The sequence below is a fragment of the Balaenoptera ricei genome, chromosome 3 (genome assembly GCF_028023285.1).
Source record: "Balaenoptera ricei isolate mBalRic1 chromosome 3, mBalRic1.hap2, whole genome shotgun sequence".
NCBI classification, from domain to species: Eukaryota; Metazoa; Chordata; class Mammalia; order Artiodactyla; family Balaenopteridae; genus Balaenoptera; species Balaenoptera ricei.
The window spans coordinates 115,866,963-116,139,141 of record NC_082641.1 but is presented as its reverse complement, the minus strand read 5'-3'; the positions used below and the strand labels follow the sequence as shown (position 1 = coordinate 116,139,141).

At 37.8% G+C, this 272,179-nt stretch overlaps 5 protein-coding genes, 1 non-coding gene and 1 pseudogene across 20 annotated transcripts; 1 reads left to right on the top strand and 6 right to left on the bottom strand.

The window, feature by feature from the left end:
- Positions 1-7,428: 7,428 nt before the first annotated feature.
- Positions 7,429-11,920, bottom strand: WNT8A (Wnt family member 8A). Its single transcript, XM_059919494.1, has 5 exons — positions 11,753-11,920; positions 11,384-11,522; positions 10,137-10,262; positions 9,194-9,336; positions 7,429-7,977 (listed from the first exon to the last, which is right to left on the bottom strand). Exons 1-5 carry the CDS (start codon positions 11,918-11,920, stop codon positions 7,429-7,431), a joined length of 1,125 nt encoding a protein of 374 aa, XP_059775477.1.
- An 8,010-nt stretch (positions 11,921-19,930) lies between these two features.
- LOC132364218 (small Cajal body-specific RNA 11) lies at positions 19,931-20,046 on the bottom strand. Its single transcript, XR_009502763.1, has one exon. It is a non-coding gene; the product is annotated as a small Cajal body-specific RNA 11 (non-coding RNA).
- Positions 20,047-54,353: 34,307 nt separating this feature from the next.
- Positions 54,354-163,686, top strand: FAM13B (family with sequence similarity 13 member B). 14 transcript variants are annotated; one of them, XM_059917162.1, is made up of 25 exons: positions 54,354-54,669; positions 70,252-70,418; positions 71,821-72,012; positions 72,449-72,661; positions 77,097-77,274; positions 77,582-77,723; positions 83,750-83,845; positions 85,668-85,828; positions 99,811-99,852; positions 100,582-100,737; positions 102,496-102,628; positions 142,044-142,108; positions 144,268-144,316; positions 144,776-144,923; positions 147,682-147,747; positions 149,157-149,367; positions 150,003-150,132; positions 151,321-151,402; positions 153,041-153,270; positions 155,470-155,553; positions 155,783-155,878; positions 158,307-158,390; positions 158,484-158,647; positions 159,189-159,290; positions 161,312-163,686. In XM_059917162.1, exons 3-25 carry the CDS (start codon positions 71,856-71,858, stop codon positions 161,433-161,435), a joined length of 2,913 nt encoding a protein of 970 aa, XP_059773145.1. In that variant the 5' UTR covers positions 54,354-54,669; positions 70,252-70,418; positions 71,821-71,855; the 3' UTR covers positions 161,436-163,686. The 14 variants fall into 14 exon arrangements, with proteins under 14 accessions (XP_059773145.1, XP_059773148.1, XP_059773143.1 ...); XM_059917165.1 differs by having other exon boundaries at positions 83,747-83,845; positions 153,131-153,270; XM_059917160.1 differs by having other exon boundaries at positions 83,747-83,845.
- PKD2L2 (polycystin 2 like 2, transient receptor potential cation channel) lies at positions 161,816-200,946 on the bottom strand. Its single transcript, XM_059919101.1, has 14 exons — positions 200,932-200,946; positions 200,248-200,422; positions 198,494-198,627; positions 196,754-197,010; positions 194,209-194,430; positions 184,882-185,110; positions 183,387-183,557; positions 182,901-183,082; positions 176,681-176,801; positions 175,537-175,638; positions 174,004-174,068; positions 173,354-173,408; positions 165,538-165,650; positions 161,816-165,095 (listed from the first exon to the last, which is right to left on the bottom strand). Exons 1-14 carry the CDS (start codon positions 200,944-200,946, stop codon positions 164,999-165,001), a joined length of 1,938 nt encoding a protein of 645 aa, XP_059775084.1. The 3' UTR covers positions 161,816-164,998.
- A 1,743-nt stretch (positions 200,947-202,689) lies between these two features.
- On the bottom strand, positions 202,690-219,148 carry MYOT (myotilin). 2 transcript variants are annotated; one of them, XM_059917176.1, is made up of 10 exons: positions 219,042-219,148; positions 215,759-216,319; positions 211,594-211,768; positions 210,608-210,712; positions 208,225-208,274; positions 207,167-207,299; positions 205,920-206,127; positions 204,170-204,335; positions 203,543-203,676; positions 202,690-203,317 (listed from the first exon to the last, which is right to left on the bottom strand). In XM_059917176.1, the coding sequence occupies exons 2-10, from the start codon at positions 216,112-216,114 to the stop codon at positions 203,145-203,147; spliced, it is 1,500 nt and encodes a 499-aa protein (XP_059773159.1). In that variant the 5' UTR covers positions 216,115-216,319; positions 219,042-219,148; the 3' UTR covers positions 202,690-203,144. The 2 variants fall into 2 exon arrangements, with proteins under 2 accessions (XP_059773159.1, XP_059773160.1); XM_059917177.1 differs by having other exon boundaries at positions 208,225-208,271.
- A 6,707-nt stretch (positions 219,149-225,855) lies between these two features.
- LOC132363799 (myopalladin-like) lies at positions 225,856-250,669 on the bottom strand. The gene is made up of 4 exons (XM_059919493.1): positions 250,651-250,669; positions 228,403-228,520; positions 227,661-227,723; positions 225,856-226,080 (listed from the first exon to the last, which is right to left on the bottom strand). Exons 3-4 carry the CDS (start codon positions 227,721-227,723, stop codon positions 225,919-225,921), a joined length of 225 nt encoding a protein of 74 aa, XP_059775476.1. The 5' UTR covers positions 228,403-228,520; positions 250,651-250,669; the 3' UTR covers positions 225,856-225,918.
- Positions 250,670-270,501: 19,832 nt separating this feature from the next.
- LOC132363798 (sorting nexin-5-like) lies at positions 270,502-271,725 on the bottom strand (annotated as a pseudogene).
- Between the last annotated feature and the right edge of the window lie 454 nt (positions 271,726-272,179).

Below are 272,179 nucleotides of genomic sequence, written 5' to 3'. Positions count from 1 at the left end.
ATGAACTTCATCTCTCGCATTAGTGCTATGCCTATAACAGAGTATGTGGTCAAGAAATGTTTATTGAATGGATGAAGTGGGTTATAAATAGGAGGACTATATGATTGCCATCAAACAGTACACTTTTTGGAGTGAGAGGAGGCACAATTACAATTATACTTGGGACAGCAGGCATAAACCATGAAGCAATAGGAAGAGCACTGGATTTCTAGAGATATCAGCATCCAAGATGACTCTGATTTTGTGCCCTTCAACATTTTTATTCAGGTGAAGCCAATTTAAGGGAATACGGAGGAAGGGGAAAAGGGGTACATGCCATGAAGTGTAGTGCAGCAGGGGGAATGAATGGGCTGACTTTTTCCTTTGCTTTGGGCTCAAGTGGTAATGGTATGTTTGGGAACCTCAAGTGTTCTCTTTAAACTTAAAAAATTTTTAATATCACATACCATATACAAGCCCTCCCCCATCAGTTACCTGTCTGAGTTACTGCCTAGCTGATTGGTCCTGAGAGTATTTTGGGCCACTCCCACCACCCCCAAGAGCAGAGGTCCTAGCAGTTGCTTGAACGTGGAATTAGGAGACCTGAGGTCTATCCTCAACTTGACCTTTAACTAGGCAAATGACCTTGGGCAAATGTCTTTCCTCTTCTGTAAAGTGAGAGGTTTGTAGGAGATGAATTCTAAGATCTCTTCCATCTCTGAAATTCCATGACCTGTACACTTAACACCACCTTTGGGCAAGACTGGCTAATGTCTGGAGAGCAGTAATCACCCACCAAATGCAGAGTGTCGTGAGAGGCTTGCAGAGGCACCAAGGTGGGTAACATGGCCCTACCTCCAAGGAGGAGACTTGTCAGCTCTATTGTTGAGGCATAGAGAAATACATAATGCCTAGATATCATAGGCAGTGAAATTTAGATTCTTTCAAATAAATGGCAGGTCATTTCAAAGAGCAGATAGACGTTAAGGAGGGAGTATTTGAAGTTGAGGAGGCAAAGATACCTCAGGGAGGGAGATGGTCTCAACTGGGATACAGAAATTGCATGGGAATGGCATATACAGAGAATTGTCATAACCTGGTCTAGCTGGAACTGAGGAAGCAAGGGATAAAATTGGAAAAGCAAAATAGGAACAATTACCTCTGGGGAAGGCAGTGAGCTGGGGGAAGAAGGGAGTGAAGGTATTATTCACTTTTTGGTCTGTTCTAAATTTTTTGGATTTTTATGAGATTATATTCATAGAGAAAAATTTTTAATGTTTACAATAAGATGGTGTCAAGTTTAGGAGACTTGAAATGTCAGGCCAAAGAACTGGAATTATATTCTCTAGGACATTGCAGGTTCTTTGTTTTTTGTTTTTAATCAGGTAATGATGAATTGAATGTAGTGTACTAGTAACATAAGTATGGTAGCATTGTGTTAGGTGGAGAGTTGAGGGGCAAAATATCAGTTACTGAGTTAGTGCAAAATTCAGGTACAATATGAAGAGTTGAGCAGAGAGACAAGTGAGGGGTGACTCATTAGTAAGCCTTAGTCACTCAAAGTTTCATTAGATTACTGATGGAAGCAGAGGAATCATAGAGAAAATCAATTCTGTCACTCAAGTTGAAACAGCCCGTGGAATATTAGAGCTGTGGTGCCTAGACCTTGCACAGAAGTGGGGATTTGGGAATCATCAGCACAGAAATAAAACTGGAATTTTAAAGTAGCTAAATGCTTCATGGGTGAGAGCAGAGAAGGAAGTGTGTCCTGTCAGTTTCATGTTCTTGCCCCTGCACTGCCTGCAAGCCTCTAGCACAGGAGGACCCTGATGATTGAGGTTCCAGCTGATGCAGCTGGGAATCAAGGCCACTTGGCTGAAATGGAGGGGTTAGAAATGAACTTGGAAAAAAAAAAAAAAAAGAAATGAACTTGGGCCATGGAGAAATTCAAGTGGGGCCTGATGGGGCAATCAAAGCTCTGTGACAGTCAAGAATAGGCAGATTCTTCAGATACTTGAGGGCAAAGAGGTGATGACAATTGAGGTTTGAGAAGGGTTTCTGGCTCACACCCTCACAGAAACCCAGAGCTGGTGTGCATTTGAAGACGGTCTAAGAAAAAGTGTGTGAGAGAGAATTAGTGAAAAACTGAAGTAATTAGGGTTATTCGGCTTGGAGAAAAGGAGTGTTTTGAAGGCCTCAATCCATAATGAGAGGTCCTAGAAGACTTCGTAGATTTAAAATATAGCAGTGCTTACTCAGCCATAAAAAGGAACGAAATTGAGTTATTTGTAATGAGGTGGATGGACCTAGAGTCTGTCATACAGAGTGAAGTAAGTCAGAAAGAGAAAAACAAATACCGTATGCTAATGCCTATATATGGAATCTAAAAAAACGGTACTGATGAACCTAGTGTCAGGACACAAATAAAGATGCAGACATAGAGAACGGACTTGAGGACACGGGGGTGGGGTGGGGAAGGGAAAGCTGGGACGAAGTGAGAGAGTAGCACTGACATATACGCACTACCAAACGTAAAATGGATGGCTAGTTGGAAGCAGCCGCATAGCACAGGGAGATCAGCTCGGTTCTTTGTGGCGACCTAGAGGGGTGGGTTAGGGAGGGTGGGAGGGAGGCTCAAGAGGGAGGGAATATGGGGATATATACATACATATAGCTGATTCACTTGGTTGTACAGCAGAAACTAACACACCATTGTAAAGCAATTATATTCCAATAAAGATGCAATAAATAAATTAAGTAAGTAAGTTAAGTAAATAAATAAATAACTAAAATATAGCAGTGCTGATTCAGGTTAGGCATGCAGCAAATGTCCTAATAGGCACTTTATCCCAGGTAGGGAAGTACTAGCTTCTCCCTCCCTCTCTGATGGTCTTTCAACACAGTGTAAAATGTGCTCCTCTTCCTTAGGCCTTAGATTAGGAGCTCTCCTGTTAAGAAGCAGGTAGCTGAATCAAGTGATCTCTTATAGATTGCAAGAAGCTCCTGATGAAGAAGTGGCAAGGGACCATTTCAGGATCCCCTAGTCCTATCATAGGTCTAGGCAGGTATCTGAGAATCTGAGAGGATTGCGCACCACCTTTCCCTTACCCACATCCCACCCACCCCCTACCCATATTCCACTTGTCTTACCCACAGCCTCCCTCCTCCCTCACTGACCAAGTGCAGTCTGAGGCTTCCCAGAGCCTGGGCCTAATTTCTTCAGTGCTTTCATTGGTCATCATACATTCATTTCCTGATAAAAAGGGCAGCCTGGCAGGGTGGGCAGGACACCAGCCATGGAGAGTGTTCAGGGCCCTGGAGTCTAACGTTCAGCTATCTCACTTGGTGATACTGGGTGCGTGGGAACTTTCCTCCTTTAAACCTAGCTTACCTCCTGTGGTAGGGAATGCAACCGAATTAAAATGGTATAGGGCACTAGTCCTACCCGAAGGTCTTTAACTTCTTCTGGAAGTCTTTGCTCTGGTCTTTCTTTTTGTTTCATCCCCCCACACCCCAAACCTCTTTATCTGGACCCTTGGTCACTGTCTTTTGTGATCAATGCTATGAGTAGTTTGTGATCTGGGGCTAGAAATTTGTCTTTCTCAGGATCCTGTATTTTTTTTCCTCTAGCCTCTAAAATAAACACCCCTCTTTTGACATTCCTTTGAAACTTTGACCTCTAATGTAGACCACAATGGTTAGCCTTTTTCTTTGAGTACCCCCTGGAGAACCAGGATTCTGCCCTCCCAAGTCAGCAGGAGCCAGGCTATCTGCTTTATCATTCTAAGGAAGGCCTTTGCAAGTCAAATGTTAGGTTTCTTCTTTCTGGAGAAGGGCTGAGAAATGTGACTCTTCTACTTGTAGAAGAGGGAGGAAAAGGACACCTTTCACTGCATATAAATGGAGTCATTCTACAAAGCTGTCATGACAGCTGGAGAATGTCGCAAGAGATCCCTGGGGTCCCAGAGTGTAAGTGGTATAAAGGAAGAGTATAGATTTACGTGGTAGTAGGTCTGAATTCAAATCTACCTCCATGTGTTTAATTTTAGGTTGGGTGCTTAACTTCTCTGAGCCACAGTTTCCTCAGTAGTAAGTGGGGAATAATTGTAACTCTTTAACTGGATTGTTCTGAGGATTGAAGGAGATAGTATATATTAAGCATCTGACACTTAGTAGGTGCTCAGTTACTTCCTTTCCACCCTTGTGATCACCCACCAGCAAGCCCTGAGGAGACTGGCAGGGGACCATGGGAAACTCTGGGAATAGGCCTTAGGGTTTTCTTAATTCTGCCCATGGCAAAGATCAGACAGGAAGAAGAAGGAGAAGGAAGAGGAGGTGGAGGAGGAGGAGGAGGAGGAGAAAAAGTTTGGTAGGGGCCTGGCAAGCATAGACTGAGAAAATACAGGCTTCTGTTCTCCAGACAATGTGAATCAGTGCCTGGATTTACTGAAATGTGGGACTAGGCTCATGGACAGGTTTCTCTCATTGAGTCGATTCCTTTTTCAGCAGCTTTTCAAGATCTACTATCAGATTGTGGCTGCCAACCTGCCTGTCTTGGGCCCTGGACATATCGAACACGGGGTTTTACTGTTCTGTCACCTTAATGATAGCCAGCTTGTTAAGGATGAGCCAAAAGGGGAGGAGTGTAGGGTTGTAACTAATGAATCTGAATGCCACTGTAATGCCTTGGAATGAGTCCTTGACAGGAAGGTGATGGATGCAGAGAAATCCAAATTCCTTTAGTTTCTGGCCCAGGGTCCATGTGGGAAGATTGGTTGATGTGATTGATTGCCATGAGGGTAAAATGAATGAGGTTGGAAGAGGCTTGGGAGGAGTGGGACTATGAGCCTTTTGGGGAAGTAGGCAAACTTTTCATGGAATTCCCAATTGTTCTGTTTCATTAGTGAAAACCTCAGATACAAACCCGTAGAAAACACAAGGCATGTTCTCCATGAATGACAGTTTGTACCAGGCATCAGGGATGACTTTGTTTCTGAAAATCCCCCATAAGATTATTTGGGAATGTCAACAAGGTCCTGGAGAAAGAGTCAAAGCATCAGATACCTGGGGTCTTTGGATGGAGATTCAGTTACGAATAAAGAGAAAAGTCTATAGTTTGTTCAGTTCCTTGGCAGTGTCACAACTCAGGTTTCATGAGTAATTTGGCATCTGTGTTTATTGTCTATGTTTATTGAGGGTTTTGAGGGTTTAACATCAAGCTAGATAATTTTGTTTTTTATTTTTTTGTCTGAGCCCCAGGGAAATAATCTTTTCTTTTGGTTGCCTATTGCTTCACCACAATTTTTGTGCTTAGATGGTATCTCTTCCATTCTCCCTTCTACCACTGCCACCACCACCATCACATACACACACACACACACACACACACACGCGCGCGCACACATACACACTTCTTCGTTGCTAACTGCAGTGTGTTTTTTTTAACCTTCCTTAGAAGGAGGGAGGTAGAGGAAATATTCCGTTTCCTTGACATAGGCTGCATTTTTATGGATTTCTCCTTATCTCTGGCGTCTGGCATCTGTGGTAGTTTTAAATGCACAGAAGTAATAGAGACCAGGGTAGACTTTCAAGGCACCTGCTTATGGTTTCTCCTGAGATGCCAACTTCCTTAATGAACATTTCACCTTCCTTTTCACTCAAACAAACAAAAAAGTGGATTGATTATTCCCTGCTGTCATTAAAAAAATAACTTACTATTAACTTTTTTGATGACAAAAATATTTGTTTATTGTAGACAAATATAAAAATACAGAAAAACAAAAAGGAAAACAAACCACTCTATTTTGGTATTACATGATAGCTAATATTTTCCTATTTTTAAAACAAAATTGGGTTCATCCTGAACATGCTGTTTTGTAATTAACTTTATTCACTTAATTATATCATGCATGTTTTTCATGTTACTAAATATTTTTCAGAATATTATTTTAATGGCCAATATTCCATTGTATAGCCATGACTTAACTAGTTTGCCCTGATGTTGAACATTTAAATTGTTTTTTAATTTAAAACATTAAGCTAAGAATGTTTCCCCACTCTTGGTGACCAGTCATTTTACTTGTTTATTCAACATATTTGAAATACGTCCCCCCTGCAGGGTGCTTGACCTTTGCAGAGAGGGGAGACTCCAAAGGCCAAGATGCTCAGATTTAGGAGACCAGTGGTTGAGCCCCTAGGGCTCTCTTTATGGGAAACTACTCCTCCCCCAAAGCTTACCAGTGGAAGATGTAGAAGTGTAAATGAGGAAGGTAGAATCCACAACTTTCCTAGTCTCTTGCCTTGGGGCCCAGGTTCTTGGTGTACAGACACCCCAGGAAGTCCAAGTTAAGAGAGCAAACACACTTTGAATATGATTCAAGTTCGAAGGGCTTGCTTGTTCCTCAAGTTGCTTAGGTTGCATTAAAATAATACTTTCCAAATCCAGAAATCTGGATTCTTTTCCTATAGGCCAGTTCTTGGGTCTCAATTTTATTATCTGTCAAACACTGATATCAAGGAGGTTGGATATTTCCAGTTTCTCCTTTAGCCTTGTGTATAATTGGGATATAGAAGCAGGGTTTCTCATTCCCTTTCTGATCCTAAGGTTTCCAAGGAGAGAAATAAAAGGTCTCAATTAAATATATATTCTAGAAGCATTTATTGCAGAATGAAGATGAGTTCCCAATCTGGGAAAATAACAAAAGAGAGTTGTTCTACAGCTCTTTGGGGGAAAATCCCTCTTGGGGGGCCTTGAACAGGTAAGTTGTAGTCATCTGTCCACTTACTGTGACCATCCCTTCTCCATGGCTCCAGAGATAGTTTCTGAGCTGGAAAAGTCATCAGGTTATATTGGGTACTGGTTTCCCCAGGGTTGGGTGGGGTGAACTTTTCAAAAGTGCATATTGAGGTAAAAAACCCAACACCTTAAATACCTCCCTCTAGGCAGGTATGTAGCCTCTGCCCCACTTATCTGTATGAACTTGTAGTTGGTCTTTCTGGAGCTTGCCAGAGTAGGGGAAGGTTGCTCCTTCAGGAGTCTGGACAGAACTCTCATTTTTGGCTTCCATTCTCTGATTCTCAGCCACACAGCTGGGTTGGACATGGTCTGAAACTCCAGGGGCAAGTACTTTGAAGGTCTTTTTGGATATGGACCCCAAACCAAAACTCCCCCTTTAGCAAGCTGCAAAATTACAGGCAGAAAGACCAGGAAGTAACTTGTAGGAAAGATGAAATGGGGTCTACCCAAGTTAGGAGGCCCAGATTCCCATTTTAGCTCTGTCAAGAACATGCTGTATAATCTTAGGCCTCCATTTTCCCATGTACAGCAGATATCAAGAGGACTACAGATCAACCCTGTGACTTTCCAATTGCTTTTCTTTTCTCTCCCAGAGAAAAGCTGTGTCCCCCCTCCATTGTCATGCAACTGAGCAAGTAAGTTCCTGTGGGGTGCTATCGTGTGCTGCCCTTGCCCTGGGACCAAGCACTGCCTGGGGAGCGCGTGCAGTAGTACTTGCTCACCACATGCCTACACTGGTCACACTTGACCGTGCAGCACCACTGGAATTTGCAGTTACAGCTGCTTATAGCCTCAGTTCTCTTCTCTTCCACCTGCAGGCCACACTCTGTACACAAGCGCCCGCAGCTGCATTGCTCCCACCTGGATGTATTGTGGCTGTTCTGCAGACACTCCCGACCCTCTGTGCCATAGATGCCCAAGCTGGAATTGCGGGTACAGTAATCAGGCGATTCCTCTAAAAAGATCAGCTCAGCTTCTGCACTAGGAAGGAAGGCCTCAGTGGGTGCCCAGTGGCCCTCGGCACTGTTCCCAGCCCTTAGCCGCCGCTTATCCATCTCAATTTTCAGTGCCCGGTCATACTTGGCCTTTAGGTAGTTGCCCATCTCCCGGAAGTTAGCCAGCTGCAGCCAGCATGTCTGGATACTACAGCTCCCCGAGATGCCATGACATTTGCAAGTCCTTTTCATGGTGGCTCTCACTGCCTTCACAGAGAGAGAAAGAGGGAGGGAGGACAAAAGGAGATTGGCTCTGGATAGAGAAGACCAAAGGCTAGCAATTAATGGAATATTTTAGAGTTGTGCTTCTTAACTTTAGAGTACATTAGAATTACGAGGGAGGCCCGTAAGAAGATCTGGGCCCTACCTCATATCTTCTCAATTAGGAAGTTCAGAGGTTTAAAGGCCATGGTATTGGTGATTTTAACGTTCCCCTGAGTGATTCTTATGGAAGAAGTGAGGCAAGTGTTGAGAAGGTTACTGAAGTCAGGAAACCTAGGCTGAAGGCCCAACTTCATCACTTGTGAGCTTGTTTCTCTTTCTGCCCATAAGAATAAGAATGATCAAGAAAGTACCTTGTAAATTAAAAATGAAAAACATGATCATTGGCACTGTTATTGTGTTGAAGCTGGGGGCTAGAGTATTTATGGGTATTTGGATTTGTCTTTTGGGCCCTCTCCCAGAGGGAAGGAAGCTCTGGAGTCTGAACCCCTACCCCCAAGGTGATTACCCATGGTTGTAATTGCCTTGAAAACCTCTTCTCTTTGCCATGGACAACCAGGACATCTAGGTATAGGTTCAAAGGGAAATTTCTATGCTCTTAGCTCTCAATACAACTAGACTCCAGATTTCAGTTCAGAACACTCCAAGGATTGCTACCCCACCAGAAGTCTTGGGGGAGAATAGACCTTCCAGAGAAGCTTAGATCAGTTCCCAACCCCTCCAAGCCCAGAAAGACATTAGGACATAGGTTGTATGATAAACCCCTGTTAATTTCCTAGAAATGCAGTTGAAATGGTTAAAATTTTAAGTCATGGAAGCAAGGCCTTTGTTCTGTATTGTTCTGTGTTCTCAGAAACCTGCCTGTAGAAGGAGTTAGCATATAAGGTTTAGTGATAAAAGGACTAGGCTAGAAGATCTGTGTTCATTGCCTGGTTCTGATACTTATTAGTTGTATTGCCTTGGCCAAGCCACGCCTCTGCCTTAACTGGCTTTGTCATCCAGAGAATGGGGGTAGCTATCCCAGTCCTGCTGGGTGGTGTGAGGATGAAACATGTATGAGACAGCTCTTGGTAAGTTGTGAAGGTCTGTATGGATGTGAGGCTTTTGTAAATAGCTCTTGGTAAGTTGTGAAGGTCTGTATGGATGTGAGGCTTTTGTAAATACTGAGCCTGTTGGCTCATTGGTCAACTCTTATACGTACCAGCCTGCCTGCCCTGTTGTTATGAAGATTCATCAGGGCTCTGGCATCCTTCCCCTTCTCCAGGCTGTCCACGAAGAGTTTGGAGATTCTTTCCCCAAACTCTACATTGTCGCTGCAGCCTCCCCAGATCCAGCCATGGCCTCCTACACATAAGGAAAGAATAAGTTCTGCGTATAGCTTCCTGCTAAGTCCCTGGAGAGGAGTCAAGGTCATTTTAGCTGACATAGACAAACCATCCCCAAGAGTCCTAGAAGTGTGTAAAGCTATATCTAAAGGTGAGACAGGGAGAGAATTCCCTGGTAGTCCAGTGGTTAGGACTCCGCACTCTCACTGCCAAGGCTGGGGTTCAATCCCTGGTCAGGGAACTAAGATCCTGCAAGCCACGCAGGGCGGCCAAACAAAAAAAAAAAAAAAAAAAAGGAAAAAGAAAAAGGTGAAACAGGGAAATGGAGGTATTTTGGGTGGGGGTGGGGGGGAGTCCTATTCCCAAAGCCAACTAGAGGATCTCAAATGTTCACTGCAGTTCAAACATTCTAGAATTCTGTACCATTATGCTACAGTAGTCTTGTTAGAGCCACCTCCTCCCTCATTAGTGACAAATCTAAGTCTCTTAGGCTGTCTGCAGATAATTGTGTAGCTCTGGATTATGGACAAGTCATTCTAAGCCTGAAATACAAGGGTTAGTTTTAAACTCTCTTTGGCCTCCTCCTTCCTAGATGCCTTGTTGGCTTTAGAGCTTGGTGCTACTTGCTGATCCTGGAATCATGGATCCAGCTCAGTTCTTAGGAGGGTCTAGATCTAGGAGCTCCCACCAATGAAGCTGCTGCTAGAGTCTAGGGGTTTGAAGAAGCTGTGTCCCTCAGCCTTTCCCTGGAAGAGTTTAGCCTACGCTCAGCTCTATACCCCTCACCTCTTCCCACCCCCATCAGAGAGCACAACTTACCTGTTTTTCCATTTTTTGACTCATCACAGCCACAGTTTTCAAAGTCGCCCATGCTACAGTTCTTGGTGATGGTGTACATGACTCCAGCAGAGCTGATAGCATGAATGAAGGAAGTCTCCCTGGTGGCTTTGGAAAGAAAGAGGGGGCTGGAAACTAGGACCCTGATGACCCAAAGCAGAGGTTTTGGAAAAGCAATGCCATTTCATTTCTCTCTCCTGTCCCCCTCCCTCTTTGGGTTTATTAAGAGAATGCTCTTCTACTTGAGAGAACAGTGCATGCCTTTCCAGCATCCTTACTTCATCCAGGCAGGAGTGAGCATCCCCATGCTACAGATGAGGAAAGTAAAACCCAGAGATAAAGTGATGAGACCAAGGCCACTCTCCTCACCAGTTATGGTGTTGAGACCAGGACACTATCCCCCTTATATCCAGCCTAGGCCTCTGTTCATTAGCCATTGCTTCTTGTCCTTAGGCAGTGAGGACTCAGAGCTATGAGGCTAGCTTATGAAAGAGAGAAGGGTATTTTCTTCTCTCTGACACGGAGTTGGAGCCATGTAATAATCATCATGATAATACCTACCACTTACTGAGCTTGTATCTTCCTAACTCTTTATAAACATTGTCCCATTTTACTTCTCATCCTATTTGTATACCCCACAGGAAGATACTTTTTTCCCAATCTTCTTTACTCCCTTCCCCTCAGCTTTTCTCAGGCAACTCTTCATTAATAGTTTCTACATAAACAACTTTCATGCAAACTACTATACATAGTTACAAACAACTGCACACACACACACACTCACCCTGAAGCATAGCTCAATGTGTGATCTCTCAGTTTCTCTGTTGTTGGGATTTTATGACAGTTGAAACTCCCTCAGGGGCTGTAAACACAGAGCCCTTTCCCCATTTTTGTTTCATGCAAAGCAGTACAAGATAAGTGTGTACAAACACAAATACAGGCATGCATTAAAAAATAGAGTAATTACATTTCTATAGAGATACCTTTGTATTCACCTCATTCAACCCTCACAACACTCCTGGTGAGCTAAACAGCTGACCTTATTGACCCAAATGACAACACTGAGGTTGAGAGAGGGAGAAGTAACTCACTTAAGGTCACACAACAAGGAAGTGGCAGATCACTGATAATTTTTTCATTTCACTGTACACATACATGTTACACATACATATATACTTCAAGCCCAACTTCATGGACATATACCCCCTTGTACAGGTGCACAAACTTACCACTTCTCAGCCTGTTGTGAGTGGAAAGCTGGAGAGCATTTTCAGGGCAGTTCCAGCGTTCCCAAGCAAATTGGAACTTACACTCCTCAATGCCACTCTGGGCACCCAGGGCCACACTGGTGGTGTAGGTCAGATAGGCCTGGCAGAGGGAAAAGGATGTGAGCTTCAACCCTGGCTCTAGTCAGGTCGTCTCGGTCGGAGGGTGCAGGCAAGACTCAAATGGGTTAGCTCTCCATTAGGGAATAATCAATCATAGGTTCCTCTGGGTGGGTGACTTCTGGCACTATCTCCCCTCCCCTCTTTTCCTTCCCCAGAAGAGTTCCCTTAGGAACCTGGATGGGTAAAAACAGGAGCAGGAGATCATCCTACCTTGGGACCTGTTATCAGGAAATTGTTCACTGACCTACCAAAAAGAGAAAAAGTGAGGCAATGGTGAATGGGGATGAGGTAGTAGGAGCTTCCTTGGTGAGGAGGGGGGGTGGGGGGGAGGGAGAGAGAAGGACTTACCAGGCAGAGGCACTGAAGGTTGCATAGCATATGCCCACAGCCACCCTGAACATAAACAAGTCCCCCATGGCCCTTCCCACCCCCAGGGGACCGAGTCTAGCCCAGGGCCAAGTCCAGAGAAGTGAGGAGAGGGCAGGATCTTTCTCAGTATTTATGTAGGGAAATGCTGAATGGCCAAGGGGGAAAAAATCAACAGCTCTTCTCATTTGTCCCTCACTGGCAGGGCTGTAGGAGCCACTGACCCAATGGGGGACCAGGGAGGAGGGACTCAGCCCAAAGCCTCCAAGGGAAGCCCCGCCCTGCCCCGCCCTGCCAGCCCTTCTTCCCTCCCAGGCTGACAGATGGGCTGAAGCCTTTCCCTACCCAGGAGGTTTCTACCCTCTATAAGTCAGACTTTTGTCTCTTCCTGCTTGAGGGCTCATTTTTCAGAATCTTGTAGCCCAGAGCAAGCAAGTTTCCTAACTCTGCTAATTCTAAAGATAGGTCATCTATCCCTCAAAGTTACGGTGTCCTCACTCGTTAATGAGACCCCACTCCTTACCCTGCCTTCCTCCTCAAGGTGTTAATAATTATAGAGGAACTCTACTTGGGGCCCTCTCCTACTCATTTTATCCAAGTAAGAAAGTGCACCATTCCTACCTCCTCCCTTGGTGACTGTAAAGTCACGTGGGACCCTGGAGCAGACACACTTCAGAGGCCACCTCTCAACAGTCCCTTCTACCATATTCTACCAAAGTAAGTTCTGGTAAATTTCCTTCATTCCTAGTAGGTCTACCATTTTATATTTGTTAGAGCTCTAGTTTGTTAACTGCTTGTATATGTGAGAATCAACCTTTGGGCTACCCAGGGCTATATTTAAGAAGACTGATGCCTTTCTTTCTGATAGCACTTTGTTGCTAGGACATAAGCTCCTTAGGCAGGAATCTGTCTTTAAGATTCACTTTGTATTCTTAGTGCTGAAGAAGATGCCTGGATGAATGAACAAATGAGTGAAGGAATGAATGAATAAAAGAACTTGTGGCCCCTAGGAAGAACCCGAGGCAATATTAGGTAGGGTTGGGGACTGCAATGAAGGGGTGGAGATCTTCCTTGGTTGGTGAAACTCTTTTCTAAGGCTGGGGAAGGCAGGCTAAAGAGATGCAGAGGAAAGTACAAACAGGAAGTTACAGTCCTAACTCATTACTCTGTGACCACAATCCAGATCACTTCACAGCACCCTGAACTGGATTTGGATGAGAAAGGGAGCTCAGAAATCCCCCCACCAAAGGAGTTCCAGGGGCCAAGGAGTCCCCAGGCCTTTTTAGAGCAGTGAACTCAAAGTGTGGGCTGGGCTTAGTGTCAGCCTGCAAACTATTATCTTTATGTGAGAAGATAAGTACAGAAATGAAAATGTTTAGAAATTTTTATAGCAGTTCGACAGAGTGATTTTAGATATGTTGAAATCTAATAAGAAATTTGGGCTCCTATTCTGTGTCTTTTTTTGTGTTTCATTTTTCTAGGAGGATGGGTATGAATGTCTCAAATGCAAAATGTCCTTAATGGACTAAAGCTCTGGCTCTCGGCCCAGCAAGCTCTCTTCCTTTCCTTGCTTGTGGGTTTCTCTCCTTGGGGAAGAGAGGTGTCCCACACTGAGTTACTTGGGAAAAGCGCACTGAGTTTTGCCTCAGTGGCCTTTTCTCTGTTTCCTACTTTTCCCAATCAAGAATCTAATATTTACACCTGAAACTGATTTAATATTGTAACTGAATGATACTTCAAAAAAAAAAAAAAAGAATCTATTGTTTAACTTTCACTTCTTAAGACAGCAGGGTTGATTTCCATGCCACTGACTGTGTGATCAGAACAGGGGTCACATTAGACCCGAGGAATCTCCCACACCCCTTGAAAGAGTTTTAGGAGTGATCCCACATTCACTTCCTGTGTATGAGTGACTGGGTCTTATTCTTCTGTGCTCCCCATAGCACTTGGCATTTAGTTGGTACTCTACAAAAATATTCTTTAATTTTCTAGGAAGGAGAGGGGAAGGTGGTGAGCTTTTTGTGTGTAAACTTTGTGCTTGCTCCTGCTCACATTCTCTAAAGATCATATAATTTCTCTAAAAGGAATTTAGGATGTTAAAGAAAGGCCTCTGCTCCAGGTATAAGGAGTCTTGGATGTTGGCCACTAATTTATTATGTGACGCTGGGCAAGCTATTTACTGTCATGTGGGCTCAATTACTTCATTTGAAAAATGAGAGAGTTGGGAAGATGTTGAGTGTTGAATAACCTATAAGGATTCTACCAGCTCTCTTACATGCTATAATCCTAATTTTATGATTTACAAAATTTATTAACCCCAGAGGTGATTGTAGGCCAGAGATGGGAAAGTCTTGTCTTCTCCAGCTGTCAGCATGGGAATCTTATGTATCTTTAAATCCTTCAGTTGGCCATCTGGATAAGCCTGTAAGATGGATACCTGGAGGGCAACCAATGGCTTCTTCAGAGTCCTTTGGGACTCTGTCTACATAAGACCGCTGTGCTGGACTGATCATAGTCATTCATTGTGGTAGAGGGTCTCCTGGAGGGAGAGAAGAGCCAGAGATAAGTACTCCACACTTAAGTCTACACATCATCTACAGCCAACTTGTGCATCCATTTCCTTAACCTCAGCTCTATTATCTCATTAGTTTTTAAGTGACAATTCAACTCTTTCAAATGTTGGTTTCTCTCTTCTGGGAATGGAAATCAGGAACTGAAGACCAGAGTAGAAGATAATAGTGGAGGTAGAGTGGGCCTCTGACCAGACAGACAGAATAGTAGTATATCTGAGCTAGTGATGTGCTGGTAGATATTCAACAACAAGTTTCAGTGTGACAGGAGACATGATTGGTAGTGTTTGCTGATTCACATGGTGTAAATACTTCCACCATGGCTGATTTCAAACTACCAATGTGGACATGGGAAGAGATAAATAGTGGCACATCATTATACAGTATTTTTATCGTAGGTATAATAGATGTAAGTAACCTTAGGGTATAGATAATAGTAAAATCTAGTAAAATAATTAGGAAGTGATAAATTTTGACTACTTATCTTTGTTTTTGTTTGGCTGCGTCATGCAGCTTATGGGATTTTAGTTCCCTGACCAAGGATCGAACCCCAGGCCCCGTCAGTGAGAGCACTGAGTCCTAACCACTGCACGTCCAGGGAGTTCCTTTTTATTTTCCCCTTTGTTTTTAATATAATTAATTTATTTATAAGTTTAATTGTAAGTTTATATAATTTAATTTTAATAACAGCTGTGTTTAACAACCAGTTTGCAAAATTCCTAAAAATTTCACAATAGATTCTCTGAGACTGGACAAGCTGCCTCCCACCACACCTCTGGATCCCTGTATCCTCCCTCTAGGCCACTGGGAGGTAAAGTGCAAAAGATTTCTCTGTAGAATTTAACACCAAATATTTGTTTGTTCCAGTTACGTGCAAGACTTTAACCTTTCCTGAGCCAAAGTCTTGCTACCTGCCCTCAAGGAGCTTAGTACCTAGTAAAAAGGAGATAAGGTCTGTATCTAACTATAATGTAGGGCATCAAGTGGTAAGTGGAATGCAATGAATAAATGCACTGTATTCCACTGGAATGGTATTCATAGAGCTAGAGAGGAGTAGGACAGGATAATCCTGAAGGCCCCTTCCACCTCATGTTCCAGGATGTTGAGATACCAAGAGTCTTAGGGGAACACTGGGGGCAGTAATCAGTGAGGAGTAAGCCAGAGTCACCCTTGCTGTGCCCAGCTTCAGGAAATCTAGAGGCCATTTATAGAGGCATAGAGTGAGCTAGAGGCTCCCATTTTTACAAGGATATAACTGAGGCCCAGAGAGAGAGGATTTACTCAGGGTTACAGAGTGAGTTGGGGCCAAGAGAGCCTGGTTTGCCCAGGACTGAGGTGTTTCCCGTGGTATGGGACTTTCAGTGCTTAATCCAGAACAGTCTTGGGCAAACCAGGATGGTTGGTCACCCTGCGGTGATGATGGTGTGCATCCTAAGCTAATGCTTCTTCCAGATGTGCATTCTCACTAAACTCCCCAGATCCCTGGTTCCTCCACATTTCTTTTCCAGGCTCCTTTTCCAGGGCTCTGAGACTAGAGGGGCTGCTTAGACTATGAAGCAAGTTGGGGGGTGTGGGAGTTGAGTGAGAGGGTGGAGAGAGGGTGGAGATGGCTGGAGAATGCCAGAAGAGAAAGAGATAGGATTTCTGACTTTTAACACTCCTCTGCTAATTAGATAAGGGGTGGAGATGGGGGGTAGAGAGAATGAGCCTCTATGCATATTCTTCTGAGCAGTGACACTGAGCAGAGCTCAGGAATTTTTAATCTCTGGTCTCCACCCCTCCTCCCTGGAAGCTTGTCTCTTCCCACCCCCTGGTGACTCCCAGTCCAAATGCCACAGCTGTTTGAGCTCCTGACCCTCCCTTTGACCCCCCAATTTAGCCTCAATGATTTGCAAATTTCCTCAACAATATACCCAGGGAAGGAAGAGGAGAATACTTCAATTTTCCCTTTGAGATCTAGCGTTCCAAGTGTGGGGAAGAAAATAGGCCTTCCTGTGTGGAAAATGGGAGCAGTTGCTGGAACACATGGGCCTGTGAGGGCTGGGGTACATTAGAGGGGATAAATCTGCAAGCCACGACTAGCTGTTTCTTGCTTGAAGGTATATTTCCTTCATCAGTTGGGAAGCTCCTTAGGGCTTGGCCTTGTCAATCCCAACCACACAGGAATCTCTCCAAGGATAGCAGCATATTCTCCCATCAAACTGAGGTGCCCAGGTGGCAGAAGCTGCATCATCATTAGCCTAGAAAAGTTTGGAGTTGGAGGGGCTCATCCAAGGAGAGATTTCGGTTGGCTAGAACCCCTTTATTATATTTTTTATTCTCTCACTGTTCAAAACTCCCATCTCTGGACATTAGATAGGACACAGACGTTCCAAGTTAATGTTTCTCGATTGATTGTTGTTGAAGAAAGTATGGAGATGATTGTGGAATTTTATTAGTTTTCAGAGAAATATGCATCCATCTATCCATTTGTTTATTCTAAAAATATTTACCTACTTAGTTCAGGCTAGTATTCAACACTTATGGGTCTAAGATGAATTATCATTACTTGTTTTTATCCTGGAGGAGCTCTTAGTCTGGTCTGAGAGAGAAAAGCTTAAATAATTTATAACAATACAGTGAGATAAAGTACTCTGGAAAGGTTGGAGGGGGAGTAAGGATAATGAGTAAATCTCCATAGACAAGGACTTCTGATAGAGACCTGCCATCTGGTGGCGATGAATGGTACAACATGCTCTTTGTTGCTCTGATGTGGGATTCAGTATTGCAATTTCAGCCTTTATTGAGCACCTGCCCAATGGGTAGCCAGCCCAGTGGTTGGCACTGCGATGCATATACAGTAAAGCTTCTAAGATGACATTGGTCCTTAAAAAACTTGCAGTGTGCTTGTGGCTATAAAGTATAATTGAAAAAGTTATCAAGCAAACAACATTATATTTGATATACACACATGAACAAATACACCTTAAAAATATGTAAATAATTAATACTTGTTACCAAAAAAGTAAACAAAATGGAAATATGTAAAGTAAAAAATGAGAGTCTTAAAAAAATAAAAATAAAAATGAGAGTCTCCCCCGTCCCACTCCCTGTGAGTAACCATTATGAACAGCTTAGTGTGGATTCTTTGCATGTACAAATGTTTGTAAATACATACATAATTTAAAAAATAGAATTGTGTTGTTATTCCTCAATTTGGTTTTTAAACTTTTATATCATGGACCCCTTTCTGTGATACTACATATTAATCTAACTTGTTTTCTCTTAATTTTTATATTAAATAAAAAATTAAGCATGTTAATATGAGTAAGTAGTCTATAAGGTTTGTTAAGAAAAGCAGCAGCCTCAACTATACCTGCACCGTCCTCTCAAGAAGCAACAACTTTCAATTCTTTTATCTGATGCTATTAGTGTTATCTCCATGTTTCTAAAAAACCTATTCGTGTCCTATTTATTGTTTTTTTTTTTTCAATTTTAGGTATTATTTGTTGACTTCCCACCATGGATGATGAGGATTGACCTCTCTTTTCTTTTCCCACTTACCAAATACAAATGCATCTTTCTCATCTTTCCATCTCCTCGTATAGTTAAATTTACTTAGGTCAGTATTGAATGTTTACATTATGATCATGTATACTATTTAGAGGAGAGTCATGTAATAAATCAGGCTTACTTTTCTTTCCCTACATGTCTTTTTGTTTTCCCTGGAATTAATAATTATCTGTTTTTGTTGTTGTTTGCTTAGTTTTCTATGTAAATTCTGCCCTTACCCAAAAGACCTCTTATTTAACTCTCAGACTTGCTCCAATCTGGCCTAGTTACTTCTCTGCATATGCATAGCTGTCATCCTAGTGTGTTCTTTCACCATCAGGATGAGGGTTCACTTTGCTTCTCCACTTTGTTGCACATCCTGTTTCTTAAATCTTATGTCTTTTTATCTCTGTTTACTCCCTCATTTTGGTAGATAACATTTCAGTAGCTTCCTGAGAAAGGGTGCATAGGAAGCAAATTTTTTGAGACCTCACATATCTGAAAAGTTTTATTCTACTCTCACTTGATTGATATTTAAAATTTTTAAATTACTATTTTGGTAGGGTATAGAATTGTAGATTGGAAATAATTTTCCTAAAGAATGTTGAGGTAAGTGTTCCAATGTCTTCTAGTTTCCAGGGTTGCTGTTGAGAAATCTTATGCTGAATTGAATGCTAGTCTTTTGTACGTTACCTGTTCTTCTTCTCCCCACCCTCCTTAGAAGCTTTTAGAAACTTTTCTTTATCCCCAGTACACTGAAATTTCGCAATGACGTGGCATTGGTGTAGAACTTTTTCATTTCTCATGTTTAGTACTCATGAACTCTTTCAATCTGTAAACATGTCTTTTTGGACTGGTAAACTTTCTTATATTATTTCTTTGATAATTTCTTTCATTTTCTATGTTTTCTTTTTCTACAATTATTTTTTGTGTGTGTGTTTGGGGAGGCGGAGTTATTGAGCCTCCTGGACTGATACTCTCATTTTATCTCTTCTTTCCTGTTTTCCATAGTAAAAAATTTTTTTCGTTGTTTTATTTTCTAGGAGAAAATAAGAGTTTTCTCATATTCTTTGTTCTTGTTTCATGATTGCAATAAAAAAAAGTTTCTCAAGACTTTTTTTCCTGGTTTCTCAAGACTTGTAAACTCAGCTGCTTTCCACCTTTCCGAATTTTGTTTTCCCTCTACTTTTGGCTGCTCTTTGACTTTGGAGTTGTGCTTAAAAAAATCCCTTTACTATTTTGTGAGGAAGGGACAATAAATGCATGTATTCAACCTGCAATGTTTAACTAGAATACACATGCTTGTTGTTTTATGTCAGATTTCTTAAAAATAAAATTTAAATTGGGGAAGTGAAATGCAACTGGGATGGTCTGAGTAAGATCAATTTCTGCCAGTGCTTAGCAGGGGCTATCTTCCAGCAGCTGACTTCATCTCTCCCTGCCCAACCCAGGAAATAGAACCAAGGAAAAATCAGGACAGATAATGAAAGGACCATTAAGTACTTAGAACTATTAAAAAATGGAAGAGCAGATTTAACATTTTAGTTTTAACATTATAGTGAACAGTGCTTGTTTCTAAATGTTTACAAACTTCTCTTAACTTTTTCTTTCACACTCACTGTTCCATTGAAACTACTTTAGATTACCAGTGATCTCCACATTGCCAAATCCAGAGTTGTTGTAGATCATTCACTCTCCATCTTGTAACTTTCACTTCTTTCAGCTTCCAGGACTCCAGAGATGATTGGTTTCCCTTTTACCTCTGGCCACTCTGTCTCAGTCTGCTGGTTCCTCCTCATTTCTCTGACCTGTTAATATTGGAGAGCACTGAGGCTCATTCCTCAGACATCTTCTATTTTTTATCTGTATTTACTCCCATATGGTGACTGTCCCAAAATTATATCTTTTTTTTTTTTCTTAAATTGTCCTCTTGTGCGTTTAAGAGCCAACCCTATTCTTAGGATGGCCCTCCTAAAATGAGAGGGAGATTGCTGCATGTCCTGCCAGACTCCAAAATTATATCTTTAGTCAGACCTCACCTGTGCTCCAAACTTGTATATCCAGCTGTCTGCTGGACATCCTCCAGGAAGGCCTAATTAGCTATCTAGCAGGCATTTCAAATGTGACATGTCCAAAACAGAGCTTCCCGGTCTCTCCCTCTTCACTCTCAATCTGATCCTCTAACCCGTCTTCCCATCTCAATAAATGGCAACTCTGTCTTTCAATTGTTAAGGGCAATTCTAGGCTCCTCTTCCTCACACCCCATATCTACTCTGATAGCAAATCTTACCAACACTAACATGCTAGATATTTTACATATTAATCTTGTTTATTGTCTGTTTCTCCCAACAGAATATAAACACCATGAAAACAGAATTTTGTCTATTTTAGTCACTGTTGTATCCCCAGGGCCTACAATAGTACCAGGCACGTAGTTGACATGCAGTAAATATTTGTTCAATGAATTTTTTTTTAATTAATTAATTTTTTGGCTGCACTGGGTCTTCGTTGCTGTGCGCGGACTTTCTCTAGTTGCATTGAGCGGGGGCTACTCTGTTTCAGTGCGCTGGCTTCTCATTGCAGTGGCTTCTCTTGTTGTGGAGCACAGGCTCTAGGCGTGCGGGCTTCCGTAGTTGTGGCACATGGGCTCAGTAGTTGTGGCTCATGGGCTCTAGAGCGCAGGCTCAGTAGTTGTGGCACACGGGCTTAGTTGCTCCGCGGCATGTGGGATCTTCCCAGACCAGGGCTCGAACCCGTGTCTCCTGCATTGGCAGGCGGATTCTTAACCACTGTGCCACCAGGGAAGTCCCCTGTTCAATGAATTTTAAAAGATATACATTCTTAGAAATGTTTAAAGGTCAAATTTAGTAAGGCATAACTTACATACAGTAAACTTTATCCTTTTTAAGTATATAAAAATTTTGACAAATATATACAGTTATGTAGTAACCACCACAATCAACACACAGAACATTTTCATTACCCCAAGTTCTTTTGTGCTCTTTTATAATCAACCCCTCCCCCATCGCAGCTCCTGGCAACCCCTGATCTGATTTCTGTGTGTGTATATTTGTGTGTATATATGTGTGTGTGTGTGTATATATATATATGTAATAGCTTTTAAAAACTTAATTTTCTTAGAGCAGTTTTAAGTTTACAGCAAAATTGAGAAGGAGGTACAGAGATTTCCCATATATCCCCTGTCCCCATACATGTGTAACCTCCCCTGTTATCAGCATTACTCACCAGAATGGTACATTTCTACCTACACTGACCCATCATAATCACTCAAAGTCCATAGTTTACATTAGGGTTCACTCTTGATGTACATTCTATGCATTTGGACAAATGTATAATGACATGTATCCATCATTATGGTATCATACAGAATATTTTCACTGCCCTAAAAATCTTCTGTGCTCTGCCTCTTCATTCCTTCTTCCTTCCTGACCCTCCCACCCAACGCTGGCAACCACTGATCTTTTTACTGTCTCCATAGTTTTGCCTTTTCCAGAATGTCATGTAGTTGGAATCATACAGCATGTGGCCTTTTCAGATTGGCTTCTTTCACTTAGTAATATTCCTCCATGTCTTTTCATGGCTTGATAGCTCATTTCTTTTTAGCACTGAATAATATTTCATTGTCTGGACATACCACAATTTATCCATTCACCTGCTGAAGAACATCTTGGTTGCTTCCAAGTTTTGGCAATTATGAATAAAGCAGTCCAGGTTTTTGTGAGGACATAGGTCTTCAGCTTGTTTTGTAAGAAACAGCCAAACTGTCTTCTAAAGTGGCTGTACCGTTTTGCATCTCCTCCAGGAGTGAATGAGAGTTCCTGTTGCTCCATATCCTTGACAGTATTTGGTGTTGTCAGTGTTTTGGATTTTGGCCCTTCTAACAGATGTGTAGTGGTACCTCACTGTTGTTTTATTCATTTTTTAAAAAAATATTTATTTATTTATTTGGCTGCATCGGGTCTTAGTTGTGGCATGTGGGATATTCAATGAGGCATGCGGGATCTTTCATTGCGGCGTGCAGGCTATTCTCTCTAGTTGTGGTGCGTGGGCTCCAGAGCATGTGGGCTCAGTAGTTGTGGCACACAGGCTCTCTAGTTGTGACGTGTGGGCTCTAGAGCACGCAGGCTTAGTTGCCCAGTGGCATGTGGGATCTTAGTTCCCCAACCAGGGATCGAACCCACATCTCCTGCATTGGAAGGCAGATTCTTATTAGAAGGTCCATTCTAACCACTGGACCACCAAGGAAGTCCCCTCACTGTTGTTTTAATTTGCAATTCTCTGTTAGCATATTGATGTGGAGCATGTTTTCATGTGTTTATTTGCCATCTGTATATCTTCTTTAATGAGGTGTCTGTTAAGGTCTTTGGCCCATTTTTTAATTGGGTTTTTGTTTTCTCATTGTTGAGTTTAAGAGTTCTTTGTATATTTTGGATAACAGTCATTTATCGGGTTTGTCTTTTGCAAATATTTCTTCCAGTCTGTGACTTGTCTTCTCATTTCCTTGATATTACGTTTTTTTTTCAACCACAGTTAATAATAATATAGTGATTATTTGTTCCATGAAAGTTTGATAGAACTCCCCAGTAAAACTCTCTGAACGTGGTACCCTCTTTAAAATAGAGATTTGAGGGCTTCCCTCGTGGTCCAGTGCTTAAGAATCTGCCTTCCAATACAGGGGATGCGGGTTCGATCCCTGGTCAGGGAACTAAGATCCCACATGCCACGGGGCAGCTAAGCCCATGCACCACAACTACTGAGCCTGCACACTCTAGAGCCCGTGCACCACAACTAGAGAGCCTGTACGCCACAACTACTGAGCCCATGCACTCTAGAGCCCACACGCCACAACTACTGAGCCCATGCACTCTAGAGCCCACACGCCACAACTAGAGAGAAGCTGCACACTGCAACAAAAGATCCCACATGCCACAGCAAAGATCCCGCATGACACAACTAAGACCCGATGCAGCCAAGTAAATAAATAAATAAATATTAAAAAAGATAAAATAGAGATTTGAAAACTCTTGTAGTTTCTTCTATGGTAATTGATCTTATAAAGGTTTTCTACTTCTTCAGTTTTGGGAATTTACTTATTCCTCAAGAATAATTGATTATGCCATAAATAAAATTAAAAGACAAATGAAAAATTGGGGGAAAAGATTAACAATTAATATTACAGAGAAAGGTTAATCTACCTAATATACAGTAAGCCTAGAAACTGAGAAAAGATCATAACTCAATAGAGAAATTGACCAAGAACATGGATAGACCATTCATAGGCCAAGAAACAAACATGGCCCTTCAAAATATGAAAAGGTGCTCAAGCTCAGTCATAATAAGAGGAATGCGGGTAGAAACTACACCATTGTTCACCAGTCAGACTAGCAAAACTCCAAGAGTTTGATAACATTCTATGTTAGCATGGCTGTGGAGAAATAGTAAGACCCATTTGTGTTGCTGAAGGGAATGCAAAATGCCGTAACCCTTGAGAAAGGAATCTGAAGATATTGGCAAAAATTATAGATGCATTTACCCTTTGATCCAGAATTCTGCTTCTGGGAATCTATCTGCAGACACAACTTCACAAGTATTAAATGATACATGTACAAGATTATTCATTGGAGTATTACTTATAATAGCAAAACATAGAAACAAATCAGTAACAGGGAATGAGTAAAATAAACTATCCACACAATGGTATACTCTGTAGCCCTAGAATAGTAATATCTCCTCTCTATGTACTGTTTTGGAGAGATTTCCAGGATACACTGCTAAGTGAAAAAAGTGAGGTACATAGCCATGTGAAGAATGTGTCTCTTTTGTATTAGTACAGAGAGTAAGAAGAATATATATTAATATTTTTCCACATTATCATAAAGAAACAGGAATAATACATAAGAAACTAATAAAAGTTGTTTCCTGTAGACTCAAAGATGAGATAGGTAGGATATGGGTAGATGTGAACAAGATGTAAGGAAGACTTTTCAAATCTTTTTATATTGTTTTGATTTTCAAATGTGAATTATCATTAAAAATTATTACAATTTAAAAAATATATTCATTAGCTTTATAAATGGTATTTTAGGGACTTCCCTGGTGGCACAGTGGTTAAGAATCCACCTGCCAATGCAGGGGACATGGGTTTCAGCCCTGGTCCGGGAAGATCCCACGTCCCGCGGACCAGCTAAGCCTGTGCACCACAACTACCGAGCCTGTGCTCTAGAGCCCGTGCGCCACAACTACTAAGCCCATGCACCACAACTACTGAAGCCCGTGTGCCTAGAGCCCGTGCTCCACAACAAGAGAAGCCACTGCAATGAGAAGCCCACGCCCAGCAACGAAGACCTAACACAGCCAAAAATAAATAAATAAATAAATGTATTAAAATAAATAAATAAAATAAAAGGTATTTTAAAGGGTTGTACAAATGTAAATTGGTCTAGTGAGCTTGCTGCAATTCAGGATATAAAGAATGGTTCTTGTTCTCAGAAGAAACTTTATATCTGGAAAATAAAACAATATGCATAAAACATTTTAAAAAATTGACAATATTGAAATAAGGAGAGGATCTGATAAGTACTGAATGATGGCTCTGACCCTAAGTTCTGTGGGGCAGGAGTGATTTCACTGGGCTCGGCCTCAAAGAGGAGGTGATATTGGCAGAGCTTTGAAGGACAAACAGGAAGTGGGTAGAGAGGAGGACACAGGTCACTCCAGACACAAACTCAAGTGTAACCTTGTATTTGGGAGACAATAAGTAGTCCTCTGATATTTCTCAAAGTACTTAGGGGTTGGGTTAAAAGTGAAGCAGATTTTTATTTATTTATTTATTTTGGCTGCACCGTGAGGCATGTGGAACTTCCTGCCTGCACCACCTGCAGTGGAAGTGTGGAGTCTTAACCACTGGACCACCAGGGAAGTCCTGCAGCAGGTTTTTAAAGAGAAGAAGTCAGCCATGCAGAGAGTAGAGGGAGAAGGGCCCCTAGCAGCAGAGGACCCCCAATGGCACGTGCTCTGAGATCTTGATGGAGTCCAGGAGAGAGAAAGCTGAGGGGTGAAGGGAGCAGCAGGAGCCAGATAACCTGGACCCTTTATTTTAGGTGCAATGGGAAGTCACTGCAGGACTTTAAGTGTATGTATGGGAGTGAGGGGAATCTGACTCACTTTTTAAAAAGATTACTCTGGTTGTTGTGTGGACAATGAATTGGGGGTGGGTGGGGAGAAAGATTGAGAGATCTTCTCAAGAAGAATTGACTATGTCTTTGTATTGATGAAATAAAATTCGCATTTTAAGGCAAGACAAGAAAAATTTAAACATAAAATTTTTTCCTGCTCCTTTGGGCCTCCTGCTTCCCCTCCAGTGTGCGTTGTACATCTGCCTTATGAGTTAACCAGACCTCCCCAATGACAGAAATGCCACTCAACTGACTCAACTGTAAAGATCAATTTTTCTCCTGGTGCCAGCCATGTAATTACTTAGAAGGTAACATTCCTTTCTCAATTCTGGAAGGGGTCACGATGACCTACCACTTGCCTTGTATGTGCAGACAGCTTTAGTGAACTTTATGTACAATGCCAATATATCATTTCCCTTAAAGATAGCAATTGGTGCAGGACAGACTGGTCACATGACCGGGATAGATACTGGGCCACACCTAAAGGAAGTTCTTAGCTGAAATACTTACTTATGATCTTATTAATGGTACTAGCTATATTACTTGTATTCTGCCTATTTTATAAGATTATTGTTTCTTGCATTACCAAATGTGTGACTGAGCCTCAGATAAAATTAATAATGATTAGGTGACTACAAACAATTGACCACTATAAATACATAGTTCTATAAGATCAATGAGTGTGATAGTGTAACTCTAGATATGTGAAGAAGCAACAAAAGGGAACCATTTCCTGGACCATAACAAACTAGTGAGATAGGCAGTCCAGAGGCTTTTGGTTACTGTTAACAGGGTCTAGTCCAGTAATAGCACGTTGAGTGGACTGTCAATGAAATCCTTGCCTGACCTGAGAATCCTGGGAATCCTTGCCTAGCATCCCTAGTGCCGTGGGACAAATTGGTCATGAAATGCCTCCCAGACCTTGGTTGAAATTACAAGAGATGTGTGCTTGATTACAGGTAACTTTTGCCTGTCGCATGTATACTGACCTCCTCCCTTATTCTTTGGAACCATCCTCATAACTCTCTGAGAGACTCTCTCCCGGGTTATAATCCTCAGTTTGGCTCAAATAAAATTTTCCATTCTTTAAAAAATTATTTATTTATTTATTTGACTGTGCTGGGTCTTAACTGCAGCATGCAGGATATTCATTGTAGCATGCGGATCTTTAGTTGCAGCATGTGGGATCTTTAGTTGCGGCATGTGGGACCTTTAGTTGCGGCATGTGGGCTCTTAGTTGCAGCATGCAGGATCTAGTTCCCCGACCAGGGATTGAACCCAGGCCCCCTGCATTGGGAGTGTGGAGTCTTAATCACTGGACCACCAGGGAAGTCCCTCCATTTCTCTCTAAGATTGCCTATTGATTAATTTTGTTATTGTTGTTGATAGTACTTACCTTTCTCCCTCATCCCTAATGTCTGCATTTTCCACCCTGTGTGACTGGGGAGAAGGGTGATAGTAACACCTGGGAAGTCAGGGCTTCATTTGGTGAGAAAGGTGATGGCGCAGAGCCCATTTCCAACTACCAATGTTTCACTGGTAGTTGGAAATTTGACTCAGGAGCTGGGGAGAGAGGACAGAATTTTGAAGGTCTAGATTTGGGATTCTACCGTGGAGAGGAAATAGTTGAAGCTGTGAGATTGTATGAGGCATCAGAGAGAGGGAACTGAGAGAAAAGAGTAGAGGGCCAAAGAGATTCTCAGCAAAGCGACACCAGCAAAGGAAGCAAGGGGATGAAGAGAGTAAGGTTGCTGTACCAGGGCAGTGTGGAATCCCAGGACAATTTAAGTTGAGGGGTGGAATGCCAGTTGAATGATGAGTGTAGTAGCTGTGTGGCACGGGAGGAATCATGATGGGGTGTAGTACTCAGGAAGGCTCCTGGCAGAAATATGACTTGAAAGATGGATAGACTAGGTGGATGGAGATGAAGGCAGGGGGCTTCCAGAGTAAACAGTACAAGAACCAAGGTGCAACAGGCAATTCTGACCACTGAGTGTATGTGCAAGTTCGGGGGGAGTTGAAGTTTGTGAGTGAAGGGTTCTAGCCAGGAAGTCTGGGGTGATAAATGCATGTAGAAAGAGTTGAATCAGTTAGTTGATCAACATAAGTATTTTTTGAGCCCTTCTGTGTACCAGGCACCAGATTAGGTGCTGGGAATATAGCCATGAAACTACTTACCAAGGCCCTGCCCTCTAGAGCATACCTTTTTAGCAAATCAGACAGGTCTTCACAAGTAAGCAGAGGAGCTTAGACTTTATCCTATGGGCCACTGCTCTCATGTGGCCCTATAATGGGAGCTGGATGGAGAGACATCCCCAGGCTGTGGGGGACATAGAAGGGAGTGTATGCAGAGGAAATGCAGACTGTTGGAGAGCTGGGTCTTCCACAACTTCATGAGCATGTGAGCCTGAACTGTATACACAGAGACCAGGATGAGTGCATTAGAAAGCAGAAAAGTGGTCAGAGTTTCTGAGGAAGTTGTTCATTTGGAGAGATTGATCACTGATTTATTAACCTTTGCAAGGGGAATTCATTTAATAAGCCTTTGTTTGGCTTAAGCTGCAGGGATGAAACTCTGATGATGGAATTACTGGCTTGAGTCATTAGGAAGAAGAGGTATTTATTTGGTGGAGAGGGCAGGCAGAGCCATCCCTGGCTGTGAAATCCCACCTTTTCAGGAGCTGTCTACCTACACAGAGGCCAGCTCTCACCTTCCATGGGTTGTGAGGGACACTGCTTCACTCTCTGGATATCATTTGGACCATTCAGGTGCTCTTGGATTTCTAAAGATGAAATCATTCCTTCTTAGTTTCTAAATGACTATCACCCTGCTTGCCCTGCAAACTCCACTTTCCCAGAGAAAACAAGAGAGAGGGGATGAAGAGAAATGGGCAATAGGCAGGAGGATACAGTCTTAAAAATTCTGTATGAAACTCGAAAGGGAAGTCAAAGGAAACAGACAAAGGTTCTTCCCAAGCTTGGGACCAGCAGGGAATGATGCAGCATCTTGAAAATATTTTTAAAAGCAGTGGATAGCCAGAACTAAGAGTCAGAGTGACCAATTCATTCTGTTTCTCCCTCCAGTTGCCCTATTTTAACACTGGAAGTCCCACGTTTTGGGGAGATTTGGGACAGCTGATCATCCCATCAGGACACCTGGGCTCTAGCTTTGTATCTGCCATTAATTCCATACCCCTCTGAGCCTCAGTTTCCTCCTGAAATGGTAAAGTAAGGTACCTTGACAAGACGATATCAAAGAGCCCCTCCAACCCTGATGGAGCAATCTGGAAATTTGCCCAGGCTGCCCTGACATCCAGACTTTCTCTTGGAACTTGCCCTGAGCTTGGGCAGAACCAATCTCACCACAGAGAGTGCATCTGAAGGCTCAGGGACCAGCAAGTTCCTATACAGACTCTTCTTTCTTACAGATCCTTCTGTCAGTGACATAAGTTAGTATCAGCGTACAATGTACATCCCTGACTGGTTCAACTTAAGATTTTTCGATTTTATGATGGTGTGAAAACGATATACATTCAGTAGAAACTGTACTTCGAATTTTGAGTTTTGGTCTTTTCCAGGGCTAGTGATAACGCGTCTCATGATGCTGGGCAGCGGCAGCGAGCCACAGCCCCGAGTCAGCCACGTGGTCACAAGGCTAAACAACTTACAACCATTCTATACCCATACAAACATTCTGTTCACTTTCAGTACAGTAGTCAATACATTACATGAGATATTCAACACTTCATGATATAGGCTTTGTGTTAGATGATTTTGCCCAACTGTAGGCTAATGTTGTGTCCTGAGCATGTTTAGGGTAGGCTAGGCTAAGCTGTGATGTTAGGTAGTCTCGGTGTATTAAATGCATTTTTGACTTACAATATTTTCAACTTATTGGGATGTAACCCCATTATAAGTTGAGGAACATCTGTATTATAATTATTAGTTGTCACCTACAAAATAAAGTGTAGGTGATTATTCTAGTTGTCAGATTGTTTCAAGAAATATGTAAACCCAAAATAAGAAACTTAGTAAGAAAAATAAATTTCTTAAAGCTCCCAACTGGCACTATATTCATTTAAGTTATAGTCTATACAATCATGCTGGAATGAAATGTGGTTATCATTTCTATTTAGAATTTCACTTGGCTACTGAAAGAATGATTTCTCTTTGAATTTCTATTAACATAAAATAGAAAATGTTTCTTTTGTAAATCTTCTAAGTACATACTGTTCTGAAAGTGGCCTTTTATGTTAGCTTTACAAGGTCATCATGTTTTGGCAAGAATTTCAAAACCAATAAGTTTGAAAGTAGTTCCATTGGACTTTTCCAGAGTCAGTGGTGGCATAATATAAGAGCCTAGCCCCTGAAGCCAGAATGCCTGGGTTCACATCGCAGATTTGTAACAAGTACAACTTGATGTTTCTACACCTCTGTCTTCAGCTGTAAAATGGGAATGATGTTAATAGTACCTACCTCAAAATGCTGTCATGAGGATTAAATGAGTTGATATGTCTACGAGTGCTCAGACCTCTGCTTGGCACAAGGTAAGCACTAAGTAAGTGTCCCATTACAATGTAAGATCCTTCAGTCCAGGGATTTTCATTTGTTTTGTTCACTTATATATCCCTAGAACCACGTGTTCTATGTATGCCTAGAGCCGTGCCTGGCTCGTAACAAGCATTCAATAAATATTTGTTGAATGAAGGTATATATCTTGGTAATAGGTATTCAATTTGTGGTTTATTCATGAGGTTTTTAAAGTCCATGGGATTTATCTGTTGTAAACCTTTAATTTATACAAAGGAAAATTGAGGCCCAGAGAGAAGGAATCTTCCCAATGTCACATGAGCTTTGCTGGCAATAAAATTAAATACCAAATATTTGTCATAAGAGAAACACACTAGACAGAACCTCTGTTTCACCACCTCATTTTATCTTTTTTACATGTGCTCCTGTCCCAACATTTATCAGAGCTGCTTATGTAGAGACACTCAGCTTTCATCTGAATGAATGCCATGGTAGCTGAAGGCACAATGTCCATTGCAGCAGGCAGAATTGGCTTTCTCCCATGGGAACAAAGTGGCTTGCCCTGAAAGAATAAAGGTAACTATGTTCATGCTGTGTTCCTGGCTTCTGCCTGCTCCTCTTTCCTCTTCAACAAGCTTGGGACTCAGTGTGTGTAGCCAAAACTCCCACAGCCACTCCAGAAATCAACACTGCACTGGTTTTGCATTAAGACAAACCTGGTTTCAAATCCCATTTCTGCTACTAACCTACCTATTGTACTACCTGTTACTACCTGTGACCTTGTTCTGCAAATTATTTCACTTCCATAGTCTGAGTTTGTGCATCTCTAAAATGGGTATGCCAACATACTCATAGCAGAGGTAAATGTTACCAAGAATATGGGGCCTACGGATTTGTTCAACATGATGAATGCAAACAAGACCCACAGCAAGGCATGTTGTAGTTGCAAGTTGGGTTCTCTGGGAAGAAACTCTCTGATGAAGGGTAGCAGGCAGGATACTTAGGAGAGAGCTCTTGGGCTCAACACATGTGGAAGGAAAGGGAAGGAAAGGGTAGGGGAAGAAGTTGGGCAGTGGTGCAGGCCCAGTGAAGACCTCAGCTGACCTCTCATGGGGAGCTCTAGAGCTGGGATGGGTGTGCAGAGTTGTTGCCAGCTGAGGTGAGGAAGCTGGGCCTCCACCCCTCCCCTGACCGTGTTGTCAGTTATTCTATACAGGCTGGTCCTGGAAGTTTTCTTCAGCCAAGGCATTCTCCAAAGAGGGCTGCCAGCCGAGGGTCATGGCAGCATTCCCGGAAGTTGGGGGAGTAACTGCATTCCTGAAGGGGCCTCTGGTTGGTGCTGCACAGCACCCATCACGCCCAAACGCCAGAACCAGGCACAAAGAAAAGATCCTGAAAGCTTCCGGATGGGAAACACAGGGCATCCACAAAGGGACAGGGATAAGAATGACATCAGAAGTCTCAAAAGCACCATTAGGAAAGGCAGTGGAGAAATGCCTTCAAACATTTCCTAGAAATCAATTTCTAAACTAGAATTCAATTCTGAGCCAACCTATCTATCAAATTTGAGGATACAATATAGACATTTCAGACATGCGGTTTTGCTTTTGACTTCCCATGCACTGTTCCTTAAGGAGGAATTGAATAAGGGATTCAGGAAGTAGAGGATCTTCCAAGAAGATGTGCAGGGCAGTCTAAGTAGAAATGCTGAGCCGCAGCCTAGAGACAACAGGGGAGCCTGGAGTGGGAGGCAGGGCCCTGGAGGGAAGCTGTTAATGGTCAAAACCACATTTTATTTATGGCTCTGTCAACAGTTGGTAAATTTGTAAAGAAAAATGAAGAAATGATGATTATAAAAGTCAAGATATAGTTCACCTCTAAAACGGAAAGTGAGGGCTGTGACTGGGGGAGGAGCTTCCGAGGTGGCAATGTTTTATTTTTTGATCTGGGTGATGGTTACATGGGTATTTGCTTTATAATTATTGGTATAACTACAGACACATATACATATATGCTTTATTTATATGCTTTATGCCATTTTCTTTTTTTTTAAATAAATTAATTTGTTTTATTTATTTATTTTTGGCTGCATTGGGTCTTTGTTGCTATGCGCAGGCTTTCTCCAGTTGCGGTGAACGGGGGCTACTCTTTGTTGCGGTGCGCGGGCTTCTCATTGCGGTGGCTTCTCTTGTTGCAGAGCACGGGCTCTAGGCGCACGGGCTTCAGTAGTTGTGGCTCGCGGGCTCTAGAGCGCAGGCTCAGTAGTTGTGGCACATGGGCTTAGTTGCTCCGTGGCATGTGGGATCTTCCTGGACCAGGGCTCGAACCTGTGTCCCCTGCATTGGCAGGTGGATTCTTAACCACTGCACCACCAGGGAAGCCCTATGCCATTTTCTATGTATATATTATATTTTAAAATAAATTATTTAAAAATATTATAAGAAAAGAAATAATAAGTGTAAAGTTCTCAACACAGTGCCTGGCCTGGAGCACATAGTACAAGTCCAGTGAATGTTAGTTGAATATCATCATCATCATCATCATCATCATCATCATCATTCTGACCCTGCCATCCACTCCTGAACAAGTACTTTCAGTTTTTGGTTTCTAGAGAAGAAGGGTGTGAGATATATTCCAGAAGAGCATGCAAAAGGGGGGAGGATTAATATTTGGCCAGGAAATAGTTTTATGTTTGCACTGACAAAAAAATTGAATCCAGAGCTTCCTGTTCTGAAAACATATCACTAGCAGAGAGAAAATTAAGATATTTTCTATTTCCCCTGCTTCTTCTATAGCTGTCAAGTGGGCAGTAGTTTGGGAAGAGTTACCTTCTGCTTTCCCGACAGCAGCCTCTAATCTTTGGGGGGCACATCCTTTGCCTCTGACCAAACGTGAACCCCAACATGGAAACCCCTTATGGGGCAGATATGTCTTGGGGACACTTTTTCCCTCCTCTTACACTCATCTATTAGGGAATCAGCCTGATGCAGTGGAAAGAACTCTAGACCAGGAGTGTGGGGGCCTGGGCTCCAGCTCTGCCTTTAAGCAGTGTGTGTCTTGGTCATCTGTAAAACCAGAGTTCTGGGACTAGGTCATCCCTGAGATCCTTCCAGCTCTGATAGTCTATGATTCTAATACCCTGCAAAGGTAGTGAGAGAGGAGAAAGGCAGCATGGCTAACAGGAAGAGCATGTGGGTTTTGAGTCAGGCAGACCTAGATCCCAGTGCTACCACCTACTAGTTATGTGAACTTTGTAAATTATTTAACTGTCCTCAGCCTCAACTCCCACATCTAAAAATTGTAGTACCTGCAGTGCAGAAATGTTGTGAAGATAAAATGAAATGGCGTATGTCCATGGTTCCCAAACTGTGTGTTGAGGCACCCTAAGGCTCTGCAGTGAACTCACATGGTTACCACAGTTGGATATTTCAAAAATTTGAGGGAAACACAGTGATGTACATTGGGTACCAGAGGTAGTTAAGAGTTTCAAAATTAGATTGTGCTACCTTCTGTCATGCCTTATGTTTGTATCTTCACAAAGCTGGGTTTTCAGTGTGATAAAAAGCAAGTACCATGTAAAAATCAACATGGAACACTAAGTAAGGGTGGTGGTGTCCAATGTGATTAAGAAGTTGAGCAGTGTGAAATAGGTGCACACATCTCGTTAATAAGTAATTGTGGTTATTTAAGAATAAAATAGAAATAATAGTTTCCTTTCAATTTACATGTATCATTTTTTTTCAAACAACTACTAGATCCTTAGTATATAAATGCTTCTTGTTTCGATCAAATTATTTAATGAACGGAGCTGTTAGGTATTTCTTTTGGCCTAAAGGAATGGTGGAAAACTTGCTGAGACACGGTGGGCTCTGAGAAAAGAGAAAGTTTGGGGACCTCTGACATGTGGAAAAGTATTTGGCACACAGTAGGTGCTCAGTAGATGGTAAAAATTATTGAGGAACCTTGCATAAGGGAACACTGAGCTATCTTTTAAAGTTTATTTCTGGTAGTGGTGGGAGCCAAACTTGAATCAAGAGGAGCCTGACACATCTTTATAATAACAGCACGTAGGAGGCACTGAATAAAGGTCAGCTGAATGAGTGAAGGTGTCAAAGATAAAAGGTTTTACAAAGCACCTGGGACATGACTACCAAAGTGAATAATCATTTTTTCAGTGTTCTTTTGGGCCCTCCTCATGGCCTATACCCTGCATAATTTATCCCCAAGGATATCCCCAAGTCAGAATCCATTCTCTCCAGAGAATTTTGGTCTTTAAACATGGTTAAATTGCTGCTGTAGAATTCCAGTTTGAAGACTGCCACAGATTCCAACATGCTTGGAACCTGATGACTGCAGTCTGGGCTGGGCTCAAAGTAGGCCTGGCTACAAAGCAGAAGGAATCTTGAGTGTGAATTACATTGTAGCAATAGTAAACTAGTCATTGGTTTAGACTACTTCACTAAAAAATAGCTGTTTTAAAGCCCTTTGGAAAGCAACAACAAACCACAACAAATCTGCTCCCTATATCCTGTCAATTTTAAGTTTAAATCAATTTAGAATAAAAGATATAATTATGTTCCCAAATAGCCTCTGCCTCTAATATGGGAACAGAACTCCCTTCTCAAATAGTCAACTCTCTAAATTTGAAATTAGACTTGTTTTCATGCCTTTTTTTGCAAATCAGTTCTTAGGTGACAGCTAACTTCTTTTTTTTTTCAAGAATTAAAAAAAAATTTATTTATTTTATTTATTTATTTTTGGCTGCATTGGGTCTTTGTTGTGGTGCATGGGCTTCTCATTGCGGTGGCTTGTCTTGTGGTGGAGCACGGGCTCTAGGTGCACAGGCTTCAGTAGTTGTGGCACGTGGGCTCAGTAGTTGTGGCTCGCAGGCTCTAGAGCACAGGGTCAGTAGTTGTGGCACACGGGCTCAGTTGCTCCGTGGCATGTGGGATCTTCCCGGACCAGGGCTCGAACCCGTGTCCCCTGCATTGGCAAGTGGATTCTTAACCACTGAGCCACCAGGGAAGCCCCCTAGACAGCTAACTTCTGTGTGATAGAAACAAGTCTGTCTTAGGAGATGTGCCTTCCTTTCCCTTTAATCACTAAATGCAAACAGTTTCTGAAGCACACATAAAACAAACTTTTGTTCTTGGTTCTGTCAAATATGGGGTTTTGATAGTGGGAAGACAGGTTTACTGAGAGCTTTATTCATTACTGTATTTAAGTCACAAACTAGAAATTTGCTGCTTATATTTATTTGCTTTAAAAAAAACAGGATAACTTTTGGCAGTTTTCATTAAAAACAGAAGCTGTAGCTATGAGGATAACTTTAAGTTGCAAAACAAGTCAGTGTCTTGCCATCTGCTCCAATGTGTTTTGATTTTTATTATTCTTTTTGTTTCTTTGTCCCTCTGATAGTTCCACTGCAGGTTCAGAACACGACTGATAATTCACTCTTTTTGCCTCCTCCTCTCCAACTTCCCTCACCAATCTGTTGCAGGTGGCCCCCTTTTTTTGTCCAAAAGGCACTGAATAATAATTTTTGGGGAGAGAAGATCTAAACCTTCTCACGACCATGTATGCTTATGAAAAATGTTAGGGAATGGTCTGTTGTTCCCCATCCACCCCTTTTCTTAATTTAAAAATAAGAAGCAATAGGGGAGGAAAATGGTCCCTGGGTGGGGTGTGAGTTCCTGACAAGCGTTCATTTACTCCCATGAAAGCTTTATCCAGAGTAATTTCAGCTAATGGGAGCTCACCCTGATGAGGTAATGCTTTCATCCCACACTTGATTGGTTGGTTGCTCTTCTCCTTACTTGGTGTTCTCCCAGAGGCTGAGAAGTGAAGTGGGCTTGTTTTAGGGATAATGCCAGCTTTTCTCTCTGGCCATTCACTCGGCTCCACTAAATCTTTTTGTAGCATGGCTGGTGCAGGGAGTTGCTGAAAACAGGCGTTGCTTACAGAAATGCTTAGAGCCACTGGGGAAAATCTCAGGTTCCCCTTCTCAAGCAATTAGATATCCTGCAGCTTGAGCCAGCTCTTCTACCTGGGGCCGCAGGGGTGTCTTCTAGTCTGGCCCTTTCCCAGCAATGAGAAGATGAGTGAGATGAGAATGATGCTAGACTATGAGGAGCTGAGAGAAAAGCCAGCTAGTCCTGGGACATATATATCCCATAATGCTTGTCACGCACCGACTATGGGGCCCAGCAGTGCTTCACTTCTTAATGCTCTTTGGCCTGGGAGCAGTAGTGCTGTCCGTGAGTAAGGCTGATTGCCTCTATAGCTCCCGCACAAAGTTGGAGGGATGAGATTAGGGGAACTGGAGCTTCTTTACAGCCATCTCACCTCTTTCTGTTGCCTTTTACTCTGTCTACTTCCGTTCTGGGAAATTGTGTTGTCTGCATTATAGTAGCTGGTGTAGATCTTTTTACAAGCAAACAATTGTCTACCTGTGTCTCTGAAAGAACTTGGAGAGCCCTTGGCTCTGCTTTTGTATCAAAATTTGTCTAAACTTCCTGGGAAGGAGGGAAGAAGCATCTGACTCTAGGCTGTGTGCAAATAGGGAAACTGAGGCTAGAGGATGAAGTAATTGTGGGTGCAGTAGGGATAATAGGTGAGTGCTTGTCTCTGACAACCAGGCTAGTCTTTGTGCATAAATTCATGCTCCTTTTCATACACTTAAGAATTAGACAACAAAAAAGCAAGAGGGTATACCCAGTATGGCTGAACTCTCTGAAGTTTTTCAGGGCTAACTGGTTAAAGAAGGAGACATTTGTACACATGTATAGGACCCTACAACCACATGGAGGAAAATTAGTGGGGAGAAGCTTCTAAAAGAGAATTGAACTGGAACACATTCTGTGGACTCTGAGAGCTGAGGGTGACAGCATTCCAAAGGTAAATGCATTACTTGGGGAGCTCTGTGGAGCAGGTAATCAATCTGATTTTAAACATAATTTAGTTGTAAGCATCAGTCCTCTGCCCTTCGTGGTTGAGCTTCACGGAATGAGATTCTTGGAGTCAAAGGGAATGAAATTTTACTCCATTTTGTTATCTAATCCTGGGAGAGTAGCTCTTTTTCTGTGACCCATTTTAACAGTCTTCAAATAGGAGTATCAACCTGAATTCAAGGAAGGATTTTGTGAGTGAAAGGCTCACCCTAAGTATTTAAAAGGGTGGAGATGGCATTTAAGATTCTGATAATATTGTCTGAAGCATCCTGAAACTAACTCCACCCAGGTCCTTAACCACAGGATAAATAAAGGTCTTTTCCTTATCTCACTGACCTCTCCCACCCCCAACCACTATCCAACCTGTTAGAGATCTGGCCCTCTTATTGCAGAGAACAAAGACCAGGAAGAAAAGGAAGTATAAAAAGTAGGAGGCTTCCAGGTTGAATTTGTAACTATAGTATGTTTACAGGATAAATCAGCTAATACATGTGAAAGTGCTTTGTAACACGTAACATGTTAACATGGTAACGGAAGGGATTACTGCTCCTCAGAAGAGTAGGAACTATGTTCTACTCGTTGCTAAACCTTCAGTACCCAGCCCAGTGTCTGACACATAGGCCTTTTTTAATTTTTTACTATTGGAAAATTTTAGTTACACAAAGCTAGAAAGAATGGTTTAATGCATCTCCATGTACCCAGTTTCAAACTGTTATCAATTCATTAGATAGACATTTAGTTAATGATTTTGAAGGAAGGGATTCTGGAAATTTCTTAGACTTAATTTATCCCATCCTCCTTTTCTTGAGAAGTTTATGATCAGTATGAAAAATAATATCAGAAAATCATATTTCCTATAGTAGTTCTCATTACGTGAATCACATCTGAGGAAAAAAGGGCGAAAGTCTTAGGAACACTTTTCATTCTGGGTTATTTGATAAAAGGATTATAAAATAAACATCTTGATTTTATAAAGAGCAGAACCTCAAACTATCTGCTACTAATGCTTGTGATCAATAGTTCGTCCAGCTTCAGAGTTTTAAAAACATTTTGGCATGGTAGGTGACTGAAAACCATACCAGGACTGACTTGTAGGGTCATCAGCTCTCTGCTTTGACTGTGATATGGTTGGAATGGGACTAAAGTCTCCATGTTTCGTGGTGTTTCTATTTTATTTATCTCCGAGCCTTGTTCTGTGGGTTCTTTATCTTGAAGGACACGGATAACAGGCCGCGGAGTCTAATATGTTTGCTTGAACAGCCTTTTGGCAGTTTTCAACTTAGTTTTCTGGGAAGACCAGAAAAAAGCCCACTAGTGGTCCGGATTGTGGTGGGCATCCTAGCTACGAGACCGTGAGTGTTCGGGTGGGTTTCTTCCCTTTGGGGTTTCTGTTTCGGTAAAATGAGGCTTTTTGGTATAGTGATATAGTGGAGAAAGTGCAGCCTTTAGAGTAGAAGAGACCAGTAAAAAAGACCAGGGTTTGAATTTCCTCTCCATGTTTTTTATATTTCTCACCTGTAAAATGGGTTGTTTCAAGAAAAAAAACTATTTTAAAGCACCGAGTGCAGTGGCTGGCACATAGCCAAGTGCTCAATATATTGTGGCTACTCTTATGATCAAAATGAGGAAGCTGCAAGCAGAAAAATAGGCAAGGGAAATGGATAGGTAATTCACTCACTAAGAAATATAACTGGCCAGGAAGCGTATGCTCAGCCTCACTTGTACCACTGTTTTTGCTCATCAAATTGACAAAAATAAAAATATACATAATATCCATTGTTGGTGAAAGTTTAAGCCAATAGGCATTCTCCTATACTGTTCATAAAGCCTCTTCTGAGGTAGTTTTGGTAATATCTATCAAATTTTAAATGCATTGCTCTTTAACTCAGCAATTTTGTTTCTAGGTATCTGTTATATATAAATAAACACATGAGTATACAAACATTTATTGAACTATTGTTTTTAACAGAGAGAACTGTAACAATATAGAACATTATAGTATGATCCTATTTATGTTAAGAAAGATAACTGAGTGTGTGTATTTTATAAATGTATAAAAAGAGGTCTGGGAGGATATACTTCATAAGATTACTTTTAGGGAATGGAGTAAGATTAGGGGATAAAGAGAAATTTTTACTTTTTATTCTTTATTCTTATAAATGTTTTGAATTTTCCCAACGACTATTATTTTTTATTTGAAAAAACAATTTAAAAAAATGGTGGTGGTGTGAGTTAGACCATCCCTCAGCCCCACGATGAGTACTTGTTTAGTTCCAAGTTTATAGTTGGGTAGAGCCAAGTACTTCTTAGATCTGGAAGGGTGGGCAGAGCTTGTATTTAAGAAGCAAAACTTCCTCTTTATGGTTTGGGGTTTGGATTGTTGGACCATTGAACCCAAGTGACCCCTTCTGAAGACAGCAGGACTGCATGGGAGTGAGGAGAGGTGTTTCAGGAATCTTCTGTCCTACCCAAAGTGCTCTGTTTAAAAAAAAAAAAGAAAGAAAGAAAGAAAGAAAGAAAGAAAGAAAAAGAAAGAAAGAAAAGAAACAAAGAAAGGTCTTGGACTCTTTGGAAGAGTCAAGGCAATCTCATAGTTACAGCACCTCAGAATCCAAGACTCCTGGGCTGGCAGAGAACCTTCCAAGTTCATCTGTCTCTCTGCTTCCTCACAGGTCAGCATGTCAGATTTTATCAGACATGCCAGATCCCGAATAATGAAATTTCTCTTCAGGTCTTAGGGAGCTTTCTTGGATTACAGGTGCCCACCAATTTCTCTGTGGTTGCACATTTAGTTCCTACCACTGTGTGAAATACCAGGGTGAGAAAACAGATAAAACCTCTTATTTAAGATAGGGATAGGAGCTGAAAGAAAGGGAATCCTGTTTTCCTGCTCATCAGTAACTTGCCCCAACTCTGAAAAGAGGTACTCGGGGTTAAGAAAAGCATCACTCTAATATCCTTCAGAACTCCCTGATTTTAGATTGTACACAGAGGAGGAATGGCACCAAAGTACTGGCAAAGGTCTGCATAGGGTGCGATTGTACTACATTTCATTACATGGCTAAATATTTTAACATTTAAAAAAAACTGCAAACAACATCTATATAAAAGAGAGTGTATAAAAAATATATAATATATAAATCTAAAAACAATTTGAAGAGTAATTATGAAAAGTAAATCCCATGTACCCTTCACCCAGATTGAGAAGTAGAATATTATAAAACTTTGGAAGGTCCATGGTGGGGCTGCCAGCACTGTGGTACAAACTGAGCACTGCACAAAGGTCTTTGCCAAGGTGGGGTAGATTTCCTCCTGGAGGATGGGGGCCTTTCCCTTGGGTACAAAGGCTCTTGGCTGCTGCTAGGCTGTTGGCCCACAGAGAATGATCCTTTTTCTCTTTCCCAAAGAGGCCACTTACCGTCTTCGGCAGCCCTGTTCCTGGGGGGCATTGCACCTATGTGTTCCGTACCCTCTACTAGAAGGAACAATTACACTGAATTTTGGATTAATTGTTCTCTTATTGTTCTTTAGCATTTTACCATATGTGTATGTATCCCTAAATTGTCTACCTCTCTTCTTTTTCTCCTAAAAATGCCATTCGCCATTGTATTCATTTTTGAGTATTGCTCTAACAAATTGCCACAAACTTAGTAGCTTAAAACGACACAATTCATATGTGGGGGCAGGGGGTATATGGGATGCCTCTGCACCTTCCACTCAGTTTTGCTGTGAACCTAAAACTGCTTTAAAGTATATATATATATTTTAAAAGGGCATTAATTACTAGCATAAGGGGATCTGGGAACTCTCTGTTCAGTCTTTGCAACTTTTTGTGTAAATCTAAAATTATTCTGAAATAAAAAGTTTTCTTATAAAAACAAAAACAAAAACAACCAACCACTATCTTAACAGTTCTGTAGGTCAGAAGTCTGACTTGGGTCTCGCTGGGTTAAAATCATGGCTCTAGGGGAAAACCTAGGGGCCTCTAGAGGAGAATTATTTTCCTTGCCTTTCTCAGCTTCTAGAAGCTGCCCACATTCTTGGCTCGAGGGCCCCTTCCCTCCTCAAAGCCAGCAATGGCGGGTTGAGTCAGTCCCACATCTAATCATTCCAACCTGTCTCTTCTGCCTTCCTCTTCCATTTATAAAGGCCCTGTGATTACACTGGGCCCACCCAGATAATCCAGGATAACCTCCACGTCTCTGGGTCAGTTGATTAGCACCCTTTATTCTTCTTTGCCGTGTAACCTAACATATTCACAGGTTCCAGGGAGTAGAGTGTGGACACCTTTGAGACATTGTTTTTCTGCCTCCTACAACTACCTTTGCGCACTCCTTTGTCACATGCTTGTCCTGCCCACCATCTAAAACACTTTTACTCTTTTGGTTCTTTTTTACAAATACCTCACTCCATATTTGAGTCGTTTTCTGAACAAGTGAAAAAAATAAATACTCTTAGTTTCATCTAGTGACAGCGTTTGGACACAAAGTAACATTAAATATATTCTCTGGATGTTAAACTCTGGGCATTTATCAATACCTTCAAGTTGAACTTGAGGAGCAAGTAAGGTAATTCAGATACTACCAGTTAAGCTCCCTGTTGTTTCCAACTTTTTAAGTTGTAAAATGAACACGTTTAAAAAAAAAAAGAGCAGAAAACATAAATGTACAGTGTGAAAAGAATTCTAAAGCAAACATCTGTGTAACCAGTGCCCAGTTCAAGAAATAGGACATAGACAGCACCCCTTCCCCAAAGTTCCCCTCATGGTCCTTGTCTATCACTTACCATTTCCTCTCCTCTTAGAGATAAACCACTACCCTGACTTTTATGGCAATAAGTTGCTTGCCTTTTCTTTATAGCTTTACCACCAAAGTATGTACCTCCAAACAATATAGTTGAGTTTTGTCTCATTTTAAACTATATAAAAGAGCCATACTGTATGTTTCTTTTGTATTTATTTACCTTGTGTATTATAAAATTCAGCCATGTTGTTATCTGTAGGTTTAAGTCTAGTTCACTCATTTTTTCATTGCTGTATGTATTTCATTGCATGGTCCATTCTTCTGTGGCTGGAATTTTGTGTTGTTTCCATTTTGGGGCTATCACAATCACTGTAGCTGTGAACATTTTTGCATATGTATTCTGGTACTACATGCACATAATTATCCAGGGTATATACTCAGCAGTAGAAAGGATTAGTCAGAGTTTTTTGGTCTTCAACTTCAGTGGATAATGCTAAATTGTTTTCCTGCTGTTAGTGAATGACAGAATCTATTGCTCCACATCCTTGCTAACACTTGGTATCGTCAGACTTATTAATTTCAGCCATTCTGATGGGTATATTGTGGTGGATGTACAGTTGTATTTCATTTTAGTTTGCATTCCCCTGGTTACTAATATGGTTGAATATTATTCATATATTTATTGGCCATCTGAATTTCCTCGTATGTGCAGAACCTATAAAAAAGGTTTCTTTTGGTGCAATTTTATATTGGATTGTCTGCATTTAAAATTTTTTATTTGATTTCTGGGAGTTCTTTATATAACATGGATAATACTCCTTTTTGGGTTGAATTCTTTGTAATTAACTTTTCCAGTTCTTGGCTAGTGTTTTCACTCTTTTTATGGGTCAAATATAATGTAGTTGAATTTATTACTCCTTTCTCTATGGTAACAGAATTTGTGTTTTAAGAATCATGAAGACATTCTCCTATAATTACTTTTCCTGAAGCTTGTTTTAAAGTATTTTTATTGTGAAATATTCATACAGAAAAATGCCCCAAACTAAGATATACAGAGCTCAATAATAATTTAGTACAAACACCCATGTAACTACCACTCAAATCAAGAAATAGAACATTGTTTACAACACAGATAACCCATTCTTGCTCCTCCCTCCCAAAGGAACCACTACCATGACCTCCATGTTAATCACTTTTTGGCCTTTTTTAAATAAATAGCTTTCCCACCTCAATATGTATCCCTAAACATGATGATTTAGTTTTTTTCTTTTTGGAAAAACACTGTTATATTTAGCTTTAATTTTTAAAAATGTAGGGAGCTAATTTTTACTTAAGATTTTTTTCAAGTATAAAGTACATATAGAGAAGCATACAAATCATAAGACAGCTGGATAAATTGTCCCTAAGTGAATATACCCATATAATCACCTCCTAAGTTAAGACATAGAATATTTCCTCATAACTCCTCTCCCAATTACTGACTCCTTCCTTCCCCCAAAAGGTTTCCCTCCTTAAACAAAATCCTGATTTCTAAAACCATAGTTTAGTTTCCCTGCTTTTGAAATTTTTTAAAATGAAATCATACAGTCTGCATTTGTGTCTGGCTCCTTTCATTTAAATTATTTTTGTGGAATTCATCATGTTGTTGCTTGTAACTATAGTTTGTTCATTTTCATTGTTGTATTGTATCATATGGTATAAATACACCAGAATCTGTCATTCATTATTCTATCATTGACAGCTACTTGAGTTTCCATTTTTTTGCCATTATGAAAAAAGCATATATGCACATTTCTAAGTATGTCTTTCAATGCCTATGTGCACATATTTTATTGGGTATGTGTGACATTGATGAAGTTTAGAGTACATGTATATTAAACCAGTCTGAATATATATATTATATATATATGTGTGTGTGTATATATTATATGTATGTATATATATAAAATATATATACTTCTAATCTTTTTAAAAAAGTTTAACTTTTCTGTGTTCTTATGTTTTAATTATGTTTGCAGTAAACAGCATTTAACTCCATTTAAAAAATTTAGTTTGACATTTTTTGCCTTTTGAGAAGTTAATATAGTTACATTAATTGTAATCACTCAAATATTTGGATTTGTTTCTGCTAGTTTTTTACTATTTGTCCTGCTTTTAAAACTTCTTATCCTTTTTTTGAATTAAGTTCCCTCCATTTCATTTTATCCCCTGTAATCAATTGGAAGTTATACATACTGTTTTATTTATTTTAGTGATTACATAGAAATTTTGACATGCATATCTAATACAACAAATTATATATTTAATACATTTAGCCTCCTCTAAACAACACAAAGCCTTATAATACTTTAACTCCTTTCATCCTCTTCCAGTATATGTACAATTATTCAGTAATAGTTGAATTTAGACATTATTGCTATTATTTTGTTATTATTATTATTATTTTTTGCTGCATTGGGTTTTTGTTGCTGTGTGTGGGCTTTCTCTAGTTGCGGCAAGCAGGGGCTACTCTTTGTTGCGGTGTGTGGGCTTCTCATTGCGGTGGCTTCTCTTGTTGCGGAGCACAGGCTCTAGGCGTGCAGGCTTCAGTAGTTGTGGTATGCAGGCTTCAGTAGTTGTGGCACACGAGCTCTAGAGCGTAGGCTCAGTAGTTGTGGCGCATGGGCTTAGTTGCTCATGGGATCTTCCCGGACCAGGGATCGAACCCATGTCCCCTGCATTGGCAGGTGGATTCTTAACCACTGTGCCACCAGCGAAGTCCCATATTGCTATTATTTTGGACAGTTAGTGTTTGTTTAGATTTACAGAATGTTTACAATTTTCTTTGGTCACCATTACTTCTTGCATTTTGGAGCTTCCTTCTGGGATGACTTTCATTTTTCCATATGTACATCCTTTGGCATGTCCTTTAATGAACATCTATTGGTAGTAAATTCTTTTTTTAAATCTGAATTTTATCTAATTTTTTCAGTTCTTATATTGTTTATCTGAAAATGCTTTTGTTTTGCTCTTATCCTTAAAATGTTTCACTGGATTTGGAGTTGATGGCAATTTTCTCTTAACATTTTGAAGATACATTCCAATGTCTTCTTTTTTTTTAACATCTTTATTGGAGTATAATTGCTTTACAATGGTGTGTTAGTTTCTACTTTATAACAAAGTGAATCAGTTATACATATACATATGTTCCCATATCTCTTCCCTCTTGTGTCTCCCTCCCTCCCACCCTCCCTATCCCACCCCTCTAGGGGGTCACAAAGCACCGAGCTGATCTCCCTGTGCTATGCGGCTGCTTCCCACTAGCTATCTATTTTACATTTGGTAGTGTATATATGTCCATGCCACTTTCTCACCCTGTCACATCTTACCCCTCCCCCTCCCCATATCCTCAAGTCCATTCTCTAGGTCTGTGTCTTTATTCCCGTTTTGCCACTAGGTTCTTCATGACCTTTTTTTTTTCCCTTAGATTCCATATATATGTGTTAGCATACAGTATTTGTTTTTCTTTCTGACTTACTTCACTCTGTATGACAGACTCTAACTCCATCCACCTCACTACAAATACCTCCATTTCATTTCTCTTTATGGCTGAGTAATATTCCATTGTACATATGTGCCACATCTTCTTTATCCATTCATCCGATGATGGACACTTAGGTTGCTTCCATGTCCTGGCTATTGTAAATAGAGCTGCAATGAACATTTTGGTACATGACTCTTTTTGAATTATGGTTTTCTCAGGGTATATGCCCAGTAGTGGGATTGCTGGGTCGGATGGTAGTTCTATTTGTAGTTTTTTAAGGAACCTCCATACTGTTCTCCATAGTGGCTGTATCAATTTACATTCCCACCAACAGTGCAAGAGTGTTCCCTTTTCTCCACACCCTCTCCAGCATTTATTGTTTCTAGATGTTTTGATGATGGCCATTCTGACCGGTGTGAGATGATATCTCAGTGTAGTTTTGATTTGCATTTCTCTAATGATTAATGATGTTGAGCATTCTTTCATGTGTTTGTTCCAATGTCTTCTGACTTCTGTTGCTGTTGAAAAATCAGCTGTCAGCTGAATTGTCATTTCTTTGAAGATTAATTTGTCTTTTCTTCTGCCTAATTTTAAGATCCCCTCTTTCTCTGATGTCATGAACTTTCACTATGAGGTGACTAAGTGTGGATTTCATTTAAATTTTTTGGCATAGAAATTTTTGATCTTCCAGAATTTAGAATATTTATCATCAATTCTGGAAAATACTCAGCCATTATTTCTTTGAATACTGCCTTCCTCCATTCTCTCTATTATCTCCTTCTTGAATTTTAATTAGATATTTGTTGAATCTTACCCTATCCTTCATGCACCTCAACCTCTTATATTTTCCATTTCTTTGTCTCTCTGTGTTATATCTTGCAGATTCTTCAGGCGATCTTTCAGAACACGAATTCTCCCTTCAGCTGTCAAATCTGATGGTTAACTTTCCTTTGGGTTTCTAATTTCAATTATCATATTTTTTAAATTTCTGTAGGTTCATCTGGCTCTTTTTCAAATCTGCCTGATCAATTTTGATAGTTTCTTATTTCTTCATTATCTTTATTTCCTCTAATTCCTTTAAAAATATTAAACATTCTAATGGAAAAACTGTTTCTATACTCATAACACTTTTGACACCAAATGTGTGGGTTTTCCACACAAAACAATTCTCTAATTCTCTGCAGACATCAACTGGGTGTCCTACAATTTTAGTCAATTCTAACACTACCTGGAGTTAACACAGACTCCATAGGTTAAAGGCTCAGTCCCACAAGACTGCTCCCCTCCCTTAAGATACCAATCACAAGTAGTGGGTCCTCAAGTTACCCACACTTTTGTCTTAACTGGGTACAAATCAGGGGTTCCCATGACCCTCTTCTTAAGTTTGATAATTTTCTATAATGGCTCACATAACCCAGGGAAACACTTTATTTTCTATTACTGGTTTATTATAAAGGATATTATAAAGGATGCAAATGAACAGCCAAATGAGGGACCTAGGGTGGGATCCAGAAGTGTCCTGAACTTAGGAGATTTTTGTCCCTGAGAAGTCTGGGGTGTACCACTGTCCCAGCTCATTGATGCATTCACCAATCCAGAAGTTCATCAAATCTTGTTGTTCAGAGTTTTTACAGAGCTTAATTTCCAACTCCCTTCCCTTCACAAGAGGTCAGGTGTAGGGTTGAAAATTGTAACCCTCTAATCCTTTGGTCTTTCTGGCATCAGCCCCATCCTGAGGCTATAGGGGCCCCACCATAAATCACCTAATTAGCATAAACTCAGGGATGATGGAAAGGGACTTGTTATGAATAACATAATACAATTCTCTAATCCCTACCACTTAGGAAATTACAAGGGTTTTAGAAGCTCTGTGCCAGAAACTGTGGACAAAGACCAAATATATATTTCTTCTTATGTCACAATATCACAAATACACTTTCTTTATATATGATATTTGATAACTAGAATACTTGCAGTCGTTGCAGGTATTATTCTGAAGTTCATTATTTCCTTGTGTTTTTAGTGATATTGTAATATGAGATCATATTTCTACAGGAACTTTACCTGTAGGATTTTTAGAGAAGATTTACTTTTGCTTACACAAGGTGCCTGGGGCACTAAAGTGATCACCTTTATGGTTTTCAGCTCAAGGTTTTCTGGGTCACACAGGTAGTGTGAAATTCTAGCCCCCCACAATATGTTTGCAAACTTGTTTAGGAATTCTCAGAGGGGAGTTGTTTTCTTTTTTTTCTATTCCATCCACAGTTAATGTGGAGACAGTCAGGTATCCTTACCCTTTCCCTCTGTAGGTCAGGTTTTGTCCTTAATCTACTACTGAGGATGTAGCCCTTCAGTTTTGGGGAGGTCTTAGTTTAGGGGAGGTTGCCAGTGTGATATATGGGCAAGATGACAGGGGCCCAGAGAATGGGGATGTCTTATTCAATCCAGATGAGGTCATAGACGCTGCCTAGGTAAGGTGACACTTAGGACACTTAAACTGAACTCAGGCTTATTAAACAATAAATGGGAGTTTGCCATGCAATGGGCATAATTACACTGTGTTCACCACAAGGCAAGAATCATGTCCAATGTGTATACTGCTGTGTCTCCAGAACTTAGCATAGTACTTTGCACATACTAGGTGCTCAATTAATGTACTTAAGTGTATCAATGAGTAAGAAGTATCAAAGTATTCCAAATGGAGGGAAACAATGCATATAAAGCAAATAAGAAGAAACAAATAACAAAACTTTATTAAAAATAACAAATTTGGTTAAACCAAGGGCCATTTCTTGTTTCAACAAGTGTTTTTACAATAGTTGTTTTTGGTAAGACACTTATTTAGCATACAGACAGTGCCACACTCTAATAGGGATAATAAGACACATGCATAATAACTATAACACTTCTCCCCTGTGTACACAGTTTAGTTTCTCTCTCACTATGAAAGGCTAAAATAAGGGTATGAGGCTTCATGCTTCAGAGCCTCTCTGCTGATGACCTTGGGGATTGGGAAAACACTAAATGCTTCTACAAATCATTATACCCTTGTCTTTAGTGGAAAAGAGTAGTCAGGTGTAAATGTTTGGCAAAATGTGGTTGTAGTTTGATTACAATCTGCAAATATTTGTGCTGTCAGTTTGCCACAGAAGGTGTGGTCCTCATGAAAGGACTTTGAGGAACATGGCTGGTCAAATGGTATGAAGGCTTAAAAGCATAAAGCCTCTAAGGAAGAGGTAGGGTATGCAGAATGAGAAGACCTTCCTACCTGAATTTCTGGCTAAAGGGGCAGCAGAAGGCCCATGGTATTGTAAAGGCCATGGTCTTTTCTGTTTCCTTTACATGGATATAGGGAGAGGGAAGAGGAGAAAGGGATATTAATTCTTTAAAAAAAAAAAAACACAAAAGTTCCCACTGTGGAAAAAATATTTATTTAACTATAGAAATTTAATTAAGAAACCAAAACAACTTAGTCTTATAGCTGATGATCTCATTGGCTTATACCATTGTCATACACTGAATTCTGAGTTATCAGGCCAAAAATGTGGACTTGGCAAAGATGAGAGTTACTGTCAATTGTTCCAGCTCCCCAAGCTGGATGGCACCAGTGGCTGTGTGAGTGAATACAGAAGTTGAAATCAACATCATGTTAACTTTGGTTCCATTCTGAAAACATTCTATTCCAGAGATATGTAAGATGAAGCTTTTTTAGGGCAGAGATCATGGTTACATCCCCCGGTCCTTAATAGTTGCTCAGGAAATATGTGGTGAATAAATAAATGCACAAAGGTTACCCTGGGTTGCTAAGATCAGAACAGTATTTGCCATTATTTTGGAGGTTGGCGTGGGATTCTTACACCCTGGAACAGTTTCTTCTCTTTGCAGCTAGTAATATTTTTTTTGTTTATGAAGAACAAGCATTCTTGCACACTGGCACAATGGTCCTGGGGAAAGTGACACAGACAGATTTCCACTGCATTCCTCAGAAGACCCAGCAATACCACTCTCCAATGGTGAGTGTTTCTTTATCAGATTTAAATTTGAGGGGTTTAGTCTTTTCTTTTTTGCCAGTAGTGGTGAGTACTTCAAGAACAAAAAAATGAATTGGCCAAGTTTGATTGAATTTGATAGCATTTTACTGCTCTGCAGGAGTCAGGGTAGTTACAACCTCATCTCCCTGTGCAGCAGTTTTTCCCACACACAAAACTGCAAGTATCTTCTCATCCTTATCTACATTTATGTCTAATGCTATTAGTGGGCACTGTAAATATGTTTCTCATTAGGGAGGAGGTATGCTTGTATTTATTGTAATTCCCAAGGTACAAAAGATGTTAAAAACAGTATCAAGAGTTTGGGGTTTTTTGGTGGTTCTTAGTTTTCTCTTAAAAATAAATAGACAAGTATTTAGCAACTTCTGCCAAGAAAAATTTCCACATAGGGCCTCATCCCTAGCAATAAAAACCCAGATATGGCAGCAAAACATTTCCAGATACTTCTTTAGGTCTCTGAAAGCAGTATGGGAGAGAGGAGTAAAAAAATTATAGTATACAGCTTATAAAACACTTTATGCATGCCAATTCATTTCAGTATTATTTTTCCTATTTCTCCAATGGGGACTCTAAGGTACATTTAGCTTAAGTACCTTGACCAGAGTCACATAGCTAGTAAGTGACAGGGCTAGAACTCATATGTAGGTTTTCTTATTACAAGTTCAGTGTTCTTATTCCAAGCCCAACATTCATAAGTATTGAATGTTTGTTGTGTCTATTTTCCTTTCTAAGTAATAGTGTTGATGGGGTGTGGGGGAGGTGATGGGATATGTCTTTTTGGCTCTTGCTGGCTACTGTGGCTCCAGTTTCTTATGAACATTGTACTAAAAAAGATAATAGCAGCCTTGACTGAACAAAAATTAATCTATATGCTAGTACTTAAATAGCCTTGGTCAGAGATGAGATCAGTAAGGGTGAGGAGGACAGCTAAATAATGAAAGTTTCCTTATTGATGGCACAAGAGATGGGCTCAACAGTCTACTGCATCTGAAACAGCTGAATTCAATCAAACTAATCTAGGTAGGGTTGGGGGGTGTGGTGGGCAGGAAAGAAGTCTGTTTGCATTCTCTTTGAATAATAAGGGTATCTGTTGTAAAGTGACTACCGAGACAGCTACTGCCTGACTTCAAGTCTCATCCCAGTGACACTGGTGACCCTAGGGAGGCACACATGCTGAAGTCTTTCCTAGTATCTAGGACATGGTATGGGGTTGTAGCAAAGATATTTCTTTTATAGTGATTTGACCTAGGACTTGACTTCTGAGAAGCATAAAGCCTCTGCTCAAACTGGGTAAAATGTTTGTTTCCCTGGGCTATGAAAGTCATCTTGCAAAGAAATAACTAAAAAATCTCAACTCAAGTAATAATTTTCCTGGCAGGCCTCACCTCCAGAAGTCTTAGAAATATACCAGTCACTTCTCATCCTGGCCAAACAGCTATCTGAAATGCCGTTTCTAACACTAGTTATATATTAAATTGTGACCTCTACGTCTACTGGTAAAGCATTTGTAGGAAGAATGAAGAAAAAGTGATGTAATTTTAAAGTATTCTCTTAGTGACTCCCAAACGTAGAAATTCTATTTGTTACAAGATATTAAATCTGAAGTTACGTTATCAGCCAGATAATTCTTTGTTGTGGGGAGGGCTGCCCTGTACATTGCAGGATGTTTAGCAGCATTCTTGACCCCTACCCGCTGGATGCCAATAGTACCTCCTGAGTTTTGACAACCAAAAATGTCTTCAGACTTGGCCATAAAAATTATCCCCAGTTGAGAACTATTGTTTTAACCAAAGCACCAAGATATTACAGAAAAAAACGACTCCCTCCACCCCCTCCAAAAAAAACACCTCTAACTAAAGTGAGTTCTGAAATGGACTATCCCTAGAAATGAGAGGATTTAGACAAAATCAGGTAGATAACTAACTCTGAAAACTCACAAGTTATAAAAGGTCAGGTGAGAATTACTGAGGAGTATTTCTTTGGAGACTGTTGCTGGTATGCTGTGATTCTTACCACAGACACTTGGCTGCCTCTTACCTCAAGCCGAGTGAGAGGGACCTTCAGTGGAACTACTCAGAGTACTTGTACTTGGGATGTGTCTCTTGCAGTTAAAGGGGCACAGAGGACTTGCGTCTGTCTCCTGCCTGAAAAATATAGAGGACAAGACAGGCTGGCAGCTGTTCTGGCAGCAGAGCAGAGGAATGCTGAAGCTGCACTGGGATTGGCCTATATTCCCAAGTTTCTTTGGGCAAGAAGTGGATGAGAGCTTCGCGTGGACCAGGTGTGGATAATACAGAGCTGCCGCTAGCCTAAACAGCACCATCAGAAAAAAAGCTGTCCCTCGTCCAGACACTTCACTTCCATCTGTTGGAAAATAATCTAATTTAGTTTGGACAAAACACTTTACTGCCACCTGCTGGAATACTGTCAAAATAAATACATAAATCCACAAGGGTGATGTGAATGGCAGGCACTCCCTAGGGTATGGAGTGCATAACCTTGCACAATGTGGGGTGGTCCCAGAGCCATTTACAAATGGGCCACTGTGAGAGCTACCTTAGAGTCTATCTGACAGGTCCTTACTGAGAAAAACAGGTTTCAAGAGATAAGAAGTTGGAGGTGGACCACCAGATTCTTAGGGACTGAAAGAGTAAAAAAACTGCCAGAATCAAATGCTTTTGCTCAGACCAACCAAGGTTACTATGGGTGAGAAACCACCAAAGAATGGGGATGGTGGTGGTTTCTGAAAAATCTTAAAAGCATCCATCAGAAAAAAAGGCAGCTTTAAACATCTACCAGGCCGAGTATGAAACCATCACATGGAAGTAAAAGTTACAAACGTTCCTGCTCCCCTTTCTTTTCCTCTCTCTCCACCCCTTTGGTTCTGGTTGGTAAGCTGGGAGAGAACAAGAAAGACCAGGCATGATGCCTCTCCAGGGCAAGCAGTTAGCCAGCTGTCCCAAGCTGGTGAAGAGGGAAGTTTCACTCTTTCTGACTCAATAACCATAGGACTTTCTATTCCTAATAGGGACCACAGAATTCATGGAATCTGTCTGAGTCAGGTATATGGCACATTGGCTCCACTGCACAGGTTTAAAGGGATGAGGAAATTAAAAAATAAAGGTTTTTTGTTTTGTTTTTTAAAATTATACCCCTGAATCCTGTATGTTGAACATACTGGTTACATATTATAAAGCAGGATCTGGAAAAGATATCTTCCAAGGATATGTTGTTGAGTTTTACAGGGGAAAATGGTATTTGAATCAATTCGTCTGTTGAGAGCCCATACTTTGGGAGTAGGGCACATAAATGCAAGGGAGTCTCTGTCGTCTGGGAGCTTACAGTCTTGGGTTTCATACTCAGAGTAATGTAACTATTACTGTCAGTTATGTCAACAAGAGCCTGTGTTGCATAGGCAGGGCAGGTTCAGAAGGGTTTTTACTCTAATGATTTCCTCTCATGATATTTTTACTCGCTATGATTAAGCTTTAGAAGCGACATGTTGCCCTGTTCTTCAAGCAAGGAATCACAGGTAAAGCTTCCATTTAAGACGTTTAAAGAGAGGTGCAAGGCTGAATGCATAGGTTGCATCTTGATTGGGCTGCTTTGAAACCAGAGTCCGTCTGGTCCTCAGTTTGGCAGATTCGGACAGTTACATTTCACTTTATTCAGGCTTAATCAGGCTCTGAGAATTTAATTTGGGTAAAACAACTTTATAATTCAACCCAATGAACAGAAGCTGATTTATGAGCCATGATGTGAATTTACTGAGAAAAACTGTATTGCTTGTATAGAACTAGTACCAGTCATGTGCTTTGGACAATTGCTTCTTACTGTGTGTGTTGATTTAACTGAGAGCCCTTGAGTGATGGGAAGACTACCTGATAAGTGTGGAATCAGAGCATGGGTCTTTGTATGTTCTTAAATGATATCTAGAATTTAAGTTTACTAGGATATAAACTCACTGACAGGGATCTTATTTGCTGATATATCCTAAGAGACTAGAACATGGTAAGCATTCAATAAGTATTTGTTGAGTGAGGGACTGAATCTGAACTAAGTTTTTTTAAACTGTTCTGATAATGGATGGGTATTGGTCCCGGTCATTAGAATCAGCCTCTCTCCTAGACAGAATGAGAGCCCACAGTACATTCTTATTCAGATTCTGCTGGTTCTAGACTCTTAATGGACCCCACCCGTCTCTTATGACAGCATCAACTAGGCATGTGACACTTAGGTTACAGATGATGTATTTTACTCTGATGAAATCTGGGAGCCACCTTGATCTCTGTAACACATTTACAGATCATCTCATAGGGTGACTTTCTTTTCTTTTATTTCTTTCTTTCTTTTTTTTGGGGGGGGGAATAAATTTTGTTCCAAGTTCTATGAGGGTTCTTGTCTTACATTTTCCAGGTTTCTGACTTCCAGCTCAGGCATGTAGGGGACAACTGAACTGTGGTAGTTTATATTTTTACAGACACCCAGAGTTCTTTGTGCAAGTGTGGATCTATACCCTCCATCAAGGAGTCTAAAGGCAGAACACTGCGTTTTACTCAATGGGAGATCTCAAAGCCCTTAACAAACTAAAGCAAAAAACGAGATTGTATGAATATTCATACCTTTGTGAACGCGTGGGAGCTGCACGGTCGGTCTGGGTGGCTATGCAAGCAAGTACAGACACCCCAGGCTCAGAGAGCTCCTCATTCTTTCTGCCTATCAGCTCTGCCTCTGAAATTCTGGTTTTGTATAGGAAGCTCTCTGTAAGCATATAGCCTGTTGACTTTCATTTTCCCAGATGCTTTCGGCACCAGAGGCATCTGTGTTCTCTCTGGAGTCTAGGTCTTGTCCTTAGGTGAAGAGGAAGGGTGGGGGGCGGACAGGGTCCCCCATCTAACCTCCGTCGCTGAGAATGGGAACGTGACTCACCGGTTCAGTCTGCCCGGAGGTTTCTGTTAAAGGTCTCCGCGCTCCTCACCTAGATAACGGCACCCGGGTTTTTCTGGCTTCCTGCAGGTGGGCATGCTCCCTCCGCAGAGACCAGGAGTGACCTCGGGCTGCCGGATTTGCCCTTCATGACACCTACGTCCTCTCCCCACTTTCCTCTATCTTCTTTCCAACCTCCCCAGACTGAGGACCCCCAGACACCTCCCTCAGGCCCGCGCCCTGCTTCTCACACCGTAACTCAGGGGACCAAATTTGGTGTGGGAGAAGCCTGGCGGTTCTAAAGCCCACGGACTCGAGGGCTGCAGCCGCGGGGCTTTGGGGAGCCCCGCCCCCGCCCGCGGGCCCGGCCCGGCCCGGCCCGCCCCCTCCGCCCCTCCCACGTACGTCACGTCCGGCCCAGCCCCTGCCAGCCCTCCGCCCTCCGCCCTCCGCTCTCCTCTCGCTCGCCGTTAGGGAGGCTCAGCGCCTCAGCTACAGCCTCCGTCTCCGCTCCCGCCCCATCCTCCGTGTCTCTGCCGCCGCCACCGCCGGGGGCATCCGGGGGTCGCCTAACGGGCTGGCCCTGCGCCACAGTCGTCGCTTCAGCCTTCCGCCAGTGGCGGCCACAAGAAGAAGCTCGCTGGCCGCGGAGCCACTTGGGGCCTCAGTTCTCGCCCTCTTTCAGTTGCCGCGGGTTCTGGAGAAGCGGCCGCGGCCGGGGAACTGGGCGTCGAGGTTCCAACGGTAGGTGAACGGGCGGGTACCCGTATCTGCGCATGCGCTGGTCCCAGTAGCCGCGGCCCTCCCCCTTCTGCCTTCCCCCAGCTCCGTGTCCCACCCGCACCGGGTTCAAGGGCTTTTCACCTCGGGGTGCGGGGGATCCCGGGCAGTGCCGTTGCAGGTGCGGCATTCCATAGAGAGGGCCCCCTTTCTCCTAGAGCAAGAGAAGGTGAAGATGTGCCCCTGGCAGCCAGGGGGTGTGGCAGTCTTCGATTTTTCAGCCGCTGCAGTGCGCGTGAGCGGGTGTGCCTTCTCACCTAGCTCCCCCAAAGTAGAAGGCACAGCTCCCCACCCTTGTTTGCTAGCCTTCCCTGCACACCGGACCTGCGCCGCCTCCCTGCCCTTTTCCTTAAAGCTGGGCAGTGAAGTTGATGCAGAAAAAAAAAAGTGTGGTTTAATCCGGGCTCAACTGCGCCCCTTTTTAAGATCACGTGAGATGAGTGGTTGCTGACTTCCTTAGATCGTTCAGAGAATATAGCCAAAATTGGGCTGTTGGTGCACTGGGGACTTGTCTAGAATGCATTCTGCATAGGCCAGGCTAGAGAGGGTACAGCGCTGTTTCAGATGAGGCGCCTGGCTTCCGAGATACGGTATTAGTAAATTGAATCAGTTGGCACACTTGCCCAGTGGGAAGTTGGTAAACTTCAATTAAAAATCAATTAAAAATCAAACTGACTTTTAGAAAGGCATTTCGTTCGGCTCCCCATTATGCCGTCTAATCAATGAAAAAAGTACCTAAGATTGGGCACTTACCTTATTTTCAAGTTGATGATAATCTAAAAATGGCAACCGGAACCACAGTAATGCAGATTATGAACATTAAATAGCTGAGATGCACTTACTTTTAAAAGTGGGCATTAAAGGATGGTTTTGAATTATTGACTTTCTGGGTTAATGTGAGGCTGTGTCTTCAACTTTCCTTTTTGTAACCTTGCATGCAATACGTGTTGGCCTGGGTGTCTCTCAGGTACTGTGCATTTAGTAAGTGCGTACTAGCTGAATGGAATTGAATAAACTGGTTATTATTTGTATATCTATCGGGAGCTCCTTCTTACTTTCTTAATCTCTGCTGCTTTTAAAATTTGGGCAGTATTTTTAACAGTTTTAATTGTGTTACCAGTTAGGGATCTGGAACGCATCTTAAATGCTTGGAAAGATGTAGAAAGGCTTATCAGTGTCATAAAATTCTTCCTTAGGTGAAGTAAATGTTACATTGTGTGTGTGTTTTTAACTGTATATGTAGTGTTTTATTTATTAATATGAGTGTATAGAATTCTGTTATTTTCTCTATCTTTAAAATTTATATTTATTTCAAAAATTAATAGGCAATATTTAGAGAAGTTTTAGGTTCACAAAAAAATTAATCAGAAAGTACAGAGTTGCTACATATCTCCTCCCTCCCTGCATGCAGTTTTCCCTTTTTTTATATCTTGTATTAGTATGAAGTGTGTTTTTATTAGAATGCCATTGTTTTAGGACAGAGAAAATGACTGAAATGGATATATTGTGACTTGTCAGTTTTTCCCCATCAATAAAATGACAGCTACTTTTATTATCATTTCTGAATAACCTTAGTCTATGCATGGCTCCCCTTTGTTGTACCCTGACTTTAGTATTGGGAAACATAATAGGATAAATTGTAGCTATACTTTGAAAAAAATTGTGATAAATATACATAACGTAAAATTTACCATTTTAACCATTTTTAAGTGTACAATTCAGTGGCATTAAGTACATTCACAGTGTTGTGCAACCATTGCCACTGTCCATTTCCAGAACTTTTTCATCATCCCAAACAGAAACTCTTAGACAGCAATTCCCCATTCCCTGTTGCTCCTAGCTCGTGGTAACCTCTATTCTACATTCTGTCTCTATAATTTGCCTATTCTAGGTACCTCATATAGGTGGAATCATATAGCATTTGTCCTTTTGTGTTTGGCATATTTCATTTAGTTCATTTTCAGGGTTCATTCATATTGTAGCGTGTATCAGAATTTCCTTCCTTTTTAAGATTGAATAATATATTCCATTGTGTGTATATACAACATTTAGTTTATCCGTTCATCTCTTGATGGACATTTGGATGTTTCCACATTTTGGCTTTTGTGAATAATGCTTCTATGAACTTTGGTGTACAGGTATCTGTTTGAGTCCTTGCTTTCGATTCTTTTGGGTATATACCTAGGAGTGGAATTGCTGGTAATTCTGTGCTTAACTTTTCGAGGAACATCTAAGCTGTTTTCCAGGTCTGCTGCACCATTTTACATTCCCATTAGCAATGCACAGGGGTTCCAGTTTCTCTACATCTCCCCAACAATTGTTACTTCCCTTTGTTTGTTGGTTTGTTTTTTTGGTTTGTTTGATAATAGGCATCCTAATGGGGGTGAACAGGTATCTCATTGTGGTTTTGATTTGCATGTCCCTAAGAGTGATGCTGCACATCTTTCATTTGTGTATCTTCTTTGGAGAAATGTCTGTTTAAGCCCTTTGCTCATTTTTTAAATTGGTTTTTGTTTCTTTGTTGTTGAATTACTTAAAAAAAAAAGTTACTTTAAAAAGTTATTCTGTACGTGCATTAAATCTTTTATCTGAAAACCTTAATGGTTCTTAAAATGAATGCAATACTGAAATTTAAAAAATAGAAATTGGGGTAAATTCCCTGGCGGTTCAGTGGTTAGGACTCTGCACTTCCACCACAGGGGGTATGGAACTACCCGCATGCCCCGCAGTGCGACTAAAAAAAAATTAAAATAAATAAATAAATAAATAAAATAAATAAATAAATAGAAATTGAAAATTTCTGTTTTACACATGGATAAACAAGAAAGAGATTTTACATCTGAAAAAGGTTTCCAATTATTTAGTAAGTCACACTATATTAAGTTCTCAATTAGGTATATATCAATACTGAGAACTTATTTCCATAACCTCAGCATTACAAAGGTGCATGCATTAAATGAAGATCCTGTCCTCACCAATGAGTAAGATTAATGCTCCTGAACTTTCCTTTGTTTATAAAGTATTTTGTTAACATGGCTAGGAGCAGAGGAGCGGATTACTGGATGGAGAAAAAGGAAGTGTAGTATATACACATGAACTTGACCTGAATCAGTGTTCCCCAAGTGGCACAGAAGGCCAGTATGTGAGGAGGTTCACTTTGGGGCCTTATAGAAGAGCCAATTTGATTGGACATGGAAATAATGAAGGATTTTTGGAATGGAATGTAATAAAGGCAGGTTTAATGCACCAACTCGTACTCACATGACATATTAATAGTAATGGCATTAAGAGTAACTCATTATCAGATTTATTTATTCATTCACTGGATATTTATTTTTCTCCTTATAAATGTTAGAGATACATGAAGGAGCAAAACCCAAGCAGTTACTTGGTGATGGTTGCATAACTGTAAATTTACTAGACATTAAATTATACACTTGAAAAGAGTGAATTTTATGATATGTAAATTATACCTTAATAAAGCTGCTTTAAAAAAAAAAATCCCACCAGTGGACTTTAAGGAACTTATACTCTGTTGGGAGAAAGAAACTTTAAACAAACACAGAAAGGACTATATAATAAAACTTGTGATGAATGTTTTCGAGCCAAGGAATAACATGTCCTAAGAAAAATTGACAGGGGATATCATTAGGTTGGATGGGTTGGAGAAGGCCCCTCCATGAATGGGACTTGAGTAAGAGTGGAAGATGAGTAGGAGGAAGTGAGGGGGAGAGTGTTTGAGGCAAATGAACCAGCACATATAAAAGTCTTAGGTTGAGGAAGATGCAGTGGCTTGACAAGATAATTTAATGAAATTTATTGGATTTCTACTAGAGAAGGAAATACCCTAAATCTTTTCAGACAGGTTTTTACCTAGCTTTAGTGTATATTTTCCTTTTCTTTTGTATATGATGTGTAATAATTCTTAAATTTTTGGTTTTAAACAGTTTTCAGAGAGATGTCTGGTTTCTATTATTGCCCTTTTCTGGAATAGAAAAATAGAAAAACTTGAGTTGTTTACTTATTCTTAAAATATGTATTTTTGCTTTTATGTATCAAGCTGCTGTTCCATGTAATTGAAAAGTAAAAGTAAAAATAAAACTGAAAAACACTTGTTGATTGACATAGTAGGTGCTTAATATTTGGGGGGAAGGGTGGGGGGAGGTCCTTTTTGGACACCAGTCATAGTGGATTAAAAATTTGGAAAGGTGAAGGAGCTCAAATTTAGGATCAGATAAGATGGGAGAATTTTTTTTAAATTAATTAATTAATTAATTTATGGCTGTGTTGGGTCTTCGTATCTGTGCGAGGGCTTTCTCTAGTTGTGGCAAGCGGGGGCCACTCTTCATCGCAGTACGTGGGCCTATCACTATCGCGGCCTCTCTTGTTGTGGAGCACAGGCTCCAGACGCGCAGGCTCAATAATTGTGGCTCACGGGCCCAGCTGCTCCGTGGCATGTGGGATCTTCCCAGACCAGGGCTCGAACCCGTGTCCCCTGCATTGGCAGGCAGATTCTCAACCAGTGCACCACCAGGGAAGCCCAAGATGAGAGAATTTTTATAGCAAAAGCAGACCATCTTGTGGTTCATTATAGAATCACTTTTGAAACTAATGATTTCAAAAGGTATATATTTTTTCTGTTAAGGAGTATTCTAGTGTTTGAATAATGATTTTTGATTAGCAAGTACAGAATATTTAAGTGTTTTATGAATCACCTTTACGAAGTATCGTTTCATACATTTCAGTGAAATTTCAAACAATATTTTCAGTTTTGGTTGTAGTCATTGTTGCCTGAAAGAGCATCAGCCTAAAGGGCAGCAGACTTAGAGTTCTGCTCACTAGTTTAGTGACCTACTCACTAGTTAAGTGACTTTAAACCAGTTTCTTCAGCTCTCTGAGATTTTTTTTTTTCTTTTCTGAGAAAAAGTGATAATCTGCCATGCTTATCTCACAGGGGATGGTTGTGAGGATTCAGTTGGATAGTGAACTAGAAAGTATATCAGAAATGATAGCATCATTTCAGATACTGGAGTTCTGCTGTTGTGTAGTGTTCACAACCCAGGAAATAAAGATGAAATCATAATTTTTGCTCTCAAAGTTTATAATCAAGTGGGAAAGACAGATACAAAAAATAAGTATAGTCAGTGCTTTTTTGTTCATATCCCAGGTTCCTTTCTTTTCCCCCCCAGAGCAGTTTTTACACAAGTCAGTGCAAAAAGAGAATGTTGTTCTCTCAAGGGACCCATTTGGCTAGAACAAGTTGTGGAATTACCTCCAATGGTAAAAAAGGAAAAAAAAAAAGAAAAAAAAGTGTATTGTAGTTTTGTATTAAAAAGCAATAAGAAATGATATGCTAGTCTTCTTAAGACTGTAATCATTAGTGGGCCCTAGGTGAGCATGTTTTCAATGGAGAAACATGAAAGGTGAAAAGTTACCAGAATAGAGGAGTCTTGAAGAGTGAACATTTGTCAAAATTGAGATTATATGCATGCATATAATTGACTGGAATATGTGCTGTCTTTACGTATATATGCTTTCTCAGGTATTTTGTGTCGCCCTCTAAATTGTAGAGCTGTTTTTTTGTGGGGGGCCAGTCATTGTGTTGGTACTTAGTGGAAAGAGCTAATTTAACACATAACTCACTTTGACTTAATAGAAGATCATGCTAAAGTAGTGACCAGTGACCTTAGAGTGAATGTGGGGTAAAGGAACCTGTTGGGAGCCAGCTTGCTCCAGCACATCACAGGCTTACCCTTTCATCAGGAGACAGCATTTAAAGTGTCACCTTTTCTCATACTTTCATGAGTAAGATTAAACATCTCTCTACCACTCTTACCTGTTTTTCATGCACTGATATGTGAACCTTCAAAAACTCTAGATCTCACCGATAAATATCTCAGAAGGTCATCCTTCATCCTTTGGGGAAGTTTATCTACCTTGGAGACTAACTTCAGGTACCTATGGTTTCCTTGGCTTTTTGAATCAGAATTGTGGCTGATTTACAAGTAAATGTGAGAGGAAGTCTTTTTGCCTTTGTAATACTGCTCATTTTATTGTTCTGGTTTCTTAAGACTTAAATTACTGTCATTAGAAAGATTTGCAGTTAGATCCAGCAGCACATTCTAGCATCACCATTTACAAATTTTGAAGTTTAGCTCAGTGACATGAGGCTCACAGTACATGTAAAAGGGGAATAGTGCCTGCCTCATAGCATTCTTCTAGGTATGAGAAATAACTTGTGAAGTGCTTATAGATATTCCATAAATCATAGTTCCTTTCCGTAATTTTTTAAAAATTATAGTTGATTTACAATATGATTAGTTTTTAATATTATTTACAGTATTATTATTATTATACATTTCAGATGTACAACATAGTGTTTCAATATTTTTATAGATTATACTCCATTTAAAGTTGTTATAGGGGCTTCCCTGGTGGCGCAGTGGTTAAGAATCTGCCGCCTGCTAATGCAGGGGACATGGGTTCGAGCCCTGGTCCGGGAAGATCCCACATGCCGCAGAGCAACTAAGCCCATGCGCCACAACTAATGAGCCTACGCTCTAGACCCCATGAGCCACAACTACTGAGCCCACGTGCTGCAACTACTGAAGCCCGCGTGCCTAGAGACTGTGATCCGCAACAAGAGAAGCCACTGCAGTGAGAAGCCCGCGCACCGCAATGAAGAGTAGCCCCAGCTTCAAGCAACCAGAGAAAGCATGCGGGCAGCAATGAAGACCCAATGCAGCCAAAAATAAATAAATAAAGTTGTTATAAAGTGATTTCCTGTCTTGATTTGATTATTTTTGGTTATTGCTGGGAGTAGATATGGCAGCCACTTTTGATGTTTTTTGTTTTTTTAAAACATCTCTATTGGAATATAATTGCTTTACAATGTTGTGTTAGTTTCTGCTGTATAACAAAGTGAATCCGCTATACATATACATATATCCCCATATCCCCTCCCTCTTGCATCTCCCTCCCACTCTCCCTATCCCACCCCTCTAGGTGGTCACAAAGCACGGAGCTGATCTCCCTGTGCTATGCGGCTGCTTCCCATTAGCTAGCTATTTTACATTTGGTAGTGTATATATGTACCATGTATACATAGAAGTGTATTTATTTAGTTTTTAATCACTTAAGGAGGTGTTCTCCTCTTGTTAATCTTCTTAAATTTGAATAGTCAGTATTATTTGCTTCTTATTTATGTCTTTATTCAACATATATTTAATTAATTTATTTATTTTGTTGCACCAGGTCTTAGTTGCGACAGGTGGGCTCCTTAGTTGCGGCATGCATGTGGGATCTAACCCAGGCCCCCTGCATTGGGAGCACAGTGTCTTAACCACTGTGCCACCAGGGAAGTCCCTCAACATATATTTTAAACATTAAATTATGTGTTAAGGATTGAGGCAATACAAAGATGATACAGAGGTGATACAAAGATGAAATGACAGGGTTCCTACCTACAAGGATCCTCTCTTTTGAAAAAGAGATAGACATATTTTTAGATTCTATGGGATGTTTGCTAAAAAGGTAAGAGATACCCTAGGAGCAAAAGGAAGGAGAACTGTCTGCTTCAGGAAGTCAGGGAAGGTTTGACAGAGGAAGCTGGAGTTGAGACTTGATGGTGGATGGAAGTTTGGTGAACAAGATGGAATTGGTCATGGTGTTGAGTTAGGGCTCCAAGACAGAAAACAATGTGCACAGCTTGGGAGATGTGGATTGTGAATTTCAAGTAGTTAAGTATTCTTGGAGAGTAGAGTGAGGTGTAAGAGTGACAGGAAAGAAGATTTTACTGGTAGGTGAAGTACTTGTACACCACGTAATAGAATTTGCAGTTTACTGTGTACGTCAGAGGTTCTTAAAACTTTGTATGTATTATAATCACCCAAAGAGCTTATTAAACATACAGAGAGCCCAGACCAGGCTCTCATGGATGCTAGATTGGGGCTGTGGCTGTATATTGAACAAAACTTTCCCCATCCCCAGATGAAATTAGGAAACCAGTGCTATAGGTCACTGGTCTCAAAAGTGAGGTGCTGGCACTTTGAATGGGCAGGATGACCTATTAAAATGTGTGTGTAGGTGGAGGAGTAAAATTTATGTTTCTACTTATTTTTTATTTTATTTATTTATTTATTTTTGGCTGAGTTGGGTCTTTGTTGCTGCGCGCGGGCTTTCTCTAGTTCCGGCGAGTGGGGGCTACTCTTCGTTGCGGTGCGCAGGCTTCTCATTGCAGTGGCTTCTGTTGTTGCGGAGCACGGGCTCTAGGCGTGCGGGCTTCAGTAGTTGTGGCTTACGGGCTCTAGAGCACAGGCTCAGTAGTTGTGGTGCACGGGCTTAGTTGCTCCGCAGCATGTGGGATCTTCCTGGACCAGGGCTCGAACCTGTGTCCCCTGCATTGGCAGGCGGATTCTTAACCATTGTGCCACCAGGGAAGCCCTGTTTCTATTTATTTTTAATGTTCAATTTTTTTTTTCTTTTGCCACGCCATGAGGCATGTGGGATCTTAGTTCTCCAACCAGGGATCCAACCCGTGCCCCTTGCAGTGGAGCCCTAATCACTGGACTGCCAGGGAATTGTTTAAATGTTATTTTTCTGTATGTTTATTACGTGCATAATATACTAAGGTATTCATTATTCTACTTTAGAAATACACATACATGCATGAGAGGTATGCGCATAATCTTTTTCCTGTTCAAAAAATTTAGAGCCCAGGGCTCCAGGCATTGGAAAACAGTTGAGGAATTTTGTGCAGGGGAATTCAGGTTAGATTTGATGAGGATATCAGTGAGGAGAATAGATGAAGGGACTTAGTTACAGGGGATTTTATCTCCCTTTGGCTTTATTACTTTTGTTTTGCTTTGAAAGCTTGAAATCATGGGGGTTTATAAAATAATTGACTGTGGCCATGAAACCCTTGCCTGAATACTTTGCATAAAAGAGGGATAAGTGAGCTGTCTCAAGGTGAAATGTTTTGTTTAGTGAGTTGTAATCTGTAAAATATATGTGCTGTATCTAGTACCATGATTTGGGGAGTGTAGTTATACAAAATATACTTGATTCATTGCTCATTGTAGTTTTGTGGAATCACCATGGAGGAGGATTGTTCCCTCAACAAGTATGTTAAAGTGCACACAGGTGAACAAATCCTCAGGCACAGGGGTAATAATTGTTCCGATAAATACTTTATAATCTTTTTTTGTTTTTTAAGGCAAAGAAATTCCTCACCTTTTGAGTATTAGAGCTCTCTTTAAAAACTTTCTAGTCCTGGGACCTCCCTGGTGGCGCAGTGGTTAAGAATCCACCTGCCAATGCAGGGGACATGGGTTCGAGCCCTGCTCTGGGAAGATCCCACATGCCGCGGAGCAACTAGGCCTGTGCGCCACAACTAACTGTGCCTGCGCTCTAGAGCCCGCGAGCCACAACTGCTGAGCCCACATGCCACAACTACTGAAGCCCGCGTGCCCTACAGCCTGTGCTCCACAACAAGAGAAACCACCACAAGGAGAAGCCCGCGCACTGCAACGAAGAGTGGCCCCCACTCGCTGCAACTAGAGAGGGCCCGTGTGCAGCAATGAAGACCAAACGCAGCCATAAATACATACACACATATATACATACATACATACCAACGCAGCCATAAATACCTACATACATACATACATACATAAATACCAATGCAGCCATAAATACATACATACATACATACATAAATAAGCAAACAAGCAAGCAAACTTTCTAGTCCTGAATTCTCCTTTAGTTAGATATACTTTGATAAATTACTTAAGGGCAAAGTCAATATGAATTTATTTATTTTTTAACTTTTAATTTTATGTTGGAGTATAGTTGATTAACACTTGAGTCAGTTTCAGGTGTACAGCAAAGTGATTCACTTACACATATACATGTAACTATTCTTTTTCAAATGAATTTAATAGTAGATTTAAATGACTTGGTATTTTCCTGATCAGAGTAGCATCTATAGACATTTGACAGATAAGTTTATATGCTGTTGAGATGTTTAACTTTTCTGTTTGCTTGGTACTGTTAAGGATTCAGACAGATTGATGCCTTGTCAGTTTCTCAGGCCAGGAGGGAACCACAGATTTAGCATACTGGCAAATTTTGTAGTACCATCCTTGTTCAGTCAGAATGAAAGAAGTGCCTTTTCCTTTGTTTGATAAATTGCTTAGAGCTTACTAATGAAAAGATGAATGTATGGAGCAGGGGTACATTATCTCTGTTCCCAAAGTTTACCATCTTTATTGAGACTCAGCTCCCTCTTGGCTTTTCCCTCTTTTTGTACTAGTGATAGCACTTTTTTAGGTTTTGTTTTGTTTTAGCAATTTTTTAAAAAGTATTTATTTGGCTGTGCTGGGTCTTAGTTGCGGCATGTGAACTCTTAGTTGTGGCATGTGAACTCTTAGTTGCAGCCTGTGGGATCTAGTTCCCTGACCGGGGATCGAACCCAGGCCCCAGCATTGGGAGTGCGGCGTCTTAGCCACTGGACTACCAGGGAAGTCCTGTTTTAGCAATTATTGAAGATGATTGAGGTAGCTCTTTTAAACTTTTCTGTGTGAATTGTATCCCTATTTTGTCAAAAGCATTTTGGGCAAAAGTGACTTTTCTTTTTCCTTTCTATTCAGTTTGAAGGTAGAACATTTTTACATGAAAGTGATAATTTATTTTTGCAGATACCCCTCTTAACCACAGGTTGTTTTATTTGTAAAATGATGAAAGTTTATTAGTATATTGCAGATCTACTCTTATTACCATTATACTGTTTTGTAAAATTATTTGCTCTGAAAAGACTTTCAACTAGTGTTAAAATTTATAAAGTCTTCAGCGTTTTATCCCTTTTTTTTTTTTTTTAGTTATGCTCTATAGAAATTGTAGTAATTTCTGGATGTGCTAGATAGCATAGAAGGGCCAAACAGGATTGGTTCTTGAAATGTGGTTAAAAAAATATTATATTTTTGGGGACTTCCCTGGTGGTCCAGTGGCTAAGACTCCGCCTTCCAATGCAGGGGGCCTGGGTTTGATCCCGGGTCAGGGAACTAGATCCCACGTGCTGCAACTAAAGATCCTGCGTGCTGCAACTAAAAGATCCCGTGTGTGGCAAATAAATCCCGTGTACTGCAACTATAAATAAATAAATAATTAGTTTAAAAAACCACAACAAATACATTTAAAAAAAAAAGAAATATTTTATTTTCCTTTTGTGGATGGAAAAGCATATTTTAAAATGTCATATTTTATAATAAAAGTTTAATATTCAATAGTTAATATATTAAAATGATGCTATGCCTTTATTCATGTGAGTTTTCTCTTTTTAATTTTTCCTGCTTTATTGAAGTGTAATTTATATACAATCACATTCACCAATTTAAAATGTTTAGTTTAATAAGTTCTGACAAATGTATTAAGCATGTAACCACCACTACCACAATCATGACATAGAACATTTCCATCACCCCCAAAAGTTCTCAGTGCTTTTTAATTTTCTCATCAGTGAAATGAATATAATGAAAGTATGTACTTCCATAGGATTGTTGTAAGGATTAAATGAATTAATATATTTGAAGCCCTTAAGGTAGTTCCTGGCTCAGTAATAGCTCAGTTAATGCTATCTGCTGTTATCCGTGGTATTGATGTTGGTGTTACATCCTTTAAAAAAAACTGTCACTACTAATTTTATTAGAAACTTAAGACTTTTCTTTTTAAACACATTTTAAAATTTATTTTATTTATTTGTTTTTGGCTGCGTAGGGTCTTCGTTGCTGCATGTGGGCTTTCTCTAGTTGCAGTGAGTGGGGGCTACTCTTCGTTGCGGTGCGCGGGCTTCTCACTGCTGTGGCTTCTCTTGTTGTGGAGCACGGGCCCTAGAGTGCAAGGGCTTCAGTAGTTGTGGTGCGTGGGCTCAGTAGTTGTGGCTCACAGGCTCTAGAGTGCAGGCTCAGTAGTTGTGGCGCACGGGCTTAGTTGCTCCGCGGCACGTGGGATCTTCTGGAATTAGGACTCGAACCCGTGTCCCCTGCATTGGCAGGCAGATTCTTAACCACTGCACCACCAGGAAGTCCTGATACTTAAGACTTAAAGATTCTTTGCTGTTAAGAAAGGTGTGTTTGTTGCTGTCATGTATATCAGCGGTCCCCAACCTTTTTGGCACCAGGGACCAGTTTCGTGGAAGACAGTTTTTCCACGGTGCAGGGGTGGGGATGGTTCAGGAGGTAATGTGAGTAATGGGGAGCAGTGGGGAGCGGCAGATGAAGCTTCGCTCGCTCGACTGCCACTCACCTCCTGCTGTGTGGCCCGGTTCCTAACCAGGGTTGGGGACCCCTGATATATATGTGTATGTAACCATATGTATATGAATAGAGTGTAGAAGTATTTTGAGCCTTCGCAGAACTCAGGTTGATAGCTAGTATATGAAGGTACACTTTCCTGAATGTACCCATTAGTCAGCTTATTGATAATTGGTATTTAATTGCATTATTTTTTATCACTCTTGTCTCATGGTAAAGTATGTGATATAAAATTCAAAATGGTTTCTTATTTGTTGTCAGTACCACCATGCTAGGCAACTGTCACTTGTATTTAAAATGATTTTGCTGTTTTGATTTATAATAAAATTATGCTTTCAGAAATCCTTGGTTATTTTGAAAGTCTGCACATTGTATTCTCTTGTGTCAAGCCTTTAATTAACTGCTTTGTTTGCATTTTATTGACTGTATCTGTTCAGACATTTCATCAGATCTCTTTGGCATATTTTTCTGTGGTACCTGACCTGCTGCTATTTTCTTTTCCATTTTTCTTTTCTTCAAAAACGGGATATTGTAGTTTAGATGTTGCATTAGTTTTCTAGGGCTTCCGTGATAAATTACTAAAAATGGGGTGACTCTAGAATAGTAGAAAAATTTCTCTCACAGATCAGGGGGCCAGGAGTCTAAACTCAAGGTGTGGGCAGGGCCATGTTCCCTCTGAAGGAAGAATTCTTCCTTGCCTCTTCCATCTTTTGGTGGCTCCTGGCATTTCTTGTCTTTTGACAGCATAACTCAATTTCCGCCTTTGTCTTCACGTGGCCTTCCTCCCCTCTGTGTGTCTCTGTGTGTCCTGTCTCCTTCTTATAAGCACACTAGTGATTGGATTAAGGACTCCCCTAAATCAAGGTGATTTCATCTTGATATCCTTAACTAATTACATTTGCAAAGATCCTGTTTTCAAATAAGGTCACATTTTGATGTTCCAGGTGGACATGAGTTTTGGGGAGACACTTCAACCTAGTACACATATAAAGGAAATATTTACATGATTTAAGCTCTGAAAAGGGACAGGAAGCAGTACTAAATCATGTCAGAAACAACTTTGCATTTTGCAGGAATGTTATTTTGGGCCACTCTAGTCTGAATGCCTTCAGCAGTGTTCTCTGGATAGAGGTCTGAAGTGAATAGTCGTTGGCTGCTAGGGCTCGGAACATAGGCATGCTTTAAAAGTGCCTTTTAGCAAAATAACAACAACAACAACAACAAAACAAACAAAACAAAACAAAAGTACCTTTTAGCAGGCTATGAATGAATGACCTCCTAAAATATGTATGACTCTGGTCAGTTTGAGAGATAAAATGTGAGAGTCTGTGGTACTTTAAATCGTCAGAATTTACACGGAGTGATAGTATAGTATAGTAATAAAGAGCAAGGACTAGGAGTTACACTCCCTGGATTCAGATTCTGCCTCTGACCCGTATTAGCTGGGTGGATTGTGGTTAAATTGTTGAGCCTCTATGCAGTGTCTCATTAAAATAAGTCATAATACTGTATCAATACGTGTATAGTGCATAGAAATACCTGGCACATAGTATCAGTAATTGCTCATTTAATGTTCGCTGCTGCTGTTTTCATCATCGTGATGATGCCCTTTGTTTTTCCAGTAGTAAGGATGAATTTGTACTGATGAACTCATGGATTCCTACCCAGCATTGCCTTAGGAAAGATGTGCTTTTCAGATTGTTTGCTTAGAGGTTGGGAGTAGTAGAGAAGACAGGATGAGATAACTGGTTTCTGGTTTCACTAAACAAGTACACTAAACCTGAATAGCCATTTTCGTGATATAGAACTTGCCATTTAAAAAAATATATTTATTTATTTGGCTGCGCGGGGTCTTAGTTGCAGCACGTGGGATCTTCATTGAAGGCATGCGGGATCTTTAGTTGCGGCATGTGGGATTTAGTTCCCTGACCAAGGATCGAACCCAGGCCCCCTGCATTGAGAGCGCGGAGTCTTAGCTACTGGGCCACCAGGGAAGTCCCTAGAACTTGCCTTTGACAAAGTCTTCTAATGAGTCTTCATTTATTGTACATCAAGCAGATCCCCTTTCCTTTATGTCATGAGGGTATCAACCTGACTTTTAATGTAAGTTCATTAAACGTCTTATCCCTGAAGTTAACCTCCCTAAAGGATCTTATATAAACTTTGAAGTTGTTTTTCACATGAATAGACTACATGTTTTAGTAGGCATTTCAGGATGTTTTGGAAGTAATCATCTACTAAAGATGTGTTGTGGGAATGTGGTTTTCCTTCCCCTCGGTTTTTAATGTTCTTCCTGGAGGTATATGTAACTATTAAGACATTTTTGAAAACCACACTGAATGATAATACTCTTCTGCTTACCTGAAGCCTCTTGAGAAGAATCTTGCAGTTTACTGAGCTTGTTAGATTTTAAATAGATTATTAGAATTTACAGAAGATGAGACCAAATATTAAACATACTGCCGAACAGGTTTTCGCCTCTCTCCTGTCTCTCCTCGGCCTGTTTTGCTGGTCTTTTAACATTATGTAAAGAAGAGAAGGAAACTGATTTTCTTTCTAATGCATGCATGTATTTTCTCAGTGAAATGTAACATGTGTTTAGGTGTTATTTTATATAAGGAAACCTGGGCTTAGAGACATGGAAGCTGTTCAGGATCACATCTACAGAATGATGGAGTTGATACTTGAATATGTGCCTTTCTAGTTCTTTTCCAACATGTGCTATTGCCTCTCTAAATTAGAAAGCTCAGACAACTATGTTCTTGTTAACAAAATATTTGTTGTATACAAAGAAAAGAGTAATGTATATAAGTTTAGTTCCAAGCTTAACTCATGTCTTCCTCTCTTTGACCTAAAAATGCTTCCATGTTTAGTTCTGAGTATATGAGGATGGAATAGAACTGGGTGGGATATGTGTGTGTGTACAAATGAAGGGTCCATTGAGGAAAAATGGATTATTAGAACGGTGTAGTCCCTGAAGATGTGTACTGTCAGAGATTGTCCTGTGCGGTTCCTTTATTTGTTTATCTTTAGCAGAAAGATTCATACCCGGGTTAGCCATTATAATTTCAAAGCTTGTGCAAGGTTTTGCCTGTGACTAGGTCACAGACAGATCTTTGAGGCAGAAGAATGCTTTTCATTATAGGGACCTTCCTCAATGGACTTCACTGCTTATTCTAGTCTCTTCTCACAGTTAAAGATGTTGTGGGAAATTAAAAGAACTGTTTTTTTCTTCTAGATTAACTGCTGAAGTACTGATCGAGTTCTGTGTTTCTTCAATGAGGAACTACAGGCTGATCTTCTGCCATAATCTCAAACAACCATAAATGACAAAAGAATGCTTGCTCATTGAGGGTAGCTGGTGCAGAAACCATTTTTTAAACTTAGGTGTTTAAGTACTCAAAGGTAAGTTTCCGCAATGGTAACTATCCCATACTTATATATCCACAGAGATTTTGGAGTTTATCTACTATTGCTGCTATTGGATTATTAACTTAAGGTTTTGTAGTTATTAGCGGGCATCAGTTGTGTTAAAGAATGGATTTTGCTTGTCTAAAACTATTTAAATTTATGGCATTTTGCTGCCCCTAAGTTAATTTCTACTGTTTCTGTAAGTTAGATGGATTTGTTTTCCAGTCACGATGTCTCTTGATCCAGTGGGTACACCTGTTATACATATGGACCTTATTTGTATAAACTTTAGAATATTGAGCTTTTTTTTTTTTTTCTGCTCTGTTATCTTTCTCTTGTAGTATGAAAGGAATTGTTTCTCTGAGGTGATGAAAAAAGCCCATTTTGTTCATTATCAACTTTTGAAAAAAGTTTTCCATTCCTTTAAAAATACTCCTTTCTCCACATAAAATAATAAATTATTATTTTATTTTATTTTTATTTATTTATTAAAAAAATTTTTTTGGCCATGCCGCACAGCTAGTGGGATCTTAGTTCCCCGACCAAGGATAGAACCTGTGCCCCCTGCAGTGGAAGCGTGGAGTCCTAACCACTGAATCTCCAGGGAATTCCCATAAATGATTATTTTAGAAAATGAATTTTTTTTGAGATTACTGTATTTGTTCTTTGATGCTTCATAAATTGGAAACATTGTTTTCTCCCACTGCTTCTTTATTGATCACAATTCCTGCAAAGACAAATTATTTATTTCTTCTGAACTAGCCGGGCTATGGAAGTTTTTCTTTTGAATAATTATGAAACAGCAGGATTGATAAAAGAACATTTTCATTGAAGGTTGATGACTAGAACTGAAAAATTTCCTTTGTTTATAAAAACATATTATGGCTGCTCTGTCATGTAGAAATAAGAACTGGTTAATCTTGTCCTTATTAGCCCATCATTTTTTAAAAAATGATTCTCTCCTCTTTGGATGCTTATGAATTGAGTGGTTAGATGACCTTCATAGAGCAGAGTCCAGAAATGATTAGGTTTGGCTTTTTACTTGTGTGGTTAATAAACTTGGTCAGTAAGGTCCTGTTAGAGCAGAATTTGCCCCTTACTTTGTCTTTGAGATACTAACGTCCTCTGCGAAGTTTAATGATCAGTTTTGCCATTGTTTGGTAAATATACAAACACTAAAGAGAACATTCAGAACTAACTTCACATGGTAGAGAAAATGCTTAGATGATTGTATTGAGCTTTATTTGTAGAACACACTATGGGCCTGGTAACTGGAACATATTTAATAGACGAGAACACATTCAGGTGTAAAGCCTTTTTCTTTAATGTATTTAGTCATATTGCCACCTGTTAATCATTATAGTCTTTTTTTTTTTTTTTTTCTTTTATTTGGCAGAAAAGACAGCTTTGATTTCTGGCTGCAAAAAAGATATGAGGAAGAGCTCCTCCCCTTCCTTGAATAACTGCAACTCCGTTCTTGCTAACAAAATATTTGGAATTCCACTTGATGAGCTGCAGCAGGGAGGACATCCAGACAATGAGGTTCCGTTCATAGTCCGCCACGTAGTGGACTATATTGAGGAACATGGTATACATTTCCTTACTTTGAGGGCTAGCCTTTGTTTTAATAAACACAACTTATCCATTTTTGACCTTGGATTTTTTTTTTCGGTATTCAATGTCCAAAATATAGTGAGGAAAAACAATGGAAATTCTTTTTAACATTTCAGTGTGTCTTTATTACTTAAAAATCATATACTCAAAAATGCCCAGTTTAGAGCATATTTTAGTGGGAGGGGTGATAGTAATATTTTTAATGGATATAAAGGGGTGGGATAAAATAGAATATCCCTCAGGACAGAGATAGTATACGTTTCTAGATGTGTAGTTTGGAGGTGGTTAGCCCAATCAGGGGAGCCAAGAACGGCTTTCCCAAAGTATGAGTATATTAAGTTGATTGGAGAATGAATATATATGGTAGTTGAAGTTGAAGCTTATTTAATTTTTGCCTTGAAATAATGTAGGAGGTCTGGAGCAACAAGGACTTTTTCAAGTCAATGGAAATGCTGAGACAGTGGAGTGGCTTCGGCAGAGATACGACAGTGGAGAAGAGGTGGATTTGGTTAAGGAAGCAGATGTTCCCTCGGCTATTAGTCTTCTTAGGTTTTTCCTTCAAGAACTTCCTGAACCTGTTATCCCTGGCAGTTTGCATATTCACTTGATGCAGCTTTCTCAAGGTAACATAATTTGAATCTTATCAGTCAGTCGCTTAACATTTAATTTCAAAGTCTTTACCTTTTAGAAATCTTGACATATAAGCAGTAATTATAGTAATTCTGAGATTAATTTCTTAAGTTCCCATTTGGGGACATATGCCCTTTGGGGCTATATTATCTAGTTAAGGGAATTGCAACCTCTTAGATTCCTGTAGTGCTATTTACTTTTTATGATTGGTCTTAGTAAGCCTAAGATACATAGTGATAAGGAGAAGGAGGAAAGGCAGGAGACAAGAACAAAGAGTAGGAGGGAAGAGGAAGAAGAAAAAATATATGTGTGGCAGAATGACCCATAATAGTCAGTGGTGTTGGTTAGTGGTGATGTTACTATGTTTATCCTTGGTTTGATAGAACATCCTAGCAAAAACCAGAAGACAGCTTTGATTCTAAGTTTGGAATATACCTAAAGCTTTTCTTGGACACCTGCCTGAAGGAAATAAAATATCAAATTGGACGTCAGACTACAAGCCAAATAAAGAAAAAAATTGGTTTGTTTCTGTTGGGTTAGTTTTTTGGTGGTGACTAAAAATAGGGCTTAGCTGGGATGGACAAGAAAAATAAAGGTAGAGGTATGCAGAAAGGTAAAAGAACCAAGAAGTGAGGAGATGCTTCTTTTCCTTGAGCCAGATGGTATTCACTGGTATTCATGTGTACATAATGGAGTGACATGCTTCGTTATATAGGAGAATTTATGAAGTTGGCATATAATACAGTTGACTTTTGAAAAACATGGGTTTGAACTTACATACATATTTTTTCAATAAATTTATACTACAGTACTACATGATCTGCAATTCGTTGAATCCACACATGCAGAACTGTGTGGAGGGATATGGAGGGCCTGCTGTAATGTTATACACAAATTTTCAGTGGTGTGGAAGGTCGGCATCCCTAACCTCTGTGTTCAAGGGTCAACTGTATAATACATTTCTTGGATTTTAAAATTATTTTTTCTGGCTTTTGTGTTATGGAATCTCTTTAATTTTTTGAATTGGGGCTTCTACAGAAATTCAGTGATGTTAAAAAAATTATAACTACTTCCTTAATCCCTATCACTGTCAGAGCTGGACTTTTTGTATGTTTGTGTGTATCCTTAAGCAGTGTATGGGCAGAGAAGGAGGATTTCCTTTTGAGAGTATTTATCCATCTTTTTCTTACATTTAAACATGAGCCTGTATTAGTGGATGCCTCTTATTTGTGTGTAAAGGTCAATACAAAGATATTTTATGATCCTCTTATGTATGTTTTCCTCTGTACAGCTAGATAATAAGGCTCACTTTGTACTTGCTCTATTCAGGAATGGTTAGCCTGATTCAGTTTTGTTCTTTTATTGTGCCACCTGGATCAAAGAACAGGTTTCAAAATGAAGTGTCATCAATAATGTCACCTTTCTTTCTTTTTTTCTCTCAACAAATACTATATTTTTTTGTTCTGAATTTCTGAATCCATTTCAAATTTCTTTTCTTAGGAGTAGGAATTTTTTCAAATGTTTATATTCAGTCACCTAATAAGCACTTTGCATTCATTAAATATATAGTGAAACTGATGTGTTAGAGTTTTTTGAGCCCTTTTTGTGTCTCTAGAGCCATTCATTTTGTTTTTATAGTGTTAGGGTTCCATTTTCCCTGTGTTAGCAAATTGTAGACAAGTCTTTTAAAGTTCCAAGAATCAGATAATCTTTCAGTTTTGATTGAAAATTTATAAATGAATAAGTGGAATAAGATTTAATGATGATAAAGTTACTGCCTCTCATTGATGCTACCAATCAGAAGCTATTTTGTCAGTAAGATTGTCATTTTGATTGGTATTCATTTAAAAGTATGACAGCATCATGCACTGTGTTATTTATGGAATTGCAATATATATCTTACTAATTAATTATTCTTATGTCAGCATTCACGTGTGAAGGAATTTAGGCATGCAAAAATGCTTGTGGCCCATTTGTTATAAGGAATCCACCATTCTCCTCCATTCCCCACTTATATAATCATTAGCATGGGTATGTATGCATGCACACACACCCGTATATACACCCGTTTCTTTAATAGCTATGCAGATAGGTGTGGCAGTACTTGAGGTGATATTTGCATTTCTGTTGTGGTAAAATCTATGTCCTCATCCTTCAATAATTCTTTTGGGAAGGTGTCTAGGTCTCTGGAAAAGTTCCTCTCTCCATTTATTGTAGGCAACTATAATGTTAATATTTTAATTGACGTTCACAAATACATGAGATTAATGCTTTTAAGATCATAGAGGCAGCATGTAGTTGCATTTGAGTTAGTGTTCTTTAAAAAGTGGTTTTCATTTTCTGTGGTAGCAGGACATTGCAAAGTGGCATTTCTGGTGTGGTTTGATCTTTTATTTAGACCAGGATTTCACAGCCTTGGAACTCCTGATATTTGGGGCTGGATAATTCTTTAGTATAGGGGTTATCCTTGAATTTTAAGATATTTAGTAGAATCCCTGGCCTCTGTCCACTAGATAGCACTAGTACCCCTTTCCCCCAAGTTATGACAGCCATTCGATTCATTGTCAGATGTTACCAACCATTGGTTTAGCCCATGATAGTTTGTCCATTTACTTATACATTATGTTTTGGTAGAAAACACAGTTCACAGTTCTGTGAATTTGTTGTAAAATTTACAGAAACTGTTAAAATGCTTGAAAGAATTCTTAGGGGAATCTTCTTTGATACCTACATATATTTTTCCTGGTTATGATCGAACTAGGAAGTAGGCCCAAAAGGAAAAAAAATTTAAGCGGGTGTGTTTTTAATACAAACACACACACGGAAATGCTCCTCTGCCTTATTTGAAGACTGGTAGGTATAAATATTTTAGAAGGAGGCTGGTAGGTATAAATATTTTTGAATACTAGAAGTGTTCACTAACAAAAGTAAAGCAGCATGAACAGTATTTCAAGTAAAACCAGTATAGCCCACGATCTTACCACCTCATCAAGGCAGCATCTTTTTCAGTTATTGTGTATTTATTCAGCTTCTTCAACTAACTTATAGAACCCCTGCTGTGTGCCAGGCACTGTTCTAAATTCTGGGAATGCAGAAGTGAACAAAACCGGCTAAAAATCTCTGCCATCATAGAGCTAAAAATTCTAAAAGGGCATAAGGAGAGTTAGAGGAAAAATAGATGATAAGCAAAATAAATACAAGGGTATGTTAGATGATAAGTGCTATGTAGCTAGAGAGGATGTTATGTAGAATTTGTCATTGTTGATGTAGTCATCATTTTGATAATATTAATTGCATATATTTTTTGAGTTGATACATGTGATTTTTCTTAAATAATCCTTTTCTGCTAAATTTAGGTTGTTAAAAATTTCCACCAATTGTAGTCGCGGTAATCTAAAAAACATTAATTCAAGGACTGTTCCAACCAATTATAAAGTCAAAGTACCTGGGCAGTTGGTAATATTATGAAATATTGAAGAATTCTTATTGGTTGCATTTTAAATTTTAAGTAAAACTCGTGTGACTATAGCCTTTTCTGTAAACATCTTAGAGTTGTGTTATTTTGCAGAGATGGCCAATATTAGGATCATAACCTTTTACCAAGAATTTTTTTCCCTCAAGAATTAATTTTTAAATTAATTTTAAGAACCTCGAGAAAAATAAAGAATGAAATATAATTGGGTTAACTTTCTCTGTTGGAGCAATAAGTTACTTTATTTTCAGGGTAACTCTGAGAAATTACTTCTCCTAAGTGGGGCCCTCACCAGTCAGGGAGTTGATACAGGCCTAATTTCTGTTAATGAAAACTCATTGACCTAAACACAGGGCCTAGCTTCTGGTAGTTGAAAATTCATTTGGTAAACAGAAAACAACATCAACTTAGAGGAGAAAAACAACTTAGAAGTGGAATTCGTACTTATTTAGTTCTGTTGATATTGCTGAAATTAATTGTTCTTTTCAGAATGTTAAAAGAAGAAAGTCTGTCTCTTATTCTGTTCCTTCCTTGTTTTTTCTTTCATTCTAATACTATTAGCTGTTTAAATTGCTTCTCATCTTTGCTTGTTAGTGGTTGGTGTTGACTGATATTGGCCAGTGCATTTTGACTTCTTAGAGTTGGCACTAATTTGGAAACACAGGTACAGTCATGCAAGAGACAGTATGATGAGAATTTAAAAAAATAGAGAATTGGGGCCAGTGAGTAATAGATGAGGAAAACATCCTCCAACAGTTGAAAGGTTGTGTACCTTCTCAAATTCTTCCAGTTAATAAGTGAAATGCAAAGCCCTGAGGGATTTGGCCTCTAGTAGAGGAAGTGGTTTATGTAATTGTTATAGTAAAAGGGTTATATGGGTGTAGCAGTGTGAACCTGGCAAAATATCTGAGCTTTGCTTTTACTTCATTAAAGAAACCTGTCATTATGTTTTATAGATTATAATAACGAAGATGAATTTGGAAGAAAGTTGAGGTTCCTCTTGCAACAGCTTCCACCTGTTAATTACAGTTTGTTAAAGTTTCTGTGTAGATTTTTAGCCAATGTAGCATCACATCATGAAGAAATTTGGTCTGCAAACTCTTTGGCTGCTGTCTTTGGTCCAGATGTCTTCCAGTAAGTTTTTTCACAAATTTTTGTTTGATTAAAAAAATATATATATTTGTGAAATAGAATCATTGTACTGTCTCCCAAGGGTCATAGGTTGCTTGATGAACCATTATTTTTTATAGTAGATCTGATTAATCCTTCCAGCATTTCTGTGAACAGGGTACAAGTTAGGTAGGCTTTACAAATGGGAAAACTGAGGCACAGAATGATGGCATAAATCGCTCAGGTCTATAAAGTGACTCATTGCTTGTCTTCAGACTTTACCTGTGATTGATTTAAGAACTCTCAATTCAGTTTGGACTTTTATTCTTAGTATTTACACAGATGTGGAAGATCTGAAAGAACAAGAAATAGTGAGCAGGATAATGGCTGGACTTCTGGAAAATTACTGTGATTTTTTTGAGAATGAAGAGGAAGATTTTTCATCTAATGATTTGAGTTCAATTACTGAACAGGTGAGAATATTTAAAATATACTTGGAGGGAGTTTTTGTTGTTGTTGCTTTTTAAAGAATTTGCTCTTAAGGGCTTGGCCCAAACTTAGGTGGAATTTTTAAGTACTAAACTGGAAGTAATTTTCTTGATTATTATATGTAATCATAGGTGATATATCCATGTAGTATATGAATGTGATCTTTTTTCTGAACAACTTCTTGTCCTCAATTTGGATATGGAAAAGTAATTGAAACCAGAGTGTATGGTAGAGCTTTTGTGGACGTTTTTGTGTTTTTCTTCTGTTAAATTAAGCATTGTTTATTTTGTAAGAATAGTGTGCTTTTGTTTTTGCAAAGAAACTGCTTGCGTAGAGGAATGCAGGCAAAGGTTGAGAATTAGAAGGTAGAGAGAAAGATTGAATACAAAGTTGACAGAAACTTAAAAATGTTTTTCTTGATTGAAGTACCAAGTCAGTATAGCAGTGCAAACATTGTCATTAATGGGAAGCATCAAAAGAGTAATAGTTTAGATTACAGATAATGTTTTAAATCTTGTGACTCTCGAATTTAAAACCCATTTCTCAAACATTATATTTTGTTGTTACTGCTATGCCTTGATGGTTGAGACTGCAGAAGGATCCTAGTTAGTTTCTTCTTTTTTACAATTAATTAATTAATTAATTTTTGGCTGCGTTGGGACTTCGTTGCTGCGCGCGGGCTTTCTCTAGTTGTGCGAGCGGGGGCTACTCTTCTTTGCGGTGCGCGGGCTTCTCATTGTGGTGGCTTCTCTTGTTGCAGAGCACAGGCTCTAGGCATGCGGGCTTCAGTAGTGGTGGCACGCAGGCTTAGTAGTTGTGGCTCGCGGGCTCTAGAGTGCAGGCTCAGTAGTTGTGGCGCACGGGCTTAGTTGCTCTGCAGCATGTGGGATCTTCCCGGACCAGGGCTCGAACCTGTGTCCCCTGCATCGGCAGGCGGATTCTTAACCACTGCTCCACCAGGGAAGCCCCTAATTTCTTCTTTATAAGAAATGATAATATTGATTCTGACTAATTGTAAGTGACTGTAAAGCCACATTAATTCAGACTTCTCAGGTTTAGAATTTGTGATATAGATCTGGAGGTTTTTCTTTTGTGCTTAAGTGAAATGATTTGTCAAGCAAACTTTTATATTAAAGCCTATGATGTATTTTGAGTGTGGGGTGGGGCTGCTACCTCTTTTTAATGACTAATAATTCACCTGGTTAAAAATAAACAAGGTAAAATACACAGTAAAATGTCCTATTCTTACCCATGCCCACCCTCTTCCTCTCATTGTTTTTTTATGTGTTTTCCAGAATTTCTTTATGCAAATATAAGTAAATATTTCCTCTAAGTATTTTTTAACAGGAAAGTAGCATACCATATACACTATTCTGCACCTTATTTTTTTAAATCAGTTAACAGTGTATCTTGGTGATGTTTTATTGGAATGTAGAGAACATATTCGTTTTTTTAAACATCTGTGTAGTTCCCTATTGTATGGATGTAACATATAATTTATTTGATTCATAGTACCTGTATCCACTTGAAAAGGTGATAGTATATCCCGGTTTTCTCAGAGTAGTCCTAGTTTATATTTGCTTTCTAATGTAATTATTAGTTGCTCCTCTTTTCACTCAGATGTATCCAGGTTTAGATGATTAATTATATGGTTATGCTATTTATTGATGGACAGTGGATTACATCCCTTCATTTGTTCTTAAACTATAAAGTAGCATCTCTTGAAAGTTTATCATACAGATTTTCATTCATTCTCATAGGTGTTGGCTCAGATTATATGAATTAGGAGTTTTATTTCCTGTGTAGCCCAGCTTTTATTTAAAAGGGTTTCTATACTGTTGTGAACTTTTATAGATAAGTCTTTTTAATATTTGGGGGTTATACCTTCCTTAGGTTGGTTGGTTGGTTTTGTTTTTTATTGAAGTATAGTTGATTTACAATATTGTGTTAGTTTCAGATGTACAGCATAGTGATTCAGTTATACATATATTTATGTAGCTATTCTTTTTCAGATTCTTTTCCCTTATAGGTCATTACAAAATATTGAGGATAGTTGCCTGTGCTATACAGTAGGTCCTTGTTGGTTATCTATTTTATGTATAGTAGTGTGTACATGTTAATCCCAAACTCCTAATTTATTGCCCCTCCCCCCCATTGGTAACCATAAGTTTGTTTTCTATGTCTGTGCGTCTATATCTGTTTTGTAAATATGTTCATTTGTATCTTTTTTTTTAAGATTCTACATAGAAGCAATATCACATGATATTTGTTTTTGTCTGGCTTACTTCACTTATGATAATCTCTAAGTCCATCCATGTTGCTGCAAATGGCATTATTTCGTTCTTTTTTTTTTTTTTTTTTTTTATAAAGTATTTTTTTTTTTTAATTTTTTTTTTTTTAATTAATTAATTTATTTATTTTTGGCTGTGTTGGGTCTTCGTTTCTGTGCGAGGGCTTTCTCTAGTTGTGGCAAGCGGGGGCCACTCCTCATCGCGGTGCGCAGGCCTCTCACCGTCACGGCCTCTCTTGTTGTGGAGCACAGGCTCCAGATGCGCAGGCTCAGCAATCGTGGCTCACGGGCCCAGTTGCTCCGCGGCATGTGGGATCCTCCCAGACCAGGGCTCGAACCCGTGTCCCCTGCACCGGCAGGCGGACTCTCAACCACTGCGCCACCAGGGAAGCCCATTTCGTTCTTTTTTATGGCTGAGTAATATTCCTCTGTGTGTGTGTGTATGTGTTTATCACATCTTTATCCATTCATCTGTCAATGGACATTTAGATTGCTTCCATGTTTTGGCTATTGTAAATAGTGCTGCTATGAACATTGGGGTGCATGTATCTTTTTTTTTTTTTTTTTTTTTTTAAAATTTTTTTTATTTATTTATTTATTTTTAATTTATGGCTATGTTGGGTCTTCGTTTCTGTGCGAGGGCTTTCTCTAGTTGTGGCAAGTGGGAGCCACTCTTCATCGCTGTGCGTGGGCCTCTCACTATCGCGGCCTCTCTTGTTGCGGAGCACAGGCTCCAGACACGCAGGCTCAGTAATTGTGGCTCACGGGCCCAGCTGCTCCGCGGCATGTGGGATCTTCCCAGACCAGGGCTCGAACTCGTGTCCCCTGCATTAGCAGGCAGATTCTCAACCACTGCGCCACCAGGGAAGCCCGCATGTATCTTTTCGAATTAGAATTTTCATCTTTTCCAGATACATGCCCAAGAGTGGGACTGCTGGATCATATGGTAACTCTATTTTTAGTTTTTAAGGAACCTCCATACTGTTCTCCATAGTGGCTGTACCAATTTACATTCCCACCAACATTGTAGGAGGGTTCCTTTTTCTCCTCACCCTCTCCAGCATTTATTTCTTGTAGACTTTTTGATGATGGCCATTCTGACTGGAGTGAAGTAATACCTCATTGTGGTTTTGATTTGCATTTCTCTAATAATTAACGATGTTGAGCATTTTTTCATGTGCCTGTTGGCCATCTGTATGTATTTTTTGGAGAAATGACTATTTAGATCTTCTGCCCATTGGTTCTTTTTTTTTTTTTGATATTGCACTGCATGAGCTGTTTGTATATTTTGGAAATTAATCCCTTGTCGGTTGCATTGGTTGTAAATATTTTCTCCCATTCTGAAGGTTGTCTTTTTGTTTTGTTTATGGTAAGTTTAAGTTTAATTAGGTCCCATTTATTTATTTTTGTTTTATTTCCATTATTCTAGGAGATGAAGCCAAAAAGATACTGCTGCGATTTGTGTCAGAGAGTGTTCTGCCTGTGTTTTCCTCTAAGAGTTTTATAGTACTGGTCTTAACATTTAGGTCTTTAATCCATTTTGAGTTTATTTTTGTGTGTAGTGTTAGAGAATGTTCTAATTTCATTCTTTTACATGTAGCTGTCCAGTTTTCTCAGCACCACTTATTGAAGAGACTGTCTTTTCTCCATTGTATAGCCTTGCCTCCTTTGTCATAGATTTTTTTATTGTTTATTTTTTGTCTGTGTCGGGTCTTGGTTGTGGCACAGGGGATCTTTGTGGCACGTGGGATCTTTCGTTAGGGCGTGTGGGCTTCTCTCTAGTTGTGGTGTGCGGGTTTTCTCTCTCTAGTTGTGACACATGGGTTCCAGGGCACGTGGGCTCTGTAGTTGTGGCGCATACGCTCCAGGGCGTATGGGCTCTGTAGTTTGCGTGCTCAGGCTCTCTAGTTGAGGCGTGTGAGCTCAGTAGTTGTGGTGTGCGGCCTTAGTTCACGTGCGGCATGTGGGATCTTAGTTCCCTGACCAGGGATCGAACCTGTGTCCCCTGCAGTGGACAGTGAATTCTTTACCACTGGACCACCAGGGAAGTCCCTGTCATAGATTAATTGACTATAGGTCAGTTCCTTAAGTTTTTTATGTTTTCTTCATGTAAGCATTTTTATCTTTGCTGACTTTCCTTCCCTCTTTTTCTTCTTCCCTCCTTACCTTCCTTCCTCTCCTCTCTCTCAAGTATCAGAAACTTTTAAAAAAACAGTAAAAGATGCCAAATTGTAACTTATAGTTTATGAACTGAGGATGAAATCAAATGTGTGTGTGTGTGTGTGTGTGTGTGTGTGTGTGTGTGTGTGAGGTAAATCAAGTGAGTAGAATTTGTAACCTGAATCAGTGATCCATGGAACTTCTGGCATATTTTTTGAAGGTTTCCAACTATCATATACAGTACCTGACTTAAAAAACTTGGTTAAAATAAAGAACTGACACAGCTGTTGAAAAGTATTTTTGCTTAAAAGAAAATGACAAGAAGAGGACAAGTAGATATATATGCCTTAAACCTTTAATGCTTTTTCATACCCATAAGAAATCCCATCTTTGGGGAACTCTGTGTGCCACCTTTCTTTCCTTTATATTTTAGTTCAGCAGTTTATTTTTTTAAATAAAATTAATGGCTGCTGAAAGTGAAATAATATACATACGTTTGTGTTATTCATTTTCTACTTTTCCAAGATGATTTGACTTGTAAGAAACTGATGATGCCAATTTGATCTAATGTTTATATCTTGACTCCTCTAGTCTGTAGGGTATATCTTGATTTTGTTTTACATTGTGGTGTAATTCTCTGATATTTGTATTATTCTGCAGCTTCCTTATGTAAACTGAAATATATTCATATCTCACATATATTGCATTTATATTTCTGTATTTTTTAAGCACTACAAAAACTGACTTAAAATATATTGTGCTTTACATTAAATAGAATGATGGTTAATTAACACCAGGAAATAATGTTGAATTCTGCAGATTTGTCTGTGAATAGAAAAGAGGATGTTAGCATATTGAACAGAATATTCTCAATAAACATGGTAGTGCAGTGAGTCCTGAGAGACAGTGATGTATATTAATTACCTTGGCTCATGTTGCTAATTGCCAGTATCTATTTTCTTATCTATTTTTATTACTTTTTTGAATTATAACTGGGTTGCAAGTAATAGAAGAACAGACTTCTGAAAGTATTTTTTTAAAGCAGATTTTGTAACTTCATAACTTCACAAGTTAAAACAGATTTCATAACTTCACAAGTCAAAATTTGACTTGTGAAGCTGAATTGATCAGGTATTGAGTGAAAGTAAAATCTCAAACTCAGCACAATGTGGTTGTATTTTAAAGTTGGTGTAACTTAAATGCTGCTAATTTGTTATCCACGTATTTAAAAAGGTAGGCAGACCTGGTCTGTCATGGCAGTGCTTTGATTTTTCCCCTGATTTTGATACTTGAAGGAAGCAAAGTTTATTTAGCACTCTCTACTTTTAGAGTTTCATCCCATTAATGCAAGTATTTGGCCGTTAGATCCTTTTCAAGGTAGTAGGTTTTTTTTTTCTTAATAGTTTGAGAGATGACTGGAGATGTTGAATAGGGAGTGTTTGAGAAATGACCCAGAGTTAGAGAATAGGTTGTTTGTATGGCATCCTTGAATGATTGCGAATCCAGTAGAGTGGTTTGAAGATGTAGGTGATAATTATGTTTCTTTATACATTTGAGAAGGCAGGTAGCAGCGTTCTCCACAAGCTGGAGTCTGGAGAGCAGGCATTTCACGAGGCCCTAGAGAAGGGAATTACAACAGTCAAAGAAAGAAGAGATGTAAGTATGGCTGAGGGTTTTCCATAAGTGGAGTTGAGGCAGCTGCATATGTAGGGCAGGTTCAGAATAATTTATGAGCAGAATAGAGTGTTGATAAGCAGAAAGTCAAGTTGACAAGAAAAAGATCAAGAAGAATTTTTGAAGATAAGTGTGGGGTGAGAGGGAGAGCATTTTTATATAAGTTTATAATTTTTACTCTTACCCAAACCAATTTAGTCAATTCTTACTGCAGGAAGTTAAACTGGAAGGCCTGGGGGGATGGGGGTGGGGGTGGGAAGAAAAATCCATAGGCCATAGACTTTGTTCACGTCATATCTTAGTTGATGGTTTCTGGTGAAGATACTAGGGAATGTCAATTAATTTACATAAAGCTTATTGAATCGAATATAATATATTCAGTATAATTGAGTATAAGGCTTTTGTAGTTACTAAGAGCTATTGACTGTAGGCATAAACTGATTTTAAAATGTGTAATGTAACATGTTAAAATTGCAGTACTTCTTTACGAAATTTTTGTGTACTGAATAAATATTCCTCTATTCTCAGTTTAAATAGCCATCTTAATTTTTTTTTTTTTCCAATATTCTACTCTTGCACCCAAACCTGAAAATGATATTTTCTTGCCAGTTTTTTTTTTCTTGGCTTGGATTACCAGGTAGCTATTGATTAAATACATTCTTGATTTTCACTAATTTATTAAATACATAGAGAAAGAGAATAATTTTCCATTTGATCCAGTTTAAAAACTGACCTATCATTTGAAATTTTCACCTTTGTGTATAAATCTTACCTCTCAGTAAATAACCACTTAGGCTAATGATTTTCAGTACTCGTTGATTAGGAATTGGTAGAGTATCACAGTGTAATTACCTTTCTTCTGGTTGAAGTTTTCATTTCTGAGAGTCCTCTAGCAACTGTATTTGCCTGTGTGTCAGGAAAAACACCACTGTTACATGTAGCAGTAAATTTATTCTAGGTATTGCCAGCATGTTTGGCTAGGATGGACAAAAGTACATGTTTACTGCTTAATGTTTTTAATGACTAGCGTTAATTTATAAAAAATGTTAAGACCATTTATGGCTAGTTTCTTCTATGGGATAGCTTAACAAATGTTTCTCATTTGAAAATATTTTATTGGTTTTCGTTCTCAGATATTTGTGTCTTTTTATTAGAGTGATTGTTTACTTATGTAGCCAGTTTGATAAAAGAAAATGTTTTATAGCCCCTGCCAGAAAGAGAGTTATAACCTTGAGTTGTGCTTAATGGTCAAAACAGTGAGTTCTTTCTTGTTGTAAGGTCCATTCTCTTCATGAAGAATTCAGTTGAATCATTTAGAAGTTAGCTGTCATTTTCTAATGCATAGTTAAAGACCGTAAGGCAAAATTTCTGTGCCCTTCTTTTTTCACACTTATTCTATATTAAAATCACTTGTTCAGTGCACTTGGAAATTGGAGAGATCAATTGAAGTCTTTGTTGTAGCTGATAGGTTTACAAATCTGATTGGTTAGAAAATGAAGCTTTCTTAATGTTAATTAACTACAGCATGCAGGCTTTTTCATAGTTTGCAGTCTTATTCATATTCCTAGTGATATAGTAATGTAATCATTACTTCCTGCTTTAAAATGTTATGTTTGGTTTGATATTTTACTCTAATATGGAGAAGTTGGCAGCTGTTTACTTTGTAAGAGAAATTGGTCCTAGGAAATGAAGTGAAAAATGAGTTGTATTTAAATTTTTCTTAGAATAGTATGTCTTTCTTAGAATAGTATGTCAGTTAACAGTTTCATTAAATTTTAATTCTCATTTAATTCTATCTATATAGGTTAATGAACTTTCTGAGGAAGAAGAGGAAGATGAAAAGCTGGAACATATAGAAGAACTTCCAGAAGAGGGTGCAGAAAAATCAGATGACATGCCAGAGGTGGTACAGTTAAGGATGACTGAAAACATCCTGGAACCAAATAGTGTTACAGCATCAACAAGGTAGTATTTCAGTTGAAAGGACTTTAGTTTTGAGCATTTCATTCTAGATGTAAGTTCACTCAAGCACTAAATCACACAGATTGTAATGGTATATGAAAGATTAGTTTGTATATGAAAAAGAACAATAAGAAAATTTTAAAGAAGCAACCTCGTTAAGGAGTTTTCAGTTATTAGCATTTATACCTTTCTTTAAAAATATAACCTCATATGTATATTTCCTCTTAAAGTTTATTTGTTTTTGTATTATTAGTGTATTAGTTGGGTTGGGTAAAATTTCAGAACCTTTGGAAGTAGAATTGCTAGAGAAAGATACAGTGGTTGAGTTGACTATATTTACAGGTCCTAGTCTAGAACTAGATTGAACTAGGCTGTAAGGAGAGGACTCTGTGATCCTTTAAGATAGTGCTTTCCAATCCTTTCCATGTATAAAGTGATATTTATAGGGCATATTGGGTAAACTTGGTAAATGTGGTAAGCTGGAGGCACTATCCTAGCACATAGCTGGGACTATTGGACACACTGTTTAGGAAGCATTAGAGAATTTAAGAACTCCCTGTAGGTGGCTCTAGGTTTGCTAAATTCTGTCCTTTTCTGTAAAGCTCCATGGTTTTCTAATTAGGGGGACAGTTATTTGTTTAGGCCACTAGATATTTTTCATTAAATTTGTGTTCAATAGAATGGTGGTTAAAAAAGCAGAGGAAATAATTTAAGAGTCAGACAGCAAAATGTCATTTAAAAATAAGTAGTAATTTAAGGGAAGAACTATTCAGTGTCATTTAGAAAAATTATAAAGTAGTTTAAAATGTATACTTCTAAACATAGCTATTACATTTCTCTATGGGCCTCTAGATTTTTATATTATGTATAGTTTCTTCAGATGTGATTATAGTTATGGTATATTAACAAGTTTATTCACTCTTTTGCCCCGATTTAGCTTGTTGTTTGTGCTTTTCTATGTTTACATGACATTCTTTACTATATTTTAGTTATATATTGCAATATTTATAAGCTATATGTTAAATTATTTAACTGTATCTTAATTATATATTTACTGTCATTCTTTTTTCTGAACTTTGAGTTATTCCATCTACCTTGTCATTGCTATACTACTATACAACCTTTGTTCTTGGGTCCGTTTTTCCTTCTTTTGACTTATTTGGATAAATTTATTAGGCTCAAAGAGTAAATTTTTCAGTGGCTTTTGATAAGTATTTCCAGACTACTTAAAAGACTTGGCCATTTTGCATTACCATTAGCAATATTTTCTTGAGCACCTGAAAACAATAGATTTAAATTGGGATTCTTTATTTTGTTAATTTAGAGTTATGCCCTCCAATAAGGTAACCATTAGCTAGCTACATGTGGCTATTTAAATTTAAACTTAAAACAATTAAAATTAAATAAAATTTAAAAATTACTTCCAGGGACTTCACTGGTGGCTCAGTGGTTAAGAATCCGCCTGCCAGTGCAGGGGACACTGGTTCAATCCCTGGTCAGGGAAGATCCCACATGCCATGGAGCAACTAAGCCCGTGCGCCACAACTACTGAGCCTGCGCTCTAGAGCCCGCAAGCCACAACTCCTGAAGCCTGTGCGCCTAGAGCCCATGCTCAGCAACAAGAGAAGCCACTGCAGTGAGAAGCCTGCACACCACAACGAAGAGTAGCCCCCGCTCACTGCAGCTAGAGAAAGCCCATGCAGCAACAAAGACCCAATGCAGCCAAAAATAAATAAATAAATTTATTTAAAAAAAAAATCACTTCCACAGTTGTACTAGCCACATTTCAAGTGCTCAGTATAGCCATATATGATTAGTGGTTACCATATTGGACAATGCAGATATAGAGCAATTCTATCATTGTAAAAATTTCTTTTGGATAGTGCTGATTTAGAGAGCAAATTCATTAAATCTTTTTATATATTTAATTACCAGCAAGGTTAAATATTGTTTCAAATGCATGATGCCAATAGTTTCTTCTTTTTGATCATCTGTCTAGCTTTGTAGAGGATCCTTCTTCCCTCCAACACAGTCATTTTTTTTTTTTTTTAATTTTTAAATTTATTTTTGGCTGCACTGGGTCTTTGTTTTTGGGTCTTCATTGCTGCACACGGCTTTCTCTAGTTGGGCTAGTGGGGGCTATTCTTTGTTGTGGTGGCTTCTCTTGTTGCAGAGCTCAGGCTCTAGGCATGCAAGCTTCAGTAGTTGTGGCACACGGGCTCAGTAGTTGTGGCTCACGGGCTCTAGAGTGCAGGCTCAGTAGTTGTGGTGCACGGGCTTAGTTGCTCCGCGGCATGTGGGATCTTCTCAGACCAGAGCTCGAACCTGTGTCCCCTGCATTGGCAGGCAGATTCTCAACCACTGTGCCACCAAGGGAGTCCCAAACACAGTCATTTTTAATTATTTATTTATTTATTTATTTTTCGTTTCTGCCCAGTCATTTTTAGATGGAATCATTAGAGATTGGTGGTAATCAGGATTCCTTAATTGCAAGTTGTAGAAACAGATCTTGGTTAATGGACAGAAAAAAGGTAATTTATTAGAAGAATGCTGGATAGGTCCCAGAGTTGAAAGGAAAAGCAGAGAGAAGAACATGGCAGCTTTGGAGAATTTAGTAACAGAGGGTCATGGAAGAATCTCTTCAGCATGTGGCTGTTGCTGTGAGATTTCCAATTACTTCTTTTCATCTGTCATTCTGCTCAAGAACAGATTCCTGTGGGATAGCAGGGGAGAAGGTCTGGCCTAAATTGGGTCACGTGCCCATCCCTGGCCAGGGTAGAGCTGGGTCATTGTTATTTTTTTTTTTTTTTTTTTTTTTTGTGGCACAGGGACTTAGTTGCTCCGCGGCATGTGGGATCTTCCTGGACCAGGGCTTGAACGCATATCCCCTGCATTTGCAGGCAGATTCTTAACCACTGCACCACCAGGGAAGTCCCTGGGTCATTGTAATTTATGCATGTACCAAAAGTATTGGATGGAGGGAGGAGCTAGTTTGCCATAGAAAAATGGGGCTAATACCAAAAGAAAGGGATAGGGATGTGAGGCAACAAATATAGATGTGTCTGTCACAGTGGTCTTCTAGATTTAGTGTTGATATCTGTAAATTTCAGTTAATATTTATACATTAACATTTTATTTTATTTTTGGCTGATTGGTTGCATAAAGGTAAAAAATACATTCTTTGATATCCACCTTTGATGAAAGAAAGGTAGGGGAGAAATATCCTAGAATGCACAGGGTCTAGAAAATAGGGAACGCTTAATAAATTCATTTTAGGGAATTAGTGGATACTGTATTACATGAAGCTAGAGATTGACTTTTTGCTAACTTAACGTTTTGTCTCTTTGAGTTTTTCTCTCAGGTTGCTCGCAAACATTTTCTGGAAATATTAGGTAGCCTACTTTGTATTTCTGTGGGAAGATATATTAGAAACCTAAGGGAAATAAACATTAAGTGACAGTTTAGCGGTTCTCAAACATTTTGGTCTCAAATGTTATACTCTTACAAATTATTGAGGACTCCGAAGACTTTTGTTATATTGATTTTATACCTCTGGTTATTTACCATATTATAAATTAAAACAGCATATTTAAACTGCTGGGAGTGTTCTTTGTTGAGTTGTACTTTGGAAGACGCTTAGTATTTGTAGCTGAAATATAGCTATTTATGATCTAACAGGTTTTTTTGTTGGTAGATTTCTCCTCCTTTATTAGTTTTAATTCATCGATTCTCAAACTTTTTGGTTTAATTTGAGGACTGCAAAGAACTTTGTTACTGTGGGTTATAGCTATTGGTGTTTACTCTATTAGGAACCAAAACTGAGAAATTTTTTTAAAGTAGTAATGAACTCATTACATGTTAATGTAAAATTTTTTAATCAAAAGTAACTTTTCCAGAATCTCTCAGAAATTTTTAGTGAGAAATTTTTTAGTGGCATTGTTTTACATTTGTACAAATCTCTTTAATGCCTGGCTTACAAGATGGTAGCTAGATTCTCACATTTTCTTTTGCATTTAATGTGTTGCCATATGTTATTTTGGTTGAAGTAATGTGAAGACATTCTAGCATTACACAAGTATGTAGTTGGAAAAAGGTAGAGAATTTTTATAGCCTTTTCAGATAATTGTGGATATTCTTCTTTGACAATACACCAAAACTTGGTAAGTGGTAGTTTCTTAAAGGTTATTTGTAATGTGGAACCTGAAAGCATATCTGAATTTTTCGTACTCTGATCCGTCAGTCTGTTTTGTACTTTGAGAGAATCTTTTATCATGCTTAATTTTGTGATATGGTATATTGGTTATTTGGAAAATACTGCCTTACTGAGTTATTCAGAGCTTCCAAATAGTGATATATTCTGTTATATAATATCAAAATGTATATTCTTTAATATCATTATTGATTGTGTCAAAATATCTTTAAGTATTGGGATGCTGTTGAGCTTATGGTAGAGGATACAGGTTTTCCAGAATTCTAATTTTTGCTTGAAAACCCAAATTTTATCAGTACTGTTAGTCTTGCTCATTTTTGAGAAAATTTCTGCCGGATATTCAAGTTGGAATAGCCATAGTCTGTCAGTCAGTCTTTCAAGTAAAAATGGGTATTCCATGGTAAAAGTTCATTTCTCAACTCAAACAAGACAAGCATTGTACTAAGCTGTGCAGCAGAGTTGCTTTGTGTGTACTTCCTATTTGTCACACCAGATATTAAAAAGAAGTGTACTCAAGGGCTGAGATAAAATTATTAATATGTATTACTTCTTCATCAAGGACTGGCTCCTTTTTAAAAAAGATCACAACTGGGTAGTGATGAAGAATGCAATGGCCATGGTATAGTTTGATACTACTTGCCTGGACTTATGCTAAGACCCCAAGGAATCTTTTTCTACCATTGATTTTGTATCATCAAATATCAGCACAGTGAAAAAGGCAAATGTTATGAAAACAGTTTTGGTCTTTTGTTTCATGGAACACCCTTTGAGAACCAGTGGTTTAAATATTCATGTATGAGTTGTATTGATTGACTTATTTATGCATCTGTTATTTCTATACATTGTTTGCCATTAGCCATATTTTGTTAAGATTTGACCTGAGTTGAGTGGAAAAAATGGTGGAATTTAGAGTGTGGGTAGCCTAGGGTGCATAAAAAGCAGAAGTTTTGGTTGCTTCTGAGGCTCAGTCTTATCCATGAAGTTCATGGAAATCTCAAGCTTGCTTCTAAAGTGCCTTGTATCTGTAGATGAAAAATTATTGCTTTATATTCACATGTTTATCTAGTATTTGGCTTTATTTACATACACAAATGTTAGGGGAATCTTTACCTTTTAAAAATTTAAAGAGAGATTGGAGAGTTCTTAAAGAGTTCTTTATTTTCCCTGTGCTTTTCACCATCTTTTTCCTAGGCTGTATTGGAAAGGTTTATTTTGGCTTGAGGTTAGTTAATTTTTAATTTATATTGCTTCCAGAACTACAAATAAAAAACCAGTTAATTGACATTATTATTAAGTTCATTTAAAGTTGTGCTTTTAATTTAATGCCTTGCTAAAACTTGGAATTTAGAAAGAATGAAGAATTTGATACTATCTTTTATGTACTGTTGATGCTAGGGCTTCATTTTGGTGAGTTCATTAGCCTATGATAGTTTGATTTTAGGTGTGATGCAGGAAAGAAGGTGTAGTGATTAAGAAAGAGCTCTGAGTTGAGGTGAATTGGTTTGCACTTCGTTCTCTGGATACCTTATTGTTGAAGAAGTATGCCTTCAGCTGACTATAGGGGCGAGAGAAATGTAGTAGTAACTTTTTCCTTTAATCTGTTAAATAAGCAGTTTGCAGAATATTTCAGTTGACAATCAATTCACCACATTTTCGCTAGCTAGATTCCACTTAAAAGTGCAAAAAGGGGCTTCCCTGGTGGCGCAGTGGTTAGGAATCTGCCTGCCAATGCAGGGGACACGGGTTCGAGCCCTGGTCTGGGAGGATCCCACATGCCGTGGAGCAACTGGGCCGGTGAGCCACAACTACTGAGCCTGCGCGTCTGGAGCCTGTGCTCCGCAACGGGAGAGGCCGCGACAGTGAGAGGCCCACGCACCGCGATGAAGGGTGGCCCCCACTCGCCGCAACTGGAGAAAGCCCTTGCACAGAAACGAAGACCCAACACAAACAAAAATTAATTAATTAATTAATTTTTTTAAAAAAAGGTGCAAAGAGGAGGGAAATGTGCTTTGGTGGGAGTATCAGAAATGTTGGGTGGGAAAAAGTAGAATTTATGCTTTGGGTCATAAGATGATTTTATTAAAGTAAAACATTTTTTGAAGTATCAGAGCATAATAGATATTGACAGGTTCTCTTCCTCCTTCCTATTGCCCTGAAAATTATGCATTTGACATTTTAAAGACTTGTGGTTGTTATAACTTACTGACTAACTTTCTAATAGTGAGGCATCTTTCCAGTTTACTCTTATCATAGGTATAGGGTATTCCCAAGTTGATGGGGAAAGTGAAGAAATACGTTTTGCTTTTGACTGGAAGGGGATATGTGGTTTGGGGTTGTTTTTTGTTTGTTTGTTTGTTTTTTTGTCCGTGTCGCGCGGCATGTGGGATCTTAGTTCCCTGACCAGGGATCAAACCTGTGCCCCCACCCCTGCCTTGGAAGTGCTGAGTCTTAACCCCTGGACTGCCAGAGAAGTCCCTGTTTTATATATTTATTTTTCGAAACCACAGTTTTGTTTTTTTTTTTTAATTTTATTTATTTATTTATTTATTTATGGCTGTGTTGGGTCTTCGTTTCTGTGCGAGGGCTTTCTCTAGTTGCGGCAAGTGGGGGCCACTCTTCATCGCAGTGCGCGGGCCTCTCACTATCGCGGCCTCTCTTGTTGTGGAGCACAGGCTCCAGACGCGCAGGCTCAGCAATTGTGGCTCACGGGCCTAGTTGCTCCGCGGCATGTGGGATCTTCCCAGACCAGGTCTCGAACCCGTGTCCCCTGCATTCGCAGGCAGATTCCTAACCACTGCGCCACCAGGAAAGCCCGAAACCACAGTTTTTTGAATGGTCGTTTTAGTGGGGCTCTGGCATGAATTATCTGGAAATTATCCTAATTTTAGATTTGAAAAATTAACCATTAATGCTTTTCTGAAAATGGATGATGAGTGAACAATAGTTCTCTACCTATTGTGCAGCTCTTTCAGCAATGTCATATTTGTCATAATTTATAACTCTTGATATAGTGTGATTAATGAAAACAGACTTTTTTTTTTGCTTTACACTGGGTTAGGCTTAAATATTTTTATAGGCGTTCCAGCCAGATTCAAAATGTTGTCCCCCTTTCCCTATCTCCCACCAAGTTGCTTATTTAGTACTTGGGAAAAGATTTGTGGACTGTTGATTGGGTCCCTCCTTGTCAGTAGTGACCTCATGTTGCAGCCTGCTTCCGTTTAGACTGCAGTTCTGATTGCTCAGCAGTTTTTATAAGCCTGTCACCATCCTTTATGATATTTGAAGTCATTTTACCTTATGTTTTTGTTAGGAGATGCCACAGTGCCTAGAATGGCTTGCAAGGCTCTGTTACACAGGTAAAGTGATCCTTATCAGATTTAATTGAAGCAGAGCTACAGTACTTTTATTGAAGTATTATTTGTAATATTAAATATTTGCAATTGGGAAATTAAAATAATAGTAGTTCCCTATGATAATTGTATTTGAATTACAAAAAAATAGTAATTGGAATAAATGGCTGCAAGATTGATTTTGTGTTCTCAAGAAGATTATGTGATTCTAGACAGATTTAAAAATAGAGTTAACAGCAGAAGGGAGAAGAAGGTCAGAATGACTACAGTCTTTAACGTTATACTTGATTGAAGCCTAAAATACGTGTGACCCTTGTGATTTATCGTTTGCCCTTTTCGTCTGGTGGTTTAATGAAAACAGGATTTTTAAGTGGTCTTTATGGCATCTGTCTATAGTACCTAAGTAATTTGACCTTGAATTTGTCAGCATTTATTTTTTGTGTGTCTTTATTAATCAGAACTCACATTCTTATGATACTTATGTTATTTTGCTTCTGCAGATGCATAACTATATTGATAAATCTTTTTTATAGCCGTAGGTGTATGTTAGCCTTGGTTTGTACATAAGTGCTTTATTCCCCACAGAACTTGGCAAAAGTCTGAAAATAAAGAATAATTAAATTCCTTGAAATCTGAAAACTGAATCAGTCCTTTTTCCTTCAGAAATTCAGAGAACAGTTTTACAGTCAACTTTGTAGCCTCAGTGTGACTCATAAAGTACAAAATCTATTTATTTGATTTGTTTACTATAGCTTTTCGGGGTAGGGAGAAGGTCCTTATTGAAAGCAGCTGGTTATTTGATTGTCCTAGCCTATTCTTTAGGGCCAAAGAATCTTTACTTTCATACTAATAATCTAGCTTGCTGATGACTACTTTTATATATTTTAAATTTAATTCCCATAGCACTTAAAAGGGATAGGAAACTGAAAGATCAAATCCTCTGCCTACCCATCGAATTTTTTTTTTTTATATTTGTTTATTTATTTTGGCTGCGCCGGCTCTTAGTTGCAGCACATAGGATCTTCGTTGTGGCATGTGGCATCTAGTTCCCCCACCAGGATTTGAACCCAGGCCCCCTGCATTGGGAGTGTGGAGTCTTACCCACTGGACCACCAGGGAAGTCTCTACCCATCGAATTTAAGACCATTAGAACTTTTGTTCTGTTTGGCTCCTTTGGATAACTGGAAAATATTATTATTATTTTTTTTAATACTTATTTATCTTATCTATTTATTTTCTTTATGTTTTTGGCTGTGTCGGGTCTTAGTTGCGGCACACGGGATCTTCGTTGAGGCATGCAGGATCTTTCATTGCGGCACATGGTCTCTTTGTTGCAGCACTCAGGCTTCTCTCTAGTTGTGGCATGGGGGCTCCAGAGAGTGTGGACTCTGTAGTTTGCGGCACGCGGGCTCTCTCTTTGAGGCGCTTGAGCTCAGTAGTTGTGACGTGCGGGCTTAGTTGTCCTGTGGCATGTGGGATCTTAGTTTCCTGACCAGGGATAGAACCCGCGTCCCCTGCATTGGAAGGCAGATTGTTTACCACTGGACCACCAGGGAAGTCCCTGGAAAATATTATTAAAGTTTAATCTTCTGGAAGGCTAGATATAGATCTCGGCCAGTGTTTCTTAAGTTTATTAGTATGGATAAGAATCATCACTGGTGCTTATTAAAAATGTAAACTCTTGGGTCCTACCTCAGAGGTTTAGGGAGGGACCGAGGAATCTGCTTTCTTAAAGTTTGTTTTTTTTTTAAAAAATGTAAACTCTTGGGTCCTACCTCAGAGGTTTAGGGAGGGACCGAGGAATCTCCTTTCTTAAAGTTTGTTTTTTTTTTTAAACTGGGAAAGAAATCATACATACAGAAACTAGCATAAAACAAATGTATATCAAAACAGGTTAGTAAAAAGCAAATATCCAAATATCCCAGATCTAGAAATAAGCACTGAAAGCACCCTGGTAGCTCTCACAGTCCTGATCTCCTCCCTCTCCACTAAAGGTAACAACTATGCTGACTTTTATGCCAATCACTTTCTTATATATTTCTGAGCTTTATGAAAATTAAACTTGCTATATGTATTTTTTGATCCAGCTTCTTTCACTAAACATGGTATGAGAATTTTATCCATGTGGTCACATGTCACTGTGGTTTGTTCATTTCACTGCTGTAAAGTATTCTATTATATGATTGCACCACAATGATCCAATTTACTGTTGCTGGAAAATTGGATTATTTTTATTTTTGACTATTGTGAGTAACATTGCTGTGTACATTGTTGTACATATCTTCTGGTGCACACATGCATGCAAATTTACTGTCTTTCAACTTAAGTAACTATTGCTAAATTGTTTTCCATAGTGCTTTCTCCAGTTCTCATTCTAACAGTGTGTGAGCATTCCCATTGCTTCACATTCTAGAGTACTTCATTGTCGTTTTAATAAGGTCCATCCCTTTTTCATATGTGTGTTGGCCAATTTCTTCTTTTGTGAGATGCCTGTTCAAGTCTGTTTCCTATTTTTTATTGGGTTATCTTTTTCTTATTGAAAACAAAGCCCTTTTTTAGGAGCCCTTTAAAAATATATGTTGTAAATGTATTTTCCTCATTGTGTGTTATGCCTTTTCCTTCTTGTATTGTCTTCTGATGAATAATTCCCAATTTTAATCAAGCTTATCATTCTTTTCCCTTTGTGATTAATGCTTTTTGTGTCCTGTTTAAGAAATCTTTTCCTAAATACACACCCCTGTATTATCTTCTGAAACTTGTATCATTTCACCTTCCTTGTTTAGGTCTGTAATCTACCTGGAATTGATTTTTGTCTGCAGTGTGTGACAGAGGTTGCCAAGTTACCTTTTTCAGTATGGATACCAAATTGTTGCAGTACTCATTTTTGAAAAGACTGTTCTTCCCCTGCTTTCCATAGTAGCATCTTTGTTCTAAATCAATCATGGGTCTGTTTCTGTTTTGTATGTCTATTCTTGTGCCAGTACCATACTATCTTATTTACTTTGGTTTTATGGTATTTGAGGTCTAGAGTAGGGTCAGAATCTCCAATAAAATAACGCTGTTACTTCAGGAGAGTCTGATATAGGTGGCCCTAATTTATCTCTCCCCTTCTCCCCTTTTCCCCTTTCATAACCATAAGTTTGTTTTCTGTGTCTGTGAGTCTGTTTCTGTTTCGTAAATAAGTTCACTTGTGTTATTTTTTTAGACTCCACATATGTGATATCATAACAGTATTTGTCTTTCTCTGTATGACTTATTTCACTTAGCATAATGCACTTCAAGTCCATCCGTGCTGTTGCAAATGGAAAATTTTGTTATTTTTTATGGCTGAGTAGTATTCCATTGTGTGTGTGTGTGTGTGTGTGTGTGTGTGTGTGTGTGTGTGTGTATAAACACATACACCACATCTTCTTTATCCATTCATCTGTTCATGGACCCTTAGGTTGCTTCCATATCTTGGCAATTGTAAATAATGCTGTTGTGAACACTGGAGTTAATGTATCATTTTGAATTAGTGTTTTTGTTTTTTTTGGATATATACCCAGGAGTGGAATTGCTGATCGTATGGTAGTTCTATTTTGAGTGTATTTGGAAACATCCATACTGTTTTTCATAGTGGCTGCACCAATTTACATTCCCACCAACAGTGTACAAGGTTTCCCATTTCTCCACATCCTCACCAACATTTGTTATTTGTATTCTTTTTGATAATGGCCATTCTGACAGGTATGAGGTTTCTCATGGTTTTGATTTGCGTTTCCCTGATGATTAGTGATGTTGAGTGATTATTTTTCTTTTGTTTATTTGATTCTTTGTAAAGTGTCTTGTGTCCATGTATCCACTAGCGTTTTATTGATAATCTAATAAAAAAGGGTGAGAAAATCCCTCTGGGAGAATGAGTAGATGGCTAACAATGGCAAATTTGAAAAAGAACAGAGAGGTGATGTAAACCCTATGAAAAGTTAAAACATGATAGAAGGCTTTAGTAACAGACTGATGGAGTATGTAGTTGAGAATTGGAACTTTTTGAGAATTTGTTGTAAGATACAGTAAAAACTCACCAGAAATCACAAATTAAATGGTGACAAGAATGATGTTAGATGTATATATTTTTTTCACACCATTCAACATACTACTGTCAGTGGATAACGGTATTAAAAGTAAAATGAATGTTTCTAAGTAGGTAACAAATTATCTAAACTTAGCGACTGCTAAGTTACTAAGGAAAATATACCAGATTTAACTTTTATAATGAAATAGCAACCTATAACCAAAATTAAAAATATAATCAACAAATCATTGTAGCAAAATATCAGAAAAAGATCTAATATCCTAGTTGACATTTAAACACCCTTTGGGGAAAGCCTCATTTATCATTTTTTGTATTTTGTATTTTTCTGCAAAAGTCAGTAAATATTTAACTCTCAGCTCATCTGAAACTGCTAGAAATAGACTGATGGCTACACTGTTTTTTTGTGCACATATATGTGATTTTTCTCCCCAGCTTTTCCTGATTTCAGAAATGAAAATGATTTCATTTAAATATGAAAAAATTTTTAAGTACTTTCCTTGAGCGTATCATCATGAAAGCATTTAGCTAAGAATAACTCATTCATGAAAACTAGTATAATATTGGCAGTTAAAAAAATTTTTTTTTAAAGCTAGAGAGGTTATGTGTGCCAAACCAGGATGGCTTACTGTTGTCTGATAAAGCAGTGGTGCAATTTGCTACTGATGTGTTTGCTTAAGGGAGACCTGCTGAAGATTGTTGGATGAATGGTAAATGGTGTTCATTTGGTTTCCTACAGAGAATCCTGAGACTATTAACCTGATAGACATTCTTCCTCATGTTGGTTAGAGTATGTGTTGGCACATTTTACAGAGGATCTTCATAAAACTAAATTTACTTTTTAAAAATGATTCTTCTTATTGAAGAATCATTTGCATACAGAAAAGTTCACAAGTCATAAGGCCACTGAATTATCAAAAAATGAATTCAACTTGTATAACCACCACCTGGGTCCCTGCTCCTGTCCCTTCTCAAATGCTACCAATCTCTCTGTTCCCCCAAAGTAGCCACTATCTGACTTCGATTATTGTAGATTAGTTTTTTTCTCTTACTGATTTTTTTCCTTTGAAAATCAACTTTACTGAGATGTATTTTTCACACAATAAAATGTATTCATTTTATGAATGATGAACACATATACATATATATCTGTTAACAACCATGGCAGTCAAGATAGAGACTGTTTCCATCACTTCATGTGCTTCTTTACAGTAATTCTCCCCCTGACCCCCGCAGTTTCTGGCCCCAGGCAATTACTGATCTGCATTCTGTCACTATATAGATGAATTTTGCCTGTTTTAGAATTTCTTATAAATGGAATCTCATAGAATAGGTACTCTGTGTCTGGCTTCTTTTGCTTGTGTAATGGTTTTTGAGATTCATGTTATTGTATGTATCAGTTGTTCAAGAATTTTATAGAAAAGTGCTAAGTATATTCCATGGGATATCCATAAGGATATTCCACACTTTGTTTATCCATTCACCTGTTGGGGTTGATTGCCGTTTTTGGCTATTATGAATAAAGCTGCTATGCTTGTGGAAGTCTTCCTATGGACTTAAACTTTCATTGCTCTTGTGTAACTACTCAGGAGGACAATTGCTGGGTCACTTGGTAGGTTTTATAAGAAAACTACCAAACTGGCTTCCAAAGTGGTTGGAACATTTTACATTCCCACCAGTATTATGTGAATGTGCTATTTGCTTCACATCCTCACCAACACTTTAATTTTAAACATTTTAGTAGTATCCATATCTCATTGTGGGTTTTAAGTTGTACTTTCGATAACTGTGGTAAAAATGAGTCTATTGTCTGTTTTTATAAGTATCAGTAGATATTGTGGTACAAAATTTGCTAGGGAAAGTCTGTTACCAGCACAGTGAATGATATGGCCTGAACTTTAGTTTCTATTTTACCTCTTATTTTTGTAGCTTGAGAATATCCTCTGAGTAGGAGCATGTGCTATTACTTTTGGCAAGGAGTACAGGGCCAACATTGAGGCCTCCATACTGTCCTAGATGGGTACTTTTCTTTGGCCCAGTAGTCAGTTTTTTTCCCTTCAGGCTTGGAATAAGGTCAGTGTTCCTTCCAGGTAAGCGCCAGATGAAGTAGTTGCGGCCCCTCTCCCCTGCACTACACACACACACACACACACACACACACACACACACACACACATCACACACACCACAGAGTATGTATTATGTGAAAAATAATTTCTTTAGAAAATTAGAATAATAAACTTAGTGCATGTTCTCCTGGGTGTATCAAGGGTAGTGTAAATGTGGCAGTTTTCACCACATTTTATAGTCATTTAGTATTGAAAATTTTATAGCTGATTTCTTTCTTTGATTACAGTGCCCATATATCTCCTATCGGCATCTTACCAGCCTCTGCAGAGTAAGTAGTATACTTACAGAAGACAATTTAAAATTTTTTAAAAAATATTACTAAACTGTAGAAATTAAAATCATGTATTTATTGTACTTACTTTAGAGGAAGGATTGTACATAAGGCAGTGAAACCAGTATTTTATGTACTTAGGTCAGAACAAATGAAGAAGGAATGAATTACACTCACATACAAAATAAAGATGAACTTTTTTTCAGATGTTTTTTTTGATCTTCTGAAATGATTGAAAATATCAAAAGAGCTTTTTTATGAAGTTTTTTTTTAATGGCTGCTTTATTTATGTATGTATGCATGCATGCATGCCGTGGCACACAGCATGCGGGATCCTAGTTCCCCGACCAGGCATCGAACCCGTGCTCCTTGCAGTGGAAGCGCGGAGTCCTAACCACTGGACTGCCAGGGAATTCCCTGAAAAGTCTTTTTAAATGGCTTTATATGTATTAAGGTGAGGAGTGAATTACTGGGACAAGTGATCATTCATGCCTCAGTAGTAATAGTGACATTATGATTGATTTGTATATCTTATTTGGGCAAATTTCATTTTAAAATTTAAGCCAATATTATGTTTTCCTATTTCTTTTTCCCCTCTAGCCTGTTCATTTAAATACCATTATAAATTTTTTTTTTAATTGGTTGTACATTTTAAAGTTTGTGTTTATGTGACCAAATAACTAGTTAGGGTGACTGCTTCTCACTAAAATGTGTTCTGTTTTATAGCATTTTAGAAAGAACAATTAGAGCAGCTGTGGAACAGCACCTTTTTGATCTGCAGAGCAGCATAGATCATGATCTTAAGAATTTACAACAACAAAGTCTGGTGTGTAATAATGAAGCAGGAAGTGTTAATTGTGATGGGGAAGGATCTAATAACCAGTAAGAAACTTTTAAAACATTTTACTGTTATTTATTGAGCTATAAAATTGTTTTTTCTTTTAAAAAACTGTATCTTTTCTTAAATGATGGGGTGTCATCTTACTTGAGCATTTCTGAAAGTCAGTGTGAAAAGTGACTTTGTATATACTTGCATATAAATTGTGTATACTTCTTAACATTGAAAATCTCATAAGTCTTCCATTAAGGTAGTAGGCATTAAGTCCAACACAGCCTGTGAACACCAGATGAAGTAGCAAGCTTACTTTTAGGATTCATGTTATATGAAAAATAACTTTAAAAAAAGTAGAACTATATTCTGTTCTCCAGATGGTCACACCATGGCATGCAGTTATCTAGACAGATAGGTACAGGGACAGCAGATTGACATCACTCCTAGTGCACATGGTCATTGAGTGAAATGGTAGATGGAATCATCCTTTGCTATTTAGCTTATCACCTGCCTCCAGCCTTTGCGCTTCCTACATGCTGTTGTTTTAGGTTAGCTGTTAATAATTGAATTTGTGTAAGTTAGAAGTACTCTATGTACTGTGTGATGTGTGATGTTACTCCACTTTTCAGCTGACTTGTTACCTCTAAATGACAAAAGCTTCATCTCCTTTCCTATTACCTCAGCCCTGAACTTTAGGATATATAGGTTCCTTTCTCTGAGACCACAGTGCAATGATTTCATAGTTTACATTGATCAGTTTTTGTTTTGGGGACAGGTCTACAGAGCAACATCGATCATGATCTTAAGAAAGATGTACCCAAATTTGGAGAATTCATAGGAAGGCAAAAAAAATTGATGACTGGGTAGAATTCTGTTTTTTTTGTTAAGAATTAGATTTTTAAAAGGCCAAATGTGTCAAGTATACTAGACTAGCTATCAAATATGAAATGAAACTGAAAAATTAATGGATATAAAAACCAATGCTTGGAATATGTTTGTGGAATACCGTATTGTACAACTGCAGGTGTGCCATTGTAGTCTGCATGGATGGCATCACCAGCCTGTGCAGCTCGATATGATGGCCCTGATTTATGTGCTTTGAAGGCATGATTTGAACTATACACATGGATCTGTAGGGAGTATTTGAGTTGAATATGAAGGTAAGAAGCAGTATCTAAAAGTTGGAAATAGTAGGAAAATGTTTCAAAGGATATAATATAAGCAGATTTCTTGGAGTTTGCCCTTAGGTTAGCTAGAGATGCTGAAAACCTGTGCCCATGCTCAGGCAGTATTATGGAAATAACTCACATTCTCATTGATAGTGGTATCATCTTTGTAAACAAAACCCTGCAGTGTTGTGCATATTCTAAATTATATAAGATGAAAAAATATGCAGTAGGAAGCTATTCCTGTTTACTTGATAAGGTGTTGGACACTCTGGTACCTAGTGCTAGACTTGTATTTTAATCAGTAAACAGGTCATTATTATGATTTAGAGTATGCATTTATAAGGGAAATCATTATTTTGGCACATAAATTATTTTTAAAACCATTCATTTGCTTTTGAAAATATTCAAAGTGGATAGCAAACCAGGTAGGTTCCTCACAACATCCCATGGAGAGACAAAAATAAACTTTGTACACTTAATAATCTAACTTGGCAAGATAAAGAAACTGTGGCTCTTTATGAAAAAGACAAATTTTCTTTGACAAGGAGAATTTGCAGATTATTACTTTTATTTATTTATTTTAAAGGCATTACGTATTCAACATGTGGCCTGATCTGACTTTTTAATCTTCATTACTAGGGTTGATATTGCTGATGGTATTATTAATGCCAGTGAATGTAACAGAGACTGTTCAGAACCTGTGGCTAGCACTAATTTAGACAATGAAGTTATGCAGCAAGATTTTGTATTTGAGGATGAAGAAAATAACCAGGTAAGAAATGCTAAGACTTAAAGATCTCTGTGTTAGGTGTACTAGATTACAATTGTGATTGCTTCATGTTTCCTTTGATACCAGAAGCCATAGTTCAGTATCTTTGCTGTTACACATGTTTGTCTTGATTATAAGTCCCAGGAACATACATACTCTCAGTAGAGGTCAGGAACCATCATTGAGTAGAGAAGTAAATATAAAACACCTTATTTTAAAATACTTTTCTGGAAGGAAACAAATTACAATGTCAGCTAAGGTGGTTGGTGGTATTATGGTTGAATTTTGTTCTTTTTAAAAGCCCTGTATGTCCCAGATATTTTCCTGAAGAACATAAGATCTTTTCATAATTATGGAAAACCCATGAACATCATTTAAAAAGTAAATTTTCACTGTCACAATTTTTAGTAGTAACGTTGTTTTTAAAATAATTTCAATAAATATACAAAGCAACATTTTTCTAAGACATGTTTCAAAGTTTAGTTTTGTTAACACTTTTTATTCTTATTTTTTTATTTTTAAAAAATATTTATTTATTTGGCTGTGCCAGGTCTTACTTGTGGCACACGGGATTTCATTGCGGCATGCGGGATCTTTAGTTGCGGCATGCGGGATCTTTAGTTGCGGCATGTGGGATCTAGTTCCCTGACCAGGGATCGAACTCGGGCCCCTTGCATTGGGAGCACGGAGTCTTAGCCATTGGACCACCAGGGAAGTCCCTTGTTAACACTTTTTAAGATAATATACTTAATGAATGAGGAAATTTTCTTCAGCATGTTTTCATTCTAAATCATAAGCTAACATACCTGTAATAAGGAATTTATAGAGATTTGTGTTCTGGCTTTGCCTCTTAATAGCAGTGTGACTTTGACCAAGTTACCTAACTTCTCTGAGTTGTTCTTTGCTTTTCTTTATATAAGTGGGAGGTCATACCTCTGTTACAGGATTGTTATAAATATCCAAAGAAGTAAAAGTATAAAGTTATTTTATAAACTGGAAAACATTTTACAAAAGTTAAGCTGCTGCTGTTACTTTTACTGGACTTGTATATTACTTGTGTATTAATATTCTTACTTCCACTGATGTATTCGATTAATCTCTTTTCATCTATTCTTGGTTATTGCTTCTGTTGTTGTCTCTTTGCTCTTTCCTGGTTTATTGGTTTCTGCCTGTCTACTGGATCATTCCCATCAGTGTAAAATATTTTGGCTGTTACTTTTCCCATGTTTAGGAAAAAACCCTCTCTTGACCCTTCTTCCCACTCTAGCTACACCACCATTTTTCTGCTTTCCTTTATAATAAAATTACTTGAATGAATTGTCTGTGTCTGTTTAATTTCTCTCCTTACATTCTATCTCGAATCCACTCCATGCAACCTTTACCCTTAACATTCCTCTGAAACTGTTCTTGCAAATCACTAATTATGTCTTTTGCATATTTTACTTGACCTAAGAGCACAATTTGATTCAATTAATTATGCCTACTACCTGGGTACATTTTCTTCACTTGGCTTTCAGGATATCACACTCCTCTGGATTTTTTTTTTCTTCTTGACTGGCTGCACTATCCCTTTGCTGATTGCTTTTCATGTTCTCAAATTTAGTATGGCCCAGGGCCCAATTCTCAGGTCACTAATTTTCATTCACTCCCTTGGTAATCTCATTTAGTCTAATGGTTTTAAATACCATACAGACAATGGAATACTGTTCAGCACTAAAAGGAAATGAGCTATCAAGCCACAAAAAAACATGGAGGAACCTTAAATGCACATTACTAAGTAAAAGAAGCCAATCTGAAAAGGCTACATACTATGTGATCACAACTATGCTAAAGACTCCCAGGTTTCTGTCTCTAGTCCAGATCTCTCTCTTGAACTTTATAGATTCCTATACCCAGCTGTTGTACTCAACATTGAATATCTTACAAACATCTTAATATCTTAATAAACATCATATAAACATTTTATAAGCACCTTAACATGCACCAGACTGTACTTGTAATCTTGTTGACACATGTGTTCTTCCTTTTGTCTTTAAAATCTCAGTAAACAGCAGTTTCTCCTTCCACATGCATAGGCCAAAAGCCTTGGGTCGTCCTTGATTTCTTTCTTACTGCACATCTAGTCCGTTACAAAGACCTACTGATTGTACCTTTGAAGTTTATATAGAGTCTGACCATTTTTAATGTTTCCGTTGCCACCACACAGGTCCATTCATTTCACTTAGATTAATACAGCCTCCTAACTGATCTTATCTTTTCCGCCCTATGGTCTGTTCTGAGCAGCAGCCAGAGTGATCCTTTTAAAATGAAAATTACATAATGTCAGTTCTCATCTCAGAACCTTCCAGTGCCATCTAGGTATAAAAATATAGCAATAGGCAGTAGGGAAACCCGGACTGATGGACAGTTATGATTGAGACAGTTCAGTCTTAAGGTGCTGTCTGGATTGCTGTTTGCCCAGATATCCCTATGGCTTGTTTCCTCATCTGATCCTGCAGATTTTTCCTCAATTTTACCTTCTCAGGCCAAATCTCATTACTCTCTATGTATTAGCAGGCCCTCTCACTGACCTACCCCCATCCAGTCTCTGAACTTTCTGTCCTTCTTCACTGTCTGCCCCCCTTACCCCTTAATAGTTCTGTCACCATTGCACATATCTATTATTAGTTTTGTTTCCCATCATTAGACTGTGAACTTCATGAGGGCTGAGATTTTCATCTGTTTTGTTTATTATTACATCCCCATTATCTAGAACACATAGTATGTATTCATTAAGTATTTGTGGACTATATGACCAAACAAATAAATGTCACCTGGCAGATAGTAGGCAACTCAGTAGATTTGCTGAATGAAGTTGGTGTATTAGTTACTTTAAGAAAGCAGGAATTCTTTTTCTTTTTTAAGAGACTATTTTTAGAGGTGTTTTAGGTTTACAAACAAAATTGAGAGGGAGGTACAGAGATTTCCCATATGTTCCCTGCCCCCACATATGCATAGCCTCCCCCATTATCAACATCACTCACCAGAATGGTACATTTCTTACCAAGAGTGAACTTACACTGACATACCATAATCACTCAAAGTCTAGTTTACCTTAGGGTTCATTCTTGGTGCTGTCTATTTCATGGGTTTGGAAAAATATATAATATACCGAGTTTTTTAAACTGTGCTCTGCCTGTTCATACCCCATCCCACCAGCAACCACTGATCTTTCTATTGTCTTTATAGTTTTGCCTTTTCCAGAATGTCATATAGTTGGAATCACATAGTATATAGCTTCAGATTGGCTTCTTTTACTTAGTTATGTGCATTTAAGGTTCCTCTGTGTGTTTTTTGTGGCTTGATAGCTCATTTCTTTTTAGTGCTGAACAGTATTCCATTGTCTGTATGTACCACAGTTTATTTCTCCATTTACCTACTGAAGGACGTCTTGGTTGCTTCCAAGTTTTGGCAATTATGAATAATGCTGGTATAAACATCTGTGTGCAGGTTTTTGTGTAGACTTAAGTTTTTAACTACTTTGGGTAAATACCAAGGAGTGTAATTGATGGATCATACAGTATGAGTTTTATAAGAAACTGCCAACTGTCTTCTGAAATGGCTTTACCAATTTGCATTCATACCAGCATTGTATTAGCGTACCTAATGCTCTCTAACCTCACCAGCATTTGGTTCCAGATTTTGGCCATTCTGATAGGTATGTAGTTGTATCTCAGTGTTTTAATTTGCATTTCCCTGATGACATATGATGTGGGGGCATCTTTTCATATGCTTCTTTGCCATCTCTTATATAAAGAAGTATATCTTCTTTGGTGAGAAGTCTTTTTTTTTTTTTTTTTAATTGGGTTTTGTATTCTTGTTATTGAGTTTTAGTTCTTTCTTTCTTTTGGCTGTGCCACACCGCTTGTGAAATCTTAGTTCCCCAACCAGGGATCGAACCCCAGCCCCTGCAGTGAAAGTGCCAAGTCCTAACCTCTGGACCGCCAGGGAATTCCCTGGTGAGAAGTATTTTAAGGTCTTTGGCCCAGTTTTCAATTGGGTTGTTTCTTTTCTTTTTTTTTTTTTGAATTTTTGAATTTTATTTTACTTATTTTTTTATACAGCAAGTTCTTATTAGTCATCCATTTTATACATATTAGTGTATATCTGTCAATCCCAATCTCTCAATCCATCCCCCCACCCCCCGCCGCTTTCCCCCCTTGGTGTCCATATGTTTGTTCTCTACATCTGTGTCTCAAGGGTTGTTTCTTATTATTGAGTTTTAAGAGTCCTTTGCTTTTTTTGTATAACAGTCCTTTATCAGGTGTGTCTTTTGCAAGTATTTTCTTCCAGTCTGTGGCTTGTCTTCTAATTCTCTTGATATCAAATTTTGCAGAGCAGAAGATTTTAATTTTAATGAAGTCCAGCTTATCAGTTACTTGTTTTATGGATTGTGTTTTTGGAGGTGTATCTAAAAAGGCATCACCATTCCCAAGGTCACCTAGGTTTTCTTCTGTGTTATATTCTAGGAGTTTTATAGTTTGTATTTTACATTTAGGTCTATGATCCATTTTGAATTAATTTTTGTGAAGGGTGTAAGATCTCTGCCTAGATCCATTTTTCTGCATGTGGGTGTCCATTTGCTCCAATTCCGTTTGTTGAAGAGACTGTCGTTGCTCTATTATATTGCCTTTGCTTTTTGGTCAAAGATCAGTTGGCTATACTTATGGGGGTCTATTTCTGGGCTCTCTATTCTGTTCCATTGATCTCTTTGTCTATTCTTTCATCAGTACCACACTGTCTTGACTCCTATTCCTTTATAATAAGTCTTGAAGTCAGGTAGTATCAGTCCTCCAACTTTGTTCTTCTCCTTCAGTATTGTGTTGGTTGTTCTAGGTCTTTTACCTCCCCCCATAAAGATTAGAAGCAGTTTGTTAATATCCATAAACAACTTGCTGGGATTTTGATTGGGATTGCATTGAATCTGTACATTAAATTGGGAGGAACTGACATTTCGACAATATTGAGTGTTCAATCCATGAAAATGGGATATTTCTATATTTATTTAGTTCTTCTTTGATTTAGTGCCTCAGAGTTCTGTAGTTTTCCTCATATAGATCTTTTTAAAAAAAATTAGTTAATTAATTAAAAATTTTTTTGGCTGCTTTGGGTCTTCATTGCTGCGTGCGGGTGTTCTCTAGTTGCAGCGAGCAAGGGCTACTCTTTGTTGCGGTGCGCGGGCTGCTCATTGCGGTGGCTTCTCTTGTTGCAGAGCACAGGCTCTAGGTGCATGGGCTTCAGTAGTTGCAGGACGCAGGCTCAGTAGTTGTGGCACGTGGGCCCTAGAGTGCTCAGGCTTCAGTAGTTGTGGCGTGTGGGCTCAGTAGTTGCAGTGCGCAGGCTCTAGGGTGTGTGGGCTTCAGTAGTTGTGGTGCACGGGCTCAGTAGTTGTGGCTCACAGGCTCTGGAGCGCAGGCTCAGTGGTTGTGGCGCATGGGCTTAGTTGCTCTGCAACATGTGAGATCTTCCTGGACCAGGGCTCAAACCTGTGTCCCCTGCATTGGCAGATGGATTCTTAACCACTGTATCACCAGGGAAGTCCCCCTCATATAAATGTTATACCCAAATATTTCACTTTTTTGGGTGCTAATGTAAATGGTATTGTGTTTTAATTTCAGAATGCAGTTGGTGTATAGAAAAGCAATTGACTTTTGTTTATTAACCTTGTATCCTGCAACCTAATAATCACTTATTAGTTCCAGGAGATTGTTTTTGTTAATTCTTTCAGATTTTCTACATTACATAGACAATCATATCATATGTGAACAAAGATAGTTTTATGTCCGCCTTCCCAATCTGCTAACCTTTTTTCCCTTCTCTTGCCTTACTATATTAGCAAGGACTTCTAATACAGTGTTGAAAGGGAGTGGTGAGAGGGGACATCCTTGCCTTGTACCTGAACTCATTTGGAAAGTTTATAGAGTTTCTCACTCTATAAACTCTATAAATAAGTATGATGTTAGGTGTAGGTTTTTTGTAGACAGTCATTATCAAGTTGAAAAAGTCCCCTCTATTCCTAGTTTACTAAGAGTTTTTATCATGAGTGAGTGTTAGATATTGTCACATGCTTTTTCTTTCTTTTTTTTTTTTTTAAAGTACACAATTCAGTGGTTTATAGTATATTCACAGACTTGTGCAACCAACACCAGAACCAATTTTAGAACATTTTCATCAACACAAGAGATAATCCCACCCCCCCAATAAGCAGTCATTCCTCATCCTGTCACCCCAGTCCCTGGTCACCACCGCTCTGCTTTCTGTCTCCATGGATTTACCTCTTTGGGTCATTTCATAGAAATGGAATCATTCAATATGTGGCCTGTCATGTCTGGCTTCTTTCAGTGAGACCATGCTTTCAAAGTTCAGCCATGCTGTAGTGTGTGTCAGTATTTCATTCCTTTTTTTTTTTTTTTTTTTAGTATTAGTGTTTCTGTTTGTTTGTACTGCAGGTTCTTATCAGTCATCAATTTTATACACATCAGTGTATACATGTCAATCCCAGTCGCCCAATTCAGCACACCACGATCCCCACCCCACCGCGGTTTTCCCCCCTTGGTGTCCATACGTTTGTTCTCTACATCTGTGTCTCAACTTCTGCCCTGCAAACCAGTTCATCCGTACCATTTTTCTAGGTTCCACATACATGCATTAATATACGATATTTGTTTTTCTCTTTCTGACTTACTTCACTCCATATGACAGTCTCTAGATCCATCCACGTCTCAACAAACGACTCAATTTCGTTCCTTTTTATGGCTGAGTAATATTCCATTGTATATATGTACCACAACTTCTCTATCCATTCGTCTGTCGATGGGCATTTAGGTTGCTTCCATGACCTGGCTATTGTAAGTAGTGCTGCAATGAACATTGGGGTGCATGTGTCTTTTTGAATTACAGTTTTCTCTGGGTATATGCCCAGTAGTGGGATTGCTGGATCATATGGTAATTCTATTTTTAGTTTTTTATGGAACCTCCATATTGTTCTCCATAGTGGCTGTATCAGTTTACATTCCCACCAACAGTGCAAGAGGGTTCCCTTTTCTCCACACCCTCTCCAGCATTTGTTTGTAGATTTTCTGATAATGCCCATTCTGACTGGTGTGACGTGATACCTCATTGTAGTTTTGATTTTCATTCTCTAATAATTAGTGATGTTGAGCAGCTTTTCTTGTGCTTCTTGGCCATCTGTCTGTCTTCTTTGGGGAAATGTCTATTTAGGTCTTCTGCCCATTTTTGGATTGGGTTGTTTGTTTCTTTAATATTGAGCTGAATGAGCTGTTTATATATTTAGGAGATTAATCCTTTGTCCGTTGATTCGTTTGCAAATATTTTCTCCCATTCTGAGGGTTGTCTTTTCGTCTTGTTTATGGTTTCCTTTGTTGTGCAAAAGCTATGAAGTTTCATTAGGTCCCATTTGTTTATTTTTGTTTTCATTTCCATTACTAGGAGGTGGATCAAAAAAGATCTTGCTGTGATTTATGTCAAAGAGTGTTCTTCCTATGTTTTCCTCTAAGAGTTTTATACTGTCCGGTTTTACATTTAGGTCTTGAATCCATTTTGAGTTTATTTTTGTGTATGGTGTTAAGGAGTGTTCTAATTTCATTCTTTTACATGTAGCTGTCCAGTTTTACCAGCACCATTTATTGAAGAGACTTTCTTTTCTCCATTGTATATCTTTGCCTCCTTTGTCCTAGATTAGTTGACCATAGGTGTGTGGGTTTCTCTCTGGGCTTTCTATCCTGTTCCATTGGTCTATGTTTCTTTTTTTGTGCCAGTACCATATTGTCTTGATTACTGTAGCTTTGTAGTATAGTCTGAAGTCAGGGAGTCTGATTCCTCCAGCTCCGTTTTTTTCCCTCAAGACAGCTTTGGCTATTCGGGGTCTTTTGTGTCTCCATACAAATTTTAAGATGATTTGTTCTAGTTCCATAAAAAATGCCATTGGTAATTTGATAGAGATTGCATTGAATCTGTAGACTGCTTTGGGTAGTATCGTCATTTTCACAATATTGATTCTTCCAATCCAAGAACATGGTATATCTCTCCATCTGTTGGTATCATCTTTAATTTCTTTCATCAGTGTCTTATAGTTTTCTGCATACAGGTCTTTTGTCTCCCTAGGTAGGTTTATTCCTAGGTATTTTATTCTTTTTGTTGCAATGGTAAATGGGAGTGTTCCCATAATTTCTCTTTCAGATTTTTCATCATTAGTGTATAGGGATGCAAGAGTTTTCTGTGCATTAATTTTGTATCCTGCAACTTTACCAAATTCATTGATTAGCTCTAGTAGTTTTCTGGTGGCGTCTTTAGGATTCTCTATGTATAGTATCATGTCATCTGCAAACAGTGACAGTTTTAATTCTTCTTTTCCAATTTGTATTCCTTTTATTTCTTTTTCCTCTCTGATTGTCGTGGCTAGGAGTTCCAAAACTATGTTGAATAATAGTGGTGAGAGTGGACATCCTTGTCTCGTTCCTGATCTTAGAGGAAATGGTTTCAGTTTTTCACCATTGAGAATGATGTTGGCTGTGTGTTTGTCGTATATGGCCTTTATTATGTTGAGGTAGGTTCCCTCTATGCCCAGTTTCTGGAGAGTTTTTATCATAAATGGCTGTTGAATTTTGTCAGAAGCTTTTTCTGCATCTATTGAGATGATCATATGGTTTTTATTCTTCAATTTGTTAATATGGTGTATCACATTGATTGATTTGCGTATCTTGAAGAATCCTTGCATCCCTGAGATAAATCCCACTTGATCGTGGTGTATGATCCTTTTAATGTGTTGTTGGATTCTGTTTGCTAGTATTTTGTTGAGGATTTTTGCATCTATATTCATCAGTGATATTGGTCTGTAATTTTCTTTTTTTGTAGTATCTTTGTCGGGTTTTGGTATCAGGGTGATGGTGGCCTCATAGAATGAGTTTGTGAGTGTTCCTTCCTCTGCAATTTTTTGGAAGAGTTTGAGAAGGATGGGTGTTAGCTCTTCTCTAAATGTTTGATAGAATTCACCCGTGAAGCCATCTGGTCTTGGACTTCTGTTTGTTGGAAGATTTTTAATCACAGTTTCAATTTCATTGCTTGTGATTGGTCTGTTCATATTTTCTATTTCTTCCTGGTTCAGTCTTGGAAGGTTATACCTTTCTAAGAATTTGTCCATTTCTTCCAAGTTGTCCATTTTATTGACATAGAGTTTCTTGTAGTAGTCTCTTAGGATGCTTTGTATTTCTGCGGTGTTGTAACTTCTCCTTTTTCATTTCTAATTTTATTGATTTGAGTCCTCTCCCTCTTTTTCTTGATGAATCTGGCTAATGGCTTATCAATTTTATTTATCTTCTCAAAGAACCAGCTTTTAGTTTTATTGATCTTTGCTATTGTTTTCTTTGTTTCTATTATTTCATTTATTTCTGCACTGATCTTTATGATTTCTTTCCTTCTGCTAACTTTGGGTTTTGTTTGTTCTTCTTTCTCTAGTTTCTTTAGGTGTAAGGTTAGATTGTTTACTTGAGATTTTTCTTGTTCCTTGATGTAGGCTTGTATAGCTATAAACTTCCCTCTTAGAATTGCTTTTGCTGCATCCCATAGGTTTTGGATCGTCGTGTTTTCATTGTCATCTGTCTCTAGGTATTTTTGGATTTCCTCTTTGATTTCTTCAGTGATCTCTTGGTTATTTAGTAATGTATTGTTTAGCCTCCATGTGTTTGTGTTTTTTACGTTTTTTTCCCTGTAATTGATTTCTAATCTCATAGTGTTGTGGTCAGAAAAGATGCTTGATATGTTTTCAATTTTGATAAATTTACTGAGGCTTGATTTGTGACCCAAGATGTGATCTATCCTGGAGAATGTTCCCTGCGCACTTGAGAAGAAAGTGTAATCTGTTTTTGGATGGAATGTCCTATAAATATCAATTAAATCTATCTGGTCTATTGTGTCATTTAAAGCTTCTGTTTCCTTATTTATTTTCATTTTGGATGATCTGTCCATTGGTGTAAGTGAGGTGTTAAAGTCCCCCACTATTATTGTGTTAATGTCGATTTCCTCTTTTATAGCTGTTAGCAGTTGCCTTATGTATTGAGGTGCTCCTATATTGGGTGCATATATATTTATAATTATATCTTCTTCTTTGATTGATCCCTTGATCCTTATGTAGTGTCCTTCCTTGTCTCTTGTAACATTCTTTGTTTTAAAGTCAACTTTATCTGATATGAGTATTGCTACTCCAGCTTTCTTTTGATTTCCATTTGCGTGGAATATCTTTTTCCATCCCTTCACTTTCAGTCTGTATGTGTCCCTAGGTCTGAAGTGGGTCTCTTGTAGACAGCATATATATGGGTCTTGTTTTTGTATCCATTCAGCAAGCCTGTGTCTTTTGGTTGGAGCATTTAAACCATTCACGTTTAAGGTAATTATCGATATGTATGTTCCTATGACCATTTTCTTAATTGTTTTGGGTTTGTTTTTGTAGGTCCTTTTCTTCTCTTGTGTTTCCCACTTAGAGAAGTTCCTTTAGCATTTGTTGTAGAGCTGGTTTGGTGGTGCTGAATTCTCTTAGCTTTTGCTTGTCTGTAAAGCTTTGGATTTCTCCATCGAATCTAAATGAGATCCTTGCCGGGTAGAGTAATCTTGATTGTAGGTTCTTCCCTCCCTTTCATCACTTTATCATGCCACTCCCTTCTGGCTTGTAGAGTTTCTGCTGAGAAATCAGCTGTTAACCTTATGGGAATTCCCTTGTATGTTATTTGTCATTTTTCGCTTGCTGCTTTCAATAATTTTTCTTTGTTTTTATTTTTTGCCAATTTAATTACTACTTGTCTCGGTGTGTTTCTCCTTGGGTTTATCCTGTATGGGACTCTCTGTGCTTCCTGGACTTGGGTGGCTATTTCCTTTCCCATGTTACAGAAGTTTTCGACTACTCTCTTCAAATATTTTCTCGGGTCCTTCCTCTCTCTCTTCTCCTTCTGTGACCCCCTATCATGCGAATGTTGTTGCGTTTAATGTTGTCCCAGAGGGCTCTTAGGCTGTCTTCATTTCTTTTCATTCTTTTTTCTTTAGTCTGTTCCGCAGTATTGAATTCCACCATTCTGTCTTGCAGGTCACTTATCCGTTCTTCTGCCTCAGTTATTCTGCTATTGATTTCTTCTAGTGTAGTTTTCATTTCAATTATTGTATTGGTCATCTGTGTTTGTTTGTTGTTTAATTCTTCTAGGTCTTTGTTAAACATTTCTTGCATCTTCTCGGTCTTTGCCTCCATTCTTATTCCGAGGTCCTGGATCATCTTCACTATCATTATTCTGAATTCTTTTTCTGGAAGGTTGCCTATCTCCACTTCATTTAGTTGTTTTTCTGGGGTTTTATCTTTTTCCTTCATCTGGTATATAGCCCTCTGTGTTTTCATCTTGTCTATCTTTCTGTGAATGTGGTTTTTGTTCCACAGGCTGCAGGATTGTAGTTTTTCTTCCTTCTGCTGTCTGCCCTCTGGTGGTTGAGGCTATCTAAGAGGCTTGATGGGAAGCTCTGGTGGTGGGTAGAGCTGACTCTCACATGCTTTTTCTGCATTTCTTGATAAGATCATGTGATTTTTCTTTTTCAGCCTGTTGATGATAGCTTACATTATATGATTTTCAAATGCTGAACCAGCCTTACATACCTGGGATAGATCCTACTTGGTTGTTGTGTATAGTTCTTTTAGTAGGTGTTTAGGTGCTTGATTAGCTAATATTTTGTTGAGGATTTTTGCATCTATATATTTTTTCTTTTTATTGGAGTATAGTTGCTTTACAATGTTGTGTTAGTTTCTGCTGTACAATGAAGTGAATCAGCTATATGTATACATATATTCCTTCCCTATGGACCTCCCTCCCACCCCCCCACCCCCATCCCCCCATGTAGATCATCACAGAGCACTGAGCTATACAGCAGGTTCCCACTAGCTATCTATTTTACACATGGTAGTGTATATATGTCAATCCTAATCTCCCAATTCCCTCCCTGTGTCCACACCGCAAGTCCGTTCTCTACGTCTGCATCTCTATTCCTACCCTGCAATAGGTTCATCTGTACCATTTTTCTAGATTGCACATATATGTGTTAATATACGATATTTGTTTTTCTCTTTCTAACTTAATTCACTCTGTATGAGAGACTCTAGGTTCATCCACATCTCCATAAATGACCCAGTTTCGTTCCTTTTTATGGCTGAGTAATATTCCATTGTATATATGTACCACATCTTCTTTATCCATTCATCTGTTGATGGACATTTAGGTTGCTTCCATGTCCTGGCTATTGTAAATAGTGCTGCAGTGAACATTTGGGTGCATGTGTCTTTTTGAATTATGGTTTTCTCAGGATATACGCCCAGTAGTGGGATTGCTGGGTCATATGGTAGTTCTATTTTTAGTTTTTTAAGGAACCTCTGTGCTGTTCTCCATAGTGGCTGTATTTACATTCCCACCAACAGTAGAAGAGCGTTCCCTCTTCTGCACACGATCTCCAGCATTTATTGTTTGTAGATTTTTTGATGATGACCATTCTGACTGGTGTGAGGTGATACCTCATTGTAGTTTTGATTTACAGTTCTCTAATAATTAGTGGTGTAGAGCATTTTTTCATGTGCCTCTTGGCCATCTGTATGTCTTCTTTGGAGAAATGTCTATTTAGGTCTTCTGCCCATTTTTTGATTGGGTTGTTTGATTTTTTGATATTGAGCTGCATGAGCTCTTTGTATATTTTGGAGTTTAATCCTTTGTCCGTTGTTTCATTTGCAAATATTTTCTCCCATTCTGAGGGTTGTCTTTTCGTCTTGTTTATGGTTTCCTTTGCTGTGGAAAACTTTTAAGTTTAATTAGGTCCCACTTGTTTATTTTTGTTTTTATTTTCATTACTCTAGGAGGAGGGTCAAAAAGGATCTTCCTGTGATTTATGTCCAAGAGTGTTTTTTCCGATGTTTTCCTCTAGGAGTTTCATAGTGTCCAGTCTTACATTTAGGTCTTTAATCCATTTTGAGTTTATTTTTGTGTATGGTGTTAGGAAGTGTTCTAATTTCATTCTTTTACATGTAGCTGTCCAGTTTTCCCAGCACCACTTACTGAAGAGGCTGTCTTTTCTCCACTGTATATTCTTGCCTCCTTTGTCAAAAATAAGGTGACCATATGTGCGTGGGTTTATCTCTGGGCTTTCTATCCTGTTCCATTGATCTATATTTCTGTTTTTGTGCCAGTACCATACTGTCTTGATTACTGTAGCTTTATAGTATAGTCTGAAGTCAGGGAGTATGATTCCTCCAGCTCCGTTTTATTCCCTCAGGACTTCTTTGGCTGTTTGGGGTCTTTTGTGTCTCCATACAAATTTTAAGATTTTTTGTTCTAGTTCCGTAAAAAATGCCATTGGTAATTTGATAGGGATTGCATTGAATCTGTAGATTGTTTTGGGTAGTATCGTCATTTTCACAATATTGATTCTTCCAATCCAAGAACATGGTATATCTCTCCATTTGTTTGTATTATGTTTAATTTTTTTCATCAGTGTCTTATAGTTTTCTGCATACAGGTCTTTTGTCTCCCTAGGTAGGTTTATTCCTAGGTATTTTATTCTTTTTGTTGCAGTGGTAAATGGGAGTGTTTCCTTAATTTCTCTTTCAGATTGTTCATCATTAGTGTATAGGGATGCAAGAGATTTCTGTGCATTAATTTTGTGTCCTGCAACTTGATCAAATTCATTGATTAGCTGTAGTAGTTTTCTGGTGGCATCTTTAGGATTCTCTATGTATAGTATCATGTCATCTGCAATCAGTGATAGCTTTACTTCTTCTTTTCTGATTTGGATTCCTTTTTATTTCTTTTTCTTCTCTGATTGCTATGGCTAAAACTTCCAAAACTATGTTGAATAATAGTGGTGAGAGTGGACAACGTTGTCTTCTTCCTGATCTTAGAGGAAATGGTTTCAGTTTTTCACCATTGAGAATGATGTTGGCTGTGTGTTTGTCATATATGGCCTTTATTATGCTGAGGTAAGTTCCCTCTATGCCTACTTTCTGGAGGGTTTTTATTATAAATTGGTGTTGCTGTTGTTGAAAGCTGTTTCTGCATCTATTGAGATGATCATATGGTTTTTCTCCTTCAGTTTGTTAATATGGTGTATCACATTGGTTGATTTGCATATATTGAAGAATCCTTGCATTTCTGGGGTAAATCCCACTTGATCATGGTGTATGATCTTTTAATGTGCTGTTGGATTCTGTTTGCTAGTATTTTGCTGAGGATTTTTGCATCTATGTTCATTAGTGATATTGGCCTGTAGTTTTCTTTCTTTGTGACATCTTTGTCTGGTTTTGGTATCAGGGTGATGGTGGCCTCATAGAATGAGTTTGGGAGTGTTCCTTCCTCTGCTATATTTTGGAAGAGTTTGAGAGGGATAAGTGTTAGCTCTGCTCTAAATGTTTGATAGAATTCAGCTGTGAATCCATCTGGTCCTGGGCTTTTGTTCGTTGGAAGATTTTTAATCACAGTCTCAATTTCAGTGCTTGTGATTGGTCTGTTTGTATTTTCTGTTTCTTACTGGTTCAGTCTCTGAAGGTTGTGCTTTTCTAAGAATTTGTCCCTTTCTTCCAGCTTGTCCATCTTATTGGCATAGGCTTGCTTGTAGTAATCTCTCATGATCCTTTGTATTTCTTCAGTGTCAATTGTTACTTCTCCATTTTCTTTCCTAATTCTATTGATTTGAGTCTTCTCCCTTTCTTTATGAGTGTGGCTAATGGTTTATCAATTTTGTTTGTCTTCTCAGAGAACCAGGTTTCAGTTTTATTGAGCTTTGCTATTGTTTCCTTCATTTCTTTTTCATTTATTTCTGATCTGATGTTTATGATTTCTTTCCTTCTGCTAACTTTGGGGTTTTTTTGTTCTTCTTTCTCTAATTGCTTTAGGTGTAAGTTTAGGTTGTTTATTTGAGATGTTTCTTGTTTCTTGAGGTAGGGTTGTATTGCTATAAACTTCCCTCTTAGAACTGCTTTTGCTGTATCCCATAGGTTTTGGGTTGTTTTTTTTCCATTTGTTTCTAGAATTTCTGATTTCCTCTTTGATTTCTTCAGTGATCTCTTGGTTATTTAGTAGTGTATTGTTTAGTCTCCATGTGTTTGTATTTTTTACATATTTTTTCCTGTAATTGATATCTAGTCTCATAGCATTGTGGTAAGAAAAGATACTTGATACGATTTCAGTTTTCTTAAATTTACCAAGGCTTGATTTGTGCCCCAAGATATGATCTATCCTGGAGAATGTTTCATGAGCACTTGAGATGAAAGTGTATTCTGTTGTTTTTGGATGGATTGTCCTATAAATATTAATTAAGTCTATCTTGTTTAATGTATCATTTAAAGCTTGTGTTTCCTTATTTATTTTCGTTTTGGATGATCAGTCCATTGGTGAAAGTGGGGTGTTAAAGTCCCCTAATATGATTGTGTTACTGTTAATTTCCCTTTTTATGGCTGTTAGCATTTTTTTTTTTTTTTTTTTTGCCACTGTACCCTGAAACTTTCCCAGTCCTAACATTGCTCAACTTCACTAGAACTTTTAAGACCCCAAGTTCTGGTAAAGAAAAACAACTTCCCAAAGATGTTACAGACCTAATACTGCTCTTAAGATGGAATAGTCAGTCATTTCAGATCTATCACCCACTGTGTGTAGCGTTAGCCTTCCTGCTCAGACACTCTAATTGTATCTCATAGATCCAAGGTCTAAAACAAAAAGGCTTACCTCATGTGAACACTGAAAACAAAGGGGAACTTAAAAGCCAGGACCTTCCATGCAGCTTCCCAGGATGGGCATGGGGTGTTTCAGCCTCTGGAATATTTCCTGTCTACAAAGGCCAAGTATTCGCCTTTCTTTAGGAAGAAAAGATTTGTCTTCCTAAAATTGATAGCAGGAAACCTTTAATGAAGTTTACTTATCCAATTTTACTTGGGTCTTTTAATGAAAGCTTCAATTCACATGTGAACAGAGCTAGTTAAAGCACAGCACAGCAGGCTTATAAGTTTAAATTCCTGAAGACTATTAGAATCACATGGAGGGCTGCCTCAAAAGTTTTCCCTTTTAAGACCACCTTTAATCTTTAGAGTATACTTTGGCCAAGGCAGGGGAGGGGAAATTAGTCTAGAGCCCAACCTTCTTATTAGCTTATTTCCATTTTACAACCATGGAACTACTATACATTCATCACCACTTGAGGTCTAAGGCCCAGAACACTCTATAGCAGTATATTTTAACAAAATGAGCACTTAAGGAAAGTATCAGATTAGGAGTAAGAGTATTGAGGTGCTCCTATGTTGGGTGCATAAAGATTTACAATTGTTATATCTTCTTCTTGGATTGATCCCTTGATCATTATGTAGAGTCCTTCTTTGTCTGTTGTAATAGTCTTTATGGTAAAGTCTATTTTGTCTGATATGAGAATTGCTACTCCAGCTTTCTTTTGATTTCCATTTGTATGGAATATCTTTTTCCATCCCCTCACTTTCAGTCTGTATGTGTCCCTAGGTCTGAAGTGGGTCTCTTGTAGACAGCATATATATGGGTCTTGTTTTTGTATCCATTCAGCAAGCCTGTGTCTTTTGGTTGGAGCATTTAATCCATTCACGTTTAAGGTAATTATCGATATGTATGTTCCTATGACCATTTTCTTAATTGTTTTGCATTTGTTTTTCTAGGTCCTTTTTTTCTTTTGTGTTTCCCACTTAGAGAAGTTCCTTTAGCATTTGCTGTAGAGCTGGTTTGGTGGTGCTGAATTCTCTTAGCTTTTGCTTGTCTGTAAAGCTTTTGATTTCTCTATCGAATCTGAATGACATCCTTGCTGGGTAGAGTAATCTTGGTTGTAGATTTTTCCCTTTCATCACTTTAAATATATCCTGCCACTCCCTTCTGGCCTGCATAGTTTCTGCTGAAAAATCAGCTGATAACCTTATGGGGATTCTCTTGTATGTTATTTGATACTTTTCCCTTGATGCTTTTAATAATTTTTATTTGAATTTAATTTTTGTTAGTTTGATTAATATGTGTCTTGGTGTTTGTTTCCTTGGGTTTATCCTGTATGGGACTCTCTTCACTTCCTGGAATTGCATGGCTATTTCCTTTCCTATGTTAGGGAAGTTTTCGACTATAATCTCTTCACATATTTTCTCAGACCCTTTCTCTTTCTCTTCTCCTTCTGGGACCCCTATAATTCGAATGTTAGTGCATTTAATGTTGTTCAGAGGTCTCTGAGACTGTCCTCATTTCTTTTCATTCTTTTTTCTTTATTCTGCTCCTCAGCAGTTATTTCCACCATTCTGTGTTCCAGCTCACTTATGCATTCTTCTGCTTCAGTTATTCTGCTATTGATTCCTTCTAGTGTATTTTTCATTTTAGTTATTGTGTTGTTCATCACTGTTTGTTTGTTGTTTAGTTCTTATAGATCCTTGTTAAACATTTCTTGTGTTTTCTCGGTCCATCTCTCTATTGTATTCCTGAGATTTTGGATCATATTTACTATCATTACTCTGAATTCTTTTTCAGGTAGGTTGCCTGTTTCTTCTTTATTTATTTGGTCTTGAAGGTTTTTACCTTGCACCTTCATCTGTAGCATACTTGTTTGTCGTTTCATTTTTTTTGGTGGGTGGGTCTCTGTTCCCATCTTACCGGTTGTTTGGCCTGAGGCGTCCAGTCCTGGAGTTTGCAGGCAGTTGGTTAGAGTTGGTGTCAGTGCCAAGATGAGGACCTCCAGGACACCTCACACAGATTAGTATTCCCTGGGGTCTGAGGTTCTCTGTTCATCCAACAGTTTGGACTTGGTGCTCCCACCACTGGAGCTGAGGCCTGACACCTGACCTGGGAGCCAAGATCCTGCAAGCTTTGAGGCGCCGACGGGGGAAAAAAAAAAAAAGAACAGAACAATAACAAAGAATAAAAAATAAAATAAAATTAGAAAAATAAAAAATGTATTCAAAAAAATAAAAATATAAATGAAACAACAATAAGGCAAAACACAACCACAATGGCCAAAAAGCCAGAAAAGGCCCTGGGTGGGGGTGGGAGTGGTCGGCTTACGCTCTTTGTGGACGGAGGGGGCCGCAGAGGGCAGAGTCTCAGGCCCAGGACCCCAGCAGGGTTGCCGGGGCCCAGGTGGGCAGGGTAGACACTAGCCTTGTTCCCCTGTGATCCACCGATCCCCCAAAGGTCTCTCCCCATCCCCACTGATCCATGCACCGTTGGTGTGTCCCTCTGATCGTGGGAACCCCTCCCTTGCCCCAGCTGCCCCTCAGGGGTGCCAGTCCCATCCCGCCTTCATTTTTCCTCTCCCTTTCCTTTCCCCCATGTCCTACCCGGTCGTGCTGGGATTCTTCCCATCCCTTTGGGTGTTGGAGGTCTCCCACCAGACCGGGTAGGTGCCCTAGTTGTGAGGAGACAGGAACTCTGTGTCCTCCTACTCTGCATCTGTGTTAATGAGAGATACTAGTTTGTTGTTTTCTTTTCTTATAATGTTTTTCTTAGGTTTTAGTACAGGCATACCTTGGAGATATTGCAGGTTCAGTTTCAGATCACCACAATAAAGCGAGTATCACAATAAAGTGAGTCATGCAAATTTTTTTGATTCCCAGTGCATATAAAATTTATGTTTACACTATAGTATAGTCTATTAAGTGTGCAGTAGCATTATGTCTTAAAAAACAATGTACATACCTTAATTAAGAAATACTTTATTGCTAGGAAATGCTGATCATCATCAGAGCCTTCAGTGAGTTGTTGTAATATTTTTGCTGATGGAGGGTCTTGCCTGTTAATGACTGCTAACTGATCAGGATGGTGATTGCTGAAGGTTGAAGTGGCTGTGGCAATTTCTTAAAATAACACAGAAATGAAGTTTGCCGCATCAATTTACTCTTCCTTCCTGTAGCATGCAGTTCTGTTTGATAGCATTTAACCCACTGTAGAGCTTCTTTCAGAGTTGGAGTCAGTCTTTCAAAGTTGGAATCAGTCTTCTCAAACCCTGCCAGCGCTTTGTCAACTAAGTTTATGTAATATTCTGCATCCTTACTTGTCATTTCAATGATCTTCACAGCACCTTCACCAGGAGTAGATTCCATCTCAAGAAACAACTTTCTTTGCTCATCCATAAGAAGCAGCTCCTCATTTGTGAAAGTTTTATTTTGAGATTGCAGCAATTCAGTCACATCTTCAGGCTCCACGTTTTAAAAAATTTTTTAATAAATTTATTTTTTGGCTGTGTTGGGTCTTCGTTACTGTGCGTGGGCTTTCTCTAGTTGTGGCGAGTGGGGGCTGTTCTTCGTTGCGGGGCACAGCCTTCTCCTTGTGGTGGCTTCTTTTGTTGTGATGCATGTGCTCTAGGCACGTGGACTTCAGTAGTTGTGGCTTGTGGGCTCAGTAGTTGTGGCTCGCGGGCTCTAGAGCACAGGCCCAGTAGTTGTGGTGCATGGGCTAAGTTGCTCCACGGCATGTGGGATCTTCCCAGACCAGGGCTCGAACCTGTGTCACCTGCATTGGCAGGCGGATTCTTAACCAGTGCGCCACCAGGGAAGTCCCTGAATGCCCTTTGATGACATCTAGAAAGGTGATTTCTTTCCAGAAGATTTTCAATTTATTTTGTCCAGATCCATCACAGGAATCACTATCAGTGACAGCTATAGCCTTATGAAATGTATTTCTTTTTTTCTTTTAATACATCTTTATTGGAGTATATTGCTTCACAGTGTTGTGTTAGTTTCTGCTGTACAACAGAGTAAATTAGCTATATGCATACACATATCTCCATATCCCCTCCCTCTTGAGCCTCCCTCCCACCCTCCGCATCCCACCCCTCTAGGTCATCACAGTGCACGGAGCTGATCTCCCTGTGCTATGCAGCAACTTCCCACCATCCATCCATTTTACATTTGGTAGTGTATATATGTCAGTTGTACTCTCTCACTGTGTCTCAGCCTCCCCTTCCCTCCCGTGTCCTCAAGTCTTTTCTCAACGTCTGCATCTTTATTCCTCCCCTACCACTAGGTTCATCAGTACCATTATGAAACGTATTTCTAAAATAATGGAAAGTCGAAATCACTCCTTGATCCATGGGCTGCAGAATGGAACTTGTGTTAACAGGCATGAAAACAACATTAATCTTGTTGTATATCTCCATCGGAGCTCTTAGGTGACCAAGCACATTGTCATTGAGCAGTAATATTTTGAAAGCAGCTTGTTTTTCTGAGCAGTAAGTCTCAAGTGGGCTTAAAGTATTCAATAAACTATGTTGTAAAGAGATATGCCATCATCCTGGCTTTGTTGTTCCATTTATAGAGCACAGAGAGAATAGATTTAGCATAATTCTTAAGGAACCTAGGATTTTCGGAATGGTAAATGAGCACTGGCTTCACCTTAAAGTCATCAGTGGCAGTAGCCCCTAACTAGAGACTCAGCCTGTTTTTTGAAGCTTTGAAGCCAGGCATTGACTTCTCCTCTCTAGCTATGAAACTCCTAGATTACGTCTTCTTCCAATATAAGGCTGTTATGTCTGCCTTGAAAATCTGTTGTTTAGTGTAGCCACCTTCATGAATTTTTTTAGCTGGATATTCTAGAAAACTGCAGCTTCTACATCAGCACTTTCTGCTTCAACTTGCACTTTTATATTATGGGGATAGCTTCTTTCCTTAAACCTCATGAACCAAGCTCTGCTAGCTTCAAACTTTTCTTCTGTAGCTTTCTTACCTCTCTCAGCTTTCATAGAATTCAAGAGAGTTAGGGCCTTATCTGGGTTAGGCTTTGGTTTAAGGGAATCTTGTGGCTGGTTTTATCTTCTGTCCGGATGACTGAAACATTCTCTATATCAGCAATACGGGTTTTTCGCTTTCTTATTTATTTGTTGTGGAGTAGCACTTTTCATTTCCTTCAAGAACTTTTCCTCTGCTTTCAGAACTTGGCTAACTGTTTTTTGCAAGAGACCTTGCTTTTGGCCTGTCTTAGCTTTCAACATGTCTTCCTCACTAAGCTTATTAGTCATTTCTAGCTTTTGATATAAAGTGACATAGATGTAACCCTTCCTTTTACTTGAATGCTTAAAGGCCATTGTAGGGTTATTATTGGCCTTATTTCAATATTGTTGTATCTCAGGGAATCAGGAAGCCTGAGGAGAGGGAGAGAGATGGGAATGGCCTCTCAGTGAAGCAGTCAGTACATACAACATTTATCAATTAAGTTTGGTGTCTTCTATGGGTGTGCGCATTTGTGGTGCCCCAAAACAATCACAATAGTAACATCACATATCACTGATTATAGATCCCCATAATAAATATAATAATAATGAAAAAATTGGAAATATTGTAAGAATTACCAAAATGTGACACAGACTTGAAGTAAACAAATGCTGTTGTAGAAATGGTACAGATAGACTTGCTCACTGCAGGGTTGCCACAGACCTTCAGTTTGTAAAGAAACTCAATATCTGCAAAGCACAATAAAAGAGGAGATATGCCTGTATTAGGGTAATACAGGCCTCGAAGAATGAGTTAGGAAGTATTCCCTCTGCTTCTATCCTCTGAAAGAGATTGTGTGGAATTGGTATAATTTCTTCCTTAAATGTTAGGTAGAATTCACCAGTGAACCCCTCTGCACCTAGTGCTTTCTGTTTTGGAAAGTTATTAATTATTGATTCAAGTTACTTAATAATCTGGCCCTATTCAGGTTGTCTGTTTTTTCTTGTGTGAGTTAATTTGTATCCTCTCTTATTTTTTCTTAGTTAGCTTGACTAGAGGCTTATTGATTTTATTAATTTTTTCAAAGAATCAGCTTTCGTTTTTGTTGATTTTTCTTTATTGATTTCCTGTTTTCAATTTTATTTATTTCTACTATAATTTTTATTGTTTCTTTTCATCTTTATACTTTGAATTTAATTTGCTCTTCTTTTTTGTTTCCTGAGATTATTGATTTAGATCTTTTTTTCTAATATATGCATTCAGTGCTATACATCTCCCTAGACATTGCTTTGCTGCATCCTACAAATTTTGATTAGTTGTGTTTTCATTTTCACTTAGTTCAAAATATTTTAAAATTTCTCTTCAGATTTATTCTTTGACCCAAGTGTTATATAGAAATGTGTTGTTTAATCTCCACATATTTTTGGATTTTCCTGTTACCTTTTTGTTATTGATTTCTAGTTTAAGTCTGTTGTGGTCTGGAATTAATTTTTTTATTTAATGGATTTTAGGAAACCTTTATGGATGATAGCTTCTTGTCCAGAAGAGAAAACTAAGATACAGACTGATTTTCTTCTTATTGTTGGTATAGGTCACTTCACTTGAGCATATATTTACTTAATGCAACATGTAATATCTGTTTACTTGGATGAATAAACAGAAAAATACCAGATTTAAATTTTCATTGACTTGATAATCTAGGTTGTAAATGCACACAATTTATAATACAGAATATAACTGTGTTGTTAGAGGTAGAAATGAAGTGCTACAGTTTTGCAGAAGAGAGGAAAGAACGTCTGGCCAGGGAAATTATGGAAGGCTTCTGGGAGGGAGGGGGATTTTTGAATGTGACCTTGCAGTGAGTTGGCTTTTGTTAGGTATTTGCGGAAGAGACTAAAGGAACAGTATGAGTGAAAATTACAGAGAAATGTTGAATGTTAGTGAAATAGTGCTAGTCACAGTGTTAGTGGTATTGTGGAGAGGGTATGTTGTGGAAGATAATTCTGGAAACGTTAATAGATATGGATCATGGCTAAAGGTTGGAATACTATCTTAAGCACTGTGGGCAGGCAGATCAAGATGGCGGAATAGAAGGACATGGAGCTCACCTTCTCCCACAAATACATCAAAAATAAATCTACATGTGGAACAATTCTCACAGAATACCTGCTGAACAGTGGCAGAAGATCTCATAAAACCAAAATTATAAGAAGGATCACCATGTAATCTGGTAGGATGAAAAAAGAAAAAAAAAAGGAATCAGGATGGGACATGCGCCGCTGGGAGGGAGCTGTGAAAGAGGAAAGGTTCCCTCACCCTGGGAAGCCCCTTCACCTTCTGGGAGATAAGCTGGGTCAGAAGGGGAGCTTCAGAGGCTCGGAGGAGAGTGCAGCACCCAGTTTGCAGTGAGCAGAACAGAGAGAGACCTGCACAGAAGGTCTTGGCCATCACTCTGCAGTCCCTAGCCCAAGACTTTCATCTGCTGGTGTGCACAGAGGCTGGGTGGTGAAACTCGGGCTTCAGAGGACAGACCAGGGGTTGGCTGCTCGGAGACAGCCTGAAGGGACTGGAGAGTGGTCCAAGGCGCAACTGGGGGTGTGCACAGGAAGGAGTCCGCATCTGCCATTGAAGCCCTGTCATTAACGCTCATGAAAGGTGGGGCAGGGCCCACCTTAGAAGCTTTATTCTTGGTGTGCTTACAGCAGACTTGGCTCCACCTCTGTGAGTTCTGGGAGCATGCAAGTGTGGGCGGGTTGCTCACACTTGGAGTCAGGGCTGAAATCTGAGCCAATCCCCAGGGGCTGCACGACTTGGAAAGCAGGGCTGAAATCTGAGTGTCTCAGTGTCCCAGTGGCTGTGTGATCACAAATGTACACATGGCAGGCAGCTTTGTAAACTCAGTGCCTGCCCGACATCCGAGTGGATTGCTGCAGACACACACATGCAGAGGTGGAGCTGGGGTCTGGGCTGACTCAGTAGTTCCCAGGGCAGGTCCAGGTGTGTGACTGTGGCCGTCCTGGTGCCTGACCTCAGTGATTCTGTGCCAACAGATGTGCACTAGTGGCTTTGTGAGCACAGTGCCTAGGGGACACCCAGGCCGATTGCCTGAATTCCCACGGTTGAGGCAGGGCCAAGGGCAGTGTGAAAAAAACTGTACTTTGTGAGCCTGCACAATGGGTGACAGGCAACACCACAGAGTACACTCCCTGGTGGACAGCTCCTGTGGAGGAATACTCAGCAGCTCCTCTCCCAGTGGGAGTGTTCCACTCCTGCCTACCTCACACCGCAGTTCAGAAGTGGATCTGGGGGCATCTACTCCAACAACTGGGGAGCAGATCCTGCCCCCAACAGGGCTTTGACAACCATAGAACAAAGAGGAGGCCCCACTCAACATCCAGTGCAGGCTCTGGTCACCACAACAAAAATCACACCCCCTACCAAGGGGAAAATGGCCAACACACACTGAAGAAAGACGTGGCAGGCATCCGTACTAAAAACAGCCCTTGCACCAAAAATATTAGACTCACAGAGGCTACACAGGGACACTCCCGCATAAGGACAGCCCTTCAAGACCACAGTAGATAACTGTTTCTCCTAAACTCATAGAGTCAGAGAAATATTAGTAAAATGGTAAAATGAAGAAGCAGAGGAAGCTCTCCCAATTAAAAGATCAAGAGAATTCCCCTGAAAGAACAATGAAACAGACATCTCCAGTCTACCAGATCCTGAGTTAAAAAAAGAGGTAATGAAAATGACTGAAAGAATTAAAGTCTATTGATATAAATACAAATTACCATGAAAAGGAACTAGAAACTATAAAGAGGAGCCAATTAAAATTAGAAAGCTCAATTGCCAAGACAAAAGCTGAGCTAAAGGCAATCAATAGCAAACTGGATAATGCAGAAGAACAAGTAAGTGATCTGGAAGATAGAATAATGGAAATCACCCAACCAAAACAGCAGACAGAAAGATGAAAAAAATGAAAGTAATATATGAGACCTATGGGATAATATAAAGCTTCCCAATCTATGCATAATAGGGATCCCAGAAGGATAAGAAAGAAAAAAGGAGGTTGAAAATGTATTTGAAGAAATTATGGCTGAAAACTTCCCAAACCTAAAGAAGGAAACTTATATCTAGGTACAGGAAGCACATAGGGTCCCAAACAAGATGAACCCAAACAGAACTACACCAAGACATATTGTAATTAAAATGGCAAAAGTTAAAGAGAGGATTTTAAAGGCAGCAAGAGAAAAACAAAGAGTTAATGACAAGGGAATGCCCATAAGTCTATCAGCTGATTTCTCTACAAACGTTGCAGGCCAGAAGGGAGTGGCAAGATATATTCAAACTCCTGAAAGGGAAAACCTGCAACCTCAGATACTCTACCCAGCAAGATTATCATTTAGAATAGAAGGAGAGGTAAAGAATTTCTCAGACAAGAAAAACTAAAAGAATACAGCAATACTAAACCTATCCTAAAGGAAATATTGAAAGGTCTTCTCTAAATAGAAAAGAAGTAAGAATCTGTAGGAAAGAGAAATTACCATTGGATCGTAAATCACTTAAATAAGCCAGCACACAGATTAAAAAAAATTTTTTTTTCTTCTGAAAGCGATAATAACTACAATGAACAACAATAGGATAAACATGAAGATGTAAAAGAGGACATCAAAATCATAAAATGTGAGGAGGGAGAGTAAGAAAATGTAGGGGTTTTTTTAAGAATGTGTTTGAGCCTATATGACTACTAGTCTAAAGCAAGTAGATATAGTAATGGGTTAACATACTTGAAAAACAGGGTAACCACAAATCAAAAACATAAAATAGATTCACAAAAACCAAAAAAGAGAACACAAGCATAGTACAAAAGAAAACCATCAAACCACAAAAGGAAAAACAAAAAGAAAAAGGAACAAAGAAGAAATACAAAGTTAACTGGAAAACAAGGTTTAAAATGTAATAAATACATGTCTATCAACAATTACCTTAAATGTCAATGGACTAAATGCTCCAATCAAAAGACATAGAGTGGCAGATTGGAGAAGAAAACAAGAGTCTGCAAGATGCTGCCTGTAAGAGACCCACTTTAGGGCAAAGGATGCACGTAGATTGAAATTTAAGGGCTGGAAAAAGATATTTCATGCAAATGGAAATGACAAGAAAGCAGGGGTATCAATACTCATATCAGACAAAATAGACTTTATTTTATTTTTTTTTAAATTTAGTTTTGGTTGCGTTGGGTCTTCATTGCTGCACGCTGGCTTTCTCTAGTTGCAGCGAGTGGGGGCTACTCTTCATTGCAGTGCGCGGGCTTCTCATCGCAGTGGCTTCTCTTGTTGTGGAGCATGGGCTCTAGGCACGTGGACTTCAGTAGTTGTGGCACGTGGGCTCAGTAGTGTGGCTCGTGGGCTCTGGAGCACAGGCTCAGTAGTTGTGGTCCATGGGCTTAGTTGCTCCGTGGCATGTGGGATCTTCCCGGACCAGGGCTCGAACCCGTGTCCCCTGCATTGGCAGGCGGATTCTTAACCACTGCGCCACCAGGGAAGTCCCAAAATAGGCTTTAAAACAAAGGCCATAAAGAAAGATAAAGAAGGGCACTATATAATGATAAAAGGATCAATACAGGAAGAGGATATTATGCTCATTAACATATATGCACCCAATATAGGAGCACCTAAATACATAAAACAAATATTAACAGACATAAAAGGAGAAATTGACAGGAATACAATAATAGTAGGAGACTCACATCAGTGAACAGATCTACCAGACAAAATCAGTAAGGCAATAGAGATCCTAAATGATAATAGAACAGTTAAACTTAATTTGTATTTTCAGGACATTACATCCAAAAAAACCAGAATACACATTCTTTTCAAGTGCACTTGGAATGTTCTGTAGGATTGGCCACATACTAGGACACAAAACAAGCCTCAACAAAAGGATAGAAATTATTTCAAGCATCTTTTCTGACCACAACAGCATGAAACTAGAAATCAACCACAGAAAGAGAAATGAGAAAGAAATGATTACATGGAGACTAAAACCATGCTACTAAAAACCAGTGGGTCAACAATGAAATCAAAGAGGAAGTTTAAAAATACCTTGAGACAAATGACAATGAAAACACAACCATACAAAATCTAATGGATGCAACAAAAGCAGTTCTTAGATGGAAGTTCATAACGATACAGACCACCCACACAAAAAAAGAAGCGTCTCAAACAACCTAAGCTACCACTTGAAAGAATTAGAAAAAGAAGAACAAACAAAACCTGAAGTCAGCAGAAGGAAGGAAATAATAAAGATAAGAGAGGCAATAAGTAAAATAGGGATTAAAAAGACCAAAGAAAAAAATCTAGACCAGGATGCCCACTCTCACCACTTCTATTCAACACATATTGGAAGTCCTAGCCACAGCAATTGGACAAGAAAAAGAAATAAAATGTATCCAAATTGGAAGAGAAGAGGTAGAATTGTCATTATATGCAGATGACGTGATACTATATATAGAAAATCTTAAAGACTCTACAGAGAAATTACTAAAACCAAGAAATTATAAAACCAAGAGCTGGTTCTTTGAAAGGGTAAACAAAATTGACAAACCTCTGGCTAGGCTCATCAAGAAGAAAAGGGAGAGGACCCAAATAAAGAAAATAAGAAATGAAAGAGGAGAAATAGCAACGCATACCATAGAAATACAAAAAACTGTAAGAGAATACTATAACAATTATATGCCAACAAATTGGACAACCCAGAAGAAATGGACAAGATTCTAGAAACATACAGCCCACCAAAACTCAATTCAGGAAGAAATAGATAATTTGAACAGGCTGATCACTAGAAGTGAAATAGAATCTGTTAAAAAAACAAAAACAAAAAAAAACTCCACACAAACAAAAGTCCAAGACCAGATGGCTCCACAGGTGAATTCTACCAAACATACAAAGAAGAACTTATACTGATCCTTCTAAAAGTCTTCCAAAAGATTGAAGAGGAGGGAACACTCCTAAAGTCATAATGTGGAGCCACCATCACCCTGATACCGAAACCAGACAAAGAAATTATGAGAAAAGAAAATTACAGGCGAACATCTTTGATGAATATAGATGCAAAAATTCTCAGCACAATATTAGCAAACCAAATCTAATAACACAGATTCTAATAAAAAAGATGATATACCACAATCAAGTTGGATTCATCCCAGGGTCAAAGGGATGGTTCAGCATACACAAATCAATGTGATACACCATGTCAACAAAAGACAGTACAAAAACCACATGATCATCTCAATAGATGAAGAAAAGGCATTTGATAAAATTCAATATCCTTTCATGATGAAGACTCTTACTAAAGCGGCTGTAGAGGGAACATATCTCAACATAATAAAAAACTATTTGTGACAAACCCCAGCCAATATAATACTCAACATTGAAAAGCTGAAAGCCTTCCTGCTAAAATCTAGAAGACAAGGATGCTCACTCTCACCACTTCTATTCAACACAGTATTGGAAGTCCTAGCCACAGCAGTCAGACAAGAAAAAGAAATAAAAGGTATCCAAATTGGAAGAGAAGAGGTAAAATTGTCATTATATGCAGATGACGTGATACTATATATAGAAAGCCTTAAAGACTCTACAGAGAAATTACTAGAACTGATAAATGAATTCAGCAGCGTAGCAGGATGCAAGATTAAACATACAGAAATCTGTTGTATTTCCTTACACTAACAATGAAACATCAGAAAGGGAAAATAAGAAAACAATCCCATTTAAAATCACATCAAAAAATAAATAAAATACTTAGGAATAAACCTGACCAAAGAGGTGAAAGACTTATATGTTGAGAAATATAAAACATAAAGGAAATTGAAGATGATTCAAAGAAATGGAAGATATCCCATGCTCTTGGAATGGAAGAATTAATATTGTTCAAAATGGCCATATTACCCAAAGCAATCTACAGATTTAATGCGATCTCTATCAGGTTACCCATGACATTTTTCACAGAAGTAGGACAAATAATCCTAAAATTTTGATGGAACCATAAAAGACCCAGAATTGCCAAAGCAATCCTGAGGAAAAAGAACAAAGCTGGAGGCATAACCCTCCCAGCCTTCAGACAGCACTACAAAGCTACAGTAATCAAAACAGCATGGTATTGGCACAGAAACAGACATATGGATCAATGGAACAGAATAGAGAGAGCTCAGAAATAAACCCACGTACCTATGGTCAATTAATCTTTGACAAAGGAGGCAAGAATATACAATGGAGAAAAGACAGTCTCTTCAGCAAGTGGTGTTGGGAAAGCTGGACAGCCACATTGTAAATCGATGAAGTTAGAACACACCCTTACACCGTACACAAAAATAAACTCAAAATGGCTTAAAGACTTAAATATAAGACATGACACAGTAAAACTCCTAGAAGAGAACGTAGGCAAAACATTTCTGACATAAATCTTACCAGTGTTTTCTTAGGTCAGTCTCCCAAGGCAATAGAAATAAAAGCAAAAATAAACAAATGGGACCTAATCAAACTTACACACTTTTGCACAGCAAAGGAAACCACAAGCAAAATGAAAAGACATTTGAATTTATTGTTGTGTAAGGTATGAAGAATGGATTTAACTTTTTTCCTAGATGTTTACCTAGTTTTCTCAATATATGAATTTATTGAATAATCTATCTTTTTCCACACTGATTTGAAATGCCACCTTTGGGAATTCCCTGGTGGGCCCTCACTGCCAAGGGCCCAGGTTCAGTCCCTGGTCCGGGAACTAAAATCCCACAAGCCACGTGGTGAGGCCAAGGAAAAAAAAAAAGAAATGCCACCTTTATTATAAATTAAATGCTTGCATAAATTTGCGTGTGTTTCCCTTTCATTCATCAGCAGTGAATGAGAGCTCCTGTTGCTCTACATCCTTGCCAGTGTTTGGTGTTATCAGTGTTTGGGATTTTGGCGAGTCTTGTGTTATCTCGTTGTTTTAATTTGCAGTTCCCTCATGACATATAATGTTGAGCATCTTTTCATATGTTTATTTGCCATCTGAATATCTTTGGTGAATTCAGGTCTTTTGTTCATATTTTGATCCGGTTGTTTTCTGTTGAGTTTTAAGAGTTCTTTATATATTTTGAGTAAGTCTTTTATCAGATATAAAATATCAGGTCTTTTGCAAATTAGTATTTTTTAAAAGGTACTAATGAGTTCTGTAGAAAATACCTAGGATTTTTGTATTGATATGACGAAATCTATGTAAATTTTTAAAATAGGTACAAGCTGCGTAGTAATTTGCACTGTTTTGGGGTTGGAAACTGTCTGCAAATCAGTCGCCTGATTAGAATTCACATCAGAATACGGTCTTATCAGTGAATTTCTCATGAAATCAATCCATTTCAGGATTAGCAGGACTCTGTTGCTGGCACCCTGCCAAATTTGCAATTATTTATATCTTCCAAACCCTGAGAAACTTCTGCAGTATAAGTACCTCCTTTCAGAAGTGGAGGCCAGAAGTATTTGGGAAACTCTAGCAGACAACCAAGAGGAAGAAATGGCTGTCAATTTGAGTTGTACTATTATGAGACTCCACTCTTTTTTTTTTTTTTTTTTAAACACGCAAAACCTCTGACAGGCAACAACCATTCAATAATGCTTTTTTTTTTTTAAGTCACAGCGTTTCTTTTTTAAATTAAAAAAAATTGAGATATAGTTGACACATAATATTACATTAGTTTCAAGTGCACAACATTTGATACATGTATATATTGTGACATGATCACAAGTCTAGTTAGTAGCTATTACCACACAGTTAAATTCTTTTTTCTTGTGATGAGATTTTTAAGATCTACTCTCAGCAACTTTCAAATATACAATACAGTATTATTAACTATAGTTACCATGATGTATATTATATTTCTAAGTCTTATTTATTTTTATAACTGGAAAGTTTGTACCTTTTGACTACCTTCACCCATTTTACCCCCCCCCCCCACCTCTGGCAACCATCAGTATGTTCTCTATATCCATAAATTTGATTTTTTTCTTAAAATTCCACATATAAGTGAGATCATATGGTATTTGTCTTTCTCTGTCTAACATATTTCTCATAGCATAATGCCTTCAAGGTCCATCCATGTTGTTGCAAATGGCAGGACTTCATTCTCTTTTAAGGCAGAATAATATTCCATTGTGTATATGTATACACACACATTTTTTCTTCATCCATTTATCTATTTGGGGACACTTAGGTCATTTCCATATCTTGGCTACTGTAAAATAATGCTGCAGTGAACATGGGGGTGCACCTATCTTTTTGAGTTAGCATTTTCCTTTCCTTCACATAAATACCCAGAAGTGGAATTGCTGGTAATCATATGGTAGTTCTATTTTTAATTTTTTTGAGGAACCTCCATACCATTTTCCATAGTGGCTGCACCAGTTTACATTCCCAGCAATTTACATTTCCATCTCTAGGACACTAGGGTTCCTTTTTCTCCACATCCTCACCAGCATTTGTTATGTCTTGTCTTTCTGATGATAGTCTTTCTAACAGGTGTAAGGTGGTATCTTATTGTGGTTTTGATTTGCATTTTCCTGATGGTTAGTGATGTTGAGCACCTTTTCATGTACCTGTTGGCCATCTGTACATCATCTTTGGGAAGATATCTATTTAGGTCCTCTGCCCATTTTTTAATTGTATTATTTGTGGGTTTTTTGCTATTGAGTTTTATGAGTTCTTTATATATTTTGGATATTAACTCCTTATCAGATATATGATTTGCAAATATTTTCTCCCATTCTGTAGGTTGCATTTTCATTTTGTTGATGTTTCCTCTGTTGTGGAGACCGCATCAGTTTTGACCACATTAATTCAGTGGAAGAAATTGGGCTAGATTGAAGTACATTTAATGTATTTTTATATAACCTTTAAAAATTGTGAATCACTATGAGGTGTACCTGAAACTTATATAATATTGTGTATAAACTATACCTCAATTAAGAAAACATTTTTTAAGCCTCCATAGTCTAACTGATACAAAAGTATAGTGAGTTGGCAGCCCATTTAAATGGAAAGCTATTGTTAATCAAAATTGTTTTCTGCTTAACACACAGAATTTTGCTCCAATGTGTTTTTATGTCTGTTGAACTAAAAAATAAAATCAAGTTGCGGACTGCAGTTTTATTTTTCTGGGTATAATCTGCTATCTGTTGGTTGAAAATGTTTTAGTAAGAGTTTCTAAAAAGCAGATGAAATGTGGAGAATGAAGTGGGGATGTTTAGCCTATCTAAAAGAAGTAGCTAGCATACTTGAGCAAAACTAGGTGGAGATGGGAAGATGCGGACTAAGCTGTGTGAAAGCATCAGTTATGGATGGCTAAGGAATGGGTGGAGACCAAAGGAATTACTGGAAATGCCCATCAGTCTTTAGTTCCTGGCAGTAAACCCTGACAACCCCTAAGACATTGGCAATATGATTGTGCTGTAGATGCTGCTCCCACTATTACTACCACTGCCACCACCACCACCAAAGCTCTCTAGCTTACCTGAATTGAGACCAGAGTGCCTTAGACGTCCTTTGTGAGGACCCTGACGTTTGTGGAGAAAAGAGGGAAGAAAGTATGGGCTATTTTGTTCGCTGATATTTTAGGAAAAAAAATAGGCTCTTCTCTACTTGTGTACAAAGAATTGAATGTTTTATCTAGAATGAATTCTGAGGAAGTGAAATTTCTTTAAGTGATGAAGTATATTTTAGTTTCTAAACAAAGTATTGTGTATTTCCCTGTGTGTTAAATTGAAGTCTGGCCATATTCTAACCTGACTCTAATAACTTTTATTTTTCTTTGTCCTGGGGTATCATATAGAGCACAGTTCTGCACAAGACTCTGAATTTCATCTGCCTTCTCCACTGCTGGGCTGTCAGCTTTTGCTACTGTCACTGCATCTTTTATTACCCCTAATTGGGTTTTTGTTTAGTACTTTTCACTATTTAAGAATTATGTTGCCTAACTCTGGCTGGAGGGTATGTGGGTATTAGTTATATCAGCCTTTGTACTTTGTTTCAATTATTTCATAGTAAAAAGAATTATAGGTTAAGTAAGAGTTGGTCATGTAATAGTATGCTTTTGTAATAGAGCTTTATAGTTTTTCTTACGAGTTATTTCTTTTGATTCTCTTATAGTAACTGTAAGATAAGCAAGTAAGTGATTGTTATTTTCTTAATTTTCATGAGAAGGGAGGAACTGGGACTTGAATTTGGTTCTTTGAGTAAAAGAAGAAAGCTCATTTTAAATATTGGGTCTCTGTAATGGTTTTTCATGGTCCCCAAAACCTTCATATTTAAGAATGTAAAACTATATTCCAGAGCATAAAGGTTGCTGAAGTCTGATTTCTAGGTCAGTGGTTCTTACACTTTGGGTCCCAGGACCTCTTTATACTCTTCAAAATTACTGAGGATCCCAAAAAGCTTTTGTTTACATAGGTATATCTATCGATATTTAGTATATTAGAAATTAAAACTGAGCAATTAAAATGTTTATTAAATTACTTAAAAATAACAATAAACTCACTCAAGGTAACATACGTAAGGTTGTTTTTTTCTTCTTAATAAAAGCAGCTATTTTTTTTTTTTTGGTTTAAACTGAGGATATTTATTTACTTATTTATTTTCAATTTTTAAATTTTATTTTATTTTATTTTTTTGTACAGCAGGTTCTTATTAGTCATCAGTTTTATACACATCAGTGTGTAAATGTCAATCCCAATCTCCCAATTCATCACACACCGCCCTCCCAACCGCTGCGTTCCCTCCTTGCTGTCCATATGTTTGTTCTCTACATCTGTGTCTCAATTTCTGCCCTGCAAACCGGTTCATCTGTACCATTTTTCTAGGTTCCACATATATGTGTTAATATACAATATTTGTTTTGCTCTTTCTGACTTACTTCACTCTGTATGACAGTTGCTAGATCCATCCACGTCTCAACAAATGACCCAATTTCGTTCCTTTTTATGGCTGAGTAATATTCCATTGTATATATGTACCACAACTTCTTTATCCATTCATCTGTTGATGGGCATTTAGGTTGCTTCTATGACCTGGCTATTGTAAGTAGTGCTGCAGTGAACATTGGAGTGCATGTGTCATTTTGAATTATGGTTTTCTCTGGGTATATGCCCAGTAGTGGGATTGCTGGATCATATGATAATTCTATTTTTAGTTTTTTAAGGAACCTCCATACTGTTCTCCATAGTAGCCGTATCAATTTACATTCCCACCAACAGTGCAAGAGGGTTCCCTTTTCTCCACACCCTCTCCAGCATTTGTTGTTTGTAGATTTTCTGATGATGCCTATTCTAACTGGTGTGAGGTGATACCTCATTGTAGTTTTGATTTGCATTTCTCTAATAATTAGTGATGTTGAGCAGCTTTTCTTGTGCTTCTTGGCCATCTGTATGTCTTCTTTGGAGAAATGTCTATTTAGGTCTTCTGCCCATTTTTGGATTGGGTTGTTTGTTTTTTTAATATTGAGCTGCATGAGCTGTTTATATATTTTGGAGATTAATCCTTTGTCCGTTGATTCGTTTGCAAATATTTTCTCCCATTCTGAAGGTTGTCTTTTCGTCTTGTTTATGGTTTCCTTTGTTGTGCAAAAGCTATGAAGTTTCATTAGGTCCCATTTGTTTATTTTTGTTTTTATTTCCATTACTCTAGGAGGTGGATCAAAAAAGATCTTGCTGTGATTTATGTCAAAGAGTGTTCTTCCTATGTTTTCCTCTAAGAGTTTTATACTGTCCGGTCTTACATTTAGGTCTCGAATCCATTTTGAGTTTATTTTTGTGTATGGTGTTAAGGAGTGTTCTAATTTCATTCTTTTTCATGTAGCTGTCCAGTTTTCCCAGCACCACTTATTGAAGAGACTGTCTTTTCTCCAGTGTATAACCTTGCCTCCTTTGTCCTAGATTAGTTGACCATAGGTGTGTGGGTTTATCTCTGGGCTTTCTATCTTGTTCCATTGATCTGTGTTTCTGTTTTTGTGCCAGTACCATATTGTCTTGATTACTGTAGCTTTGTAGTATAGTCTGAAGTCAGGGAGTCTGATTCCTCCAGCTCCGTTTTTTTCCCTCAATAGCTTTGGCTATTCGGGGTCTTTTGTGTCTCCATACAAATTTTAAGATTTTTTGTTCTAGTTCCGTAAAAAATGTCATTGGTAATTTAATAGGGATTGCATTGAATCTGTAGATTGCTTTGGGTAGTATCGTCATTTTCACAATATTGATTCTTCCAATCCAAGAACATGGTATATCTCTCCATCTGTTGGTATCATCTTTAATTTCTTTCATCAGTGTCTTATAGTTTTCTGCATACAGGTCTTTTGTCTCCCTAGGTAGGTTTATTCCTAGGTATTTTATTCTTTTTGTTGCAGTGGTAAATGGGAGTGTTTCCTTAATTTCTCTTTCAGATTTTTCATCACTAGTGTATACGGATGCAAGAGATTTCTGTGCATTAATTTTGTATCCTGCAACTTGCCCAGGTTCATTGATTAGCTCTAGTAGTTTTCTGGTAGCATCTTTAGGATTCTCTATGTGTAGTATCATGTCATCTGTTAACAGTGACAGTTTTACTTCTTCTTTTCCAATTTGTATTCCTTTTATTTCTTTTTCCTCTCTGATTGTCGTGGCTAGGAGTTCCAAAACTGTGTTGAATAATAGTGGTGAGAGTGGACATCCTTGTCTTGTTCCTGATCTTAGAGGAAATGCTTTCAGTTTTTCACCATAGAGAATGTTGTTTGCTGTGGGTTTGTTGTATATGGCCTTTATTATGTTGAGGTAGGTTCCCTCTATGCCCAGTTTCTGGAGAGTTTTTATCATAAATGGCTGTTGAATTTTGTCAAAAGCTTTTTCTGCATCTATTGAGATGATCATATGGTTTTTCTTCTTCAGTTTGTTAATATGGTGTATCACACTGATTGATTTGCGTATATTGAAGAATCCTTGCATCCATGAGATAAATCCCACTTGATCGTGGTCTATGATCCTTTTAATGTGTTGTTGGATTCCGTTTGCTAGTATTTTGTTGAGGATTTTTGCGTCTATATTCATCAGTGATATTGGTCTGTAATTTTCTTTTTTTGTAGTATCTTTGTCTGGTTTTGGTATCAGGGTGATGGTGGCCTCATAGAGTGAGTTTGTGAGTGTTCCTTCCTCTGCAATTTTTTGGAAGAGTTTGAGAAGGATGGGTGTTAGCTCTTCTCTAAATGTTTGATACAATTCACCTGTGAAGGCATCTGGTCCTGGACTTTTGTTTGTTGGAAGATTTTTAATCACAGTTTCAATTTCATTGCTTGTGATTGGTCTGTTCATATTTTCTATTTCTTCCTGGTTCAGTCTTGGAAGGTTATACCTATCTAAGAATTTGTCCATTTCTTCCAGGTTGTCCATTTTATTGGCATGGAGTTGCTTGTAATAGTCTCTTAGGATGCTTTGTATTTCTGCGGTGTCTGTTGTAACTTCTCCTTTTTCATTTCTAATTTTATTGATTTGAGTCCTCTCCCTCTTTTTCTTGATGAGTCTGGCTAATGGTTTACAAATTTTATTTATCTTCTCAAAGAACCGGCTTTTAGTTTTATTGATCTTTGCTATTGTTTTCTTTGTTTCTATTATTTCATTTATTTCTGCACTGATCTTTATGATTTCTTTCCTTCTGCTAACTTTGGGTTTTGTTTATTCTTCTTTCTCTAGTTCCTTTAGGTGTAAGGTTAGATTGTGTATTTGAGATTTTTCCTGTTTCTTGAGGTAGGCTTGTATAGCTATAAACTTCCCTCTTAGAACTGCTTTTGCTGCATCCCATAGGTTTTGGATCATCGTGTTTTCATTGTCATTTGTCTCTAGGTATTTTTTGATTTCCTCTTTGATTTCTTCAGTGATCTCTTGGTTATTTAGTAATGTATTGTTTAGCCTCCATGTGTTTGTGTGTTTTACTTTTTTTTCCCTGTAATTGATTTCTAATCTCACAGCATTGTGGTCAGAAAAGATACTTGATATGATTTCAGTTTTCTTAAATTTACTGAGGCTTGATTTATGACCCAAGATGTGATCTGTCCTGGAGAGTGTTCCGTGCGCACTTGAGAAGAACGTGTAATCTGCTGTTTTTGGATGGAATGTCCTATATATATCAATTAAATCTATCTGGTCTATTGTGTCATTTAAAGCTTCTGTTTCCTTATTAATTTTCATTTTGGATGATCTGTCCATTGGTGTAAGTGAGGTGTTAAAGTCCCCCACTATTATTGTGTTACTGTTGATTTCCTCTTTTATAACTGTTAGCAGTTGCCTTATGTATTGAGGTGTTCCTATGTTGTGTGCATATATATTTATAATTGTTATATCTTCTTCTTGGATTGATCCCTTGACCATTATGTAGTGTCCTTCTTTGTCTCTTGTAACATTCTTTATTTTAAAGTCAATTTTATCTAATACGAGTATTGCTACTCCAGCTTTCTTTTGATTTCCATTTGCATGGAATATCTTTTTCCATCCCTTCACTTTCAGTCTGTATGTGTCCCTAGGTCTGAAGTGGGTCTCTTGTAGACAGCATATATATGGGTCTTGTTTTTGTATCCATTCAGCAAGCCTGTTTCTTTTGGTTGGAGCATTTAATCCATTCACATTTAAGGTAATTATCGATATGTATGTTCCTATGACCATTTTCTTAATTGCTTTGGATTTGTTTTAGTAGGTCCTTTTCTCCTCTTGTGTTTCCCACTTAGAGAAGTTCCTTTAGCATTTGTTGTAGAACTGGTTTTGTGGTGCTGAATTCTCTTAGCTTTTGCTTGTCTGTAAAGCTTTTGATCTCTCCATCGAATCTGAATGAGATCCTTGCCAGGTAGAGTAATCTTGGTTGTAGGTTCTTTCCTTTCATCACTTTAAGTATATCATGCCACTCCCTTCTGGCTTGTAGAGTTTCTGCTGAGAAATCAGCTGTTAACCTTATGGGAGTTCCCTTGTATGTTATTTGTCCTTTTTCCCTTGCTGCTTTCAATAATTTTTCTTTGTCTTTAATTTTTGCCAATTTGATTACTATGTGTCTTGCCGTGTTTCTTCTTGGGTATATCCTGTATGGGACTCTCTGCGGTTCTTGGACTTGGGTGGCTATTTCCTTTCCCATGTTAGGGAAGTTTTTGACTATAATCTCTTCAAATATTTTCTCAGGTCCTTCCTCTCTCTCTTCTCCTTCTGGGACCCCCTATAATGTGAATGTTGTTATGTTTAATGTTGTCCCAGAGGTCTCTTAGGCTGTCTTCATTTCTTTTCATTCTTTTTTCTTTATTCTGTTCCGCAGCAGTGAATTCCACCATTCTGTCTTCCAGGTCACTTATCCGTTCTTCTGCCTCAGTTATTCTGCTATTGATTCCTTCTAGTGTAGTTTTCATTTCAGTTATTGTATTGTTCATCTCTGTTTGTTTGTTCTTTAATTCTTCTAAGTCTTTGTTAAACATTTCTTGCATCTTCTCCATCTTTGCCTCCATTCTTTTTCCAGGGTCCTGGATCATCTTCACTATCATTATTCTGAATTCTTTTTCTGGAAGGTTGCCTGTCTCCACTTCATTTAGTTGTTTTTCTGGGGTTTTATCTTGTTCCTTCATCTGGTACATAGCCCTCTGCCTTTTCATCTTGTCTATCTTTCTGTGAATGTGGTTTTTGTTCCACAGGCTGCAAGATTGTAGTTCTTCTTGCTTCTGCTCAAAAGCAGCTATTTTTAAAAATAGTTATTTTGAGGCATGGCATTGTTATACATATCTACAAATCTTGTTAATGTCTGTTTGACTTAACTGTAGTTAGCTGGATTCTCATACCTGCTTCTGCATTCTGTCTGTTCTATAGGTTCTTTTGTTTCTAGTGCATGAGGCCAATTTAGCTTCACAGAGATAAGTAGTCGGAAAAGAGAGAAGTATTTTAATAGCCTTTTACAGACTGTCTTTCATATTAAACAGAACTGCACAAGTGGTAGTTCCTTAAGAAGAATCTAAGAAGATCAAAGCTTTTGTTGATTTCAGAGGTGATCGTCAAAGACACTAAAAAGTTTACATAGTTTGAAGTAATGCACAAGGCATTTGTATTAGACTTGGTAGGTATTCATTTTAAGGGAGGAATAAGCGTGGGATGATGTCACTAAGCCCATTGGAAAATGCAGGAGCCTTCTCTTGTGTTTCTGAGGTTCAGAGGTGTTATTTCAATTACGTGTAATAAAGGGATCTGGTGAACTACATGACTCCTCTGTTACCTGCTAGGAAGTTAACCAACCTGTATGTTCATGGCTGAGGAGAAAGAGACGTAGCAGACCATCATTTTCAGAGGAGAGAATTCTAAGGAAGGAAAAAGAATGTGATAGTAGTAGCAGTACTTATTGCCCACTGGGGTAGCAAGAAATGCAGGGTCCTCATTTTATACACACGCATGCAAACACACGTAAGACTCGGGTTTTGAGGAAGATAAATTACTCTCTGTAAAAAGAGATGCTAACGTCTATAGACTGTTATAAGTAGCAGTTAAAGAGGGACATTTGACCAACTTGTAATCTAATATACTAATTTAGATCGGAAACTTCCTCTCATATGTAAGTGATGGGAACTCCATTAATACGGTGTGTTCTTTTTGTCAGACTGTAGGTATACTGTTAGAGCCATGCAGTGACCGTGGTGATGGTGAAGATGGCTGTCTTGAGAGGTAAGCATTTTCTCTTGTTGTTGCTAATTAATTATTCATTTTGAGAACTGGAGTTCTTTACAGATTCTGGGGTGAATTTTTTAGATGAAGCTATCCATTATAACATACATTTTAGATGATCTAGAAAACCAAATGTCTTGTTTTGATGGTAAGTATAAAGCATATTAAATGCCCATAAATATTCAGAGTAGATGCAGGTTCAGACAGACATTAGTTATAACTTAGAAAACGTTCAGAAGGAAGAACACAGCCTTCTTGGAGACACTTAAAACTTTCAGCTGATTTGTAGAACAATTTGGGAGTTTATTGATATTCTGAATACATTTCAGTGAGTTAATTCATAGTCTTGGAACTATGGATAGCTAACTGAAAGTTTGTAACATAGTTGCATCAACAAATATGTAGGGATGTTTTTGTTCCCCTTCTAACTACTCCTCCGTGTGTCCCAGTACAGTCCTATGCAGTTGGTGCTTGTTTATGTCCTTGGCCAGCAGTAATGGAAGGGGGATCCCTGAGGCAATGAGTATTTCAGCCATATGTAGTCCCCATAGATACTCGAAAGATAAAGTCCCTTTAAACAGAAGCTTTCTAGAATGTTTTAAAGTAGGTTTTAGGTGTCGTTACTCTTTTTATGATTCTTTAAGACATTGCTAAGAAGTGTGTTATAATTTTCTTCAGGATGATGATTTGATATTCTAAAAACACATTAGTAATGAAGTTGGAGACTAGATTGTAAATACTGAGAAGTCCCATACAGCATTACTAATTTGGTGATAGCCTGTTGGCAAGGGTAAACTTGCATTAATGCCATTGTCTCTCTTAATTGTGGGTAGGAAACCTGTTCTCTGAGGGCACGTAAATTCTTTGGAGCCATGTCTCTGGAGCGTCCCCATACTCTGAAGGTCCACAGATTTCCTGCTTACAGCAGTTCCTTGTGCTTCCTTTCAGGAGGCAGGAATGATCTTCTTCCAGCCCAGGGAATATTGGAGCTATGGGCTGAAGATAAAAGATTAACAGCATTAACAGGCATCCCCAGAATGATGACATCTGGATTTGGTAGAACAATAAGGATCCATTTAGTGAGGACTCAATCTTTTTCAAGAAAGCTCTTTCCCCTTCAACTTATGTGTAGGTTAGCAAACTTGTTTTTAGACCCAAAGATTTTCTTGGTTAAGTGGATTACATTTTGCATGTTTAACACTCAATGTTTCTCAAATTTAGGTGATTAGGTCTTTTAGTCTGTTAGGGTAGAATTTAGCTCATCCCCCCATTTGCTTCCACTCTAAGCAAAAGAGGGCCTTTGCTTCCCAGGGAATTTAGTTTGTTTCTCATGCTCAGCAAGAATCCATATTTAGATCAAGACCTGTCTTCTTGCAGTTCTTTTATGCACACTCTTTTATGGCAGGGTAGGAGCAGCACCAGTGAGTATCTTTGTAAATTGCCACAGTGTCTTTGGGGAGGAGAACTTTCCCGCAGTCGGCATATTGATAACCTACTATGATACTAGATACTGTGTTGACTGGTCAAATAGGTAGAGATCATTTGTGACAGCTTGCTTTAACACTTGTTCTATATGGGGGTTAATTTTTATGGGGGAATAAGTGAATTGAGATTTTATAAATTTCCTTTTTACATGTTACCATTATGTTTTTAGGAAGGAGAGGTTTAGAAGTAGTAACCTTGTTTTGATTGTAATAGAATACCATCAGATTTAAAATATAGGTACATAGCTATACCTTTAAAAAATCTTTAAAAAGGAAAAAAATGTCCCAGAGTGGGAGAGAATAAAGTTATTTGGTTAAAACTAATATTTATTTTTATAAAATCTTTTCCATTATACATTCAGTTCTTTTGGTTTTTATTTATTGTGGATTATATTTTTCCTTTTAAAGTGTTTTTCGTTTGGGGGAGTGACTGTGTAAGGGGGTGGTAAATGTTACTTAATTTTTCTAAACCTGAACTGATTCTGTGGATCTTTTCAGTAGTGTGTGATTTTCAGATAATAAGGCTCCAAAGAATGGGCATATGTCCAGTTGTTGTTTTATTCTCTCACCCTGTAAATGCTAACTGTATGAGGAAGAGAGGAATCTAGGTAAGAGATATGCAATGATAGTAACCAATTTATTCTTAAAAGACTAATAACTTTACTTGATTTTTAGGAAAGAATATTTGTCATTTGACAGTGATAAATTGTCACACTTCATTCTGGTAAGAATTATTTTTCACTTATGGTTCTTAAAAGTTCGACTAGGTTTAATCTACCAGTTATTGTATCTGACCTTTAGCTCTTGGGTTTAATAGGTTTAAAGGAGATTGAAATGTAAATACTCTTACCAAATGTTTTACAGTTAAGCAGCAACTTGATTTGCCACTTTTGTTTTTTTGTTTGCTTTTGTTTTTGTTTTTGTGTTATTTGCCACTTTGGGTTACAAGAAACTTAGTTATGAAAACAGTTTTCTCAATTTGGGATCCAAACTTTGTCTTCCAGTAAGATGTATTATAAAACTGCACATTTGTATTTGAAAATAGTTTGAATGGTGGGAGTGGGACAGTTAACTGTAGGCACAGTAAACTAATGAAGACTACACAGGATATATGCTGGTTGTCTTTAAGCTGGGTGTGAAAAGCTTCTTGGTTGTGAAATGTATTCTTTATTTTAAAATACAGGATTCTAGTAGCAAGATATGTGATTTGAATGCCAACACTGAATCAGAAGTGCCAGGAGGTCAAAGTGTTGGTGTTCAAGGGGAGGCAGCATGTGTCCAAATTCCACATTTAGATCTGAAGGATGTTTCTGACGGTGATAAATGGGAAGGTAATTTTACCCACACACATTATTTTCCTGATAATGTTATTTGTAACTGAAATTACCCAAGGCAGTAATGAGATTACTGCCCTTTTCTTAGCAACCTTATTCATTTTTATTTGATTCATATAAGAGTGAGTTACTATTTTTACTCAAATGCACTAACGAAATTATGGGGCAACTATCTCATTGAACTAAAAGTTCTTATTTTATCCATTAGCTCTGAAGATGGATGTTAAAACTGATGAAAAAAATAAAATCAAGGATAGGATTTTGTTAATTGTTAAACCAGGTGCTGTCTCCCAGTTTTTGAAAGTCTGGTATGTTAGGGCTTGGGGATCTCACCACTTTAAACAGAGGGCTTATGTATAGCTGCCTTTTCTTTATAATCATCAGGAATACATTTAAAAAGAAATTATCTTCAAGGTTATTTGTAAGCACATATTGTACTGTATCCCTGTATCTCTGTGTTAGGTTATGAAGGTATGGCAGCAGGGTCCTAACAAATTTTACAAAGAAGAGAAATTTTAATTTTAATTTAAAAAGGCAAGCCACATGGGTGTATGTATTTGTCAAAACTCAGCAGATGTATACTTAAGACTTGTGTTTCATTGTATGTAAGCTTTTTTTAATCAAAAGAAGCAAAAACTGTAAATAAATACCAAACTTCAGTGAATGATTTGCATGCAGAAGTGTTTATGGGGAAGTATACAGGTATCTAGAGTTTACTTTGAAATCCATGAAGAAAATAAGATGGTTAATGGAATGGGAATGTTATAAAGCAAGTATAGTAAAATGTTAATGGTAGAATCTAGGCGATTGGTATATAGATGTCCACTTTAAAATTCTCTCAACTTTGCTGTGTGTTTGTAAACTTTCAAATAAAATGTTGCAGTTGGGAGTGGAAGTAAGCAGCAAATTTGGATCCAGGAGGCCTCTGAATCATACACCTTCCTATGTAAATAGACAAGGAGACCACTCAGAAATCTTAAAGTTACATATTTGTTCACTTGGATGAAGATCCCTTGGTAATCTCACCTTTGGCAAGTTAGCCAGTGACATACAGTAGCAATAACAAGAGGAATTGCAATGCCAATACCACAGACTCCTTTTGCCACCTCAAGTCTATGTACCTGATCACAGTTGGAGCATTTTTATTTATTTATTTTTAAGGTATAGCCAATTTTCTAAAAGCCCCAAACAAGTCATTGTGCCAATCTTTACTGCTGTCTTTCCTCCTGCCCCCCCTCCCCCTTTTTTGGTCTAGATGTTTGGCATACCTAATGGCATATTATGTGTCTTAACTTAGACTAAATCAGGAAGTTGTCTTCCATTTACTTTGTTCTGGGTTATTCAGGATGTTTGGAATTTATGAACATGCTCCCCAGAGTTAGGGATATGTTAGCATTCTGGTGGCAGTGAAGATCAGATGTTCATTTTAGTTATTTATCCTGGCATGATCACTGAAAAGGAGTGGTGGTCAACAGAGTATCCCTTGAGCTGTAGTAGGAAAAGAGTCTGTGAAAGATGAAGCTGGGATTCTGACAGAGGATTTAATCCTGCTTCTTTTTGGAGGATGCAGATAAATAGCCCTTTACAGTCTTTGTCCTGAGGGTTCTGATCTTAAGTTTTAAGCATAGAAGACAATTTGTTTTCCACTGTCTGAGGAGATAGGACATTCTCTGTCCAGCTTCAGCTTTCTGGAGGCTTCCCCAAAGAGACCCTGATGGTAGGCTCTCTTTTGTTGCCTTGTCAGAATCCATCCTTTACAACTTGTGGTGGTAGGGAAAGTAGGTCACTATGTACTCCTGATCCCTGATTTTCAGTCTCTGAACTGCCCTGTTAGCTACCTGGCTCGACAGCTGTGACAAGTCCTCGTAGACCTCCTTCTGGCTCTTCCAGGAGTAAGGGTCAGTGACTTTCAGAGAGCCAAGAGCAGTAGACATCTGAGTAAACTTCTCAGTCATGAACTCTGCATGTGCTTGGGAGAGTAGCTGTTAGCAGACCATGTTGTTCTTTCCAACTGTGCCCCATAATACGGAGACTGATTTTCTACAACTGGGAGTCAAGATATTCTAAATAGTAGTCTTCCTTAAGAGACCAAATTACTTTAGACCCTACATACCTTGGAATCAGAGACATACCCCATTTGAAATGACTCTTAATAGAGAAGTAGGGTGACTTCAAATGGAGGACCACCTCACTCTTCCTAAGTATGTGGGTTTTGTTTTTTTGTATTGTTCAAAGGGTAGTCAGCAGAATGCAGTTCGCAAGCAGGTAGCACATGTCTGCCACCAGTATGCATTTGTAGCAGCCATCCAAAGATCTTGGTTTTTAATGGAAGTAGACAACATCTTTACTTTAGATTCTTTCCTGCTGACTCTTGAATGAAATACGGTAGGATCTTTTCAAAGAGCAAACTAAAGGAAATATTTTTCTGTCAAATCGTTTATACTGAAAAGCTTCAACAGTAACTGATTAAGTTTCCATTTCTTCAGTTTTATGTTTGAGTTTTAATAGAACAGCACTACTTTGATTTTTTTTTTTTTTTTGCCTTGCTTGCTGAAACGGAAATGTATGTTTGTGTTTGTTTTTAAAGTTTGGTTAGTAGTAATTTCTTTGAATAAAGTTTTTGAGCAGAATGCCTAACTGGTTTTAGGGAAATGTTTTTGGTATCTTTGGCTTTGTGTTAGTTATGTGTATGGTTTGTTCTGACTGTGCTGTGTGTTCACTTTAGTATTTTTTGCCATTTTTTCCATTTTATTAGCGTCATGCCCTATCACTTTTCCCCTCATTGATTTCAAAACAATGCATCTGCAGAGAGATGGGGAGGGTAAGTATGGTTCACCATAGTTTAGCTTTTTTGCCTTTTTATGGTTCACTTTGTTTGCCTTCTTATTAGCCCTTCTCCTGCTGTCCCCATATATTAGGAAAACTATTCTGGGTTAAAGATGATACCCAGAAAATATTGTTTTTGTTAGTTCCTACTTTTCTTAAAACAGGAGATTTCTCATAAAATGTTTATTTCCTGTTATTTATTTTCTGGGAAGCAGGTACAAGGGTTGTTTTGAAAATCACTTTATTGCTGGGTTTATTATGGGATTGCACGCTTAGTACTCAATTTTTAGTTATCAGATTGATCTGGGCTTTAAAAACTAAATTAATTATGTTCTTATTACCCTGAAAAACAGTAATGCTTTAAATTGCTAATGCATAAAGTTAAACTAAATTAGTAGCAATCTGTAGGTATTGTGTGAAGAAAAAGAAAACATCATTCTTGATTTCTGACACTGTCAAGCCATTTTTGCATCCAGAAATACTTAACTAATTTTTGCTATTAAAAGCCACAGTATCAAAGTTTTACGCTGTAGTTATAATAAAGTTAACATGTAGATGGAAAAGTCCCGATCCCCACCCTGAATCCAGTGATACTTGAAGATAATTTTGTATTTGGAGTATATTTGTGGGTTGTGTGTTTATCTATATGTGTTCTGTATGTAATCAAACCTTATTTGTGCAAAGACATCAAATGTCTTAACATGGCTTCATTTGAGAACATACAGGATAACTCCAATAAAATAAATGTGCTTAAGAGGGAGTAGTGCTATTAAATTTTGTCTTGGTCATACTTTTGGGTGTTTAATTATTAAAATATGTATTATACACAGGAATCCTGTAGCAGAAAATAACCACCACAGTTTAATGTTAGAGGCCAGGTACTGTCAGGTGAGTTAGCTGCTTTCGTTTGGGAAGGTTAGAATTCTTTTGGAGTCCAAGAACTCCATTTGGTAAGTGTTCTGAATAGCATGGGGAATAGCTTCCAGTTCCTAACATAGTCATTTTACAGTGAGGGATGATCTATTCACCTGGCAGCATTTGGCTAAGTTAAATTCCTAACTGATGACTGTTTAATGTTTGCTGTTTCTAAATGAAGACTTTTCCCTACTTGAAAAATAACATTTTAATTTTAAAGAGCTTGACAGTGTCCCTTCTTGCTTTGTGACTGGGTTCAGAAATTTAAAGTGTAACTCCTTATGTGAAATTAGAACTCTGAGCTGAACAATGAAGCTCAGACAATTTTAAACTATAGTAGGCTTTATGAAGACCCTAGTATCCCATAATTATTATATGAACCACTACATAATGATAAAGGTTTAAAGAACATATAGCTGATATTGTGTGACTTTTTTTCCATGTGGAACCAAGAGACCCATGGTACTATTCTTTGTGTTTGTTTTGCAGAGCCATTTCCTGCTTTTAAGTCTTGGCAGGAAGACTCTGAGTCTGGAGAAGCTCAACTCTCTCCACAAGCTGGAAGAATGAATCATCATCCTCTGGAAGAGGACTGTCCTCCAGTATTATCACACCGGAGTTTAGATTTTGGGCAAAGCCAGCGTTTCCTACATGATCCAGAAACATTGGATTCCTCATCTAAAGCACTTTCTTTTGCTAGGTATATGACTTTTATGTTCTTATGGGAGGTGAATCCTATCACATACCCAGGTCCTTTGAGAGATTTTAATCCTCCAGACCTGCAGTTGAGAGCTTTCTCCCCTATTTCATGAAGCATGCTTTTGTAATTTTTTATTTCGGGTGCCCCTGAATTCTGAGTTCATTGAGGTATTTTTGGGGTTTGCTCTCTAATAAGACATCTTTCCATGGTGTTTTTATTCATTTGTGACTGAAATATAGAACTCTGGAAGGGAAGCCGCAGGTGGAGCTCACCAATACTAGATGTTTTTATTGTCAAAACTTAAAATTGATCCTGAAAGTTAGAACCTTTCCTTTGCAGTTTGAACACCAAAAGAGCTCTGAGTTGCTAGATGTCTTTGTTTCTCTTCTGCCTTTGCCCAGACAACTTTTGAATGATTCCAGATTGTTTTCATCGCTACTCGTGTTAGCTAATTTTGTGGTCTCTAACATAGTTTAAGTTTCTTTTTACTACCTGTCCTTTAGTGTTAGAGACTTAATTTCACTTTAAAAATATACTTCTTGGTAATAGTATCATGTTTTATCAAGATAATAAGAGAGATGGTGTCGATAAATTAAAAATTTAACTAACAGTATTTGCCTCTTGTTTTAATTCAGGATTCGAAGATCATCGTTTAGTTCAAAAGATGAAAAAAGAGAAGACAGAACACCATATCAATTAGTCAAGAAACTTCAGAAAAAAATCAGACAATTTGAGGAACAGTTTGAAAGGGAAAGAAATAGCAAGGTAAGTTTGTAGCATTGTCCACTGTGAGGTAGATCTGTTGGAACTTGGAGGACTTTCTTGGAGAGCATTAGTGCATCTCTTTCCTGGGAGAGAGAACGAATCTAAGATGCCCAGAGAAATAGTGATCATGTAGATCTGAGATTATATAGATCCTTAGCCTTCTGATTCCAGACCAGTATTCTTGCCATTGCACCATTGCATTTTTATATTTCTATTGGAAAACAGCTTGTAGAATTCTTAAAGCAAATACTTTACATTGACAAATCACGTTAATGCTGTGCTCTCTCAAAAACCACAGGTAGCCAGGGGAGGTGGGAGTGGAGGGATGAGATATTTAATAATTAGAACATGTGAAGTGGAAAAAGTCCTATACTTGGAGTCGGAAGACCCATATTCAAATCTGGCTTCTCCAGTTGCTAGGCCCTCCTCCGAGAGAGCTTTACTTAATATCTTGCCCTGTCTACTTAAAGTAAGATGAAATGAGGATTGAGTGAAACCTCTGCCATGGGAACTGTAAAATACTATTTGGGCATAAATTAAAATAACCATTGGGACTTCCTGGCGGTCCAGTTGTTAAGACTCCACGCTTCCACTGCAGGGGGCATGGGTTCAATCCCTGGTCGGGGAACTAAGATCCTGCATGCCGTGTGGCGTGGCAAAAAAACCAAAAAACAAAAAACCATTGCTTACCCACAAAGGTTTAAATGATTCTCTTTCTTTTTTTAGAATTTCATATCTTAATTTTATTGAGGTGTTAACAAATCTCTTAAAATACTATCTTTATGAAAGAACAGTGTCTATCTATGAGTAGATTTATAGTGGTAGAGTTGTTTTAGGTTGGATCATCTGGGAAACATTCTGAGACAGAGATTTCAGGGCGTGCGATTTCCAAGGGAGTGTTTAGGGAGAATTGCAGCTGTAAGGAGTGAGGCCAGCATGGTTTAGTAGAGGAGATTCCACGGGGTCTCAAGCTAGGATGGCTGCTCAGGATTGACCTGAATTGAGATGAGGGCGCCAGGCCTTTTTAATCCCACATAACCAGTCATGGATGCAGGCTGCTCTGGAAGAAGGGTTGTAACCTTGGGCCAGGCAGCTCCTTTGGGCAAAGGCAATTATCAGAGAGGGACTTAGCGCAGGTAGGGGGTTGATGAGTGCCTAATCAGTGATTCTGTTTTCTTAATTTTTCAGCCCTCCTACAGTGATATAGCAGCCAATCCAAAGGTATTAAAATGGATGACAGAGCTCACCAAACTGCGAAAGCAAATCAAAGGTATAAAATGTGCCATTTTTCTAATATAATTGCATTTTAAAATATTCTTTATAATAATATCTGAGAATTATAGTTAGAATTTTTGATAATTTTAAATCTTGGACACTATCTGGCAAAATAAAAGTTCTCTTGTTCTTTTAGTAGTTATGGTCAAAGTTGCAATACTATATTACATTCTTCCAAATGTCTTTCATGTGTTTTTATTAGTAATAGTCTTTTGAAGGGTGCCCTAGATTATATATTCACAGGTGGTATTGTATTATGAAGTTTATATGAAACATATTTCAAATATTAAGCAGTTTTGGGTTTGGGTAGGTATTAAGAATTTTTGGTGGGTATTTCATCTAAGACTAAGAATAATCATCAGCCTTTTATACTACAAAGACTAAATTGTAAGTCATCTTGAATTAAAAACTAGGTCGTATGTTACTGGGTGTCAGTCTAGTATAACACCTGCTAAGGTACATTTCCTTTGTGGGTGTTTAGTGAACATGCTTTTTAATAATTGTTAATACCTAAAAAATTATCTGTACCAAGTGTGGGTTTGTAATCTGGAGCATCACATTTTGGTTTATTCATTTGAATTTATTCAACAGAAATTTTAGTGTCTGTAAATACCAAGTACTTGAAGACATCTGAGGTTGTAGCAGTGAACAAGAGAAACAGGGTCCCTATTGTCATTGAGTTTATTTACATTCTTATGGTTAAATAAGTTCTACTACTTCTTTAGAATTTTCCCTTAAAATTCTGTCAAAAATTTCCTCGTTTAACACCAGTTTCCAACCATCAGTGAGAATCACTACCTTGAGTGTATTACTAATGAGTGTCATTAAATTATTAGCCTCCTAACTAATTTCCCAATTTGCTTCCACTCTTACTGTCCTACAGTGCATTCTCTGCATAGCAGCCAAAATTGTCTTTTATAAAAACTGTGTTACTATCTTGTTCATAGCTCTTCAGTGGGCTTCCCTTTCCACTTAGAATAAAGTCCAAACCCCTTACCCAGGCTTTCAAGGCCCTTTATACTCTGCCCTTTGCCCATTTTATCACTTTTCCTCATTTTCTGTTCCTTAAATATGTCATGGTTTAGGGACCTTGCCCTGGCTATTGCCTCAACTGGGGAGAAATGTTCTTCCCCTAAATCTTCTATGCTAGGTTAACTCCTTTTAAATCCATGTTCAACTAGGATGTCACCATCTCAGAAAGGCCTTCTTTGTCAATTCCATCCAAAGGAGTTGCTCTTCCAAAAAGCACAGTTCTTTAACATTGTGACATCATTCTATTTTATCTTCTTTATAGCACTTAGCACTCATTGAAATTATTTTGTTTATTAATCTGATTACTTAGTTTTTGTTTTTTACTTCCTGAATACATGCTCCATGACAACAGAGACCATGTTTGTTTGTTTACTACTGTATGCTCATCAGAGCATCTTACTTTAGTCGGCTTTCTATGAATATTGGTTGAAAGAAAAACCATATAGTTCTCTCAGTGTACATATATAATTTAAGTATTTCATGTGACTTTGTGTGTTGTAGATGTATACTTTGCTTTTGCATCTCTTGCATCTCTTTTGACCTAGCTTCATTTTAGCTAAAATCAGTATTACTGATCTACCCTCTTGGTTCTGAAATGTAGATGCAAAACACAAAACCTCTGATGGAGAGTTTGTACCTCAGACACGTCCACGTAGTAACACTCTTCCAAAAAGCTTTGGCTCTTCTCTAGACCATGAAGATGAAGAGAATGAAGATGAATCCCGGGTCATTCAGAAGGAGAAGAAGCCATCTAAGGAAGCAACACTTGAACTTATTCTGAAAAGACTGAAAGAAAAACGTGTTGAGAGGTGTCTTCCAGAAGATATCAAAGTAATCTTGAGCTATGGTTTTTGCCCAGACTAGCCTTTAGAATACCTGAAATAAAATAATTACAATAGTGGCATAAAGATGTCTAGGTAGTCTGCTGGCCTCAGTTTACTTTCCAGGTTTGTAGTTATAGAAGCATGTTTTTATCAGCACAACAGAAGTGCCTGAGTCGAAATAATAAAACTAAAAAAACTAGAATGTGGTCTGTTCACTTATATTGGAGGCAGTTAGCAAGATGAGTGTGTTAAGAGCACGAAATATACCTGAGTTTCAATCTTGGCCTTGTATCTTAGTAGTTGTACGTATTAAACTCTTAGCTTATGCCAGTTCCTGACTGGTTATATTATGTGCATTCTGCCGCTGAGTCCCTTCAACAGCCATGTGACTGCAATTATGTCCATTAAAGTACTAACACAGTGTGGTTATGAGGACTAATTGAATGCATTTTTGTGAAGAACCATTACTTAGTATAGCCTATGCCTAGGGCAGTCCTGGTCAAAGCACTTGGCAACCAAGATCATTTATCAGATGAAATTTGCTGGGAGACTACAGAGATAGATGATCTCAGGTGAACTTTTGTCTAGGCAGTGATGAATCCTGATGTGCATTCCTATCTTGACAACAGAGTACACCTCATGATCGAAATATTGGAGTCTTTCTCCCTTCAAACAGAGCTGGATTAGAAATTCTAGTTGCTCCCCTCCCCAGTTTTTCTTTCATTCTTTATTTATTTTTGGCTGCATTGGGTCTTCATTGCTACATGCAGGCTTTCCCTAGTTGTGGCGAGTGGGGGCTACTCTTCGTGGCAGTGCACAGGGTTCTCATTGCGGTGGCTTCTCTTGTTGCGGAGCATGGGCTTTAGGCGCCTGGGCTTCAGTGGTTGTGCTTCTCGGGCTCAGTAGTTGTGGCTCACGGGCTCTAGAGCATAGGCTCAGTAGTTGTGGTGCATGGGCTTAGTTGCTCTGCGGCATGTGGGATCTTCCCAGACCAGGGATCGAACCCGTGTCCCCTGCATTGGCAGGCGGGTTCTTAACCACTGTGCCACCAGAGAAGTTCCCCCAATTTTTCTTGGTTTTGCTTTTATGTTATACCAGCCTCCTCTCCTCCTCACCCCCTTTCCTATAAATGATTTTGATTGGATTAGCTTTATTCAGATTCCTTTTCCTAGGTTTAAGGTTCAGGCTTGAGGTTGAAATCACAATGTTTTACAGAGTCTACACCTAGCTATCCTCTACTGAACGTACATAATCTAAAATGCTTGTTATAGGAAGTACGTATCCACTGAATTTTTTTTTGTACCTCTAATTTTCATTCTGATGACAAACAGGGTAGTTTTAATTAGTCCTAGGAGTAATTGGGGAGTTTATTTGGGTTAAAGTGTATTCTGTGGAACATTGGTTCGTTGGTGTGTTAAAAGGTCATGCTATGGAACAAAGGGAGAAGTAGTTATGGGCAAATAAATTTGGGATTCCTGCCTACTACCATTAGAGTACTGAAAGATGGGAGAAGAGTATCTTATTATCAGTAGAAAGAAAGTGCCAGATGAAGGGGAACTGAAGTCATAGAGTAGAAGTCTAGGGTCACAAATTGACATTGTTGAGCTTTTTTCAGGATCTTTCCACTATACTGCTGCTAGATTTTAACAGTTTAGGAGAAACACCAGGTTTAAGAACTGTGCTTGGTGTGTGCACGTGTTTTGTGTATGTGCCCACACACAACAAAATTATAGTTATAATGCTAATAAAAGATTATGTGCAAAATTAAATAAATAGGCATTTATTTTGTTTATTGTGTGCTGAGTAGGCACTGTGTAAATGCCTTTACAACGTATTAACTCATTTAGTCCTCATTAAAGCTCTGCGAGGTAGGTGAAGTATCCCCATTTACAGATCAGGATGTTGAACAAAAAGAGGCTAAGTAACTTACTCAAGGTACTAAGCTCTGGTATTCATAACTTATTCAGATAAAATATAATAAATCAAACCACCAAAGGCGGTTGGTACCTAGTTTTAGAAGACCAGATTCTCCAAGAGACTGAAAAATGTTGCCTGCAAATCCATAAGCAAAAGATGTGTTCTTATTAACCTAATCAAGAGTGGTAATGGGCTGCCCTTTCAACCAAATTATTTACATTGTGCTGGGGAAGGGAATGATGCTGCTAATGGGAGGGTTTTTTTTTGTTTTTTGTTTTTTTTATTCTAGAAAATGACAAAAGATCATTTGGTAGAAGAGAAAACTTCTCTCCAGAAAAGTCTTCTTTATTATGAAAGTCAACATGGAAGGCCGGTAATGTCTCTCTTGCTGAAAAGATTTGATTTTCTGTCTTAAAGAACATGAATCACTTTTGTGGCCCACATCTTCAGAGCTGTTTCATAGAGCATTGTTTCCTACATTTGGGAGATTGCCTACTTATTTAAAATAACTTTTTAAAAATTGCAGGGAAAGTCATATTGCTCAATGTTTTAGAAATTTTAGATTTCTGATGACTAGGTGATTTCCATTTTTCTTGCTTCAGGTAACCAGGGAAGAAAGGCACATTGTTAAACCTCTTTATGATAGATACAGACTTGTAAAACAGATGCTGACAAGAGCTAGCATCACTCCTGTCCTTGTAAGTAAAACATGCGAACATTTATCTAGTTCATTTTACCAAAACCTACTCTTTAAAAAAAAATTATTTTTATGGTGGTATATTGGAGAAATACACAGCCAAGGTAACAAGAATTGTGTATGTAAGGTGAGGTTACTGCTTTAAAAGAATAGGAAATTAATAATAAATGCCTACTATTACCTCCCAGGCACTCTTATAAGCATTTTTACTTATGATTATGTCATTAAGTCCTGAGAAGTTAAGTCACAACAGGTGGAGAGGACGGTAGCCTCATTTCACAGATGATGAAACTGAAACTCAGGAGTGATGTGCCCAGGGTCACCTACTTGTAGAATTAAAAACTCGTATTTCAGACCCTTGCCTAATTTCTTTCCATTTAAATTCATGCCTTTGAAAATACATTACTTTTGTGACGGCCATCATGATGATGTTCACTTAATTGCACAATAATGTAAACTGATTTTTTTCAAGTTCATCTTTTTTAACAAAAAAGTCTATTAAAATAATACTTATTCATGTATATGTGTGTTTTTTTTTGAGAAAAAATGAAAACTCAAATGCTTATGTGCATATTAAGTGCTATCCCCAAATTAACCATTAGATGGTATGGCTCTAGATGTTTCTCAGGCTCAAATAGAAAACAGCATGTGCCCATTCTGCATCATCTCCTAGGAATTAATTCTCTGGAGCTTATGGTTTGCTTAAGCTTGCAGGCCATTTTTATGTTGATGGCCTCTTGGAGTAAGGGTTCCCTTTAGGCTTCGACTCTCTGGCTACTCATTATTAGAATGTTCACAGTGGCCTTCTGAGCACCTTTTACTTAGCCCTTATATAAACATTCTTTTTTAACTGGCTGTTTTTTTAGTTGGCCGTCTCTTAACAGTATTTAGATATAATCAGTTTTCTTTGAACAGTGAATCCTGTATAGTTTATAATCTTTTCACACATAAGATAGTTTAATACAGATTTTATCTTTTGATTACAAGGTATTTTTTGTGTGTCACTGACATTTTCATAATTCCATAATAGTATAAATAGTCTTTGAATTTATTTATGAAAACCATCTTAGAATTCCACACATTTGTTTTTAAAAACTGAGTCTATAGGAAGCATTTCTAGATCTTATGGACGCCTAAATATGACTGTCATAAAAGAAATTTGGAATCTAAAAGTTAAGCCAAGACAATAGGAAAGAATCGTTTTTCCAACAGATGGTGCTAGCAGTTCCTCAAAAGTTTAAACATAGTTACCATATGACCTAGCAGTTCTCTTCCTAGGTATATACCCAAGAGAACTGAAAACATATGTCCGCACAAAAATTTGTAGACAAGTCTTCAGAGTAGCATTGTTCATAATAGCCAAAGTGTAAAAACAGTCCAGATGTTCGGCCAACTGATAGATAAACATAATGAGGTATATCCATACAGTGGAATATTATTCAGCCATGCAAAGGGATGAAGTACTGGTACACACTACAACATGGATAAACCTTGAAAACATTTATGCTAAGTGAAAAAAGCCAGACACAAAAGGCCACATATTGTATGATTCCATTTATATGAAATATCTAGAATAGACCAGCCCATTGAGACAGAAAGTAGATTGTTGTTTGCCATGGGCTGGGGAGAGAGGGCTCATGAGTACAGGGTTTCCTTTTGGGGTGATGAAATGTTCTAGAATCAGATAGTGGTGATGGTTGTACAACTTTGTGCATATACAAAACCCACTAAATTGTACACTTTAAAAGAATTTTATGGTATATGAATTATATCTTTTTAAAAATATTTATTTATTTATTTATTTATTTAGCTAGCAGTGCTGGGTCTTAGTTGCGGCACACGGGCGGGATCTACGTTGTGGCATGCGGGATCTTCTAGTTGTGGCATGCGGGATCTTTAGTTGCAGCATGCAAACTCTTAGTTGCGGCATGTGGGATCTAGTTCCCTGATCAGAGATCGAACCCGGGCCCCCTGCATTGGGAGCACGGAGTCTTAGCTACTGAACCACCAGGGAAGTCCCTATGGTATATGAATTATATCTTAATGAAGCTGTTATTTTTTAAAAAGGAGTATAAAGGGGTCCTCAGACCAAAAAAGTTGACAGCTTGGTTAAAAAGAAAAATGCTCCCAATTAAATAAATAATATGTCACACATTATTATTTAGAATTTTAAAACATTTATTGAATGAGCTCTTTTAGAATTACCTAGATGTAAATTATCATTTGTCACTCTTATGGATACATAACAAGAAAAAAGCAAAAATAAATTTAGTAAGGAATTCCTAAAAAATTTTAAAGCGTATGGTTAGAATTTTGAAAATAAAGTTTCAGATCTGTTAAACTTTATTTTAACTGTAATAGTGAAGTGAATCTTCATTGAACATTTTAAATACTTAAAATGTAACCCACTTATATGTTTATTGTTACAGGGATCTCCATCCACCAAGCGAAGGGGTCAGATGTTACAGCCAATCATAGAAGGAGAAACTGCACATTTTTTTGAAGAAATCAAGGTAATCCTTAAGAGAAATTATTCTCTGATCTTTTTCCTAAAGGAAAAATTGAAATCATGGCATGTTTGATTCTCTGTTTGGATATATTTTTAGGAAGAAGAAGAAGATGGTGTTAGTCTGTCCTCTGAGTTAACTGATATCTTGAAAACTGCTGTACAGGCACAGTCTTCATTGGAAAACTCAGAATCTGATATGGAAGAAAATCAAGAAAAACTGGCTCTAGATCTCCGATTGTCAAGTACTCGAGCAGCTTCTATGTATGTATCCTGGTTTGTGATTTTAGCCTATTCATGTAATAAAATTTATATGCAAAGAAATTCAGTGTTAAATAATTGAGTAAAGAAAAGAAATACACCCATTTTAAAAAGTGTGCTTTACAAATACATGTTGTGATTCACATTTTCTTTATTGAAAATTAGTGTGTTTTAAAAATTAAAAAAAACTAAAATCCTACGTTTGCTGTATGACAAAGTGCTGGAACCAGCTGAGAGTCGTCTGTTAGTTTGTGCTCTTTCAGCTTCTTTACCTGATGTGGCCTTTGGTTCTAGGTCTTAGCCCTGGCGTCACTTTAGGATCACGTGGGAAGTTGTTTTGTTTTTGTTTTTGTTTTAAGTACTTAATGCAGAGCCCTACCAGCAGCTATTCTGATTTAGTTGCTCCAAGGTGAAACTTAAGACATTGGTATATTCTAAAAGCTCCCCAGCTGGCTTGATTTTGCAGCCAGGGTTAGAAACACTGTTAAGAACATAATGAATCAAAAGTGCCCTTTCAAATGTTTTCTTCCCATTTCAATTTTAGGCCCGAATTACTGGAACAGCTTTGGAAAGCCAGAGCTGAAAAAAAGAAACTACGTAAAACATTACGGGAATTTGAAGAAGCATTTTATCAACAAAATGGAAGGTTTGTTGAGCATCACAAAATTGAATCTTCTTTCTTCTTAAACTCACAAGTGCCCATATGTTGAAATAAAGAAATATATAAGAATAGAAATAAATTGTGCATATAAGGATCTTAGCATTGAAAATAACAGTAAAAATCATTCCTTTATACTGTGCAGCCCTGCTGTTAATGGAAAGAAAAAGTCAGAGCTGGAGTAAACAACATCTGACAAAATATTTCAGGATTGTCCTAGAGAATGCTTGGTTGAGTGGCAGTTATTTTATGTTCCTTAATTCAGTATCCTCACCCTTTTGGAAGTGTTTGTGAAACGAGATCTCCTTTTAGAAAGGGTCCCAAATATGAGTGGTATCCTCACTAGTTTGGATTCTTATACTGAGACCATTGCTGCTTAGGCTGCATGTTGGGTCATTCTAGGGCACATATTTCCAAGGTGTGTATCAGTGTGGCAGTCATGTGACTCCTATAATACAATATGGCAAGTGCCTTTATCTAACTGGGTAATGCACAGTGGACCCAGTGGGACTCTTTTAAAAGTAAGAAAAATACATTCTAATTCAGATTCTGGCCAGAAATGAGGATTATTTATCTCAGGCCTCAGAAAAGTTTTTCCATGTTACCAGATGGTCTTACCAAGCCAATAGCTCTATAATAGCCCCCCCTATTCAGTTTCTCTTTGCAGTTTCAATTACTCCATGGTTAAGTGTGGTCCAGAAATATTAAATGGAAAGTTCTAGAAATAAACAATTCATAAAGTTTAAATTGTGCACCGTCCTGAGTAGTGTGATGAAATCTCGTGCCGGCCTACCCAGGACGTGAAGCATCCCTTTGTCCAGCATATCTTGCCCCTTAGTCAGTTAGTATCCATCTTGTTTGTCAGATCGGTCGTCACAGTATCTCAGTGCTTGTGCTCAAGTAACCCTTACTTTACTTAATGCCCCAAAGCGCAAGAGTAGTGATGCTAGCAATTCAGATATGCCAAAGAGAAGCCACAGAGTACTTCAGGTGAAAAGGGGAAAGTTCTTGGCTTAGTGAGGTTAGGAAAGAAATCATGTGCTGAGGTGCTCCAATCTATAATAAGAACAAATCTATCCATGAAATTGTGAAGGAGGAAAAAGAAATTCGTACTAGTTTTGCTGTCATACCTCAAACTGCAGAAGTTACGGCCACAGTGCATGAAAAGTGCTTAGTTAGTATGGAAAAGGCTTTAAACTTGTACAATAAGATGTTTTGAGAGAGCCCACATTCACATAACTTTTATTACAGTGTATTGTTATAATTATTCTGTTTTATTATTAGTTATTGTTCATCTCTTACTGTGTCTAATTTATAAATTAAACTTTATCATAGGTATGTATGTATAGTATATATAGGGTTTGGGGTCTTGGAATGTGTCCCCACGGATAAGGGGAGGGACTACTGTGTTTGAGAGTCTTCTGTGTAGGTTGGCATATATGGTTAAAAAAATCTCAAGTGCGTTTTCCAAGTACCTTCTAATTCTTTGTCTTATTGGAAAAAAACTTTGCTTATAATTAGGATAGTTTGATGCTTTACCTGGTTATTAAACTGAATTGCATTGGGTCAGTAATATAAAGTGAGAAAAATGATTTTTTCGCTACCAGTAAGATGTTTTACTTTTACATCTTAATTCACTGAAGCCAGAGTTAAGTAATGTATGGAATGTATGAAATGACTCAGCGTAGCCTCTACACTTAGTATACACTCACAGACCTGACAGAGTCTAGTAGCGCATGTCTTATTAAAATATTTGATTATCTGTAGTTACCTACAATCATCATTGATACTAATATCATCAATTAATCTGTCAATAGAGAAATACGTCAAAATTAGAAGTGTTTTAGGAATATTCCATTGGGATGAAGGGAATTAGTCCAATAATCTTTTTTTTTCTTGCAGAGCAGTTTTTTATTTGAGCTTGTATTGGGTAATATTCTGTCTCTCATTACGACAACTTCTGGGACTTTATTTTCCAGGTGATCTCTAGGTTTTATTTTCTCCCCTAGGAATGTCCAGAAAGAGGATCGTGTTCCAGTGCTTGAGGAGTACAGGGAGTACAAGAAAATTAAAGCCAAGCTTAGGCTTCTTGAAGTTCTTATCAGCAAACAAGATTCTTCAAAATCCATATAAAATATGGTCCTTGAAAACATCATAACATCAGTTGTATTCCCTGAAGCTATCATCATGTGTACTTGGCTGGTACTTAAGTTCATTTTGTCAGGCACTCACAGAGTCTCATTTTGTACTTGCTGGTGGTGCCACTAGAGAAATGATGGGAGGGTAAGTAGACCCTGTCTAGGGAGTGCGATGTTCCATGTTAACCACAGACTGTCCCCTCTACCTTTAGCAAACATCCACTTTTCTTCATTGTTTTGTACTACAGATACATCATGTTAGTAAAAGACTAATATTTTATCTTTTCAACTTTAAGAACTTTGGAGATAGAAGCTTTTTGTTATTACCAACTTTATTATTTTGTTTTTCATTACTCAAGAAAATTGAGAGGAAAATCTTCACATTGAATTCTTCTTCAGTTGCCTTTTTCTTACAGAATGACTGAAAATTTGAAAGAAAAGCCTATAAATGTGCACATATGCAACTATGTTCTGTGTTTTCTTAGAAAACCAAAATCAACTGAAATTTCAAGTCCTACTGTGGAACATATTTCTGTTAAATTCCCAAAGTGACACTTTCTCACAGGTAGTATGTTAGCAGAATTTTGCAATTCAGTGGTCACACAGCTCCTGGATGAAGATAACAGCGGGTAGACCAAAAAGTGACCTTGCTTATTAGTATAGTGAAAACACACACCACACGTCACACACAGAACTGAATTATATCACATGCTGCCTTTGGGACTTAAGTTACTGTTTGTTTCCTCAGTTACAGTTTATCAGTTGGTGATGATGTGATTTGTCTGGATTAGATCCTGCATTTTTTCCCCCTACCCACCTCCAGATAATGTGAGAAAATAGCCATGTCAGTATGTAGAAACTCTGATGGTGCTCAGATTTGTGTGTTCAATCAAATGGGCTTAAATTGGCAAAAGAATCATTATGCCTGAAGTAAATCTATTCTTAACAAGGGCTATACCACTGCATTTTTACATATACCTTCAAGGGGTTGCATCATTTTTTTTTCTTTTTTAATCAGCAAAATCCATAAAGAAAACATCCTCTAAAGGGATCACCTTTTGCTCAATCACATGCTGTTTAAAGCAGCTGGTTACAGGTGTATTGTGGTATGCCCCTTGTCATACACTCTAAGCATATCTTTTTTTCTGTGGCTTTGCATGGCTTTTCTTCAGGTTCTTTCCTGGTATAATTCTGCTAATTATTTTCACAGAATGGTGACTTTATTTGTGCTAACAATATGATAGTCATTAACAGCCTATTCTGATCAGGTTTAATCTAAGTGTTAATTTTTTTCCTGGTGCGTTTTTGGATTGATGAGTATCTCAATTTGTGCCCATGTTTTGCATGCAGTGACTCATGCATGGTTTTCTTAACTAGCTAATATTCATAATTTGTTCCATACAAAAATGGACTTTTGCAGCATCCTTTAATAAGGTGAGGGAAGCATGAACCTCAGACTTCTGGCACTGTTACATAGCACATGAAGTAGCTTGATAATAAGTAGCATTTCTAGTACTTCACATTTCACCTGTGTGTGCAATGCCTTTTTTGGGGGGAGGGAATGTTCCTTGGTAGTGAACGTGTCATTGGGGAATAAAGCACTAAATCCAGCCCTTTTCGTGTGGTTTCCTTTTGATACAGCTAGGTTATTCATAATGTACACCTAGAAACGTGAAATTGAGAACACCAAAAGATGTTATCACTTTGATTTGAATTCATCATGCAGTGTACATTTAGTTAATTTCTTTCAGTCTCCAACAGGAGTATATCCAAACATCTTATTTAATGTGCACTGTATATTGTTTTATATGAATGTTTTATTTTATATACCACATGCAAAAATGTCCATATGCACTATTTAAATGTTTTAAATAATATATTCCTTCTTTATAATGCTAAATCTATATGAGTACCATATTTTTATAAGTCAGTAGCCTGACTGGTTTCATTTTAGAATAAACAGCTGCTTCATGATGTTGGTTATTCACTGTTAATGTTTGGCTGTGAGTAGAATAGATAAAAAGTGGCATGGCAGCACTTATGCTATGTGACAGTATTGTGTGTCATAGTTCAGTAGTAAGTGGTAGAATTAGGCAGTTTGTGATAATTTTACTTTGGTACAAGTAAAAACTGTGTATCTATATACAAACAATATATAGATATATATGACTACAAGTATAATTGCATTGCTGTGTTTGGCACTTCATTGTATAGACTTTTGTAATAAAAGAACTTTAATGTTCTAAGTCATTGTAAATGTTTTTTGTTTTTTTCACTAGATGTTTAAAAAGGAAAAATAAAACCCTCAGGTGTTCCCTTGCCTTAATGTTCTCAGGCTTTGTTTGAATTACCCCAACCAGAAACCATGTGGGGAGACAGCAAGGTTACTAAACCACGTGACTGTCTACAGCTCTAGGGAGTGGTAAGACAAGGAAAGGCCATGTTGTTGATTCTCTTTGGAAATCTAGGGAGAAGATGCAGAGAGAATAGTCAGCAGCAGTGAATTATCTTATTAAGAAAACTTGACATACAGTCTCTAAGAGAAGAGCTTGGCTTAAGGAAGGTGGGTATATTTAACAATTCCTTTATTTGAGTTTTACAGTCCAGGGACTGTTGAGCACAGTGTGGAAATCTATGGTCAAATGATGTTACTTGGGCTAAGAGAACATATAACATATGGCTGTCCTAGGAGGGCTTATGTAACCTATATTGGAAGAGTTTCCTTCCAATTTCCAAAATGCCAGCCATCCAAAACTTCCCAACCATCCATACAGGGCTTTTGCAACACCCTCATTTACACTTTTCAAACATAACTTGGCTTCTTATAACCTTGATACTCCTACCTGGCTCTTTTATTTTATGTTTTAAAGGATAGTTTACTTTTAAAGTAGTCAAGGAAGCACTTTTGGGAAACTTCAAATGTGTTACTTTAGAAACTGTCTAGATGAATTTCTAGTTTGAAGATATTAGTGAAATTTCTATAGGTGGTTGGGAAGTTTGTTCTTCTACACTTTGCCTTTTTCCAGGAGACTTCCAACTGGGAAGAATGGAGGTGAGATTATTTTACTTGGGGTCTTATATAATGGTTTTCTAGAATCCTAAGCATTTATTAATTTACCTTTGGCTAGAGAAGTTGGAACATGGCACATGATGAGAATACCAACAGTTCTAATACTCTGTGTAACATTGAGAAAACTCTTTACTGACTTATTGAACTATTAATTAGAGACCTGCCCTAAGAACTAAAAGCAATATTATTTAATACTTTCCGTTCACATTCCAAGAATTTAATAATAAATCTCATTATAAAAGTCTTCATGTGTACCTGTGTGTGTATACTGTGGAGGCATGTTGTAATACACATGGATTATATATTGGGTCCCATTCCTAGAAATCACTTGATGATTATCATTGATCCTGATGATAGTTTGATGGTAGCTAGTTTTGTGCTTTTAAAATGTACCCAAAATTGGGACAAATTTAGGACATAATTCAGTACAGGAATAAATCATTAGAAATGTTCCATGATTGTATCACAGATTCTCACCTCCACTTGCCTCAATATTGTAGAGCTGAAACCTTTCTCATCACTCGGTTTAGTTTTAAACTGACGTAGTGTAATTCTTTCTCCAGCTCCACAGCATATAAAAAGAGGCTAGAGGATAATTTAGAAGGAAGTAGAGAATGAGTCAGTAACATTTTTGTACATAAAGAGACAGCAGGTTATTAGCACCTATTGTGAAATACTTTGAGTGGGACGATAGTATTTTAAGCTCCCAAAACATGCCTAGTATGGCCAGTTACGGATCTAATATTCTAAAGCTGTGTGGAGCACAGTATCTGCTACGCGTGTCAAGTATAAATGGCAGTTCCTATTATTTAGAGATGTAAGGACAAAAGCAGTTGGTCTTGCTTTCACCTTACATTTAAACAAATGGAGTTTTGTGCTTTCTGTGTCATTTTAAAGTTGGGTAAAAAATGGGGGGAAAAAAGTGGCATCTTAACAGAATGAGATTCTGGGTTCAGGAAAATTGTGGGATGTCCCCAGTCCCCATATCACGATATCCCATAGTACCTTGGTTAGAACAAATGCTTACTCTCGAAATTCTTGTTGAGTGACAGGCTGGTAGTCATCTTGAATTTCTGTAGAATAATACTTTTTCTCAAGCCTCTCTTTCCATTTTTTCATCTGCTCTGCACTTTGAATCTCCTGTAAAGTTAGAGGAAAAAGCATAAGCTGCAATCTTTAAATTTTTCTCTGTTGCAGGCCCATGGCACACAAGCATCACAGGGTTGAGAATCTTAAACTTTACTCTCCAGGGCTGTGATTTTGAGCCCCACTGGCTTTTTGCCCTGCCTGATTTTTGGGTCTATGCATTAGCAGAGTCACCTCAGAGAACTTGGTGTTAAAACTGTTTAGCAGAGTTAGGGGATTTTTAAATTATGAATATCGTCTTATTCCCTTTTCACTGCCTCTTCCCCTCTGCATCTCCAGCTGATATTCTCCATTCTTCACTTGGCCAAAACTGGGATGTTCTTTTCTGTACCTCTGTTCTATAATGAAGCAAGTGTACATCAAAGTACGTTTGTGGGTATTATTTGCCCTCCCAGCTGCTTCTCAGCCAGATCCTAACAGTTCCCAATCTCCTCTTCATAATTACTGCATCTATCCGTGTACTCCAGTCTGTCCACATACCCCAGAATAAGCTCCTCATACCAGAAGATTCTTGCTGTATCCTTCTCTGATCCTAGAGTCCTTTCTGTGCTTTGTGCTCGCTACCCACCCATTTTCCTTTTAGTGTCCAAATACCTTTTTCCCAACTTTAGAAAAAATGCTCTGTTATGTTATGGAAAATAGAAACAGCCCTAGAAAAAGAGTGAAAGAAGAGACAGTGCACCCAGATATGATGCAAAGACTTCTCAATAAATCGGTATGCTATTGCCCTGCTCCAACAGTAAAGCTAAGTAGCGAAGTGGATCCCTGTATAAGGGTTCTGATTACCTTCCTCAGAGAGAATGGTGATGCCCAAGTTCATACATTGTTTACCTGATAAATGGATGCTGTTCTGGCCAGAGGAGCTGTGCTATATATCAGAAAGTGTTCGTCTTTTTTTTTTTTTTTAAGTTTTCATTAATTAATTTATTTTTGGCTGTGTTGGGTCTTCGTTTCTGTGCGAGGGCTTTCTCTAGTTGCGGCAAGTGGGGGCCACTCTTCATCGCAGTGTGCGGGCCTCTCACTATCGCGGCCTCTCTTGTTGCGGAGCACAGGCTCCAGACGCGCAGGCTCAGTAGCTGTGGCTCACGGGCCTAGTTGCTTCGCGGCAGGTGGGATCTTCCCAGACCAGGGCTCGAACCCATGTCCCCTGCATTAGCAGGCAGATTCTCAACCACTGCGCCACCAGGGAAGCCCCCAGAAAGTGTTTGTCTTTAAACCAACATATCCGAAGTAGGAAAGGGTGGTTTTCAATCTTTCTAGTTTTATTTCAGCCACATTACAGCACCTATGTTTTGACATATTTACCAGTACTTTTAATGTGATGTTAAAAAAGTGGTAGGCCCCACAAATATTTTTAAATGACCAGGTCTATTAAAATGTGGATGCATTAGTAATACGCATTGAATAGACTGCCTGGTAAACGATGCATCCTTCAAAAAACCCATCTCAACCATCGCTTTTTCTATGAAGCCTTCCTTGACATTCACAGGAAAGTAATACCTTTCCTCATAGAGCAGCAACTATGTGGGGGCATTTGCTCAAGCTCCTAGGTTCTAGTCAACCCACCTCTTCCCTGTAGGTGGTAGCTGCTGCTTATAATTGTTTCTGGATTAATTCATTGTTCCACAATGGTTCTTACAGAGAGCAATGGTTCTCTCATGCCTCAGAAATGAATTCTGTGAAGTAAACCCCCTCTTTTTGAGCTACCTAGTGTGTTTCTGTTTTTCTGACTGGCTCCTAACTGATGACTGGTTGGTAACAGAGAAGGTCCAAAGAAACAGACCCTTATAGACAGCGTGCCTCCACCAAGGGACACAACAATTGACTTAAGAGTTTGAGACTGCCGCCTGGCTATTTCGGATTCCTCAGGCTACCGAACCAGCAGGCTAAGAAGTGATTGAGGCGACTGATCCCAATTACCAAGGGGAAATTGGTGCTGCTACAAAATGGGTTCAGAGAGGGCTGTGTTTGGAACCCAGGGAATTCTCTGAGGGGTGCCTCTTAATACTTCCATGTCTAAAACTCTGTAGTTTAAACATTAAGTTCTTAAGGAATTGTGATTCGAGTAGAAAAGGTCTTAACATCACCCAGAGATGGATACAATTACCCTTGGGACTTTGCTTCTCCCCTTTTGGGGAGAGAATAAGAGGGCCTCCATTTTCATAGAGGATAGTTCTGTCTTATTAGATGGAAGCTAGAAATAGTTATTGTCATTTTATGGAAGTATAGATGTGTACTAAATAGCCAAAGGGGGTGAATTCGGCTGACCGTTTAGCTAATATCTCTCAACTCAAAATTTGCCCTCCTAAACTCTTATGCTCTTTATGCTGGATCTCAGGCTTTGCAAACCTCATTCCCTAGACTGTCTTGCTACCAGATTTGTTAGGTTCTGCCTTACTGGACGATGGAGGGGAGGTTCTTCTTGTTTTCTTTCTATCAGCATTGCTTCTGCAGATGGTAGTTGGCTCCAGGCTTCAGTTGTCCAGCTTCTTTTGTCATACCCAGAACCAGCTTCATCATACTCCCTCAGAAGTATCAGGAGCAGCAGGGGTGGGATGGGGGTGACCTCAGAGGTCTGAGCAACAGCTTCAGGCCCCTTAAGTATCTTAGGTTCCAATAAACCCACCTTTTGTAACCTTAGCCCTGGGAGTGGTAGCATCCTCCTACAGTTATTACTTATGAGTTGCTTCAGTGTTTTTATTTTTTCTGTCTTCCAATACCTGTGTAACCAATTCCCTGTAATAAATTTTCTCTGTTTGAAATATATAGTATGGTTTCCATTTTCCTGACTAGGTCCTCATACACGTAATAAGTACGTCATTTGGTCAGGTTTATTTTTGTCTTTAAGGAATGTTTAAAATGTTTCCATATCTTGGTTTTAAACATTTTAAAATTAGTCCCTGGGCATTTTCTATTTTGTTGCTATTGTAGTTTCTTCTATTATAATTTTTTTTTTTTTTTTTTTTATAGCTACTTTATTTATTTATTTATTTATTTTTGGCTGTGTTGGGTCTTCGGTTCGTGCGAGGGCTTTTCTCCAGTTGCGGCAAGCGGGGGCCACTCTTCATTGCGGTGCGGGGACCGCTCTTCATCGCGGTGCGCGGGCCTTTCACCATCGCGGCCCCTCCCGTTGCGGGGCACAGGCTCCAGACGCGCAGGCTCAGTAGTTGTGGCTCACGGGCCCAGCCACTCCGTGGCATGTGGGATCTTCCCAGACCAGGGCTCGAACCCGTGTCCCCTGCACTAGCAGGCAGACTCTCAACCACTGCGCCACCAGGGAAGCCCCTCTATTATAATTTTTAATGAGCTGGTTGATGTTTGCATATATGACATGACTATGTAAATTATTTTTTCCTACTACTTAATCTCTTTTTGTCATAATTTTTCAGTTCATTGTATACCTGAGAAAGAGAATCACATCTCAAACAGAGGTAGTTTTTACCTCTTCCTTTTCAACTTTTGTACTTCTTATGTATTTCTCTTGCTTAACTCTTTTGTCTGATCCCTCCAATACATCCTTGTCTTGTCCTTGACATGTCCAATGTTTCCCTATTAGGTAAGGTGCTAGCTTTGGGGTGAGATAAATTTGTTTTTATCGTGTCAAGGAAGAGTCCATTGATTCCTATTTTGTTTTCCCCCTCAAAGTTGGATGTTGAATCTTATCAAATACCCAGCATCTATGGAAAATAATAATTTTCCTTTTTTTGATCTATAAATAGAATGGATTATGGTAATTAGTTGATTATACAGTTTTGAATCATCTTCCCATTCTTTGAATAAACCCTATCTGAATCATGGTATTGTGTTCTGTTGGATTCTGTTTGCTAATATTTTATTTAGGATTTTTGCTTCAAGATTTATAAGTGATTGTTTTTTAAAATTAATTAATTTATTTTTTTTTGGCTGCATTGGGTCTTCATTGCTGCGCGTGGGCTTTCTCTAGTTGCAGCGAGCGGGGACTACTCTTTGTTGTGGTGCGCGGGCTTCTCATTGCGGTAGCTTCTCTTGTTGCGGAGCACATGCTCTAGGCACGCTGGCTTCAGTAGTTGTGGCGCACGGGCTTAGTTGCTCCGCAGCATGTGGGATCTTCCCAGACCAGGGATTGAACCCGTGTCCCTTGCATTGGCAGGCGGATTCTTAGCCACTGCGCCACCAGGAAAGTCCCTATAAGTGATATTTTCTTTTTCTGTTTTTGTTTTTTGTTTTTTTTTTGAGGAGGATACAATCTTTACTAGGTTTTAGCATCACTATATAGTGATTCTAAAATTATTTTATAAAAATAATTTGGAAGTTTTCAATTTTCTCTTTGCTCTGGAACAGCTCAAATAGCTTGAAATTATTTATTCCTTAAAAATCTGGTAAAATTTCCATATGAAACCATCTGGGCCTGATTTATTTCAGAGGTAGCTCTTTGATGACTTTATTTCTTCTACAGAATGGATTTGTTTAAGCTTTTAAAAATCTCTTTTGGGCTCAGTTTTGATAAATTTTATTTTCAATTTATTGAGGTTTTTTTTATGGCCCAATATATCTATTTTCATGAAGGGGTTTTGAAAAACAGGTGTGTCTTCTGGGAGTACAGAGTTTAATACATAATTGTAAGATCACTTTATTCATTATGTATATATTTTTAATCCTTTCATTTTTCTTGATCTGTTCTTTACTTTTAGTGTATTCTTGTATGTTTTTCCTTTTATAAGTCTAGTAGTCTTTACTTTATGGAAGTTTATGCCATATTATTTGTTGCATAGATAATCATAACTATTAAAATTGATCTTAGCCTTATAAAGTGCCCTTCATCTCATTTAGAACTTTTTTCTAGAATTCTACCTTGACTTATATTGTGTCCTCTGATAACTTTTCCTTGCCTTTTATACCTTGGCTCATGCTTTTATACTTAACTTTTCTAAATCACTTTGTTTTAGGTATATATTTTAGGCTATATCATAGAATTGGGTGTTGCTCTATGATTCAATCTGAAAATATTTTCTTTTTCTTTTTAAGTAAATTAAGCTTATTTGTCTTTACTGATATGTCAGATATATCTGGTCACAGTTATATTGTTTTAAGGTATATTTACAGTCTTTTACCATGTGGCATATTTTCAGTTTTCTTTTTTGATTTGGTACTGCTTCCCTTTAGGAATGTATGTATTTTTGTTTTAGTGGTCTGTTTTTATTCATGTATCTTTTTATACATCCTCTGTCATCTCTTTCTTGTTTTGGTTCCCTCAACAAGAACCAAACAAGTTCAACAAAAAAATTAGGTTATAATTTCTTCCTCCTCATTTCTTTTCCCTCTAATACCCAAGTATATTTAATCATATTACTGTATTTTGTTGTATCTGAGAGATGGAGTCTGTCGTAAGACCATTACACCATTATTTTATGTACCACTTAGGAAAAAAAATGCCACCAGTTAAAATATGGCACATTGTCAAATATAAGGCACATCTTGATTTCAGAGATATTAAAATGTGGAAAAATGTGTTTTAAAATTAATAAAACAATATCTTTTTAATTTACTACTGTACTCTTAAATATGCTAAAGTTTCTTCTTTTTGGCTATTAACTCTAAATGATAATTCTTCAACTTTTTAGCTATTACATATGAAACAATCAGTCAGCTTTTTCTACTTTATACCTTCTCTCTTCCTTCTTTTTTCTAAAATTTCTCAGTCATCTCTTGTTTGGCTGAAGATGATCCTCACATAGAATCCTCAGGAATACAGTGGTATTCCCCAAGTTCTTACCTATTCAAAACTGTTAGAGCCTTTATACTTGAAACACAGCTTTGCTGCATATAAAAAAGCCTTGGCTTACATTTTCTTTCCTTGCTATATTGTATATTTTGTTGTTCTGTTGATTTATGGTGTTGAATGGTGTTATGCTAACCTAATTCTCTTTTCCTTGTAAGTAAATCCAAATTTTGCTTGGATAAGTCTCATGTTCATTTTAGGTAATTTTTCCCAGGTACATAGTATGTCTTTCAATATACATTGTCTTTTATTTCAGAAATGGTTTATTGAATTATAGTTTTGTTTTTTAAAAGAATCTCAAACTTACAGAAAAGTTATAAGAACAATACAAATAGTTTTTATCCTCTGAAGTATTTGAAGTTGCCAACATGAATGCCTTATTGTCCCTGAATACTTCAGTGTGTATTTCCTGCATACAAGGACATTCTCCTTTATAAGCACAGTATAATCATCAGAATCAGAAAATTAATATTGATAGATTATTACCATCTAAATCCTCAGTCCCCCATTCAAATTTACCAGTGTCCCAGTGATGCCCTTTATTGTAAAAGGATCCAGTCCATGATTATGCATTGTATTTACCCATCTTTTAATCTCAGTCTGGTGTAGTTCCTCAGTTTTACCTTGACTTTCATGACCTTGAAACTTCTGAAGTCTATAGGCCAGTATTTCATAGAATGTCCCTCAGTTTCTTATTGTGTGATGGTTCGTTGCGTTATGCATCTTCGGCAGAAATTTTACAGAAGGGATCCTGTGTTCTCTTAGTGTCCTATCAGGTGGCATATAATTTCAACTTGTTCCAGTACTGATTAAGGTTCTGTTTTCCAGACTTTTTCACCGTAATGTTATTCCTTTTCTTTTTGTAATTAGTAAGTATTTCGTGGAGAGGTATGGAAATGTCCTATTCTTCCTCAGACTTTTATTCATGTATATGTTTAGATCAGTGTGGACTCATGGAATCCTATTTTATTCCGTGGGTTTAAATTAATATTCATTAAGTGCTTAAATAAGTGCTTAAGTGCTTAAAATCCCACACTTGGCCAGCGGGATCCCCACTCAAGCTGACTTCTGTGTCCTTTTAACAGATCTCCATCATTCTATATGGAGTACAGTATGAAGCACCTATACTTTCCAGTCCTGGAATTAACTGTATTTCCAAGGAGCCCTGGTTCCTTTTAGAGGAGAATGGTAATTGGAAACCAAGATCTGGACGCTCGTTGTGTCATTGCTACTAGGATGTCACTCTAGCCTTCTCAGTGGACAGAGTTAGAAGATACATTCGCGCATGCGCGCACACACACACAAACAGTTGCAATTCTAATCCAACACCACAAGGTTCATTTTAACCTTCAGCCTTTCCATTTTTGCAATTCCGTTGTCTGATAATGAGAAACCTCACTCCATTATACATACTTGTTGGCTTATTCCAATCTCTTGACCCTGCTGTCCTCTTTCTCAATATATTGGGGGGTGGGAGGCATCCAGAAGTAGAACAATGTTCTGTTTTTTCACTTGGGTGGTAGTGGTATGTGGAGGTTTGCTTCATAATTATTTATTAAACACATATATGTTTAGTCATTTGTTGAATATATGTTACAGTTTTGAAATATAAGAAAAATCATTAAAGTGATTCATCACATTAATGATTACAAGAGAACAATTATATAATCATCTCAATAGAGTATACTCACTAAACCCTGTGTGCTAATCCCACAGTGAAGGTACAGCTGTAGGACGAGGGTATCTGGCTAAGAGCACCAATAAGAGAGAAGGAGCATCTGGAATCCAAACAATTTGTCCTAAATAAGAAAGGATCTAGATTCTGGGAGAAATTTGGAGGTGGCAACTACTGCTCTGAAAAAAGCAAATCATTCAGTTCTTAAATCAGAACTTTTTCTAATAAAGCTATCACTTCTTTACGAGAAGATTAAAATCTTACTTTTTCATCAAAGCCTTCTCTTCTGGCTTGTTCAGCCAAATCTCTGCTTTTCCTACTGAGAATATAAAATAAAAATCAGAGGTATATGACAGTAAAAAGGAAAATGACAGTATAAAATATAACCAGATCTGTATTAAGGATCTGAATTAATTTCTGTTCTTTCTGATAACACTAATTATTTGGAAAATGTGGTCATTAATAAGTTCTCTATATCATATCTCTAGCTATAAAAACATGTTTCTATTATGTCCCACTGCCAGATTTTGACACTAAAATTATGCAATAAATGTAAATACATTCTTAAATATTTTGTTTAAAATTTTTTTTTACTTTGATAGCTAAAAGCATGCACTTAATGTAGACTAAAATCATTTCCTACTTTTTCAGAGGGACTTTACTATCCTGTCCAGCTTTCTGTTAAACCTTTTTCTGAGTGGCATGGCATGCCTTATATTAATTTTAAATTAGCTTAGAGTTTCATGACACTCTCAGAAATTATGAGGTGCTACTGGATGTTTTGACAGTTTATTTAGAATCAGGACATTGAATGGTGGTTATTTTGCAATCAATACCTTACTCTCACTGTAAGTTTCTAATATAATACAGAGCTTTAAAATGGTAAGTTAAAAATTGAAGAAAATTCATCTTACCTTTTCTTGTCTTCATCTGTTTCAGGTTTCTTTAGTTTGAGTTTTTCGAGAGCATTGTGGTAACTCTGAGCATAATTTAAAAGTTTAAAAGTTCATAAAAATAATATTCTGTATTGTTAATTTTTGATCAAGGTAAAAGAAATAGGGAATGCTTGACTTTAGGGACAGCTGCCCTAAAGAAATGTAGAGGCAAATACTATGATCATCTTCTTTCACCTTGTCACTACTTATGGTTTCTGCCTGCTGGTGAAAAAGCTGGAGGGCATCACACTTGAACTTGGAAAAAAAATCTTTAAAAAATATTATTAACATTTATTGCATTAATGATATTAACACTTTAATGCACATAACCAACATCATAATCAAGAGATAAAAGATGAAAAAACCCACAGTTAAGTTCATTGGGGGACATATTAATAGTTTACTTTTACAGATAAGTTCTTGGACAGAGTTCTTAAGCCCCACTAACCCCACAGCTTATAGGACCTCTTCTGTGTGAAATGCTATGGTTAGAGCTGTGGGTATACAGAGATGGGCAAGATGGTACACACATGACTCTGCTACAGTTCACGGTGAGGTCGGTATTGAGAGGACAAGGAAGATTGCTCTGACAGGGAGAACAGAATGTCAGCGAGAGAGCAGAGGGAATATTCCTGGGGAGTCAGGGAATGACATGAGCAGGGGCCCAGAGGAGACAATGAGAGCAAGCATGGTAAACAGCACTGTGCTCAAAACAGCTGGGGCATACAGTGCTGTAAATGGAGGCATAGAAGGTAAAACTTGTATAGTTAGTTCAATGATAGTGAATAAAGATAGGTTGAGACTGTGAGACTAGAGAAGGCCCTTGAATGTTTGAATAAAGAATTTGGACTTATTTTGACAAGCCCAGGGAAACTTTGAAGAACTTTGAGCAGAGAAGTGATATGATCAAAACTGGGCTGGCACAGGAAGGAGGCTAGAACAGTTAAGAAGATGTTACTATACAGAAGTCCTGGTGAAAAGTACTGAGTACCTAATGTAGTGGTGGCAGTTAGAATTCAAAGTGTCCTTGAGTTGCACAAATGTGAGCAAAAACTACAGAGGTGAACTTTACACACAAGCCTTGGCAACAGACCATATAAGGGACAAAGAAAAAGTTCAAGGGTTTTGAGCCAGGGGTGGCTGAGGAGAGTGTTGCCACTACAGAAAGTGAGGAAGGTAAGGCAAGTGGAGTTCTGAGTTCAGGTTGTGTATAGGAATTTACCAGCATCTAAATTGAAAACTTTTGGAGGGAAGAGAGTCAGTGCTTTGCATTTAGTGCTCAGTAGCTTTTTGATACATTGAACTCTGAAATAATTTTGGTCACATTTTTGAAGCCGGAGAACATTTCTCCTGGTACTGAAATAATACAAGTATAAGTAACCGTGGACCAAAACAAAAAACCCCAAATGCCCTCCCTGCACTACCACTTGGGGTTTAGGTGTTATTCAAACTACAAGAGTATAAACTGAACAAGATTGGTCTTAGAATTCTGATTAGAAGAATTTGACATACCTTTTTAATCATTTTACCAAGTTCAAAATCTGGCCTTCTGCCTATTGAATAGTCAGCTTTCACTTCAGAATAGGTATCATTAATTATTGCCAAGAACATGTTCTGGGGAGAAATATTCAAATGAAGTATTTCAATAAAAATTTAGTTTAAATGTTGTTAATGACTTTGACAAGTGCTGGGATTTGTAAAATTAGATTTAAATTTTAAAAGTAACTCATGTGCTCAATAAGAGATATGGCTATGCAGACTATATATAATATAGTAGAATGGGAAATGTGTAGTGTGTGGATAAGGGCAAGTATGTTTATGGTAAATGGGAAAAGCAGAATGTAAAATAGTGCATATACGTTGGTTAATAATATATATATATAAATTTATTAATGTTACATATCAGAAGAAAACTTAGAATAATACATGTTCATAAGGGTGTTTCTTTTTTTTCTTTAAAATTCTATAGAGCTGTTTAAATGCACAATTTTACTAGGGCTTTTACAACTATTAATGTCCAGATAACACAAACAGAACTGTGGAGAGGGTATTCTTACTCCCAGCCCACCTCTCCACCTTTCACTGTGGCTCAGATCTGTCACTGTGAGGACTGTTGCCCACCATCAGGGGATAACTGCTGTGTGTGACAAAAAAATGTTTTCATGGAGGACAGTAGCAGTGCCTTGAGTAGAAAGGCAAGGTTCCCTGATTAGGAAGGCCAAATAGATTTGTCCTGAGCACATGTGAGAGACCCATCCTGGGGACTCCTAAAAATTACAAGGGTGTGAGCTTTCAGCCATAAGGGCCAAAAGCTGTCACAATATGGGCAGAATATGAATGGCCTAATTCATACCTACTGGTATGAAATGTCCCAGGCTGGAGAGACCTGGAACTTTCAAGTTATATGTGTAAAAGATTTAGTACACTCTTGGCACACAGTAACCACCCAGATGGTAACTTTTATGATCACATTCTCCATTGGACAGCTTGAAAACATTTAGACCCCATGGATTACTAGGAATCTACACCATTCTCAATAAATGTAAAGTGTTCTGACAGCTAAGCAGTGATACTATAATTTCTTCTAAATTAGTAATTATATTTTTTATTCTGAAAAATGGAAGCAAAAAAGGGGAACATATATGGTCATTCTTACCAGCAGGACAAAGAACACGAAAAAGATGAAAGTGATGAAGTAAATGGGTCCCAAGATACGACTGGCTTGCTGAATACCAGCAAAATTAAAATCTCCAAGAACAATACGAAATTGTGCAAATCTTTTATGGGAAAAAAGAAAAACATTAGAAAATACTATATCTCTTCATACATACATGACAACAGATGGGGGTTACTAACGTGCCTAGGAAAGTACCTAGCTGCATATGGCATATGTTCTCTGGCTTTAGTTTTGTTAGCACAGAGTTCTATAAAACTGGATGTAGAATATTCCCCTAAAGAAAGGCAAGACTTAATAGCTGAACAGATAGTTCAGGAAATGATGGGCTTCAATTTATTCAACCAATGTGAACCCAATGTTCACCTCCAAGATTTGAACCTTGAGATGCCTGCTTACCAGCTTGTCTTGACAGTGGCCTCCTTAGCCATTCCTGTGCCCTTATAAAACTTAGAATACTTTGACCTTTTCCAATAAATGATTTTCAACTTGTACATAGACCCAAGAGCCCTACAATTTCTAATATCAATGGTATGCTTAATTTTTGCATCTCTTTTACTGAAGTAAGGATGGCAACAATTTGTCACTTGCTAAGTCTCAAACAAGTGCTGGTAGTGATCCTCAAATGTGATCCCCAAGGTTTATTTTATTTTCTCCAATAAGTATAAAAGCTTGGCTTTGAAGTGAAATAGCATTGAAAATACTATAAATCTTCATTTTATTAACTTTAAAGATGGAATAATTAAGAAATTAAGGCTTTGAATGAGCATAGTAGTAGCAGAGGTAGAATTAGGATTTCATAACCTGAAGTCTTATTTTGTTTTCTCATCATTAATTTGCAATGGTATTGCCATACACACCATAGATATGTTATAAATTATATATATAATATATATATATATGATATATATATATGAGTTCTTTATTTTAAGGGGAGACCTGGGAAGGAGTTTTTAATAGTATGTAGACACTTTGCATGATTGGTCAGTCAAAGGGCGGAATGTTTCTTGTTCCTTGTTGCTTTTGCCAATCACATGAAGGGAGCATAGGACTATGTACAATGAAGGAAGAAAATGTATTCAAAGAAATTAGCTATTTGGAGTCCTAGGACTCAGAGTTTTCTGGAATTTCATCCTCAGTACCTGAGACCTGACTAAATCATACATACAGTATTTATCCAGCTTCTAATACTGGATTCTAATGCTCTTCTACACAAGATAGAAGGAGAAATGCTGAATTAGGAGACCAAGGTTTCTCAGCAAATCAAAAAAATTTTTTTTTCCTCTCTGGCATAGGAGAATATGAGGTTCTGTTTTAGTGTTTTTAACTTAATTTTTTTATCCTTAAGTTGTGTTTATGTAAGATAAGTTAAAGTCAGCATTTCTCCTTTCCAGAAAGTGTCCACATACCTCTGCTCTGTAAATAGTGTGAATAACAAAAACCTAAGCAATTACTGAGTGGTCATAATCACATAGGAACTGGAGACTTACAAATGCAATGTAATTGTCACTTTTCTCCTCTTAATTAAGCAAATTAAGCCAATTGGTGCTTAGTTTATCCCTTTCCCCTCCCCCTCCCCAAGCTAAAAGGAACACCATGACTCTTCAGGATACAGGTTATATTGAATGAAAACACTTTTTTAACTTCTTGATACCCCTGTTAACTTTCTACAGTTCTCTCTTGTTGAATTAAAATAGCTTATAGACTGTTTCATAATAATGTACCATTTATGGTTAATCTGACTTCCCAGTCTCTCACTTGCAGGCATGACTGGGTGGTAGGTATTCCTAAGCCTTCTCCAAATATTGCCTCTATTCCACTGTCTGTCGTCTTCTGTAATTCAGGTTAAACATATATTAGGCCTTCTCATTCTACCCTTTATGTCATTTTCTGAACATTTTGCCTCTCTATGCCACTTTTAAATTTTTTCTCACCTATTTTTCATTTTACTCATTCTCTCTTCATCTATGTCTCATTTGCTATCAAACCTGTCAACTGAGCTTTTAATCTCAGTTGCTTTAATTTTCAGTTCTAGAATTCTATTTGATACTTTTTCAAATATGTCACCTTTTACACTATCCTGTTCTCTAAAGATACTTTCTGACTTGTGTTTTATTTCTCTAAATATAGTAAGTATTTATTGATTATTCCAATATTTGAAGTCTTTGAGTCTGTTTCTGTTGTCTGTTGTATCTGCTGGTTTTTGCTTATGAATTTTTCCTCCTTATGTACCAAGTTATCTTTGACCATGAGCAGTAAATTATACTTGAAGGGCTTAGGATGAAATATCTTTCTCCAGAGAGGTATTTTTGTGTGTGTGTCTGCAGGTGCATATGGGCATTCCAGCCTGGGACCATCTTAATCCAAATTCAAGACATGAGGTTCCCTGGATACCTAGGTGATTAAACCCAGACTTCAAGTCAAGTCACTCTGAGGGATTTACTTTTAACTTGAGGCTGTAGCACTTCAGGCTCCCTGCTTTATGTGTGGAGAGTTTATCAGACACTCCTCCTCTCCCCCAACCCCACTCCCCAGCACACACACACAGGCCTTGGGTTTGTCTTCTGTCTCCTCCTTGAGAGGTAACTAGAAACACAATTTCTCAACTATTTCTTCTGGATCAACAAAAATGCCTTCATGGTGGAGGTTTTGGGGAAGATGGAGTAAGAAGCACTAGGAATCTGTCTCACCACCTAGACAACAATCACAGTGGCACAATCTCTCTGAAGAAACTGTTTTGAAACTCTGGAGTCTGTTGAAGGCTTACAACTTCCAGGAAAGGATTGGGCAATTTGGGTCAATTTAAACTTTTAGTTTGGCAGCAGCTACCCATCTCCTACCCCGCAGCCCATGGCAGGTAGCCCTGCATGTATTTCTAGAGCAGCTTGCACACAGCTTGTGGGAGCCAGGGTGGACAAGAAGGACCGTGTTGTCCAAACATTAGGGTCTGTGTTCTGATTGCTGATTGCTGCTTCTGATCACAGAGGCAGGCATCTCCCTGCATTGTTGCAAGCCCCTCCCTCTCCGGCTGAAGCAATGTCCTTGGGATTGAGAGGCCCAATGCCCTTCCCTCCTTCTTCATTTTTCTCTTTTTCCCCTTTGGGAGCCAGATATTAAAGACTAGGACATTCATGGGGCTTCCCTGGTGGCATAGTGGTTAAGAATCCGCCTGCCAATGCAGGGGACATGGGTTTGTGCCCTGGTCCAGGAAGATCCCACATGCCGTGGAGCAACTTAGCCCGTGTGCCACAACTACTGAGCCTGCACTCTAGAGCCTGCGAGCCACAACTACTGGAGCCCACATGCCTAGAGCCTGTGCTCCACAACAAGAGAAGCCACCACAATGAGAAGCCTATGCACCACAAGGAAGAGTAGCCCCCGCTCACCGCAACTAGAGAAAGCCCACGTGCAGCAACAAAGAACCAACACAGCCAAAAAAAAAAAAAAAAAAAAAAGACTAGGACATTAAAAAGAAAAACTGCATATATGGAGGAAATTAGACAGTCACCATGAATGCCCAAGGAATGGCACAGGCTCAGAAAAGACCTGAGAAGACCTTAAGTTTACACCTCAGGCTGATCCTCAAAGAACTAAAAGAAGACATGGAGTAAGTCAAGAAAACTATGTATGAACAAAATGGAAATATCAATAAAAAGATAGAAAACCTAAAAAGAAACCAAAAAAATTCTAGAGCTGCAAAGTACAATAACTGAAATGAAAATTCATTAGAGAGATTCAAAGGTAGATTTGAATAGGCAGAAGAAAAAAAATCAGTGAACTTGAAGATAGGGCAATTGAAATTATTTAGTCTGAGGGACAGAAAGAAAAGTTTAAAGAAAAGTGAACAGAGCCTAAGGGACCTGTGGGATACCATCAAGTGAACCAACATATGCATAACCACATGAAAAGATGCTCAAGATTGCTAATCAGTAGGGAAATGCAAATCAAAAACACAATGAGATATCACCTAACATCCATTAGGATGGCTACTATCAAAAAAAAAAAAAAAAAAAAACCAGAAAATAACAATTTTTGACACGGACGTGGAGAAATTGAAACACGCACCGTTAGTGGAAAGGTAAAATGGAATAGCCATTGTGGAAAACAGTATAGCAGTTCCTCAAAAATTCAAAATACAATTACCATATGATCCAGCAATTCTACTTCTGGGTATATACCCAAAAGAATTCAAAGTAGGATCTCAAAGAGATATTTGTACACCATGTTCTCATAGCATTATTCATAATAGCTAAAACGTGGAAGCAACCCAAGTGTCATTAACAGATTAATGGATAAACAAAATGTGGTATATACATACAATGGAATATTATTCAGCTTCAAAAAGGAAATTCTGACATATCCTACAACATTGTTGAATCTTGAAGACATTATGCTAAGTGGAATAAATCAGTCACAAAAGGACAAATACTGTATGATTCCACCAGGTACCTTGAGTAATCAAAATGAGAGAGACAAAAAGTAGAATGACGGTTGCCAGGGGCAGGGGTAGGGAGGGAAATGGAGAGTTCCTGTTTAATGAGTATAGAGTTTCAGTTTTGCAAGATAAAAAGATTTCTGGAGATGAATGATGGTGATGATTGAACAATATGAATGTACTTCACTCTACAGTTAGAAATGGTTAAAAAAAAAAGACATGGTTAAGATGGTAAATTTTATGTTATGTTATAACACAATTTAAAATCTTTATCAGTTTAAAAAAAAAAGCCTTCAGGGCAGAAGTAGCTTTGGATGCTGGGTTTACTTTTCTGGGTTCTTGCTTTCCGATTTTGGCCACTCACTTTTTTGTTAGTTCTTAAATGTTTCCTATATTTCATCCAGCTTTTTAAATTGTGAAGAGGTTGATTTGAATAACCTAGCACATCATTACCAAAAGCAGAAGTCCCCTCATTAATCCATTTCAAAATTTTCTGTTTACTTTGTGCCTTATACTTTCTTTCCTCCCATTATCCAAGGTAAGACAAATTTCCAAGGTTCTGTAAATTACTACATTTATATTTAATGTCCAATACTACTTAGTTTTATTATTAACACTTGAATTAAGATCCTAGGAAAGGACCAAGAAGTTGTTGGAACTGCAAACATTATTCACTCTGGATAAGCTAATTAGAGTTCTCAAATTATAGGTCATTTGAAGTTGGAAAGGACATTTGGGAGTGATTTAGCCCAGCCCCTTTATTTACAGATAAAGAAATTAAGGTCTAGAAAAGTTAAATAGCTAGTGGCAGAATTGGAAAGTAGAATTATATCCTCTTGGTTGCTAGTCCCCTCTTTCCACTACTAATTTAGTAAAGGGTTATTTCAGAAAAATATTATTAAATTTCATGCAATTGGTACTTAGATAATACAATATTTACATGTGGATGATGAAAAGAGGGCAACCTAAGAAATTTTTCAGACCAGAATTTACCCCAAATTGAGTAAAAGGGCCATGGACAAGTTTGAGGAATTCTTAACTAAAGGGAAAGTTATTGCAGTTTTTCTCAGAGCCATATGTCACCATGCACTACGAATTTCCAAGAGTGATGCAAAATGAAGCCATTTCCCCCAGACAGTCTTGGTCTAGATTGCACAGAACACATTTTGAGAACTGATATTTTAGACTATCATAATTTTTTTACACAGACAGAACTTGTTTTACCTACTCAAAAATGAAAGTAAATGTATTAAAATATTCACTTTTAAAGACAATTAATATTTTTCTAGGGATTCTACCTAATCAGTTCTATAAGTTAGTTATCTGTTGATTGTTTTATGTGTATAAAGCTATTTTTAAAATTCAGCTTTGCCAGATCAGCAAAGGATAATCAGGTCAATATCAATAAAAGGATTATAAAGATAGAACCCTCTAAAGCAAACACTTAAGATTTCTTTTGCCCAGAGAATAAATACTACAGAGACATGGAGTCAATTTCTTTTATCTTAGGTAAAATTTTCACTTCTATTGAAAAGTAAAAAAATATTTTTCTAGCTTGACCTGGTAACACTTGAAAAGTGGATAACACCATCCATTTGGATCTTTCAATGCCTAACTGTACTTTGAGTGTGACAGATATTTAGCCATCAGTGAAAATATCAAACCATTTTTTAATTTATGAAAGCTTATGTCACTATTTATAGGCCTTTTCATGATTTTTTTTGTTATAAACTGTAAAATATAATTACATTTATGCTAAGAACTTACATGGAATTTTGAAAAGTGGAAAAGTCGTCAACTTGTGATCCAAAAACAAGAAATCCTAACTGAGCGTAAGCAAAGAATATTATAAAAAACATGATGGCAAATCCTACTATGTCTTTGATACAGCGGGACAAGGTTGATGACAGCTGAGACATTGTCTTATTAAAGCTTATGAATTTGAATATCTGAAAAAGAACAAAGTTAATTGAAATAGGAGAATATTAAAGATTATAATGACTTAGAGTAAATTAATTTCAGAAGAAACCTGCTTGAAATTAAAAGAGATACTTCATGACAGTCGGGGTGTTTGAGGATTCGCTGGCAATCATTACAAATCCAAACTACTTTAAAAATTACTGTATAAAAAAAATTACTGTATAGTTAAGAATATCCTTTTGTTTTTTCATAACTTTGTAGTTTAAGTTCCCATTTTATTATCTAATATAATAAAATATATCTTATCTGTTATATCTGATAAAATATAAATACCTTTATCCATGCAAAGAAGATGGTTATGGCAATTATATTGTTGTAATAAATGTGCCAGTATGCAAGAAAATAGAAGTCTGAATATTTTTCAGTACTTTTTAACAGTTGTCCAAGCAAGAGAAAAATTTGTATATTACAGTATGTGTTGAAGAAAACGGCCACAAAACACAACTAAATGGGAAAATAAGAAGGGTTAAATTAGAGATTACCTCTAAATCTCCTGCAGCCTATGAATAAACACATGAAAAAGTTCATCAAAAGTTCAACAAAAAGGTAGGGAGAGATAAGACAGGCTTTTACATAAATGAAAGTAAGCCTCAATTTATAGAAGTTTAAGGTAGCATAATTATCATAAAAGTAGCAAAATACTGACTGCATGGCTATCCTAATCTATATGACTTTTTGTTTCTTTGAGTCATAAAACACAAATGAATAAAATGATTATATAATTCTGACTAGACTGTAAGAGTTTCTGCTCCATATAACTACATGATACCTAAGAGTTTAATATTTTTCACTATGTAACACTACAAGAAAAAATTTTTTACAGCTCCAAAAAAAAATAAACCCCTTTAGAGCTTTTTAACAGCTCTTTTAGAAGAGAATTTTAGAACAGATTATCTTAGATATCAGAGTTTTCTGTCATGAAAATTTTCCTTTGATTTCTCTTCCCTAAAATACTCAGTTAAACATTTAATGCTATGCCCTATGTTAAGCATTATTGTGGTTACCGGAGAGATAGATGGCACACTTTCTGAGAAACTTTCAATTTGGTTTTGAGAAACTAATATATATATATACTGGATTGGCTATAACTAAGGGCCAATAAGAGTGAAAGATCAGGTTGTATAAGCCAGAATATTTGTTCATTATTCCTAAAACCAAGCTCTTACGATTTTTTCTGCCCTACCCACACCTCTATGTTTATTTCAGTATTTTCCAGTGATAAGAACTGGCAGTCTTTGGAGTTTCTTCAAGGATCATTTCCCCAATCCTGGTGTCATCCTCTGTGACTACAAGCTACGCTCTGGCTGCTCAAACCTTATCCCCCCTTCAGTATTCTGCCTAGGCTTGTCTTTTGCCTATTCTTTAAAAATTCAGTGTAAAGAGGAAAGCAGATTTAGGCAACATACAAGAGTACATTTTAAAGGACCTTGCCCTAAAGAATCATTATTTTCAACACGAGGCCCTGAGAGGAATACATTTTTTTGAGTGGCAGTAGGGAGACCTACTGTGCCCACTAAATCATAATATGTATGGAATCACTTATTCCTCTAGGTTTATGCTAGTCCTGCCAAGGACCAAATCAGAGAGAAGAAAAAAGATTTCTCCCTTTTGGAGGCACAACATTAGTATGTACTATGACAGTTCATTTTATGATTGATACTTACAGCTTTTAAAATAAGTCCCGGATGAGGGAGGTGCTTTTTACACCTCTCTCATTAGTGGGTTCAGATGTGATTCCCTTCAACCATATCTGTGAATATACACTTACCACCAAAAGTAGTAATTCTAGCCAGTTCCAACTACTTTTGAAATAGGCAGATTTAAATTCTTTTATTTTTTGGACTTCTTGTGTTGTGAAGACAATAAGAAAAATACAAAATGTGACTTCACAGGAAGCAATAAAATAATCATAGTAGCTAACATATCTAAGGAGCTTCACAGAGTAAAACTGCCATGAAGTAAGTATTCCTCCAGTTGCAGGGAATTCTGCCACCAATCTGTAAAATGAGGTTTGTGAAAGTCACTGCATTTCAAGGATTTATATTTCAGTACCTAACGCGATTGAAATTTCTAGTCAGTGATGTTGTGTACTTTAATCAGTTATTTTGTACAAAATATGTTTTCTCAGGGTTATGGGCTCAATTCATTACTTTTTTTTTTAACGTCTTTATTGGAGTGTAATTGCTTTACAATGTTGTGTTAGTTTCTGCTGTATAAAAAAGTGAATCAGCTATACATATACATATATCCCCAATTCCCCTCCCTCTGGTGTCTCCCTCCCACCCTCCCTATCCCACCCCTCTAGGTGGTCACAAAGCACCGGGTTTAACTCCCTGTGCGATGCAGCTGCTTCCCACTAGCTATCTATTTTACATTTGGTAGTGTACATATGTCCATGCCACTCTCTCACTTCGTCCCAGCTTACCCTTCCCCCTCCCCATGTCCTCAAGTCCATTCTCTACGTCTGCGTCCTTATTCCTGTCCTGCCCCTAGGTTCTTCAGAACAAGTTTTTTTTTTTTTTAGATTCCATATATATGTGTCAGCATATGGTATTTGTTTTTCTCTTTCTGACTTACTTCACTCTGTATGACAGACTCTAGGTCCATCTACCTCAATTGAATTGAATAATTCAATTTCGTTTCTTTTTATGGCTGAGTAATATTCCATTGTATATGTGTGCCACATCTTCTTTATCCATTTGTCTGTCGATGGACAGTTAGGTTGCTTCCATGTCCTGGCTATTTTAAATAGAGCTGCAATGAACATTGTGGTACATGACTCTTTTTGAATTATGGTTTTCTCAGGGTATATGCCCAGTAGTGGAATTGCTGGGTCATATGGTAGTTCTATTTTTAGTTTTTTAAGGAATTTCCATACTGTTCTCCATAGTGGCTGTATCAATTTACATTCCCATCAACAGTGCAAGAGGGTTCCCCTTTCTCCACACCCTCTCCAGCATTTATTGTTTGTAGATTTTTGATGATGGCCATTCTGACTGGTATGAGGTGATACCTCATTGTAGTTTTGATTTGCATTTCTCTAATGATTAGTGATGTTGAGTATCCTTTCATGTGTTTGTTGGCAATCTGTGTATCTTCTTTGGAGAAATGTCTATTTAGGTCTTCTGCCCATTTTTGGATTGGGTTTTTGCTTTTATGATATCGAGCTGCATGAGCTGCTTGTAAATTTTGGAGATTAATCCTTTGTCAGTTGCTTCATTTGCAAATATTTTCTCCCATTCTGAGGGTTCTATTTTCGTCTTATGTTTTCCTTTGCTGTGCAAAAGGTTTTAAGTTTCATTAGGTCCCATTTATTTATTTTTGTTCTTATTTCCTTCTCTCTAAGAGGTGGGTCAAAAAGGATCATGCTGTGATTTATGTCATAGAGTGTTCTGCCTATGTTTTCCTCTAAGAGTTTTACAGTGTCTGGCCTTACATTTAGGTCTCGAATCCATTTTGAGTTTATTTTTGTGTATGGTGTTAGGGAGTGTTCTAATTTCATTCTTTTACATGTAGCTGTCCAGTTTTGCCAGCACCAATATTGAAGAGGCTGCCTTTTCTCCATTGTATATTCTTTGCTCCTTTATCAAAATAAGGTGACCATATGTGCGTGGGTTTATTTCTGGGCTTTCTATCCAGTTGCATTGATCTATATTTCTGTTTTTGTGCCAGTACCATACTGTCTTGATTACTGTAGCTTTGTAGTATAGTCTGAAGTCCAGGAGCCTGATTTCTCCAGCTCCGTTTTTCTTTCTCAAGATTGCTTTGGCTATTCGGGGTCTTTTGTGTTTCCATACAAATTGTGAAATTTTTTGTTCTAGTTCTGTGAAAATGCCATTGGTAGTTTGATAGGGATTGCATTGAGTCTGTAGATTACTTTGGGTAGTATAGTCATTTTCACAGTGTTGATTCTTCCAATCCAAGAACATGGTATATCTCTCCATCTATTTGTATCATCTTTAATTTCTTTCATCAGTGTCTTATAGTTTTCTGCATACAGGTCTTTTGTCTCCTTAGGTAGGTTTATTCCTAGGTATTTTATTCTTTTTGTTGCAATGGTAAATGGGAGTGTTTCCATAATTTGTCTTTCAGATTTTTCATCATTAGTGTATAGGAATGCAAGAGATTTCTGTGCATTAATTTTGTATCCTGCTACTTTGTGAAATTCGTTGATTAGCTCTAGTAGTTTTCTAGTAGCATCTTTAGGATTCTCTATGTGTAGTATCATGTCATCTGCAAACAGTGACAGCTTTATTTCTTCTTTTCTGTTTTGGATTCCTTTTATTTCTTTTTTTTCCCTCTGATTGCTATGGCTAAAACTTCCAAAACTATGTTGAATAATAGTGGTGACAGTGGACAACCTTGTCTTGTTCCTGATCTTAGAGGAAATGGTTTCAGTTTTTCATCATTGAGAATGATGTTGGCTGTGGGTTTGTCATATATGGCCTTTATTATGTTGAGGTAAGTTCCCTCTATGCCTACTTTCTGGACAGTTTTTATCATAAAGGGGTGTTGATTTTGTTGAAAGCTTTTTCTGCATCTATTGTGATGATCATATGGTTTTTCTCCTTCAATTTGTTAATATGGTTTATCACATTGATTGATTTGCATATATTGAAGAATCCTTGAATTCCTGGGATAAACCACACTTGATCATGGTGTATGATCCTTTAATGTGCTGTTGGATTCTGTTTGCTATTATTTTGTTGAGGATTTTTGCATCTATGTTCATCAGTGATATTGGCCTGTAGTTTTCTTTCTTTGTGACTTCTTTGTCTGGTTTTGGTATTAGGGTGATAGTGGCCTCGTAGAATGAGTTTGGGAGTGCTCCTCTCTCTGCTGTATTTTGGAAGAGTGTGAGAAAGATAGGTGTTAGCTCTTCTCTAAGTGTTTGAGAGAATTCGCCTGTGAATCCATCTGGTCCTGGGCTTTTGTTTGTTGGAAGATTTTTAATCACAGTCTGAGTTTCAGGGCTTGTGATTGGTCTGTGTATATTTTCTATTTCTTCCTGGTTCAGTCTCGGAGGTTGTGCTTTTCTAAGAATTTGTCCTTTTCTTCCAGGTTGTCCATTTGATTGGCATATTGTTGCTGTAGTAATCTCTCATGAGCCTTTGTATTTCTGCAGTGTCAGTTGTTACTTCTCCTATTTCATTTCTAATTGTATTGATTTGAGTCTTCTCCCTTTTTTTCTTGATGAGTCTGGCTAATGGTTTATCAATTTTGTTTATCTTCTCAAAGAACCAGCTTTTAGTTTTATTGATCTTTGCTATTGTTCCCTTCATTTCTTTTTCATTTATTTCTGATCTGATCTTTATGATTTCTTTCCTCTGCTAACTTTGGGGTTTTTTTTGTTCTTCTTTCTCTAATTGCTTTAGGTGAAAGGTTAGGTTGTTTATTTGAGATGTTTCTTGTTTCTTGAGGTAGGATTGTATTGCTATAAACTTCCCTCTTAGAACTGCTTTTGCTGCATCCCATAGGTTTTGGGTCGTCGTGTTTTCATTGTCATTTGTTTCTAGGTATTTTTTTTTCTAGGTATTTTTTTATTTCCTCTTTGATTTCTTCAGTGATCTCTTGGTTATTAAATAGTGTATTGTTTATCTTCCATGTGTTTGTATTTTTTACAGATTTTTTCCTGTAATTGATATCTAGTCTCATAACATTGTGGTCGGAAAAGATACTTGATACAATTTCAATTTTCTTAAATTTACCAAGGCTTGATTTGTGCCCCAAGATATGATCTATCCTGGAGAATGTCCCATGATCCCTTGAGAAGAAAGTGTATCCTGTTGTTTTTGGATGGAATGTCCTATAAATATCAATTAAGTCTGTCTTGTTTAATGTATCATTCAAAGCTTGTATTTCCTTATTTATTTTCATTTTGGATGGTCTGTCCATAGGTGAAAGTGGGGTGTTAAAGTCCCCTACTATGATTGTGTTACTGTTAATTTCCCCTTTTATGGCTGTTAGCATTTGCGTTATGTATTGACGTGCTCTTATGTTGGGTGCATAAAGATTTACAATTGTTATATCTTCTTCTTGGCTTGATCCCTTGATCATTATGTAGTGTCCTTCTTTGTCTCTTGTAATAGTCTTTATTTTAAAGTCTATTTTGTCTGATATGAGAATTGCTACTTCAGCTTTCTTTGGATTTCCATTCGCATGGAATATCTTTTTCCATCCCCTCACTTTCAGTCTGTATGTGTCTCTAGGTCTGATGTGGGTCTCTTGTAGACAGCATATATATGGGTCTTGTTTTTGTATCCATTCAGCCAGTCTATATCTTTTGGTTGGAGCATTTAATCCATTTACATTTAAGGTAGTTATTGATATGTATGTTCCTATTACCATTTTCTTAATTGTTTTGTTTTGTTATTGTAGGTCTTTTCCTTCTCTTGTGTTTCTTGCCTAGAGAAGTTCCTTTAGCATTTGTTGTAAAGCTGGTTTGGTGATGCTGAATTCTCTTAGTTTTTGCTTGTCTGTAAAGGTTTTAATTTCTCTGTTGAATCTGAATGAGATCCTTGCTGGGTAGAGTAATCTTGGTTGTAGGTTTTTCCCTTTCATCACTTTAAATATGTCCTGCCACTCCCTTCTGGCTTGCAGAGTTTCTGCTGAAAGATCAGCTGTTAACCTTATGGGGATTCCCTTGTATGTTATTTTTCCCTTGCTGCTTTTAATATTTTTTCTTTGTATTTAATTTTTGATGGTTTGATTAATATGTGTCTTGGCGTGTTTCTCCTTGGATTTATCCTGTATGGGACTCTCTCTGCTTCCTGGACCTGATTGACTATTTCCTTTCCCATATTAGGGAAGTTTTCAACTATAATCTCTTCGAATATTTTCTCAGTTCCTTTCTTTTTCTCTTCTTCTTCTGGGACCCCTATAATTTGAATGTTGGTGCATTTAATGTTGTCCCAGAGGTCTTTGAGACTGTCCTCAGTTCTTTTCATTCTTTTTTCTTTATTCTGCTCTGCGGTAGTTATTTCCACTATTTTATATTCCAGGTCACTTATCCGTTCTGCCTCATTCTGCTATTCATTCCTTCTGGAGAATTTTTAATTTCAGTTATTGTGTTGCTCATCATTGTTTATTTGCTCGTTAGTTCTTCTAGGTCCTTGTTAAACGTTTCTTGTATGTTCTCCATTCTATTTCCAAGATTTTGGATCATCTTTACTATCATCACTCTGAATTCTTTTTCAGGTAGACTGCCTATTTCTTCTTCATTTGTTAGGTCTGGTGGGTTTTTGCCTTGCTCCTTCATCTGCTGTGTGTTTCTCTGTCTTCTCATTTTGCTTAACTTACTGTGTTTGGGGTCTCCTTTTCGCAGGATGCAAGTTCGTAGTTCCCGTTGTTTTTGGTGTCTGTCCCCAGTGGTTAAGGTTGTTTCAGTGGGTTGTCTAGGCTTCCTGGTGGAGGGGACTGGTGCCTGTGTTCTGGTGGATGAGGCTAGATCTTGTCTTTCTAGTGGGCAGGACTGTGTCTGGTGGTGTGTTTTGGGGTGTCTGTGACCTTATTATATTTTAGGCAGCCTCTTTGTTAATGGGTGGGGTTGTGTTCCTGTCTTGCTAGTTGTTTGGCATAGGGTGTCCAGCACTATAGCTTGCTGGTTGTTGAGTGCAGCTGGGTCTTAGCATTGAGATGGAGATCTCTGGGAGGGCTTTCGCCGTTTGAGATTACGTGGAGCCAGGAGGTCTCTGGTGGACCAGTGTCCTGAACTCGGCTTTTCCACCTCAGAGGCACAGGCCTGACACCTGGCTGGAGCACCATGACCCTGTCAGCCACACACCATATGTTCTTTTAAGAGCACTCTTAAGTAACATCCTGATTGTGTGCGGTACAACTTTACTTTCGAACTGAGAGTTGCGGTGGATGGGATTTTTGCCTTCCCCAGATGGTTGAAGGTTACAATTTTTGTTTTTGGAAACACCACCACCTCCTTATTTCTATTATTATTTTTGCAAGAAAAGTATAAAGGGAGTTGGAGTGGAGGTGAGATTTGTGATCGGGAAAGCCTTGGACGCCCTCCTCTCCATCTTCTGCCTCTCTCTCTCTGATTAGTTCCTATTCAGCAGCAGATTGAAGCAGGAGATGATCCTTCTCAAGGTTTGTTCAGCAGCTTCACTTCTAGGTGAAGGCTTCATGAACCAAGTGACGTCAACAAACGAGGCTTTTCTCTCTCCCCTCTCTCTAACAGTGAAAGTTGCTCTAATGGAATTCTGTTCTGCCAAAGGAAAATATTGCAAATCTACTTCTAGTCTTCACCCTTTGAAATCCATCTACCATGCTCTTCGGAAGTGCAAACTAGTCCATGTGAAAATATCACATGGAGTTCCTCAGCATCCATCAGTATCAACCACTCAACTTGTGAGTGGATGAGCCTTCAGATGATCACAGACCCAGTCTTCAAGTCTCCCAGCTGAGACCTCAGACACACAAAACTAGTTTCAACCTAGGTGCCAAAGAGCCCTAGCCCCCCAACTCCTGCCTGCGCCTCTGGGAGCTGGTGCCCTTGGCGTGATGTCACTTCCTCCATTACTTCTTTTTTAATGCTCCACTTTTTTTTGGTACTCTGAAAATTCCCAGTGGTCAAAGACCAATGTAAATGAGAAAGAAAGATGTGATTTTTAGCTAGAAATTCATTTTACTCTGTGTTTTGATTGCTCATTCATAACTGGGATACTAATTTATCCCTACAGGAGAACAAGATGATGTTCAAGAACATGCTATACAGTTAGTTACTGTTATTAGTCAGGACTCCCCCCCAAAATACATAATTTTTTTATTATTTCAGAGGAGGGAAATACACTCTCCCCCTTTAGCTTATCAGAGATACTTCTTGCTTCTAAATGTCAAGATAACATATTTTACTAAAGCAAATGTTTTCTGTTTAACTTTAGGCACTGGATGTTGGATACAAAGATCTATATGCAAATAGAAATATAAAAATTCATTCCAATACTAAATATAAAAAGATTTTGAGGCGGTTCACTGTATTTCTAGTGTTCTCCAGAACTGCAGATAATTAAGAATTGACAGTAATTTAAGGAACCAGCATCTCTATCACAATGCCATGATGTAATTATTCCTACCTAAAGATATTAGCAAATCTTATTGGTACTGGAATAAGGTGCGGCCCAAAAAGCAAAAAACCACCAAAACCAAGAACAAAACAACCAGTTAACAAATAGAAAACAGGAATTTGTTTTTTCACCTTGCGTATAGTATGTGCGCAATGTTGGGTAAGTGAGTGAAGTGAAAGAAACCCAGTATTTTGATCTGAAGTGTAGACTAGTAAACAAAAAGCAAAAAATGATGAGTATTCAGTTTAGTTTGCCAGATATGTGTACAAAGGGAAAATAAGTGGATAAGGTCTTAGTGTAAGCAGTATGCTCCCATACAACTACTGATTAGATACACTACCAGTTAAAAGTTTCAAAATCTGCTGAAGTTTCTAAGAAATAACATTTTAAAAGGTAACATAGATGGGACTTCGCTGGTGGTCCAGTGGGTAAGACTCTGCGCTCCCAATGCAGGGGGCCTGGGTTCGATCCCTGGTGGCGGAACTAGATCCCACATGCATGCTGCAACTAAGGAGTCTGCATGCCACAACTAAGACCCAGCAGAGCCAAATAAATAAATAAATATGAAAAAAAAATTAAAGGTAACATAGAATAAGCACAAAACCTAGAGACAGAAAATATGGACTTAATCTAGTATTACAAGGAGTTCTTCATATGACTTTAAGCCAATTACCCCACTGTTTCTACTCTTATTTAGGACATAGAAGTGATTTGTATTCTTCACTTTATCCCTACCAGGACTATCAGAAAGGGTGAATAATGTTGGTAAGAAGCTGATTCCCTGAAAGAAAATACTTTAACATAAAAGGTAAAATGTCCATTGGCTGCTGATGGTAATTCATTTGTTTTCATTTTTACAAATTTTAAAGGCCATGATTATGTTTCACCATCACTGTTGCACAGGGGAAAAATTCCCCTATCAGAGTAAATGCCAATTCCATATTCCAGAATAAAAATGTAAGACTCATGAGAAAAAAGTGGCTCACTGAGACTTAGTGGACACTATTGTTTGCCTGTCTAGCGTTCATTATCCCATTCCTCCTTTCTAACAGAACGCTAATTGTATCAGGCATTCACCCATTCTCAGATCCCTTAGAAGAAGCCAATTCAATCCCCAGGCAGATTCAATCACAGTAATCCTATTTGCTTTGACAGTGTTTGATTCTAGAACCCAGGCCTAAACCAAATAGCATGGTCCAGGTTAGGCAGATTACCTAAGGTAATCAGACCTACAGAAATAATTTTTTCTCTTTGGTTGGTTCTCTGTCCTCCTCCTTGTGAGAGGGGATGTCTGTCATCTTTTTCTTGGGTCCAACAGGTTAGCCCAGGCATGTCCTTCTCATGCAATAGCAGAAGTGCAAGAGAGCAAGTTTTAATTTACAAACCCTTTTCAAGCTTCTGCTTGTATAATATCTGCTAACATTCCATTGACCAAAGAAAGTCACCTGGTTGAACCAGTATCAAGTTCTCGGGCAGTGCACCCTGCCCTGGGTGACAGGGCACTGCAAATTTACATGGCAAAGATGTGAAGAATTGGGGCCATTTTTGCAAATCACCATTGGCTGTAATCATTTCTAGGATGCTGGCTACTGTTATATATTGTTTGAATTTTAAATTGTTCATTCTTGAGACAAAAATGAGTAACTTAATAAAGAAGCTCATTCTGAAAGGAAATCAACAGATTTGAATGATCTGATTTAAAGGAAGAAATCATTAGGACTAAATGTTAGATATGTCCAACTTCAGAATGACAATAAATAAGACTACATATTCTTAAGCAATATAAAACTAACCTATTGTATGTAATTCTCCATGTTCTGGAATATATCCTGAATCAGTGAAACAATGAATATGATGTTGCTCTTTCTTCTTTATCATTATTGGAAGAATTACATTATATTTATTTTGGAGCTTATGATTTTAATCTCAGTACAAACATGCACAAACTGGAAACCCTAATGAGGGCTCTGGGTGTCTTTTAAATTCAGTATATTAATAAGAGGTTTTGAGTAACTCACCTGATGATGCAAAACAGATTTACATTAGCATTGTATACTGAAAAATCAATAAAAACAACTCTAGTGCTTCTTGTGATCCAGCTGTTCATTCGAAGATTAATGAACTTGTTTAGGGTTTCAGATTTTGATTTTGATAAAGTGAAAATATATCCCCCATTTCGGTAAACACCAGTAAATCCCCAATGCCAAGGGGAGTTGGTACTAGGAGCAGAGTACTTCCATCTGTTAGATATAAAAAGAATAATGGAGAGATGAGAAAGCCTGACTGAGAAGTATCTAAGAATTTAAGTTAACCTTTGGTTCAAAGTAGTAGTTAAAAAAAAAGTAGTACTAAGTTCGTAAGTATTATAGTAATTTTGAAGCAAGATGGTGAGTTAAGGATTAAGCTAAAAGGATTAAGATTGAATATGTTTTCATTTTTTAGTGCTTATTGTGGGCAACACACCGGACTACATACTATGAGAAAAAAAATTTTTTTTAAATCCATCTGTTGCCTCAGGGAACTTGAAATCTAGAAAATAATGATGGATTTTTTCTTTAACCTGTTGTCTCTGTTATCTTATGAGATCTTTAGTCTTTGAGTAGGACAAAAATATCCAGGGTTTTGATTCAGAAATATCTGTCTCAGTATGGGGAAAAAGATGCTTCACAGTCTGTGTTTTAATGATCATATACCATTTATAAATGCCCAATAAATAAAAACTTTGTTACAATGTCTATATTGTTATATAGGTATCTTATTTTAATGAAAGTACACAAAGTAAAACCTGTATAACTAAATTTTGTTTCCATTCTTTCTACTTTTAACTTAGTTATGCAATATCAAAAAGTAAAGCTTTGATTCTTCATTTCAGTCCCTATCCAGTCTCCTAAAACAGATCTGAACAATTATCCGAAGATGCTCTGCTTAAACTTGTTTTTCTGTTAGTAATACCATGTTTGTTTTCAGCAGAGAAGAAAAAAGTGACAACACTGAGATACAATACTCATTTTTAATGAAAATTCCATAGTTGTATGTTTGAGCATTTTCCATATGATTGTTAAACTGAAACAAGAACATTTATTACACCAACCCTCTCCTACTTCCAATTTTTTATAGTGGTTTTAATTAATGAATGTTACATTTTAGAAAGAAAAACAAGCACAAATTGATTCTTATTTTGGTTGTCAGGAAATGACACGTATTAAAATTCTAAATCCATAATGTTAATTTTGGTATTTAAATTATTTGTAGTTGTTATGAAAATTTGGAATATTAGAATACCTAACAGATTAGTCTTGAGATCAAATTTAAATGTGTAATTAATAGTTGACTTATCTTGTAATTTTTCATTGAAAGGGAAATAGTGTGTAGTACTGTTATAATAGTATAATATTTAAGAGAATGTGTCACCATACTTATGAATTTATTAGGTTTATAAGAATTATACAAGCACTTTGTTGCCCTCAAGAACACCCAAAAGTCATAGAAAGAAAAAATAAGTCAACAAAACCCACAAAGCAATGATCAATCCTAGGGGTACAGAGGTAGTTGTTCAAGAAAGGAAATGTAATCACTGTTCATATTTATAAAATAAACATCGACTAATGATTAACAAAAATTACGGTATAACTACAGGCTAAGAGGAACAGGAAGTGTGTATGTGGAGGGAGTGGCATAAGAGGGATATATGACAGACACTTTCCATGATAGAGACAATAGATATATAAAACTATAGAATCAAGTAATAGTATAAGCATATTATTCAGAAATAGGAAGTATATACAAGAAGAAACAACTAAAAGTGGCTGCTTCTGGAGTGGGAATTATGAGTAGGAAAGGGTGGACTTTGTAAATATTTCATCACTTTGATAAATATCAAATTTTAAAAAAGATATATTTTGTGCCTCTATGATTTTCATATGACCTTAAAAGCAATGATACCAGCAGCTTCTGTGTTAAGGGGAGGTAGTGACAGTGGCTTTGGGCTTTTACATTTTCAATATAAAGTGTAGACGTGAGTCTATACTAGCATTAGCCTCAGCCACTTTGGAGAACAATGGCCATAAGATCTTTGGCAGGTATCATCAGATGCAGTGTCTGTAAAACATAACTGCCCCTTTTCAACATTGGCAACAATAGAAGATATCACTGAAGTAAGCCAGAGTGAGAAAGCAACAGAGTACACCAAAGACACTCCCTAGGGATCCCAAGAAGCATTTGGAATGTGTTTGAGGGCATCTTGCCAGAGCCAGAAAAGCTGATTGAGTTTTGTAAAAGCAAAAATGGGCACTTTGCCCTGTGTCCAATATGACTTAGCACTTCATTTACCACAGTTGGAAAAAAAACACTTTACATCCTTTGGTAAACAAAAAAATAACAGGTTTACTCTTCCTTTTCTAAACACTGCATCTCGGAGTCTTCCTTTGATACTATTACTGAAACAGTCTCCTTACCTGTCAGGCCCCTGTTGGTATTATTTGGAAAATAAATATGTTTTCACAATTGTTTGAAGATACAATGGTAACTGCTAGAAAAAGTTACGTGTAATTTTATACTACTTACTCAGTGTCATATTTAAGGCCAAAATCAGACAGATCTTCATTTTCAGAAGTGTATTTGTCATAACATTCATTCATCAAGGACTGAAAGGATGAATGGACCTTGCACGTGTTGTTGCGGACTTTTAGTTGACGGACTCTGGGGACTCCTAAAAGTATGTTCTCATAGTAGATGCGACTGCTGTTCTTTAAGTCATACAAATTCTTGTTATTGTACCATGAGTCCCAGTACAGGCCTTCCAAAAGGGGTCCTTCCATAAACTTCATATAGAAAAATAAATGTTATGGGAAAAATATTTCATGTCAAGTGTATAACAGAATCTACATTCATAATGTTATCCATAAGAATATAAAAATCAGTGATTTTAGCCAAGCCACCATTAATAATGGTAATGGTAAATGATGATGTTGATGATGATAACGAAAATGGTTAACATTTCCTGAGTACTTACTATGTACTGCTCTAAGCACTTTACAGGTATTAACTCATTTAGTTCCATAACCCTTCTTCTCCGAGGGGTATACTGAAAACTCTCCCCCAATACATGAGTATCAGGACTGGTGGTCATAGCCACAATTCATGACTTCACCTCGAAGTTATCTGTGTCCCCCCCTTTCCCCTCCAACTCTGGCGGTGGTGACTGCTTCTGTCTCTGTCCCTATGTGCTCCTTCTAAGAGATCCTAAGCCTAGGGTTCATTTTTTTCTTTCCTGCCTTTGTCTTATTTGCCATTGGCCACATACATACCTCAAGACAGCACAGTAAAAAAGAAGCAGTTGGGCTCCACTTCTTGTCTCAGGGAAAATTTCCTATCATTCTTTCATATTTCACTTGGCCTAAACCAATGACTTCTAATCATCTGCCTTATCTCACACTTCTCTCACTCTCAGGAAATGACATTGTCTCCGTGATAAGTTTCAAATTCCTAGCATGGCATTCATGATTAGACCTCTGTTCAATTCATAGTTTGGTCTTTTCCACCTCATCTCCTATATGCCTATAATGCCAAACATAGTTCCACGTGATGAATTACTTATAGTACATATCGTTTTTTCTTCCTAGCATGGTCTTCTGTTACTCATCCTTTAAAACTCAACTGAATTGTGATCACCTCTGGAAAGCGTTCCTTACCTCTTCCTTGTATGTCCCAATGTTTGTGACATGGGATACCTGAAACTGCTGTTCCCTTAATTGTTCTTTCCTCATAATGTGAACATCTTGCTAAGTTAAGTGTAACAGAAAAAACAAGTCTGTTCCAATGCTAAAGGAATGATACTCTTATGCAATTAAAAACACTATAAAATTATATTTTGTAAATGTACTCTTTATTATATACTGTACATTACTGAAACACACACACAAGCGTATAGGCCTGTATACTAAAATCACATATATTTTAATTTATGGGCAATTTAAGGAATTTTTAACGGTAATTTTCACTGTATACAATTTTAGACTGACTTTGGATCCTAACTCCCACATAAGAAATCTCCTATTTCCCAAATGCAACGATAATGTTAAAAAAATAAATATCACTTTTTTAAAGTTATAAGAACTCTATCACACTGAGAACACAGGTTCTCAATAAACACTTAGTGGTTGATTGATTCTAATAGTTTAAAGAAATGACATTTATTTTTATTCATTCCTTCAATAAATATGTATCAAGTATCTACTATGTGTGCCAAGGGCTTGTTTATGCAATGCCTAAAGCTACTTCATCCACAGTCACATGACATCTTACCTTCCAAAAGTCAGTTATGCTGTGAATAGACTTAAAGTTGGTTCTTTCTTCACCATGCACAGACGTGTCCAAAAATAGAGATGACATAACTTTGTTTAAGTAATACATATGTGGGTTTACCATCCCAAAAGTCACTAAGGAGAAGAATTTTTTGTTTAAAAATTTACGTTTAAAAACTCAATTTTTGTCAGGATTTAAAATGTACTTGTAATTTGTTCTCAATTTTGTTTTGAAAATTCAATTTTATTTTTCTAATTATAAGAGCAATAATAAAAAAACTAAAATAGAAATATACAAAACAGGAAGAAGTTTCCTGTAATCCCACTGCTAGAATTAGGTTTGGCATATATTCTTCAGATTTTTCTAAATGCATACACACTTATAGAGAAAATAACTTGGTTTTTATAAAACTGAGATCACATTACACATACTATTCTGCAAGATGGCTTTTTTTCCAATATTGAGAGTAGGCAACATAATATAGTGAGTAGTTTAAGCTATGAACTTTGAAATCAAACAGGTAATGGTTTGAGTCCCACCATAGGGATAATATCTCCTACCTCATAGTTTTGTTATGCGAAGTAAGTGAGATAATTCATGTGGAACATTTAAAACTATGTTTTGGCACATGATAAGATTGAAAAGAACATTAACTAGTATTCTTTCTCACTCTTCCTAGGGGTGGGTGGGTGGGTTTTAGAGCAGGGTATAGACTAAATATGTCTTTTTTTTTTTTTTTTTTTGCTAGAAGGCCTTTATTTTTAGAAATAATGTATCTTCAACATCATTCCATGGCACACATGAGCCTATGCCATTCTTTAACGTTGCATAGTATTTCACTGTATATACCAAAAATTAAACAAATCCTGTTGGAGATTTGTTTCCAATTTTTCCTAATTATAAAAAGGTATTTTTAAAAAAATCCCTGAATAATGGGATTATGAGTGATCTTTAAATATTTTTCCACTCCCCAAATGTTCTATAATAAGCAGTTAAAAACCAATCTGAAATATCTTAATTTATAAGATTCGCTAAAGCTGTCTTTTTAATCCAGATCTGACTCAAGCTCACCCCTACAGTACCAATTAATTAGTTAACCGATATATAATTGCCACTATGTATGCTGTACCAACATAAGTCCAGTCAGTGAGCTTGCATCTACTATATGTTGGGTGCTGTAAAGACAAAATGCTCTTTAATACTGATTAAGTCAATGATATTGACCCACAGATAGGAGGAATGTAGGTTGAGATGTTTTCCTGGTCCTCCCTAAAGATCTGCATTAATTCATATCTCCTGTGACTCAGAACTAGCATATTTTACTATTAACTCTGCAACAGGCCAGGGAAAAGAACAAAGCAGACATCAAGACTAACTTCTTAGGCCTCATGTATAGTTTGACCTATGAAACTAGAGCAAAGCTGATGTATCTGTATCGCTCGCTCTAAAAGAAATCAAGAATTGGCAACTCAAGGGAATAATTCAAGACAGAACTGCCAACAGAAAGGAATAATTAATTCAATCAGTGTTGACTATGAAAGCTTTTTATTACTTCTGTGACCTAAAGTTGTGCCCCTTAAGAATTGGAAATAATGTCAACCTAAATGAATTTAAGATGTTTAAAATGTGTCACTATTTTTTGAGAGGTTTCAGTAGTCTGAAAGCCTATGGTTTTATAAAATCCATGTTTTGTTTTTCATCTGCACAAAACTTCTTAGTTCAAACAGTGTCTTCATCTACATCTGTGTACTTACATATACATAAGTTTATTAAAAAAATAAGGTAGAGTAAGAACTCCTGAAGTGTGGTTCTCATTTCTACTTCCTTTCTGTAATGCAGCTTATGTTTTGGAGTTCCTGTGAGATATAAAACAAAAACTTCCCTTAATTTATAATATATATAAATAATAGGGATGGAAAAACACAGGCGCTTTTAGCTGTTTACACTGTGTGAAGGAAAGCTCCAATGGCTTCTGGCTATGTTTTTACTCTCACTTTTATGAAGAAGGACTAATTACTAACATTTTCCCATGGTGATAGTGGGCAATCATTTTATGACCGTATATAATGAATTTTATAACCCACATGTTTCCTCACCAGTCTTGTTTTAAACTGAAAAAGCAAAATACAAAACAAACAAAACCCCCTCCTCTGTCCCTAATCGTTTTCTCCACCTGTCAACTCTGCTTCTTGGGATGGCTGGCTCCTGCTGGAGGGGGGAAAAGGACTCAGCCTGGGGTTCTGCCAAGGCCACTACTCCCTAGAGCAACAAAGGCCTTCTAAGGCCGGCCTAGAGAAGGCCACTATACAGCAAGTGGCAGCGCCCAGCTCCGGCTTCCGGCAAGGGGCGAGATGTTCCCTCAGGGCTTCACTTTTCCTGTCTGTGAAATGGGTCCACAGTCCCTCTCCGCTTCTCAAGCGGAGGCTGCAACGGCTAACCGTTCTGGAGGTCATCTCTCACGTGAATACATGTGGGCTACACACTTCCTTGCAGGATATTTGCAATTGCCCTTTCCGCTCTGCCCCACCCACCCCTAAAGGCACCCCTCACCGCCTAGGTGCCACCGGGACGCCTCAGCCATGGCAAACTTGGACGACGATGCCCGTTCGCCTCCCCAGGCTGGCGGCGCCTGCGCGATACTCATACAGTGCGCGCCTAGCTCATGCGCCTGCGCGAGCCCACAGGCTCCACGACGGGAGCAAGCGGCGCTGGAAGATGTCAGCGCGCGTGCGCACCGAGGCCTTCACGGAAAGGCTTTGCGTGAGGCGGGCCTGAGTATGGTGGTGTTTGTCTCCTGCGGAGGACCGACTTCTAGGGCGAACCTGGCTTTACGCCTGAGGTTAATCATAAAAATCGTAGTAATTAATTATAATGGGCTACCCATTCTTGACTCTTTAACATCTTTTGGCTTGTTTAGTCTTCACACCGCCCCTTCCTGAAAGGTATGTGTTTTGTCCTCGTTTTAGACCTGAAGAGACTGAGGAGAATAAATTACTTACCAAAGGCCCGCTGGGGCAAGGTTTGCTCGACGCCAAAGCCCGAATTTGTAACCAAGGCCCCAATCCGCCGCTGCAGCTTGCAGACACTGATTATTAGTAATCGAGAGCTGTTGCTAGAAATAGCTTCCACCCCTCTTTCCACCCAATATGGCTTAAGAGAACGTTGAAATAGATTAAAAAAAAAAAAAAAAAAAGTTCTGCAGTGATAATGTAATAGCGTAGGTCAAAACAGTAGTCTTTGGGAGCCCAGACTCACATCTGACCCAGCAGCTTTGCAAAAGTGAGAAGGTTTGTAAACCAGCTATAGAAAAGGCCAAATTTGGTTGTAAATTAAGGCATCCGTAAGCCCGCCAGAATATGAGAGGTTGGGGGGGGGGGGGGCGGGGGCGGGGATTCTCAGGTTGGTAAAAAGGAAAATAAAAAGGAATTCAGTGGAAAGCCCCAGGGCAGCCAGCTAAGAAACCCGTCAAGCTGTTTTGAAAGTAAAAAATAAAGCCACTTTTGTTATTTCTCCGAAAGAGATGTAGAGTGATGTTGATAAATGCTGTTTCATGTTAGGTAAAAAAGGAAAACTAGGCCACATAGCAGCGAGGGTCAAAGACTACCAATGATAAAAGGAATAGGAGAGGTCTAGCAAAAGGCCAGCAGCCAGTGGAGATGAGACCTGAGAAGAAGAAAGGGCTACTGGCCTAGCTTAAGCATAGTTTAATACAAGGATTTGCCCTTTCCTGTACTTGGACTCTCAGAAGCTGGCAAAATTGTTTTCTAAAGTAGTAGGTTATCTGAACTAGAAATGTAGGAGGAAAAAAGCCCAAAGTATAGGTATTCAGATTTACATTAAATATAAGAATTAGGTAGACGACTCTGCAGTCTATTCTTAATCCATCGAGCTCAATAGACTCAAAGATCTTGAAGAATTAGAAACCTGTTTGGTTAAAACAAAATCACAATTTCAGGAGAGATTCTGTCATGGTTTAAGTTATTCTGGTTGCCTTCGAAGTGCAAACCATAAAAAGTCTACTTCCCTCTCTGGAGGAATTAGCTGTAAGTGAGCTTCACCAAGACAAGCTGTTCTAGAGTATAATATTGTTGGTCTCTTGGAACTTGTTATTCATAGGTTTTGCTGTGTGTCGCTTAATAGATACAAACCAGCAGTTTTATCTTAAAGATCTAGACTTTTGTGAAGAGGAGACAGTCTGTTTTAAATATTTGAAATTTTATTCTCTTTTGACATAAAACTAAGGAACACTCAGATAATCTATACCATGTTAGTATTCCTATCAGAGAAAACGGGTAAAACAGTATGTAGAAAGCAGTACCAGTAAATCTTATTACGCATTAAATGTGTTTAAAACGTTGATATTCATTTATAACCTGTAGTTGTAAAATGTGTATGACTTAAATATTAAAATCCCACATTTTTTAAGATCTTCATCTACAATTACAAACCCAGATTTTCTGTAGGCTTCACAAACCAGAGAGGTAAACAGAATGTGCAAGAGTCAAAGGATAAACGCATTATAAATATATATTAGTTGTATTACCTAATTAAAACCATAATCTGTTAATACAGCTATGGATTTATTTCAAAAATTTAATTGAATATATTGCTAATAGTGTAGTTGTTGTGTTTTCTAATGTTGGTAGAGTTATTAAAGTTCTTCACTTTCATAGAGTCCAGATTGAGCTGCCAGACGCTGAAACTCTCCTTCAGGGTTAAAAGCTTGTTTCACATCCAAACCTTTCCCGTTAAGTGCTAAATATTTGCTGAAAGTTGGTCGGACACGTAATTGCTTAGGAGCTGGAGGAGTTTGGTTTGGACGGGCTGAAATGGATCAAATAAACGTTAATTTAGAAAACTTGTTGTAAATAAATGGGTTGCACTAGGTAGTCATTATCGGACAGGGGGAGAAAAAAAAATCAAAACTGATTATGTATGGGGAGAATCCTTCAGAATTTATGCTATGCTGGAATTTATGTTTCTTATTAAATCTTTCCAGTTAAGTTCTTTATAGCACTTGACATAGCACTGTATAACAGCGTGAGATACCTGTAACATCTAATCTCGTGTTACATGTGGTCACTCCAGCTTCATTAACTGCAGACACAGTATACCACCCAGCGTCTTTCTTGTTTACATCTTTTATCAGTAAAGTAACTCTTCCAGAGTTATCATGATATAAACTGGAAAGAAACAAAAATTGAAAGTAAAGGAATTAATCTTCCTGTGAGAATTTATTTATGATGCCTGTGACCTACAGAGTCAGACTAATAGGAAGAAAAAAAGCATTTGGAAATTCTGAGTCTGTAGCTAGTCATTGCCAAATAGCTATGGGTTTTTTTGAATTAAACATCCCCCCAGTCTTGTTTGTATCATCTATTTCCTTGAACCATCTTCTTTTATTGTTAGTAAAAAGGTAAATCCTAGCCTACTTTATCCCTTAAATTTTTGATTAGTGGAATCTGGCTTAATGAGGCTTATTATATTTCTATATATATATATATATATTTTAAAAGTTGAAGTATAGTTGATTTACAGTATTGTGTTAATTTCATCTATATGTTTTTAAAATTAGACAAATTGAGGTCACAGATGCATGCCATTTATAATGCATTTCAAAGTATAACTGGATTCACCCAAGTACAGTATAGTTAAGTCTAGAAATACTTATCCTACCTTATTCGATCAGTGTTGAATTGTACCATTTCATTATTTCTTTTCCAGAAAAGCTTTGGTGGCGGTATAGCCGAGATTTGGCATTCTAGCTTCACTGAGTCTCCCTCAAAAACTTTTTTACTCTGTGGTTTGTAGATGAACATTGGTGCTCTTCTATGTTCTTTTGCTACATATTAATAAAAAAATCACGTATTTGAAATATTATAAAAAATATTAAGTCAAACCAAAGTATTATGAAGTTTGTATGCTGATATAAAAGTTTTAAAAAGTACTAACGACAGGATTGGAAGCTTTATGTTTCAGCTTTAGTTAAAATAATATGCAATACTGTTGTATATTGTATACTATTTATAGTTCTAAAACAGTAATGTAATGATGTGTTGAATTTATAATCATGTTTCATTGGAAGAATTTAAGTCAAGTTGAGATCATCTCAGCTATAGGGAGGCAGCATGAGTGGTGGAAAGAGTACCAGCAACTTGGGTTCAAATTTTGTTTGCCCCACCAGCCATGCCACATTGGGGAAAATTTTGTTTAGTTTCTCTGAGGCTAAATTTTATCTGTTGTAAAATGATACCCAAGAAATAGTTACTGCTGTGCCCACCAAAGCACAAAATTATTGTGAGGATCAATTGCGATAATGAATGAAGACGCACTTTGTAAACTATAAAATAATATACAAATGCCAATAATTATTATGTCTTTAGTTTTCTTCAAATACCTGAGGGAAAAGAGGAACTGATACTATAATACTATAACCCTAACTTTTCTGAAGGAGTAACGAGGAGATTGGACGGATGCCTGCCAAAGTCTTTTTCAGCTCTAACATTGTAGTATTTTTGGAGCTATTGGCACAGAAAGGATTTTCCCTAAGCTTCATCACTTGGATTTTGTGTGTGTGTGTATATAAATTCCCAGATCACTAGTTTTTCCCTTAGTCTGAGGGCCCTTATTATATCATAGAATAATCTTAAAGATTGTTCATTCATCTGGGTAGAATACAAACTCAGGATTGCCCATCCTTGAACTTGATCAAGTTTTTATATAATAAGCAGTGAATTATAGCAAAATATCGCTTATGCAGTATATTGTGGCTTAAGTCATTGCAAATGTGATACATTTAGAGCACTTGAATTGTAATATTTTAAAACAGGAGATTAGTTTTATGAGAACTGCCCTACTAAAGACAAATTTGAGATATGAGTTTTACCATACTTGTTTTCTAAAGCAAGTAAGCATGTTTTTATTGTCATAATTAGAGACTAGTTTCCTGGTAAAGAGTGCATAGTCTAAGGCTAAAAGTTGACATTTACTCTTCAATTTTAAACTATGTGTGATTATAACAATTCTGTGAAAATGTGAGTCAGATTGATTATTTTAGACTGTAGACCAGATAAATGATTAGACTAAAAATTTTCATTTAAGACCCTTTAATCATATCTACACATACTGTACATCTAGAAATATATCTAGAATATACTACCTTCTTTGGTCTGTCAGATATTTTACCTTTATTTCTCTTCCAGAAAAGCTTTAGTGGTAGATCTGTCATTCTAGTTTCACTGAGTTTCCCTCAAGAACACCAACCCTTGCCCACTGTGGCTTTTACATAAAAATTGGTGTTCTACTGGGTTTATAGTATAGACATTAACCTTAAATATAAAGTCCTTGGGGTTTTTCTTTTTTAACACTTTCTTTTTTGATTCTACAAAATTTTAAGGAGCTCTGTAGGATCTCTTTGAAAGCTTACCCAGGACGTCCAGCTGCACAGTAAAGGTGGCTTCTCCTGCTCTATTCTTGGCAACACATGTATAAGCCCCTGCATCTGAAGCTCTGACCACTTCAAAGATGAGTGAATGAAAACCCTTTTCAGACACTATCATTTTGTGAAAATCATCTGATTGAACTGGTCGTCCATTTAGATACCATGACACATCAGGAGCTGGTAGTCCACTAACCTAGAAATGAAAACACAAGGAGATGATAGAATTTTAAATTATAGATCACTGGGACCCATTTGTCCATTTATGAATTTTAACAATTCAGTATCTGAGTGGGTTTGTGATTGAAAATGCAAAACAAGAGCTTAAAAGATATTTTCTTTCAATAATTTTTAACAAAATAGTAAAAACTATAACCCTTGAAATTAATACAGTATTTTCATACTATCTCAAAACATGTCTAGCTGTTTCATAAACAACCTCAGGCTCGTTAAGATCTCTTAATTACTATATTAAGGACGTTAGGTTATTTTATATTGGTCTCCACAAGGAATATGGAAGTCATATGGCTTTTCTGGCTAATGGCAAGTGTGAATGAAGTCCCAGAGGCCCATATATATGAGACTTGCTGATAACCTTTCCAAATAACCTTTCCAAAACTGAGTGTTCTTGAGCTGTAGTGCTGGTGTATAAATGGCATTTTGTTAAGTTTTTTCGTATAAGCCTTGACAATTAAATCCATACACTGACTTTCATTCATAAGGAATCTAAAAAAACATTTATAAGAAAAAGTTCTCCAAAATGAGGATAATAAAAATGTAGGCCTTTCTAAAAAGTTATTTTAACCTGAGGAATTCTTCTAGGCCAAGAGAGAGCAGGGTGACTTGAATTTCTTAAAGAGGCATTCTACTTTAGAAATCCTATTGCTATGAAAGCTTCATTTATATAGAGTATTAGGTGGTAGGCACTATTGTGAGTACCTTATACCTGTTTACTTAGTTAATCCTCAAACAGCTTTATGAGGTAGATACATTTGTTATTCCCAAAGAAACAAAAGCATAGAGTTGTTAAGTGACTTGTCTCAGGTTACACTGCTGTAAAGTGGCAGGGCCAGGATTCTAACCCAGGTAAATTTAGCTCCAGAGTTTGTGTTCTTATCCACTATACATACTTCTTGTCAAGCTGTGTAGAAAGCTATGAAGAGGAGGAGGACATTTTTCAAAACTTAGTATCCCATTGTTAATTTTTCTCCAGTATTTTTGAACTTTTCTCTTACTTTGAAGTCCATTCTGCAGAATCTTCCTTCTTCAATTGACATGTTCTCTGGCACTTGAATGAAACGAGGCGGGTAAAATTTCTCCTGGATTGCATCCTGATCATTCACATCTCCCCTTGAAGATGATCTACTTCTACAAAAATATTTTAATAATCACTATGCAGAAGAGTCGTCATTGCTCTTCCTTTCATGCAAATATAGTTTAGCCATCAAATTTGAAACCCTAGAGTCTATGCTGTTTGATCTGATAGTGTAGTAACAATGGAGAGAGGCTGCAGAGCTGTATTTAGCTGTGGCATATTTGATGACTATTAGAAGTGGTAGCAATTTAGAAACATCTGGTACAAATTATACATCTTTCTTTTTTCAGTGCCATGAATTGATGAAGAAACTGATCTATTAAAATGCAGAGTACCCCATGGACAATTCTAGTCACATTGTATAATTAGAATCAGGTTTCCATTGTTATGAAAAAGTTGTTTAGCATGGAAACATGGTCCTGGCTTATTTCACCAAAACATTAAAAAAAATTTCCTCTGAGATAGTTGTGATAATTAACAGATAAAAATTTTTTTTGTCATCTTTGACATTAGAAAATACACATTGTTTTTTTTCAATTGGTTCTAAAGCAGTATAAACATTATTTTCTTTTTTTATAACCATATTTTTTTATTGCAGTATAGTTAATTTACAATGTTGTGTTAGCTTCAGGTGTACAATAAAGTGATTCAGTTATATATATATATATATAATATATATATATATCGATTCTTCAGATTCTTTTCCATTATAGGTTATTACAAGACATTGAAAATAGTTCCCTGTGCTATATGGTAGGTCCTTGTTGTTTATCTATTTTATACATAGTAGTGTGTATCTGTTAATCCCAAACTCCTAATTTATCCCTTCCAACCTGCTGTCCCCTCTGGTCACATTGCTTTGTATAAAAAGTATGTAAGAAGCTTGAGGGCTTTGTAAATACTACATTTTTTTTAAGCTGAAAACATTTTAGGTAGCAAAATGTATGTTTCTTTAAAATTAAAAAAAATTTTTTTTACCTTACTTGTGATGTAGGAACTTGCAGTCGTGCATGTTCTGAATTGTGCTGCTTGAAATTAAAACAAAGTGATAATGTTAACATGCTGTTGTTAGCTTGAAATGAAGCAGAATTTAGTAGTCGTAGTTGAAAGGAACATTTCTGTTGTGGCTGTATTTATACTGTCATGGATAGTTCTATATATTTAGCTGTTAAGCATTTAAAATATAGGGCACTAACCTTCTAATACTCTAGCAAGAAATCCCCAGAATTGAGACTATTCAATAGATATGATTTATGAAAATTAACTAGACTTTGAATTGATGGTGGTTCGTTTTTTAGATGACGATTTTATGACAAAGGATGATGAGTCCCCCTGGTGTATTTGAAATGGGAGCACATAGTACAGATTGTCCTTTGGTAAAACAGGAATAGTCATGAAGTCATTTGTGTTGGCAGTAGATACAGGGTATTATGCCTACTGCTCATAAGTGGCACCAACAGCAGTAAACACATATTAGACTGGAAAATACTTTTCTTTTTAGCTCATGGCACAAAATCCTGATGGACACTGTGGAAGCTATGTGTAGAGTTATGAAAAGCCTTTGAAAAACAACATTACTTACTTCCTGCCTAATAAGGGTGTATTTAATTTAAGCAACCATCTTTTAGAATTTATATCTGAGCACCAGAAAATTATTCATATTTGAGGATAAAATCAGAAATTGATGAATTTATAATAGAATTAACTGATTAAATATTTAGTGCATATTCCATATATTTCATTGTGCTTGGTATAGTGAGAGATACAAAGAAGTAGAAAATATAGTCCTTACCCAAATATATGAAAAACAACATAGCAGATCAGTACAAATAATTTATTTTGGGATGAACTTTAATGTATTTTGTGATTCTAAAACAAAATTCTTACAACTCTGTAATAATTTTTGGCTAGGCTTTGAGTTTCTCTAAGCCAAATGTCAAAAGATCAATGAATTTTTTGGTAAAAAATAAGAATAATCCACTTAAACTCATAATATCTAAATTAGGTTTTTGACTTTTTCCTGTAGTGGTTTGAACATGTATGTATTCATATTCATAGGTGTGATATTTCAGTTATATGTAATTTGATGACATTTTGTATTATTTAAGTAGACTGTTTGAAGTGTACCAAAAAATGTAAGATTTTTCTTTTCTGATTTCATAATATGTTTTGCTGCTATCTCTTTTCTTGGTACCTTCACCTTCATTTTAAAGTTTTTAAAGAATGAATGAGAAAAACAATACACCCTTGACCTTGAAATCATACACTGTGAATTTATAACATAAACTATCATCAATCTAATGTTACTTTGGGTTATTTCTTCTAATAGAGATATATTTGTGTCTTATTCTTGCTGTAATCTCCTGTACCAACTCTAGAGCCCAACACACAGCAGGTACGTCATATAAATTAGTTGAATAAATGAGTGTGTGAACTCTTCAGTAGCCAAAAGAGATTTAAATTCTGTTCTCAGGTTCTAGTTACTTGCTGTGCGAGACCCTGCTCTATGCTTTTCAGTAGATCTAGTCACATTTAACAGAAACAAAAGTCTTATTTTCATCTTCCTATACTGTAGAAGGTTGGAATTCTTGAATGCTCGGTTTGGCTTCCAGTTTCTTGTGGACTTTTTAGGAAGGAATGAGAGGTAACTACAGAAGGAAGATAGAAAGCACAATAGCAGTTCATTTTGCCTCTCCAGCTGTACACTTCTCTTTGAGGTTAACTTGTTAAAATGAAGTTGATCAGGAACAAGCCTGTGGGATATTCACTTTATGTTCTGCATAAAGTTAATCCCTTGGAAAGGATGCTGTTGTTAATCCTGGAGCCATTACTCATAAGGTTTTTGTTTATTTTGATTTGATTTTAATAAGAATCATTTTAAGATACAGGAACATGACAAAAGGAATTGGATGTTTCATTAGTACATGAGTTTATTTTAAAACATTGAAATGATAAACAGCTTATGAGAAAAGGTTATAATTACTTTGGTTTAGAGTTTTAACTTTTGTCCTGTGAAAGATTTACAACTCATAAATTTTCTGTCCATGTAGATATTGTAGGGAGAGTCCTAGGTTTAACTGACCCCTAAATGTCCAGATGAAAAGTGACACCATTAGTCTTCTGGTGCTTTGACTTTATAACATTTCATATGCAGATATTAGAACCACCAGAAAATGGGGTAAAATTAAATATTTTTGTGTATATATTCAACCCATCATGGCCTCTACTTTTTATACGTAATGGAGTATGGAAGTAATTGACTTTTGCTTCAAATGCTATTTATAAGCATTTAGAAAAGCAGACATTTAAAAATCACACAAAACAAAAATGCTCCAGTTAGATAAAGATTATTTTAATTTACCTGTGCTGGATCTTGTGCCTCACTGTCATTTTGAGCTTGAAACACAGCAGCTGCATTCTGTGGTCCTAGCAATCTGCGAGCCATCTTCTCCTCATATGTTAGCCGCTTTAAAGAAATAAATCATAAAGGAGATAGTAATGAGATTTAATAAAAGTTATTTGTATAGCTTTACCTTAAAACCACCAAGAATTATACCAAAGAAGTATAGTTATGCCTTTGAATGATAGATACTGTGTTTTTAAAAAAACATTTTCTTTCATTCAAAGCATTTTCCTTTCGTTCTAGTGCCACTTCCCTCATCTGGAATATTCATCTCTGTTTTCTTTCTTCTCCTAGTAAAGGCAAGCATAATTACCCTTAAATAAAGCTCTCTCTCCCCAATAAAGGGAAATTCTTTGTCTTCCTCCCTGTTCTGCATGTTCCTGTTGGCTCTGTCTTTGAATATAGTACCGTATGTCCTCAGATTCAGAAATAACTTTTATTAAGTGAGCACTATATTTGATTTACTAACTTCTGGTTAAGAGCAGTGCAACTCGTATGTTAAATGTATTTGGATTAAAGGCATATAGTAGTACTGTTTCAGAGATCAGTGACTAATACAATGTGCATAATAAGAATTATAGCTATTTTTCCATGAATACTATATACCAAAGTACATGAAGAAGTCAGGTTGACAGCATTTCCCATTAGTTTTTTGGTCATCAGACATATTTTTTATGGTAATGCTTAAAACAAAATTGAATCATTCAGATTGGTTTTTTTTTTTTTTTTCCTTTGCTTCATTCTTTTACTACTGAACTCCTAGAGGGGATTTCATGCAGAGAAATACAGAATAGGATCCAAATATTCCCTGTTTTTAGATACTCCTCTCCCTTGCTGATTATATGGACATAGATCTGTGAGACAGAAACAACTTTCTTATTGAGATTAGATTTTATAGTTTTATTGGCTTTTTTTTTTAAATACAAAATAGACATCTTGCTCACTTGGTTTCCATTATGAAGAAGGTTGTCCTTGCATTTTAGCTTTCTCTCCAAATCTTGAATCAGAGCTTCTTTTGATCCTTGTATTTCATGGTCAGGAGTCCTTGGTGTGGGCTTAGCATTTGCATTTTGGGATGGCTTAGCATTTACAGGTTGGCCAACTGAGGGTTGTTGATAGCTTTAAAAAGAAAAAAAGATTTTTTAAAAAGAAGATCTTTAAAGTAAGGTGTGGTATGTAAAATAGAATTGGCATCATTTTGTCAGTCACCTTTAGGTAGGTTGAATTTACCATTTAGTACTGCTGGTGTTATTAAAGCACCAATTGCCCTAATAACAGTCAAGAAGGATTTTATAAGAATGGTTACTAGCTGTTTTTTGTTTTTGTTTTTGTTTCTTTTCATCTTGGCAAATGAAAATTAAGTAGCAGGAGGAGCAATTTAGATTAGACATGCGAATGTCCTTCCTTGAAGATCTTCCCTAAAGAAGTGAGAGTAAGAATAGTTACTGGCAGCTTGAGAGCTCTTCCAATATTCCAACTGAATTTCCTAAGTTTGATTTATGGGTGGATAGTAAGCAGCGATGTGCTGGAGCTGACTCATATGGGCTTAAGAGAACTGATTTTTAGTGTCTCTTCCCAGCTCACTGTGATCTCATGTTGAAAGTTTGAAATTGGTGGTGGTGGGAGTATCTACACCAGGGAAATTGGTAAATACCACAAATCATGGCTCTTTCTTCCAGAGCTGATTGTTAAACATTTATCAGCATAACCACTGGTATTTAGTGAATATTCTCTTGCTTTGAATGGAGTCTACAGTTTACATTTTAATTTCTACTTCCTATTAATTTCATATTCTAGACAATCCAAGTATGGCACGATATAACAACTTGTGCAGTAATAACAGTTTCTTCAACATTGCATAAGTGATTTTTAGAGAAAGGGATGATTAGAGGAGGAAGGAGAAAGAAATGTAAACTGAGAAAAAAAGGAGTTTGGGGGAAAAGAAAGCAAATTTGATTGGCAGTTGAAGAGTTTGATTTAAATCCTTATTTCAAATTCCAACCCTAAATTTTCTTCTAAGATGTCCTTGCCCCCTCCTGGTGTTCCCCTGCTGATTCTGATAGAGGACAGGGGTGGTATTTAGGGAGTCCTATATTTTTAGATCTGTTAGGTAGCTCACACTTTTCACAGGGTTTATTCAGATTTTACCTAGTTTATTTAGGGCTCTAAAGGTGTTAGCTTATATCTATTTAATGTGGGAAAACTGGCCACTGCCCTCAATGAATATTTTACCATTATCATAATAAATCCACATATCCAGATGAGGCAGCCTTGGTCTGTTCTCTGACATGTTCCTGTTCAAAAATTCTCAAGGATCATTAAAAGAACTTGTAAGCTAAGTGGAAATGTATTTCCTCTGAGTGGAGCCAGAGTTTTAATTTTTGCAGGCTTTGGGGACTTGGTTAGTAATCTCTAGATTGTAAATACACTGAAGAAAAAAAAGATGTTTTATTACTCACCGTTGTATTATTTGTATCCACTAACACAAAGCCTGCAAAATAGTGAGGTAATACTCACTATCAGTTCAGTGAATGAATATTTTCCATTGTATTCAATATGCTTTGTATTGAAAGTTGATTATATACATTTTCCCTCCTTGTATTTCAGATATTCAGGATTGTCTGTATCTGATTTGTTCAGTGAAGCAAATAGCCAAACCAAGTGTTTAAATAAATAGTGAGATGTTTTTGTTTTGTTTTCAGATTGAATTCCCAGGTCAAAGTGGTAAAATTTCTTTGGTTTTATAGATCTACTATTTCTCCAACTGTATGAAGTTAGAATAGCCCATTTGTTTTTTTTTGTTTTTTTTTTCCAGCTAAAAAAACCCAGTCATATGTGTTTGGTAAAGTGAATTAGCATTAAATAATTCTTTTGTCAGACTGTCATAATATGATGTAATATATCTGAGAAATCCTGAAGGACTATCAAAACCAAGCCTGAGAATCACTGATATATATGTAACCTCAGTCACCTTTTTATTCACTGAATACCTGCATTATTACCAGTTTAGATGGTTTAAGTGTTAGGACTTGATATCTGTTCATAATTAGAAACTAATATTATACTTGCACAGTGTTTTATAGGTTTTTTTTTTCCCCTATCATTAATCACATAAATCCTTACTTTTATTACAGATCAGAAAACTGAATCACTGAGCAGGTAAGGAAAACTTGAGGAATGTCACACAGCAAGCTTTTTGAAAGGAATAGTGAAAATTAAAGAGTTCCCCTAAATTTCTAGTCTGTGGTTTGATCAACTGAATAAAACATTTGCTTAAGGGTTTCCTACTGATGAAAAGCTAAATAAAGCTTTCAAACTTCTCTAGGTCAGAATCCAAGGGATTATTATAGAAGACAGGGCAAACTTCAGCCCATCATAAAAATGAGGGAGTTGTGCACTAAATGTTCAAAGGGCCAGAGCTTTCCACCTGTGCAGCTGGACACTGAACTCGTATCATGTAGCTGTGGGAAGATTAAAAGAGTTATCTATGGTTGCTGAAAATGGAGCAGCTAAAGCTGGATCTTTGATCTCTGGTTTGGGGTCCTTCTGTGCTTTATTTCTTCTTATCCTCTCTATTTTTTCCTTCCTTCCTCTCTTAGTTCTGTGCGGAGAGCTAGGTACATGGTTGACGCTCACTAGTATTTATTCGGTGGCTTTCTTTTCTGGGCAGGAATTTGGAATAGGATTAAAGCCTTTACTAAGAAAAATATTTTAGTGAGAAAGAGTTATTTTAGATTTAAACATGCTTTTACAGGAAATTTGGAAATAATTGAAAGCTAGATGGAAAAAGATTATATGGGTAAAATGTAAGTAAGAAAAATCTACAATATGTGATAATGGGTATAATGGGAATTTGAGATAGAAGAGAAAGAGCGGGCTCTTAATTCTTGAAGGCATCTTTTAAAATCATTAGGCCAAACCTATGAGAATGCCTTTTTTGTCGGTCAAAAATTTTTAACAGCCATTTCAAATGGTTCAACTTAGTATCTATAGGATTCTAACAAATGTTTTTGGTTTTCCTGGTTTTTATTTTTAAAAATATTGAAAAGGTTTCTTTGCAAGTTGAATTGCTCTGGTGAGTTCACCTAGGTTTCCAGAGTTGTCACCAACAATAGGAATCTCTAGAAAAATTAGCCTCTAGAGAAAACTGAGAGAAATTAGCAAGAATTTCAGCAAATCTGTTGATAAGCCTGTAACCAACAAAATATATTCCATCACACAGTTTTTCAGATGCCTCTGATTAATTCTCTGATATTCTAGCCAGCCAAGGAATAGGAAAACTGATAGCCCAAAGTTTGCATAAGCACAAAGTATTCAGTTGATGTTTTAAAAAAAGCACAACCACTTTGTCCTTCTTCATATCAGGTTCTCCTAGGACAGTTTTAGGGCTGTGGAAATAGTACATGCTTGCATAAGGCTTCAGGTATTCTTCCCTGTATTTAGGTTGGTCTAACCAATTTGAACAAAGTGTGGTTTTAATTACCAGAGGAAACCTTAAGGTCATGAGCCTTTACCTATTCAGTCCTTTCTTCTGATCATAGGGAAAATTCATATACTTCAGTGTCTGAATCCCATATTTTCTTTTTAGCCAAGTGGTTGTTCAGGATCAGAGGGGAAAATGGATAGGAAGAAAAGACTAAGACTGAGAAGAAACTTAATAGCTTCTGCTTATGTGAGAGGAAATCCTATCTGAAGAAGAGCAGACAGGTGTTCACCTCAGCCAAGCTCAGAACCAGAGCAATTAAATTTACAGCATGAGGAACTTAACTTAGAGCTGGGGGAATAGTTCACTGTTCCTGAGTATGTTAGAAATATTTTTTTTGAAGATGGAAAATAGTAGGTAAGTAATTGTGTTATGTAATAGGTGATTTGGGTTCAGCTCAACCTGGACACTGGAGAATGGGTCAGATGACTTATTGCCAGTACCCTGGTTCAGGGTGTTCTAGGAGAAATATGGAATGAGACTCTGATGTCACATTGACTTTTTAGATAGTGAAGATGACGTACATAACCTATCTCCCCTTCTCCCCCAGATACAAGCTCACGGTATACACAGTTCTATCTGTCTGTCTCTCTCTCTATATATATATATTTTAAAAATTCACTTACTTGGAGTCCACAGTGGAAGGGATGTTACTGCTATTGTAATCAGGCTGTGATGGTAATACGGAGCTGAGGAAGCTGGCTGGGGACTGGTTATAAGTGGCTGTTACCCTTTGGCCTGGGTTGGAGCCAGCAAGCTGCTGAGGAGAAGCAGGGAAAGCAGAGGAGGACATAGTGATGTGAGAGCTCACTGTTGAGGAGGCAGAAAATCTTTGCTCTTTGCACTGGCGGGGCTGGATGGTAATAGAAGACTGTTTGGTCTGGCTAGAGTAGCTGGAGGTTTCCGGTCCAGGAGGTTGCAGTCTGGAGCCACATGGGTTTTGGGATTGGATGAAGTGTTTTGGACGTTCGTAGTTAAACATGCTTAGCTGGTTTATGGAAGTTGGAGGCAACTTATAATGATTTACTCCTGGAAGGGTGGGGTCCCGAATCTGGGGCTGCAAGCCTGGAATTATAGAAGGTTGCAGTGAATCAGAAGCAACCTTGGTCTGCACCTCGTTGTTGAGATCCTGGGAATACTGTGCTCGTGTCTTTGATAGAGTGGCCTTCTCTTGAAGAATATTGTTCCTTTAAAAGAAGAAGATGATTCAGTTACAGTATTTGCATAAAAAACAGTACTGTTTATTTAAGATCTTTAATAAGAGTTTCTGTGCTTTTTTTTTTTGCTTGTTTTTTTAAAGCTTATGTGCTTTCAAAGTCACCTCAAGGTGGAACTTTCCTGGCTTCTAGACTTCCCATTCCTTTATCTGTTGTCTTTGCACAAGTGACTTTCCCCTTGAGAATAAGTAAAAAGAATTCATTAGTGTTTGTCTCTGGGTGATTCTTAAAGCACGCCCAGGGGCTTCAAGATGTAGGAAAAGTTTTGAGTTTGAGTTTGCCAAGTGGTTATTTATGAAAAGAAAACCTGTGATGTTGTTCAGTGTGATAATTTTATGGTTTCATGTTTAGCTTTTGCCCAGAGGCTACAGTTTCATTAACCACAGAGAGTTAATGATTTAAAATTATTAGCAGGTAAATATATAACATGTCAGCTTCTATTCAGTCTGAATTCTTCCCCTTGCTCATCAAAACCGATGAACAGCTCTTCTGATACTCCAGTTAATTCATGCCCTGGTGATCTGTGATGAATGATGTGGTGAATCAAGGGGAGCAATGTGCTTCTTTTGTAAAGAACATTACTGTCCGTATTTTCTCCTTCACCCTTTTACAGTTTCACAAAGTAGAGCAAATATCTGTTCTTCACTATTGTCAACCTTGAGTGGATTTTGTTTTACCTTATAATTCACTGCTTCTTTTTCTCCCTTTGATTCCCAATTAACCATAGTACCAAACTAGATGATATTAAGGAGTGACTGTATTCGTGTGTCTCTGTGTGTGTATATAATATATGTTACTGACAGTATTCCAGAGCCCTTTGTAATTTTTTGTTATTTTTAGATTGTATTATCTAGTTATTGGTCTCTATGGTCTCTTAGTTATTTAGTTTCACTTTAAATTATTTTTACATGTTTAATATGTATTTTAGACTAATTTTGAAATTGCTTTAGTTCCTATATTATTTTTCCTTTTGAAATGGCAAACAGGATGTACAGAAGGGAAGTAAGGCAACTGTGAAGCTAGCCTATAGCTTCCCAAGAAAAGAAGGGTGCCATTTTTCTTACTTAGCCCTGCATTGGCACTCCTGACTTCCGAGAGTAGTTCCCCATTTTTCCTTTGATAAATCATTTGTCACTATAATCAACCTTAAAGAATTATATTTGCTTCTTTTTTTTTTTAATTGGGGCATAGTTGTTTTACAATGTTGTGTTAGTTTCTACTGTATAGCGAAGTGAGAGAATTATATTTGCTTCTGATTTCTTCCATTAGTAAGGTAAATCTGGGCAGGACTGTATATAGACTTTACACACAAAAACTAGCGCCATAAATTGCTGTAATACTGATTCTGTCTTTATTTAAAATATCAAGTAATTTAGTTCAAAATACATTTAGTTTGTTTCATATAATATAAACCAACTCAGAGGTAATGATAAATCAAACTTTTAACTAATAAAATTAACCGAATTGTTTGTCATCATTGAAGCATAGTCTTATAATTATTCAGTTTCCTATCTTGAAGAAAGTATCATTTTTAATGAAAAATTTCTAAACCAAATAACTTGATCCTCAGGTTGTGCATGTAGTTTAGAGTTATATTAAAATTAGCAGTTTTAGGAAAGAACAAAAATGCAACTAAACAGCCAAGAGAAAGATTCTATTGAAAAAGGCACTTAAAAAGTCATACATTTCTTAATTTTGAGTTTAAGAATACAAGCACATTCAACTAGAGTGTATTTTAGTAATTAACTATATTAGGCCTTTAAATTATTGGAGAAAAACATCCAGAAGGAGGCTTTAATTAGATACTCTAAAAAAAAAGAAAAAAGACTCTATTTCAAGGCAAGCAGTTTTATAGTTATGGGTTTATTTTTTCCATTGCAGAATTGAATCCAGTGTTTGGTTTTAAATTCCTTTTTGGGCAGGCAAATCATTCAGATTAATTTCAAATACCAAGGAAGGAATAAACTGTTTACCAAATAGCCAGTAGATATTTTCCAGAAAATTCCCTATTTTTCTTTACATATATTTTTAGAAGGTCAACTATCTTGTACATTTTGGTATCAGCCTACATAGTTAACAATTACTGTTCTTTAAAAAAAATTCAATTAAAAATATGTTCTTTCAAATATTTCATTTTATTCATGTCTCAACAAAATTTTACACAGATGTTCACACAGGTAACTCTGAAAGGTTTTTCTTCACGTTTGTAGTTACTGTTCAACAATTCAATTCTATAATGCCTCTATTATATGACAGTATCATTTTATTCCAAATAATGTTAAATAAATTTCAAAGATTTTATGAATAAAGTACTATTAAGTCTCCTATTTAGAAAAATCTTGACTTTCCCCCTCATCTTTAATATAGCACAGACTTGCACAAAAAACTGAGGATATTTTGAAGCTGTAAGACATTACCACAATTACAGTTAGAGCAAGTGTCACTTTTCAAAGAAAAATGATGATTTAAAAATAATGACACACAACTATCTTTCCTTCTACCCTTTCTGTAATGCCTTCCAATTTCAGTGGAATGAACAGGTCACATTCTTTTCAAATCTTTGTATAATGCCATTATGATCTTGTGGCTTTTGAACTTTTTATCTGAAGATCACCTTTTACATACTGTTCTGATTTGGACAAAAAACAAAAACAAAACCCAAAACTGAAGCAGGAATAAAGAAGGGACTTACCCGAGTTCCAGAGAGTGCCTGCTCGGTTTAAGCTACTACTAAAGGGAAGGAAGAGGCATCCCCTTCCCTCACAGACTAATCTAGTGGCTCTGTGCTTAGTATTATAGCACCACTGACTTTTATCAGCTGCCAAACAGTGACATCTGATGTGCTTGCCTGTCCATCTACCTATGCTGGCATGTCAAAGTAAGAGTCCACAATCTAAACAATATCTCAGATGTCTTAGTGATATTTAAGGAGTGGGATTACATGAGCTTCTCTTGCAAGCCTCTTTATTTTAGATGTGAACTTTGACTATAACTTTAGCAAGCTCATATAGGGGGAAGAGCAAAGAATTGGGAAATGGGAAAAAGTATAAAGAAAACTTATTTTCTTTTTTGCGGTGGGGGCTTTGATCTTCCCTGTTGAAGAAAGGACTAAAAGGGAAATAGTATTCTAAGACTGACATTCTAACTGCTAAGACTTCTCCAGAAAAAAGACCAGTGATGGATGGGCTCCAAATTGATTTGTATTGGATAGTTGTTCATCTGAAGGCCTTTTTTTTTCTCTTGCCAAATGGGAGGGGGAATGGAGTGGGGTTCAAGCAGTTTGTTTCAAGAGAGGGAGTGTGTCTGGGCAAAGGCAGGAGAGCAGGATGATGGTGTTATGTCACTGGGAAGGTGGGGAAGTGGAAAAACGCGATTTGGTTTCTTTAGCAAGTTCTCTGAATCTGTATAGCATATGCCTCCTTGACTTTATACTTTCATTCTAAAAGAGTTTGAAACACTTAAGAAACTACCAAACAAGCAGTGTTTACAGTTAGGGCTCTGTATTGTTAGCTCTCTTTATTTCCCTTACTCCTTACAGTTACACAGCTTCCTTTCTCTTTTCATCAAGGAGACCATCTTAGCATATAAGTTTCCATTTTTGTGCAGGGAAGTAAATAATTACAGAGGAAGAAACCTTCAAATCAACAAGAGGTGGTGAAGAGGGGTAGGTGGCATGAGGATCAGGCTAATCAAGTGGAATTATTCCTATTTAGTGGCTTTAGCTTTGGTAGGGTATTATTGCTTAAAGCATATCTATTTATTCCCCTCCCTCATGGGTACTCCAGTCTTGATGTCATTACCATGTATGTTAGGATCCAACAAATAGATGTTTGAGCACATGTGAGCTGTTTAAAATTCTTCACAGCTGACCATGTAGGTGTACCTTCCTTTGGTGTTCAGAGAAAGTTTGATAACTGCCACCTGGGCACACAGCCGTTACTTAGTGGAAAAAGCATACTAGGCTTGTTGAGTAGGCGTTCGCTTACAAAGTCTTATTTCAAGAATCACCCAAAATATTTCTCCACATCTGCTCACTGATATTTCAGATTCCATTAATAGGGACAAAGCCTTTCAATCTAAATTAGAGAGACTTAAAATGTAAGTGCAAGTGACAATAAAAATAACAAGAATAACTGATACATATAGCATTTACTTTGAGTATGGCCCTATTCTGAGCACTTTAAATGTGGTGTATGACTGATATTTAGTTCTTCCCAAGAACAGGGTTTGATTGAGATATACCCTACCAGGCAAGTAGGGCAGATGCTCAGGACAAACTGAAATCCCCAGTTTTGCCTAGGGCAGATTCTAAATGTTCCATGGTTGAGGAAGAATTTTAGTTTTATTTACTCTTTATCCTTTAAGCTTTGCCTCTTCTTTTCCCTAGGCCTTTGTAAGGTACAACTTTTGTTACAGTGCGGTAGCTCCATGGTACATCTAGGCTAAGGTTCTTGCTACAATTAGGGGATCAAGGGATAGTTTAGGAAAGGGAAGTAAGATCCCTTGTAACACCATTCTCAAAAGTTAAGGGTCTGTATTCAGTAATTTACCATGAATCTGTTTTTCTACTTTTTAATATTTGGTTTGCTTTTTTGAGTGGTGTTTTATGTTTTCTCACAAATATGGCTATTTGAATGGTTTAGTTGCTTATTTGAGAAAAATCAACCTAAAACTGAACGAAATATTAAGATGTCAGGTGGGTGGACCATATTCCAGCCTGCCCCCCAGAGACAGCCTTTTCCATTTCTATCTCTAAATTATCAGTAAGGGCCTCTGGTAAATCATTCTAATGCCTCACAAGATGTAGGTAACTCCCTACTATCTCACATGTTTTCCTACTGAAACGTTTCTTGCTGCATGTCCAGGGAATTCCTTCTTGTCTCATCATCAGTGGAAGGGTAGCTGTTTAACTGTTACTCATTCATCCCTTGTTGTTTTTTAAAATGTGAAGTATATATGCGATTATAAAAATGGTGCTGTGAGCTGCTTCTAAAATCAGAGGTCAGATGTGTGTGATGAGGCTAATTTCTGCTGTCTCAACTGAGAAGGAAAATGTCATTGAAGATGAAAGGACTAAAAAATGAAGAATGTTTTATTCATTTTCAGGTTATGCATTAATCACTATGATTACTGACGTTCTGCATAGACCTATAGAAAAAGGGAGTCCCGTTGTAGCAGTTGACTCAATCTTATTCTTCTCAAGCAAGAAATAATAATGGACACTGGGTTTGGAGTCAAACAGTAAAAATGATAACATTAATTTGGTTGATCTTCTACAGCTTTCTAGACACATTAACCTTTTTATTATCTATTTTGGAGACCTGAGTGTGAGTGCCCACTCTACTACATACTTGCTGTGTAACCTTAGACAAGTTGCTTCAACTCTCTGAGCTTTAATAACTGAAAAAACAAAGATAGTATCAGTTTTACTAACCTAAATCAGGGTTGCTGAGAGACTCAAATGAAACAGGAAATCATACAGTGGACTATTATGTGGTATAATGTATCTCCTCAACTAGGTTAAGTTTTTTTTCTGAGGGAGGGATTCTTTATTGCTTATTTATCTTGTCTAGGACAAGGTAGCTCATGGTAGACATTCAGTAAAAACTTGTTAACGTTCATGGAACTTTTGCCCAATAATTGTCCCCACAAATGATTTTATTAATGAAAAAGATGGTAGTCTCATATGAAAGATATTATATCATAAATTCAAGGCCTTTTTAAGTCCTAAAGGCTCACTGATAAACACAGGTACTCATGGAGAAAAATTTTGGATATGAGTATTGGCTGTTTTCCCAAGGCACAGAAACTGACAAAACACATACAGTGTGCTTAATAGATGTTTGTTCAATAAATTGCAGTCTTACTTATTTTTCTACACACCCATTCTTCCTTGATCCCATGAGGAATCTTTATTTATAGGGGTAGCTACTGTCCAGGTGACTAGTGATCCTATAAGCTAAAGGGGTTCCAGGAGACCAACTGAGAAATCACAGTCATAGGCTGTTATTGGAGATAACACTGATCTCGATAAAAAACCAATGCAGTGAAGTAATAGCTACTATTTATTGAATTCCTACTATGTACTTCACACACTGTTCCAGGTCTGTTAGTCTGCAATAATTAAAAAAAAAAGTTTATTTATTTGTTTGTTTGTTTATTTGGCAGTGCCGGGTCTTAGTTGCGGCACGCGGGATCTTTTACTTGCGGCATGCGGGAATATTTTAGTTGTGGCATGCGGAATCTTTAGTTGAGGCATGCGAACTCTTAGTTGCGGCATGTGGGATCTAGTTCCCTGACCAGGGATTGAACCCGGGCCCCCTGCATTGGGAGTGCAGAGTCTTAGCCAACAGACCACCAGGGAAGTCCCTCCAATGACTTGGAGTCTCCAAGTATCAATTTTTAGGTTTTTTAAAAATCAATATTTTCGTTTGAGGTTTGTCTTTGGGGGCTGGGAATGGTGGCGGATTATGTTGTTTTTAAACATAGCCTGGTTGGCAAATTCACTTACTGAATTATCTTTCCATTTACAATTTGTCCTCTAAATGCAAGGACAATTGTGTCTGTATTCTAAGACTAACCGTGAAGAAACCTGTATCGCAAAATGTTTTACCAATTTGTATTGAGATAGGACATTGAATTCTGTTTCGGGAAAAGATCCCATTCTTCAAAATCTTTTGCCACTTCAGCATTGTTGGTGTTTTTTTTTTTTTTTTTTTTTTTTAACAAGTTTCTGTACCAAACCCTTAAATGTGGATCTAAGCACATGACTTACTATTTCAGCCCTGGTGAAATGCATGATGGAGGGCAAGGGAGAAATGACACAGGTAAAGTGAGTCATCTCAGAATGCAAGTTCACTGAGGGTAGGAGCTTTGTCATGTTCACTGTTCTATATATAGAGCCAAGAACATTTGTTGAATGAGTGAATGTTAGGTCTGTCTGCCCTTACCATTGTGGTTGTAGCTCAGAGGAATTTTCATTGATGGTACAGAAATCCTCCTTTGGAACCTGGATCTCATGTTCATTGTGACTGGCTGTTTCAGGAATAGTTGGCATAAGGTTTATTGGAGTATTGTCTGGATTTTTGCCCTTTTTGTAGCTGTCACTGCTCCAGGGAAAGGAGGCCAGTTTTGGAGAAAATTTCCTCATGGGTGACTTTGGAGAACTCTCTGATTTCTCCACTTCTTTTCCTTCTGAAAAATATAATTAGTCACCAGTTCAGATAGAAACAGAATCTTCCTCTTGGCTCAGGGCTGAATTTGAGCAGGGTGATCCTGAGGAGTTACCTGGAGAAACAAAGAGTCTTGCTGTGGAGACTGCAGTCCCAGCCTCATTTTCTGCAATGCATTTGAATTCCCCAGAATCTTCAGGAAATGCTTCTGCAATAATTAAGGTGCACACTTCCTCTGGAAAGGGGAGAGAGTCAACTTGACCAGAGTATTTGGATCCCTCAAATTAACAAACAGTGTGGGAGGATGTCAGGGAGAGTAGAGGTACTGGGAATAAATACTGTATTCCTAAGATTTAAAAAAGTCCATCTGATTAGTTTTTTTGTCTTTGAGTGGGCTCATGAAGATAAATCTTAAAAATACAACCTAAAATAATCCCAGCATGGTCCCTAACACCTACTTCTTAGACACATCTGTTTTCTCTACTACACTATGAGCTTCTTAAAAACAGGGATTATACTTTATCTCTTGAATTCTAGATTTCTGTAGCTTTAGTGCTTAGCATAAAGGTCCTATAGAAAGATTTTCTGAACTGACCTAAAGATTATTATTATTAATAATATTATTAATATTATTAATAATATTATTAATAATAATAATATTATTATTAACTGCCATGGTAGTTAGACAGTGATGGCCACTGTGTGATGGGCACCACACATACTTCTTGGACAGTCAACAATTTGGATGTATGATGTCAGGACACCTCCTTACTGCCTCTGTATGTTGCTCATGAGGCACAAATAATATGCCAAATGGAATTAGAGGAAGAATTTGTGCCCTGTGAGGGCAGGGACTCCTCAGTGTGAAGAACGGAACCTGGCCATAGCCTGTGTCTAGTAAATACATGTTGAATGAATGAATAAACGAATAAATACACTGATAAATCCCAGTTATCTTGCTTCTTCTGTTGTATCAGTTCAAGAGTTGGCATAGGGTAGCCTCAAAACTGCTCCTGAAGGCAAAAGTGGCTTAGGAGACAAAGTCTTCTGATGCTAAATTTGGTTTAATTATTTATTATCAAGATGTTGAAAAATTGTGCTTACCAGGAATGGATGATAAACAAGCTTCTGAAAGATAAAACAATAGAGAGAGAATTTAAATGATGACAATTTATTTGGGAGAAGGGGCCATGTGTGAAATAACTTGAAGCAAATACAACGTTGACTGAAATCTTGAGTCACAGGCTGTAAATTCTCTAGAAACTCGGAAAAGGTACATAATGGAATGAACACTTGGCAAGGTGCTAGAAAAAAAAACTGTATTTTAGCCGTATTCTACCACTAGATTGCTCTGTGACTTTGTGAAAATTACTTTACTTCTTTGGGCCTTAGTTCTTCATTTCTAATAGGAAGTAAGACCAGATATATCTCTTCTCTGAATGTGAACTGTTGCTGAAACACTAATCCTGAGGTGGCCTTTTTCTCCCGAGAAAATCCTTTTCTTTTACTCTTTCTAATTAAAATAAAGTTGAATATTACATTATAAAAATACTGTAGAAAACTACACAAAAGGTTAATAGTTTTCTCTGGGTGGTAAGAATGTAACTTTAAATTTCTTGTACATTTTATATTTTTCTAGATTTATTATAATAAATATGTATTACTTTAGTTTCAGAAAATGCAATAAATGTTATTTTTAAGGGAAATACCATGTTGTGTGATAGAGGCGTTTCTTCCTAAATGTGATGTGCAAATGTTCACTTGTTTTGAATTAATATTTAAGTGAGTATATTTTCTTCACTTGATGCAAGAAATACCTTGGCTTGAACCTTGGCTGCAGCATTTACTAGCTTTGTGACCTTCAGCAAGGTGTTTAGCATTTCTTATTTCAGTTTTCTTGCTTATAAAATGCAGATGATAACGCATACCTCAAAATATTGATGTGAGGATTAAATGAGAAATTGTTTATAAAGTATAAACTCAGTGTTTAGCATGAGGTAGATCATCATACTTGTTACCCTTCCCTAAATTAATTATTTGGTAGGAAACTTACACAATAAAGTATTTAGAAAGTTATACACCAGTTTTCATTTGTTTTGCTCTTTAAAAAATATGTTTATTCTCACATTTTTTTCTTGTTTGTATACCAAGAACTGTTTAGGAAGATAAGGTTAATCTCTGAAAACAAACTAGTCTTTTTACAGCTATTAAAACTATTGTTTAATCAGAACAAAACAGTTGTTTTGTTTTCTTTTCTTTTTTGGTTGTTTATGTTGAGGAATCATTTGGATTTGAAGTAATTGTTTAGCAGTAGCAATCTTTGAGCCTGTAACAAATCAGCTATTAAACATTAAAACATGAATTAGATTTCAAAGTTAATCAGAATGAAAAGTAAATTCAAAAGCTTATCACTGTACTTTTTCTCAGAATTCGGAAGTCATCTGAGTCTGCTATCTGCTCTTTCTCTCTGTACCAGTGAACTTGAACTGTGGCTGTGGCCTGGACTCGGCATTCAAACACGACACACTGACCTCTGGTTGTAGAGATGTCTTGAAGATGCTGAAGAATAAACACAGAATTCACAGAATGGAAGAAACTGTTTCACCATATACAATGATTTGGGGTGCCAATTGCAGTAAGTGTGCATGCTTTTCATCATAATTATTGACAACTGACTGTACCTTAATCAAAATAAAGAGCTTGCTGGGCATCCTTTGTGCTTTATAGTGTGCTTTACAGTCAGGTATAAGTTTTTATCTCAGTTTCATGGAGTTTAATGAGAAAGTTGGCTCTTCACTGCCCCAAGAGCCATTTTTTAAGATAGAAAACCAGTTACTTGAAAAGTCTTCACTTTGTTGTGTTATTTTATTGAGTACCTATGAAGTCACAGATTTAATCTTTATTATTGGTCAAGCAGCATGGGCAGTATTGTAATTTGTTAAGGATTCTGAATCATGACTTAGAGGAATTGGGCCAGAATCACAACTTTGCCACTAGCTGGTTGAAGCTCATCATAGGAACTTGGAAGACTCTTAACCTTTGTAGAACTCATGTTCTTTGTGAAATAGGGCTAGTAAAATGCTCAGCCTACTTGAGGTTTTGAGGCTCATTTCATAGAAATAATCTGAAAACTTTCTTTAAAGAATGAGTTATATTGATATATAAGAAGTGTTTATTAACAATAGCTAGTATAGTCTCATAATGCGTATGAACAAGTGGCATTTGTTGTAAATTTACCCCTTAAATTTAAATCCTAATCTCTCTCCTCTCCTATTCTCAGCTCCAGGGTCCTCTAGAATCTAGAATTACATTTCAGATTATAACTTGGCCCTCAGACCAGAGAGAGAGAGGATCAGAGGCCCTTCTGTCAGGTGAGACCTAGTTAAGACATAATGACCACCAACCCAGCCCTTGAGCCTGATGCCCAGGGCTGCATATTACAGGGAAGGAATGTAGCAGGAGACTTGTGGAAATAACAGACGCTTGTGCCTGATGGCATCTGCTGAAAGCGGGCTTCCAGAATTGATAATAGTGCTCCTTACTCTTAATGACATTGTTTTCTGTGTCTCCCATCCTGTATCTGGTTAAGTCCCTGCCATGCTTCTCATACCTTGGGCCAGCAATGGCAATAGTTCCAGTTCTGTTAGGTTTGGAACAGAGAGCCCAGAGAAGATATCAACCTTAGCTTGGTTTGACCTAACTGATTGAATCCTGCTGTTTCCAGTGAGTGATAGAGGAGGCTTCTCAATCCTGATCTCTGACTGTGACCCAAGCAGGAAGTAGATATGGCTTTGCTTGTTGACTACTTCAGAAGGGCATCTTATGGCCAGTTAAGATAATCTGATGAATCTTGAGGTCAGGCAGAGCATTGTCTGCTTGGAAAGGACAGTCTAAGCATTTCCTTCCAGAGCTGGAGGATTGACACAGAGCAAATATCTAAAGAGATAGGATAAACCATGAGTTGCTCTGTGACACTGAACAATAATTTCATGCTTTCTGGGACTCAGTTTTCTCATATATAAAATAATTATAATCTCTGAGGTCCTTTTCTAGTTTTCTTTCCTTCTTCTTTCACCTTTGATAATCCCCACAATTTATCTATAAAATCCAAACTGTGTCATGCAGTGTGGATAGGTTACCTTGGTAAACACAGGGGCTACTACACAAGTGGATCCCGACAGGCTGCTGCAGGGACTCTGCATCTGGTTTAAGAAATAGAAGAGACACTATCATCCATATTGTCAAGGCCCCAAAACCTAGGTGCATGGTGGGCATGGACTAACTGGATCATTTTTAGCTGTTACCGACCACACCCTAAGTTTACTTTCTGAAAAGGCTGATGCTCCTAATTTAAATGTCAGTTTGGATGTCTGCTCCAATGCCACCCTTTTTTCTCTCTCCTCCAGCATTCCATTAGCTGAGATGGTGAAATACAACACTGGGAGATTACATTTGAGAAATGAGTATTTAGAGACTGTGTATTAAAGGTTTAAATAACTTCTAAATTTTACTGACTAGATTTTTTTCCTTTCTCCATACAGTTGTTCTTGTTGTATCTTTTAGATTTTTGAAAAAGCATTTCCCCCTTTTTTAATTAAAAGGGAATTCATTCCTTGGATAGTTGGAATATTCTATTATGGGACTGAGCTCCTAGAAACCAACTGTCCCTTATGGTCTGGCACACAGACAAATGGCCAACCCACAGAACTACCGTGGAGTTATTTCTGAGACCCATAGATTTCTTTCTTGTTCTTTCTGAGGTCATGCAGCTGGAGGCTCTCCCTATGTGTGCTTTTCAAGAAAGTTGCATTGATTCCTTCCTCTCTGGGCCTGTGTCTCCATTACCAGAACCCCTCAGAAAGCTTTTAAAACTGAACCTACCCTCTGGGGGTCAATACACAGTGGTTGAACTAAGGTAGAATAACTTGATCTGATATTGGAGGTTTCATTAACAGGGGAACTGATGGTCAGAGATACTCTAGTGGTTTTCTTCTTTATCCTGTGGGGGAAACAAAACCAAACACAATCCAGTTAAAGAAAGATTAGAGGTGGCTTTGATTAGAAGTGCCTCACTGAAAATACATTTGAATGTTTGACATTTTTTACCTTTAGTCCTTATTTTTCTTTTGATTTGCATAATAATTCAACTAATTTTTGTTTTTGAGCAAGTATTAGTGGATTATGCCTCCTAGTAGTTTTGCTTTAAATTTCCTTTGTCTTAGTCCCGTAATCAGTGGGCTGTCACTAAACACTTAAACTGTGCAGAAGAAATAACTTATAAAGCAAATAATCACTTTGCACTTCGGGAAGTTGATAATTGGTATATTTTTTTAAAAGTAGAATTCTCCCTATATTCATATGCAACAAATGCACATTCACATTTTGTACTTACTCTGACATTTCTGTTGCATATTCCAAGCATAATCCCAGAGAGAAAATGTTTTCTTACTTCTCTGGGTACTTACCTAAAAGAAAGAGAAAAACGAAATTCTATCTAAATCTGATGGAAATTTAATGAAATTTAGTTCAAGTATATTGTATTCACACTAGGACCAGCAAATTAATTACAAACGGCAGATCAATCCAGAACATCTGAATTCTTGACTAAGGATGGAACTTCTTTAATGTTTGCAGTGTAAAAATTCCAGATGTTTACCTTTACGGAGTTATGATGCTTGCACCCAAAAGAAGTGATGAGTTATTTCCCGAAAACATCATTTCAGAGGGCATATGTTAGTGTCTCTGAATTTGCATTTTGATTTCAAGTCTTCAGCATATTTGTTATAAGAAATCCATTGAACCTAATTAAACTTAAAAGCTTTTGCACAGCCCAGGAAGCCGTTGAAGAAACGAAAAGACAACCTACTGAATGGGAGAAAATATTTGCAAATGATATGACCGATAAGGGGTTAATATCCAAAATATATAAACAGCTCATACAACTCAACATCAAAGAAACAACTTGATTAAAAAATGGGCAGAAGATCTGAATAGATACTTTTCCAAAGAGGAAACGCAGACGGCCAACAGGCATATGAAAAGATGCTCAACATTGCTAATCATCAGGGAAATGCAAATCAAAACCACAATGAGATATCACCTCACACCTGTCAGAATGGCTATCATCAAAAAGAACACAAACAACAAATGTTGGCGAGGATGTGGAGAAAAGGAAACCTTTATACCCTGTTGGTGGGAATGTGAATTGGTGCAGACACTATGGAAAATAGTATGGAAATTCCTCAAAAAAACTAAAAATAGAACTACCATATGACCCAGGAATTCCACTGCTGGATATGTATTTGGAAAAAACAAAAACACTAATTCGAAAAGATACATGCAACCCAGTGTTCACAGCAGCATTATTTATAGTTACCAAGATATGGAAGCAACCAAAGTGTCCATAATAGATGAATGGATAATGAAGATATGGTGTGTATATATATATATATGAAATACTACTCAGCCATAAAAAGGAATGAAATTTTGCCATTTGCAACAACATGGATGGACTTGGAGGATATTATGCTAAGTGAAATAAGTCAGAGAAAGACAAATACTGTATGATATCACTTATATGTGGAATTTAAAAATTACGACAAACTAGTGAATATAACAAAAAAGAAGCAAACTCACAGATGTAGAGAACAAACTAGTGGTTACCAGTGAGGAGAGGAAGGGGGGAGAGGCAATATAGGAATAGGGGATTAAGAGATACAAACTGTTATGTATAAAATAAACTACAAGTATATATTGTACAATACGGGGAATATACCCAGTGTTTTGCAATAACTATAAATGGAGTATAACCTTTAAAAATTGTGAGTCACTATATTGTACACCTATAACTTATATAATATTCTACATCACCTATAACTCAATTAAAAAAAAAGAAACCCATTGAAACACATTGCTGTGCTTACTATAAGGAAGGGATGTCAATGTTCATATTATCTCTTTGATGCTTTAATAGAGAAATATATCTCAATTCTTAGAATCAGGAATAATTGGGCTTCTCCTGTGCTACTGGTTTCGTTTTTCCTCATAGATACCATGGATCTTAATATTGGTTGTATTTCCTTCTGTATTAGCTACTTGAAAGTCTAGTGCTCACTTCATGAAAGCCAATAATTCAGCAGAGACTAGAGTCAGGATTTCCTAAATCTGTAACCTGATGCTTTTTTTTTTTTTCATTTTATATATGCTGATTTATTTACCCAAACCAACATTTAGATCACATGACCCCACAAAGAACTTTTATTTCCAGATAGAAGAGGTAGCTTGGCAGATGTAGACTAGTTTGAATAACAGAATACTGTAATTTCCAGAAAGCCATTGATTTATGGAAATAGAATGAAGTTGTAACTATTCCAAAAATCCAGGCTATGTAGTCAATGAAAATAAAGTAGTTCCAACTTAAAAAGTCTTGTATTTGATACTGTCATTAGGACTAGATTTATCTAATCTCCTTCTAATCTCAATGTATAATCCCGTAATAGTTGGTGTCTTTTTTTAATCTTTAAAAACCCCTTTATCATCTCGAAGCTTTATAACTGTTTTTAAAATTTATTTATTTATTTATTTATTTATTTATTGGCCACGCTGCGCGGCATGTGGGATCTTAGTTCCCTGACCAGGGATTGAACCCGTGCCCCCTGCATTGGAAGTGCAGAGTCTTAACCACTGGACCTCCAGGGAAGTCCCCTTATAACCATTTTGGACTTAGTTTGCTTTAGACTAAAATTTTGGTGATATAAAAGATTTACTATTTCATGTTTTATTTCCTGTGATGGATAATGGCTACAGAGTGTACATTTTATTATTATTTAAATTTTACCTATATATTATGCTTACTCCTTTCTAAGCATACAGTATTTTATAATACATTTGTAAGATTAAAATAAATCTGTGGGGACTTCCCTGGTGGTCCAGTGGGTAAGACTCCACGCTCCCAATGCAGGGAGCCTGGGTTCGATCCCTGGTCGGAGAACTAGATCCTGCATGCCACAATGAAGATCCCGTGTGCTGCAACTAAGACTTGGCAACAGCCAAAATAAATAAATAAATAAATATTAAAAAAAAAAAATCTGTGAACTGGAACTGCTTTTTTAAAAAGGGTTAGTTGGTTGTTTTTTAATTTTCAAAGAACAGATAGAATTTTTCTTTGGTAGTTCAGAAGAAGATAGCTTTAGTTCTGTGAGCTAAAGGGATTGCAAACATGCACAGATTACCTTTGTAATCTGTGTCCAAAATTGGGCACAAAAAGAGTTTATAACTATGGACTCTCTAAACAGAGTAGAATCAAACCATGAAGTGTTAGCTGTATTTCTTTGACTTGGATCATTTTTGTAATGAATGAAAACTTCACAAACACCTCAAACTTTTGAGTTAGTGAACACTTCCTGATGTCTCCTATGCCAAGACCCCAGGAGCAACACAAGGGAGTTTAGAGTTAGCTGGTACAATGAAAGTATATGAAAAGCTCACTAATGCAAAAGATGCATGATAATAATAATATAAGTACTATCTTAGTAATACCATAAGACATCAGAAACACTAAAGTCATAAGACATTAAATAGTGCCAGTGACATCACAAGACAGCATGTAATCACCCCACAGGCTGTTGGAAATAAGTGCTATGACTTCAAAGGAGACAGAAGCTTGACCAGCATAGGAAAACTTCCTGCCCAGGGTGGACCTTCGGTTTTGAAGAATGTTAAAATTGGAAAAGACAAAGTGTGTATGTGTGTGAGTTGGGGATGGGAGTTAGCCGGTGAATAGTGGTGGGGGATGGGTAGAAAAACGAAGTAACATTCATGGAACACTAACTGGTGTGCCAGTACTGTGCTTTTCTCTTTATCTCATGTGGGGAAAGCATTCCATAACCATTCAATGGCATGGAATGCTCTGGGATCAGATTGCCTGGATTTGCGATTTATTAGGTATATTAGGTTTCCCTCTAAACCTCAATTTCCCAATCTGTAAAACAGGCACAATAATAGTGTTTATTTCTAGGGTTGTTTTGAGGATTAAATGAGATAGCCTACAAAAGCACTTAACTCATATTTGTGCCACATATCAATCACTCAGTAAATGTTAGCTGCTGTTATTATTGTGATGGTGATTGTTATATGTAGATCCAGGGGAAGTTCCACCTTTCCTCAGAGGTTTCTAATCTAGCTGTCTTTGATTTTTCTTCCTTGTGAACTTACAACGCTTATAATACACCTTTTTTTGGGGGGCTGCACTGTGTGGCTTGCGGTATCTCAGTTCCCCAACCAGGGATTGAACCTGGGCCATGGCAGTGAAAGCCCGGAATCCTAACCACTTGGCCACCAGGGAACTCCTTATAATACACTTATGTTTTTAATTATTTACTATTGCATACTTTCATCTGGAAGTTCCTTAAGATCAGGGGTCTTTTCGTATGTTTCCCATCCCCAAAGTATCTAGTCCAGATAGTAGGCGTGGAGCTGATTGATTTTATAGATTATTGCATAAGGAGATGCTGTGAATAGTTGTCCTAGGAGGTATGTGTTGGTTTGTGCCATTTCCCTCAACCCCATCCCACAAATAATAACAGTTGATATGGAAAGATTCCTCCTCTTCTAGAAAAGGGAACCCTCCTACACCATTAGTGGGAATGTAAATTGGTACAGCTGCTATGGAGAACAGTATGTAGATTCCTTAAAAAACTAAAAATAGAGCTACCATATGATCCAGCAATCCCACTCCTGGGCATATATCCAGAGAAAACCATAATTTGAAAAGATACATGCACCCCAGTGTTCATTGCAGCATTATTTACAACAGCCAGGACATGGAATCAACCTAAATTGTCCATTGATGGAGAAATGGATAAAGAAGATGTGGTATATTCCATATACTATGGAATATTACTCAGCCATAAAAAAGAACGAAATAATGCCATTATTTCATTCATGCAGCGACATGAATGGACCTAGACATTGTCATACTGAGTGAATTAAGTCAGACAAAGACAGATATCATATGATATCACTTATATGTGGAATCTAGAAAAAGGTACAAATGAACCTATTTACAAAACAGAAATTGAGTCACAGATGTTGAAAACAAACTTGTGGTTACCAAGGGGGAAAGGTGGGGGAGGGATAAATTGGGAGATTGGGATTGACCTATACATGCTACTGTATATAAAATAGATAACTAATAAGAACCTACTGTGCAGCACAGGGAACTCTATTCAGTACTCTGTAATGACCTATATGGGAATAGAATATAAAAAAGAGTGGATATATGTATATGTATAACTGATTCACTTTGCTGTACAGCAGAAACTAATACAACACTGTAAATCAACTATACTCCAATGAAAAAAATCAATTAAAAAAAAAGAAAAGAAAGATTCCTCCTCTTCTAACCTTGGAAGTAAGTCCTCACACCACACCAGCCATCTTAGGTGAAGTTAAGCAATCACAGAATTGCAGGGACTTCCCTGGTGGTCCAGTGGCTAAGACTCCGTGCTCCCAATGCAGGGGGCCTGTGTTCGATCCCTGGTCAGGGAACTAGATCCTACATGCCGCAACTAAGAGTTTGCATGCTGCAACTAAAGATCCCACATGCCACAACTAAAGATCCCGCATGCCACAAGGAAGATCCCACACATGGCAATGAAGATCCCGCATGCTGCAACTAAGACCCGGCGTGGCCAAATAAATAAATAAAAATATTTAAAAAAATTCAAAAAAGAATTGCAGACCAAGAGAAGACATGGGAAATCTTGTCTACCATGTTCAGAGAACCAAACTCTAAGGGTCATAGAGGTTATGTATTTGCTCAAGGTCATGCGGTCTGTTGGTAGAAGAGTCAGAATTAGAATCAAAATCTCCTGTTTTCTAGTGCAATCCATATGGGCCTCTAGCAAATTGACTCTATATTACCAGATAAATGTAAAACTGCAGATATTAGTCTGAGTAGTTAAAACTGTAGTGATTTTTTCTTTTATCAGGATAGAGCATTTTTACGGTTCTGAATTCACTGGGTAAGGGAACAGTCTTTTTACTTTGTATATTAGCTCCTTGAGGGCAGAGACATAGTCTGTTTTGTTTACTCTTGTATCCCTAGTGCCTAGAATAGTGCCAGGCACATAGGAGATACTCAATAAATATTGGTTGAATGAATGAATTTGTTAGCAATATTGGCTGAGACATCAGTTGAGAATGTTTGTGGCTTCTAGAGATTCTAACCTTTAAGTATCAGACCCCGGAAAGAAACCCTATAAACAGCAGGGAAACTCTGGCTGTGGCAGGAAAATAAAAATGAAATTCTTCCCCTTACGGGAAGAGCAGAATTAAGTAAAAGTGTATATGAAACATTTGGAACATCTTGGAAGAAACCTACGTTATAAATAAATATTAAGGTCAGTTGGTTCAAGGGGCTAGAATTTCCTTTAAGCTCCTTGGCACATCTTGAAGGAGAAGCTAGAAAACATCAGCAGAATAGTTTCAGTGGTGGATGAGATTCAGGTTTTTGTCCACCTTGAAATTGTCCTATGCCCCCAGGCTAATGAGAAAAAAAAGAGAAAATCCAGTTCTTATGAAGGTAAGGCCCCCTAACATTCCAGATGCTTCCTGTTCTAAGCATGAACAATCAAACTTTATGTGCAAGGCACCAGAGAGCCCATGTTGTCATTTAATCAGTGGGGTGAACAGGCCAGGCAGGATTTCCCATGTTCTGTCCATGATCATCCAGCCAATGAAAGGAGACAGTGATAACTAATAGAACCAGGAAATGTCCTGAATCTTACTTTGGGATATGCCACTGGTTAGCGTGAGTTGAATAGTCTATGTCTGAAGATGATACAGAAATGGATAAAAATATAGAGAGGCCAGATAGTATGGGAGAGAGAGTACTAATTCATGACTGAGGAAATCTAGATTTTGATTCCAGATCTATCATTAATTAGTTACATGACTTGGGCAAGACCCTTTAGAGTCTCAGTTATATCTAATGAGAAGTGAGAAGGTTTCTTTTTAAATATTTAAAATATTTGATCCTGCTTTAAAATCTCTGATTTTCATAATTACGGGAGTAGATGAAATTCCATCAGAGCATAAGGGAAAGAAAGATGAACATTGGCACTAAAGGCAAAACCAGTCAACACTTAGGTCTGTGGCTTAAACTGCCACTCCAGAATGCAGAGGTTTGAAAAATGAGCTGTGCTTTAGAAATTATTTAAACAGTTTAAAGTGTGATTTATTTATGAAAACAAATCTTTCAGAACTCATTTGGGTTAGTGATAAAACCAAACCAAACATGAGAACATCCCTCTTCCTTCCAGAAAAGGAATATTTCTTTAAAAAGCTCACTCTTAAATATTGACTTCTCTTGCTAAAGCCACTGCAGTCATTACATTTGGTTCTCATGTATTTCCCTCTAGAGGATAGAAAAGGAGGTTTTCAGAAAGAAAAAACCCTTCTGCTTGACTGCTATGAAATAATACCACCCTCTAGAGTACCAAAATGAAAATGTGGATTCAGAATATGTGTAGGCCCTACATGTGACCTGTCCTGAAGCGTTCCTTCTTGACTTTAGGTAGCACTGGGGATGTCCTTGAGAGAAAAAATAGCTAGGGATTTTACTTTCGTGATGAGTTACGCTAGCAGGCTTCATGTCTCACGTAAATGGTAACCTTTGCTGAGTGTAACCCTAGCTCTTTGAAGAGAGAACAGAATTAGACTCCACCAAATGAAGAGTCTAAGACCTTGGCAGTCTTACCCTGGAAAGATGACAAGATACATAGAGATCATGAACAATGGTGAGGCCCTTATAACACTGCCTGAATAGGATGTCTGCAGAGTTATACCAGCTTCATGGATGTAATGTAGGTTCAGTGGTCTGAGAAATAGAACATCAGGTCTATTTAAAAGTGAACAACAGAAGACTCAGATAGTAGCTATATTAGGCAAAAATTGGGGAAAGAGAGCGAGGTAAGGCAGGTTAGCAACATACAGTATTTCAGATGTTTCAAAATGTCACCTTAGAATACTTAGTGAAAATTCACACAATAAGCTAAATTTGGTGCATTCTTTTTATTTTTAATTTTAGTTTTTTACTTTTATAAATTTATTTATTTATTTTTGGCTGCATTGGGTCTTTGTTGCTGTGCGTGGGCTTTCTCTAGTTGCATGGAGCGGGGGCTACTCTTCGTTGCGGTGCGCGGGCTTCTCATTGTGGTGGCTTCTCTTGTTGTGGAGCACGGGCTCTAGGCACATGGGCTTCAGTAGTTGTGGCACGTGGGCTCAGTAGTTGTGGCTCGTGGGCTCTAGAGCACAGGCTCAGTAGTTGTGGCGCACTGACTTAGTTGCTCTGCGGCATGTGGGATCTTCCCGGACCAGGGATAGACCCCATGTCCCCTGCATTGGCAGGCGGATTCTTAACCACTGCACTACGAGGGAAGTCCCTGGTGCATTCTTTTTAAATGTTACTTAAGTTATTTGATTTGATGGATGAGTTTGCTTTTCCAATTTTTTTTTGTTTGCCTATTTTATGACTTAGTATGTATTTTAAATATTTATCTCCTATTTGATAATAAATGCCATAGTAAGTTACCTTTATTCACAGAAAGATAATTAATATGAAGTGTCCACAAAGCAACAGATATTGTGGAAGACATTTATTTTTCATTTTATAGTATTCCTAACAGAACACAAGGAGAGAGGAAAAACAGTTGAGGATGGAGGTACATGAGTTAAGTCAGAAAAGGAGTTGTGAATTGTGTGTATGTTTGATGTTTTCCATCACTCTTATTTATTTATTTATTTATTTTTAACGTCTTTTTTGGCGTATACTTGCTTTACAATGTTGTATTAGTTTCTGCTCTATAATAAGGTGAATCAGCTGTATGTATAGATATAATCCCCATGTCCCCTCCCTCTTGCATCTCCCTCCCACCCTCCCTGTCCCACCCCTCTAGGTGGTCACAAAGCACAGAGCTGATCTCCCTGCGCTATGCACCTGCTTCCCACTAGCTATCTATTTTACATTTGGTAGTGTATATATGTCAGTGCTACTCTTTCACTTCATCCCAGCTTCCCCTCCCCCCGCCCCGTGTCCTCAAGTCCATTCTCTACATCGGTGTCTTTATTCCTGTCCTGCCCCTAGGTTCATCAGAACCATTTTTTTTTTTAGATTCCATATATATGTGTTAGCATACGGTATTTGTTTTTCTCTTCTGACTTACTTTACTCTGTATGACAAACTCTAGGTCCATCCACTTCACTACAAATAACTCAGTTTCATTTCTTTTTATGGCTGAGTAATATTCCATTGTATATACATGCCACATCTTCTTTATCCATCATCTGTCGATGGACACTTAGGTTGCTTCCATGTCCTGGCTATTGTAAATAGGGCTTCAATAAACATTGTGGTACATGTCTCTTTTTGAATTATGGTTTTCTCAGGGTATATGCCCAGTAGCGGAATTGCTGGGTCATATGGTAGTTCTATTTTTAGTTTTTTAAGGAACCTCCATACTGTTCTCCATAGTGGCTGTATCAATTTACATTCCCACCAACAGTGCAAGAGGGTTCCCTTTCCTCCACACCCTCTCCAGCATTTATTGTTTGTAGATTTTTTGATGATGGCCATGCTGACCGGTGTGAGGTGATACCTCATTGTGGTTTTGATTTGCATTTCTCTAATGATTAGTGATGTTGAGCATCCTTTCATGTGTTTGTTGGCCATCTGTATATCTTCTTTGCAGAAATGTCTATTTAGGTCTTCTGCTCATTTTTGGATTGGGTTGTTTGTTTTTTTTTGATATTGAGCTGTATGAGCTGCTTGTATATTTTGGAGATTAATCCTTTGTCCGTTGCTTCCTTTGCAAATATTTTCTCCCATTCTGAGGGTAGACTGAATAATTTGCTGATGGTTTTGAAAAGTTCTTAAGGACGTTTTGGTACACAGGAAATTCTAAAAATGCACCTTATCATTTCTTCCCCTGTTTATCTAGACCATTTCCCAGCAACAGTAGGTCTTTATTTTTCCAGATCTCTTGATCATATTTACCATACTGCCTTCACGTTTGATCACGTTTCTCTGTCTTTTGTTCTCTCTCTATTGCTTTTTATTTATTTATTTATTTATATTTATTTATCTACTTATTTATTTTGGCCATGCCATGTGGCTTGCAGGATATTAGTTCCCCAATCAGGGATTGAACCTGGGCCGTGGCAGTGAAAGCGCCGAGTCCTAACCACTGGACTGCCAGGGAATTCTCTCTCTCTTGCTTTTTAGAAAAAGAAACCACTTCTTTTTATTTTCAACACAGTTAAAGTAATGTCAAGGGTGGGTTGCTATTTTCTAGATGACTAGAAATTTTACTTAATTACATTCAATGTTTTGCCTCTTCCTAATGTTTAGTCAAATTTCTTGATTTAATACAGTGCCAAGGAGATTATCAATTATGTCTTTCCATGTTAAATACTCACTGTCCTGGTTCTCATGGTTTCTCCAGTAGCTAAACGGTGTTTTGATATAAAGCTGTTTTAAAGGATAACTATTACACTCTAACTAGCATACAGATTTCTATTTGGATATCTCTGTGGCTGAACCTATACCATACTTGTTTTCCTATTGTCAAGGTCCACATTGTTCATGACCTTTCTCAGACTGCTTCTCCATCAAAGGATATGATGCCTGATCATGAGTTAGGAATGTCACTACTTCCTCCCCCTGATGCTAAGATCCTAGTTGGCTTGGAAACAACTGGGACATATCTTGAAACTCTTGCTCACTGAGGGGCTCTTTGGGGCATATGATCTTTCTACCGTTACTTGATGTTTTAGGTCAGGAATTCAAGAAGCATTAGCTGGGCAGTTCATTTCCGATCCATGTGTTTTCAACTGGGGCAGCTGGGCCTAGAGAGTGCAATTATCCAAGATGGTTTCTTCACTCACAAGTGCGGCATGTTGGTGCTGCTTGGCCTCTCTCTCTCTCTCTTTCCATGTGATGTCTCTTCCTCCAGGGCCTTTCTATATGGCTTGGGCTTTTCACAGCATGGTGACCTCAGGGTAATTGGATTTCTTACATGCAGGCTTAGGGCTCTAAGAGCAAGTGTTCTAAGAATCTCTCTCTCTTTTAAAGAAAAACTTTCCCCACTTTGTTTTGTTGTTATTTCTTGGACCCTCATTTATGGCAGTACAGGAACTAGTTTTAAAAGACTCAGTTTGTAGAGTCCTTCTATACAATAAATTCAGACCTTAGGCCTCAAATACTAAGATAAACAGATGTTTGGTTTGAATTATATGGCAAACCACTTTGTACTTTGTTTTGTTAGAGAACTTTCAAGTTTAGTGAAAGATTGGGCTTAAGATTTTTTTTTTCTTATTTGAGGATAAAATACTGAAACTGAACCAGCTCTGGGACAAAGGAGCAGTGGTGGCAGAGACCTAGACTCCAGGAGAATAATCTGCAACACTTCTGGTCTCATTTTCTAGCACCCCCAGTGACTGCTGGTCAGAGATGTTAGGAGAAAAATTGCCTAGAGTTAAGAGTCTTACTGTCTTGGAAACAGTCAGCAACTTTCAATCCAACTTTAGGCAAGTTGACAAAGTTTGTATTTTGCAGACTCTCTTCAGCCCCGCAACCCTTTCTTGCACACACTTTATAGTGTTTTCTTCCTTTAGACGTAGCCCTCCAAAGTTATCACACCCTCAAGGCCACATCAGTACTGACTTGTTTTATACCAATCCTCTGATAGACTGTTTCAGACAAAGACACAGATTTCTCCATGAAGACATTCCAGTCCTGCCTTTGTCTTTAAACAGGAAGAGCCATTATTTTAACACAAATGACACCCTCTCCAGTGGTGACACTCTGAAGCAGACAAGCCAGTTGTCAAGTCATCTTAGAGGTGGGGGAGATTAGATTCCTTCTAATGTCTTTCACATCCTGCTAAGTCCGGAAGAGACTGATATTTAACCCTAGAATTTTTATTTCCTTTGATATTTAGCCTAAAATAGAAAGAGGATGTTTGTCCTTTCTGATGCTACTGGCTTAAGTACATAAGTTTTTATGTTATAAGGTCATGCTCAATTTTTAATAGAGGCTGTTCCATTTCTGTTTGTCCTCCTCACACACATACAGAGTTATTGCGAAGAGGAATGCTATGTGCACAAGGACAGCTAAGACCACATACTGTCATTAGCTGGGAGTCAGGTTACCCAGCACATGGACAGTGGCATGTGCTAGAGCTATGTGTAACTAGCAGAGTCCTAGAGAGGGGAATCTGTAGCATTAAGCAGGCTTCGCAAATTAAAAAAAAAAAAAAAAGAAAGATCACGTACAACAATCCTCTCTGAGCTTGATTTTAAAAACTTAAATGAGGTTAATCACCAGCACTGTACTAACCACTTTGTATGCATTATCTCATTCACTCCCTTAAAACCCCCAAGATACAGAGATATTATTGTTCTCATTTTACAAATAAGGAAACATAAGCTTAGAGAGGTTATACAAATTGCCCAAACACACATAGCTGGTAAGTGGTGAAGCCAGGAATAATATCTGCACAGTCCATATCTAGAGCAGAGGGCTTTTAACCTCTACTATAAGAAATATACTTCTTGACCTGTGTACTCCTTAGGAAATAGGAGGAAAGGGGATCTAAATTCCAATGAAAAGCCTAGCCTTTGTCAAAATTCAGTTAGTTACTCTTGTATGGATCTATTTCTTGATTCTCTCTTCTGTTCTGTGTTTCTATCCCTCTTCTAATACCCCACTGTCTTGCTTACTGTAGCTCTAAAGCTTTGGGTTTAGGAGGGACCTTATAAGGATACGAACAGAGATGTCCATTAATAATCTTCTCATATACAGGACACTGGGTCAGAAACTTAATTCTGACAGTGGTCTCTGTTTATTGCTTAGATGTGTAAGAAATTAGATGTGGTGTTGAGCTAAATCAAACTGGACAGTGTGTAAAAAGCTGTTTGCAAAGTGTGAGAGAGATGTGTGGTGACTATATTGATCCCATTTTGGGGATATGAAATAGCTTTGGGTTAAAGCTCCAAAGACCCATATCAGAGAGCTTGGGAGAGGCAGAACTGAAAATGTGTTCAGTAAATAAAAATATTGAGTCCCAAAGGGCAAATTCTTACTAGGTCCAGCCCCCCTCTCTACAGAATATGGTGTAATGATACCCCACTTCAGTTCTCTCAAGAAAGTTACCAAAAATATTTGCAAACAATGCGACTGACAGGGCTTAATTTCCAAAATATACTAACAGCTCATACAACTCGACAACAAAAAAACAAGCAACCCGATCGAAAAATGGGCAGAAGACTTAAAGAGACATTTCTCCAAAGAAGAAATACAGATGGCCAATAGGCACATGAAAAGATACTCAACATTGCTAATTATTAGAGAAATGCAAATCAAAACTACAATGAGGTACCACCTCATGCAGGTCAGAATGGCCATCATTAAAAAGTACAAATAATAAATGCTGGAGAGGGTGTGGAGAAGAGGGAACCCTCCTACACTGTTGGAATGTAAATTGGTGCAGCCACTGTGGAAAACAGTATGGAGGTTCCTCAGAAAACTGAAAATAGAATTACGATATGCTCCAGCAATCCCACTCCTGGGCATATATCCAGACAAAACTATAATTTTTATTTTTATTTATTTTATTTTTGGCTGCAATTGGTCTTTGTTGCTGTGCGCAGGCTTTTCTCTGGTTGTGGCGAGTGGGGGCTACTCTTTGTTGTGGTGCATGGGCTTCTCATTGCAGTGGCTTCTCTTGTTGCAGAGCACAGGCTCTAGGCACACGGGCTTCAGTAGTTGTGGCTTGAGGGCTCTAGAGTGCAGGCTCAGTAGTTGTGGTGCACAGGCTTAGTTGCTCCACAGCATGTGAGATCTTCCCAGACCAGGGATTGAACCCGTGTCCCTTGCGCTGGCAGGCGGATTCTTAACCACTGCGCCACCAGGGAAGCCCAAAAGTATAATTAAAAAAGATACATGCACCCCTGTCCTCATAGCAGCACTATTCATAATAGCCAAGACATGGAAACAACCTAAATGTCCATCGACAGATGCAATGGATAAAGAAGATGAGGTACATATATACAGTGGAATACTACTCAGCCATAAAAAGGAACAAAATAATGCCATTTGCAGCAACATGGATGCAAGTAAAGATGATCACACTAAGTGAAGTAAGTCAGAAAGAGAAAGACAAATACCATATTATATCACTTATGTGTGGAATTTAAAATATGACACAAATGAACCTATCTATGAAACAGAAACAGAATCAGGGACATAGAGAATAGACTGGTGGTTGCTAAGGGAGAGAGGGGTGGGAGAGGGTTGGATTTGGAGTTTGGGATTAGCTGATGCAAACTGGTATATTTAGAATGGATAAACAAGGTCCTACTGTATAGCATAGGGATCTATATTCAATATCCTGCGATTCACCATTATGGAAAAGAATATGAAAAAGGAGGTATATATATGTACATCTGAGTCCTTTGCTGTACTGCAGTAATTAATACAACATTGTAATCAACTATACTTCAATAAAAAATAAATTAAAAAAAAATAAAGTTACCAAAGAATACACAAGGGGTGGGGGCAAGGGTAATTAGGACAGCTTATCAGGACATCTTTCTTCCCTAACTTCCTTCTTTTAGCACAGTTTAATTAGCTCATTGTCACCTTGGCAATGTTGAACTGTGTGAAAGACCAAGAAACTGAATACAGAATAGGAGAGAGAAGTGTGACAGTGACAAGCTCGTGGAGGCAAGGGCAGTTGGAAGTGCCAGGAGATGGAAGTGTCACGATAGTAGACACATGTGTAGAGCAGGAGCTTTTCGAGGAGGTAATAGAGAAGCTGGGGTTTAGAGAGGACTGAGAGAGGAAGTCAGGCTTTGCAGCGTCAGACTTAATCTCAGGGCTGTCCCTGGTCCCTACAGTAGCTTCTGGGACAGTACAAAAGTGATGTCCCTTGGAATCATAGAATCATGGACTCTTAGAGCCCCATATGACCTTGGAGTCCATCAAGTAAATCTAGCCCCTCAGTTTTAGTTTAAAGGGGACTTACAGTGACTGTCTAGTTGATCCCAAAATAATTTTTATTTTTTAATATTTATTTATTTATTTATTTATTTATTTATTTATTTATTTATGGCTGTGTTGGGTCTTTGTTTCTGTGCGAGGGCTTTCTCCAGTTGCGGCAAGTGGGGGCCACTCTTCATCGCGGTGCGCGGGCCTCTCACTATCGCGGCCTCTCTTGCTGCGGAGCACAGGCTCCAGACGCACAGGCTCAGTAATTGTGGCTCACGGGCCTAGTTGCTCCGCGGCATGTGGGATCCTCCCAGACCAGGGCTCGAACCCGTGTCCCCTGCATTAGCAGGCAGATTCTCAACCACTGCGCCACCAGGGAAGCCCCCCAAAACAATTTTGATATTCATGTCAGGCTTTAACATCCCTTTCTTTTGCAGTTTCCTCTCCTGTGAAAAATCCTGTTCATAAAAGACCCTGTGTGTGTATGTCCTTGTGTGTTTGTGTGCATATGTTGTCTATGTTGGGTCTGGTTTGTCAGACAGCAGAGTGAAGGATGGTGATTCTAGTTACTTTTTTAGCTGCAGATCTGAAACCAAATTAGTTAATCCATAGATATTTAGTGAGTATCTGTTCAGTGTAGTCCTTTGTTTCTGAGGGCTGGACAGCATATCTTAGGCACATACTTTGGATAACCCTTTGCTTTCTAGGTGCTTACATATTCTACAAGGAAATAAATAATGATGATAACAGTCCCTCAAGCACCACAGAAAAGCACTCAAGGGCTTCCCTGGTGGCACAGTGGTTAAGAATCTGCCTGCTAACGCAGGGGACACGGGTTCGAGCCCTGGTCCAGGAAGATCCCACATGCTGCAGAGCAAGTAAGCCTGTGTGCCGCAACTACTGAGCCTGCGCTCTAGAGCCCATGAGCCACAACTGCTGAGCCCACGTGCCACAACTACTGAAGCCCCTGCTCCTAGAGCCTGTGCTCCGCAACAAGAAAAGCCACCACAATGAGAAGCCTGCGCACCGCAAGGAAGAGTAACCCCCGCTCGCCACAACTAGAAAAAGCCCGCGCACAGCAACGAAGACCCAACACAGCCAAAAATAAATAAATAAAATTTTAAAAAAAGCTAATAAAAAAAAAGAAAAGCATTTAATAGTTTTACAGTGGTTCTCAAAATTTAATGTGCATATGCAGCACCTGAAAATCTCGTTAAAATGCAGGTTCTAATTGAGTAGGTCTGGGTGGGGGCCTGAGATCATGCTTTTCTCACAAGCTCCCAGATAAAGCTGATGCTGTTGGTCCACAGACCACACTTTGACAAATAGCATGGCAAAGTGTCTTAACATTGGTTAAAATGTGAGGCATGCATAGGAAATACAAGTAAGTCATTTTAACAGGAGACAGAAAGTTGGAAAGATTGGTTAGGATCAAATCCCCAAGAGCTTTGAATGCCAGGGTAAGGTTTTAAATGATAGGGTTAAGGAATCATTGCAGGTCTGTACTGGGTATAGAGTAACCTGATAGGACTTAAGGGAGATTTATTTGTCATCATGTATAGAACATATGGGGTAGAAGTTTCGTATTAGGTATCAAGTGGCAGAGACTCAGCTCCTGGCCCGTAATGCCAGATGAGGAAAATTGCAGAAAAGAGAGAGGAGAAGATGGGCAATAAGGAAGCTACCTGCTTAAAGACTGACCCTGGGTTGGGGGCTGGAGGTTGTTTGGATCATAAATCTCTTTTCTCTGCCCAGATTCCAAGAGACCCCTGCCAATCCCTTGGAATTCTGGCCAGTTCTACCAAGCTATAGGAATTACCAAATTTTAGAGAAGTAGAGTACCGTAAAATACAGTCAGCACTAAAACTATCCTGAGTATAATTTAATTCTTTTGATTCATAATGTATTTTTAGGAACTTGGGATGTTCTATGCAACTGAAACTTCCAGAAAATTGAAACAAACCTGTGAGTGCCAAAAGATTTAAAAAAGTAAAAGTTGTAGATGCTTAGGGCAAAAATTCTAAAAATGCAGAGTACGGAAGGTATAAAGTGAAAAATAAAAGTTGACCCTTTCCTCCTAAAGCAACTAGAGAAAGAAGAACAAACAAGACCCAAAGTTATTAGAAGGAAAGAACTCATAAAGATCAGAGGGACTTCCCTGGCAGCACAGTGGTTAAGAATCCGCCTGCCAATGCAGGGGACACGGGTTCGAGCCCTGGTCCGGGAAGATCCCACATGCTGCGGAGCAACTAAGCCCATGTGCCACAACTACTGAGCCTGCGCTCTGCAGCCTGCGAGCCACAACTACTGAAGCCCACGCACTGCAACGAAGAGTAGCCCCTGCTCACTGCAACTAGAGAAAGCCCTCACGCAGCAATGAAGACCCAACACAGCAAAAAAAAAAAAAAAAAAAAATCAGAGCAGAAATGAAATAGAGACTAAAAAAACGATAGAAAAGATCAATGAAACTAAAAGCTGGTTCTTTAAAATATAAACAAAACTGATAAACCTTTAGTGAAACTCATTAGGAAAAAAAGGGAGAGGGCCCAAATCAATAAAATCAGAAATGAAAAAGAAGTTACAACTGACAGCACAGAAATACAAAGGAACATAAAAGACTGCTATGAGCAACTATATGCCAATAAAATGGACAATGTAGAAGAAATGGACAAATTCTTAGAAAGGTGCAATCTCCCGAGACGGAATGAACCACGAAGAAACAGAAAATATATGAACAAGCCAATTACCAGTACTGGAATTGAATCAGTAATTTAAAAATTCCCAACAAATGTAAGTCCAGGATCAGATGGCTTTACAGGTGAATTCTACCAAACATTTAGAGAAGAGTTAACACCTATCCTTCTGAAACTGTTCCAAAAAATTGCAGAGGAAGAATCACTTCCAAACTCATTCTGTGAGGCCGCCATCACCCCGATAACAAAACCAGGCAAAGATATCAGAAAAACAGAAAATTACAGGCCAATATCACTGATGAACATAGATGCAAAAATCCTCAACAAAATACTAGCAAATCAATTCCAACAATGTATTAAAAGGATTGTACACGATAATCAAGTGGGATTTATCCCAGGGATGTGAGGATTTCTTAATATCTGCAAATCAATCAATGGGATACACCACATTAACAAATTGAAGAATAAAAACCATATGATCATCCCAGTAGATGCAGAAAAAGGTTTTGAGAACATTCAACATCTATTTATGATAGAAACTCTCCAGAAACTGGGCATAGAGGGCCTACCTCAGCATAATAAAGACCATATATGACAAACCCAGAGCTAACATCATACTCAGTGGTAAAAAGCTGAAAGAATTTCCTCTAAGATCAGGAACTAGACAAGGATTCCCACTCTTGACACTTTTATTCAACATAGTTTTGGAAGTCCTAGCCACAGCAATCAGAGAAGAAAAGGAAATAAAAGGAATCCAAATTGGAAAGGAAGAAATAAAACTGTCACTGTTTGCAGATGACATGATACTATACATAGAAAATCCTAAAGGCACCACCAGAAAACTACTCATCAATGAATTTGGTGAAGTTGCTGAATACAAAATTAATATACAGAAATCTGTTGCATTTCTGTACTCTAACAATGAGATATCAGAAAGAGAAATTAAGGAAACAATCCCATTTACGATTGCATCAAAAAGGGTAAAATATCTAGGAATAAACCTACCTAAGGAGGCAGAAGACCTGCACTCTGAAAACTATAAGACGCTGATGAAAGAAATTGATGACCATACAAACAGATGCAAAGATATACCGTGTTTGTGGATTGGAAGAATCAATATTGTTAAAATGACCATACTACCCAAGGCAGTCTATAGATTCAGTGCAATCCCTATCAAATTGCCAATGGCATTTTTCACAGAACTGGAGCAAAACATTTTTTTAAATTTGTGTAGAAGCACAAAAGACTCCGAAGAGCTGAAACAATCTTGAGAAAGAATGGAGCTGGAGGAATCATGCTCCCTGACTTCAGACTATACTAAAAAGCTACAGTAATCAAAACTGTATGGCACTGGCACAAAAACAGACACATAGATCAATGGAACAGGATAGCCCAGAAAAATTCCACACACATATGGTCAATTAGTCTACGACAAAGAAGGCAAGAATATACAGGGAAGAAAAGACAGTCTCTTCAATAATTGGTGCTGGGAAAACTGGATAGCTACATGTAAAAGAATGAAGTTAGAACATTCTCTAACACCATATACAAAAGTAAACTCAAAATGGATCAAAGACCTAAATGTAAGACTGGACACTATAAAACTTCTAGAGGAAAACATAGGCAGTATGCTCTTTGACATATATCTCAGCAATATTTTTTTTGGATCCGTCTCCTAGAGTAATGGAAACAAAACCAAAAATAAACAAATGGGACCTAATCAAACTTATAAGCCTTGGCACAGCAAAGGAAACCATAACAAAATGAAAAGACAACCTACAGAATGGGAGAAAATATTTGCAAATGATGTGACTGACAAGGGATTAATAATCCAAAATATACCAACAGCTCATACAGCTCATTATAAAAAACAAACAACCCAATCAAAAAATGGCCAGAAGATCTAAATAGACATTTCTCCAAAGAAGATACACAGATGGCCAAAGGCACATGAAAAGATGCTCAACATTGCTAATTATTAGAGAAATGCAAATCAAAACCACAATAAGGTATCACCTCACACCAGTCAGAATGGCCATCATCAAAAAGCCTACAGATAATAAATTCTGGAGAGGGTGTGGAGAAAAGGGAACCCTCCTACACTGTTGATGGGAATGTAAATTGGTGCAGCCATTATGGAGAACGTATGGAGGTTTCTTAAACTACAAATAGAACTACCGTATGATCCAGTAATGCCACTCCTGGGCATACATCTGGAAAAGATGAAAACTCTAATTTGAAAAGATACATGCACTCCAGTGTTCATAGCAGCACTACTTACAATAGCCAAGACATGGAAGCAACCTAAATGTCTATCAACAGAGGAATGGATAAAGAAGATTTTATATATATATATATATATATATATATATATATACACACACACACACAATGAAATATTACTCAGCTATAAAAGAATGAAATAATGCCGTTTTCGGCAACATGGATGGATCTACAGATTATCATACTAAGTGAAGTAAGTCAGATAGAGAAAGAGAAATATCAGGTGATACCACTTATATGTGGAATCTAAAATAATGATCCAAATGAATTTATTTACAAAACAGAAATAGACTCGCAGACATAGGAAACAAACTTATGGTTATCAAGGGGGAAAGTGGGGGGGAGGGATAAATTTGGAATTTGGGATTAACAGATACACACTATTATATATAAAATAGATAAACAACAAGGACCTACTATATAGCACAGGGAACTATATTCAGTATCTTATACTGACCTATAATGGAAAAGAATCTGAAAAAGAAACTGAATCACCTTGCTGTAAACCTGAAACATTGTAAATCAACTGTACTTCAATAAAAAATAAAAATTAAAAAAGCTGACCGTTTCTAGTCTCTAATTTCTATTTTTAACAATTTTTACTATTCTTTCTGATATTTAATCATACATATATATAGCTATGTATATAATTTAATTTTCTTTTTTCATAAATGTAATCATACTATTTATATTATTCTACACCTTGCCTTTCCACTTAATATATCTGGGTCATCATTTGATAATAGCACATAAAAATCTAATTTTTTCTTCTAAATTCCTACATAGAATTTTTATATGGTTTATAATAGTTAATCAGTTCCCTATTGAAAAATATCTGGGTTGTTAAAAACAGTACTTAAGTGAGCATCTTTATAAATAACACCTTTGCATGCTTTTTTAAGTATATCTATAGCAGTGGAATTACAGCGGAAAAAAGCATATGCATTTTGAAGTTTAATAGTTATGGCCACATTGCCCTTTTCTAAAATGGTACATTCTCAATAATTATTTAAGAATCACTTCCTTGTAATCCTCATAATTGGGCATCTCATTGTTTTGTAGACTTGCATTTCTTTAATCTGGAATGAGGTTGTACATCTTTTGTGTGTTTATTGGTCACTTTTGCTTTCTGCTCTTGTAAAATGCCTGTTGAGAAATATGATCTTCCAAACTGCACATAGAACATTAACGATGTATTTTTACAGCTATACTTTTACAGTTAGACTTCATTCAAAGAAAATATTTAAGTCTTTTAGAATCTTGAGATTCTTTTTCTTTCTTTTTTTACACAATATATTGTCACACCAAATATTTAATATCAAGGTGATGACATTTGGTCTTTCTATTTGATTTAATGAACAGTAGTATCTTACCCAGACTTCAGTCTAATTTGAGCCTCATACAAGTTTGGAAAATTCCTGGTGTGGAAAGCTCCAGAAAAAAAAAGGGGCGGGGGTATGTGTGATAGTTGACTTCACTCCCTGCTCTGTCAAAACAGTACATGCCTTCCTCCCACTTTGGTGAGAAATAACCTTGGGAATAAATTTATATATATCCATGGGTACAATTCTGTGAGTTTAGGGCTCATGCCTTTTTTGTGCAGTGTATACTGTTTCTACCACCCTGTAGCTTCTTAGGAAATGTCCAAGAAAAACAACAATAATGCTGGTATTTGGTTTGTCATTTGTCGCTCAGGGCATCAGTGGGGCATAGAGCAGAATTCTTGCTGAGGAATATGATCCTCCCTTGATTCTAATTTTATCTTTGTGGAGCAGCTTTTAAATATGAGGACAGCTGGTGTTGGATAAATCTGTCCTCACAAGCTGTATGAGATTGAAATAAAGTTAAATATTTGGGGTTAAATCCAAATGCAAAAATGTGGAAAGTATTGATTAATCTTTTGATGCTTCCCTTTCTGCATCTTGGTGAACAGGCACTTATTATTCGTTGTGAACTCCTAGCAACAGTCCAATTTGAAGCTTAAGATAAGGAGAATAATGTGTGCTCTAGTTTAAGTTCTAACATTTCATAAAAGGTAAAGCACAATTCTTGCTTTTCACCCCATCTTCCACCATGCTGATGAAAACAATAGGCTATACATACCCGTTTTTGTTAGGAACCTCTCTTTCTTTGTCTTTCTCTTTTGAGTAAAAAGTTGCTACCAATGAAATAGTGAAGCCCACATTTCCACTTGGGTTAGGATAATAATCCTCTGTGGCCTCTAAAAATTTGCAAATGATGGGACCCCAAACTCCTAGTAGATTCTCCCCCAGGTGACTAAATGTCTTGCTAATTGCTAAGGGATAAATAAGGGTGCTGAGCTCAGAGAACAGTCTGGTTGCTAGCTTTTCTTCAGCTGACTGGATTACTAAGGTAGAAAAGCACTAAAAATAAATCAGGGCACAAATTCTTCTGCCAGGGGTTGAGTATTGAGATAACTTGTCTTCTCCGCTGGTGTTGACATCATCTATTCTAATGCACACTGCAAATAGGAGCCAGGATGAGAAACATATTTGGCTGTGGACTAGTGTTAGTAGAAGTCTGTAGCCCTGTACTTAATGTTGCTTCTTGTCAGACTCAATTAATTAGTGCCTCCAGCTCCTGTGGGAGAGAGCTAAATACATGCAGGTGAGAACTGGAAACAAACTAAGGGCCAATCTCAGGGGAAATCACTGGATCTCTTCTAGTTTCAAATATAACTTTGCTAGGTCTCTTCCATGTCAGCTGGGTTTCAGTGTTTCCCCCAAGTGGTCAGAGTCCACCAGAGGTAGAAAAGTGGTAAGACCTCTCAGGTATTCATTTCTAGGACTTGAAGACTTCACAATCATCCAAGTCACCTGACATGGAGTAAAGAAATATTCTTATTGCTGAATTTCTGTTTCTGTTGTTGCTTTGGATGTCCTGAGCAGAGAGCCTTTGCCAGTCAGAATTACTCTGTGAATTTCGTTTGAATTCAGATGGAGGTGAAATTCATATAAATCACTACCTTCGTTATATTAATCCCTACCCTCTTTTCATTTTATAGAAAGTTGCCTTTCACTGGAATAATACTGTGTCACACTGATTCAGTACTTGATAACTCACAAAACGCTTTCACACATTTATCTTGTGACCTTCAGAACAAGTCTTTAAGGAAGGCAGATGTTATTATCCTCTTATTAACTGCTGGACTTAGAAAAGCCAACAGATTCAGATGTTGACAACAATTGGTGTTAAGAGCCCTGGGAGCTCTGGAATTTCTTGGTCCACTAAGCAATGTGCAATCTGACCCAGGGCCCTCTCTCCAAGTCTGGAGGTTTGTTCTATTTTTATAAAATAATTTATTTAAATGTTTCTATAAAAATGCATTTTCATTTTAGAAAACTTGAAAAATATGGCAGAGAAGTGAGAGAAAAAAATCAACCACAGACCCAGTACACAAAAACAAATTCCTTGGGTTTCCTTAGGTTTTTGACTAAATCTGTGGGCTGGAAGGAGAGATGAAATAGGGATTCAGTAATGGTCATTGTGTGTCTACCCATTTCCCTGCATTTAGCATAATGTACATTATAGACATTTTAGCTAAGCTGCCTCCAGGGAGCCTTTGCAGGTAGGTGTTGGCTCTGGACCTTTTGAGCTGAGCTATAAAAGGTGGCATCCCTGGTAGAGACCAACTATTCACTGTTCTCCTTTCATTACTCTTTCTTTTTTGTTTGTTTCCTCCACACAACCTTCTTCCTTTCCTTCCTTCTGGCTATATCAGTACAGCCTCTCTTCATCTTTCCCAGCAAGTTGTCATTTCCAGTCTTAAAGTCACCAGCAGCATTTTTGCAGGCCTTTCTTCAGATTCTGCCTGGCTTCCCTGATGTAGAGTCAAGGACCAGGTAACATTGAAACAATGAAAGGGCTGCTCTTTCTCTAGTATGCTATGCCTGCACCTTGGCACTCAGAAGGTACATCTGACCAAGAGGAGTGCTGGGAAGTGCAGGGACTTTAGCAGCTCCAGATGTTTGGAGCCAGGAAATGCTGAATTCCAATATATCTTCGAACCCCCTCTTGCATTTTTCTTAGTGCTTTAATAATAGACATTAGGTAAGTGTATATTGATGACTGTGTGAGTGAGTGAGTGAATATATTTGGTCCTGTGAGTAGAGGTGGGAAGTCACTGTACTGACTTCCTATAAATTAAAAGCATCTGGATTGTATTCTCTGTCCTAAGCCCAAGGAATTAGAAATATTTGATTTTCCTCATCTGTAGGATCACTATGATATGAGAAAACCCAGACAGCAGCCTTGGTTTCAAAGGTACTCACAGCCTCCACGTTGTCTGTGTGCTTTTCTTCTCCTGTTGTCCTCACAGGAAGAGCCCCTCGGGGCTGGGTTTGTTTGAGGTAGATCCCTGCTGTCTGGCAAGGAGGGGCATAAACTGGAACGACAGCTGTCGGCAAAGAGGCTAGGGTATCAACTGGAAGGACTGGGGAAGGGTCTATCTATTCCACTGTATTTGGTGCAGCCCCAACTTTGTATTAATGACACTTGGGGAGTGCACATCCTTGCAACAGAAGACCAAAAAATATGTGACCATGAGTTAACCACTAATAGTTATACATCAAATCTAAATGGAAACTAGGAGATAAAAGGCAGGGCAGAAGACAAAGTCTCATGGTGAGCAAAGCATTTTTATCTGGAATGTAAAGAATTTTGGTATTGGCATTTCAAGGAAATTCAAGCTGCCCTTCCTCTCAATCCAGAAGACAGGAGATAGCTCACAGTTGCTTGGGTCAGGATTATAATTTTACTGATTTCAGAAATGTCATATTAATATCAACATTGACTTTGGTGGAGGATCTATGCAGGGTTGTAGATCTTTGTGGAGAGGTATGTGGAACAGCACATTTTTTCTTTGAAGCTTAAGACTTCTGTTTTACATGCTGTTGGTAGATGTGCTTTTGATTGTGCTGGATTGATCAATACACCTAAAATATAAAGAATGTAGGTCCAATAAATAGAGAAACTTCTTGTTATCATGAGTAAGCTGAAAATTTATGTGATAAATATAGACTTCCACTCTGTCGTAAATTATGACTTAGCAGCAAGCTTTGATTGAGGACCTACTGTGTGCCCAGTACTGAGCAGCTGGAGAGTGCTATGAAAGAGCTAACAAAAGGAAGAAACAGATGTCATGCTGCACTTACACTAAGTGTATCCTAAGTGCAGTCCTTAGTGTCACTGAGTAAGTAATCCCTAAGTAAGTAATACAGCATTACTACAGTACAGTAAACTAAGTGCAATTGATCACAACTCCACATACATGGTATAAAAATTTCCAAAGCCATTCCACTCAGCCAGTATTTTTTGAGCATCTCATGTAGGCCAACTACTTTCTTTTGTTTTTTTTCATAGCTCCAGACTACTTCTCTCTCTAGTTTCAGTCAGTTGTTTAAAAATTAAATGATGCTTCTTGGTCATGACAGAAGCTGGGGGAATTCAGTATAATCTTATTTCCAGTAGCAGTGCAAAAAGGCAAATTGTTTTGGAATGATTCATTAGAAATATGGTCTCCCTCATCAAGGGATGGCATGTCCCATCAGAAGGGAAGTAATTTATGTGATGTAATGATGAGTGCTGATGGCTCTGTTAGCTGTAGGGATCTGTGACTGAGCATCTGGCCCCTGGAAGTTGGTTCTTACCAGGCTGTCAAAGATCAAGGCAAGCTTCAGGTCATCCAAGCCAACTACTCCTTAAAAAACTTTCTTAAAACAGACAAGTACCTCAAGTCAAAGAAGAGAAGCCATTTGCCAAAGTAGTGAATTACCTTGAATGCCAGAAGAATGTCAGGAAAAATAGTGAAATTTGAAAAAAAATTACTGAGAATCCTTTAGAATGCTAGGCATTGACTAGTATGTTCTTCCAAGTTATCTGATTCTGTAGTGATCTGTACCTTTCAGTGTCTTTGAACTGTTTTAAACTGTATAAAGTTGTAGAAAACCGAGGGTAATGCAAATTATTCTTGTTTATAAAAAAGCAAACCAATTTTGTTTTGTGGAAGTGCAGTTGACCACCTCTTCCAAGAGGCTAGTTTTGCATCTGTTAACAAACTAATTTCAGCATTTCTGGCTACCTCTAGAACCAGTTTTTAACATCTTCTGATTCTGTCTTTAATTAATTAGTTAAATAAAACATTGACATGTGTTTGTTTTATATTTATATGACAGTCATAATTTACCTTAAATAATTATCCTTTAACAGGAAGGAACTAGGATTTTAGTAAGAGCTCTCTGTTCTTCCTTCACTGTGAATAGATATAGGCCCTGTTTACGTGGGTTTCTGAGATGGCTAAGCCATCACTTGTAATATTTTTTTTGGTCACATTTTTGTGTTCATAGGCCATGTGGATAACATCTTAAAAACTCACTGAGATGAATTTCATGTAACATAAAACTAACTTTTTTTTCTTTTTTAGAATGTTTGTTATTAAACTAACCATTTTAAAATGAACAATTCAGGGGACTTCCCTGGTGGCACAGTGGTTAAGACTCCATGCTCCCAATGCAGGGGGCCTGGGTTCGGTCCCTGGTTGGAGAACTAGATCCCACATGCATACTGCAACTAAGAGTTCGCATGCCAGAAATAAGGAGCTTGTGTGCCACAACTAAGGAGCCAGTGAGCTGCAACTAAGGAGCCGGCCTGCCGCAACTAAGACCTGGTGCAACCAACCAACCAACCAAATAAATAAATATTAAAAATGAACAATTCAGTGGCATTTAGTACATTCACAGTATTGTACAACCACACCTCTATCTAGTTTCAAAACGTTTCCATCACTCCAAGTAGAACGCCTTATCTATTAAACAGTTTCTCCCTACTCTTCCCTCCCCATTACCCCTGGCATCCACACATCTGCATTCTGTGTCTATGGATTTATCTGTTCTGGATGTTTCATATAAATGTAATCATACAATATGTGACCTTTTGTATCTGACTTCTTTCACTTAGTATAATATCTATCCATATTGTAGCATATATCTGTAATCCATTCCTTTTTTATGGCTGAATAATATTCCATTGTATGTATGTACCACAGTTTGTCCATATGTTTGTTGATGGACATCTGGGCTGTTTCTACCTTTTGGCTATTGTGAATAGTGTTACTGTGAACATGCATGAACATCTACTTGTTTAAGTACCTGTTTTTTATTCTTTTGGGTATGTATCATGGAGCAAAATTGCAACATCATATGGTAATTCTCTGTTTAGCTTTTTGAGAGGAACCACCAAATTGTTTTCCACAGAGACAACTCTTTTATTATATATTCCCGTCAGCAATGTATGAGGGTTCCAATTTCTCTGCATCCTCAACGACCCTTGTTATTTTCCATTTTTAAAAGTATTGCCACCCTACTGGGTGTGAAGTGGTATCTCATTGTGGTTTTGATTTGCATTTCCCTAATGACCAAAGATGTTGCCTATCTTTTCATGTTCTTGTTAATCATGTAGAATTTTGAACAGTAACATCATGTTTTGAATATGCTAGGGAAGCTGGCTATTAAGAAGATATCTTTGATAACTCCCACTATAATACAAGTAATTATCCCTTAATTTATGTTTCTTAATTTAAGATTTTATACATTAAGTTTATTAAATGATTCTATAGAAAAAGTTATCTTTTTTGGACAAAATTAGGATTTTCTCCACTCCCTAAGTGATGCTCTTTATAAGGTGTTTTCACAGACCATGCCTGAACCTTCCACAGTGTCAAGCAAGTACTCTTAAGGAACTCAGAGAAATGTTTCCATGGTGATAATATCTGTCCTTGTGAAACACTACTGTGTGAGCTGTTTCATGCATTAAAGTCTTGCTTGGAGCTGTCTCTTTGTAAGATTTATTTGCTGATTTGCTTTTTAAACATGGATACATAGTACAGTTTTTAATAATAATGATAATAACAACTAACATTTGTTGAATATTTATTAGGTAACAGGCTCTCTACTAGGCATTTTTATGTACATTATATCCTGTAATCCTAGTAGAATATTAGCTCCTAAGGGTAGATTCTTTTTTTTCTTGTGCATTGTATCTCCACCATCTAACAGAGTATCTGTTACAGAGCAGGTGTTCAACAAATGTCATTGAATGAATAAACAACCCTTTGAGGTAGTTTCTGTGATTACCTTCATTTTGCAAATGAGGAAGCTGAGGCTAAGAAATGTAAAGCAATTTTCCCGAGATCATACAGATGGGCAGTGGTGGAGCCTAAATCAGAACTTGGGCAGCCTACTCCAGTCTATACCAAGTTGCCTTTTAAGCCATAGTATTCAGAACACCACTTTCACCTCTTCCTTCCACATTCTACAGGATGGCCAGGTAGTTTTGTCAAACAAAGAGAAAGCAATAATTCATTTCAGTTCAAGAAAATATTTATTAATGGCCATCTGTGTGCCCAGACATTTGTTGGGTGTAATGTTGAGAACTGGGAATTAAGAAAATGAGTTTCTATTATGGATTTTGACACTAACTTGAACAAGTCATATACTCTTTCTAGATTTTGGATTCCTCATGTGGAAAATGGAAAAGTTAGACTAGATAATCTAAGTATGCTCCTGCAATAAAATATAAGTTTAAGAAACAGCACCAATAAGGCCACAATGAAGTTGTTTGCTGAGGATAGGGGTGGTGGGGAATGTAATTGGTTTATATATATTAATCTTTAATCTAGGAATGAAAAAAAAAAAGGAAAGGCAACAAGGTGGTAAATATATGATGGCAGTGGTAGAGTGTATCATCTAGAAGAGATAATAAAGCAGCTATCCAAGTAGCAAGGAAGCCTCAGCTCACCCTTAATCTTAAGAAATGAGATTTGTTTCTATCCTAACCCTTACCTTTGAGAAGCATAATAGCCTACGGTTATTTAGTATTTTACAGTTTCTCAATGCTTTTCTTTCCTTTGTGCCCTGTAACTTTGCTGAGAAGTAGTTTGGGGATGATAGTTGGGAAAACCAAGGGCCTAGCCAAGCTTATACAGTTGTCTAATGATTCTCAATCTTGGGTGTTTGATACTCCAGGCTGTCATCCTGGGATTTGAAGAAAATGTGAAATTATTATTTTTTAATGATATGAATTTTTCTTTTAAATTCACTTGATTAAAAAAAATATATATGCTTTATGACACTTTTCCCTTTGGTTTCTAAAAGTAGCGGATATTGCCTAATAGAACAGGTAATAATAGGGTACCAAAACTTCCAAAACAATGTGTTAACTTTTTAAGGAAAAAGATCTTATAGACAAAACACCCTTTTAAAGGCTCACTTGTTTTATACTTTAAATTGGGTCGAATGATTATATTACTTCCTCTGCAAAGTTTAGCCGGTAAATGCACTAAACGCTCATCAGATGCCTGGTGTGTACAAAGCACTACGCTGGATGCCTAAGAAATTCAAAGATGACTCTTTCCCTCAATCTTGTAAAAGTTTTGAAACCTTTACAACTAACCACAGCGTATGATGTAATATTATGAGTGCCTGAAGCTAAATCTAAAGTGTTATAGGAAATCAAGAAGATATCCCTTTAAGTTGTAGTGGTTTAGAAAGGCTTCTTGGAAGGGGAGATACTGGAGCCAGGTCTTGAAGGATGCATATATTAAGATGAGAGTGAGAGAGAGAGATGGAGAGAGAGAAATATTAACAGATGGAGGGAATAGTATGAAAATGGGCTCAGGATGAAGAATATTCAGGGTGTATTTGGTAGTTTATGGGAGTGGAGGGAAGTTATAAAAGATGCATAGTGGGAAGTAGTGGGAAGTAGGGAGAAGAAATGAATTAGAAGTTGTGAACAAGTTTGTACACCCTGACAAATACTGTTAGAAAGATTATTCCAACAATTGGTTCTTTGTGTGCCTATCAATGTTTCTTTCCCATTCCTGTCCCACACTAAATAAAACAAAAGAATAAACAGTTAATTCCTTCATTCAGCAAATATTTGTTGAGTACTTGCTCTGTCCCAGGTGTTATGTTAGGAGCATAAGCTATAAAGATAAACTAGACACAGTCCTGCCCTCAAGGAGCTCACAGTCTGGTGGGGAAGACCAACTCTTGGTTAAAAAGGGGGTACATACAAAGTGCTCATTATATTTGAAATGGGGCCACCTTGAAAAAGAATGATCTTGGCTGCCCTGGGCTAATCGCCAGAGCTCTGTTTTTAGCCCTTGGGAGCAACCTCAGGATGTGTGGCATACCAGAAGAACAGCTGCATACTATATTCTGAAAATGATGAAAGTGATGCCTCTGTTTTTCCAGACCCAGAGCAGTGACTCTGAGGAGAGCCAAGCTCTTTCTCTCCTGGCTTGTGCTGGTGGGCACATTGTTGCAAAGATTTTAGAGGGGAAGTTTCACATTTTCCTACCTTTGTCCTAAAGAAAGGCGATATGGAGAAGGAAGGGATAAGGGAGTAATAAACTATAGAGTCCTTTCATCTGTAGTATTTCTTAATGTAGCAAGAGATGGTAATAATAATGATAGATAATATTTATTGAGTGCTTACTTTGTGCCAAGCACTATGATGAGGGCTTTAACATACAGTACCCAATTTAACTCACACAGTTGTCATGAAAACCAGCTACTGTTTTCATCACTCTTTACAGATAAGGAAACTGAGACTTAAAAAGATTAAGTAACTTTCCTATGTCACATAGCTCATAAGTGGATATAATGGAAAGTATATTGGAATGGGCTTCATATTTCATATTTTATAGAGAAAGCTAAAGCCTAGAGAGAAGTGGTTGGTCCGTAGGTGCAGAGCAGAATGACATCAGAGCCAGATTTAGAACTCATGTCTCAATTTTCTGATCCTTAAAACAATTGTAATTCTTTTGTAATAGAAAATTTTAAACATATATATTACTCAGCTTTTTCAGTTACCTATTCATGATCAATGTTATTTCATCTGTACTTCCACTCATCTGCCCTCTACCATATTAATTTGAAGCAAATACTAAACATTATATTATTTCATCTGTAAATATACTAGAATGTTTCTTTAAAAGATGAGTCATTTAAAAAGCATAATCATAATACCATAATCTATATTTAATAATTTAGGTGAACCAAAATTAATAATAATTCCTTAACACCATCAGTTATCTAGTCTGAGTTCACATTTCCAATTGTCTCAGAAGTGTTATAATTTTTTCTTACAGTTTGTTTGCTTGAATCAGGATCCAAATAAGGTCTGCACATTACAGTAGATTGATGTATCTTTTAAGTCTCTTTTAATCTACAGCTTTCCCTCACCTTTTTAATTTTCTTGTAATTTAAATTGTTGAAAAAACTGTCCTATAGAGCTTCCTGCAATTTTTATTTTGTTGATTGTATCCCTGTAGTTTGTGTAGTTTAAGATGTTCCTTTGTCTTCTATATTTCCTATAAATTGGTAGTTGGATCTAGAGGCTTGATCACATTCAGTTTTGTTACATACCTTTTTGCAAAACTATAGATGACATTGTATCATTAGGAAGCACATAATGTCTAGTTATCTCTCTTTTTGTGTTAGGAATCATTGATGCTTAATGCCTAGATACATTAATTTATTGGAGCTTGCAAGGCCTTCCATTTCCAGCAATGATGAGTATCCAGAAGAGAACTTACCCTCTCACTCTGAACAACTAAAAAACCCAACCGGATACGGAAGAGAATAGTTTTCAGACATTGGACAACAGGCATCACAGGACTGTGATCTGTAAAGGAAGGGAAATGACATAATGTCTGGCATCCAGTGAAAAATTACTGGACATGCAAAAGAAACATGATCATACAATCAAAATATAAAATTTAATTTATAGAAACAGAATCCTGAAATGAGAGATCATAGAATTAGTAGACAAGATATTAAAAGAGCTAGTATGAATATGCTTCACTTGTTCAAGAAGTAGAGGAAAATATGAGTATAACAAGGAGAGGAAATGGAAGATATAAAAAAAGACCCAAGTCTAGAGATGAAAAGTACATGCATGGGATTAACAGCAGATTCGACACAGTAGAAGAAAAGGTTAGATACTTGAAGACATAACAATAGAAACTATCCAAAATAAAGCACAGAGAAAAAAGCCTGGAAAAAAAAAAGAAAAGAGTATTAGTGAACTGTGGGACAATATCAAGTGGTCTAACATACATATAATTGGAATTAGAGAAGGGCAGGGACACCAGAAAAATATTTGAAAAAATGATGGCTGAAAAATTGCCAAGCACCTTAAGAGGACTGGAGACCTCTGATTCTGTTGTAATGAAAGACAAGACTGCTTCTCTGCAGATAAAGTGATGGTTTCATGATGAGCAGGCAGAAAGCTATAATTTAGACTAAGCCTTTTAGACTATATGGTGATCTTCTGTATAACATAATGTGTTGTCTTCCTCTTAGGGTCATCCTGGAAAAAGATACTTGTCTTTTGTCTTCCTCTTCTTTCTATTGTTGAATCTCCTATCCACTCTTGAAGGGATTCCTTCCCCTCGTCCACTGAAGACCCCCAAAGTGCCCTTGGTTACCCAAGGAAGGCCTGCACCTGTTTCCTAAGCATCCACCTGGGCTCCAGACTCCATCTATTCATCTGTGCAGCCATCCTAGCCTTCCCTAATGAAATTTTGACCCACTTTTGTCCTGTCAGTCCATCTTTTTATTTTATTTTATTAAAAATTTTTTTCTTTTTTAACCTATTTTATATTGGAGTATAGTTGATTAACAATGTTGTGATAGTTTCAGGTGTACAGCTGAGTGATTCAGTTATACATATAGATGTACCTATTCTTTTTCAAATTCTTTTCCCATTTAAGTTGTTACATAATATTGAGCAGAGTTGCCTGTGCTGTACCGTAGTTTCTTGTTGATTATCCATTTTAAATATAGTAGTGTGTACATGTCAGTCCCAAACTCCCTAACTATCCCTTCTCCCCACTCTTCCCCCCAGTAACCATAAGTTTGTTCTCTAAGTCTGTGAGTCTGTTTCTGTTTTGTAACTAAGTTCATTTGTATCATTTCTTTTTAGATTCTGCTTATAAGTGATATCATGGGATATTTCTCTTTCTCTGACTTAACTTCACTCAGTATGACAATCTCTAGGTCCATTGATGTTGCTGCAAATGGCATTATTTCATTCTTTTTAATGGCAGAGTAATATTCCATTGTATGTATGTACCACATCTTCTTAATCCATCCCTCTGTCAATGGACATTTAGGTTGCTTCCATGTCTTGGCTATTGTAAACAGTGCTGCAATGAACATTGGGGTGCATGTATCCTTTCGGACCATGTTTTTCTCTGGATATATGCCCAGGAGTGGGATTGCAGGATCATATGGTAGCTCTATTTTTAATTTTTTAAGGAACCTTCATACTGTTCTCCATAGTGGCTGTACCAATTTACACTCCCACCAACAGTGTAGGAGGGTTCCCATCTCTCCACACCCTCTCCAGCATTTTATTGTTTGTGGATTTTTTTGATGATGGCCATTTTGACTATTGTGAGGTGGTATCTCATTGTAGTTTTGATTTGCATTTCTCTGATAACTAGCAATGTTGAACATCTATTCATGTGCCTGCTGGCCATCTGTATGTTTTCTTTGGAGAAATGTCTATTTAGGTCTTCTGCTTATTTTTTTTTATAAATTTATTTATTTATTTATTTATTTTTGGCTGTGTTGGGTCTTCGTTTCTGTATGAGGGCTTTCTCTAGTTGCGGCAAGCGGGGGCCACTCTTCATCGCGGTGCGCAGGCCTTTCACTGTCGCGGCCTCTCTTGTTGCAGGTCACAGGCTTCAGACACGCAGGCTCAGTAATTGTGGCTCACGGGCCCAGTTGCTCCGTGGCATGTGGGATCTCCCCAGACCAGGGCTGGAACCCGTGTCCCCTGCATTGGCAGGCAGATTCTCAACCACTGCGCCACCAGGGAAGCCCTTTCTGCTTATTTTTTGATTGGGTTGTTTGTTTTGATGTTAAGCTGCTTGAGCTGTTTGTAAATTTTGGAGACTAATCTCTTGTCGGTCACATCATTTGCAAATATTTTCTCCCAATCTGTGGCTTGTCTTTTCATTTTGTTTATGGTTTCCTTTACTGTGCAAAAGCTTTTGAGTTTAATTAGGTCCCATTTGTTTATTTTTCTCTTTATTTCCATTACTTTGGGAGACGGATTGAAAAAAATATTGCTGCAATTCATGTCAGAGAGTGTTCTGCCTGTGTTTTCCTCTAAGAGTTTTATAGTGTTTGGTCTCACATTTAGGTCTTTAATCCTAATTATTTTTGTGTATGGTGTTAAAGAACGTTCTAATTTCATTTTTTTACACGTAGCTGTCCAGTTTTCCTAGCACCATTTGTTGAAGACTGTCTTTCCACCATTGTATAGTCTGGCCTCTTTTGTTGTAGATTAATTGACCGTAGGTTCATGGGTTTATTTGTGGGCTTTCTATCCTATTCCACTGATCTATATTTCTGTTTTCATGCCAGTACCATACTGTTTTGATGAATATAGCTTTGCAGTATAGTCTGAAGTCAGGGCACCTGATTCCTCCAGCTCCGTTTTTCTTTCTCAAGATTGCTTTTGGCTATTTCGTGTCTCCATACAAATTTGAAGATTTTTTATTCTAGTTCTGTGAAAAATGCCATTGGTAATTTGATAGGGATTGCATTGAATCTGTAGATTGCTTTGGGTATTATAGTCATTTTCACAATACCGATTCTTCCCATCCAAGAACATGGTATATCTCTCCATCTGTTTGTGTCATCTTTGATTTCTTTCATCAGTGTCTTATAGTTTTCAGAGTACAGGTCTTTTGTCTCCTTAGGTAAATTTATTCCTAGGTATTTTATTCTTTTTGTTGCAGTGGTGAATGGGATTGTTTCCTTAATTTCTCTTTCTGCCCTTTCATTGTTAGTGTATAGGAATGAAAGAGATTTCTTTGAATTAATTTTGTAACCTGCAACTTTATCAGATTCATTGGTGAGCTCTAGTAGTTTTCTGGTAGCATCTTTAGGATTTTCTATGTATAGCATCATGTCATCTGCAAACAGTGACAGTTTAACTTCTTCTTTTCCAATTTGTATTTCTTTTATTTCTTTTTCTTCTCTGATTGTCATAGCTAGGACTTCCAAAACTACGTTGAATAAAAGTGGTGAGGGTGGACATCCTTGTCTTGTTCCTGGTTCTAAAGGAAATGCTTTCAGCTTGTCACTGTTGAGTATGATGTTAACTGTAGGTCTGTCATATATGGCCTTTATTATGTTGAGGTATGTTCCCTCTATGCCCACTTTCTGGAGAGTTTTTATCATAAATGGGTGCTGAATTTTGTCATAAGCTTTTTCTGCATCTATTGAGATGATCATATGGTTTTTATTCTTCAGTTTGTTGATGTGGTGTATCACACTGATTGATTTGCGGATATTGAAAAATCCTTGTATTCCTGGGATAAATCCCACTTGACCATGGTGTATGATCCTTTTAATGTATTGTTGGATTAAGATTGCCAGTATTTTGTTGAGGATTTTTGTGTCTATGTTCATCAGTGATATTTACCTATAATTTTCTTTTTTTTGTGGTATCTTTGTCTGGTTTGGGTATTAGGGTGATGGTGGCCTCATAGAATGAGTTTGAAAGTTTTCCTTCCTCTGCCATTTTTTGGAACAGTTTCAGAAGGATAGGTGTTAGCTCTTATGTAAATGTTTGATAGAATTCGCCTGTGAAGCCATCATGTCCTGGACTTTTGTTTGTTTGAAGATTTTTAATCACAGTTTCAGTTTCAGTGCTTGTGATTGGTCTGTTCATATTTTCTATTTCTTCCTGGTTCAGTCTTGGGAGATTGTACCTTTCTAAGAATTTGTCCATTTCTTCCAGATTGCCCATTTTATTGGCATATAGTTGTTTGTAGTAGTCTCTTATGATCCTTTGTATTTCTGTGGTGTCAGTTGTCACTTCTCCTTTTTCATTTCTAATTTTATTGATTTGAGTCTTCTCCCTTTTTTTCTTGATGAGTCTGGCTAAAAGTTTATCAATTTTGTTTATCTTTTCAAAGAACCAGCTTTTAGTTTCATTGATCTTTGCCCTTGTTTTCTTTGTCTCTATTTCATTTATTTCTGCTCTGATTTTTATGAGTTCTTTCCTTCTACTAACTTTAGGTTTTGTTTGTTCTTCTTTCTCTAGTTGCTTTAGGTGTAAGATTAGGTTGTTTGAGATTTTTCTTGTTTCCTGAGGTAAGACTGTATCGCTATAAAATTTCCTGTTAGAACTGCTTTTGCTGCATCCCATAGGTTTTGGATTGTTGGGCTTTCATTTTCATTTGTCTCTAGGTTTTTTTTAAAAAAATATTTATTTATTTATTTATTTATTTGCGCCAGGTCTTAGTTGTGGCAGGCTGGCTCCTTAGTTATGGCTTGCTGGCTCCTTAGTTGTGGCTCGCTGGCTTCTTAGTTGCAGCATGTGGGCTCCTTATTTGTGGCATGCGAATTCTTAGTTGCAGCATGCATGTGGGATCTAGTTCCCTGACCAGGGATCAAACCCAGGCCCTCTGCATGGGGAGCGTGGAGTCTTATCCACTGCGCCACCAGGGAAGTCCCTGTATCTAGGTATTTTTTGATTCCCTCTTTGATTTCTTAAGTGATCCATTGGTTGTTTGGTAGCATATTGTTTAGCCTCCATGTGTTTGTGTTTTTTACCATTTTTTTCTTGTAGTTTATTTCTAATCTTATAGTGTTGTGGTTGGAAAAGATTATTAATATGATTTCAATTTTCTTAAATTTACAGAAGTTCGCTTTGTGGCCCAGCATGTGGTCAGTCCTGGAGAATATTCCATGTGCATTTGAGAAGAATGTGTATTCTTCTGCTTTTGGATGACATACTCTATAAATATCAATTAAGTCCATCTGCTTTAATGTGTCATTTCAGGCCTGTGTTTCCTTATTGATTTTCTATCTGGATGATCTGTCCATTCATGAAAGTGAGGTGTTAAAGTCCCCACTATTATTGTGTTACTGTTGATTTCTCCCTTTATGGCTGTTAGTATTTGTCTTATATATTGAGGTGCTCCTACGTTGGGTACATAGATATTTACAATTGTTATATCTTCTTCTTGGATTGATCCCTTGATCATTATGTAGTTTCCTTCTTTGTGTAACAGTCTTTATTTTAAAGTCTATTTTGTCTGATATGAGTATTGCTACTCCAGCTTTCTTTTGATTTCCATTTGCATGGAATACCTTCTTCCATCCCCTCACTTCCAGTCTGTATGTGTCCCTAGGTCTGAACTGGGTCTCTTGTAGGCAGCATATATACAGGTCTTGTTTTTGTATCCATTCAGCCAGTCTGTGTCTTTTGGTTGGAGCATTTAATCCATTTACATTTAAGGTAATTATTGATGTGAATGTTCCTATTGCCATTTTCTTAATTGTTTGGGGTTTGTTTTGATAGGTCTTTTTCTTCTCTTCCTCTTTTGTTGTCTTCTCTTGTGGTTTGATGACCATCTTTAGTGTTGAGGTTGGCATGCTTTTTCTTTTTTGTGTGTGTATCTATTGTAGTTTTTGGGTTTGCTGTTCCCATGAGGTTTTGATATAGCAGTCTATATGTGTACAAGATTGTTTTAAGTTGCTGGTCTCTTCGCCACATAGAGGAGTTCCTTTAGCATTTGTTGCAAAGCTGGTCTGGTGGTGCTGAATTCTCTTAGCTTTTGCTTGTCTGTAAAGCTTTTGATTTCTCCAGCAAATCTGAATGAGAGCCTTGCTGGGTAGAGTATTCTTGGTTCTAGGTTCTTCCCTTTCATCACTTTAAATATATCATGCCACTTCCTTATGGCCTGCAGAGTTTCTGCTGAGAAGTCAGCTGATAACCTTATGGGAGTTCCCTTGTATATTATTTGTCATTTTTCCTTTGTTGCTTTTAATATTTTTTCTTTGTCTTTAATTTTTTGTCAGTTTGATTACTGTGTGTCTTGGCGCGTTCCTCCTTGGGTTTATCCTGCCTGGGACTCTCTGCACTTCCTGGACTTGAGTGGCTGTTTCCTTTCCCATTTTAGGGAAGTTTTCAGCCATTATCTCTTCAGATATTTTCTCAGGTCCTTTCTCTCTCTATGCTCCTTCTGGGACCCCTATACTGCGAATGTTGGTGTGTTTAATGTTGTCCCAGAGGTCTCTTAGGCTGTCTTCATTTCTTTTCATTCTTTTTTCTTAATTCTATTCTGTGGCAGTGATTTCCACCATTCTGTCTTCCACGTCACTTATCCGTTCTTCTGCCTCAGTTATTCTGCTATTGATTCCTTCTAGTGTAGTTTTCATTTCAGTTATTGTATTGTTCATCTCTGTTTGTTTGTTCTTTAGTTCTTCTAGGTCTTTGTTGAATATTTCTTGCAACTTCCTGACACCTGCCTCCATTCCTTCTCTGAGATCCTGGATCATCTTCACTATCATTATTCTGAATTCTTTTTCTGGAAGATTGCCTATCTCCACTTCAATTAGTTGTTTTTCTGGGGTTTTATCTTGTTCCTTCATCTGGGACACAGTCCTTTGCTGTTTCATTTTGTTTGACTCTCTGTGATTGTGGTTTTTGTTCCACAGCCTTCAGGATTTTATTTCTTCTTGCTTCTGCTGTTTGTACTGTGGTGGATGATGCTGTCAGCCCATCTTAAGGCTAATGCTTGCTATTCAATATAGTGGGTTCCAGTGGTTTAGTGTACAACATTAATAGGTTAATATTCACATTTAAAAGGCCATTCGGAAGTATGCTTTAAATCCTACTTATTGGGGACTTCCCTGGTGGCGCAGTGGTTAAGACTCTGAGCTGCCAATGCAGGGGGCCCAGGTTCAATCCCTGGTCAGGGAACTAGATCCCACATGCATTCCGCAACCAAGAGTTTGCATGCCACAACTAAGGATCCTGTGTGCTGCAACTAAGGAGCCCTCAAGCTGCAACCAAGGAGCCCGCAAGCCGCAACTAAGGAGCCCGCCTGCTGCAACTAAGACCTGGTGCAACCAAATAAATAAATAAATACTAAAAATAATAAATCCTACTTATTTAAGATCCAGTTCAAATATTATCTTATTTATTCAACAGTAATTTCTCTAGTGGTACCATGAGTCATGTATTGTGCTTAGGTGCTAGTGCATAATGAATAAGACTCAGTTGCTGTCCTCTGGAGCCTCACAGACGTGAAAGACAGACATAAACAAATACAAGTTGATATCACATAAACACAGGTAGGTATGAACAAAGGTTCTGAACTCAGTGAGGGACAGCTAGCAGAACCTGGGCACTCAAGAAAATAGACTTTTGTGATGGCTCTCAAAGAGAAATAGGGGTAAAACAGTCTGAGAATATGAAGAGAATCTCAGGCAAAGAAAACAAGATCAAAGGCACAGAGATAGCTAACAGTATTGATTGCTATTTACTATGTTTTTACTGTGTATCTAGCACAAAGCTAGGTGCTTTGCATACATGATATCAGTTGACTCTTACAAAAACCTTTTAAAATGAGTATTACTGTAATCTCCACTTTGCAGATCAGGAAACTGAGGCTTGGGGAAGTTCCAGCCTTGCCCAAGGTTGTATAATGTGTCAGAGCTGGGATTAGAACCAAGATCTATCTGATTCCAAAGCCTAAACTCTTAATCCTTAAATTACTGAAGAAAATTTATGTTCGGAATATGGTAGGGTAAGAACAAAGTAGTAGCTGGAGAGAAGGCAGAGAAGGTTTGTAAAGGCCAGACTGCAAAGTGTTTTGTGTTCTGTATCTGTGAAATCATTCTTTATCCACTTATTGCCCCCAATCCCCTAACACCCAAACCAGAAGGAATCTTATTTTTCCCTCCTAACCCCCAAGTACTTAATATATATATCTCACATGCATTTGTAATTATGTTCTTTCCTTATTTCCCTCTGTTCACCACTAGGCAACAAAATCTCAATCAAAGGGATTATAACAGTGCCCTACTCATTTGGTGAATGTGCTCTACTCACTTAGGGAATGACTGAATGAATGAACCAAAAGGAATGCCTATGGTGGTGGAAGGTTTAGGCACTGGGCTTTGTAATTCCATATCAAAGAAGTTATGGTTGCCTTGGAGTAATTGGACACTCAGATTAATTTTAGGCCATTCCTATATGCCCGTTGGTAAATCATGTAACCCCAGCATTGCCCCTTGTGTTTCAGTGAGTGTGACATCATTATGAGACAAGCCAATTGGGCTTCCCATGAAAATTTATAAGAAGATTTTGGCTGAGCCACAAATCTTATGAGCTCTAACCCAGGGACACAGCAGTGCTCCCAGTAGTTCTTGCTGATTTCTGGATGTTGTGGCTCCCTTGCCTGGGATCTGTTTGGTGTTCAGCATTTAGCTATAAGTCTTGAGCCCCAATGTATAGGCTGGGGTTGGGGAGCAGAGGGAGGGAGGCCAGCTGGAGTGGCTAGAGATGTTAACCAAGAATGTGCAAACCAGGAAGGAAGGCAGGAATCCAAGCTTATTTGGATGTCTTTTTCTATAGACATGCAGCCTGACTGTAGCCTGTGACCAGTTGTGTCTGCACAAGAAATTGAGCTTTCCTTTTCCCAAGCTTCCCTCTCTCAAATTCCTAGGCCTAGAGCATACCTGAACCTGTTTCATCCCCACTCCTACATAGTAATGAATGAACTGTCTCATTTAGAGTCAGGATGTGTGTTCAAGTCCTGACTGCCGGTTACCGTGACGGTAGGTAAATCACATAGTCTGTCTGGTAAAATGGCATTATAACTCCTTCCTGCCACTCAACATAGTTGGTGGGAGAATGAAACGAGATCATAGGGTTGAAAGTGTTTTGTGAGTAATCAAGCTCTGTGTAATTGTAAGGGAGAAAGAAGATGTGGTTTCTTGAGGGTATTTTAGACTGGGGGGGACCCAGATTGAGTAAACCCTTCCTTCTAAGCTGTCCAATGTGCCACAAGGTGGCAGCAGGAGCCTATCTTTGCTCCTGTCTTTAGCACAGGGAAAATCATATGAAAGGGATTTGATGCTGCTTTGCTCTTTTCTGCAAAGTTGAAGAAGATTTATTCCTTTACCAACTGCCTACATTCCTCCACCAAATCCTTCAAGTCCATGTTAAATAGTTTCTCAAAGGACTCACATTCTGTTTTTTTTTTGGCAGTGCCATGCGGCTTGCAGGCGACCAGGGATAGAACCTGTGCCTCCTGTAGTGGAAGCGCAGAGTCCTAACCACTGGACCACCAGGGAATTCCCAGGACTTGCTTTTTTTTTTTTTTTTTTAAGAGCATGAATTATTATTTTATTGTACACTTTATAAAAAGTCCAAACACACACATACGACCCCCCTCGATTAGGGAGGGGGTCGCATCTTTCTTAATGTAGATCTGGCCACCTTCTAAATTAGGCCTTATTACTTGTTCTTATACCCTTAAGATGCTTCTCTCCCCTACTACAAAAATAGGGCTGAAAAGGGTGTATACAAAGATATGAGATTTTTCTTGCTCTTGTTATAGTACAAACAACTCAAGGTGATTAAAGAACCAGGAGAGTAAGAAAGGGAAAATTACCTAATGAAGAGATGTAATGTCTCTTACCTGTAACAAGTGGCTGACTTATCTGTTATAATCGGCACCTACCTTAAAGTAACCGGTTTGTAGGGGCATGGGTACATGGAACAGTGAGGCAGCATGTGCCAGGCCACTCCTTACACAGGCTCCAGAAGGCATGAGATTCCCGCACCCTTTCTTAATTACGAAAGACAAATTAGAGGAGAACCCAGTACTTAGGTTCTACCCACTCTGAGGTATTAAATGCATAAACATTAGTTGTGTCCAAGTAGCATGCAGTAGAAATATTTTTAAACCAACATGGGTAAGTGTTAAGATCTTTAGAAATCAAAATATTTATTCACATAATTTTAAATTAAAGTCAAAGGCAATAAATCTTCCGTGGTAATGATCTGAGTGCAAGTGATGCTGGCTTTCTTCACACTCACATCCTTTGTTCAGTTGTTCTTGAACATGTCGATGCAACTTTGCAGGAGGGAGACGTTCTGGCATGCTTTATTTCCAGTTCAGACATTTCAATCAGATTCTTCCTAAATGCTGCCACTCTCTTTTGTTTGAAATTGATTAGCTCTTCCTTTTGCAGATTCAGAAAGCTGTTCAAATTTCTGGCAGCATTCCTGCTGGTGTGCCTCAGCCAGCTTGACGTCTTTGCTTTTTAACCAGGCCTTATCCAGCGCCTGGTTTGAATTCTCATAGTTGATGAGGGCTTCGGTGCGTCTGTATAAGAGATCCTTAGCAGCCTCTATGTTGAGCATGTAGTATCGGAGGAGCTCTGTCAGCTTTAAGTCTTCGTCTGAGGAGACTCGACTCTCTACTTTCCTAAGTTTTTCAGATAGCTCAGCCGCCTTCAGTAGGTACTTTTTGATGACCGTGGGCTCTTCTAAAGCCAGGCTATGCAAGCAGGCTGCGCTGTGGATGTAACCGTCTGCTACATTTTTATGAGTGCTGGTCATTCTGTCAGCCTTTGCAAAGGAACCCTTGATCCTATCATAATAGTTACTGAGGAAATGCTTCTCTTGTTCAGAGAAGTCATCTACCTCCATAACTCCTGAAAAAAGGACTTCATCAGTGCTTTCACCACACTTTTGAAAAAGCCACCAAACATCTCTTTGGTATTTTTCCGCCTAAGGCTTAGATCTTGATCATATTCCAGGAAAATGTGAAAGTTGTGATCTTTACTGAGAACAGGGTAAGAGGAGAGCTGCTGAAGAGAGACGTCATGGGAAGACACAGTCTTCTTGAAGACCACGAGATACTCAGCTTCCAGCTCTTGCTTCATCTTGGCAAATTCTTCTTTGGTCATAAACCCTTCACCCTCTCCCAGTTTCTGCATCTTCTCTCAAGGGCCATTGAAGTCAGGCTTTGCAGGTGCGGGCGGAATAATAAGCCCAGCGTAGTCTGTAGTTTCAATAAGAGTGTCATGTAGCCACACAAAATCTTCATGTTGCCTTGTAACAGAAAACTCTGGGCTCTGAAACGTGGGCAGCGTGGTCTTGGTGTGCACTGTAAATTTGACTTTATCTCTCTCACTGAGTGCATAAGGTATGTCAATCTGAAGCAAGGGATCAACATTCAGGTCCACTGATACAGATCTCAGCTTGCTGTGGTCCTCCTCCTGCTGCTGCAGCAACTTGGGAACTGTGGCCATGGCGACGCGGGCCTCGAGCTGAAGCCGCTGACTGCAGGCTGCCACGGGGACGCGGTGCCCCTGACACTCTCCCAGCGAGGCGCGTCTCAAGAAAGCCCGACTTGCATTCTTAAATCAGAATCCCAGGGCACTTTCCTTCCCTGTTGAAGTTAAACCAGCCCTGGTGGGTTTCAGTTAATGGTTGCAAATCTGTTTCTGTTAATGGTTGCAAATCTGGGCTTTGGACTTTCATACAATTGTTCCCCCCTGGGATTGCACTGCTATAGACTCCAAACTCACGTTAATTTTCGTCCTTGAATAAGAGCTCTAGTGGACCTGGAAAACCATCTAATCCAATGCCTCATCTTGCAGAAGAGGAAACTGAGACACAGAGAAGGGAAACAGTTTGTCCAAGATGAAGCAATCAGCTTATTCAAGAGTTAGGACTTAAATCCCAGTTTCTTCCTGTGGGTTCAGTCTCTTTATAA

What these genes read in the sequence shown, in the direction of transcription:
- WNT8A (XM_059919494.1), bottom strand. Translation starts at nt 11,920, where the DNA reads ATGCTATGCAACCTTCAGTGCCTCTGCCTGGTAAGTCCTTCTCTCTCC. An exon ending in TCACAACAGGCTGAGAAGTG is followed by an intron (nt 10,263 to 11,383) that starts GTAAGTTTGTGC and finishes TTCTTTCCAAAG; the next exon opens with CCACCAGGGAGACTTCCTTC. An exon ending in GTCAAAAAATGGAAAAACAG is followed by an intron (nt 9,337 to 10,136) that starts GTAAGTTGTGCT and finishes CCTTATGTGTAG; the next exon opens with GAGGCCATGGCTGGATCTGG.
- FAM13B (XM_059917160.1), top strand. Translation starts at nt 71,856, where the DNA reads ATGAGGAAGAGCTCCTCCCCTTCCTTGAATAACTGCAACTCCGTTCTT. An exon ending in GAAGATGGCTGTCTTGAGAG is followed by an intron (nt 142,109 to 144,267) that starts GTAAGCATTTTC and finishes CTTGATTTTTAG; the next exon opens with GAAAGAATATTTGTCATTTG. An exon ending in TGACGGTGATAAATGGGAAG is followed by an intron (nt 144,924 to 147,681) that starts GTAATTTTACCC and finishes CCATTTTATTAG; the next exon opens with CGTCATGCCCTATCACTTTT.
- PKD2L2 (XM_059919101.1), bottom strand. An exon ending in TTTAATAAACTTATGTATAT is followed by an intron (nt 198,628 to 200,247) that starts GTAAGTACACAG and finishes TCTTCTCCTTAG; the next exon opens with TGACTTTTGGGATGGTAAAC. An exon ending in GGCCTTAAATATGACACTGA is followed by an intron (nt 194,431 to 196,753) that starts GTAAGTAGTATA and finishes TATATCTAACAG; the next exon opens with ATGGAAGTACTCTGCTCCTA.
- MYOT (XM_059917176.1), bottom strand. Translation starts at nt 216,114, where the DNA reads ATGTTTAACTACGAACGTCCAAAACACTTCATCCAATCCCAAAACCCA. An exon ending in TCTGCAGAATGGACTTCAAA is followed by an intron (nt 206,128 to 207,166) that starts GTAAGAGAAAAG and finishes TTTCATTTCTAG; the next exon opens with GTTAGTGGACTACCAGCTCC. An exon ending in TTCAACACTGATCGAATAAG is followed by an intron (nt 203,677 to 204,169) that starts GTAGGATAAGTA and finishes GTTTCTTTCCAG; the next exon opens with TTTATATCATGATAACTCTG.
- LOC132363799 (XM_059919493.1), bottom strand. Translation starts at nt 227,723, where the DNA reads ATGCAGAGTCCCTGCAGCAGCCTGTCGGGATCCACTTGTGTAGTAGCC. An exon ending in TAGCCCCTGTGTTTACCAAG is followed by an intron (nt 226,081 to 227,660) that starts GTAACCTATCCA and finishes TTTATTCTTCAG; the next exon opens with CATCTTCAAGACATCTCTAC.